General features: G+C 41.6%; 8 protein-coding genes, 3 long non-coding RNA genes, 18 other non-coding genes and 1 pseudogene across 39 annotated transcripts in view; 11 read left to right on the top strand and 19 right to left on the bottom strand.

The window, feature by feature from the left end:
* Positions 1–25,952, top strand: part of LOC117443104 (ras-specific guanine nucleotide-releasing factor 1-like) — a 28,260-nt gene extending 2,308 nt beyond the window's left edge. The window contains exons 2-27 of the mRNA XM_034079050.2: positions 3,236–3,342; positions 5,197–5,344; positions 6,142–6,234; positions 8,411–8,664; positions 8,785–8,864; positions 9,207–9,400; positions 10,229–10,338; positions 10,499–10,617; positions 10,829–10,989; positions 11,144–11,207; positions 12,053–12,195; positions 12,563–12,645; positions 13,988–14,236; positions 16,615–16,988; positions 17,423–17,539; positions 19,425–19,595; positions 20,307–20,413; positions 20,882–20,994; positions 21,175–21,235; positions 21,369–21,475; positions 21,626–21,710; positions 21,814–22,011; positions 22,820–22,899; positions 22,981–23,098; positions 23,187–23,255; positions 23,721–25,952. Coding sequence (XP_033934941.1) covers positions 3,236–3,342; positions 5,197–5,344; positions 6,142–6,234; positions 8,411–8,664; positions 8,785–8,864; positions 9,207–9,400; positions 10,229–10,338; positions 10,499–10,617; positions 10,829–10,989; positions 11,144–11,207; positions 12,053–12,195; positions 12,563–12,645; positions 13,988–14,236; positions 16,615–16,988; positions 17,423–17,539; positions 19,425–19,595; positions 20,307–20,413; positions 20,882–20,994; positions 21,175–21,235; positions 21,369–21,475; positions 21,626–21,710; positions 21,814–22,011; positions 22,820–22,899; positions 22,981–23,098; positions 23,187–23,255; positions 23,721–23,813 — 3,498 coding nt within the window. The 3' untranslated portion in view covers positions 23,814–25,952. The remainder of the gene's footprint in view (positions 1–3,235; positions 3,343–5,196; positions 5,345–6,141; positions 6,235–8,410; positions 8,665–8,784; positions 8,865–9,206; positions 9,401–10,228; positions 10,339–10,498; positions 10,618–10,828; positions 10,990–11,143; positions 11,208–12,052; positions 12,196–12,562; positions 12,646–13,987; positions 14,237–16,614; positions 16,989–17,422; positions 17,540–19,424; positions 19,596–20,306; positions 20,414–20,881; positions 20,995–21,174; positions 21,236–21,368; positions 21,476–21,625; positions 21,711–21,813; positions 22,012–22,819; positions 22,900–22,980; positions 23,099–23,186; positions 23,256–23,720) is intronic.
* A 15,227-nt stretch (positions 25,953–41,179) lies between these two features.
* Positions 41,180–42,060, top strand: LOC139433452 (uncharacterized). The gene is made up of 2 exons (XR_011642913.1): positions 41,180–41,282; positions 41,503–42,060. It is a non-coding gene; the product is annotated as an uncharacterized lncRNA (long non-coding RNA).
* Positions 42,061–45,750: 3,690 nt separating this feature from the next.
* LOC139433449 (uncharacterized) lies at positions 45,751–46,365 on the bottom strand. The gene is made up of 2 exons (XR_011642911.1): positions 45,997–46,365; positions 45,751–45,884 (listed from the first exon to the last, which is right to left on the bottom strand). It is a non-coding gene; the product is annotated as an uncharacterized lncRNA (long non-coding RNA).
* Positions 46,366–60,162: 13,797 nt separating this feature from the next.
* LOC117461038 (pro-cathepsin H-like) lies at positions 60,163–65,653 on the top strand. Of its 3 annotated transcripts, XM_071207161.1 has the most exons (13): positions 60,163–60,302; positions 60,892–60,923; positions 61,046–61,151; positions 61,308–61,378; positions 61,757–61,927; positions 62,072–62,176; positions 63,319–63,405; positions 63,621–63,676; positions 63,785–63,866; positions 63,960–64,028; positions 64,237–64,343; positions 65,188–65,316; positions 65,416–65,653. In XM_071207161.1, the coding sequence occupies exons 1-13, from the start codon at positions 60,227–60,229 to the stop codon at positions 65,492–65,494; spliced, it is 1,170 nt and encodes a 389-aa protein (XP_071063262.1). In that variant the 5' UTR covers positions 60,163–60,226; the 3' UTR covers positions 65,495–65,653. The 3 variants fall into 3 exon arrangements, with proteins under 3 accessions (XP_071063262.1, XP_033958610.1, XP_071063263.1); XM_034102719.2 differs by lacking the exon at positions 61,757–61,927 and having other exon boundaries at positions 60,168–60,302; XM_071207162.1 differs by lacking the exons at positions 60,163–60,302; positions 60,892–60,923 and having other exon boundaries at positions 61,065–61,156.
* A 1,003-nt stretch (positions 65,654–66,656) lies between these two features.
* LOC117465850 (WD repeat-containing protein 76-like) lies at positions 66,657–76,459 on the top strand. 3 transcript variants are annotated; one of them, XM_034108915.1, is made up of 15 exons: positions 66,657–66,833; positions 67,087–67,172; positions 67,257–67,322; positions 67,457–67,549; positions 68,400–68,458; positions 68,839–68,956; positions 69,108–69,209; positions 69,450–69,490; positions 69,632–69,785; positions 74,349–74,507; positions 74,648–74,760; positions 74,840–74,938; positions 75,247–75,399; positions 75,486–75,539; positions 75,631–76,459. In XM_034108915.1, the coding sequence occupies exons 2-15, from the start codon at positions 67,113–67,115 to the stop codon at positions 75,884–75,886; spliced, it is 1,527 nt and encodes a 508-aa protein (XP_033964806.1). In that variant the 5' UTR covers positions 66,657–66,833; positions 67,087–67,112; the 3' UTR covers positions 75,887–76,459. The 3 variants fall into 3 exon arrangements, with proteins under 3 accessions (XP_033964806.1, XP_033964815.1, XP_033964798.1); XM_034108924.1 differs by having other exon boundaries at positions 67,026–67,172; positions 69,123–69,209; XM_034108907.1 differs by having other exon boundaries at positions 67,026–67,172.
* A 10,532-nt stretch (positions 76,460–86,991) lies between these two features.
* LOC117440155 (FERM domain-containing protein 5-like) lies at positions 86,992–163,702 on the bottom strand. 3 transcript variants are annotated; one of them, XM_034076446.2, is made up of 14 exons: positions 163,085–163,702; positions 104,354–104,458; positions 103,228–103,270; positions 102,980–103,058; positions 98,703–98,800; positions 96,451–96,574; positions 93,792–93,879; positions 93,417–93,505; positions 92,629–92,692; positions 91,988–92,079; positions 91,829–91,903; positions 91,625–91,693; positions 91,379–91,485; positions 86,992–89,428 (listed from the first exon to the last, which is right to left on the bottom strand). In XM_034076446.2, exons 1-14 carry the CDS (start codon positions 163,184–163,186, stop codon positions 88,842–88,844), a joined length of 1,722 nt encoding a protein of 573 aa, XP_033932337.1. In that variant the 5' UTR covers positions 163,187–163,702; the 3' UTR covers positions 86,992–88,841. The 3 variants fall into 3 exon arrangements, with proteins under 3 accessions (XP_033932337.1, XP_071063255.1, XP_071063261.1); XM_071207154.1 differs by having other exon boundaries at positions 91,379–91,504; positions 91,626–91,693; XM_071207160.1 differs by lacking the exons at positions 104,354–104,458; positions 163,085–163,702 and adding an exon at positions 103,416–103,489 and having other exon boundaries at positions 91,379–91,504; positions 91,626–91,693.
* A 1,756-nt stretch (positions 163,703–165,458) lies between these two features.
* On the bottom strand, positions 165,459–165,530 carry trnah-gug (transfer RNA histidin (anticodon GUG)). Its single transcript has one exon. It is a non-coding gene; the product is annotated as a tRNA-His (tRNA).
* Positions 165,531–167,951: 2,421 nt separating this feature from the next.
* Positions 167,952–168,023, bottom strand: trnah-gug (transfer RNA histidin (anticodon GUG)). The gene has a single exon. It is a non-coding gene; the product is annotated as a tRNA-His (tRNA).
* A 734-nt stretch (positions 168,024–168,757) lies between these two features.
* Positions 168,758–168,829, bottom strand: trnah-gug (transfer RNA histidin (anticodon GUG)). Its single transcript has one exon. It is a non-coding gene; the product is annotated as a tRNA-His (tRNA).
* Positions 168,830–169,741: 912 nt separating this feature from the next.
* Positions 169,742–169,813, bottom strand: trnah-gug (transfer RNA histidin (anticodon GUG)). Its single transcript has one exon. It is a non-coding gene; the product is annotated as a tRNA-His (tRNA).
* Positions 169,814–170,702: 889 nt separating this feature from the next.
* On the bottom strand, positions 170,703–170,774 carry trnah-gug (transfer RNA histidin (anticodon GUG)). Its single transcript has one exon. It is a non-coding gene; the product is annotated as a tRNA-His (tRNA).
* Positions 170,775–171,664: 890 nt separating this feature from the next.
* On the bottom strand, positions 171,665–171,736 carry trnah-gug (transfer RNA histidin (anticodon GUG)). Its single transcript has one exon. It is a non-coding gene; the product is annotated as a tRNA-His (tRNA).
* Positions 171,737–173,610: 1,874 nt separating this feature from the next.
* Positions 173,611–173,682, bottom strand: trnah-gug (transfer RNA histidin (anticodon GUG)). The gene has a single exon. It is a non-coding gene; the product is annotated as a tRNA-His (tRNA).
* Positions 173,683–176,613: 2,931 nt separating this feature from the next.
* Positions 176,614–176,685, bottom strand: trnah-gug (transfer RNA histidin (anticodon GUG)). The gene has a single exon. It is a non-coding gene; the product is annotated as a tRNA-His (tRNA).
* A 149-nt stretch (positions 176,686–176,834) lies between these two features.
* Positions 176,835–188,984, top strand: LOC139433440 (uncharacterized). Its single transcript, XM_071202462.1, has 8 exons — positions 176,835–177,109; positions 187,659–187,729; positions 187,847–188,020; positions 188,127–188,188; positions 188,271–188,327; positions 188,506–188,577; positions 188,682–188,801; positions 188,949–188,984. Exons 1-8 carry the CDS (start codon positions 176,937–176,939, stop codon positions 188,964–188,966), a joined length of 747 nt encoding a protein of 248 aa, XP_071058563.1. The 5' UTR covers positions 176,835–176,936; the 3' UTR covers positions 188,967–188,984.
* Positions 179,331–179,402, bottom strand: trnah-gug (transfer RNA histidin (anticodon GUG)). The gene has a single exon. It is a non-coding gene; the product is annotated as a tRNA-His (tRNA).
* On the bottom strand, positions 188,960–190,421 carry LOC117467434 (putative nuclease HARBI1). Its single transcript, XM_034111058.2, has 4 exons — positions 189,989–190,421; positions 189,792–189,907; positions 189,477–189,588; positions 188,960–189,392 (listed from the first exon to the last, which is right to left on the bottom strand). The coding sequence occupies exons 1-4, from the start codon at positions 190,419–190,421 to the stop codon at positions 189,019–189,021; spliced, it is 1,035 nt and encodes a 344-aa protein (XP_033966949.1). The 3' UTR covers positions 188,960–189,018.
* Positions 190,422–197,654: 7,233 nt separating this feature from the next.
* On the bottom strand, positions 197,655–197,726 carry trnah-gug (transfer RNA histidin (anticodon GUG)). Its single transcript has one exon. It is a non-coding gene; the product is annotated as a tRNA-His (tRNA).
* Positions 197,727–201,784: 4,058 nt separating this feature from the next.
* Positions 201,785–201,856, bottom strand: trnah-gug (transfer RNA histidin (anticodon GUG)). The gene has a single exon. It is a non-coding gene; the product is annotated as a tRNA-His (tRNA).
* A 4,244-nt stretch (positions 201,857–206,100) lies between these two features.
* On the bottom strand, positions 206,101–206,172 carry trnah-gug (transfer RNA histidin (anticodon GUG)). Its single transcript has one exon. It is a non-coding gene; the product is annotated as a tRNA-His (tRNA).
* Positions 206,173–208,344: 2,172 nt separating this feature from the next.
* Positions 208,345–208,416, bottom strand: trnah-gug (transfer RNA histidin (anticodon GUG)). Its single transcript has one exon. It is a non-coding gene; the product is annotated as a tRNA-His (tRNA).
* Positions 208,417–208,820: 404 nt separating this feature from the next.
* On the top strand, positions 208,821–216,152 carry LOC117440120 (uncharacterized). 5 transcript variants are annotated; one of them, XR_011645230.1, is made up of 10 exons: positions 208,821–209,148; positions 210,049–210,073; positions 210,245–210,278; positions 210,725–210,834; positions 211,081–211,120; positions 211,202–211,620; positions 213,775–213,808; positions 215,340–215,449; positions 215,696–215,735; positions 216,027–216,152. It is a non-coding gene; the product is annotated as an uncharacterized lncRNA (long non-coding RNA). The 5 variants fall into 5 exon arrangements; XR_011645229.1 differs by having other exon boundaries at positions 208,822–209,148; positions 211,081–211,443; positions 211,559–211,620; XR_011645231.1 differs by having other exon boundaries at positions 208,823–209,148; positions 211,081–211,324; positions 211,559–211,620.
* Positions 209,859–209,980, top strand: LOC117444629 (small nucleolar RNA SNORA40). Its single transcript, XR_004551832.1, has one exon. It is a non-coding gene; the product is annotated as a small nucleolar RNA SNORA40 (small nucleolar RNA).
* LOC117444561 (small nucleolar RNA SNORA8) lies at positions 210,426–210,564 on the top strand. Its single transcript, XR_004551809.1, has one exon. It is a non-coding gene; the product is annotated as a small nucleolar RNA SNORA8 (small nucleolar RNA).
* Positions 210,855–210,988, top strand: LOC117444616 (small nucleolar RNA SNORA18). The gene has a single exon (XR_004551829.1). It is a non-coding gene; the product is annotated as a small nucleolar RNA SNORA18 (small nucleolar RNA).
* LOC117444566 (small nucleolar RNA SNORA8) lies at positions 215,041–215,179 on the top strand. The gene has a single exon (XR_004551810.1). It is a non-coding gene; the product is annotated as a small nucleolar RNA SNORA8 (small nucleolar RNA).
* On the top strand, positions 215,470–215,603 carry LOC117444623 (small nucleolar RNA SNORA18). Its single transcript, XR_004551830.1, has one exon. It is a non-coding gene; the product is annotated as a small nucleolar RNA SNORA18 (small nucleolar RNA).
* Positions 216,153–231,329: 15,177 nt separating the features above from the next.
* Positions 231,330–231,924, bottom strand: LOC117440108 (ladderlectin-like). Its single transcript, XM_034076361.2, has one exon. It carries the CDS (start codon positions 231,880–231,882, stop codon positions 231,400–231,402), a length of 483 nt encoding a protein of 160 aa, XP_033932252.1. The 5' UTR covers positions 231,883–231,924; the 3' UTR covers positions 231,330–231,399.
* Positions 231,925–247,255: 15,331 nt separating this feature from the next.
* Positions 247,256–247,850, bottom strand: LOC117440116 (ladderlectin-like). The gene has a single exon (XM_034076372.2). It carries the CDS (start codon positions 247,806–247,808, stop codon positions 247,326–247,328), a length of 483 nt encoding a protein of 160 aa, XP_033932263.1. The 5' UTR covers positions 247,809–247,850; the 3' UTR covers positions 247,256–247,325.
* A 2,844-nt stretch (positions 247,851–250,694) lies between these two features.
* LOC139433630 (piggyBac transposable element-derived protein 4-like) overlaps positions 250,695–255,000 on the bottom strand; it is a 9,473-nt pseudogene continuing 5,167 nt past the window's right edge.

Raw genomic sequence — 255,000 nt, 5'->3', positions numbered from 1 at the left:
AGAGCAAAGTTCATTTGCAGCTTGAAAACGAAGAGCTAAGAATCTGTACTTCAGGGGGACATTTGAATGACCTGAATCTTACAAAACAATCCTTATTTATACCTGGATTCACCCAAAACTCCATTCAAATATATTGCATATATATCTGTCTTATCTTGTATGCAGATTCAATATGCACCATGTGTTGGAAGTTCGTATTTATTATAAATAGCTGAAATATATAGCTATACGAATCAGAGTTAGATGACATTTGCCTTGGATGCTCTCCTGTCCTACTTTACAAATCCTCTGTAAAACCTGTTGAATAATTAAACATTTAATTGAAAATGTATACTCTAGGTTGCCATGTAAGGATTCCAATCTGCAGTTATTGTATTTATATGTTGGTATAAATGACAATTAAAGCATGGAGCATTAGTAATTATAAGTGACTATTGTACGGTGGCTCCTACATGTTCTGTATGCGGCTGCGTCCATCAGCTACCTGACGTCCACGGTGCTAAGCGCTGCTGTCACGTCACGTTCTTCAGACACTTGCCCTCTGCTCTTTGTTGGCAAAGCTGTCAGGATTAGTGTCAGTGTCACCAAGAGGGCGTCAAACAGAGGTGCCAGCAGAATTCAGACAATAAATGCATGTTTATTTGACCCTCGATGATTTATTTTCATGTGACGGTGTCAAATTTAGATTCTTAGGGTGAAAGTCGCCAGAATGTAGATTAAAAAACCACTGGATGTTTGTCATTTTACAAACAAGCAATATTTAAAATCATGTGAACTTAGATTTCCAGTATTTGTTTTCACCAATATATGTTTATACTATAGTTTTCATTTTCTGCCTTATATGCAGACAATAACTATAGCAGATCAGAAAGAGCTCATATCTCACGAATCAGTTGTTCAAGTAGACACTGACTTCTTGACTCTCACAGTCTGAACTAATAAACTTTGTTCACCGTCAAGCTTATTTTTCTTACAGTCCGAACAAGAGCTCTATTCCTAGGACACGGACGGAGTGACATCTATGATGACAGCTGTTCATGCAGGCTGCTCCAGTGAATTTATTTCAACAGTGAATTAAATGAATTTGAAAGCCATGAATTAGCATAACACACTCTTCTGTTCAGCACGTGGCCCTTTACATAATATGTGTCAGGAATAAATTCTCTCAGTTTTGTATTATTTGCGTGGGGGTGTAAATGATTGTGCACGTGTATATAACATTTGGATGCTTATTTGCACAAATACATGCTTTTTGTTAACCCTGCTAGCGTATCTTGTGGGACTATGTGCGTGGCTCGGAGTCTGCGTGCGTCTCACAGTGTCCTCCTGCATACGCCGATGCTGATCTGTAAAAGGTGAAATGAGGACAGTGAGAGTAATCAATGCTCCAGGTGTCTGAGGGCATACAGATTTCCTCTTCACTTTCCCCTCTCTTGAAAAACAAAGAACGACACTTGAGTCGATGAGCAGACTGCAGAGGTCATCCGAGGCAATGCTACTGTACATTCCTGACATTAAAGCCGTTACACGGGCAGATTACAACAGATTTCTTGGGAGCGCGTCAGTGTGTGTGTGAGTGTGTGTGTCAAAGGCTGCAGGAGGAATGGCCAAGCGAGAGCTGGATCGTATCTGTGTGCTGTGTGTGTGTGTGTGTGTGTGTGTGTGTGTGTGTGTGTGTGTGTGTGTGTGTGTGTGTGTGTGTGTGTGTGTGTGTGTGTGTGTGTGTGTGTGTGTGTGTGTGTGTGTGTGTGTGTGTGTGTGTGTGTGTGTGTGTGTGTGTGTGTGTGTGTGTGTGTGTGACAGGGAGAGGGACAATGCAGCGAATAGATGCCAAGCCAACTGCCACCTTGCAGAGCTACGGCGCTTTTTATAGCCCTCACTCCTCAAGAAGGCAAAAGATCTTTCTCTCGCTCGCTCTCCGTCTGTCTCTCTCCGTTCTCATTGTATTCTTTGGAGTGTTCTACTTTTTAAATGTTCTTATTCCCCATTTAGACGGCGAGCTACGTTTAAGCCCACAGTTACTATGGCAACCCCTATTTGCATCTGAAAAAGTGCTTTTGAAGGGGGCCAACGAAATGTCCAACAACATGCCTCGGCATTGTGTCTCACTTAGCAAGTACAGCACATATGGGCATTAGTGGAAATGTGATACAGTGACGGGTAAAGAGGGGGGGCGAAGTGGAAATGCTTGATATGTTTTTGTCCTAGTTTTATTGCTTTCACTTAATTAAACCATTTTTAGCTAAATCAAAAGAAAAAATGGCTCTGATGCAACAGAAATCGACCATTGTGAACATTTAAAAACTGGATCAAAAAGTATTTTAGAGACACAATTGCAAATGTTATTGAAGACAGACATTATCATAAACATTTAGTTAAAACATTTGCTAATTTTGTTTCACTTTCAGATGAAATCCAATACTTTCTGTTCATAGATGTGGCTACGTTATCTCACTTACCAAACAGGTGAAAAAAAGGTTTGACACTCAGAGGAAGCGAGAAACTGGAAGCGCATTCCTGTTGCTCATAAGGAAATATGGAACATTACTCCCCTTCACAAATGATTTGCTCTTGGCATTTGGGAGGGATACAAAAATCCAATATATTGTATTTGTGGGGATCTATTTACAACGCATCAGTGTTACATGACTTGATGCGTTTCTACCACGAATAGTCTGTTTTCAGTATTATTGCAATGACCACCACTTTGTTGATTTGAGGATTTTATCTGATAAGCCTATTAGAAAACATTTGCCATAATTGCCATAGCTGCACTTTGAGGATGTAGGGCCACCGGAGATAATTGGCGAGGGAGTAAATACAGGTGAGAGGTGTTTGTGTCACTAAAACGCAGCTTAATCACTGGCACAAAGCAAAACAAAACGTGGCGTCAGACGAGAGGCTTCCTCCAATTCAGAGGTGAGTTGCCAGGTTACAGGCAGGATGCACAGAGGCTTTATAATGAATCTTTCAAGACTTTTCCCTCAGGATCTCTCTCTCCCACTCATTCACACACATGGGCATGCATGTGTGTAGACATACTACTTTAAATTCAACAACATGTAGATTTAAGAAAAGCCGGTCAGTGACGAATCACGCAAGGTTTTCCCTCAGATGGGTTTCCTGCAGACCAACGTCGTACATGTATCACGGAAACCCTTTGCTGCAATATATTCTGATTGTCTTATTACATGTTGAACACATATTTGACTCTTTCTTTCATTTCCATTTCCAGTACTACTTTACCGTCACGTTCAATCATGACAACCAGAAGTCTTTGGAGCTGCGCTCGGAGGACGTCAAGGACTGTGATGAGTGGGTGGCAGCCATCACACAGGCCAGGTACCTCACACACACATGACCTCTCACCTACATACACACACTCAGCTGTGGATGTTCTGCAAGATAAAGATTTTGGTGGGAATGTTTGTGGTGTGTGTGTGTGTGTGTGTGTGTGTGCGTGTGTGTGTGTGTGTGTGTGTGTGTGTGTGTGTGTGTGTGTGTGTGTGTGTGTGTGTGTGTGTGTGTGTGTGTGTGTGTGTGTGTGTGTGTGTGTGTGTGTGTGTGTGTGTGTGTGTGTGTGTGTGTGTGTGTGTGTGTGCCCTGTGATGTTGAGAATAAAAGGGTTTATGGAGCTTATTAGGTTGAAAATCACTTTTTCCCCTTAGACCCTCACATCGTACAAGGAAAAACTTCCGGAGAAAACCCACAGTTTAAAGGGAAAATGGGAGAAACCTCAGGGAGAGCAACAGAGGAGGGATCCCTCTCCCAGGACGGACAGACGTGCAATAGATGCCGTGTGTAAATTGAAAAGATAATACATTTGCAACATAGGTAGTCCAAATGTTTGGAAATGCATGTGTGTATAATAGGAAGATGAATCCACGAGGATATCCATCCAGGACTTTTGATCCATGTCCACAGCCACGACTCAAGATCTAGGGCTCGCGATGCAGGACACAGGACCGCAGGATCATCCATGACTCCGGATCCCGGCGTATATAGGCACCAAAAAGAAAGACATTTGGGGAAGCTGGGTTAATTGAATTAAAAGATTAACAATACACAATGTCATCATTTACAACTACAGACTACAAAAAAGAGATGACTAAATTAGATTTTTATTAGACTGGAAAATTAGATCAATATTATCAATTGTTATCTTTAAAGAATTGATTGTGTGACTGTAGCTAAATGCTAACACCAGTATGCTAGCACGATGATATTTAGGTGTAATGTTTACCATTATTAATGTTAACACTTGTCCTTTTTGTTTGACTTCTTGTCTCATTACACAACCTTGAAAACATGATAGTCTGTATAATTGCATGTGCAGACCACAAGTTACTGTCACTCGTCTGCTGCTCAGATACTAAATCAACAAAGAAACCAAAAGTACGCTAACATTTACTTAGAGGTAAAAAACTAAAAGTACAGCAATGGTATTTGATCATTTAGTCAGAATTAAGAAAGATAGCAGTGACTCATCAAAGTCAAACGATGCATCCACTTGGACGTGTTTTTTTGTGATTCTTTTCACATATTTGTCAGCGATACACTACATTCACTTTCTTCTACACTGTACAATTTTGAGTGAAATGCCCCTTTAAGATACTGACACAAAAGAGGGCCATGCAAGCCAAGTGAATCACTCTAAATGTCAGCAGTGTGCATTTGTGTGGCGAAAGGTCAATTGATTGGACTTATTGAAGATTACATTGATTAACGTTCAGCCAAGGCAGCAGCACTGACTGTACAGGAGTTCGTTGGCCTGCATGTGCACACAGCAGGGCAATGCAGATCTTGTATATCGTTGTATTGCTTTAATAAAGGTTTTTGATTTCTAGATGCCTTTAGTTAATGTTTTGAATTTATTTCTTAGGCAACCAAGACTTTATTTTAGCACATTTCCGCTTTAACAAGCTGTTTTGTGATCAAATTAAACTAAAACCCTTTGTTGGACTGGTTAATGCTCTGAATTAAAGCTCACGCAGAAGCAGGATTTACACATGGTTTGCTAAGCCTGTAAGTATTTGAAGAAAAGGTTGCATAAGTGCCTGCGCTCGGTGGAGACGTGAGGTCTGTGGTTCAAACATATGCTGATCAGAGGTCTGCTTTTGCTTTGATAAATCTATGGAGAGCCTGCAAACATGCGTTAATGAGGTCCTTACAATGTCTGTGTGCGTGTCTGTATAGTTACAGGAACCTGGCTACAGAGCATGAGACCCTCATGCAGAAGTATCTCCATCTACTCCAAATAGTGGAGACGGAGAAAACGGTTGCCAAGCAACTTCGACAACAGATAGAGGATGGGGAAATCGAGATAGAGCGGCTAAAATCTGAGGTAACTTGCCTTGTAATTTCATGCTAGTAATACATGTGTGTTTTGTGTTACTGTATGGTACACAGGGAAGAAGGAGATATAAAACATGGACGTGAAAGTAGTCAGGAACAGTATAAATACAGAAAGGAGAATGGACAAAGGTCACAACCCAGATTTTAACAATATTGTTGTGTGTTCATGACGAACGCAGCATTTTCCAGCGTCCCCGGGATGTTTTGTTATAGCCTCTGCAATACTGTTGAGTGTTTTGTATCCTAATTATTCAGTCTGAACTAGATCAAATGCATCTCCCTTTAATGTGCTAATGGCTAGCTCCAATTGAATTAAATGTTTTCAATATGCATGAATCAACTTCTATTGTACCTGATATTGCAGCCTCCACTACAACATAATAATCAACCCTCTCACTTTTTATGGCAAAACATGTAGTAATGGATTTAGTTTTTTGTGTTTAATTGTAGTCCTTTATTGAAAGCTGTTTCATCTGGTCTATTCATACTCTCTAATGGGAGTAAATAAAATAGGGATGAATAGAATGTTTTTAAAAAAACATTTTGGTGCAGTTTGTTAGTATTTTAATTCTTTGAAACCAGCTAATGGAAAGCAACAAAGTTTTTCAAAAACATGAAAAATGGACACTGAATAAAAACATAAAGAATCGTAATAATGTCAATAAAACACAGAGTGCATTGAGTGAATATTACATGAGCGAGATCACGAGTAGGATTATAGCTGCAGTGTAAAGTCCTCTCGTCTTTGCAATACCAATGCGATGTTTGATTTGTGTTGGATTTTAGATTGCTGGACTGCTCAAGGATAATGAAAAGATCCAGTCTAATCCAGAGGTACCTCCCAGTGAAGATGACTTGGAGATCAAGAAGATCAAAAAGGTGAGATCTCACTGCTTTGTGCCGTGCCGTTTTCAAGGAGAAGAAAATGAATTAATCTTTTTCAAAGTAATGCCACGAAGAAGGCCAGGTGGAAGGAAGGGAGGGGGATTGTAATCTGTGCGGGGACACTTATGGTTTCTGAACCAGGTTTTTAAACACTACATCATCTCTGGGTACCTGCAGGATTTATTTTTAACCTACATTTATTCAGGGAAGCTCACTCCGCTGGCGTTCACAGCAGGGAGCTCCTCATCCACTACACCACAGCCTTATTCTGTCCTCAGCTCGAGCGAAGCCGCTTCCTGCTCCTTAATAAAGCTGGAGAGTTTGGAAAGGTTTGGAAAGGTTTGGAGAGCCAGGTACTTTAAACCTGCAAAAGCTTAGGTGTTAATAATTACATTAGTTTTCCTCTTCTCTCTATTGCATGTTTTGGTTGTTGCCGGCCAACACATTTTACATGTGTAATGCTTTCAACAACAATTATTGCAGGTAGCTGTATTCAAACTCACAGTTACTAATATACCAAGTAGCTGTTTTAACCTCTGCCAACTAAAGAAAATAATGTTATAAGGAAAATGGGTAGACAGAGCTTAAATAAGAGTGAACTTACATCTCTTAGGTCAGCAGAACTCCATGCTAATGTGTGCAGGATGTAGGCCTATTACAAATGTGTAACATACACGTGTTTGCCCGCATGTTCTCCATAGTCACTGTATAAGGTAATAGGCAACCATGTGTTGTGGTTACAGTTTGTTGAGGTGTAAGTTACCAAAAAAAGTAAACGAATACTGGTTTTAGTTCTAACAACAGGGATTTCTGGCTGCTAAATCTGCATTCACATGATACGCGATGTTCTCAGGTTGCAGGTTGGGCGCAGGGCATTACGGTGAAAACAGCCAGCTGTTATCTGATTGGTTGCACGTCGAAAGCTCAGCGGTAACGAGGTCAAAGTTGAAATCATTTGAACTTTCAGCGCAGAGCTCGGCGATCAATTGGAGCGGTGCCCAACGCATCGCGCGCACCGCTCACTCCATAGAAACACACCGGCAGCGCTTTGCCACTTGTCATGTGAATGCAGCTTTAGATTGACGCGACAAACCACAGTTAGCTTTAAGGCCCTGACACACCAACCCGATTTTGGGAGTCAGAGGCCGTCAGAGGGTGTCGGGCATTCGCGGCGCCGTAGTCAGGTTGGTGTGTCCCGCACCGTCGACCGTGACACGCCTTATTTGGACTGCCAGACCCGATGCATGGCCGATTCAACATGTTGAATCGGCCATGCATCGGGTCTGGCAGTCAGACCAAATAATCACTCTGATTGGCTGTTCAGCTAGCAAATCAGTGCATGAGAAGCGAAGCGGAAGTGAGGGACGTAAACAAACGATTTAAGAAGGCACACACAGACTGCTATTCATTTTCATCTCATCATGGCGATCTGGAATGATGCAAACGAAGACCTGCTCATCACCTAGATCCAGGAGAGGCCAGCTCTGTATGATATTACGGAGAAAAGATACTCTTCTTCTTCTCTGTTTTCCGGTTGTTGCCTCTTTTGAATGACGAATACACACTACCGCCGCCTGCTGGTAAGGAGAGTTATTGCCACTCACGCACTGAAGTCGGTGCGGTGTGTTCCCGTGCGACACATGGCCAAAACGCAGGAGAACATGGCCAGGCAACAGCCGACTTCAGCGTCGGCTAGTTCTCTGGTGACTGCTTGGTGTGTCAGGGCCTTTAGATTTTTAGCTCGTCTTCATCATGATGACAGACCGTGATAGACATCAGCTGCAAAAAAAGGATCTGTGTCAGACTTTATGTGTATTCCTCCTCACCAGATGTGTTCATGTACTCTAGGAATGTTGCCGTGAAGAGGGATAGTGACACAGCTCATTGCTATTCAACAATACTTCAACATGATCATTTTCATAAATAGGCTAGTAAAAATTGAAATACTAAATTAGAGTATGTGATTTGAAATACAGAGCTCATTTTAAATAAAAATAATGTTTTACATTCACATGGTAACATCAGAAGACTATCATGGTGAAAATGATGTATCTTCAAATCTTTCCCAAAGTTACAACTGAGAAAACTCTTCAAAAACCCACTGGATTGTGTCAGTGTATGCACATAATCATACAGTAACTTAACTGTTGCTAACTTGGTTTCATCACAGGTCCAGAGTTTCCTGCGAGGTTGGATTTGCCGCAGGAAGTGGAAAACCATCATCCAGGACTACATCCGTTCGCCTCACGCTGAGAGCATGAGGAAAAGGAACCAGGTGGTGTTTAGCATGCTGGAAGCAGAAGCCGAATACGTCCAGCAACTCCACATCCTGGTCAACAACTTCCTGCGGCCGCTCCGCATGGCCGCCAGCTCCAAGAAGCCGCCCATCACCCACGACGATGTCAGCAGCATCTTCCTTAACAGGTGGCTGGTGGGGGGACTGGTTGAGAATGTGGTGTGATCAGGCGCTGGAGAGCTGCCAACAGTTGTGAAACAAGGGAGAAAAAACAGCCGCTGACGACTGTTTATTATGTGTTTTATTAGTGAGACCATCATGTTCCTCCATCAGATCTTCTACCAGGGTCTGAAGGCACGGATAGCCAGCTGGCCCACTCTGGTGCTGGGTAAGAGACACAGAGACAACCACTTACTGTATAACAGATGCTTTCTCTTTGAGATATTTACCCTTTTCTCATCAATCCAGTATAATGGAGCATGGCTGGTAGCACTTAAAGTATTCACACATTTCTCAAGAGACAATTTCCTCGTTTCTCACAGGATTCACACAACATGAGTCAGAATTGTTTATACCTATGAACAACATGTGTTTCATTGTTCAACATACTATTTAATTATAGCTTAGATTAGTACCTAAACACATGTCAACAATTAGAGCTACTGACTCTTTTCATGGAGAATGATCTGATATGTTATGCATTCAAGAAGTGTTCTGTTTCTCTTTGCAGCTGACCTTTTCGACATCTTGCTGCCCATGCTGAACATCTACCAGGAGTTTGTGAGGAACCACCAGTACAGCCTGCAGATCCTGGCCCACTGCAAACAGAACCGAGATTTTGACAAGCTGCTGAAGCAGTACGAGGCCAAGCCCGACTGTGAGGAGAGGACGCTGGAGACCTTCCTCACTTACCCCATGTTTCAGGTAGGAGTTCAGAGCTACGCTGTGGATATCTGCAGGACTATTCCACACAGTTTCATAAAGTATTCTGTGGCACGTGTTTAGTGCATTACTCCTTACTCCCTTTTGAAAAGAAAGTGCTCGTACAACACTGTGAGTTTACCCAAGTTCCCGTCAAGATTCTTGGTAGTATTGTCGAGTAATCTTATGCTACGACCCACATTTTTCACATTTCTCAATTCCGTTTCTTTTTTGAAAATTGCACAGAAGCTCCATGTTTTGTCAACGTCAGTGTTTTTGGATATATCACTTCGGAGTTAGAGCTTTATAACAGAGCCTCATTTGGCCTAGTTGTTTAATTTTTTTGTATTGTTGTTAAACTTATGCTGCTGCATTTATGCTCTTTAAAATATACGTGCTCGTTGACAGTTTTTATCATTCTGGTGTGGTCTAAAGAACGACGATTTCTGGAAGATTGCATTTAAGGATAACAAGCACAAATACGCAATAATAATAATACAAACACACCTTTCCTGACACACGCCTGACCTCCATGCCCGGTGTCAGCCTCCCAGGCCTCCATTAGGCAATCAGTGTATTATTTGTGTGAGAGTTAATAATTATACCTTTTTACATTTTGACCATTGTGAGATGCCATCATGGAAAATTATCCGTGTTTCTTGATCAGTAATGAGATGACGAGCAAAGTGTTGTAGCACTTTTGCACAACAGGGGCTTCATGGCCAACTAATTACCCGTTGAAACCCTGCTTTTTTTAAAGTTTGAAAAAAATCACTTGACCTTTCAAAGTTTGAACATTTGAAAGATATATTCTCTTTCACTCTTTCTCAGATCCCTCGTTACATCCTGACACTGCACGAGCTACTGGCTCACACCCCCCATGAGCACGTGGAGAGAAACAGTCTGGACTACGCTAAATCTAAACTGGAGGAACTCTCCAGGTAGATCTACTGACCGTCTGATAACCAAGCAACTAAAAAATACATGAGGATTGAATGGATACATCTCATTTGTACAGTGATTTTAGGGAAGGATACTCCATTTTCAATCCCAAACATACAACTTAAAATGTGAAAAACCTGTTTAATTCTGTTCCTTCAGAATCATGCATGACGAGGTGAGCGAGACGGAGAACATCAGGAAGAACCTGGCTATTGAGCGGATGATTGTAGAGGGCTGTGAAGTGCTCCTGGACACCAGTCAGACATTTGTTAGACAAGGTAATTAAGACAACATATGAACAGTGATTTCTTTTTTTACTTTACTGAACTTTATGCCCAGCAAATGCATCAAAGACAAATGATGTACACAAATAGCTGAGGCTGTCTCATAGTATTTCCTTATTAGGTTTTGAAGGTTAGACACTGATAAGAAGATCAATGTTCAAATCAAATTTCACATGTTTTCCTGTGTGATACTGACACTCCACAGGTTCCCTGATCCAGGTGCCGATGAGCGAGAAAGGGAAGATCACGAGAGGCCGCCTGGGCTCTCTGTCTCTGAAGAAAGAAGGAGAGAGACAATGTTTCCTCTTCTCCAAACATCTCATCATCTGTACCCGCGGCTCCGGGGGGAAACTTCACATCACTAAGGTAGCGTCAGATCTAAATCAGCAAGTTCTTACTGATTCTTAAAAACCTTTTCTTAAATGATCCTTTAAAACACATCAAACCTCTTTGAACTTGTACGAGTCTTCTGTCTATCAGCTGGTAACAGACTGCATGTGACCTTTGAACCCTGTCTCAGAATGGAGTTTCCTCTCTCATAGACTGCACACTGATGGAGGAGCCGGAGGGGACGGATGATGAAAGTAAGTTACCATGAAAAGTAAACTTTTGTAGATAAGTTTAAATGTAATGTAGTAGTTGAAGCATCAATATATGCAGTTTTGTCTTGGCGAGCTTTAGAAAATACGGAAAATGTAACTGCACTATGTAGGCAAAGTATTTCCCTAATGTTACCATGACTCAGATAACGTGTTGCAATATCTTTCTGAGTTATTAGTTTCCTTGATCCCCTTGGATTCAAAGACTGACAATCCTGTTAACATGACTCTTCAAAGAGAACTGTAAACTATTTTGGATACAAATATATTGTTCTTTGACTCACAGGCAGCACCATCAAATTGAACCAAACCAATCACAAACTGAATTGGTGACCGGTTGAATCGATGTTAGGTGCATGCGATTTAAGGAAACCTCGATAAATGTTTGGGAATACAAGTGATGTGCTTTCATGCTCCTCTTTCTAAATAAGGGGCTGCAGAAGAAAAACACATTTCTGATGCTGCAAAATCCACATTATTCATGATTCTTACACTTAATTTATGCACTTTTTTAAATTATTGACCATATTACTGATCTGGGAATTGGTAGAAAATGTGTATTTGTTTTTCATTACAAAAATCACTCGCGCAACATTTTCAGTTTTTTTCTTAACTTCCAGGGTCTTTCAGACATTTAATGGTAAAGGACACATACACATATCCTTTACAATTACATTTTTGCCCTTCCTTTACACTTTGCCAAAATATATATTTGTTAACATATTTTGTCATTTCTGTTTTCCCCTCTTTCTTCTTACATGGCATATTTTCACTATGTTTAATTTTACCTGTCAAAGTGAAATAACGTTTTTTTAATGTGTGCCTTGCAGCCAAAGTGGAGCGGAGTGGTATGGACACAGAGAACCTGGACTTCAAAGTGATGGTGGAGCCCAAAGACGTCCAGCCTTACACCGTCATCCTGGTGGCTTCATCCCGACAGGAGAAGTCAGCGTGGACGAGCGACATCTGCCAGGTACTCCTCCTCCTCCTCCTCCTCCTCCTCCTCCTCCTCCTCCTCCTCCTCCTCCTCCTCCTCCTCCTCCTCCTCCTCCTCCTCCTCACCTGTTTGATTTAGGACTGAATATGTTCCAAACAAACACACAGCATAATAGTAAAGTGCTTGTTTGACTGAAGTATCATTAGACAAGGACAACTCTATAAGACTCTCAGCTGCAAACATCTGACACAACCTCTTTATAGAGATTTCAGGACAGAGTGTAATTATAAATAAGATTAGAATAAACAACTTTTGAAAGACTTGGTGGAACCTGTATTGTCCAACGCTTTGTGAACTCACTAACAATGTGTCTTTGTTCTCTGTCTGTCTTGTGGCCTCGCAGTGCATTGACAACATCCGCTGCAACGGTCTGATGATGAACGCCTTCGAGGAAAACAGTAAAGTCACCGTGCCTCAGATGATTAAGTAAGACTCTGACACCTTGCAGAAAGTGCACATACCTTATACATGCACAAACCGAGAGATTGGCAGGACATAAATACATGACAAATTCATGGGAAATGCATGAACATGTGTGCCCAAACTTATGCAAGTTGTACATCTATACGTGAGAACCCTCAGTGACATAACGTATTATACATAAGAGTACAACTATACCCCCATCACCCCAGCCACAAACTGTTCTGCCTGCTGCCGTCTGGCAGGCGGTACCGCAGCATCCGGACTAAAACCACCAGACTCAGGGACAGCTTCATCCCACAGGCAATAAGACTGTTGAACACCTGCACTGTTGAAACATCATCCACAATATTCATCTGGCTGCTACTTAGAAATGATTTATCTATTTACCTAATCCTATTTCAATGACTCGCATATAGACTCTTATTTCACAATTTCACTTTTTTAAACTATTTTTCTTCTTGTATTTACTATTTAATATTTACTTGCACTATATGTTTTCTGTTTATCTGTGTTTTGTGTTGCACTGTTTTTTTTCCCTTTTCATCGACATAACTACACTGTAGCTAGAATATAGAATATAGAAACGGACCACAAGTGCCTACACTGGTACTTATTGTGATGTTGTTTCTCAACATCTAGAAACAAATACAAAATATCTCTTCACTCTATACTCTTGAGTTATGTTTAGTTTTGTATTATCAGCCTTTGGGGCAAATCCTCTTGCTCGTCCGCACATTGTCACAGTTTCAAAATGCACGTAATGTTACATAATGTAATGTAAAGTAACATAATGTAATGTACTTTAAAAATGTTAAGTGTACAACCGAATGTAATGAGGCTAAAGATAAAAGCCTTAGCTCATGGCTGCAAAAAGAACAAGCGGTGTAAATTTTGTGTTTTTAATTTTTTTTTATGTAAACAGGATCATGCAAACAAGTCCTTAAAGGAGGTCAATTTCACAGACATTTAACACACACACACACACACACACACACACACACACACACACACACACACACACACACACACACACACACACACACACACACACACACACACACACACACACACACACAGTGAGTCAGTTTTGAGCCAGATTAGAGTAAACATGCTCAAATAAGTATTTTCTTGTAATAGCATATTTTAAAATAGCCCTCAATTTTGTAAGTAGGCTATGTAAGTGTTATTTTCCAGTGGGGGAATCCAATCCAAAGCAATGTTAATGCTCTCCCCACTGGCCCACATGTGACCAGAAAAGTGTACAAACTGGTGTTGTGCTGCATAAGTACTCGAAGCTAAATCCCCGTGAGTCACATTCCTGACCTCAGTTTAAATCCTAACGCAGGTCGGACACCAGCTTGTACTGCGACGATGTGGACATTCGCTTCAGCAAGATGATGAACTCCTGCAAGGTGCTGCAGATCCGCTATGCCAGCGTGGAGCGATTGTTGGAGAGGCTCACCGACCTGCGCTTCCTCTCCATCGACTTCCTGAACACCTTCCTCCACTCGTACCGCGTCTTCACCAGCGCTGACGTGGTGCTGGAGAAGCTCATCACCATCTACAAGAAGCCCATCAGCGCCATCCCCGCACGGTGAGCGATCCCCCGAGACGGATGACTTCAAGAGGTTTAATTAGGGATTCTATGAACACACTCGTATGAACTAATAGTTAAATAGTAGTTAACAGGAAGTTGTTGACCAGGATGTGGAGTTGCTGGACGTATTCGGCTTCTGCTTCCAGCATGCTAAACACCACCTGGTTCCTTTTCCTCATGCTCTCAGCCTGAGGCGAACGGATGTAGTCCTGGATGGCAAATCCATAGTTAAATTGCAGGCTAACAGCACACGTTTAAGATGGCCCCTATGCAGTTATAGCCAAACATTTTATTGCTTGTTCTGCTTACTGTTGTGTAGTCATTTAAATTGTAGTCATTATTACACTTAGAGGACATGTCTTTAGCTCATCTTAGTATACATGGTTTGAAATGTGTGAATCTTGGGAAAGTCTTTAGCTCGAACTCATCAAAATGCCCTCAACTTTACCTTTGACATGCTACAGGTTATATATCGAATAGCAGCATTCGTCAGATATTAAAAAGTTCTGCAATCCAAACCAAGATGTGTGACTTTTTGAGCCACGCTAGTTGCTTTGTAAGTTGGTCCACCGCCTTGATCCAGAATACAAATATGTTTTTAGGTTTTTGTTAAAAGTCTGACACTGTAGACCTCTCCTCAGACAAAGTTTGGAAAACATGCCCTGTTACCCCTTTTCACGTGGCTGTAACTTGCTTTCTTTGACCTGTAACAGTAAACCAACTAGCTGAGCTGCAGGGTTGAATAAATATAACCGAACCCACATGATTTGATATATAAAAGTTGCAGCAGAAGCTTATTTGTGTAGCAAATTTCAACAACTAGTAATGTGCTGATGTGAAAGATTTGAAATGAAAGACAACTTCAACCAATCAATGTGTCCTTACCAGCAGAAACTAAATACATTTATCTACATGGCCCACCTCGCAAGGTTTGCAACTGTGATTAAGTTACTTTGAGTCTCTGTTCATTACGTTTTTTAAACAGGGGCGCTAAAATAAATTGTTGCATTAAACTCCTCAGAGCAATGCACTGCGTGGCCAATCCATGCAGCTTGTGACAACTGAAAAAAGTTTGAATTGTCCACATCTCTTCCTCCTGAGGATGCAGCAACAGCTCGGTAATGGTGCAGTGAAAAGGTGGGACTCCCCCGGTGTCTGGGTTTGTCTCTGCTCTCACGTGGACTGTCTGTAAGCAGCCCATCATACGCTGTCCAGGTGAGAAGGGACTGGAGGAGAGACAGCGAGAGGTCACACCAGCAGATCCACTCCTCTGTCTTCTGTCCACCATCACAGTTAATTGGGTCCTGTGTCCACCCACCTCTCCCTCACCCTCCTTCCTCTTCTCCCTCCTTCCTCTCTTTTACCCTTTTCCGTTCTCTCACTTTTCTTTTTCTTTCCACGAGTCTGACCATTCTTCTCTCCGCTGCGCTGTCACCATGGCAACCCTTCACTCTGCTGCAGGACCCCACCCTCTCCCTCTCTCCTCGTCTTTCTCCTGCCTCCCTCCCTCTCTCTCTCCCTTTCTCCCATCATCTGCAGCGACTCTACGGTATTAAATATTGATGGTGGTGTTTTGCACCCAGACCCTGCTCTCCTCTCCTCTTCTTCTCCCTTCTTTTTGTGTCTCCCCCTGGTTCCTTTCCTCCTCTGTTTTACTTGTGTCCTCTCTTGACTCTCCACTTTTTGTGCTTTGCCTCTCCTTTCCTCTATCCTCCCAGCCTCTTTCATTCCCATCGTTCCCATTCTCAACTCCCTTCTTAAACTGTTTTGCAAATGTAGGCGAGGAGACACAACATGGCTGCAGCTAACACCACACAGGGCTGGAGGCTTCCCATTCGCCCACTCTCAGCAAGCAGCCTTCGCTCTGGTGGAATCCATATCCACTATGTTGCTCCTCTCTCGCCCCCTCCCTCGCAGTGTATCTGTTTTTCCTCTTTTTTTTTGCAATGCACCTCTCTTTCTTTCTCCCACTTTCACTCTCTCTCTCACCCCTTTTCTCTCTGCCTCTCTCTCCCCATGTCTCTGTGGGCCTCCCCTGGGCTGGTTGCTGTTGGCAGCACCCGTGCCTCCCACACTGTCACTTGACATGCTATTTATAGGCCTTCAGAGGGGGTGGCTCTCAGTGCAAGGAGGATGCTGTCTTAAACAATGTAGCTTAAATAAAAGAGGCAGGAGCTCCCGAAGAGCCCTGTGGTTAATGTGTTGCCTTCTCTGCTCCTGTGTACCGACACCAAATGTACCATGCACCCCCGTTATCAACCTTTATCCCCTGTGCTTTCTCCTATCCAGGTCAATAATAATTACCCATAATCCCAAAAGTGATGTAGTGAAAGATACTCATGCGTCTGTATTTCCCTTCTCTTTCATTCTCTCAGTTCTTTGGAGCTTTTCTTTGCCAGCAGCCAGAGCAACAAACTCCTGTACGGCGAGCCACCCACGTCGCCGCGTGCCAGCCGCAAGTTCTCCTCCCCTCCCCCCCTCGCCATCACCAAGACGTCCTCGCCAAACCGCCGACGCAAGCTTTCGCTCAACATCCCCATCATCACGGGGGGCAAAGCCCTGGACCTGGCTGCTCTCAACTGTTCTCCCAATGGCTATGCAAGCATGCACTCCACCATGTCACCTTTCAGCAAGACCACCCTTGACATCAACAAGCTTTACGTGTCCAGCACCAAGGCAAGCAAAATCCCCGATGAGGGAGAGACCAAAGCTGAAGGCAAGGCTGAGGAGACCGTCCTCAACAAGCAAGGTCCGAATTACAGTCCATGTGTGTATTGTGGTAGCATTTCTACAAACCCATTTTCATGATAATATCTTGTAAGTCTCTTCCAGTCATACAAGAGCAACTTTACCAACTCTCCCTTTAAGGTTAACGTTACTAATATGTATTCCGAATATAAAAGTGGTCTTAAGTGAAAAGTAATTGCCTTTTTTAAGCAGTATCTTTGAGATTGAAAAGGCAAAAGGCAGCAGTACATATAATTGGGCATATATTGAAATGTACTAATGCTATTAAAACTGCCATAGTCATTGACTCTAAAGATATTGAAAATGCGCTCTACTTTCAGACTTCATGAGCCTGGAAGCTTTAATTTCTGTTTAATCTCCCAGAAAGCCCAACTCTTCTTCTTCTTTGCTGCCTTTTTTTCATTCTTGATTATCAAACTCCTTGTTTTTGTGCAGATCTGTCTGAGAGAGAGGAATGTAATGAGGACCCAAGTCAGAGTGAGGAAACAGAGGCGGAGATGTCTCCTCCCAAATCACCATCGACACCCAAGAATGTCAAGTCAAAAAACTCTGGTGCAGTAGGACTTTAATTTCCCACCGTTGTGTTGTGACCGTTGTTTTCTGTTGAGGGAGCTCTAAACCCAAGACCCTTTACGGATGTCTTGTGATACACTTTTGAATCCCAACCCAACAGTTAAAACACAAATGTGTTGGCAAGAATCATAAGTAACTTGGCAAGAATAAAAGAGCTGGCAAACGACAAGCGCTTAGTGCTGTTGACAAAGAGTACTTGCCAGTGGAGTGTCTTGGCGGATGATAATATGACAAAATAAAATGAATAATAATAGAACATGTCAATAACAAGAACCATTAGTAACATGAAGCACATTTAACAGGCAGGCTTTTATTATGTTACATTCTCTACGGGCACTTGAATGAAGAATTTCAACTGCAAGATTACTTGATTTAACCAGATAGGCCTAATGGGCAGCAGTAAAATGAGCAGTTAAACCGAAAATCATTTAATAAAGCGCTATTTGAACTACACCAACAAGACCTGTGGCAGAAGACACACCAATTGGCATTTATTTGCAGGGTTTTTCCTCACTGTTTACAAAATGGCAGTGTCTTTTCCACAACACAATAAAGCAATAGTTTGACTTGTGCCAACTGTTGGTTAGCTTAGCTTAGCATAAAAGCTGGAAAAGGGGTGAAACAGCTTGCATGACACTGTACAAAGTTAATAAAATCCACCTACCGGTATATCTAAAGCTTACAGATCTACTGTTACCAATAAAACCAAAACCTTTAGTTAATAAATGAATACATTTTGCCACAGTTGGACATTGGCAAGCTAGCTGATGTCCCATGTTGCTTGTCTTTGTGCTAAGATAAGCTTACCGGCTCCTGGGGCACTACAACGCAGGGGAAACTGGCAGCTGTCTCAGAATAGTAAATTCTAGGTCCTTATCACGTTTTCAGTCGGTGTCATACAGTAAGGGGATTTCCACCATACATTTTTAGCATCTAGCATTTCAGTGTGTGCATGTGAGAAGTGTAAAGAGCTTGAGATAAGGAGAGTAAATCATAGAGTTAAATAAAGCCTGCTGCAGTTGACTGTATAGCAAACTTTTTTTCCAGAAATGACAAGCGTAACTACAGCCAAATAAGGTCTTCTTGATAAAAACCACCCACAGCTTCGTGGCCCTCCCCGTACCGCACAGAGAGGGAGCATCCACCCCGTAGGTAGTCAGGCACAATTCATCCCCAGTGTGTTCTCTTCCCACGGTTCTGGATACAAGGGAAGCCAGTGCCTTGTGTGAGTAGGTGGAAGGAAACCTTGTACCTTAGCAACGATGTGCATGTTCTTCTATACCGCCCCCGGCTTAACGGAGGAAGGCAGGGGAGAAGGGAGGGAGGGAGGCAGACACGGTGTACAGCATCACTGCCACGAGCTGCAGGACTCTGTCTGTTGTAGCTCTCTGTTGCCCTCCGCTGGAAAACAACTGAGTTTGATTATACACAAATAGTATCCAGTGCAAGGAATTGTACCACCTTTAATCACTTAACCTTTGATCCACCCTTAATTTCCATTTCAGCCTAATCCTGGCTGTCAGAGGCTTAGTAATGTAACTGAAAGGGTTTTAATATTGGTATTTTTGCAGAAAAAATTAAGTATTGTTCCTGCGAGTATCTTTTTTACCTTTTGATGATAACACTCAAGAGTAATAATAATAATAATAATAATAATAATACATGACACTCTAAAAACTAAAAAGACACTTTGACAGAGAATAAAACAAAAAACGAAGAAGAAATACATAAAAAGACAAACAACAACAGAAAAGAGGGGGGCGGGATGGTTAGTGGTTGAATGCAATGTTGAACAGGTGGGTAAGGTCTCTTATTTTATAGTTTTATATTCTAAAGTATCTCTGTTTTGTTTCCCTTTTTGTAGAGTTTTCCCTGTTTTCCTTCAACAATGGCATGGTGGTGTCATCTTGCCGGGAGCTGGACAATAACCGCAGTGCCCTTTCTGCCGCCTCGGCCTTCGCCATCGCCACCGCTGGTGCCAACGAGGGCACGCCAACCAAGGAGAAGTACCGTCGGATGTCGCTCGCCAGCACAGGTCAGTCACATGAGAGGATGCTACTTCTGTAGACCAATAGGGTTGTTGAGGATTAATTTGATACAGAAACAGTCCCTCGAGTCCATTATCCCACCACAAAAAACGACTTGGTTATATAACAGATGAATTTAAAAACAGTTCATTTCTGAGTGGATTATTTAGCCATTACAGAAACAATTTAGCTGTGTTATGAATGATGACCACTATGGGGCGTCCAAACACAAAATCAAAAGTTTCCTGTTCATTTTATGCCACCATTTAAACAGGATATACATTTTCAATTGATCGGTCTTTACATTTGATCTTGTATTAAAAAAAACACGTATATTTTTAAGTCAATGTGTGTCCTCTCTTTCTGTGAATTAGCTGTAGGTGATATCATTAGGAAAACACTGCCAAGTTTAAAAGTCCTGTATGTCAGTTTAATGTCAAGTTTTCATAATGTACCAGTATCACAGTATAGTACTGTAAAGAACCCTGCTTTACATGAATGAAGTCTGGGGGAATGATGACTCTGTCTATTGCATTTATATAGATGCATCCTTTATGTTCGAATAATCTTTGACCAGTTAAAATATTCAAATAAACTGGATTTTCTGTATCTGGAAGAAAAATAACCTTAAAGGCAACATTAATTGGAGTATATCACACAGCTGATTATTCTGTGTAGTGGGAATTTAGTATATGAACAATTTAACTTTCTGCTTCCAGGTTTTCCTACAGACCAGAGGAATGGAGACAAAGAGTTTGTTATCAGGAGAGCGGCCACTAACAGAGTGCTGAACGTTCTGCGTCACTGGGTCTCCAAACACTCGCAGGTGCAGTTTCCATCTTTCATTTGAGGTTTTCATTGTAGCCATCTATAGGACTTTGTAGAAGGAAAAACTACTCTTGAATACTAGTAACACCAAGTACATTATTTTGGGTAACTTTACTTCAATATTTCAATGTAATCCTACTATCTAGTTACTTTGCAGATTCATATTATCAATACAAAATAAGTTATGAAATACTACGACATATTATTGATTATTCTACCCAGCAGTTAATCAAAGGCTAAGTTTAGGCCTACCTTTACCTTCTGCAAATGTAGAAATGCTAACATCATTGCATCACCAGTTAAGTTAAGTATATGTGATGCTAATTCTGTTGTTACATAAGCTCTTCAAAACAGGACTTTTAATTGTAACAACGTATTTATATTGCTATTTTTACTTGAGTTAAAGATATGAGTACTTCTTCCCACACTGTTCTGTAATAATCTTTGCGTCTTTGGTGGTTCTCAGGACTTTGAGCTGAACACAGAGCTGAAGACGCGGGTAATCAGCTTCCTGGAGGAGGTGATTCACGACCCAGAGCTCCTCACACAGGAAAGAAAGGCAGCTGCCAACATCATCAGGTGAGTTTCCTGGTGTTATCTGTGACCGCACATCCAATTATAAATAACACATATGTTTTGGTTTTCTGCATATTTCTGATACCATGAAATGAAGACAGTAGATTATAGGTCAGGCCCTATCTGAGTCCTGATGGGACTATGGCAACTATCAATAATGTCCGTTTCTCTTTTTGTATGTAGGACTCTCACTCAGGAGGATCCAGGAGATAACCAGGTCACACTGGAAGAGATCACACAGATGGTGAGAGAAAAAGAAAAATGTTCTGGTATAAAAACAACTTTCTACTTTTTAAATTACCAGCGTCCTGTAGAGATGCTTTGAGCTTTAGCTGTGACACTTATCTTCCCTTTGTGTGTTTGTGTCTGTGTCTCAGGCACAGGAGGACTGTAAAACTGAGCCTTTTGAGAGCCACTCGGCCCTGGAGATAGCTGAGCAACTCACACTGCTGGACCACCTGGTCTTCAAGGTCATCCCATACGAGTGAGTACACACACGCAAGCATGCAAAGCCATGAACACAAGCACTATACGTTAAAAAGGGAAAAGGCTGATTGGGAGGTGGGAAACACACACAGTGAATGTTGGTATGTTTTTATTTGTTGATTATTTAAAAATATTTGTATTTCTTCAGGGAGTTCTTTGGTCAAGGCTGGATGAAGAACGACAAGAACGAGAGAACTCCCTACATTATGAAAACTACCAAGCATTTCAATGATGTATGTGTTTACCCTGGTATTGTAAACTAAACATTTCTATAATGTGTATTCTAGACAGACAGAGAGACATTTTTATCACCATGTACTTCTCTTATTTTGTCAGATCAGCAACAAGATTGCGACAGAGATCCTGCAGTGGGACGATGTCAACCTGAGAGTGGCGGTGATCGAGAAATGGGTCGCAGTGGCAGACATCTGTCGCTGCCTCCACAACTACAACGCCATGCTGGAGATCACATCCTCCCTGAACCGCAGCTCCGTCTTCCGCCTCAAGAAGACCTGGCTCAAAGTCTCCAAGCAGGTATAAAACATTTCTTAGAATAACTTCCTGTAGTGAGGTAAACTGGGTGAACTATTTTCAGGTTTGCTCGTTTTTTATCATTAAAGTTCAGCTGGGCCTAAAATAATAGTTTGCCAATTCGGGATAAAATTGTTGCCTATTTGCTATTTTGCCTAGTGTTAAATTAAAAGGATCAATACCGCTAAGCTAAGCTAAACTACCCCTGGCTTTGGTTTCCTATTTAGTATGCACACTTACATTTGTATCCATCCAATTATCCAACTCTTGAAAATAATGTGAATGGTGTAATACCATAAATGTTGAACCTGAAAAATGAAACAGAGCATATTGCAGGGGAAACAAAATGAATGGAAGACAACATGCTCATAGAGAGGCAAAAGCATCATTAAAGTTCAGCTGGACCTAAAGAAATAGTTTGCCAATTCGGATATATTTTTGCTTATTTTGCTTAGTGTTTAATTAGAGGATCAATAGGGGGCAGTGAACTTAGCTTAACTGAGCATAGCTGAGCTAAGATAAGCTAAACTACACTAAAATACCACTGCGTTGGTTTCATATTTAGTATGCACACTTTGAATTGTATCCACCGAATTATCCAACTCTTGAAAATAATTTGAATTAGTTTAATTGCAAAAATAAAGCAGGGCATATTGTAGGTGAAACTAAATGAATTGAAGACAACATGCTCATAGAGAGGCACGCTTTTGAATAGCATTGTCCTTAGTTCTTAAAACATGAATACACGTTTAGGAAGATTTCAAATACTTTTTTGATTCCTGGTTAAAAGAGTTTTTCTTTGATTTTCTAGACGAAGACCGTGATCGACAAGTTACAGAAGCTGGTGTCATCAGAGGGACGATTCAAAAACCTGAGAGAAGCTCTGAAGAAGTAAAGCTTTGAATTACTCAGTTGTATTCCTCTTAGCCTTTGTGTACTTTATCGCTTTATCTGCCCTGTCCTTGTCCTCAGCTGCGACCCTCCCTGTGTTCCCTACCTGGGAATGTACCTGACCGACCTGGCCTTTATCGAGGAGGGAACACCCAACTACACCGAGGACAGCCTGGTTAACTTCTCCAAGATGAGAATGGTAAGGAACACCAATGTGCTGAAGTACACACAATAACACACACTTTATATTTTATCTGTCTTATATTGTTTTATTTTATTGTCTCCAGATATCTCACATTATCAGAGAAATACGGCAATTTCAGCAAACGGCTTACAAGATTGATTATCAACCAAAGGTGAGGTTAATTTTGTCTGTATCTTTTCATTGTGTATTTTATTCTTTTTCAGGTTTTGATTGTGTGTTCGGAGACATTATTTGATGTCAATTTCAATATATTTTTATTTGACTAATAGTCTATTTTAGTTAGTACCTTTCAGAACTCCATATTGTGGTCAGCTCGAGTTTAATCAATTTCTAAAATCAGCAAATGTATTAAAACTTTTTCAATGTAATGCTAGCCAAGTGGTTTCAAGTAGAAGGCGCTTGCCACAAAATACAGGGGATAATGTATATCTTTGAATACTAGTGATTGTCTTTGATGAAGAATAATAATGTCTGCTAAGTTATATTGATCACATTTATAATATTTGAGTTAGAATGCATTTTAAGAGTGTTCAGCTTGCATCTCCGTTGATTCCCCGATATGTTTGATATCTTTGGACTCTAATTTAAGTTTTTGCTGTAATTATTATTACTTCAGGTTGCAAAGTACCTGCTGGACAGCAGTACGACACTGGATGAGGAGAGCCTGTATGACGCATCTCTCAGAATCGAGCCCAAAACTTCAGCATGAAGAGGATCGCACACCCCCACCCCTCCTATGGATCACATTTAAGTTATTATGATATGCACAACAATTACAGAGACATTGGCAAAGAACATCATATTAGAACTCTATATTCGCACTGAGAATTTTAGAATAATGGGATTTTAAGATGTATAATAAGTCGCAGAATTTACAATACAACACAATACAACACGTATAAACTAAATAAAAGTATATAAAGGTAAATTGACAGTAGTAATGAGCTCAAGAGTTAAAAAAGGCTGTTGGATGAAACTGATTCTTATCTTCAGGGTGGGGGACTGGATGGGTTGGGGTCTCTGATAATCCTGTTGGCCTTCTTCCTGCACCGCTCGGTGTGGACTTCCTCCATGGGTGGCATCTATATCCTGGTGATGTGCTGAGCAGTTTTCATCACCCTCTCTGATGCTTTACAGATAAAGGCAGTACCAGGCGGTGATGCAGCCAGTGTAGTGAAGTGTACAGGAAAAATATATCATAATGTACATAAACTATTATTTGTATTAGACACAGTAGGCTGTGCCCTTCTAGTATGTGCTCCCCAATGGACTTGTTGTGTATAATCGTTACTAGAGACTGAGTAGAAGCCCAGAGAGGTTTCATTTATAGTTACAGAGTATTTATGTTATTTCTTGTCTTGAAAACCATTTTATGATACATTAATTTTCAACCACAGAATAAACAGATGAGAGTATATACAGAAAATATATTTAGTCATATCCTATTGTCTTGTTTATGAGAGATGATAGTCACATTCGACACATGATGATAAACTCCTACTTTTGCTCAGGTGTCAAAGTCAAAGAGAGAAACATAAGTGCAGTTGTCTTTAAACAAGTCCCCATACAAACATATTGCTTTTCCTCAAGTGCCATTTTAATAATAATACAAATATCTGCCAATCCACTAGCTACATTACAATTACATCAAAGTTGTGTAATCCTTACAATTTCAGTCCTGGGCGATTTGAAACAGATGACTGACTGCGCCACCAAACCTGAAAACTATCTTATTACTGAATGTAAATCCAGTAAGTGCCATGCCAATTTCAGAAAGAATGATAATCATAAATATTATACAAATCTGGATTGATAAAAAAATAAACCTAAGGATTTCAATTTTAAAGACTTGAAATAACAACGCTTTAAGAGCTTTTCCTCTGAGACAAATAAAGGGGGACTGCTGTGGTGGCAGAAGTTGACTCGTGAGATTTGATGTTTTATGTAGCCACAGAAAGATAAAGACAAGAGATTTTTAAGTCAGACTGCGACAAGAATACCTGCTAATTTCTGATTGAGCTGGAACATGTTTTCAGTGTGGAGAGATGGGTTTTTATGCTTTGCTTATTATCACCTTATTCCCCTGGTGGGCAACATGATGTATATACAGCATAAGCACCGGGCAGAGTATGTAGCAGATGTAATATTGAGCCACTTCAGGAAGTTAAATTCCCAGCTTCTACACTCAGACCGTAGTGTTTACAGTTAATCCTCTTTGGCCAGTGCATTATAGTTTTGCCTTAATCATGAAATAGATTATATACACAAAAGTATGTAAACTATTTTGTTCTACGATTTTCCAATGAAGCAGAAATATTTGCTGTGTACAATATTGTGTACAGGCAGTCGGATGCATTTCCTAACGTGCAATGTGTTAAAAAACATATCCCTCGAAATGTGTTATCCTTATGATTGTTCAACTCTGTAATAACTTTCCTGTGTATGATACTTTAAAGCAAATGTTGAAAACAACTTATAAGTGTAACACATTCTGTATCCTGTCTATGTGTTAGCAGGAACTATAGTTATATTGTGCTTATTCTTGGAATATTTATAGGTATTTTTTACAGGCTTTGTATAGAAAAACACCTAAAGCTTAAGTGGCAGGCATGTACCACTTTCACGTGTTCAAATCAAATCTATATCTAGGACAGTTTGTGTACTGTATTGAAACCCCACCCTTGCACATGAATCTTTACCCTCTAACAGGCACATCCAATGTTTGCAGTGAGCAATATCCAGTGGTATGAGAATTATCTTTCAGTCTATTTCAACAGCTTGAGTAGTATTTCCAGTTTTGTATAAAAGTGTATTCTTTCCTGATTACCTCTTGTTAATAAATCTATTCTTTCTCAGGGGGAGAAGTGTCTCAAAGGCTGCCAAGTTTGTTTTACACTGTGAACTGAGCAGTGGTGGAAAGTAACTATGAATTTACTCAAGTACTGTACACATTTGAGGTACTTGTACTTTACTCGGGTATTTTTTATTTAAACTGCTTAATACTTTGGCTCTACTGCATTTTGGAAGCTAATTTTGTAAATTTACAATTATTTCACAGATGTATTTACTAATTACCTTATACATTCAGATTTTGACACACAATACAAAGAACTTGTAAAATATTATTATTTATTATAGATTAAACTATCCAAAATTATATTTCAGCAGCAAAGCACTTTGAGCTTCTTAAATGTCAAGATTTGCTGCTTTTGCTTTAAAATATTTCAATTTCAATCTATTGTTTTTTTTCCTGCAATGAGTACTTTTACTTTTAGTACATTATCCTAATCGTACTTGAATACTTTTACTTAAGTGCCATTCTCGATGAAGTACGATAACTTAAAATTGAGTAGGCCTACAGTGCTTCTCAAAGTGTGGTCCGCGGACCACTGGTGGTCCGTGAGCGCCCCCTAGTGGTCCGTGAGCGCCCCCTAGTGGTCCGTGAGTATATTGGTAACATTTCACATTTGAAATTAATTAATTAATTTGAGCTTTCCGCACTCTCGCGGGAATATCTCCGCAATGGAGCAAGCTTAAGTTTCACTTTCAATTGCATGATATAGTCCCGCGCAACACCTTCATCACACATGTTGCCACTTGTTTGTACCATTTTCAGGCGATTTGTAATCTGTTCCAGAAAAACGATGTGATTTTGGATAATTGTGGAGTTAGGTGGTCCGTGAGTGTTTTTTTATTGGTTAAGTGGTCCTTGGTATGAACAAGTTTGAGAAACACTGCCCGACAGTAATAGTAGTAGTATCTGAATACTTTTTCCAGCACTATTAACGTTGTGTTTGCAGCTTTACAGGGGGGAGTCAAAGGAAGGGGGTGTTACACTGAAATGAAGCTGACTCATGTGACGCTTTCTCCCACAGCTCTTTGGAGTAAACAGGGGGAAGTATGGCGCTCTGTGTTGTTTGGTTTATAACAACCTTTTTAAGTTCTTTTAAATTTAAAAAGTTAACCGCAGCAGTAAGTTAACTGTTATGAAGTGTTACGTGTTTTACTATTCGTGTGTGTTGTTGCAGAACTGTTGGTGGTTTTCGCATACAGTAGCCTATCGTTGAGACTAAAGAGAACTAAACAAGTGTTGAGACCAGTGCCCTGTACTACGAAGCCAGTTTAACAGACCCTTGGATATGTTTGAGTTATCTGGCTTAAATAACCCTAACGCGATCTCGCTAAACGGTCCTACGACGCTGGTTGTGACTGTCACTACCCGATCTGCAGCCCTGCCCTGCCCTAACTGCAGTGCGCATGTGCGAGATGGTCCGCCATATTTGACAACTACATACGGCAACCCAAGAAGGACACTTGACACAGTGGCTTTTGGCAAAGCACAAAAAGAAAACTCGAGAGAGATGAGTTATTGTTATTACAACTCTTTTTATTGGGTTCTTTTATTTGTGGTTAAAGGGGAAAGGAAACACCAATTACAGTTATAATATTCCGGTAGTTTATTCATTTTACAATGGATATTGATCGTAATATTTATTGTATATGATATTACTCGCCAAAAGAAAATTAATTATCCGCTGGCCGGGTGGGGAATTCCGGGACCAGGCCGCCGCCATTAGGGGAGTCCCAAATGGTGACGTCACTGGCTGTGTTTTCGCTCCACCGAAAGTCAACACAACGTAGCAGATATGGCAGCGATGGAGGAATTTTGCAATGAGATCGACGTTTTGAACGATGAATTTGACTATTCGTCGGGAGATGACATTGATGTGGAAGCATCTACAGTTACCAGGCATCCCATGGCCTATGCTTATGAACCGATTCGGTCGAATAGAGTGGCATACGATCCGGAATAAAAATTTTTAAAAAACACAATGCTAACAGTGAGCCTCTGAATTAGCCCCGAGCGAAAATGCTAACCTATTACTGCACCGATAGCTCCCTTATTACTTATCCTAGCCGCACATCCAACACATCGTTTATGATCGCAAGGAGACACAGAATCTAACGGTGCCCACCTCAACACTGGAAGATACAAACTCGCGAGGTTATCCACAAAAACGTACATCAAAACAAGTGGCGCTAGGTACTAACATACGCCAGGCTAACGGCTTACCTTCCTCATTGTCTGGTCTTCAATGGCATTACAACGATAAAAACGATGATGTAGTTAATCCATAGGTTAATATCCAATGGGGCTGTGTCCCCTTTGAAATGTTCTGATAATCTATAAGCAATACAACTGCAATTCCGTTATCTGCTGTCCGCTCTGTGCTCCGTGCGCTCTGGGTCCTGCAATACCATCCATCAATAGCAATACTAGCCTTTTTAGGGCTGTTTTCGACAGATGAGCTTGTGTATGCCAGTTTAATTAGTTGAGCTATAGAACACCCCCAATTCTCTATTGTGCGTCATAATAATAGCTACCATTTAGTTTGGACGCGATTGCGTTAATTAATAAGGTCACACTGTGTCAGTAAATACATGTGTGAGCTAGTAATCTGGTAGTGCTGCAATATTTACCTCTCTCTCGGCAGCTGAAGCAACTCGTTTGGTGGCTCGAACTTCACGTTTGTTGACACTGTCATTGTCTTGCGCGGCCGACGTGCTGGGACGGTCGGTGTTCCCGACTGCATACGTTGAGAAATCGAATATTGTGGGAACAGATCCTGGCTTCAAATCCAATGTTTTGTATTGAACCAGGCATCCAGACTGGACTTTGAGCAGCTTCTCATCCTTTAGTGGCATCCCGGAAATGTACTTCTTCCTTCTTTGTATAAAATCCATTTGTGCAGCCTGGGGCAATACAATAAACTCCTGACGACGACCGTTTTCTTGTAATGTAAACTACTGGTGCATTGCACGCCATGTTGTTTGTTATTGAGCTTTGGCCCAGGAAGCCGTACCCAATCAGTGACGTCACTGGAAAAGTCCCGGAGCAATGGAAGCGCCCATGGTCATTAGGCACGTATTTCAAAAAGTAAATTCGCGTATCTCGATCGTTTACATTGGAAATAGACTAGATAAATACATTTCCTAATGGTAATATTGTCGCATGGAAAGCAGTTTGAAAAGTGTTTCCATTTCCCTTTAAGTACATTGTCAGAATAAGTGAGAACGAATTTAACTTCTGTTAGACAGATCATACTGAATAAATATTTACTGTGAATGTATGCAAAAATGTATGGCATATAGCTGTCTAATAGAAGTTGAATCCATTTCTCACTTATTCTGACAATGTACTTAACCACTTAACCCGAAATAAAAGAATCCAATAAAAAGAGTTGTTAAATAATAGTGCCTGTTCAGTTTCTGTTTGAATGTGAAGGGTTAAATGAAAGAAGCTCCTTTAGCCTTCTCTGCGAGTTATTGTGAAGACAGGAGCTGATTGGTGGTCCTGCTGTAAATTCACGGAGGGCCCGCTACAGTAACTGAATGAGAGAGTAATGTCAAATGACACTACAATTGACCAATCATCTTCCCTCTAAATGGGAGGGTTTTATATTAGAGAGGCGAAGTCCCTCCCTTTCCGGTGGACCTCAATGGGACCTTATTTTGAAAGAATTATGTATTGAAGTAAATGGCGAGCAGGGATGGGTATCCTTTAAAATCTATCGATTCCGATTCCGGTTCTGCTTATCGATTCCGGTTCTTATCGATTCCTCGTTTCGATTCCAAAATTGTAAAAGAAAGAGGTCAAACGTTTAGATAACAAACATATCTTTATTCTTTTAAGCTTTAACTGACATTTTTACAAATAAAAAAATATACATGCAATACAAATGTATCGCACAATAGCTGTGCTTTATTTTAACTGAGCTATGCCTTTGGCAAGCTATTAACAGGCATTACACTGTGCCTTGTCTTTTTCTTTTTTAGTGTAGTGGAGCCTCACTTCAGAGCGTTTTCCGTGACCCATCTTTGGTGTTATGAAGTGACTGAGCTCGTGAGCTGTCTACGGGAGGGCGGGGGAGCCTCGCTGCGGAGCAACTGTAGACCTCTGTCGCCTGTCAGTGCAACTTAAATGATGCCGTTTGAAAAAATTAAGGGCGGTGCCGGCCGTCATCGGCCCGCTGACGACCGGCCGTTCTGTGATTCTCCAGAACACACAGATGGCCAGTCCGCTATGTAGTCCACCGGGTCACAGCAGCGCCACGGCACAGACGGACCCGGTGGAATACAGGGTCTACCGCGTTTAGGAACCGTTAAGCAGAACCAAAATTGTGTATTTTGTATGGGTAGCCGGCATTTTCTTATCGGTTCTCATCTGGAACCGAGTTTCGGTTCCCAACCCCAATGGCGAGAGAAAGATTATCTTTCGATCCCGTTTGAATTGTGCCATGAATTACACATATGATGTTTGTCAATTTAAAAGATAATTTTGCAAGTCATTTTTTTTTAAATGTGTCGTAAAACTGTGAAGTAACACATTTTGTCGTGTGAAACGTTCAATGAACTATATCTCTGGTCTCACACACCAAGATGGCCGTCACATTAGCACATTGTGCACATTATGCCTGCCTACAACATTTCACTTTCTTTCAGAATGAGGCGAAAAGTATTAAAAGAGGTGAAAATCACTACAAGACTGTGGGCATGTTGAGAGCTGTACATACGAAAAAGGTGAGTTAGTCGGTTCCATAAGAGCCAGCATGCGGGACCGGCTTTACAAGGTTTCGGTGAGTAACACGAGTGTAATGTGTAACGTTAATGACATCACTTACGCGACTCTGGGATTTGTAGTCTTTCTAGTTGCGTATTTTTATAGTCTTATATTTCAACAGTTTTACGACAAACTGTGACTTTCTTGACATGGAAATTATTTTTTATATATATGTGTAATTCGTGGCACAATTCAAACGGGATCGAAAGATAATCTTTCCCTCCCCATTGACTTCAATACATAATTGTTCCGAAATAAGGTCCCATGGGGCGGAAGTAGAAGGGCGGGACTTCGCCTCTCTATTATCGCGGACTTTATGACAAGTTCTGCCCGCTGTGACGCTTTTCTTGTTTCCATAGCAACAACAACTTCCTGTCAACAGCGTAAACTCGCCTTCAAAATAAAAGCATGCCAAATTACACTTAAGACATACAACTGCAACGAAAGTAACAAACACAATGCAATATCCTTTTCAATTTCAAAGAACACAAATTAGGTTATTTATAGCTGAGAAGAACTACGATGTGGGAAATAAAGAACTGTTAGCAGTTAAAGCGGCCCTCGAGAAATGGAGACACTGGTTGGAGGGAGCAGAGCAGCCTTTCTTAGTCTGGACAGACCATCAAAATCTGGAGTACATCAGAAAAGCTAAACGCCTTAACTCTCGCCAGGTGGACACTATTTTTCAGTCGGTTCCACTTCACACTCTCTTTTCGTCCCGGATCCCAGAATCAAAAGCCTGATGCATTGTCTCACCTTTACGACCCAGAACCACTTGCCATAGAGCCCAAGACCATTCTTCCACTAAACCGTGTGGTCGGAGCGTTTTCCTGGCAAGTAGAGTCGGACGTAAAACAGGCAAATATTTTGAACCCGGCACCTAGCGAGTGTCCAAACAACCTGTTGTTTGTTCCTGGGTCTCTCCACTCCAAGGTCATCCACTGGGCCCACACGTCTGCGCTCTCGTGCCATCCTGGTGTAAAAGGACCATGTTCAGGATCAAGCAGCGGTTCTGGTGGCCAGCCATGAAGAAGGATGTGGCGGAGTATGTAGTGGCTTACCCTGTGTGTTCTCGGAATAAAACCACGTCCCAGGTCAAGATGGGCTTGCTTCAGCTGTTGCCGGTTCCCCAACGTCCCTGGTCACACATTTCCATGGACTTTGTGACAGGACTTCCCTCATCCAGAGGCAAGACTACGGTCCTAACAGTGGTGGATCGATTCTCAAAGATGGCTCACTTCATTCCATTGACCAAGCTTCCCTCTGCCAAAGTCACCGCAGAGGTCATGATGAATCAGGTATTCAGGATCCATGGATTCCCTGATGACATTGTTTCCGACAGGGGTCCACAATTCATTTCCGTTTTCTGGAAGGAGTTTTGTCGACTCATAGGCGCCACTGTTAGCTTGTCATCAGGTTATCACCCTCAGTCAAATGGACAGTCGGAGCGTCTGAACCAGGAACTGGAGACTACGCTACATTGTCTCGTCTCCCGGAACCAGACCACCTGGAGTGACCACCTCACATGGGTCGAGATTGCCCACAATACTCTTCCTACGGCAGCCACGGGTCTCTCTCCATTCCATTGTGTCAATGGTTTCCAACCTCCGCTTTTCCCAAACAGCGAGAAGGAGGTTACGGTACCATCAGCGCATGCCATGATCAGACGTTGTCGCTGAGTTTGGGCTCGTGCTCGCCAGTCTCTTCTCCGAAGTTCAACTCGGATGGAGGCTGTTGCAGACGTCCATCGCAGGGTCGCTCCCTCCTACAGACCAGGCCAAAAGGTTTGGCTTTCCACTAAGGACTTACCACTCCATGTCGCATCTAAAAAACTGGCTCCGAGATTTGTGGGTCCTTTTCCGGTGTCCAGAGTCATCAACCCGGTGTCTGTACGCTTGCAACTCCCCAGGACCATGAGAGTGCATCCGACGTTTCACGTCAGTAAAATCAAGCCAGTGTGTGAGAGCACACTTGTTCCTGCCTCCAAGCCCCCTCCACCGTCCCAGTTATTTGAAGGGGGTGAGGTTTACAAGGTCTGTAAGCTGCTGGAGGTCTGTAATAGGGGGAGGGGGAAGCAATTCCTGTTAGACTGGAAGGGTTACGGTCCTGAGGCTAGAAGCTGGGTAGCTGCTTCATTTATCGTAGACAAGACTCTTATCCACGATTTCTACGATCAGCCTGGGCCATCAGGAGTCGGCCCTAGAGGGGGGGTACTGTTGTGCACCTACAGAAATGTTAAGAGAGTTTCATTTTCATGCTGTTTTATGTTTGTTTTGTCACTCATCATTTACCTGTCATTCCAGGCTTCCTGATTATCCAACTCTTGTCTGTCTCCCGTGCTCATCAGCACCAGCCCCGCCCCTGATTGTTTCCACCTGTGTCTTGTTGTCTTGTGTTTAAATTCCCCAGTCTCTCAGTGTTCATTGTCAGTTCGTCTTGTCTCTTGCCTAGCTCAGATGACACTTTGGATGCGATCCGAATTATCTAACGCAGCCCCTCGTCCTCCACAATGTTAAGCTGTAGCCACCCATTTAGCTATCGCTGTTGTTGTCCAACAAGCGAGCGGCAGGAGCGGGGCTGTCAGCATCAGCTGTGTGCTTGGCTTGCTGTTTAAAACGCCTTTTTGTATCCATATCTCTTGCTAGAATCTCCCACCATCCAACTAACAACAACAACAACGTCAAGCCTTTGGGCTCTGAAACTACGGGGTGAGCCGAGGACAAATACACATGCGTTAATCGCACGTTAAATTAATTAGTGGCGTTAAAAAAAAATTCGTTAACTTGACAGCCCTAAATAAAATGCATAGGTATGACTAAACACAGGTATGATCCTAAGTTAAAAAAATATGAGGTTATCATGAGGTTGTTAACTTTGCAATTTTGAATGTTTGCATGAACTGTTTGTAAACAGCTTGTTTCCTGACGGACAGACCCAGCGTTGAGTCCGGTCAGGTAGGCCCAATCCCAAACCACGCCCTAGTAGAGTGTGGAGTGGGTTATCAAGCCCTCAAACAGCGAGTCTGCATCGGTGCTGACTTCACCTGCTGCACTACGGCCCAATCCCAAACCACACCCTACCCCTACACACTACCTCTCCGTTTGCGCATTCGTCCGCCACATTAGCCACGTTCACACCAAGTACTTTGCCGTACTTAGTTCCCAGCACTTAGTTCCCAGCACTTAGTTCCCCTATGGAACTAAGAGCCGATCGCATTCACACCGGAATAAGTTCCCTGGAAGATTACGCAAATGAGCCGCTGACGTCACTTCGTCTTCTTCTGCTTTGGGTTTACTGGCAGCCCGCAAACAACTTCACGGTGTATACTGCCACCCGAAGTCTCCGGACGGAAATCTTCCGAGTAAATCGCCAGAGCGTCGACTCCTCCTCATCTCCACCGCTCCCATGTTTTCTTTTGTGTTGCCTTAAGTTAGTCTCTCTGCGTTTGTGCGCTGGGCGAATGCTAATGCTAATAATTCTAATGCGAGGATAATAAAATGGCGGCTCTACAAAACATTTCAGAGTTTTACGGGCCATGGTTTGCAATTCGCCCAGCCAATCAGAACTGGGGCACTTTTTTCCCCCCAGGAGAGTACTACCTCTCAGCAGGCACTAAAAATGGGGGTAAAAGTTCCCGGCACTAAGTACTCTTTTTGGTGTGAACGTGACATAACGGATACTAACGGAACTAAACGAGAAAAGTACGGGGAAAAATACTCCGGTGTGAACGCGCCTATTAAGTGCTGTTCCAAACCAACGAGTGTGGAGCGGTGTGGAGGGGGAGTGGGCTCTCAAGCCCTCAAACAGCGAGTCTGCATCGGTGTCACTACCTGACTGGACTCAACGCTGTGTGTGTCCGTCAGGAAACTAAAGATCTATTATTTGGTTCGCAGCCAGGAGAGAGTTAAAAAGGAGACGAATGGAGTCTCGAAAAATTCAAATGAGTAATTTAATAAAGTATCAGTTGTATTGGATCAAACAGACAAGTCAGCTGTGCACAGGGTGAAAAGAGAGACCGCAGATCTAGGTGCATGCTGTGTATATTGAATTCCTTCCCCCTCTTCTCATTGTCTGTTTCAACGATGGGCGGAACTTCCTCTTGGCTTCGTTCCTCTGTGATTCATATCGTATAAATTAGAGGATTTAGACGTTGTGTGTTTGTTGTATAACTCCACAAGCCTTTTTCTCCTCATATTCTCATTCATGACTTTTTATTTAATACATTTGAACGGCCTAAAACAAAGATAAAGTCAAACCGGACGTGACGTCATGTAAACGACCTGGTTTTCCTTCAAAATAAAGCTTTTCAAAATAAAATGGTGCATTCATTTAATATTCCCGTATCATATTGATTTTAATTTCTTACAAAACACGCTGTTTACAAGTAGTTCCAGCAAACATCCACTGATAAATTGCGATGTTAGGAACCTCATGATAACCTCGTTTTTTTTTTACTTAGGATCGTATAGGCTACCTGTGTTTAGTCTAGAAAAAGGTAAATGTGTGCATTTTATTATAAAGTTGTGTATATTTACAGACTGTTGCAAAAACTAAGAAGCTTATAAAAATCAGGGTTAAAACAAAAAGATGTTTGGAGTTTTATTTGAGTTATTAATTTTAATTTTTTGTCAAAGAGATGCTGATTTGAAACCGTTGTTAAATACAGTTATGGCATTTCCTGTTTCTGCCGGAGAGAGGGGAGTTTGTCCCAAAGCTTGCCGCTGTATTTACTCCCTCCATCTGACAGGAGGGAGCCTCGTTGAGCTTCGACTCGAGTGTCACTCCACGGATTTCACTCCGTTACGGAGGGGTAGAGTGTAGACAGTGTTTCTCAAACTTTTTCATACCAAGGACCACTTAACCAGTAAAAAAACACTCGCGGACAACCTAACTCCACAAATATCCAAAAACACATCGTTTTTCTAGAACAAATTACAAATCACCTGAATGGTACAAACAAGTGGCAACATGTGTGACGAAGGTGTGGCGCTGGGCGTGGGCTATATCCTGCAATCAACAGTGAAACTTAAGCTCGCTCCATTTCGGAGATATATCCGCGAGAGTGCGGAAAACTTAAATTTATTTATTTATTTTAAATGTGAAATGTTACCAATATACTCACGGACCACTATGGGGCGCTCACGAATCACCAGTGGTCCGCGGACCACACTTTGAGAAGCACTGGTGTCGGGGAAGGGATCACCAACCAATTTGTCCAAGGGCCAAAAATATTCCTATGCCCCTTTCACACCAGCGCCTTTTCAGCTCCGGCTCGGAGCTAGAGCCTGAAAAGCGCCGGGTTTTCCAGTTCACACCGCAGCGGCGCCGGCTCTTAGCTCCGGAATCCGCTTCATTTCCAGCTCCAAAAAATTGTCGGTCCAGAGGCAAGAGCTTTGGAGCTAAGAGGTGACGTCGCTTACGTCTCTCTTACGTCGAGGCGTGCAGGAAACTAAACCCACCTCCCATGGGTCGACTGTTATGCCTGCCTACAAGCAGTAGTGCCTATAAACACACTTTATAAAGTCAGGCAACACTAACCAGGCTTCGTGTGATTAGGGCCTGAGCACGTAGTGCAAAGACCTATTGAAATCGTCAGTATTATTATTCTTCTGTTACCGGTTCTGCACTTTCGACCTGTTTTTGAGGGGGTTACGACACTATTCATGTAGCGACATTTGGCAACGCCGCCAGGACCGGTGAAAATGTTAACATTTTGGATTCGATGGGAGAACATTTTTCAACTTGCTCTCTAGCGCCACCTGTGTAAATTCAGTGTTTCGAAAAATGTACAAAGTCGCAGCGTAAGTCTGACGGACCTGACATTTTGCACACTTATCCGGGTGGAGCAGCTCTACATATTATCCTCTCATATCCCGAAGCTCCGCCTACTTTGATTTTTTTTTAATTAGCATAATGTGAAAAACATTGAAATATTAAATTAAAATATTAAATTAAAATATTAAATTAAAATATTAAATTCCAATTTCTTGATTTTCCAAACCAAACTTAGTGCACAGCATCAATGGAGGGGCAGACACATTACCGTACAAAATGAGCACGAGGTGTGGAAAAATGTGGCCGACATCAATCAAAACGTATTAGCAAAAGGGTGTGGCCTACACATAAATGCTCACAATTCATCCAAAATATATCCAAATATCACAGATTTCGGTGGATAGGTTCAGTGTGTCTTGGGGAATAGGCACAACAAACAATGTTCATTTCGAACAATAGGGGGCGCCAAAAACACAACTAATTTATATCTCAAGAACCGATGGACTAAAAAAATATATATTGTCATAGACATACTGGCAGGGTGAGTATAAACTGAGATTTAAAGGGTCGCAACCAATGAAAAATGTGGGCGTGTCCTATTCAGTTTTTTCTCGAAATCGAAGGGTTAAAAAATGTACCGAGCCATAAGTAAGGGAGAAAATGAGTTACGGCCTTTAAATTCGGAACGCATGTCACAGCCCACAACCTTTTCCAGACTGTAGAAAAAAATCGGACGTTTTAGCAAATATGTCTCAGTAGCGCCCCCTATTGTGCGGTAGTCAAATATAGTTTCTTCGAACTACCCGAAACTTGGCACAGAGATTCCTCATGGAAATGCGGACATATTTCAAAATGGCTTCCATTATCTCCGCCCCCCATGAAGTCGGCCATTTTGAAATATGTCCATTTTAAGCGCATTTTCGCATACTTGTCCTAGGAAAATGATCGGAAAAATTTCAAACCAGGACAAGAACAGCCCATATCCAATGTGATGCTAAATTGCGAATGAATAGTTGACTGCTCAAACGGGGAGCTCGTAAGCTAACGGAACATGTACCAATTTTGACGATTTAAATGCCACAAAATCGCTAAAATGACTTTCGGACGCAAAACTTGGAACACACGTCACAACCCACGTCTTTTTCCAGACTGTACAAAAAAAATGTACATTTTTGTACACCAGCTCAGTAGCGCCCCCTATTGTGCGATAGTCACATATAGTTTCTCCAAACTACCCCAATCTTGCCACAGACATTACTGATGGAATTGCGGACATATTTCAAAATAGCTTCCATTAGCCCCGCCCCCCAGCAAGTCGGCCATTTTGAAAAATCTGTGTCATTCATGCATTTTAAGCGCTTTTTCGCAAACACCTCCTCGGGAAAAGATCGGGAAAATTCCAGTCCAGGACAAGTTAAGCCCATATCCAATATCATGTTAAATTGCGAATAAAATAGTTGCTAGCTCAATCGGGGCGAACGTAAGCTAACAGAGAATGTACCATTTTTGACGATTTACATGTCTCAAATGACTCCAAACTACTCACATATAGTTTTCCAGATATTCACGAAACGCTGTATACACATTACTATTATGATGGCACACAAATTTACCAGCAACAGCTCTGCTTATTAATTTCCCACAATAACCATAAACACCCAATACATATAAAACTCCTAAACAATGTATGGTGAAATGTTTTCCATCTTTGTTTTTCTATCTACGACTACAAACAGTATTTCCACTACAAGCACAACAGTAACACATCTTTCTATGCAATACAATAGAACAGTATGTGTTCACAGCCAATCCATGATTTAATGAGTATTTCCTTTGTGCCAAGAGCTGATTTAGTATATTGCATCAACGACCTTTTCAATTAAATTGACAATTCTTTTGTGTAATTAATAATGTGTGAAACCAGGCAGAGTGAGTGACATGGTGTTCATTTCCACTATGCCAAAGCGGTTTACAGTTGCTGACGGTGTAAGGTAATATATATTGTCCTAAGTAATTGTATGGAGCTGTGTTCAAAGGAGTACACGTTACAAGGCCGTGCGGGGGGCGCTGCCAGACCCAGATGTCCTCAAAGTCAGCGAGGTATACAAGGACCTCTCAGCAGACATCTCACCACGAAAAAAAAACGAATGGCTCACTACTCAACTCAATCTTGTGCACAGAGCCTATATAACACATAATTTAAACCAGCAGGATGTAAACAGAGGAGAACAGCCGGTCTGATTTAGTGCCATGTGATTATCCTGTAATGAGTAACATACACAGTGTTGATCGACTATATAAACAGTTCATTTATTGTCTCGATACATGTGTTGTGTAAGACATTTGAATCAATTTGATACGTCAATATTAAATGTACCTTTATTTTGAAAAACTTTATTGTGAATGACAAACCGGATGTCACATTTCCGGTATTTCCGGTTTAGGGAGAGACTTAATTCAGGTAGCTTGCCTTGGCTGTCTGTGTGCGCCGAGGTTTTGTCGTCAACAGACTCATTAAACTACCCACTTCTCGGTACATAGAAACCCTGCTCCACGGTCAAACGTGAGTAATATCGCAATTGGTGTGTTATACTGAAATGTGTTGACCTATACTTTATACTTAAGCAATAGCTCACGACAGGCCGTGGTATATGCTCATTATATCACAGCTAAGGGGCGTGGTTCGGCCCGACGCGAAGCGGAGGGTCGACAACCCCCTTAGCTGTGATATAATGAGCATATATCACGGCCTGAAGTGAGCTATTGCTTTTATAAAACGGTTACCAAGTGTGGCAATATGGGAAACAAATACACACTCTAATTTAAATAGTTTTTATTCGTAAATAATGATGTTCAAAATAAAATAGTCCCTCCGTTGCCTTCTGCGCGAAACATAATGCGACGTGGTTGCTATGCAACAACACTAACAGCTAGCGAACATATAGAGAGGCGAAGTCACGCCCATCTACTTCCGGCCCATGGGACCCCGGAAGCGAAAAATTAACATTGAATTCAATGGAGAGAGAAAACGTATCTTTTGATCCCGTTTGAATTGTGCCACGAACTACACATATGATGTTTGTCAATCTTAAACAATAAGTTCCATGTCAAAAAAGTCACATTTTGTCGTAAAACTGTTGAAATATAAGACTATGAAAAATACGCGACTACAAAGACTACAAATCCCAAATCCCATTCTGGCTCGCGTAAGTGATGTCACAGGCGATAATGCTCCAAGTGGTTGCGACTCGTAATTAAAGCGAAGAAGAAGATCTCATAACTGATTATTCCCTCCAATAAATAAGAGATTGCTAAAAATAAGTTCACTTTTACAAGATGCCTGTGTGCTTTGTACCAGGTTGTAATCACATAAGTGATCATACTTATAGATCATAGCTCGTTCTATCGCTTCCCGTCTGATGAAAGGACCAGGAGTCGCTGGATCAGAGATCTCAGGGTAATACACATGTTGTGCATGGAACACAGTCAAGCTAGCTACATAGCTAGTAGCGAGCACGTTAGTTAGCATCACATTACTTAGCCTTGTCATTTGTATTAGCCTTAACATGAAGTGAACCCAAATGTTAAACAGGTACGCAGCGTCCACACTACAGCTCCAAAAATAGCTTGGAGCTGGGCGTGTCTGGAGCTTGGGGATTTTATTCAAGCAACACGACCAACAACCAATCACATGAATCTCCCGCCCCCGACATACAAAGCAAAAACCCCCGGGGATTTTATGCGAGCAATATATATATAAACTCCCCAAACAGGCGAAACCTACCAGTTCCCCCCACTGCCTCTGCCACCTCCCTCCATGCCTGGTTCCTCGGTTTGTGTCCCGGTAGGTGAAGAGGGTCTGGTCATACAAAACCGGGTGATTGCTACGGATGATAGTTAGTTTCTCCTCCGACTTTTTTTGAAATATAGAAATGAACGGCGGGATATCTCTCCCAGCTTAGACGCGGTTTGATTGCTGGCGCTTCAGCTGTCAGATTTTGGGAAACGGGATTTGATTGGCTGGCGCTGGCTACTCCGGCGTCCAGGCGACCAGAAAGTTGAACAATGTTCAACTTCTGGTCGCCTGGGTCGCCTGAGACGCCTCGCTCTGCTACCCACAATTCAGTTCGGCGAAAAAGCGCGGCTACGTGACGTCACCCCATTGAAAGTGAATGGGCAGCTTGGAGCTGCTTGGAGCTTTCGACGCTGTAGTGTAGACGGGCCGTGAGAGTAGTCATGATGTTAAGTATTTTGTGAAACATTTGAAGAGGAGCCTATCGCCAGGTGCTAAGGGGGCGGGAGGTAGGCTAACGGCAGATTAGCATCTGCGATCTTTTCTACTTAATGCTATCTGCTCAAATGGTTAACATTGAACATTAAAAGATCAGGGCAGTTCAGGGAGAGTCGAAGGAAGGAAGGCAGGCAGGCAGCTTTGCATGACATGTATTTATTTATAGAAGGACCATGCATACAAAAACATTAATCTCAGCAAGAGAAGAGATGCAATATGCCAGATTATAGCTAATAGCTTCATTTCCATCTGTGGTCCATTCTTCTGGACGTGTTTCATTGTGATGATAGTGAGTCAATCTGGTTGTTGGAAAGACAGTAGTTGAGTGATTACTGAGAGAACTTATTAAGAGATAATTATTCAAAGTGTTGTACTTTAAAGTGTTGTTACTGACCTTTTTCTCTTTTATTTCCTTTCCCTCACCTGTAACTGCTGAGACCCTGAGGAACATGCACACTGGACTGACCTGCTCTGGCAACCTGATTTCCACTGTACGTAATAGTATTTGGTTATGGTATATTATTTATATACATCAAAGGCACAATGCACCCCCCAGAGACACACATGTATTGAGTGTGATATTGTGCATAGGTCAAGTGAAATCATCTTTACACACGAGGAAACTGTAGGAGCGGCAACTTGTTTTGAAATTGAATTTTTAATATCCGAAAATGAAGTTGATATGTTTTCTTTATTCTTCTCTCTTCCCAGCTCCATCCATCACCGTGCTCTGTTCCTGAGGGTCCTGCTTGCTAATCAATGCTCATATGTTTTCACACAATTACAAATAAAGTCAATGTATTGTATGACATGAAGTTGTGCTTCATTCGGAGTCAATAATAAATCCATTCTGCCTTCAACTGCACACTGACTGTGGACTGCACCGACATCCATGTAGCTGCCCCCAGTAAGATGAACCAAGCAAAGAGGGTCAACATCATGCCCAAGGACATCCAGCTGGCCCGCTGCATCCGCGAGAGAGGGCTTAGACTGACCTGAGACCAGCACACCCAAACACAACGGCTCTTTTAAGAGCCACCTACAGTTTCAAAGAGTTGCAATCCTACGTTATTATAATGATTAAACCGGTTCATGTATCACTTAGTTTACTGAACCGTGATGAATGAAAGAAATGAGTGAGGTAGTGGTTTAAAGAAGTTACAAAGACATTAATATATGAGTAACAGGTCAGTGTAAACACAAGCTTCTGTCAATTATGGATCACTCAAACTATTTATATAAAAATATGTAATAAAGTTCTAAAACAAGTATTAGGTATATTCCTTGATAGCTTTTGGAGAAGGTTGTTTTTAAGTTTACTAAAATCTATCGTTTCAACTGTTTCACTTTATAAAAAGGAACAGGTGAGTAGAGCATCATTGAGTTTCTTATTCTGTCAGTAAATTATCCAAATGAAATGTTTATCATTATTTTATTCAACCCTAAACAAATTGATTGTACCTTTTTAATAATGACCTTACATGGTCGCCAAAGTTAAATTAACTTCAGAAAATCAAATCTGTTCTGAGAAAAAAACTACTAAATGTTTAAAGATAGCAACTTGCCATCCCACTGAAGAACAGTCCGTAGAGATTTAAAGGCGTTGTAGTTCAGTCCAACGTTTCATTTGGATTCATTTCTCCAACAGTCAACTATTTTCATAAAGAATATATATATTTTTCAAAGTCAACTTTATTGTCAATCTTACTCAGTTTGTGTTTATAGACAGAGATCAAAAATACTTTTAAATCAAATAAAATTATACAATTTACAGATATGTATACAAATATATATATATATATATATCCTATATAATGATGGTGGACACTTCACCTCCAGCAGGGCAGATGGCTGCACAAGTCCATCGGGGGATGCTCCCAAAACACAGACTCACTCACAAAGAGACCAGACTCGAACACTGTCTCCTGAGAGGCCTGCACAAAAGCCTTCGGCCTCGTTTAAAACCCCCCAGTTGACAGCCATGACTCCGTCCAAGTTGTACCCCCCGAGCACCCTCTTCATGAGGGACGTGCATGGAGTGGATGAAAGTCCCGACCGCAGCACAGAACCAAACTTGCTGGCTGTCAACCTGCCCCGCCTGTGTAACTGCCACTTTGTCCGCTGTCCTCCGGTGGCTGTCTGGATGGCAGCTTGCTGGTCTCTGCTCAGTCGCATTGAGGCAAGAATTGCCTCAAGCCCCCGACCCCCTTCACCAGCTCCGGCACGGTGACAATGGCCTGATGTTGAGGCCGCGGCTCTGGCTCAGGTGACAAAAGCCATGCCACGCCACACTGTGCGCCCCTCAGTGCAGACCTGAACCAGTCTACATCCTGAGTGGCGATGTCTCTGGCCAGTGGGTTGTATGTCTCCTCTCACTGTTGGTAGAGTTGAGACACCGGCTGGACTACTTTGGAAGTGCCAGGCTTCCTCCACTGGCACTCAACATCTGTGGAGCTGATCTGCCACATGGCACATATTGCCAATGCTGCAGCGTGGCTGCATTTGTACATCCCCCGTGCACAATCACAGACAGCGCTCTGCATCGCGCCATCGTCTCCCATGCAGATCTGTACAAATAAAGAAAGTACCATGTTTGTTAGCATGCTATAATAGATTGAATGAGCAATAATACAAGGATGGTCCGGATCTGGGGTGGGAGGGGTTATTTTTCCATAGTTTTGTCCTCTTGTCTGATTGTTGTTATTGTTTGTTTTTTCTGTATTTTTTGTAATGTGTGTTGTACTGGTTGTGATTGTACATTGTATTTTTCTAAATGTGTATGAATACATTTTTGAAAAACATTTGATCAACAATAAAAAAGGATTTGGTCAGGATCTAGACTCAGTGTGTAGTTTATTAATTAATCAATGCTCTCTACATTAGGAAAACACATACCAGTGTACCCGAGGGAGTCACGCACAGCTGTGCCTGGATAACCAAACAAATTGACAAGATAACCAAAACCCTTGAATCTACACACAGCAAATACACTCAAATGACACAACGAGATGTAAAAGGAAATCACACATACAGTATAGTCGATATAAAACTGGCCGCTTCAATCTGAAGAGCAACTAAAACAAAACACGGGAGTGTACCTTGTTCTTGTGAACACTAATTATCCACAGCACACACAGACCACGAAGTTCTAAAGGAGAACACTAGTTACTGAAACAAAACACGTTAGTGTACCTTGTTAGCTAATGTTAGCTAGCTGACATTAACGTTACACATTGCACTCATATTACTCACCAACACCTTGTAAAGCCGGTCCCGCTGCTCTTACAGAACCGAATAACTCCCCTTTCGTGTATGTACAGCTCTCAACGTGTCCAGTCTTGTAGTCACCTCGTTTTATACTTTTATTCTCATTCTGAAAGAAACAGGTGACATTTGCTAACGTGACAGCCATCTTTGTGATGGTGACGCGTATTGTGCGAGACCAAGAGACCTGTAGTTCACTCAGCGGTTTCAAAAAAATGTGTAACTTCACAGTTTTACGACACATTTTAATTTTTTTGACTTGCAAAATATTCTTTTAAATTGACAAACATCATATGTGTCATTCGTGGCACAATTCAAACGGGATCAAAAGATAACCTTTCTCTCTCCATTGACTTCAATGTATAATTTTACGCTTCCGGGGTCCCATGGAGCCTCCCGGAAAGGGAGGGACTTCGCCTCTCTATTAGACAGAGAGCGTTGATCCATTATTTGGCTATTTATTTACATTCATTTGTATGTTGCCGTTTATTGTGCAGCCACTGAAAACCTGTCCAGCATCAGGAGCATGGCTTACGTGGTTACTTGTTGAGGTTGTTCTAGGCTGTTGCTTGGCGTGGTGAGAATATTGCTCCACTTTCTCCGGTCCCCGAGATTCGGTTTACAGTAGCTCGAGAGAGAGAGAGCTTTCGCACCTGTGGCCACTAACGGTCATAATTTCTCTGCTTTGTTTCAAGACCAGCATCAGAAAGCTTTTGAATGGTGCTACTTTTTCAGTTGGTCTACCCAGAGCTATTTAATAGAAGAGTTACGACACCGGAAGTCCAAAAACGGTTATCGTCACGTGGTTCATGTAGACGAGGATCGTTCCCCGGAAGTTCATGGCGGGCAATGTGAATGCATTGATAACAGGAGCTAGAACCACGATTTTTGATAATTATTAGTGAATAAAGGTTTTGATTTGCAATATGTATACAACAAATCGATATGTGTATGTATTTACATCAATATGTTTTCAAAAATAAAATCGAATTTGCTAATATTGAGTGATAATATTAGGATTAGTGTGAACAACTAGTTTACATGTTACTAACAGTGCCTTGGTTAAAGAGCCTGTTGCTGTTTATTTATAGCTTTGAATTCTTTCAAACCAATATTATCTTCTTAAACTTGTATGGTAGTCAGGAGGATCACTTTCTAATGTTTTTTGATACATTTAGAGGGAGGGGATCTAAAGTAATGCTTTAAAATTCAGATTGGATTCATTTCTACCATTTTCTTAAATTCATGGTAGTTTCAGTAATCCCCTGGTAATTGAGGACACAAGTTATCTAAATGACTAATGTCGTCTTTATGGCTTTCAGAAAGGACAGGAGACCGACAGGATATGATGATGTTAAATGTGTTGTTTTAGGAACATCCATTGCAAATACATGGAATTCAATAAACATAGAAGAGCATATCATGCAGTTTGTCGGTGCCTTTTCCTCCGTGTTATCCTGGTTTGCTGTGCTGCCTCCTAGTCGCCACCATGGTTTGCTGTGCTGCCTGGGGATGCTCAAATCGCTCAGAGAAAGGAGTACGAATGTACGGCTTCCCCACTGACACAGAGCGGAGGAAAAAATGGCTGGCTCAAGTCAGCAGGAGCAATTTCACGACCAACAGCAACAAAATATGTGATTTATATACAAACACTGCATTTGCACTTTTTCACAAAACGAAAACCACACCATTGGGAAAGCTTAATGTTTTGTTTAATACAAAAAAACAGGGAAAGGCTTGAAAAACATTGAGAGTTGAGACTCAGGGTGCAGGGTGAGGGTCTCAGTGCAGGTATTCAGGCTCCATTGAACCCCCCTCTGGTTCTTGTGCTGAGAGAGGGAGCAACAGACAGGAGAAAGGGTTATACACACCTATATAGCACACCTATTGCCTTGGGGAGATAACGTGTTTACTTATATAAAACAGTAGTATTAAACGTACCTTGTGTTTTCACTCTCACTTAAGTCCCTCTCCCTTTGCCATCAATCCAGAATCAGCTGGGCTGCAACATTATACAGACAGGTAATAATCAACAGAATCACAAGGACACAATATGGCTCTGCTAAAAACACTCACTCTTACACGCACCAAAGTTATATTTAACTCCCTCCACCCCCGCATACAATCCCGTTTAGAAGCCCCTCTTCTCTAATTCAACATGTTGGACGAAATGACAGAGAGAACGGAATTTACAATTAAAAGGCTGTTCAACGTGTGTTGCTAACTTGCTTCGGTATGCTAGCTTAATCTGTTATCTGTAAACGTTCCCTAAATCTACTAATTTAGGGATAATCCACTGACATCCTTTAATACACATGTTCATATGAATCAGATGTACTGATAATATCCGCAATATACATCTTTAAACTTCTTCTTACCTTTAAAAGTCCGTCAGGATTGGTGTATTATGCTGCAACTCCACAGCTCTGCCAGCCTTGGCGCTAACTTCCGGGGAACGATTGAGAGGCTCCACGATCCGCCATTGCTGTAAAAAAGTGGTCCATTGGAGTGAACGGAGATGTCGTAACTCTTCTATTAAATGGCTCTGGGTCTACCTGCTCTTAACGTAGCTCTGCATGTCGTCGTTTAGGTGCTTTTTTTTTCTGGAGATAGGCACTCCTCAATCCACTCTTCCATAGTAAGACCCCCCCGGAGGTCCAAGTTAATCTTAAATGTTTCCATCTTATGCTTTGTAAATTTGTTCCGTAACGGAAGAAATGTAAATATATTTATAAAACTGACAAGTCAAATCAAGCAATCTGATTGGCCGATAGTGTTTTTGCGGACCTCTTTGATTACAGATTTGAAAACATCGTTGCTTGCTTTAAAAGTAGCACAACTCATTATGTCAAACCATGGAAAGTATCTAGATATCCCTGCCCTAATGCCAAAGGAACTGCCCACTGTATGTTTTGCCGTTTGATGTCTATGTCTGGACCGCTGCGTAAAAAGGAGGGTTTCTGCCCCGTTACTTCTCCGCTGCTTTCCAGTATGAAAAGCAAACTGCAGGCAGTTTGCTTTTCAGCCCAACGGTATACTGTTTTCTCAGACGCGGAGGGATACTGACTTGATGTGAAAAGTAACTTACAATTCTACCCGTGGTATACGCTCAGTATATCACGGCTAAGAACCAATCAGATTGCTTGATTTGACTTGTCCGTTTTATAATTTATTTATATATATATATATATATATATATATGCTTTTCATTGGAACACGCGGTGGGTGTGTGCAGTGCTAATGCTAATACCTAGCGCCACTTGTTTTGATGTACGTTTTTGTTGGTAACCTCGCTAGTTTGTATCTTTTAGTGTTGAGATGGGCACCGTTAGATTCTGTGTCTCCTTGCGGTCATAAACAATGTGTTTGATGTGGAGCTAGGATAAGTAATAAGGGAGCTAGGAGTGATTTTCGGTGCAGTAATAGGTTAGCATTTTTCGCTCGGGGCTAATTCAGAGGCTCACTGTTAGCATTGTGTGTTTTTTGTGAAAAAATAAATGAAAAAGATCAGTTAAATTAGTTTTTTTTCCCGTTCTATGGATATAAAATATTCATAGTTTATTAAATATTAAGCTTCCTTAGACGTTGTTTCCTGAAAATGACGCGATTACGGGTCCGTGGGGCCTAAGACGATAACAGTGTATGTTTTATTTTTATTTTATTTATTTTTTCACAACAGTTGTATTTGGATGGAATGAATACCTATAGTGATAATACAAAGTAATAAAATGATTTTTAAAGTGAAAACGTTCAAATGGAACTGATGGTTCCCAAATTACCCAGAGGTGAGGTGGACTTTATTTTTCTAAACCTCTCTTAAAAAGGTCACATTTCACTTGTTTTGCATCAATCTTGATACAGGGTACTTATTATATGTTATAGTTTGGATTCCTAAAGCCTTTAGTCTACTAAACTCATAATTCAAGGGTGGTTTTCACCATAAGTAATGTTTTTTTTTTAGGCGGACATTAGAATTTACATGTTTTTACTATGTTCCATCTGAATTTACTTTAAAATAAAAACATCTCTATGGTACGGTGGCCCTGAAGTGCAAGAAACCACATCATTTCACAAAACACAACAGAATTTCACAAAACACAACAGCATTTCACAAAACACAACAGCATTTCACAAAACGCCACAGCATTTCACAAATCGCCACAGTATTTCAGAAAACACAACAGCATTTCACAAAACACCACAGCATTTCACAAAACGCCACAGCATTTCACAAAACACTGCAGCATTTCACATTGGACGGAAAGGGTATTCCTTAGGGAGAACACTTATTGTTTGTGATATTGTTTGTGGACAGAGCCAGCCAGAGAAGCACTGCTGTGATTGGTTGTTTTTGCTGCCAATCAAGAAATGACTTCGTGATTGGACCAACACATCAGCCGTTAGCTGTTAGCACACACTCAGAGCTCACAGCTCCTCATATCTGTTCAGAAACTGAACAAAAGTTAAAGATATGCAAAACACAGACTGTCTATGTCATGGTGAATACAGTCGCTGCTTTATTTATGTCTGTATGACGTTGTGAGTGTGGACGGAGCAGCTACAGGTTAGTTTAGCCCAGCCCACGTAAACTGTCAACGGGCGGCCCACTTCGGTACCGGCCCAATGGGAATCGTCCCGAACGTCCCGATGGCCAGTCCGCCACTGGCTCTGTGCGTGTGCGTGTGCGTGCGTGTGCGTGTGTGTGACAGCTGCGGGCAGCAGGTACTCTGAGAGTCACGGACATTAATTCATAGATCAAAGCAGACTGGTTTACAGACTCTCCTGTTTTTTGCCAATCCGGTGCTTAAACCAATAGCTCTACACCCCTGGCCGAAATGTCCATAAAATTAAGTCTGACTTCAAAATATATCTCAAATAATGTATGCACTGTCATTTCCCCACGTAAACATAACAGTCTGCAATGACATGGTTGTCTCGTGTTCAACTTCCTCCTTGGTGCATCGGTAACTTTCTCAAAAGAAAATAAAGTCAGGATAACGGATTCGTTTCTCGTGCGCACGAGATACTAACCCGTTATCCTGACTTTTTTTTTTCTCCCTCTGTTTTTGTTTTTTTTCTTTCATGTCCTTTTAGGGTCTCCGTAGCATACAGTATCAGTACTGATTAGTTGTTTGTTATATGATCACTTTAAACAGGCTATTGCAATGCAATATGAGGAAAAACATCACACTTTAGCTAAATGCAAACAACTTATAAGCAAAACACTTCAGAATCAGAAATCAGTATCACACATACTTTATTAATCCCCCGCAGGGAAACTGTTAAAAGTACTTAAAAGCGGGTAATGATTAACGTTACCGACCTTTTTTATGTCATGTCAAGAGTTGGATCTCAACGCCACTCAACTCAAACAAGTGTGACAAGCAATTCACGCATCACTAAGCCACCAGGGTGGGAGGAGGGGGTCAGGAGGACGGGACTGAACTGACCGCCCAGGGGCAAGGCAGAGGACCAGGAAGGGGTCTCGGGCGGACGGCCCGGGGGCAAGGCAGAGGACCAGGACAGGGTCTCGGGCGGACGGCCCGGGGGTAAGGCAGAGTCCAAAAAGGGGGACTCGGGCGGACGGCCCGGGGGCAAGACAGAGTCCAAGGTGGGGACCATGGAGGGGCGAAGGCAGCGGCAGGAAGAGTCAGGGGGCCGGGCCCGAGGGCGAGGCCCGCTGCACTCAGGGGGCCGGGCTCGAAGGCGAAGACCAGACAGCGCCGGAGGCCGGGCATGACCCGGTGTCGGAGCTGGTGGGAAAGGCCTCGGCAGGATCCCCCACGGAAGAGGACCAGGACACGGGATTGGCAGGACCCCCGGCAGGAGAGCAGTCGGCGGGGCCTCCAACAGCACAGGACAAAGGGTTGGCAGGACCCCCGGCAGGAGAGCAGACGGCGGGACCCCCAACGGGAAAGGACAAAGGGCCGGCAGGACCCCCGGCAGGAGAGCAGTCGGCGGGGCCTCCAACGGCACAGGACAAAGGGTTGGCAGGACCCCCGGCAGGAGAGTAGACGGCGGGGCCTCCAACGGGACAGGACACAGGGTTGGCAGGACCCCCGGCAGGAGAGCAGTCGGCGGGACCCCCAACGGGACAGGACATGGAGTTGGCAGGACCCCCGGCAGAAGAGCAGTCTGCGGGACCTCCAACGGCACAGGACATGGGGTTGGCAGGATCCCCGGCAGAAGAGTAGTCTGCGGGACCTCCAACGGCACAGGACATGGGGTTGGCAGGACCCCCGGCAGAAGAGTAGTCTGCGGGACCTCCAACGGCACAGGACAAGGAGGTGGCAGGCCCCCCGGCAGGAGAGTAGGCGGCGGGACCTCCAACGGGACAGGACACAGGGTTGGCAGGACCCCCGGCAGGAGAGCAGTCGGCGGGACCCCCAACGGGACAGGACATGGAGTTGGCAGGACCCCCGGCAGAAGAGCAGTCTGCGGGACCTCCAACGGCACAGGACATGGGGTTGGCAGGACCCCCGGCAGAAGAGTAGTCTGCGGGACCTCCAACGGCACAGGACATGGGGTTGGCAGGACCCCCGGCAGAAGAGTAGTCTGCGGGACCTCCAACAGCACTTCAGTAGGTACTTTAGATGGGACTAGAGAAGGGACTAGGAAAGTGACCTGAGGAGAGACTAGGGAAAGGACTAGAGAAGGGACTACAGAGGGGACTAGAGAAGGGACCAGAGAACGAAACTCGAGAGGAGACTCAAGAGGGGAACTAGAGAGGGGACTTGAGGAGGGACTAAAGGAGGGAACTGGAGAGGGGACTCCAGAGGGGAATAGAGGAGAGACTAGAGGAGGGACTAGAGGAGGGAACTTGAGAGGGGACTCGAGAGGCGAACTAGAGAGGGGACTCGAGGAGGGACTAAAGGAGGGACTAGAGGAGGGACCAGAGGAGGGACTAAAGGAGGGACCTGGAGAGGGGACTCCAGAGGGGACTAGAGGAGGGACTAGAGAAGGGAACTTGAGAGGGGACTCGAGAGGCGAACTAGAGAGGGGACTAAAGGAGGGACCCGAGGAGGGACCAGAGGAGGGACTAAAGGAGGGAACTCGAGAGGGAACTCGAGGGGGAACTGGAGATGGGACTGTGGCAGCTGGGGCCACATCTGGGTCTGGCACCAAGGCTGCTGGGACCGGGACTGGGGCCGGAATTGAAGCCAGAATCCTGGCTGAACGGTCCGGTTCTGGAGCCGGAAACATTGCTGTAAAGTCCGGTTCCGGAGCAGGGACCGTGGCTGCTGGGACCGGCACTGGAGCCGGAACCATGGCTGCTGGGCAGGGAACCGGAACACGGATCCATGGCTGTGTGGGGTGGTACTGGAGCACGGTACCATGACTATGTGGGATGGTACTGGGGCACGGAACCATGGCTGCTGGGGCCAGAACTGGGTCCGTAACCATGGCTGCTGGGGCCAGAACTGGTTCTGGAACCCTGGCTCTTTGGGCTCGTGCTGCCAACCTGGCCTTGCGACCCCTTCCTTTAGGAGCCGTTTGGAGGCTCCGTGGACCTCCAAAGGCCAGGCGAGTACCAGCGAATGGCTCCTGGACAGTAGCAAACACTGGGTGAGAAGCAGGGGCTGACGCCAGACGGACCACACCAATGCGTGTGGTATCAAAACAGGAGTTGGGAGACCTGGGTCTGTCAGGATCGGGAAAACAAATTGTGAGGTAATCCAAAAGCCTGGCAGGTAAGAATTTCACCAAACTTTGATTCCTCAGTGTAAGGTGGACTGCTTCTGCCAGAGCAGCATCTCACTGCTGAACCCTGACCGCTCCTATCCATTGATAAGAGCAGGTAGCCAAAGAAAACGTAAAATCCAATAATTCCTGCTCAAAAGGATCTGCTGGGCCCATATTTAAGGTCGGGTTGTAATGTTACGGTGTGTGAAGCAGGTAGGACCCAAATGCAGATTAACGTACAAATAATTCCTTTATTTCAAGGCTATGCTGACAAATACAGAACAGACCAGTCAACACTCACCGAGGACAAGCCAATACACAAGACAACCCGACAAAGAGAGACAGACAACCCAGAACTTAAATACACCCAGGACTAATCACCTAAACACGAGACAGGTGAGGAGGGAGGAGAAAACACATAGGTACCAGGTGAACACAATTGGGTAATCAGAGAGGGAAACCGACAGAAAGCAACCAGGCAGGAAACGGGGGTGAACACTTTACAAAATAAAATAGGAAACCCAAAGATAGAAAAGGACAAGAAAAATACCAACACAGACAAATCCTAACAAGTACATTGGTAAAATGTTTGTTTTTACATGCCTATAGTGTGTTGGTAAAATGTTTGAAATAAATCTGCCCCAGTTGGAGTCAAATGTCACTTATGTTTCCGTTTTTTTTATTGTGCAAGTACACTTACACACAATGACCTACAGTGTAGTTTATTGTATAGTGCGTTGGTACAGTTACATACACACACATCCACACACAGCTACACACACACCTACACATACCCACACAACTACACCTACACTTACACACCTACACATACACACACATACACTTACACACACCTAGTACAAACACTCACACATACAAAAATATATAAAAAAAAAATATTTAAAAAAAATATATATATTTTGTTGTTGTTGTTGTTGTTTTGGGTGGAATGAATACCTATAGTGATTATTCAATGTAATACAATGATTTTTATAGTCTGGTACCTGAAAAAGGTCAAATGTGCCCAAAGCTTATTCCGCCTGGACTTTCTTTTCATAAACCTCTCTAAAAAGGTCAAATGTCACTTGTTTTGCCTAAATCTTGATACAGGGTACTTATTATGTTATACTTTGGATTCCTAAAGCTTTTAGGCTACTAACCCATCATTCAAGGTTGGTCTTCACTATAATTAATGGGGTTTCTTTAGGGGGAGACAGGAATTTACATTTGTTTTGCTATGTTCCATCTGAATTTACTCACACAGAACAATCTATATTGATTCTGACACTTCTACATCCAACTCACAGATGTAACCTTGCATTGATAAAAACAATTATTCATATAAACCTTTTAGAAGTGAAGTTATGGTCATTTGTTCTGGGAATGTCATTTTCGAGCCTGAAACCTGAAAAACAGGCTCGGGGATTAACAGGTTAAGGCTCCTCCAGACAGCCTCCGCGATAATCGATCATCGACGAGCCTTTACAGAAATGTGTTTACCTTCGAGGCGCCGAGCCCACATACGTTTCCTGGTCGCTGCCGGAAGACCTGGGAGTCCGGGACGCGCACGTTTGAGAAATTACGAACGGCTCATTTCGGAGGACACGCGCGCATCCGCATGACGCCGGGACGACCGGCGACCCTCCCCTACAGGCGCTCGTGTCACAATGCACATGTTAGGTCACGTTTGTAGTTTTGTCTGTGTTGGTGTTTTTCTTGTCTTTGGGTTTTCTGTCTTATTGTGTTAAGTGTTCACCCCCGTTTCCTGCCTGTCTGCTTTCTGTCTGTTTCCCTCCCGGATTACCCGATTGTGTTCACCTGTTGTCCTTGTGTTTCTCCTCCCCTGCCCGGCTGTTTCTCGTTGTCATGATTACCCCTTCTTGTATTTAGTCTTGTCTCTGTCTGTGTTCAGTGTTGGGTCATTGTTTGTTGGTGACGGAGTTCACCGGAGAGTGTTCTGTTCTGTGTTTGTCTGTATCCTTGGAATAAAGGGTTTCTCAAGAGTTATCTGCATTTGGGTCCTGCTTCCTTCACTCATCCGTGACAGCTCGGACGCGAAGGCCCGCCCACAACTGCGTGCACGTCTGTGACCGCAGTTTTAATTCTGTTTATTTGTGCCTTACTTTGACCATCCGTTCACTGTTATCGATCATTGTGGAGAGAGGCAGACGTGTTGTTTTGTATTATTGCAGCTATCGGATGCAAGTAGTCAGTTTAGCTTCGGTTGCTATGCTAACATCACCCGTTTTATACCAGAGAAACTTTCATAACAGCGTTGTGATACCAAACAGTGTCAATTCAGACTGACACACATTCACTTAGGCTAAGGGAACTGGGGATATGCATCAGCTGCTTGTGTGAGTCGGACAGTGAATACTTTAGAGCGGCCGCTGCAGTGTGAGCTAACCGGGAGCTAACGGGAGAATAAACTCCCGTGGAAGAGCAGCCAGCACTGCAGCGGTCGGTAAATGCTGCAGAAACACATTAATAAACAATGAACCACGGCACTCTGGAGAAAAGTATAAGGTTGGAGAAGTCGTTATTCAATTTATTCTGGCTTCGTGTGATTAAAAGCAACACGATCATCGACCCGACGCAGTTGTTGTTGTTGTTGTGAGCTGCCGTAATGGCTGCCGTTGGGGGGCAAATCAGCGATGTAAACGGTGACGTCATGACGCAGCAAGGGCAGCTCTGGGGCGCCAGTGGGCGGTGTGCACAGAGCGGGAGCTGAAAAGGGAAACCGGAGCTGAACCAGAAAAGCTCCCGCTCGGAGCTAGAAACTGAAAAGCGCTGGTGTGAAAGCCGCACTAGAGACACTTTCGGTGGCCAGCGATTTTTATATATAGCCCTGAATGTTGAAGTTGTTGACCGGGGGGGTGTTAGTGGAGCATGTCGCAGGAGCCTCGTAGCGGGGGCTACTGCGGAGCGCATAAAGCAGATTCTTCACGCTAACGAAGGATAACTTCTTTTTCAGGGCAGGGAAGGCTACACAGTACGCAGGCTACTGCCCGCAGTTGCTGCCTCTCTGTTGGACTCCGCTACTGCACATTACTCAAGAGACGTTGTCAAAAATAAAATGAGTGGGGGGCAAACGCACTAACCACTCCGCCAGCGCCACAGCGCGTGCTGGATGAAAATGTCTGGCGTGCCATATTCGGCCCACGGGCCGCCAGTTGATGGTCACTGGTTTACAGCAATGGCGGATCGTGAAGCCTCTCAATAGTTCCCGGAAATTAGTGGCAAAGACTAGCAGCGCAGTAGAGTTGCAGAAGAATAGACCGTTTGTGATGGACTCTGGCTAAAATAAGAAATATATGTATTTCTGTCAAACTGTTCTCAGTTAAACTGCCACACTACAATGCATTAGTAAAATGTAGAGTATCAAAAGTAGTCTAAAATAAATGGAAAAGGTAGCTTCATACACACATTGCACTCATGTTACTCACCAACATCTTGTAAAGCCGGTCCCGCTGCTCTTACAGAACCGACTAACTCCCCTTTCGTGTATGTACAGCTCTCAACGTGTCCAGACTTGTAGTCACCTCGTTTTATACTTTTATTCTCATTCTGAAAGAAACAGGTGAAATTTGCTAACGTGACGGCCATCTTTGTGATGGTGACGCGTATTGTGCGAGACCAAGAGACCTGTAGTTCACTGAGCGGTTTCACACAAAAAAATGTGTAACTTCACAGTTTTACGACACATTTTTATTTTTTTGACTTGCAAAATATTCTTTTAAATTGACAAACATCATATGTGTCATTCGTGGCACAATTCAAACGGGATCAAAAGATAACCTTTCTCTCTCCATTGACTTCAATGTATAATTTTACGCTTCCGGGGTCCCATGGAGGCTCCCGGAAAGGGAGGGACTAGTTATGACTCATGCATTAATGTGTAGCCCGGTTTTTTTTTTTTTAACTATGGTTATTTTATTTTTACTATTTTACTATTTGCTTCCTTGGACTACTTGTGGAGCTAATTTTAACTATTTAATATTTGGTTTGGGTATTTCAATCTAAAGCAATTCATGCTTATCTTATTAAGATTATAATTCTTTAAGTATGTGGCATTACAAAAACTCTCATGTTGAAGCAGTGGAGTAAAATGTGTAACTTCTAATAGGGTAAGTTAAGCACAAGTTTAATTTAAATTTAATTTGAACGTTTGAAATGTTTATTATTAAGCTGCTTTATTATCTTAACTACTGTATTCTGTGTTTTATCAGATGAACATCAATTCAAACGATGGATGTCAAAGGTATGTACATCATTACAGTGTTATTTAAAATATAGACTATACAGTCTCATATAAATTGTTTTATTTGTAATGCTTTGATAAGAAGTTTTTTGAACGGTCTTCCATACATGCTGTCACTTTTTTGTTGATGTGCAGCACAAGAAGGTGTATGCTACTGAGGAGGAGTACTACCACCGGCTCCAGATATTCAATGAGAATAAGAGGGAGATTGAGCATCATAATGCTGGGAATCACTCATTTACAAGTATGGTACAATTCTGCACTAACCCCTGTATTACAATCTGTAATGTATAGATTATTAAAACAGAGTTTACACTGTCAGCTCTCCTTTAAACATGTTATACAATATTTTACAAGGTTATAAAAACCATCAATCTTTTCACAATGTTGTTCATTTTCCAATCTAGTGGGTCTGAATCACTATTCAGACAGACATTTGAGGAATTCAGCAAATCACACCTTTGTGATAATGTATAAATATGTATATACTGTATATATATATATTTTAAAAACACCACGTTGCTTTTTACATGTACTTTTGATAGTTTGGTTTTCGGGCCTGTAGTAGAACTGCTCAACTGGTCTATTTTTGAGAGGTTAATTTTGTCTGTATCTTTTCATTGTGTATTTTATTCTTTTTCAGGTTTTGATTATGTGTTCGGAGACATTATTTGATGTCAATTTCAATATGTTTTTATTTGACTAATAGTCTATTTTAGTTAGTACCTTTCAGAACTCAATATTGTGGCCAGCTCCAGTTTAATCCATTTCTAAAATCCGCAAATGTATTATAAACGTTTTCAATGTAATGTTAGCAAAGTGGTTTCAAGTAGAAGGCGCTTGCCACAAAATACAGGGGATAATGTATATCTTTGAAAACTAGTGATTGTCTTTGAGGAAGAATAATAATGTCTACTAAGTTATATTGATCACATTTATAATATTTGAGTTAGAAAGCATTTTAAGAGTGTTCAGCTTGCACCTCTGTTGATTCCCCGATATGTTTGGCATCTTTGGACTCTAATTTAAGTTTTTGATGTGGTTATTATTACTTTAGTTTGACAGAGGAGAGCCTGTATGACGCATCTCTGAGAATCGAGCCCAAAACTTCAGCATGAAGAGGATCGCACACCCCCACCCCTCCTATGGATCACATTTAAGTTATTATGATATGCACAACAATTACAGAGACATTGGCAAAGAACATCATATTAGAACTCTATATTCGCAATGAGAATGTTAGAATAATGGGATTGTAAGACGTATAATAAGTCGCAGAAGTTACAATACAACACAATACAACACGAATAAACTAAATAAAAGTATATAAAGGTAAATTGACAGTAGTAATGAGCTCAAGAGTTCAAAAAGGCTGTTGGATGAAACTGATTCTTATCTTCAGGGTGGGGGACTGGATGGGTTGGGGTCTCTGATAATCCTGTTGGCCTTCTTCCTGCACTGCTCGGTGTGGACTTCCTTCATGGGTGGCATCTATATCCTGGTGATGTGCTGAGCAGTTTTCATCACCCTCTCTGATGCTTTACAGATAAAGGCAGTACCAGGCGGTGATGCAGTGTAATATAAAAATATCATACTCACTTACTTAATTTAATAATGTCATAGTGTGATTCGAATTTGCTAATGTTTATCTATATTTACTACTTCTCACACTTATTAGCTAAGCTTGGGAAAATGCCTTAATAAGAAGATGTGTTGCAGTGTTGTTAGTTACACTCTAGTGCACCAACAGTATGACCTTTAACTCAGTTTAACTGAGAACTTCCTGACATGGCCTCCCTAACTCCCAGAATGCACCTTTGTTATCACCAAGCTCAACCCCTCCCTTTCTCCTCTCTCTGTGTTTATATATGCAACCCAAACTCTATTCTTCGTCTTTCACTCTGCATTCTGTATGCTCTCTGTATGACTGACTGAACTTTCTTGCAAGTAATAAAATACAGCAAAGACAACTGAATGGTTTGATTCTCTATCCACATTTGATAAATAAATTCCCACCACAAGCAGCGAGTGTGAAGTGTACAGGAACAATTTCATAATGTACATAAACTATTATTTGTATTAGACACAGTAGGCTGTGCCCTTCTAGTATGTGCTCCCCAATGGACTTGTTGTGTATAATCGTTATTAGAGACTGAGTAGAAGCCCAGAGAGGTTTTTATTTATATAGTTACAGAGTATTTATGTTATTTCTTGTCTTGAAAACCATTTTATGATACATGTATTTTCCACCACACTATAAACAGATGAGAGTATATGTGTCCCGCTCTATCGAAATCAGTCGGAAGTCGCAACGGCTCATTTCAGAATAAACGTGGATTTACGTAAAAAACTATTTTTTCAGGGTTCGGGTGTTTTGTGTTTGATTTTAAACAAACCAAGTCTTGGCTTTCAGAATATGAAACTTTTATTTCCAAAATCACACGATAAGTACATTTTTGAAGCTTGTGAAGGGACGAAGACAGGCACCTCTCACTCGCACTCTGCTCTTCCAGCAGCGCCGCCCCCCTCCCTCCGGCTGACATTATGAACGTAAGAGTAAAGTAATCATAGATAACACGGCAGGATCCTTTACAGTTTGTTTTCATCTGATTTAAATTAAACAGAGTCTTGGCTTTCAGAATATTAAACTTGTTTCGGCAAATTCAGATGATAAATATAACTTTGAAGCTTGTAACGGCATAATTACAAGCGGGGAACGGAGTCATTTAACGCCACAGCAGGCACAACAACAGCCGGTGTTTCTTGTGAGGGTTTTCCCCGGGAAACAAACACAATACACACAAACGCAAAAATACACAAACACACACACGCACACACGTATACACACACATTCGCGAGCTTCCCCTCCAAACGAAAATATCTCCCCTCCGTAGTATTTTGATCATTTGCTCCACTAATAATCAATCAGATCGATGGATTCCAGAGAAGAGGAAACTTTAAAGGCCTTTTTCTCAAAATGAGGACTCTGTGACAGTCATTATATAATGTGACATATTTCGCTTAATATTTGGAGTACAAAAACAATCCTGATATCATTAGAAAGCTAGGAATCTCCTCTTTCCAACCGTGTATACAACTCAAAATGTGTCTTCGGGTCAATGCGACTGATTTCGATGGAGCAGGTCACATATACAGAAAATATATTTAGTCATATCCTATTGTCTCGTTTATGAGAGATGATGGTCACATTTGACACATGATGATAAACTCCCACTTTTGCTCAGGTGTCAAAGTCAAAGAGAGAAACATAAGTGCAGTTGTCTTTAAACAAGTCCCCATACAAACATATTGCTTTTCCTCAAGTGCAATTTTAATAATAATACAAATATCTGCCAATCCACTAGCTACATTACAATTACATCAAAGTTGTGTAATCCTTACGATTTCAGTCCTGGGCGATTTGAAACTGAGGTGTACTCATATAGACTATATATATATATATATATATATATATATACACTAAACGTGTACTAAACTAAAAGGTGGTGGGAAGTAAAGTAAATGTACTAAAGTAGCCTACTGTACACATTGAGGCACATTGAGGCACTTGTACTTTAACCGAGTATTTCAAACTTATCTGTGCCCTCCCTCATTGGTCATGTGCGCGTTCGTGTGTGTTGTGTTGGAGGAGGGGCTCTGTAAGGAAGTGGCATATTTTTTCCGGCTGTGTATTTTCAAATTCTAGCGCAGCTGGTTTCTCCAAAATTACCTAACCTACCTTTAACTACAATTTTACAGATGTATTTAATTACCAATACATTATTTTGACACACAACAAGAAGAACTTGTGAAGTCTGATTATTTGTTAAAGATTAAATCATCCAACATTATATTCAAGTAAAGCAGTTTGAGCTTCTTATATGTCAAGATTTGCTGCTTATGCTTTAAAATATTTAAATACATTTTGTTTGGTGTTGTTGCAATTGAGCACTTTTACTTTTAGTGCATTTTCCTAGTCATACTTAAATACTTTTAATTAAGAGCCATTCTCGATGAAGTACGTTTACTTAAAATGTAGTACAGTGTGGTATTAGTATTTTTACTCAAGTAAAGTATCTGAATACCTTTCCAACCCATAACGCTGTGTTTGCAGTTTTACAGGGGGGAGTCAAAGGGGGGACAAAGGAAGGGAGTGTTACACTGAAATGAAGCCGACTCATGTGACGCTTTCTCCCTCACAGCGCTTTGGAGTAAACAGGGGGGAGTATGGCGCTCGGTGTTGTTTGGTTTATAACAACCTTTTTAAGTCTAGTTAATTTAACACCATTAATTTTACCCTCAGGTAAGTTAACTGTTTACTAAGTTTTACGTGTTTTACTATTCGTGTGTGTTGTTGCAGAACTGTTTGTGGTTTTCGCTTACAGTAGCATATCGTTGAGACCTTGAGACTAAGTGTTGTCACCAGGCAGCTTCAACTCAATGTAGCCACAATATTAATGACAACATTATGATGATATACATATGTTTTCGTCATGGTGCAAAATGCTCTCATCTCCTTTACTCAAGTAGTAAAACTGCCACAATACAATCATGCATTAGTAAAATGTACTTAAAGTATCAAAAGTAGGCTAAAATAACTGATAATGGGGATAATGATATTTGCTTCATACTATATGATTATGTGACTACTTGTTGACTTAACTTTAACTCTTTAATGTTTGGTTTGTTATTTAAATCTAGATCAATGCATTATATTTTAATAAGATTATCATACTTTAAGTATGTGGCATTAAAAAAAACGTTTTTTGTGTTTGCACATTTAGGGAACATGAACATGAATGGTTTTAGGCCTGAATTTCATTTGAACATTTGAAATGTTTATTATTAGGCTGATTTATTAACTTTAACAACTGTATTCTGTGTCTTATCAGATGAATATCCATTCAAACTATGGATGTCACAGGTATGTACATTATTACAGTGTTAGTTAAAATATTGACTTTACAGTCAAAACAAATATTTTGAATGCTTTGATAAGAAGTTTTATGAAAGGTCTTCTGTATACTGTTACTGTGTTATGTGCAGCACAACAAGGTGTATGCCACTGAGGAGTACTACCACCGGCTCCAGATATTCACTGAGAATAAGAGGGAGATTGAGCATCATAATGCTGGGAATCACTCATTTACAAGTACGGTACGGTTCTGCACTAACCCCTGTATTACATCTCTAATGTATAGATTATTAACAAAGAGTTTACACTCTTAAACACTTTTAAACATGTCATATTTTCTAAAGTTATAAAAAGCATTAATCTTCTCACAATGTTGTTCATTTTCCAATCTAGTGGGCCTGAATCAGTTCTCAGACATGACATTTGAGGAATTCAGGAAATTGTTCCTTCTAACAGAGCCTCAGGTATGATATATATGATATATATATATATATATATATTTTAAAACAACGCACTTACTTTTTTACATTTACTTTTGATAGTAAATTATTGACCTAGACTCCTAGATATGACGTACAGGAACAACCCTGACGTTTGTTTATCTCCTTTAAGGACACAGGCTGCTTGAGCCATAATGTTATTGTTCCCATTCTGTGACCGATCAACACTAGGTCACAGATGGTCTGTTGTTGTGGGTGCACTGGGACACTTCCTTCTTTGTTGTTTGTGGACTCCAAGGTATGACATCTTCGAGGCCATAAGTGACGGACGCAAGTGACTCAGTGTTCCCAACTGCTTAAACTATCTTATCAAGATATGTTGATTACTCTCTTTGAAACCAGTTAAATGGGCTAACAAGAGAGAGGTTCTCCAGAATTGACGTGGCAATCCACCCGTGCAGTCAGACCGTGACTGCTGTGACTTGTGATGTGAATTCTCCGGCCGTAACTCTAAATAAACCTCCAGTGTTTGACATCGAAGCTCCTGCTCTACCGTGTCTCCTTTCTGAGGCGGTGACTCCCACTGCATTGCTACACAGAAGTTTCCACTACAATATATATATATATATATATAATATAATATATATTTTAAAACAACACACTTACTTTTTTACATTTACTTTTGATAGTAATGTTTGGTTTTCGGGCCTGTTGTAGAACTGCTCAGCGACCACAGGGGGTCATCTCAGCATGGCTGGTCCTTACCCTGAGTTTGTGGACTGGAGGATGAAGGGCAACGTTGTGACTCCTGTGAAGAACCAGGTATACTATAACATGCTTCTGAGCAACTAACACCTAACTAGAGAAAGAATCGGTATAAGAACTTTGTTGAATTTTAGCACTAAGTTACGTGCTCATTTTTAGTGGAAACTTTTACAGCACATCCTCCAAGACTTGTATCTCTTTTCAAGTGATACGATGGGCTCGTAAGAACTCAGATGCTCGATTCTGTTGCTTGGTAATAGTCTTTATTGGACAGAAACCAAAGCTATCAATGACTTCTAGGTTCTACTAGGACTCTCCATGGAATCACTAGGATCTACTAGGTACTGTAATATCGATCTCTGGTAAACAGGCATGGCTCTAACGATAACACAAGACGAACCAACACCAGACAAAGGGAGAGAAGGACTAAATATACATATTAGGTAATGGGGCACAGGTGGACACAATCAGGGGCGGGAACAACAATCAGTCTAGCAGGTGCCACACGGACAGGAAGTGCCGACACCTGGAGAGAGAGAGTATAGTGATTATTATCAACAGACCGATAGACAACACACTAAAACACAACAGCTAACAGCATACTAGCACTAAACCCTGACATCAAGCAACATTTCGTATGTAGAAAATGGTGTCCTGTTTAAAATACTTCGATTAAAATGGGAGAACTGAAAAGTGACTATGTGCTATAGTCAAACAAAGAGTTGCATTTGTTATTCATGTGGCTTGACTTAATGATACAATGAGCATGATGAAATGACAAATACAGCAGGGAGAAAAAGGATTTCTCTCTGACTTTAAAGGGGACCTATCATGCAAAATGCACTTTTTGAAGTCTTTTATACATAAATATGTGTCCCCGGTGTGTCGGGGAACTCGCGCAGCGTCAGAAAATAAAACCCTTTCTCTTTTCCTCCGTACCCACATCTATGAGGGATGTCTAAAATGCATGATCTGTTTGTATTTTGAGCAACACTCATGTTTTTATATATTTTTATCTGAGACCCATAATATATGCCTAAAAATAGCATGATAGGTGCACTTTAACCTCCGCCACGGACACATAATTCAATTTCCTGTATTCACAAGCAATTGACCTTCATTTGTAAAAAAAATAGTGGAGTGCCTCTTGAACATAAGTGAATTACCAGTGGTTAGAGTTAAATTGTCTGTGTCTTCAGGGTCACTGTGGAAGCTGTTGGACCTTCTCTACCACTGGCTGTTTGGAGTCAGTGAACGCTATCGCTACAGGGAAGCTAATCACTCTGGTGAGATCTGCCTGACTATTATTTAGTAATACTCAAGTCAATGATGATTCAAAAGATGTGCTTGCAGAAGTCATCTCTGTTGTAAAGGCCCTCCCACCCCTTTGTATACTTCTGATCTAGGCTTTATGCCAGTCTTTTAATGATCCTACATAGTCCTATAAGTACAGTATAATTGCTTTGCATGAAATGATAATGCAATTTGTTTTATGTTCCAGTCTGAGCAGCAGCTGATAGACTGTGCTCAAGACTTCAACAACCAGGGATGCATGGGGTAAGTTTGACTCTTTAGTTGTTTTGCTGTAATAGCTATATACATATAAAGCATTATAAGTCACACTTAAAATTAATACACTTTTGTATTAAACTCTATTTGTTTCAGTGGCCTCCCCAGCCAGGCATTTGAGTACATCAAATACAACAATGGTCTCATGACAGAGGAGGACTACCCCTACAAAGGCTATGTATGAGTTCTCTGGAGTAATGTCTCATTGTATAAATACTTTCTTTGACAAAAGGAATTCTCAATCCGTACATTTATGTCTTTCCTTTCTTAGGACGACACTTGCCATTTTGAGCCTGCTCTTGCAGCTGCTTTTGTCCTGGATGTAGTCAACATAACAAGTGTGAGTGAACAAGTGTATACTTCTGAATCTATATTATCGGCAGAAATGACTGCTAATTGTATGATAACTGTGTGACATTGTGCCACTGCCTTGAGTACTTACAGTTACAGTTCAATATACTGGACTGCCATCTATTTAATCACAACTCCTCACTGCATTGTGCTTTTCATTTTGGTATTAAACTTGCTTTTGCTTGTCTAATTGACAGTACGATGAAAAGGCCATGGTTGATGCTGTTGCCCGGCTCAACCCTGTGTCCTTCGGCTTTGAAGTCACGGCTGATTTTATGCACTACAAAGAAGGAGTTTACACAAGGTGAGCTAAAGACCATGAAAAGCACATGTATTTATGAATGTGTATTTATTGTCTTTTATACTAACATGTGGTCAAAACTCTCCAGAGGACTGTGGGGCCCTGTTGTTTCGGTCCATTTTGCACTGTGAATATATTTATGAAACAATTTTGTTGGATTTTGTTTAGTAATCCTCCAGCACCAGGTGTCTTTAATCATGAAAGAGGATTATGAAACTAACAGAGCTACCAGTGAAATCTGCAAATCTTACTCATGGTTGTTTGCAGGATGTGACTGAAAAGCTGCTTGCACCTCAAAGCACAACACATATCTTTAGACTTTTGTTTGATTTGGTGCTTTAGATGTCTGGTTTTGTCATTATAAAATCCAGATATAATCAGTTTAATATGATATCAAACATAGAAACCAGCATTCTCTGCATGAAACATTTTCTAAAACTATTCATCATCATCAGAAATCATGGTTTTCTTCCGATCTCCTTGTCGTTTCAACGTCTAAATTGCTGCAGTGCAACCTTCATCTTCAACATGCTAATAAGGAGCTTCTTATCTGTGCCCACTGTGTTGGTCTGATGGTTCATTTGTTATGGTACCTTCAGTTAAGTGTCCTTGTGAATAACTTCATTCAACTTTCTATCCTCTCTATAACTGTGCTGTTTACTCTTTGGCTCTCTTTTTCATGGCTCTGTCACACACAAACAGGCATGAAAATATTTACAGAAACGGCTACAAAACCCAACTTTACATAGGCATGCTATGATATGATATTGATGAGAACAGTAGCCCATTCACCCTACATAAGACATGGACTCTATTCATGTTTAAAGCATCAGCGTTGTCTGTTTAGCACCCAGTGTAAGAGCACCGCAGACATGGTGAATCATGCAGTCCTGGCTGTGGGTTACGGCACTGAAGAGAACAGCACGCCATATTGGATTGTGAAGAACTCTTGGGGTCCAGCCTGGGGAGTGGACGGGTAAATACAGTCTCTGTGTGTGTCTGCTTGTGTTTTGGTCCGACCATTTGTTAGAGGTTCCTGGATCATTGACACCTTTCTTTTTCTTTATTCAATCAGGTACTTTTTGATCGAGCAAGGTAAAAACATGTGCGGACTGGCTGCATGTGCTTCCTACCCTCTCCCTTTAGTAACATGAGGAGGAGCATCACAACAAAGTGGAGGATTGATACATCTCAGGGTGGGATGTGATGCCTGTGCTTTCCTGTTTCCTGTTTGTGTTTTATGGAGAAGTTTGATTTCTCAATGTAAAATGTAATCTTAATATTGTTACAAAAATAAAAAATTGTCATAATGATGCCTGTCTGGTGCTTTCAGTTTTTTCTATTGCGGCAACTATGGGGCGCCTTTTATTCATTATTTGTTTTTTCTACTATTTTATTTGATTATGTCCGGTCTGTGGAGTGCTTTGAGACCGTTAGTTATGTGAGATGCATGGTGTCACGCTAAGTGATGGACATCCCTGTGGATCTCTCAGATAATGTTATGGCCAATCATCCATGTGTTATTTATTTAATGTTTCAGTCAGTGCCTCTTTATGGGTACCTAAAGACAAAATGAGCTGTGTAAAAATCTGAATGTTTTCAAAGACGAGAACAGGCTGCTTCTCCGATCTGCTGCGATGAACAAAGATTAGAGATGGTCACGTACATTAGGGAGTCTGCGCAAAAGACAAGCAACTGTTTGTTACCATTTTTTACACGGTTTATTAATAAACCATTTCCCCCTTGACCTTATGTGTAGTTCATTATATAATTGCCTTATTATGGATTACATTTCTCTGTGTTTGCAGGAATGTTTGCATTGAATATTAAAATTGTGCTCACATTTCTTTTAAATACAAGAATTTTCTCGTTTATTGGCTTTATAAATCTACTTTATATAAGATTGTTATCTCCCTTTAATGAGATCACATTTTATTTGTTTATGTGCCATTTCCTTTATTGACATTTCATCTGCTATTTATATTAATTACACCGAGCCACGTCTTATTTATCATTCACTTCCATCTGTTTATGTATTGGCTCCGTGCTGCCTCATTTATCTGCTTACATTCACTGAAAGCACAAGCATTTTTCACTTAAGTCTGAGAAGTTCAGTATTTTCTTATCATCTTCCTGTCTGCTATTGCCCACATCTGACGAAGGGCGGCGACATCACTTGTTCTGTGGAAGTTAAAGACCGAAGCAAGGGATGAGATGTCAATCAAATTGTAACGCTGCCCATTGACAACATAGACCCGCCCCCTTTTCTGATGACGCGTGAACTCTAGCCAAAGAGCTGCTAGGATTCTTTTTCACAACAGAGAGGCAGAGCAAGTTACAAAACATTTCTAGCATGTGGCGCTAAATGTCCTCTTTAGTTTACACCTGTAGGCTTCTTAGAAATAGCATTTTGGGAGTTTTTCTTCGCATAAAAAGTTCAACTACACTACAATACCAACAAAACGCGTAGGCCTACTTGTTGTGAAATTACAGGTGAGTAGTTGACGTTTTTTATCCGGTTAAATTAACATGAGGTTACTCACCATATTAGCTTTTCTATGTATAAAAGTCAAGGGTTGGTTGTTAAACGTACTTAAAAGAGAGTAGAGCAAGCATGTTGAGGCAAACATTTGAAAGTATTTGAATTTCGCTAAAATGTGTACATTTGTTTTTATTATTTTCCAGTCTATTACATTAATTGTGTACACCTTGTAAAAAATGACCCCTCCGGTTCTCGATTGAGCAGTCCGACGATCTGCACGAAGAAAAGCCATGCCTCCTATACGCTTCAAGGACTCACCGCCATCAGTGAATACACACAGCAAAAAAAGGGTAGGAGACACTTTCTTAATAACATTTAGTATCATTTAGTATGTTTGTTTGGTTTCTGTTAATATGCCCATATTTTGCTTATAGAAAACTCCAGACATCAAAAACAAAAGCCAGAGGAACAGAGAGGACATTAAAGAGGATTGTACATCTGTAAGTATGAACTACCCTGCTCAGTTTATCATGTTCATTGTGCTTTTATTCACTACATGTCTCTACATTCTCAGCTCCTACAGAAACTGAATGTGTTTTGTAAAATGTCAGTGCTGTGTCTTTGTGTAACACAGGATGGAGATGAAGGACTTTCAGCATATGAACTGGAGCGTCTGGAGAACATTAGACAGAACCAAGCCTTTCTGTCTTCCATGAACATACTCCAGGTAAGAAGACTAGTGAAGTCGTCCCAGGGTGCTTTGTATTTTGCTACTCTGTCTCCTTGCTTACATCACTTTCTCATGTGAGAGATATGAGGACGTAGGAGCCAGATGCTGCCAAATAAGACAAGATGAACCTTTATTTATCACTGTGGGGAACTTCAGGATCAAATGAGAAATCCTTGGTTCTATAGCAACAGTTTTAAGTGACATCAGTTACATAGTATGACTTGCTTCAAACCATGTGGAGGTGCTGCACTTATACATCAAGCTACTTACCGACACACAGACTTATAGTCCTTTGTTTTCTTGCACAAAGCTCCATCATCTCCTCGAGGTGCAATTAAACCTCCATGATGGACTCAATTTAGCATATTGAGAAGCACCCTAGCCCCATGGGCTGACATGTCGAAAATATAGTCTGAATCCCATTTCATGAAACTACCAGTGGCAGCTATCAGGGGAATCAACTAAAAGTCAAACAGAAGAATATTAGTTGTACAGTAATGAATAAAAGAGGATATATTATGTACTGATGCATCAAAAAACACTGTGTATAAGATACAAGTGTAATGTATTGTAATGTATAAAGTTACATTAAATAGTAAGATGTTGTCAAAAGTGCAGCTTTTAATTTCTCATACTCATTTCTGTACTACATCACATCCCCTCAACAGTCTAAATTACTTGGATATGTTTGCATTCATACAATAAATAGTAGGGACAGAAGTTAGTTTGTTTTTTGTTTGAATCTGGATAAAGTCATTTCTCAATGGTGTTCCTGTGTTTTATTTCTCTTGTGGTCTCATGCAAAAAGCACAGGTCTAAATTCTATTAATTGTTTCTTTATCAAAAGGCAATGGAGGAGTTGAAACAGTGTACGCGTCCAAAGCCATCGCAGAGAGGTCTGATGAGGTATGATCAGTGATTTCTAAAGAAAATGATTGTGTGGGCATGACTTCAGATGTGTTTATCATGCCTCATGCTGCTGTTTTAATATGTCTGGGAACTTTTGAACTCGGATTTAAACAAGCATACTGTAGGAAAGAGTAGGAAGTGTAAATGATACGTACAACTTGTTCCTTCATTGGTTACAACTTGATAGCTAGTTGTCATTAATTAAAGATATTGTTATATAGCTTTACATATTTTCAAACAACAGCATTTGCTTTCTTTCTTAATTTCATACCACTGATCATTAATTACTTGTTGATTAGAAAATGTGCATTTTGACATCACTGGAGTGCTAAAAAGATGATAGATGTGACTGTAATGCTCCCTCTCTGTGTTGTTAGGTCACATGCTGCTGTAAAGGAAGTCCTGCCAGCTCGGAAATCCCTTCGTCTCCTAAACATTAAGGCAGAGACCCTGACCCTTCCTCCTGAACCCAGTAGGAGGCTGACCTATACACCGGTAGCTACATGTAAACAACGTTATAATGTATCATGCTTCACTTCATGCCACTCTGCTGCTCTGTCTCTCCATGGATTCCTCTTCTTGCTGCTTTTTGTTTTAAATGATTTCTTGCTGTTGTTCACTTGAGTTTTTTTAACTTGCTTTAAAGTATTTGTCGATCAAGCATCCTGCTGGCCCTCTGCCCATGAATCCAGTCAACATGGAGCAGGGAAGCAAGCTGCCATCAAAACTTCTGGAGCTCTGCTCCGAGGTAAGACTCTCCTTTCCTCTCTATTGCGGTGTTTCTATATATTTGTTGGTTCCTTCATTTGATTCTTTCTCACATCCATAAAGAAACACAGTGCTGTTGATGTGTGCCATCAAAAGGCAGAATAGCATTTACACTTTAAAATATTTGGAGATGTCTATTGAGATATGTAGTCTAGAATTTTTGTATTGTGATATTATTATTTTGTGCTTATCCGTCTTTAATGAATGTTTCTTTTTATAGGATTCGACGACAGAAAGAAAGATGGACCTTAAGCTGAAAGAGTAAGATTTAAAATTCTGATCTTTCTGTACCATCCCTTAGTTTATATTAGTTTCCCTTTAGCCATCGTTTTAGAATCAAACATTCATTCATTCAACACAAGGTTCATACAGGCAACAAAAAAAATCTATCTTTTCACGCAGGTATGGCTCTGCCCTTAAGATCATGAGGATAACTGAGGACACCGTGGCCAAAGTGGTGAAGGAGCGCGTCTTCTCTGCAGCCTTCCACCCCTGCACCAGCAGCCTGCTGATGGCCACCGGAGACATGGGGGGACATCTAGGACTCTGGAAGTTGGTGCGCTTTTCCTCTGTTCTCAAATATATTATACATTTGTATGTAATCAATAGAGGGCAGGAGGTCATCCCAAGATCACCTGGGAAGATCTGACTCCTAACTAGGAAGGTCACAATTCCAGAAAACTGGCGGTCAATACCAATATCAGTGAACATACAAAACTACTTTGTAAAACAACTTATAATAACAACAATTCCCACTCTATTTATCAAACCTTATATTTTGTATTGAAACAAGTAGGGCTGCCCTCGACTAAAGATTTTTCTAGTCGACCAATAGTCGTAGATTAAGCGATTAGTCGACTAATCGTTGCATGTTTATGATACATTATGATTATAAATATATATTATTTGTTTCCCCTCCCAAAATGGGTTGAGTTTCAAAGGCTGATAAAGAGCTTTATTATAACAGCATGGTACGTTGTGCTTCACATAAAATATAAAATAAAACTGTAATAATGAACCTTTGAAATATAAATGAAATGTAGAGAGCGCATGAGTCACAGCGCACGGACGCAGCGGTATACACAGCAGAAGCTCCGATAAGGATTCTTATTGTGTGTGTGTGTGAACAAGCAGCGAGGACACACACATGGAACATTTAGTTCTAGTTTCTATTATTCATATCTGAACTAGGGCTGTGCAATTAATCGTAGTTTAATCTTTAAAAAATCTTTTAATGTGTTTTCAGTTGAATTATACTTACAGTTCAGGGTAATCAACTGTTAAAAATATACTGTCCAACATTTTTCAAGAAATGTATGTTTTCAAAGTAAATGGATAATTGTTTTTAATAATCGTGATATCAATTATTGATCAAAATAATCGTGATTATGATTTTTGCCATAATCGAGCAGCCCTAATCTGAATATAACAAACCAATAAATACTACAGAGAAAACGGAAAACACTGAAAATATGAGCGTCGCCAAAAATCCCTAATCATGAAAGGAAAGCTTTATCGTTTTCTGATGTCAGAATGATTATAGGTTATTAGGGCTGTCAAGTTAACGAAAAAAAAAATTAACGCCACTAATTATTTTAACGTGATTAACGCATGTGTATTTTTTTTCCTCGGCCGCCCCGTAGTTTCAGAGCGCATCGAGTTTAAAATACCATCTACAAGCTGATGCTGACAGCCCCGCTCCTGCTGCCCGCTTGCAACAGACCACACTTCCACGCTCACCGGCAGGCACCGACTGGCTATTGGGAGGACCGGGAGGGTGTGTGTATGTGTGGCCCAAGCGAGCGAGAGAGAGACCTTACGTGCAGGCCCGCCTTAACCTGCCATCAGGCCCTGGGGCTGATTTTTTGTTGGTTGGTTTTGTAGGCCCCCTATTTAAACAACAAATCAAAGTCATTTGATTTGCCTCTGCAGTCTCTGTGATCGCACTTCTCCGCTCTGCTCTGCGCCCCTGGTCCTCTCCTCCAGATGAGTGACGTATCGGGCCTCCCTCATGTATTTGTCCGGTTGCAGTTGGCTCCCCTCCACGTAGCAAGTCCTCGTCGTTCTCTCCATCTCCTCCAACATCCCTCCTGTCTGTTTTTCCTCTCCCGCTACTCCATCGCTATCAGAACCAGACGGCCTACTTGGCTCCGAGGCCCCGCGGCCGGCACCGCTACCGCTCGGTACAGAACTCATCTGTCCTTCCTCCTCATCCTGGCCTACAGGTTTAAAATAACCTGTAAGCTTCGGCATTTTTTGTAATAGCTGCTTGTCTCAAAACTCCTTTTCCCTCAACAATTTCCTTTTTCGAGGGCCTCTCTCATACTTTTTCTTCCCAAACTTTTTCTCCTAAACAACCTCCATCAATCACTCGCAATTTGAATAAGTCACATGTGAAACATATTCTCATTCTGATTGGCTGTTAAGTGGTGCCCACTGACTGTTTCGGAGTCATAATTTTTGAGAAAAATCTCTGGAATCCATCGATTTGATTGATTAGCGGAGCAAATGATCAAAATAGTATGGACGGAAGATATTTTCGTTTGGATTACTGGTCTGGGGGAAGTGTGTGTGTGTGTGTGTGTGTGTGTGTATTTTTGCGTTTGTGTGTATTGTGTTTGTTCCCCGGGGAAAACACTCACGAGAAACACCGGCTGTTGTTATGCCTGCTGTGACGTCAAGTTACTCCGTTCTCCGCTTGTAATTATGCCGTTACAAGCTTCAACGTTGTATTTATCATCTGAATTTGCTGAAACAAGTTTAATATTCTGAAAGCCAAGACTTTGTTTATTTGAAACCCCTGCCGTGTTATCTATGATTACTATACGCCTTACATTCATAATTTCAGCGGAGGGAGGGGAACAGCAGAGTGGCGAGGGAGAGCTGTCTTCTTTCCTTTACAAACTTCAAAAATGTATTTATCGTGAGATTTTGGAAATAAAAGTTTCATATTCTGGTCGTGGAACAACAGATCAGCTTTTTACTCTCGCAAGGATCCTGGGGCCTATACTACGAAGCTGGTTCAACCTAACCTGGATATGTTTGAGTTAGCCGGTTGGCCTAATCCAAAACATACGCGCTCTCGCTAAACTGTACTACGACGCTGGTTATCAAGTGGATCGCTCAAGCCAGCCGTGTCCTATCTAGTTAGGTGCGCGTTCACATGAAAGGGGTGGTATCTGGAGCATTCGACCAATCACAAACATGGAGAAGCGCACTGACAGCGCAGCGTCATACTTCCTGAATGAAAAGTGAACTTTAATACTAGTCAAAAATGAAGAAGTTAAACTTTAAACATCCATGACTTAAACACTTTATCCAGGATAAAAGCCACAGAGCTGCACCTGCAAGGTGAATACAGCTGGTAAAAGAAAAAGTGTTTGAATGCGTACATTAATAGGTTTATGATATCACTGCCCGTCTAAAACACGATCTGACTTCAATTACATTTGTCTCGAGTGTTTCGTCAACTTAATGTGTTGCTTAAAATAATACTTCTGCATACAGTATGTGACACAGTGAGTGTTGCACGGCCAGATACGGCTCAGCTGACTCAGATAAGGAGATATATGATACATTATGATGTGATATGCCGCGGACTGTACTTAATGTTACTCTGATCCGGTTACTTATGTTGTGGCCGATATTTAAGTAAGCTTTCTTAACGCTAATGTTATAATAGTCAGATTGCTCTGAAGATGGAGGTGATATTCTATTCATGTTCACGTTCACACAGTCGGTGATTTTTGCCGGCCGTCTTTCCTGCAACGGCAGCTTTTCTGTATTTCCTTTCTCCTGTAATATGACTTGATCGCTTTAAACTCCGCACACTGAGCTCTGATTGGTCAGCAGGCGGTGCTTTCACTGAGTTGAGCTCTTAGCCTGCAACCTAACCTGGTCCGGACCAGGTTAGCCGCTAAGCATAAGTTACCATGGAGATCTAGCCTGCTAAAAAGAGAACCAGCTTCGTAGGACCGGAAAGCCGGAGTTTCCCCTGAATTTAGCCGGCTAAGCGAAAATCCTGCTTCGTCGTATACCCTCCTGGAGGAAGTCTGGGAGTACGCTTATCCGGTCTACATGTGTTTTGTAGATTTGGAGAAGGCTTATGACCGGGTTCCCAGGGAGTTACTGTGGGAGGTGCTGCAGGAGGATGGGGTGAGGGGGTCTCTACTCTCCTCATCTGTTGCTCTCCCTGAGGTTTCTCCCATTTTTCCCTTTAAACTGTGGGTTTTCTCTGGAAGTTTTTCCTTGTACGATGTGAGGGTCTAAGGACAGAGGGTGTCGTATTGTCATACTGATATTCTGTACAAACTGTGAAGTCCACTGAGACAAATGTAACATTTGTGATATTGGGCTATATAAATAAACCTTGATTGAGGGGACCGAGGGGTAGACCTAGGACCAGGTGGAGGGATTGTATCTCTTCGATGGCCTGGGAGTGCCTTGGAATCCCCCAGGATGTGGCCAGGGAAAGGAAAGTTTGGGGCTCTGCTGGAACTGCTACCTCCGCGACCCGACCACGGATGAGCGGGAGAAGATGGATGGATGGATATGTTGATACAAAGCTATGCTACTGCCTGCCTGACTCACTGCTGCTGTGAGCACAGGTTTTCGTCGGGATAATTAAGCTAGGTGTTTGGTTATGAAGCCAGCATTCAGGAAGCTGCGCTCTGATGGTGTGCATGGGGAGACGTTTTGCCGTCGTAGTTTGCTCGTCCTTTACTCGCTCAGAAGGATCCACACTCACATGAAAAATGGGTGGGTTAAAGCAAAAAGTGCTATCTTCTCAGTTGTTTAACAGATCTGGATGTAAATACCTGGAATGAAAAGCTGTCAAACCTAATCGTTTCAGTGTACAGAAAAAAGAAAGCAATCGGCCTCGCTGTTCCAATAGTTCTGGAGGGGACTGTATTTGTTTTATGTCTTATATATTTATGTTGCATTGTTGGAGGAGCCTGGGACTTAAGATGTCCATTGCCATATCTACACTGTAGCTGTGCATAAGACAATAAAGCATTTGAACCTTTGAACTCCACAGGATGTTAGAAGATGGACAAAATGTATAACTCTTTTATATAATATGAAAAACTCCTTTTCCTGCCTGTGTTCGCTCCCTCAGGGGGGGGATTGGGGGGATGATGGTGTGCTACTCTTCAGGCCCCACACTCGTCCTGTGAGCTGCTTGGCGTTTTCCAGAGTTCAGCCCACCCACCTGCTGAGCCTCAGCTACGACGGATCTCTGCGCTGCATGGATGTCGAGAAGGCTGTCTTTGATGAGGTGAGATGATATCTAATTGAAACTCGTATTGTAAAGATTGTGAGGTAAACCTCATACATCCATAGGTCGGAAAGAGCTGCAAATATCAGTACCGCCTCATGACGCTGATGTAAATCTGTTTGCATATTGTTCTACTGTAGGTGTTTATTGAAGATGACCTGAGAACATTTGACTTCCTGTCACATGACTGTTCGACACTATTGGTTGGGAACTGGAATGGAGAAGTCGCCATCGTCGATAGGCGCACCCCAGGGTAAGGGGTACTTGTTGAAATTATGTTTTATGAATGATGTTTCAGAAACTTGTTACACTGCTATTTAAATTCTCTGCAGAAACTCCCACGAGTCCCTCCACTCTTTGGACCCCAAGACTCTGCGTTGTGTTAGCGTACATCCTTTACAGAAGCAGTACTTTGCTGTTGCAGAACACAGGTATAAACATTTTATACCCCATATTAGAATCATTCCATCCACATTTCTCTTTGTTTTATCAGACTCAGAATACCCTGATTCGTCCCACAGAGGGGAAAGTTGCGATTACACTACTCTATTGCTTTCATACTACTTTATTCCTACACTTATTTAAAATACTGGTTATTTGTATGTGTATTTTTGTAATTTATATATTTATATAATATTTTATGCATGGCTCTTCACTTTTGATGGACCAATGTACATTTCCCCTCGTCGGGATGAATGAAGATACTCAACATTGTACTGATTTTATGTTTTGCCTGCAGTGTAGTGAGTATTTACGACAGCAGATGCCTGAAGAAGAATCACAGTCAGGCAGTCTCCACGCTGCAGGGCCACTCTTTAAGCATATCCAGCGCTTATTTCTCCCCTCGAACAGGAAACAGAGTTCTCACAACCTGTCTGGATAACCACATAAGGTGAAGCCGACTCAGTACTTGAAATAATTATGTTAAACTTTGCTTTTCAATCTCAGCTCAATGTCCATCCTGATCTCTTTTGACAGAATATATGACACATCTGCAATGACTGCAGAGTCTCCCTTGCTGACATCCATCGGGTACATCCACTATGACCCACTGCTTTCATTGTTCTGAGATCTGTGTTATGGTGACACACTCACAACCTGTTTTATCAATCTTCATTTTCAGACACAACATGCGCACAGGCCGCTGGCTGAGTAAACTTTCAGCAGTGTGGGACCCCAAACAAGAAGATTGCTTTGTGGTGGGGAGCCTGTCCAATCCTCGGAGGGTGGAGGTTTTCCACGAAAGCGGCAAACCCCTGCACTGCTTCAAAGATGACGAGAACCTGAAGACGGTGCAGTCCGTCACCGCCTTCCACCCCACGAGGAACGCCTTACTGGGGGGCAACAGTTCAGGACGCCTGCACGTATTCACCGACTGAGATGAAAACCAGAATATGCGACCATAAAACCTGTTTGCTTGCAGTTAGGTAGCAAGACCATACGAAATGTTTACGTCCATTTATACTCGTTCAGTATAGAGGGATATCTCAGTGTTTGGAACAAGTTTAATCCCCTCTGTAGATCCATATGTTTGTCCTAGTTCTCACAGTAAATGCAGTTGCAAAACACACCTATAGTCACAGGTTCATGTTATATTATGTTTTAACTTTGCACACAAGTCATCTTAAATCATCTAGTAAGTTTGCGAGACTGTTCAAACTCTGCTGCTGGCAGATTGTGAGTGAGCAGCAGTGTCCTGAAGGCTGGACTGAATTTAGTTTGGATTGCAATTTAATTTAGGAATACCTGTTCACTTTGAGGTTAGTTGTTTTTTTTGTTAATCAATTAGAAAAATCCTACAATCATACATCGCATCATACATTGCACTGTAGGTAGACAATTGCACATTTTGAAATATTTGTATAATGTTCTGTTTGTAAATGTACTTGCTGTAAAATTGATTGTGTCCTTTACATATTTTATTTTCTCTTGTGGCTGCTGTATCAATAAAGATTGAGATTTTCTTTTTTTACCAGACATTTTGAATGAATGCTCCTAATTTCATTAGTGATAGTATCATCGTCACCTTAAGATGGCAGCATTGTGACTAAGAAGTCTTTTGTTTTCACTCATGCACATTGCTTGTGAAGGCACTGATTTTGGAGGTTTGTTTCTGCCGTGAATTTTAGATCAAACTTGAAGCTGCACTAGCTGACAGATTTCAAGAATAGATTACATTTATTCATAAATAAATTACACCAGTCTTATTTCAGTGATTGGAAATGTGCAGCCTTGTTTGGAGGTACATTTCTGTTTATGTATTGGCTCCGTGCTGCCTCATTTATCTGCTTACTTTCACTGAAAGCACTTTTAACTTAGTCTGAGAAGTTCAGTATTTTTTTTTTATCGTCTGCTATTGCCCACATCTGACATCAGTTCTGTGGAAGTTAAAGACCGAGGCAAGGGATTAGATGTCAATCAAATTCTAACGATGGCTAATATTGACAACATAGACCCGCCCCCTTTTTCTGATGACGCGTGAACAATAGCCAAAGAGCTGCTAGGATTCTGTTTCACAACACAGAGACAATAGTATGAAGCTGCAGCGTCGGAGACTGCAGTTTCAGGACCGCACTCCTAGGACCCATAGTTGTTTTTGCAACATCGCTACAGAATTGGATGCCCGCAAAAGTACAACCAGCGGCAGCGAGTATTGAGTCTCATACACATCGAGTCTCTTTAGACATTGTTATGAGAGGCCGTCTAGCTCACAACTCATACTTGGTCTTACAAACAATATCAGAATCTCACATGTACACCACCAGACTCTTCCACACACAGCATCATACCGTCTTTAACGTAGGCTACTGTCATTCCTTCCTTCATTTACTATCATACATGAATAACTATTCTCTCTCACACACAAGAACAAAATCTCTTAAACGCACCATCATACTCTCGTACACACACCACTCTCGTCTTTCACAAACAACTAGAATCTAACAGAACATTATAATAGTGTATGTGAAAGAGGATAGTAGTATGTGTGTAATCGGTAAACAATGTATGTAAAACAGAATAATAACCTTTATAAGAGGGAATAGTATTTCATGTTAATAACAATAGTCATATGTAAAACAGAATAGCAGTGAATGAAAGGCCGAATAATAGCTTATATATAAGACACATGAACTATTATTACCTCTTATATATAAGAGGTAATAATAGTTCATGGTAATGACTATAGGTATGTGTATAAAACAGAATGATAGGGTGTGTGCATAAGAATAGTTATGTGTGTGAGAGTATCATTGAAAAGGAAGTGAGTTTGATTGAAAAGGAAGTTGGTCTAAATGCTCAGTTCCTGATTGGCTCTACGTTTTTTGTTTGACGGACACCGCCCACATCCGTCAAAAAAGGCTTTCAACCATGTCTCCGACGCTGCAGCTTCATGCTACTCCACAGAGAGGCAGAGCACGTTAAAAAACATTTATAGCATGTGGCGCGAAATGTCCTATTTAATCTCTCACATAACAGCTGTAGGCTGCTTAGAAATAGCATTTTGGGAGTTTTTCTTTGCATAAATAGTTCATTCTAATTGCTACAAGTGCACTAAAATGACAACAAAACGCGTACTTGTTTTGAAAATACAGGTGAGTAGTTGACGTTTTTTATCTGGTTTAATTAACATGAGGTTACTCAGCATTGTATCTGTGTTAGCTTTTCTATGCATAGAAGTCAATGGTTGGTGTTACACGTGTTAAGGCAAACATTTGAAAGTATTTGAATTTCGCTAAAATGTGTGCATTTGTTTTATTATTTTCCAGTCTATTACATTAATTGTGTACACCTTGTAGAAAATGACCCCTCCGGTTCTCGATGGAGCAGTCCGACGATCTGCACGAAGAAAAGCCATGCCTCCTATACGCTTCAAGGACTCACCGCCATCAGTGAATACACACAGCAAGAAAAGGGTAGGAGACACTTTCTTAATAACATTTAGTATAATTTAGTATGTTTGTTTGGTTTCTGTTAATATGCCCATATTTTGCTTATAGAAAACAACTCCAGACATCAAAAACAAAAGCCTGAGGAACAGAGAGGACATTAAAGAGGATTGTACATCTGTAAGTATGAACTACCCTGCTCAGTTTATCATGTTAATTGTGCTTTTATTCACTACATGTCTCTACATTCTCAGCTCCTACAAAAACTGAATGTTTTATGTAAAATGTCAGTGCTGTGTCTTTGTGTAACACAGGATGGAGATGAAGGACTTTCAGCATATGAACTGGAGCGTCTGGAGAACATTAGACAGAACCAAGCCTTTCTGTCTTCCATGAACATACTCCAGGTAAGAAGACTAGTGAGGTCGTCCCAGGGCGCTTTGTATTTTGCTACTCTGTCTCCTTGCTTACATCACTTTCTCATGTGAGAGATATATATTGCACTATATTGATCAGAATAAAGGTTCGTTTTTACATTTTTGTATGTTATACATGTACAGATGGAAGCAGTGCTCGTGTCAGTTGTACACAGCCAATCAATAACGTTTGGTGAAATTGTCTTAGCATTCTTCTATCCATACATTTGTGAATCCATCTACGTCAGAACAGTCTAAAAAAACGTGCACACAAATGCAGTGAAGTTCATACAAGACGTCTGTAAATGCCGGTTCAACAGTTTGTTTATAAATGAAACGGCATCTTAATATGTTTTTGATAGATTTAAAATACCTTTAAATAAATGCATTTGTGGATTTCTTCTACATTTATCCAAATAGAGAAATATATTTGTATGGTTACTTATTACATTTATATGAAAAAATATTTGAGTGCATTGAAAAATATTGATTTGCACAGAGTCACTTGTATACACAGTAAATCACGACATTTGTCAATTTTTCATGTGCGTCTCAACAATCATGTTGGTGTCCGATACTGTATCTCTATAATAATAATAGCTTGGATTAATATAGCGCCTTTCATGAGACCCAAGGTCGCTGTATCTCTATATATGTATTACACTGTTGTTGTTAAATAGACCACATTTAAATAATGGAAAACTGCTCTATTGGATAAAATACAGTAATGTATACAGCACTGCAGAAGATTCTTCTGAGCTAGAAGAAGACATACCGTTTACTCCAAAAAAGCCCCTGCCATCTCTGCGACATCCCCCTTTATCTCCAGCCAAACCAAATTGTTCTTCTAAGAAAAATAACTGGGACACACAAAGGAAAAGAAAGATTACATCCCCCAGTCCACTAAAGAAAAACTCAAACAACAAAAAAAGCAGAATCGATGAAGACTCAATCCGAGTTTTGCCCCCATCTAACTCTGAATCTCACCGTGTATATAACAAGAGGAATTACTGTCTCTATTGCTTCCATCCAACAACCAAAATAGCACGACACCTGGAAGCTGTACATGGGAATGTACCAGATGTTGCGATTGCATTCCAACATCCAAAAAATTCAAAAGAAAGACGAAAACAGTTGAGCATAATCAGAAGCCGTGGGAACTTTGCCCATAATGCCAATGTTGTGAGGGAGGGAGCTGGAGAGCTGCAGGCCTGTTACAGACCACGCGAATGTAGACGTGCCATTGACTTTGTGCATTGTTTTCACTGTCAAGGACTATATGCCAAAAAAACATTGTGGACGCATATGAAAATCTGCCCAGCGAAAAAAGAAACTGGTGATGAACCCAGCATTGGGAAAGAGTGGGTTCGATCAAGATGTGCCCTTAAAACTGCAATTGCACGTGAGGTGAGTGATGGCTTGAAGGAGGTAATGTCTTGCATGAACTTTGATGAGGTCACTCAGATCATACAAAACGACAAACTTCTGTTGCAGTTTGGACAGCACCTGTTTGATCTCAATGGTTCAAGAAAGAGCAGACATGATTATATCAGGCAAAGACTTTGCGAACTTGGGCGACTGTTACTTGTGGTATATGGCGTTATTTTTGTGCCTCTATCCTAAACACGCAGTGAAACATTTTGAGCATAGGAAATGTTATTGAGCATGCACTTTAACATTTTTGAGCACAGAAAAATATATTTTGCAAGCACAATTGACTCTAAGCCGTCTCACAAACTCCTGCTCTGTGTGCAAGTAGACCGCTGCACGCGCTCTATCTCCCTCGCTCAACCTCTCCACCCTGTGCGCGCTCAAGTTTGCCTGAGTGCTCACTCAAGTTGGCACAGCGTTACAAATGTGCCACAAAACCAACCAATCGGAGAACTCGAGAAGGTCCATTCTTATTGGCTGGTCGTCTCCAATCATATCTTCTATCTGAGATAGATACATATACATGTACCTAACCAAACTAATATGTACCCCCTTCTTTCCACTTATCCCAAACACAGAACAAATTATCCATACATGCAATAAGATAATAAATAATATTAATTAATTAGGTCAGACCCCAGAAGAACCAGCATTTCAATTATTATAATACTACAAGTGAAAATATGTGTGACGGGGTTCTAATTGTCCATCCGAAAACACTGGCTTAGTCGGTTGGGTAAGCTCCAAAACTTTATTTATATCAGCAAAACATAAAATAACGAACCAGCACAACTTAAACAAAACAAATAAACGTCCAAATCAGACCGTCCATCACTCCCGGAGAGTAAACGTGTTCAGCTGTTGCCTTCTCTGCAATGATCTCTCGAACACGTCCCAGCTGTTGCCTTCTCTGCAACATTCCCCGAGTCCCCCTTCCAGGGCCAACCCCGTCCCTTATTAACCCGTAGCCCCTCCCACCAGGCTTACCGTCAACAGGTGACTGACAACCATTACACTCCAAACCACATTTCAACATAATCCGACCCAAACATAAACAGGTTAACCACCTCTTAATATAATCATTCCCCATAATTAACAAACGTAAATTAAATAATTGCAAGGTTCATAGCAGGAATTTAAAACACGGAAGTGATGCGCCTCCGTCTTTTCCCCGAAATGTTTGATGTGTTGTGTGTGCCGGCTGTCAGTGGCGGAGTCAGTCACTCATGTGATCCGCTCCCTCACAATATGCAAGTATTGATCATTTGTGTTGTTTGTGCTGTACTATACGGTCTGTTTCTTTACATTACATTGCATTTAGCTGACGCTTTTATCCAAAGCGACTTACAATAAGTACATTCGACCAGGAAGACACAACCTTGAAGAAAACAGAATCATATAAGTACATCAGGTTTCATAGAGCTAAGTATTTCAAGTGCTACTCAACTGGCTATAGATAAGCCAGTCCTTTATTAGTATATAAGTGCTTTGTTAGTAATTCTATCGCTCGAAGTGGAGTCGAAAGAGATGAGTTTTCAGTCTGCGCCGGAAGGTGTGTAAGCTTTCTGCCGTCCTGATGTCAATGGGGAGCTCATTCCACCATTTTGGAGCCAGGATAGCAAACCCACGTGTTTTTGCTGATGGGAACTTGGGTCCCCCTCACAGCGAGGGTGCAGCGAGTCGTTTGGCTGATGCAGAGCGTAGAGCACGCGCTGGGGTGTACAGTTTAACCATGTCCTGGATGTAGGAAGGGCCAGATCCATTTGCAGCATGGTACGCAAGTACCAGTGTCTTGAAGTGAATTCTAGCAGTTACCGGAAGCCAGTGAAGGGAGCGGAGGAGCGGCGTGGTGTGGGAACATTTAGGAAGGTTGGAGACCAGACGAGCCGCTGCATTCTGGATGAGCTGCAGAGGTCGGATGGCACATGCAGGTAGACCAGCCAGGAGGGAGTTGCAGTAGTCTAGGCGTGAGGTGATGAAAGCCTGGACCAGAAGCTGCGTCGCTTTCTGGGGACGTATCTTCCTGATGTTGTAAAGCATGTATCTGCAGCAACGGGTAGTGTTGTCACGATACCAACATTTTGGTTTCGATACCGATACCAAGTCAAGAATTGCGATTCCGATTCTTTTTCGATGCTTTTCTTAAAAAAAGGGAAACACGGAATATCGGCTTTAAAATTAGGAATAACAGATGATTTTAGCAGTCAGAACAACTAAAGCAGCAGTGTTACTAAGAACAGAAATGCCAAAGAGTCACATCTAATATAAATATATATAAAAGCATTTATTTTAATTGTGTAGCAGTGAGTTTAACATTTTGGCAGCACTGTTGAGCATTTTGAAAATGTATTTTCATGCCTCTGTGCAAGGCTTAGTCTTTCTATCTTTATAGCCACTGGTGTAAAGTAACTAAGTTCATAAACTCAAGTACTACTTGGGTACAATTTTGAGATACTTGTACTTTATTTAAGTATTTCAATGTTTCTTTTGCTACTTTGTACTTCTAATCCACTACAGTTCAGAAATAATGGTGTACTTCTACTGCACAACAGTTCAGAGGTACATGGTGTACTTTCCTCCACTACATGTATTTAATCCCTTTAGTTACTTCACAGATGAATGATGTGAAATCTAATCAAGTGTTGAATCAGACTTTAGTTCCACCTGGAGTAAATCCACCAGCTACCCTGCAGTCTACAAAGTACTTCAGACTAGCTGCACCTTTACCAGCTTTGAGAACACTTTCATGATCAATCATTATAAAACATATCATATATTATTCTGAAATGGACCAATCTGCACAACGACTACTTTCACTGTCTTTCACTATATTTTGATGAGAATACTTTCCTACTTTCACTTGAGGAACATTTTGAATGCAGTACTTTTACTGTAACAGAGTATTCCTACACTCTGGTGCTTCTAGTACAAGACCTGAGTACTTCTACTTTTACTGTCGCTACTTTAACTATATTTTGATGATAATACTTTTGTACTTTTATTTGAGGAACATTTTGATTGCAGGATTGTTCCTACATTCTGGTACTTCTACTTTAACTCAAGTACAAGACCTGGGTACTTCTACTTTTACTCAAGTACAAGATATATACTTATACCACCTCCGTTTATAGCCTATGAAAAAAACGAATAGAAAACGAAGGCTAAAGCTAACGTTAGCAGATAGTGATGCTAGTTTGCTAGTTATGTTTGCTCAACGATAATATTGCGACAGAAAAACTTTTCAGTGCACATCACGCTCTGCCGCTCCGACAGGGAGCTCTGCTCTGAACACCTGAACGGCCCGTTCACAGACTTCTGGCGTCTTTTTTGTCAACAAGCCGAGGCGCAGCGGCCATGCTTCTTGTTTTCTCACTGGCAGCTAGCGCGTGGCCGCATGCACGAGAGAGAGGGGAGGGACTTAGAACGTGCTTGAGAGGAGCGGGACTGCAGGCACGGCTGCAGTGCAGGGAGTGGAAGCAGAGCGCTGAACACACACGGCTCTTATTAAAACGGCGCTTTTTCACAGGAGTACTTTTCCCCGTCATTCTTAAAGTACCGATACTAATGAAACGGAGGAATCGTACCGTTTTTAACGGCAGGGTATCGCGGTACCTTTCAAGTATCGGTACACCGTGCAACACTAGCAACGGGTTGTAGCAGCGATATTTGCAGTGAAGGACAGGTTGTTATCTAGGATCACACCCAGATTCCTTGCAGTCTGGGTCGGGGAAACAACAGAGGTGCCGATGTTGATTGTTAGGTCAAGAGTGGGACAATCTTTTCCCGGAAGGAAAAGCAGTTCAGTTTTGTCAAGGTTGAGCGGACATCCACTGAGAGATGTCAGCTAAACAAGCAGAGATGCGTGCGACGACCTGGGTCTCTGAGCGGGGAAAGGACAGAATTAATTGGGTGTCGTCAGCGTAGCAGTGGTATGAAAAACCATGCGGGCTAATGACAGATCCGAGCAAGTTTGTGTACAGGGAGAAGAGGAGAGGACCAAGAACAGAGCCCTGAGGGACCCCTGTAGTTAATTGACAAGGGTCGGACTCGGACCCTCTCCAAGTTACCCTGTAGGTACGGTCTTTGAGGTATGAGGTGAGGAGGGAAAGTGCACTTTAGTGTGGTAAGTGAGAAGTAAAGCTGTGCTATGAAAGTTAGCTTTTGCTACCTTTAGATCCATAACAATGCAAGCTAAGTAGCCTAACAGTTAGCTACATAGCTAGCAGTGAGTGAGCGTTCAGACACCGGCGCACACACTCAAACGGACTCGTGTGCCTGACTCTACCAACAGGCTTTCATGATTCTGTTTAGATATGCAAGTATAAGCCATGATAGCTTATTTTATTAACACGCTAATTTGATATGAAAATCAATAGAGGCTGACTTAACTTTGTAGGAAAACCTACCGTCCATGACTGCCCCTGAGCTGTGTTTTATTTGTTAACTTCATATTTTTCATTTCCTAAAACATTTATTTTCCTCTCATATTAACAGTGTGGATCATTGAGACAGCGTGGTGTCCAGAGTCTTATCCCGTTTTCCCACTTCCTCTGAGGGGACAGCATGGAGGGGGGGCATGAAGAAAGACCTGCACCATCTTCATCCACGCTGGGCGTTGTTGTTATCACTAGCTCAGTGTCATTTCATTTGACCAAATATCTTTACATATACATTTAATAGATTTTATTATTATCCACCTTTTTGTTTGTCCTTTTATTTAAAACATTCTTTGAGACTTCATCTTCTGGTTCAAATTTCAATAAATGTAAATTTGTATAATCACTCTTTTGTCTTTATTCTACATGAAAATGTTAGATTCCATTCATATCTTCCTCAGGAATAGTATGTCGAATTTTTAATGCTAAATATATATAATTTTCTCACAGGATATAGAATGAGACAACACTGTTGTTATCCATTGTGTATGAATTCTTCAGACCAACATAGTAAGATGTGAGCATGTTCCTAATTGTGTTGGTATGCAGCCTAGGTCTGGTCTGTTTAATAAAGCAAATCTGCCACTTTTATATTGTACAATTTGTTTTGTTTTTAATTAAAGCAGTCTTTAATTGTTTGTCCTAAACATAGCAATATTTGCTTTTGAAATGTAACATGTCTTTGAAAAATAATAGTATACAGTTTATATTGTGCATCACCTTTAGCTTGAAAATACATAGATGTGTTTTTTTAATCTATAAAATAAACACTTCCAATCAATCCCAAATTGGGAAATGATTTAACCGCAGCAGTGTGTTCAGGTATTAAAATATTTAAAGTTGGAATAAAGTATGAACTACACATCACAAGTATAATGAACAGCAATCCATAAGATAAGTCCGATATGTTCATGAAAACTCCTCAGGAGACACCAACACTAACGTGGCCGAGTAGACTCCGGAGTTTGCTGCATGAGTTGCACTGTATGATCTGTGGTGTAGTGGGCTGTCACTCAAAAGCTGAGTAGCCAATGGGGACACACTCCTAAAAGTCCCGCCCACCTGGGATGTTTGTGTCAAAATCTCAAACAAAAAATGAGGGAGCGCAAAAGAGAAAGCTGCAGCGAGAGCTAAAGTCTGATCATTGAGAAAGAAGAAACAACTGCAAACAAAAACCTATGTTAAAACAAAGAAAAAATACTTATAGTTTACATGATTACACAATGATTTGTTTGCAACTTATAGTTTTATCTTTGAAATTTGGTTGACTTCGGTTTTTTTTCTTTTAAACTCATAGTTTTGCTTTATTCTGAGAAAGTGTTGCTTTATCTTGTTGATACAAATCTAATCCCATACACTAGCTGACAGATTTCAAGAACATATTACATTTATTCAAAAATAAATTACACCAGTCTTATTTCAGTGATTGGAAATGAGCAGCCTTGTTTGGAGGTAATAAATGCAGAACACATGCTTACATAGACATTTCCATGTGCAGGAACACGGTACAGGAAGGAAACTTACAGTTAAACCACATCAGACGCCTTGTTCCTGTTTACATGACTCGGGTAAATAAATACTAGCGTTGCCTGTCAAAGGGCCCCTTTGTTAGTTCAAGTTCTTTTAAACATTTAAGCAAAAACAATAAAAAATCAATGTATTAAACTGCGTTACAATAAAAAAATATTCAGGTAGACTATGCTACTTCTGCTGTTTTTAAATGAGCTAAAAATACAAATCGCTCTACTTCCATTTTGCTAAATCCTTTTCATAGTCAAGAAACAATTAGTTTTTTGTCAGTTCATTTACACATACTTTCACAATCATATTTGCATCTACTCTGTTTCTCTAGAATGAGTCAAGGAAGAGCAGTGATTAGGCAACGATCAGACAGGATTTACATGAATACGTTACCTACGTCTGTGTCATCATGAACAGTGGGCATCATTCCCTCACACATGCATCTACAGGCTGGTCACCTACTGAGGGGATTCAAAACACATTTCCAATAGCAGTATACATTTGCAGTTTCATGGTTGTTGATCATTATATTATCTGTTATATTTATTGCTCAAATTAAGTTTTTCATACACATGAACATAAAATGAGACCTTAAAGTACAAATGATACGCAGTAAAAACACATGTTCTGCCTCGACTTGCCTTTCACCAATCAAACACCAGCGAGCACCTTCTGAGTTAAAGAAAACACATAAATAACTAATAAAGGCTGAACAAAAAACGTGTTCTATTATATATATTAGTCAATATTTCTGTCAAACTCACCCAAAACACATAATTAATACTACTTCCCCAAATTTTCCTTAATTTTAATATGTCATATACTGTACAAAAATAAAATCAACATTTAAAGCCATGTATTTAATACTACAGGGATTCTCAAAGCACAGATTTTGTGTTAACTACCAACCTGTGGATCTTTTTGTGAAATATTTGAATATTAATACTGTACTGCCTGCATATCCTAAACCATTGATCTTGTTGCATAGCTACAACATTATTGTATTAGGGTATAATACACCAGTCTATCATTTACCACTTGTTGAAAGGACCATTAGTTAACTGTAAGGTTTTAAATAAAGCTGTAGATTGCTCTGGGCTGTAAATAAGCAGTTTGTGACATAACACATACGTAATAAGGCTGGAGAAGGAGAGGATATCAGAGTTCCCATCTGTTGGTGCAAACGGACAAATATCAGACAACAGAGGTTTCTTTGGTAGGTGCGATGATGAGGATAGCAGTAGGACGTAAACTTGACTTATCTTAGGCTCTCATGTAAGTGTTGATAACTATACATCCACAGTAAAAAATAATGCTTCAAGTCCATTAAAAGCCACTGTGAGGAAATCTGTGTTAACGAGACATGAGTTTGTACACAAATGGAAACATGACTTAAACATATTCAGCTTTTACAGATAAACGCATACATTTGAACGAAGCAATGGCTAAACAAAGTTAATTGACCCCTCACTCGACATGAACTAAAAATAAGCTCTCTTGACCGTATACTGGGGGGGGAAAGCACTTTTTTTTTACAAAGGTAAAACAAAGTTACCCTAAATGTAAAGACTCTTTATTTATGAATGTGTAAAGTATTGCACATCAAGATAAACTCCTTCTACAGAGTGAGGGAGTCAAAGAACTAACCCAAACATTTCACTATCACTACAGCGCTAGCTCACAACTACTGTAAAGGAACTACAGCAACGTGACGACTGTTTCTTTCACACAGAAGTTGATTGTAGCTATTATTTTTGCTGCTATTTTATAAAATCAGTCAACCTACCACCTCCAATACTTATTTAAATCCTTACAAATTGTCTTTAAATCATAGTCATAGAACGATAATGTTATCGGTGCTCTCGTGGCTGGACAGAAATGGTAACATGAGCACACCGTTATTGGACGTCTGACCACAAACTAGACACATTATTACTTTACATTATCACCAGCACCAACGTCACTCCTGGGTGAAATAGCTACTGCTAGTATTTCATATCATACTCTTTGCAAATATTATTTAACTCAGGATTGATCTACATTCAGTAAGTGCTGCAAGGTTTTCCATTTCACACTTTCTCTAACCCCCAGATACAAGTCAAAACAGAAGGTTAAATGATCAGTGACAATTATAAATTCTAGCTTAATGAAGGTTGGCTTTAAAATATATAAATAAGATGAGCTAGACTGGCTCTAAAAACTTCACTCAAACTCTCAGGTTACCAACACACTCCCAAACACAAAAGGTCAATCTGTCTCACAATAATGTTGCAGGATACAAATGAATAGAAAAATAAAGGCAACTATATCTGTGGTTGAATGAGTGAAGTCTGTCAGACGTTCAGTGTTTTAAATGAAACCCTGTTACTGTGGCTTTGTGTAAAAATAAAATACCTTGAAATGACCTGAATTTCCAAAGTAAAATGTGATTTTCTTTCCTCGCAGTGATGGTCAGATATAATAAACAAGGCTCTTCAGGGGACAGTCCTTGGCTTGTGACAGTAACTCCCTTATAAGAGTAGCTGGGTTGATATTGGGAAAAGGGCTGCTATTCTTTTCCTTTTCCCTCCCCCCCTCTCCTCCCTCTATTAAATGTCCCGCCTCCATCAGTGCAGGCCTGTGTTTTGTCCTTCAGTCTCTGCTTCACTTGCTGATGAGGAAACTTCCCATCCATCGTAGCTTACAGGCGAACCAGCGCCGCAGAGGGCAAAAGTATTCAAAGTGGAACTGCTGGAATTCAGGCGTCTTGCGGATGTCTCTCAGGAAGGCAATGTCCAGGTCTGACTCTGTGAGCATGATGAGCAGCAGCAGCAGGGCGAACAGCAGCCCGATGGTGACCAGGAACAGCCGCAGCACGCTCAGGATGAACTTGTTCAGCTCCTCCGCGTCGCTGGGTGGGGCCGGCCTGCTCTTCACCAAACGCGGCGCTCGCCTGCCGGATGAAAACTCCGCGGTCTGCCCCTCCTTCGACGTTCCGGCCTCTGACTCCTTGTCCTCCACGCTGCGCGGCGCCCCGTTGAGGTGGCGGTTCAGAGGGTTCTCCATCCCGTGTTCGGCCACAGGTGTGGAGAGCATGCTGTCTGAGGGGCTGTACGCCTCGTCGGAGATGACTGCCGACGTGCTCGCCTCGCTGCTGTCCATCATGCTGCCTCGAGAAGACATGAAGGAGTCGCCATGGGAGACGGAGCGCACGGGTGTGGAGTGGGCGCTGTCTCGGAGGGACTCCAGACCTGAACACAAAGGAAGTTAATGAGTCGGACATGTTTAATACCTGGGAGGTATTGTTGCAGAACACATTCAAACACAGATTCTGGCATCAGCCTTTATACGGTTTATGGGAAATGTATAAGTTCTACAAGCCCCTGCAGCAAATGTGTGACTATGTAAAGGAACACCTGTAAAAGAGGAGGTTTAAAATAGCGATTCTGGCGCAAGTGCTAAAGCAGAGATCCATTCAGCCTGGCTTGCTGGGAATATTTCCTACACTGTGCCTTTTATTTTATCATTTGTATTTGTAGAAGTGGACCAATATTAGTTTTTTGCTCCAGTGATGGATGCTATCCTCGTTGTCCTTTTGAAATACTTACAACTTGCTTCCTTAAATCCAGAGCTTAACCCTGAAGTATTTAGTTAACTTCTCTTCAAGGAAGTTCTCCACCTTGAACCCACAAGAAGAACCCCAAAAGGGCAGCACTCAATAATCCTGTAAGACTAAACCATTTCTTCTTGTTACCTGCACCGTTAGCTGGCCTGTGGCAGCCATGGAGTTGTGGAGGGACAGCGAGCCTGGAGGGCGTCCTGGAGCTCTGTCCTGACCCGGGAGCAGAGCCCGAGGAGGAGGAATCCCCCGGGAGGGCAGGGACGAGCGGGAAGACCCCCAGAACTTTACCCAAGAGCCTGGGTCCCAGAGACAGCACGCGCACATTCATATCTCGATAACAGTGGTTGACCATGCGCAGGTGAACGTTCACCTTGGTCTTGATCCGGATCAGACACTTCACCATGGTTCCAGTGGAGCTAACACACAGAGACTAACTTACTGATGTAATTCTATTCTTTATTCTCTCCGCTCTTGAAACAGCCTCCTCTCTCTCTACCTTCCTGCTGTGTGTCTTTGTCATTGACTGCGGCTGACTAGCTAAGATCCCCCCCCCCCCCCCCTCACCACAGAGAGCCCCCACATGCTGGCAGGCATAAAGATAAATGGAAAGACAGAGGGAAAGACAAGGAACAGGAATGTGGCTCACCACGGCCCCTCCCTGCCGTGACACACATGGCGTGGCCCCTGACAGCAGGAGCTATTTTCAGGCTGAGATATTATTACAAGTGGAAATGCCAGCGCAGACAGAGCAACAGGACAAACACAGGGGGTTTGTTTCAGTGTTGCAACAAAGGGGTGCAATATCAGAGCCGACAAGAGAGGGCTAGTTTCACAAAATACCCTTTTTGAGGAAAACAGACTATGCTACAAGTTTATTTAGTTTTAGAAAGGCCTTACAACTGAGAGGAAATAAACTCACAGTGGCAGCTCTGGCTAAAGGTTAATAGCCTGTTGGAGGAAAGATGGGACGTAAGTGCCCTTTATAAACTGGCAGATTGAATTTCCGATGTCAAAATAATGCCCCTGGCTCAAAGATCTTGAGTGTGTGTGTTTCAGAAAGCGAGCATCAAGAGTGCAAGATAAACATCAAAGGGAAGAGAATGACTGACACTCACGAGTGGGGGGTCGCTCACATGGAAAGGCTACTTTTTCTGAACAGGAAATGTGTGTGTGTGTGTGTGTGTGTGTGTGTGTATTACAAAGAGCCTTAGGTGTGTAATCTATAGCTGTCAAGTCACACAAGTGATTTCCAACCAAATTGTACCCCAGAAGTTCACCACATATTGAGATATACTGTAACACATGGACTAGTTAGAAAGTTAGTATAACTATATCAAATAATAATAAAAACGATATGCCAAACACTAGCATAGAATAGTATAAAATCATTTTTGTACAAATTAATATTCAGTCTATATAGTTATTAGTGGTGTAGAAACTTCACTTAAATAATTTAAATTGAACACATTTACAGAATAATGAAGGGTGTCAGATAAAGGCTTACTTAGGTTAATATAAAAAGGCATTTTATGACAGTTCTTGTCTATTCTTTAGAGGTTAGGTTAAGAGTGAGGTTTACCCTCCATGATGGAGATGTGCACAGCTCTCCGGCGGGTCCTGGGCACACTGGTCAGCCGGGGGCCGTGAGTGATGGAGGGGCAGCTCCGACTTGGCACCATGCCGGCCCTGGACAAAAACACACACCCGTATGCACATGTCATACATTCAATTAATATTTTTTTCTTCCACATTTCAGCAAAATTTCAAGCTACACGAAATATTTCCTATATCTATGAAGATAAAGATTTACTATAAGGATTCTGACCTGTGTATCTCGGGAGGGTCTCTCTTAATTTTGGCACTTTGTTCCATCACTTCTTTTGCAACCTTTCCACTGAGAAAACATAGATGTGAATTCATAAACATAAATCAAGCACTGCAACTCAAAGCTGTCCTTGATATATAAATACTTAATAATCATAACCTCTTCATAAAATGTATCAACAATATTTTGGGAGCAATTAAATACCTGTATCTGAAGCGGCTACCCTTGAAGAAGAGATTGCTACTGGACACAGTGCGGACTTGACTTGACTTCTCCAACCTGTAAGGAAAGGGAAAGAGAAAACATCATTTACATAATAATAAACATTGTGTACCGTGTTGTGTCTTATGTGCTGTGACTCACTTGTAAAAGGCCTGATTCTCCACGCCACATTTCCACAGGTGCTTACAGGCCTCAGGTGTGGGTGCAAAGAACGTCAGTATGATCTTCTTATCCTGTAACATGTACAGTACATTAACTCATATATACATATATTACAATATACAATATATTACAATATATTACATTTTACTTCATGATAATGACTGTCATCAAGAGGATGATTCCTGTCTAACTGAGATAATGGACACAGTGCATTATAACTGATCAATCAAAGCTCTCAGACAGTGGCCGTTTCTCAATGTCGAGTACACCTGCTGCAGAGCCACTATTTCAAGTATACTACGTCATCGAGTGGCGCCGAATGCTGGGCATTTAACAGTCCTTTGGCGCCACTCGATGACGTAGTATACTTGAAATAGTGGCTCTGCAGCAGGTATACTTGACATTGAGAAACGGCCAGTGGCTTTACTTTGCATTTTCCTCTGCTCAAACCCAGGGCTAACACTGCTGCCCAATCACTTCCCATTTACTTCACTATTAAGGATAGATTACACTGTCTCCCCACTGGCTGTGTCCCCATGAATAAAACAAGGCCACACTAAATAAACTCCATGAGCTCCACAGGCTAGAAAATGGAAAGTTTTAATAATGCATGCACATACCTCCGTTTGATTTGCATATACATGGAATGTCTTCGCTTCGAACTTGAGTTTGGTCACCTCCTCCCTGAGTTTGAGGTACAGAGACAGACACAACAGAGGATGGACAGACAAGGAGGGAAATTAAAACAAATGGAAACAAAAGAAGACGAAGTGAGAAAGCGAAAACAAGAGGAACAAAAACAGCAATGGAAGCAGAAAGAAGGGAGATGCAGAAATGGATATAAGTGTTAAAATATTAATAAAGGCTAGAGGCGAATTCACAAGGCCAACGGTAATTCATTTCAGTTTTCAACAATATGTTACCAATCACAGAAAATGCCAAGAATAAGCTGATAGATATTAGGAAATATAATAGTTCTACAACAACACCACTCCAAACTACTGGTTGGTTGATTCAGCTGTCACTAATATCCTTTGTACGGATCACTGGTTACTCTTTTGGACTCCTCGTCCAGTGCTTGCACATGAATCATGATATATTGGAGGATACTTTAATACCTAATAGGGAGCGGTGTTTTATTACATTTATTTCCTGGAGGATTGAGACTAAATTTAGAAGATATTAAAACAAATGTTTGGAAGTGTTCTGGCACTACTGAAAAGCTGCAAAGATGTATGTTCTCATTGCCGCTTTATATATTTCCTTATTTCTGCTTTGTACTTAAAATAGTCCATATGGAGATTTGGGAAACTACTTCATCTTTACACAAACAACTACAAAGTCCTCCTCATGAATGTTGGCATGCACATACAGAATGTATCCTTTTGTCCAGTTCATCTGAACTCACCAGTTGAGGAGATGGACCCTCCTGTTTCCTTGCAACACAGTGAATCCAAAAGGAGTAAACGCCAGAAAAGCTGGGTTCCCGGACACATCCTGAAGACACATGAACCAAAGAAAGGTATTATTACTATAGAGAAGCCATTTTAAAATCACAGTGAAATAACTTTCTCTTGTAAATGTCCTAGTTGATAAAGAAAGACACTTGAAGACAGTAAAATAACAAGTATATCAATTCCATGCTCGACTTTGATCTCACATTAACTTAAAAAACGTACAACAACAACAACAACTCATTGCATGAATGTTACATTCAAAACAGACTCATTGAAAGCAGAAGCTCATATTTCCAGAATAGATATATGTTTTTGTAAACAAACACCTTGCATGGATGAGGGTCCACTCCATACGTCTCCAGGTTCTGAGCCTTCTGGAGGAAGTTGAGCTCTGATATTTCAGGGATCTGACCTCTGGAGACAAGAACAATAAGCCGGTTAACTCGCATTCACAACCAACGTCAAACTATTACTGTGTTGTTCTATTTCATCATCATTTGATTTGAACTGCGGACTGGTTTTGATAAATGTGCCGAAGTCTCTTCTCCTTAGCGTATTGACATCTTTTAGATTGTTGATTTTATTGCATTTAAATTGTCTATTGTTTTTTACTTGTTTTATGGTGTGTGCGCTGTACTGTGTGATTCTTTGTATCTTTTGTTTATTTGACTGTACACTTTGGTCTGGAGGTTTTAAAGTGCTTTATAAATAAAGCTGTATTGTAAGTCGAAACATTTACTCTCTGTCAAACAAGCACATGGTTTCCTATTCTACCCTAGTTTATCCTTCTGCCAGCAGTGTGATGAATTTTCCATTTTCAGGTGTAGTTTTTTTACTTCGCTGACAGTAAACTATTGGGAGATGCATATCTGATTGTTCCAGACAACATGGAGGCAATGACCTATAGAGGGCAGTGCAGGACCAGGCGGTGCCTTTGCCCACCTGGGTTTACCCTATCCCATCACCCATGAAGGCATCATCTGGAGGAGTCTGACAGCCTCACTGTGTGTACCTGCTGGGACAGGAGGCTCTGACCTTGGCATGCTCTGTCTGGCTGTCTCCCACTTTAAGGGCAAGGAAGCAAAGCAATGTTAACTCAACCTGACCGCCACTGTACATTCACATCAGTCCCTGAGCATAAAACAAGCACTGCACTAGGAGAGAATGACATAACTACCATGCTGAAAATCCAAAAAGGAAGTCATCCCTTGCTAACCATTTTAAAGATAACGACTGGGGACCACATCCATCACCCTGGTCATCACCTGCTGTATAGGTTTCTTTCAAGATTCAAGGCTTTTATTCTCACGTGTGCATAGCTACAGTGTAGTTATGACAATGAACATCTTAGGCCACAGGCTCCTCCAACTGTGCAACAACAATAAAACAGATAATAGTGCAAGTAAATAAAATAAAAAAGAATATAATAGAAATAGTGCAGAATAGTCTATATACAAGTAATTGGAATATTGATATATATAAGTTGCAAACAGATGGATGTTCTTTCAAAAGTGCAGGTGTTTAACAGTATAGTGAGACCAATCGGAGGCTCCAGCCATTACACCTGACCTTTTACTGTTAAAGGAGGGGACATGGCAGCAGCCTAACATCTACCAAAGTGTTTTAAGAGAGCACACACTCGGGAAAGGAATCAAGAAACTTCTCTGATCAATTCTAAAACCATAGACTTGATAACACTGCCTTTTATTTGCACTACTTCTGACATCCGACCCTTGGAGATTCAACTGTGGCAACATGTTCCTAGACTCTTTGAACTACAGCCACCACCAATAAGGGAACACATCCTTATTCACCCAGCCGGCCAGACGCTGCAGTCTGAAGGATGTTGTTGTCTGCTGCTGTCAATAGCCAGGCATGTGAAGCATCAGGGACTGTACTGAACATTTCAGTGACTTGTTTAGCAGAAGTGGGTAGGCAGGTCTACAGAGAGTGTGAAGGCAATGTCTGCTAAACAACACAGTACCAAAAAGATGCTCAAATGCACAGAATGTAATACTAAATACTACTTAAGTAGAAATGTGTGTGAAATGTGGTATTTTGGTTAGAGGAAATCAAAACACAACATTAAATATCAATAATGTCTACTGTATCTTAAGGCATGGTTATCATGTATACACACATTAGATCAAACAGCATTTTGCAATTGTAACATCACAAACTAAGAAGTTCTGAAGAAAGAAAATATTATAAATCTGGGAACTCTATTGATTGGAAACATTCACGTTTTCAAATATTCAACATGTAGGCAGGGGAAGAACACACATATTTGTTAGATTGCTCCAGGGTCAGGAATTGAATGCTTTGGATCTTCTGTATGAAAGCAAAATGGTGTCAATATTAAGGGAAACGCTACACTCTACACCACTACTGAGAAAAACCCATAACCTTGGGTGATGGTCGTGTGCATTAGACAAAGGCTCAACTCTAGTAGCAAAGTGCAACTGAGACAATGGACATCCTCTGCGTGTCGAATTTAACTGTCATAAGTGTATCCATAACGGCATCTCCGTAAAGCTAAAACAGCAACTGTATTCTGCATGAGAAACCAATGTTGACCTTAAACAAAGCATGATGGTTTACCAGAATAACCTGTGTGAGCAGATTTCAGGCGTTCAAATGTGTGGTTTTTTATTTTGAAGTGAAATGGGCGACAAAGGTCCACAAACCGTGGGTTATTGACCTTTCCTTTAAAGGAGTGAATGTGAATTGATTAAAAACCTTTGACAAAATGTTGGCTAATTTGTAACAACATTTCTGGATTCGAGGCATATTGTCTATCAAGTGTAAATAATGCATTAGCACCGTCTTTGAGGGATTTCTGACCTATGAATTTAAGATGCTCTGTAGGAGTTCAGGCTGCAGCACCAACTGTGAGGTGTGTGTTCAGTGATGCTCTGTACTGTGGCTGCTGTGGAAGTGAAGGACTGCACAGGAAGACAGGGGCATGGACAAGTGTCACCTTACATCAGCTCAGTCTTGTGGATGTCAGCAATCCGCCGCTCCAACTTCTCAGAGTGCTTAGGGAAGAACTGGAACTTGGAGCTGTAGCCCTCTGGGTGTTTGCCGGGGTCGTGGTCGCCAATTTCAGCTGGAGGAAAGTAAAAAAGACACAGAAAAGGAAAAGTTATGATGACTTTTTAATCCACTTATGTCTTTACAAATGTGATTGCCTTCCCAAATCGAATGGCTCTGGTTGCAAGTGTTAGAAGAAGTACAAAATGAAACAATATGTGAACATAGAATATGATCCGAATGTTCAAATATTTTTTGCAATGAGCAAATGATAATGTTGGGCTGATGACTCTTAGATTGACTGTAATCATACATTTCTTTTCAAAGATTCAACCTCATGTCAAACACGTTTTTTTAGCATGAAAAGGCAATCAGAAATGATTATATTGAAATGTATGTCATTTTTTATCTTTGTATTCAATTACTTTATCAAGGAGCATTTTGCCACTTTAGTCTTTGTATGTGTCCGTCCAAACCAAAGCCCACATTACACACATTTGTTCACAAAGAACATTAAGTCAAGGTTTTGAATACACCTGGGCACACATGGGGCACATCAAAAACAAACTAAATGTAACCTTGATTCCATGCAGTACTTATTTGTACTACTATCATAAATACCTGCCAGTTTTATTCTGTGGCCAGCTTCAGCAGCCTAGCCTACAAACCGCTGACATCCGTTCACTGATGGTGGAGGAACAGAGCAGCGGAGGAGTTTGGCTACATGTCTGCTCTCTGGGGAGATCTGTACTGCTCTGGCAGCATTACTGCTGGAAATTGATTTTTGAGAGCCAGAAACATTTCAGTTTATATGTGTAACTGACATTATGGATTCACATTTTCTGACGTGCTGTCGAGAGCCTTTCTGAGCAAGAGACACCTGGTGGGAAAGCTTTACAGAAAGGGAAAACTCAGACTGCCACTTGTTTGTCCAGGCAAAGTGAAAACACTGAGTCACGAGGAGACAAAATGACAAGCAGATTGTCCTTACTGTAAAAACTGACACAAAAAGGCCTTCAGTTTTCACAATATGCTCTTATGGTGTAAATAAAAAGATGAATAAATCGATATAATCTTACATAGATATGTACGGTACAACAAGCAATCACCCAATGTCTTCTAAAAACCGGCTCATTGTATTGTGGTGTTCAAAGAATATTTACACTAAGTAATACTTCTGTCTTAATAGCTTTCTGTGGTGCAAAGAGCTTATTACATTTAAATGTTTTACTTTAAGGTAAAAACAACCAATTCAGATTTAAAAATCTACATCAAACAAACATTATCTTTAACCTCTGAACACGCTCTGCTTGCAAATGTGCTCACACCCACACTGAAAAGTACATTTACTATAGCAGAATGTGAGCATATAAAAAAATAAAACACAGCTGTAATTAACAAGCCAGGCTCATTTGGCAATCAGAACGTCTGCAGTAGATTGTAACAAAATTGAATAATATACATCAAAAGTGGTAAACAAAACCTCTGAAATGTATTTACAGTTTTAGTTTAGCGTGCAATTCCATCTTTGGAAGCAGAGGTTGGTTAACAATAATATGTAATCGCCTTATTTCTGTGTGGGATCTAATGTGTTTTTAGAATATGTCAGAGAGGACACCATGACACTGCGATGTCAGCCTTGTATGAGGACATTTAAAGGTCCCCTATTATACTGTTTTTCATCAATATATTACAGGTCTCAGATATATTCAAAACATGTCTCTGAAGTGTTTGGCTCCAAATACCAAACAGATCCTTGCAGCATTACCCATAATCCCCTCTGTTTCAGCCCTGTTTCAAAAGTGCTGATTCTCTGTCTGTTACTTTAGATGAAAATAAGGAGCCCCTCCCCACGCCCCTCTGAGAGACATTTGGTTACAAAGAACACAAAGGTGCTCTAGCAGGAGATTCAGGTGATAAGGTGGGCGGGGGTTACCTTGGTTGGTGATTGGCTAATGGTTACACAAGCCAAAGAAACGTTATGACATCACAAAGTGCCCAAAATCTGATCAGCTAATTTTCAGACAGGTTTTAACTTTTTATATAAATGGATCAGGACAAAAAGTGAGAGAATCTTTTTTCCTGAAACTTTTAGAATCTCTTTACACAGAGACACATGTTGATGTATGAAAGACATGAACAAGTGGATTTTGTATAATAGGTGACCTTTAAGATGAATACATCTATAATGATTGCCTTGATACCTTGTAATATGTAGGCAGCCAACAGAGCAGCGTCGGATGTCTTGCACAGGAGGCGGCCATGGTAGAGATCCCTCTTAACCTGCAGGAAGACGAGATATCTGTGGAGTGGAACACAGATAAACTGATTTGGGTCATTATTTAGATAATATCAATGTGGACGGAAACGGTGGATATTTCGGTTTAAAGGTAAAGTGTCCCTTGAGGCTGCAGATTTGTCAATGAGATTGTCACCAGAAGAAATCATGAAAATAAAAAAACGATATGATAGATTTTGAAACTGGTGACGTGTGTCTTCCTTAGATTTGATATCTGTGGTTATTACAGATAAGCTAGTAAAATGTAAAATAAATGCAGCTAGCGACAAAACCATTCTGAAAGGTCTCCTATTATAGTATATTTAGGCATATATTATAGGTCTCAGATATATAAAAAACATGTCTATGAAGTGTTTTGCTCAAAATACCAAACAGACCACCCATTTTAGCCCTGCCTCAAATCCCTCTATTTCAGCCCTGTTAGAGAAGTGCTGATTCTGGGTCCGTAGCTTTAAAACAAAACACATCGCGCATTGATAGTTACTTTTCTGATGGGACACATATTTATGTATAAAAGACATAAAAAAGTGCATTTTGCATGATAGGAGACCTTTAATGTTTTTCATTTTTGTAAAGCACTTTGAATTGCCTTGTGTTGAAAGTTGCTATAGATGAGTAATACCTACGTCACTTCCGGGCGAAAATTGCAGTTTTTGCCAATCCGATCCGAAATGTAAGAAAACCATGGATTTTTGGATCTTCGAAGAGCCCGATTACGATGGCCAGTCAGGCAAACCATTACATTCGATCATTGGAAATCGACGATCGGTCTCGATATATGGTTAAATTAAAATCAGTAGACAAGGCCGTCATTTCGCCAGCTGTTTTCGCCTCTGTGGCTTCAGGCTTGATCGCCGTTCAAATGACAGCGTTGATTCCCCCAAAAGTGGGCGGGGCCGTAATTTTCGCCCTAAAGTGACGTAGATGTTACTCTCATCTATGGACATCGATCGCCTACTGCTATATTTAACCATATATCGAGCCCGCTCGTCAATTTCCAATGATTGAATGTAACTGTTTACCTGTCTGGCCGTTGTAATCGGGCTCTTTGAAGATCCAAAAATCCACGGTTTACATTTTTTTTTGATCGGATTGGCAAAAACTTCAGAATTTGAATTGACCACCGATCAAATGACAGCTTTGTTTTCCCCCAAAAGTGGGCGGAGCCGTCATTTTTGCCCGGAAGTGACGCATGCGTTACTCTCATCTATATAAATAAATGTACCTTGCCATTAGTCTAGAGCCCCTCGTCTAACCAACCAACAATGACTCTATAATTACAAAGCATATGATTGGCAATCAAAAGTTTCTTATTGGAGCATTAGACACAGGACATGCAGCCAATCTCGAGGCAGAACTTGGGCTAAAGCATAATCAATGAGAATTGACCGTGATCTAAAATATGATTGCTGGTTTGCACTGAAGTCCACTGGGAGCGACTCACTCACCGCGTCTCAACATCCAGAGATTACTCATATGTCAATTTTACCGCTAAGCAATCATTTCAAACGCTTGAGATTCTGCTTTTCTCCAAGCAGCAAAGCAATAAATAGCAAAGTAGTAAAAAATATTGCTATGGGCAGCATGATTGAACCATTTTACATCCTGCCGCCACCTTGGTGTAAAATGACGATATATTAATAGCTAAAAGCAACATGAAGACCTATACTATATGTTTATGCTTGAATGCCATTTCATGTGAGGGTTTCCACTCAGAACAGATGGAGGAGGATGGAAGGGTCCCTTGCAGGCTCAATCAAAAAGAGCTAGATTGCGAAAGAGAGATTTCACTGCGTATAGCGTGGCAGATGGATGCGATTTACATGGATCCATGCGCTTGGAAGCTCTCAGACTCACTCCTCACTCTCACAGCAGTTTGTTCAGCCGTCAAGGACGCCACACACACTAGAGAAGTAGTGAAGAGCTTCATGACTGCAGCTTACTGTATGAATACGGAAATACTCAAATCCCCCCCCCCGCACTAAGACTCACTGTTGGGATGGATATAGTGTTTTTATTGTGTTCTTGTACCTTCATTATTGCATTGACCCATGATGAAGATTAATTAAAATAAAGGGGTTCTATTACGCTTTTTGGGGTTTCCCCTTTCCTGTAGTGTGTTATATCGTTTTTGTGAATAGTCTGTGAAGGCTTAAATCCCAAAGTTCCCTCCAGAGCACTTTCTCCCGTGCCTGAAACGCCTGCATTGGACTCCTTTGATATATTTTGTGACATAATGACATCACTATGTAACACTTGCTCTTCTATTGGCTAGCGCTCCAACACATTGAACGTGACATCTCTAACAGCCCGTCCACACAGCAGCGTTAAAAAATCTTCCAACGCTTCTGCCCATTCACTTTGAATGGGGGTGACGTCACGTTGCCTCGCTTTTCGCCGAACTGCTGGGAAGCAAAGCGAAGATTTCCAGGATTCAAAAGTTGAGCAATGTTCAACTTTTGAAGCTGAGGTGGAAGCGTCAGCCAATCAAATCCCGTTTATGCAAATCTGAGAGTACAAGCGTGAGCCAATCAAACCGCGTGTAAACTGGGAGAGACTCATATTCCAAACGAGAAATTACGGTAGCAAATCACCCGGTTCTTTACGACCAGTAACTATTAACGGGATACAAACCGGAGGAACCAGGCATGGAGGGAGGTGGCAGAGACAGTGGGTGAAACTGGTAGGTTTTCGCCTGTTTGGGGAGTTTATATATATATATATATTGCTCGCATAAAATCCCCGGGGTTTTTTGCTTTGTATGTCGGGGGCGGGATATTCATGTGATTGGTTGTTGGTCGCGTTGCTCGCAAAAAATCCCCAAGCTTTCAGACCACCTCCAAGATTTTCAAGATTTGTTTAACGCTGCTGTGTGGACGGACCGTAATCTGTTGACCAATCAGAGCCAGCCGGCTAATCAATCAGAGCAGACTGGGCTCTGGTTTCAGACAGAGGGTGAAAAGAGGTACAGTAGCAAATAAATAACTTTTTAACATTAAAATATATGGAAACATGTCACAGTAGAGGCACAAAATACAAATATGAACACTCTTTAAAATAGTGTAGTTCAGATGACCTGGAATAGTAATTTCGCTAGAGAAGACGGCGAACTGAAAAGAGATTTTAATTTCCCTTGAAAATGTATTGTAAAACTATTACATTTAATTGTTTTACTCAATTAAGTTAGGAAGGTTACATAAAGCTGCATTTATTGAAAGGATTATCTGTTCAGACTAAAGCAAATACGATTCATAAAAACCTCTAACAGGCTGTAGTTATATCTTTTTTAATTATCTGAAAGAGTGCTGCAGAGGCATTCAATTATAACCGTTAAGAATAAGAAACCTTTTGATCTGGTTTTATGAAACAAGAAAATGAATAGAAAGGCAGAAGACAGAGACATCCCCTTTGGTTTAATAAAATCTGTCTTGAAGTGCCCCGGAGTTGTTGTTATTATGTCAGCATTTTACATCCTGGTTATAACGGCCAACATGTTTTATTGTATGTATGTAATTGTCCCAGGTTGAGAGTAAAAGGATTAACGGGCCAACTGGGTTGAACTTCTGTTTTAAAATAGACATCTCTTTTTCCACATTACTGTTGATATTACCAGTGAGCGGTCAAACAATGAAAAACGTTATCAGAAGTGTTAAAGGATGTCCTGGTTGCCTGTTGAATGGTTTGCTAATTATTGCTGATGTTATTGGACCTTTTGATTCAGAAAACTGTTTGCTTACTCAACCTCTTAGAAATTAATAGTGGCGAGTGGCTCAAAGCTACATTAGCAGCTAGCATAACACCAGAACAATATTGCTGAGCTGTCTGTGGTTAAATTGCATTGATGGTGATTTAAGTGCAGAGTTTGGCCAGTTAAAATCGATAGAATTAAAAAGACAATTTCTTTAATTCTGCTGCATTTATAAAAATAACACTACTCACCATTGTGAGCCTGATACAATACATGAAACAGCATTGCAATGCTAATTCAGTGGAGCACTCAACAACTGTACTGCCTTTTGTATAATGAGATAGTATTAAATGGTCAGTATAACGCAATTGGGAACAAAAAATACCTTTGCGACTTAATCAGTGAGGGATAACGAAAGTTGAGAGAGGTAAATCAGATATACATTTGACTTAACCCCACCTGCAGCCCATCATCATGCGATCCTGAAATCTTACCTGGTGATTTCCTCTTTCAGGGCAGCGGGGTCAGGTGGGTAAAACTTGACTCGCAAACACATGGTGAACGGAGGCTGGGCTGAGGAAGAAAGACAAACATTTAAAATGAAATGCATTGTTTTTAAATTTGGTTGGTATGGACTGGTGGCCCATTATTTCGGAAATGTTTGCAGAGTATATTAAGCACATTTATTCTTGCATGTTTTTTACTTAACCAACTAATTAGGTATGTCAAATTATATACTTACATTTTATTTGTTTGGCAATTGACTTTGTAAACTCCAACCAATGCTGAAAGAGAGAGAACGAGAGAGAGGTAAAGACCTGGACAAAGACTCTGTGGGTGCTAAACTCTCAACCTGAACTCTGATTGCTCAGCAGCTGAGCATGAGGATGTGTAATCCATAGCGGGAAGGCACAGTGGAAGTACTTTCACCTCCTTGCTTCCTTTTCATTTACACCCCCTTCAACAGCGTCTCCATGCAGGGAGGCGATGAAGGATAATCAGGAGACTGCTGTTCTCCGTCAGAGTGCTAAACATTGAGAGACCAAACTCTAATCAGTGAGATGATGACACGCTGAGAATAATGGTGCATTGCGCTCGCAGTCATTGCAAAACACAACGATGCGGTTTGCTTTTAATTATTAACTTTTAACCTGCTTTCACATTTTCATAACAGGTCTGTCATCCACTCTTCAAACCCCCTTTGCATTTTAGAAAACAACTTCAAGCCTTGAAAGCATTTTTGAATCCCATCCAAAGTCCATATTGCAATAATTGACAAATAATTGGTCAGCAATGCAATTCCACAAAGGACTGTGTTGATTTTTGTGATAGATATTCCTTTTTGATTGAGGAGTATGGCCTTTTGCCAGCTTGCATAATTGACCTGCAGACTAACCTACCTGTCCTGCATATATTAATTTATCTAGAGGAGAAAAAAGACTCACTAGATGAGTAAGACCTGGCATGTATACCTTACACATCCATCGATCATCCTCAAAATGAACTCCAGCCTATTAAACACAACGCTAGATTATCTTTGAACACATTCAAATGTTTTTTACAGACTAAGTGATTTGCTCTGTGAACCTTTGGTGCACATTATGGTTTGCTATAATTCATTCAGGCAAATTATGCAGTTTGGGTGAAGTAGTTTTAATTCAAGGAAACAAATGACAGATATGTTTGAAGAAAGAATGACACTTGAAACCAACTAAAGAAAAGAGAGTAATGGGACCGAAGAAAAGTACCGGAAATGAAAGGAGGAAAGAAAGATGTCAGAGAGAAGCAAACGATGATATGTCACAATGACACGCATTAAAATGAATTGATTCAAACTGAACAAATGAAATAGAAGATAGAATCCTTACCCTCTGCTTGTCTGGATCAACATATCGAATGCCAAAGTAGTCTTTCTCCAGCAGGTTGAGATGGTGGCAGATCACGTCGAACAGGTACTGTCCCTTGGCGTCCCGCTGAAAGAGAAATCATTCATAATGTACTTGTTTGAGGGACAATAAAGAGAGAAGGATAGAAAATAGAAAACCAGCTACTTCCTTTCAGATCTTAACCATCTCGATATTTGCATATTCACAGATTCAATGAATGAACCTCCAGCAGATTATTCACATGTATGTGCACACTCACAAATCGACACTGCCTAAAGCAGGAAGTAACATTGCACATTATACAATGAAAACGTTTTGATAGTGTCGCAATGTGTTTCACTTCCAAACAGGAATTACATTTTTTGGAGCATCCGAGAAGTTAGAACAGCCACCAAAAAGTACTTTAATATTTCACCATCCTCAAGGGGGATATATGGGGACTATTAAATATTCATATCAAGACTGCAGCCACCTGTGAAAGCTTTGAGAGATTTCTGCAGCAGAACAAAGCAAGCAGTGAGACGAGGGGTGAGCAAAGGAAAGGCTAAAGAAGGAAGAAGCCATTGTCATGCAATGCTGTGCAAAAACCTGACCCTTCCTCATATATGAATACCTAGTACTGCTAGTAGGATGGGTTAAAGCAGAGAACACATTTCACTGTGTGTGCTGTGTGCTCTGCATGTGTGACCATTAAAGAGGGCTTCATCCCTCCAATTATATTCTATCTCTACTTTGTACATCTTTTGTACCATTAAGCATACTGTAAATACAATTACATTTGAACTTAAAAAAGAAGCTAAATTAATGTAAAGTACTGTCAGGTGTTACAGTGAGTAGGAGAGGAAACAGGCCTGGCATCCTGGCAGTGTGAGCACGGCTCTTGCATAAAGCTGCGTCTGCCCCAAAAGACTCATTAAAACCATATTTTAATGAAGTCTTTATTTAGATTTAACTGCAACAATAAGGTAGATGCAAACAAGGCTGAGGCTGACGCATAAAACAACATGAGGCCATAACTGGGGCTTTGGTTACAAGAGATAAATTCAGCTCTGAACTATGCGCATGCTGTTCAGCTAAATAAGAGGATAGAAGTGCAACATATTAGAGAATTATGTTGATTAATGATTTCAGCGTGAAAAAAAAAAATCATAATTTCATTGGATGCAAAGGTAAACATGATAAGGTCAGATGACAGGCCAGACAATTCAGTAAGCCAGTTTAGCTGATTGTCATCCTTCTTGAAAACAATAGAAAGGGTTTTAACAGTAGCATTTTGGGAATTACATTTATAAACCTTCTTTCCGAGAGGTTATTAGATGCTCGAAATACCAGGAAGCTTTACTTAGCACCACGTCTGAAAATGTGGGGAAACAGCTAGACTTGCTGGGATGAAAGGTCACTAAATCTGTCTAATCTCTTTTTGCCAATGCGTAAAATGTTGAAATAAAGTGAGGTCACATACAGAGGGTGTGGAGATACTCCAGTAAATACAAGACGGTGGGCAAGCTTTTCAGAGTACAGATTACACACTTTTTGAGATTGAAACAGTTATATTAACATGCAAAGATCTCCTTTTTTCACAAATTACATTGCTAACTATTTTACACACACCTTCAGTTACTGATATAACAATCAGGAGACCTTGGGTTTAATTTAACAGTCTATTTCCATTTACGTATTATGTTCTGTTATGTGTATTATAGGCTACAGTATAGCTTTTCTTCCTTCAGCAGCAATGGACACCATACAATATCCTACTGTGCCCTTTAGAGGAGACAATGCATTCACATGAGTGACACGAAACTGCATAGTCAGAGAAAGTCAGAGGCAGAAATATGAGAACGGAAGAGGAAAAAGAGAAGAGAAACACAAAACCAAATACAGAGAGGGCAAGAACAGAGAGGCCAGATGACACTGATTCATCTTCCTCAAAACACTATTCACAGCAAAGCAATCAAAAAAGAGAATACATGCAGCAAAGGGTCCTTGTTTGAACCCTTTTCAGATACAATCCCTGTTGAGATATACCGTTTAGGACAAGGTGAGAATCTCTATGACGGAGCCTGTTCACACTTCTGTTTCACTCAATATCAGACGAAATGGCAGCACAAACACCTCTCAGGTCGCATGTGGATAAACACTGCCAGGGCATGTCGAGATTAGAGTGGATGCCCCTCTTTAGGTGGGGTTAAACCTGGGCTATAATGTCAAATAGCACTTATTGTAATTGTGGGGGAAACCTCTGAAGCAATTGGAGTCAGGACACGAGGAGAGCTGGAGCTTTGATGGCAAACACTGACGGTTTATTTGGAGCTTCGGCCGGAGAATTCACACGTCATGTTACGGGCCACGAGTTGACCACACAGTTGAGATGCCACAATTCTGAAGAACCCTCCTGTAGCTCGAGGTTTTAACTAGTTCAGAGTGTAATAATCAACATTCTTCAATAGATAGACTAAACAGCTGAGGACACTGAATCACATTTGTTGTCGCTTATGGCTCGAGGTCATCTACACCCCGAGAAGGATGTGTTCCACAACAATAACTATCTCTGACAGAGAGTTGCCCGGTCATAAACTTGCAACATCAACAACATGCTAGGGCAGCCCCTCCTTAAGGTTGGTCAGCTGCGTCAGAGGGCGAAGGAGGACATGCAGGGCAAATTATAACAGTAATGACTATGGAGACTTGTTGTGAAAGATTGCTTATTTCAAAGTTTTCTCATTGAAAGAAAATAGGTTACATTTCCTCAGAAAGTCAGACTGATTGCCTTAAAGGTGAAGGTTAAGATATAATTAAAGGTGGGGTAGGTACGTTTGAGAAACCGGCTCGAGATACACTTTTTGTTATATTCCATGGAATGCTCTTAACATCCCGATAGCAATGAATATCTTAAGTGCTTTGACAAAAAATCCATGAAAAAATGTCATCTGTGGAAGCCGTAGTACTGTAAAAAGCAAGATGGCCTACCTGCCTGTCAGCCTTCCATCTGTGCACAAACTTATCTCGTGCCCTCATTGGTCATGTGCGCGTTCGTGTGTGTTGGAGGAGGGGCTCTGTAAGGAAGTGACAGATTTTTTCCGGTTGTGTATTTTCAAATTCTAGCGCACTCGAGCTGGTTTCTCCAAAATTACCTACCCCACCTTTAATGTGCATGAACAAGTGATAAAGTGGAGCTTCTCAGCATCTGGAAATAGAACAATCTCTCAGTTTCCACTCCTTCTTTCTTTAATCTCTGTACGTTTATAATCAGATTAATAAATTCCCAGGATACGCAACTTTCAACTAGCGTGTACAAGTCTTTAGCTCCATTCACACTGTAACTCTGAAATGATCCAATCATTGCAGGCAGAGCTGTATGTAAGGACACAAATTGTCAGAAAATGTTGGACCGGACATTGAGCAGACTTTACTGTTAATGTCCACTTGAGCTCATCTTTGAATAGAGCCGCTCATTGTTTGCAGAATTTACAATATGCAAGTTACCATGTTGATGACGTTTACATGTTGCAGCACACTCTACCTAGTAACCAAAATCAAAAGGAGTAGAGTGTGACCACAGCATATTACTAGACCGACTGGAAAACTGGGTGGGACTTTCGGAAACAGTTCTAAATTGGTTTGAATCCTACTTAAAGGACAGAAACAACTTTGTTTCTATAGGTAAATACACATCTGAGTTGACAAATATGACATGTGGGGTTCCTCAAGGCTCCATCTTGGGGCCTCTTCTCTTTAACATCTACATGCTACCACTGGCTCATATAATGAAGAACAACAAAATAAGTTACCATAGCTATGCAGATTAGGGTTGCCAGAAACTGACCATGATCAAAATCGATTATTCGGCAGCCCTGGCGAATAATAATCGATTATTCGAGCTGTGATAGACCAACGTCTTTTCGCAGAGCTTGCATTTAACTTCCTTTGGACTTGTAAGTTCGAAGTAGTTCCACGAGGAGGAACTATTTTTACCTGCCGCTTTGTTCATCTTTAGTCGCACGAGAGAGGGAGAGGGGGGGCGGGGGTGGGGTCGGTGTGTAGCTGCTGCAGCAGCAGTCTGCTCTGCGCAGGCTTCCTCCAAGTTTACAGTAAAACAAACTGGTGGTGTGACCAATGGCCATTTACAATTATTAATACTATTACTATTATTAGCATATATATATTTATATATATATTTTGGTTGAAACTAAGCCAGAAAAAAAAAAAAAAAACATAAATAATAATAAAAAAAATTTAAATAATAAAAAAAATATATATAAATAAAATCGATTTTTAAAAATAATATTCGATTATGGAGACTGTAACGAATATTCGAATAATCGCTGGCATCCCTAATGCAGATGACACCCAAATCTATGTAACAATTTCACCAGAAGACTATGCTCCAATTCAAACACTGAGTAAGTGCATTGAACAAATCAATGACTGGATGTGTCAGAACTTTCTCCAATTAAACAAAGATAAAACTGAGGTAATGGTTTTTGGAGCCAAGTCAGAACGTATAAAAGTTAGCGCTGAGCTTCAGTGTGCAATGTTCAAACCAACAGATAAAGCCAGAAATCTAGGTGTAGTCATGGACTCTGACCTGAGTTTCAACAGTCACATTAAAACAGTTACTAAATCAGCCTACTATCACCTAAAGAATATATCTAGGATTAAAAGACTAATGTCACAGCAGGATTTGGAAAAACGTGTCCATGCCTTTATCTTCAGTATACTTGACTACTGCAATGGTGTCTTCACAGGTTTCACTAAAAAATCTATTAGAAAGCTGCAGCTGATTCAGAACGCCGCTGTTCGAGTCCTCACTAACACTAAGAAAGTGGATCACATCACTCCAGTTCTGAAGTCTTTACACTGGCTTCCTGTGTGTCAAAGAATAGATTTCAAAATATTGCTGCTGGTTTATAAAGCACTGAATGGTTTAGGCCCAAAATACATTACTGACCTCCTGCTAAATTATGAACCATCCAGATCTCTCAGGTCTTCAGGGACTGGTCAGCTTTCTGTCCCCAGAGTCAGAACTAAACATGGTAAAGCAGCATTCAGTTATTATGCTCCAAATATCTGGAACAAACTCCCAGAAACCTGCAGGTCCGCTGCAACTCTTACTACTTTTAAATCCAGGCTGAAGACTTTTCTTTTTGTCGCTGCTTTTAATTGAACTATTCATATCTTAAACTGCACTGTAACTTTTATCCGTGTATTTTTTCTTTTAATGTTTATTTTATTAGCTTTTCTTTTATAATGCTTAATGTCTTTCATTTTTTGTAAAGCACTTTGAATTGCCTTGTGTTGAAAAGTGCTATATAAATAAACTTGCCTTGCCTTGTGAGAACGCACCTGACACATACTGTATAATGGCCTTTTTGTGTGCTAGATCTGTGGGAAAGGAAACTCTGGACAATAACTGGACCTGAATCTCCAGAAATAATCAAGAGATCATATGAGAAGACAACACTCTTGTCCACCCTGCCGAATTTGTTATGCATCTTTTTATTGACTTCTTATGCAGCCATCCTGCCTTTAAAATAGATTTTGCATTCAGTCTGACCACAGTCTTGTATCCTTTCTGTTCAGACGTTCTCTATCTGTGAGTGTCAGCACTTTATTGAAGCTACAGTATACAGTATCACACATATTCAATGACATTTAAAAGTCCAAAACGTAATTGAAATTGAACAAATAAAATGCTTGATGATCTGAAGAGTAATCAAAGAGTTAGTATTGCACACCATGGCAGGATTGCAAGGGGGTGCAAATGAAATCAGTGAATGTTTAAACCTAACGCCAAAACAAAATATGATACAGTGGGGCAAAAAAGTATTTAGTCAGCCACCAATTGTGCAAGTTCTCCCACTTAAAAAGATGAGGTCTGTAATTTTCATCATAGGTATACTTCAACTATGAGAGACAAAATGAGAAGAAAAAAAAAATCCAGAAAATCGCATTGTCTGATTTTTAAAGAATTTATTTGCACATTATGGTAGAAAATAAGTATTTGGTCAATAACAAAAGTTCATCTCAATACTTTGTTATATACCCTTTGTTGGCAATGACAGAGGTCAAACGTTTTCTGTAAGTCTTCACAAGGTTTTCACACACTGTTGCTGGTAGTTTGGCCCATTCCTCCATGCAGATCTCCTCTAAGAGCAGTGATGTTTTGGGGCTGTCGCTGGGCAACACAGACTTTCAACTCCCTCCAAAGATTTTCTATGGGGTTGAGATCTGGAGACTGGCTAGGCCACTCCAGGACCTTGAAATACTTCTTACGAAGCCACTCCTTCGTTGCCCGGGCGGTGTGTTTGGGATCATTGTCATGCTGAAAGACCCAGCCAAGTTTCATCTTCAATGCCCTTGCTGATGGAAGTAGATTGTCACTCAAAATCTCATGATACATGGCCCCATTCATCCTTTACACGGATCAGTCGTCCTGGTCCCTTTGCAGAAAAACAGCCCCAAAGCATGATGTTTCCACCCCCATGTTTCACAGTAGGTATGGTGTTCTTTGGATGCAACTCAGCATTCTTTCTCCTCCAAACACGTCTAGTTGAGTTTTTACCAAAAAGTTCTATTTTGGTTTCATCTGACCATATGACATTCTCCCAATCCTCTTCTGGATCATCTTATGCTCTCTAGCAAACTTCAGACAGGCCTGGACATGTACTGGCTTAAGCAGGGGGACACGTCTGGCACTGCAGGATTTGAGTCCCTGGCGGTGTAGTGTGTTACTGATGGTAGCCTTTGTTACTTTGGTCCCAGCTCTCTGCAGGTCATTGACTAGGTCCCCCCGTGTGATTCTGGGATTTTTGCTCACCGTTCTTGTGATCATTTTGACCCCACGGGGTGAGATCCTGCGTGGAGCCCCAGATCGAGGGAGATTATCAGTGGTCTTGTATGTCTTCCCTTTTCTAATAATTGCTCCCACAGTTGATTTCTTCACACCAAGCTGCTTACCTATTGCAGATTCAGTCTTCCCAGCCTGGTGCAGGTCTACAATTTTGTTTCTGGTGTCCTTTGACAGCTCTTTGGTCTTGGCCATAGTGGAGTTTGACTGTTTGAGGTTGTGGACAGGTGTCTTTTATACTGATAACGAGTTGAAACAGGTGCCATTAATACAGTTAACAAGTGGAGGACAGAGGAGGCTCTTAAAGAAGAAGTTACAGGTCTGTGAGAGCCAGAAATCTTGTTTGTTTGTCGGTGACCAAATACTTATTTTACCGAGGAATTTACCAATTAATTCATTAAAAATCCTACAATGTGATTTCCTGGATTCTTTCCCCCCCATTCTGTTTCTCATAGTTGAAGTGTACCTAAGATGAAAATTACAGGCCTCTCTTATCTTTTTAAGTGAGAGAACTTGCACAATTGGTGGCTGACTAAATACTTTTTTGCCCCACTGTATATATATATATATCTATCATGTGCAGTTGTGTCGTGTTATGCACTTGCCAGACCAGGTCCCAGGATGCAGTGGGCAACCCTCCATCTCCTCTATCAGTGTGTCACCATTTACACACTGACGCACCAGGACAGGCCTTCTGACTGTCCCAGCAGCAAAAATAGAAACACACACACATGTACAGACGGAGCCTCAGCCCTCCTTCCTTTATTATAAATGTCGTTGGTGCACCTGTGAAACCTGGAGCTCCCCCACATCTTCAGAGCCTGAACCTCCCAATTCTTCCATCTGCTGTGCGCTGTAGTGTAGTGTAGTGCTACAGCGCTGCCCAAAAAAGACTTCCCAATCAATCATTGAACTGCTTCTTTCTTTCTATATGCAAATCAGTGTGTGTGTGTGTGTGTGTGTGTGTGTGTGTGTGTGTGTGTGTGTGTGTGTGTGTGTGCGTGCGTGTGTGTGTTGTTGATCCACATCCAAGTTATGAAACAATAACAGAGAGACAGTGTGAATCATCTCAGTCCAGCACTTCAGAAAATAAATGAAACAAATTAATGAATTAATAACAATAATTAAAGAGGCCCTATTCTGCTTTTTGGGGGTTCCTTTTCCTGTAGTGTGTAATATAGCTTGTTGTGCTTGTAGATGGTCTGCAAAAGCCAAAAACCCTCCAAAGGGAGTTTCTCTCCCACACACCACCCCCCCCCGCCTGAAACGCCTTGATTGGACTTCCGCAACATAGTGACATCACTGCAGGCTTTTACTGGCTAGCGCTCCAACACATTGCACTGTACACTAAGGTGCGGGACATCTCTAAGCGGTTGACCAATCACAGCAGAGCCGGCCAGCTAACCAATCACAGCAGACTGGGATCTGGTTTCAGACAGAGGTTTGAAAAGAGGTGCAGCAGCACAGGCAGTATGAGAAAAATAAAGACCTTTTTGAACATTAAAGTATGGAAACATGTCACAGTAGAGACACAAAATACAGATATGAACCTGAAAATGAGCTTGATATCTCCTCTTTAAACAGGAAATCTGAAAAAAAAATCCATGCGCACAGAACCAGTGTTAGCACACACACTTTGTACGATGGATTTATGAGCTGTTACAACATACTTTAAATGGTAGGATTTAATAAAGCGCTTGTGATCTGGAGTCTTCTATTGTGCATTACAAGGAGTGCAGGTAATCCCATTGTTCCTGCTAAATTACCTGACTCCGCACTCTGATGCAGTTTGTAACGATGAGATCGAAGCTCACTCTAACTTTGCTCCGTTCTCATCGTCTGGCTCGATCAGACGGTGATAGAATAAAGCAGCAGAGTCTCTCTTGCCTTCAGGCAGCTGACCAAACACTTCTGATGAATATGTGGTGTTGTGTTGCATACTGATGAGAGACTCTGAACTTCAGTGCACCGGCCGCGGCTCCTCTGGGAAACGTAGGCCGGCTCAGAGGCAGAAACATTATTGATCTTAAATTAAGTGTTCTTCAACATCCTTATGAGATTTAAACCCAGAGCGAAACTGCAGCTAACTAGTGGCTGCAGAGAGGCTATACTATATGCTGCCACCTTAAGCTCTGTTTTATTGTTTTCTAATAGATAAACTGCAGATCTTCTTTGTGGTTTGTGGGCATGTGATTTCAATGTGGCAATTGTTTCTCTCACGGTTTTCTCTCTCTTGGTTTGCTATTGCTGTCGGGGAAATAATTAAATCAATGCTATTATTCTATTTCTAGTATTAAAACCCTTTAATGGCCTAAACATCATGGAATTGAGAAATTAAATAACCTGCTATTGAGTTAAATGGCTTTACAGTCACTGAATGTGAATGCATTGTGATTTATTTTTATTTATAAAGTTCCACATTGTGCAAATATGTCAACTTTAGCATCTCATGAATATAAATAGTACAATCTAGCAAACTGAGTACTGTAAATGTCTAGCAATAATTCTAAAATGTCAGGTGAGCATGTGTTAAATGTTTCACCATACATTTTTCGAAAATGCAGTCAAATCTTAGTTTTCATATGAGAGCTGAGTTGACTGTAGTAATTGGGCTTTAAACACTGATTTATTGAGTTGAATTAGTAAATCTACAACACATTTCAGATTCAACAAAGCGTGTTTTCAATATTACCTACTGTCATCACATCACGGTGCAGATAACCGGAACTATTAATGATCTTTATGTCAGCCTGTTTCCTTATGGCTTCATTGGAATTGGAATTAGTCTGCAATAACAGTCGCTGACAGATTCAGATTTATTTTTTTAAGTGTGTGAATAGCTGCAGTTAATCTACCAACAAGAATGTTTTCGAGCTTCTCTACAAGTTATATATCTAGATGTAGATCTCTCTTAATCTGCTGAAGTTACAAGTGGTCACAAGGGGTTTCACTATGTCCTGATTTTAACAACACATCTGAAATTCCATTCAGTGCATTGAGGTTTGTTATTTGATTTCACCATCAGGACAGATGGCTCTCCAGGAGCTCCTGTTTTCCACGCCTTGTGTATGTGTGCTTGCTCATCCAGTCTACACATGCTCTGTGGACTTTTGAAAGGCAGTATCTAATCATCTGTTTTTTATGACAGTATCTCCTGAGGAATAGCTGTGGGAAGATAGGGTGGCGGGGCTCATGCTACGAGCCATCCGGGGCTTGTTACCAGAGGAAATATGTACTCAGAAGATCAGGCAAAGGAATTCTCTACAAGATAGACCTGGGAAATTGAAAAGAGCTGTAAAGCAGCTGAAGTGGTTGTTGTTGTTGTTGCAGTAGTAGACATATTAGTTGTTAGGCTTGTGGTGGTTGTAATAGTCACAGCAGTATCAGTAAACATCTGTGTGCATCTGCATGCGTCCATATTTAGGTATGTTTTTATTTATGAAATATGATATGTTTTGACATGAGTCGTGTAATGGCATGGGGATGTGAGAAGCGGGCAGAAGTGGTATTAGCCACAGTGACTCATGGGTAAATGGGATTATTGCAGTCCTGTCAGAGAGAGGACTGTATTAAACAAGCAGAGGACCTTAAGTGCTTTATGGAAGCACGCGCAGGGTTTCATCGCAGCTATAATAAAAGTGATACATGGAAATTACCCAGACTGGGGCCAAATGATCACTGTGGTCCTTAGTGGAGCGGCAGCACACCTCGCTCAGGCCTGGACAAGCCTTACGTCAGATTAATTATTGAGAGGGGTTCTATATCAGCTTGGGAAACACCACATCAATAAATGATGGTGTCATTTTAAACTACAGTAGAAGATGAAAATTGCAACAACTGAGCGAACGGTCCTAAAAGGTTACCGCTTCTACGCTATAGGTCAGGGGTGGCCAACCAGTCAGAGGTTAAGAGCCAACATTTTTACTATGTTACTGCAAAGAGCCACATCAAACACACAGTCACAGATGCGTGTGCACACCCCCCCCCTCCTTCCCTCTTTTGTTCTCATCCTTTCTCTGTGCTCCTTTGCTGTCTTCCTCCCCTCTCTCTCTCACACAGACAAAATTAAAATCTAAAACTTTACACACACACACACACACACACACACACACACACACACACACACACACACACACACACACACACACACACACACACACACACACACACACACACACACACACACACACACACACACACACACACACACACACACACACACACACACACACACACACACACACACACACACACACACACACACACACACACACACACACACACACACACACACACACACACACACACACACACACACACACACACACACACACACCATAATATTGACAGAAATTGAATTAAAGCTCTCCTACCAGTATTCAGAGGCCAGTTAACATAACAACATAACAATGAACATTGTGTGCAGTCACACACAAACTCTCAGTAAACAAAATTGAAAGGTTTTTTATCTCACTTTAAATTAGTGGGACTTCTGACATTCCTTGCTTTGAACAATCCTCCTCAAATCTGGCTTGTATTCCGTTGTGGCCACTCGAAGCAATTCTCTCACATGTGTGTCAGTCAGAACAGATCGATGCTTAGATTTCACTGTTTCAGGGTAGAAAACAGACTCACAGACGTATGTTGACCCAAACATTGAAAGTTGCTTGAGCGCAGCCCAGGGCCGGACTGGGACAATAAGTCAAAAACAAACATATGGAGATGGGTTACTATTTAAAAAAATGTATCTATTTAGGAACCTATTCATGTGAACATATTTTAAGTGGGGGTGGACCTCAAATCCTATAGGGGGGTCCGGGGGCATTCTCCCCCGGTAAGATTTTTTTTTTTAAATGTTGGACTTAAATGCATCAATCTGGTGCATGTTGAGGGGGAAATAAAGAGAGACTACACCCATATGAAACAGAACTGTATACATTTAAATAATCATAAAATCATAAGTACATGGCCATAACCAATAACATACCATATCCAATATGAAAAAACATTGAAACTGGTTTATTTATTTGTTTTTGGTTCATTTATAGTTGTGAGTGTGTCTGTGCTACTGAATCAGCCTCTCCTGTCTCCCCCCTCTCCCCCCTTTGAGGCAGCAGCAAAGACTAGTTTTAGCTCTCAACAAGTTTTTAAAGTTTATCTTACCTTTTTTCACCTAGTTAATGTTTTTTTATTATTATTCATGCATATTTTACTAATCACTCCCCCTTCAAATGGAAATATGTGTTTACATGAATGGTGACCAAACCGTGAGACCCACTGAGAACTAAGTTAACTATCTAAACACTCAGCAGAGTCCTTTACCTCACCTGAGCTGTAGTTATCAGTCTCTCAGTCTGACAGGAGAGGACTCTCCTCCACCTTGTTGTTGAAACAGCTCCTTATATCCGTTAGCGCAGCTAGCTAGCACCAGATGCTAACAACAACAATAGCCGACACGTAACTGGTGCGCGCGCTTTCTCTCTCTCGCTCGCTCGCGCCACACATACATACACACCCTCCCGAGCTTGAATGACACACAGAGACCAATCGAGGGCATTAGTGTATGGTCTGTATGAAAGTGGCCATGTCGGCAGGCCACATCATGTAGACAGCCAGTCACCCTCTGTGAGGCAGAGTCAGACCCGCATCTGTGCAGCGTTGCGTTCACAATACATACATTAAAAAAAATCCTCAGGCCACTTGGCAGGCCAGGCCATTGGGAAACTTCCCGGTGCTCCCGATGGCCAGTCCGGGCCTGGCGCAGCCTGTTTGACATTGGGGTATTTTGTGATTGGCACCGTTTTCCAGAACTCAAGGGCCCCTTCCCTCAGAACAGGTTTCAGTCGGTCATCCTCTGAAAGTTCGATCATCTCCAACTCGGCCACCGCCTCGTCCTTGACCAGCGGGGCTTTCAAACAGTTTGTCTCAGCATTAAAAGGATCGACGAGGAACGTAATCTGTGGCCTTTTCACATGTAGATCATTGAACCGTGTCGCAAAGTTTTCCTGCAGGGTTTCAACCAATGTTGCATAACGGGCCGTTTGCTTTTTCCGGGTGGCACAGGTGGCTTGTGCGCTTGCTTTTAGCAGAGAGGGTAAATGCGCTAATTCTCCCTTTTTGAAAATGTGTCTTAAACAGTTTTAGTTTGTTAACAAACGCTAATACACTTTGCACTAGGTCAGGCAGCATTTTTAACTTTCTCCCTTTAGTCCCTCTCTCTTATGTTCGTCTTCATATTTTCGCTTAGCTGTGCATTTCTTCCCTGTCATTTTAGGATCAAACTCAGTTCATGATCAGATAGTGTTTAATCAACGATAGGTTTCTCCCCCCCCCTCAAAGGTGATTGGTTCACTGCATCGCAGGTATTATTGTGATTGGCTCTTGGGCCACATCAAAATTAGACACGCTGTCATCCTCTCATACTGACACCTGACACCACACATACACACGTAGGGAGAGCCGGGACGAAAGTAACACGGGACGAAAGTAACACGGGACGAAAGTAACACGGGACGAAAGTAACACGGGACGAAAGTAACGGAGCGATTTTATCCGAGCCCAAACAACTTTGACCGGCCAAATTACGTCAGAATGATCAGCATTCAATACTTAACAGACCTACTAAATATCAGGTTTAACTGCCAGGAGTCCGTGTCTCTCCCCCACACTCACACATATAAAATTCGATATGAACTGAAGAGCCGCATGAAACTGGGCAAAGAGCGGCATGCGGCTCGAGAGCCGCGGGTTGGCCACCCCTGCTATAGGTAGTTCTCTAAGCTCCTGGGTAGCAGGTGACTAAGTGGAGGAAAATTGTTTCCTTGTCCTAAACAACAACAGCTTCTTTGGCGCCTGACTGCATTTTTGATCAATATGTATTTCAGTTCCTCACTGCATGATCTTTTTGCTGATTTTCACCGTTGCAAAAAGTGTTGCCTCCAAGGCTGCATCAGCAAAGCCTGAAAATGGCTTACTGTAATCTCATGATATGGTAATATGTACTTTGCATACTCTGGAGAGAAGGCATAGAAGAGACAGACCATAGTGGATGTGACTGTCAGTGATCAGCTGAATAGTATAAGAAGATTTTCACTCAACAAGCCTTCTCAAACAAACTAATGGGAGCAATATATCAGTTATATTACAATGTCATCTGCAGACAGCTCGAGTATTATTCAGGCCCGTTGCGTAAACATTTTGTCTAATTAATGAACAGATGCTATGCCAACAACATAATGATGAATAGTAGGCCATTTGTAAAAAAAAAATGCACTACAGCCTAACCCCCAGTTTCCACCGGGTCCGTCTGCGCCGCGTTATGCCGCGTTACGGCTGCGCCGCGTTACGGCTGCGCCGCGGCGGTCGTAAAGATCGCGGCCACTCTAGTCAATGGGTGCTATTCCACCACACGCGCCGCGTTACGGCTCAGACGCGTCTCAGAAGCGTCCCAGAAGCGGCTCGGCGCAGCGCTTCTCTAAAATTAGGATGAATTCTATTTTTGCCGCGGCGCAGCCGTAACATAAGGTCGGGCAGGCAGCCCCCCCTCGCAGGAAGTGGAAAGGTGAGCATCCGGGCCAGGCCCGTCCCCCACATATACTAATTTAGCAGACCCCCCTCCTTCATCACAACACCTCCACTACGATACGCACAATGGACGACGAGGTTTTCATCATGGAAGTGGAAAAACACACTATTTTATATGATGTAACCAATGCTTACTACAAGGACAACATCAGAAAGGACAAGGCCTGGTTTTTAGTCGCTGCAGTTTGTGGAGTGGAAGGTAACAACTACATATTCATGTTTTAAAGTTAATTAATACTTGTAGGTACAGTACAGAGCCATTCAATAAACACAATTTTAACAAACACAAAAATAAAACATTTAACTACGTAGCCTACTTACTTTCTTGTAGAAGAACATATGTCCAGGATGCCCGAATCATTAACAAAACTGCGAGCCTGCACGCACGACGCTACGCTTCTGAAACGCTTCTGAAACGCTTCTGAAACGCTTCTGGAACGCTTCTGGAACGCGTCCGGTGGGTTATGGCGCTAGAGGAGGTCGGACCAAAACCGCGGCGCAGCGCGGCGCAGACGGACCCAATGGAAACTGGGGGAAAGGGTCTCATTGGGTCTCTCAGTATAATTAGCTAAACATGCAGGCAAATTCTAGTGTTTTTAAAGACTGGGAATAAACTATTTTCACTGGTAATTCTTTGAGGATGACTCATACTTATAGATTAGACTCACTCCTCTCAATGTAATTCCAGAAAACTGTATATGAGCCGATCTTCATTTGGCGGGCAGAGACATTACTTTAGACTTGGCTGTATATATGGTGGTGATTATTTCTTGCAACTCAGCATGGTGGCACTTATTAAATTGCTCGGGCTATATTACTTGTCCCCGGATGTAACCTCAACATAACTCAAGAAACAACTAATGCTGTGAGAATATCTGTTTTATGTGCCTGGGCTTTTGCACTGTAATCACTTTTATTGTACTTTCAAGTATTTTCAAGTATTTTCACTCTTGAGCAGAACTTCAAAGGAATTAACATTTGGGAAATATGTTTTAATTCACTTTCCTGTTGAGAGTTAGATGGAGCCATGGACCCAGAGGCAGGAAGTGAAGAGCTTATTTGAGCTTAGCATAAAGATTGGAAATGTTTTGCAATCTTATGTTAAGTGTGTTAATCAAGGAGTGTTGGTAGATATCTTTTCTAACTTTGTACTGAGTGACTAGTTTCCTTCTGCTTTATTTCTCATGCTAAGCTAACGTCTGGCTCTAGCTCCATAGCTAGCACAAAGGCACGGGAATGATATGTGTTCTTCATAGTTGTATACAACAAAGGGAATATTTGTTTTTATCCACAGGTTGAACTACTACTTCAAAGATTAAGGACAAGAAAGTAAGGATTACACTTCTTTTCTAATATTACCATAAGATAGTTTCTCTCCCTTAGCAGAATAGCACATTATATAACTTCAAACATCCAAGTAAAGAAAAAATCCCCTATGAGGAAAGTAGCTTCTCAATTTATGATGAAATCCCAACTCACGGGAAAACAACATGCTTTCAGGTATGACATTACTTGACTAAACAGAGAGCCCTATTTATCTTCCCTCGCATGCCTGTAAACACTCCCTTAGGTACAAGACCGAAAGACAGTGATCCTCTTGAAAATATGTTCACTGTCAGCAGGCTGACATCTTACTGCTGTTGCTCTCAGAGATGCTGGTCTGCCTTTACAATCAGCTCAGTTGTGTACATTATTTCCTGTTTAGATAGCAGCTCACAGTCCTTGGAGCTCCATTAAAGATATGCCACAATAGAGAAGTGTCCCTGAGAGAAACCCATAAGAGTTATGGGGGTAACCATACTCCTAACTGCTTTCACGCTATAACTGAAGAGACAGGAGAAAGCAATAAAATGGAAAAAGGAAGAGGAGAAAAATGATAAAGGATAAATTGACAAATGATAAAGTAGAAGAGAAAGCAAGAGTACAAAAAGGAAGGTAGCACAGAGTGTCTTGGTGCTCCAGTTGAGAAGTCTCTCAGGCTTTTCTCCAGGAAAAGGGCAGTGATGTGAACGACATCAAAAGAAGCCAAACCCCTGAGCACCTGTTCTTTATGTCCTTCCTTTAACCCCTGGCTCAAGGGACTGAGAACGCTCTAACAAAGTGTCCTTGAAGAGTCTTAAACTTTATGTAACATTTAGGTATTTTCTCAACATGCTTTGTTTCCTATTACATGTCATTAAGCTTACACTTTTTTCCAAAGCAACTGTAAGTCCAATTAAACATGAAGTTACAAACTCAGAAAAGCAATAACCCTGCATTACATTAGATTACAATAAGCCAAACTATTTTAAGTGATGTTTAAGTGATACGCACAGATATTAGTTTTTTTTTCTTTTTTTCTTATTGGCAGTATAAACAGGCAAGATCTGTGGACTTTCTGTTGTGCTGATATCACATATGTATTGTATCTTTGTATATCTTGCTTGCTTTGGCTGCCTTCTGGTGATTTCCAAACAAAACACGAGTACTTTCATTACGATAAATTGCCAGTCATACCCAAATGGAAAGCTAGGCCATTGCACAGCATGACACATTGTCGAAGTCTAAGTCATGTTTACTCCTGGACTCCCATCAACTATAAGCAAACAGATGTAAACTTGCACTGACATTACTGGTATTGCTCATATTTCTGTTTACTTTACATCCAAAAATTCTGACAACACAGCATTAAAATCCAGGGCTTACTGTCAAGAAATAAAAGCCAAAGTTAATGATGTGTACAAATCTTGAGCAAAAATCAGAAGAGAGCAAGCATCTTTCACTCGTACGTCAATGGTCTGAACAATAAAATAAACTGGAAATCAATTCAAAAACAGAAAAACTATTCAGACCAGGACAATGTTTCAAAGTCAAGTGGGTGTGTATGGGGGTTATTCCCTATCTTTATTCAAGAGCGTGGCATTTAAATTTGAGAGCATACTTTATGTATTTATTTCCCTCAAACCCTGTCCTTGCACTCAAATAGTGCCTGCTTGCACTTAGATTTGCTCTGCTTCAGCTCAAACTGTACGCTTGCACTCAGATATATTGCTGTTTACAGATTTGTTCTGCTCTCAGATTTATTCTGTGCACGCTCGAAACTTTTGTGCAACAATCCTGTCAAAATCCCTCAACCAATAGGAGGCCAGGTGTCCTTGCGGTGCGTTCACTTTACTTATTACAGTGTCCCGTAAGGGCGGTTACTCTTTGGTTTATAAACTCCCGCCCCTCCACGGCTTTATAACATAGCATGTAGGCCTACTGCACTTTATAACTACCTTACGCTACGTTCAGTGGCGGACTGGGACTACAAATCTTTTTTTGGGGGGGGGGGGGGGGGGGGGGGGTTAAGCACAGTTAAAACGGACAAGTCAAATCAAGCAATCTGATGTTTCTTAGCCGTGATATAATGAGCGTATATCCAGGTAATAGTTGTTGTTACTTTTCACAAATCAGTATCCCTCCGCGTCTGAGAACCGTTACAACTGTTACATTACGTCCGTCACGAAACTAACTAACTAACTAACTAACTAACTAACTAACTAACTAACTAACAAAGCTTAAGATGGAAACATGTAAGGTTAACTTCGACCTTCGGCCTTACTATGGGGGAATGGATTGAGAAGTGCCTATCTCCAGAAAAAGCACCTAAACGACAACATTCGCTATCTGTTATTGTTGTTGCATAGCAACCACCTCGCACTATGTTCTGTGCAGAAGGCAACGGAGGGACGATTTTATTTTATTCCCGGGCTGATTTTTAGTCCCAGTCCGCCACTGAACGTAGCTATTAAGTAAGGTAGTTGTAAATCAAACAAGTGCAGTACATGCCATGTTATAAAGCCGTGGAGGGCGGGAGTTTATAAACCAAAGAGTAACCGCCCTTACGGGACACTGTAATAAGTAAAGCGAACGCACCCGCAAGGACACCTGGCCTCCTATTGGTTGAGGGATTTTGACAGGATTGTTGCACAAAAGTTTCGAGCGCACAGAATAAATCTGAGAGCAGAAAAAAACCTGTAAACAGCAATATATCTGAGTGCAAGCGTACAGTTTGAGCAGAAGCAGAGCAAATCTAAGTGCAAGCAGGCACTATTTGAGTACGAGGACAGGGTTTGAGGGAAATAAATCAATAAAGTATGCTCTCAAATTCAAATACCACGCTCTTGAATAAAGATAGGGAATAACCCCCATAGGTGTGCAGCTGAATGTTTGCTCCGCAGAGAAAGGTAAGAGCTGGCACTGAATCTGGCTTTCAAACAAAGACTGCAGCAATGCACATTTTCTCTGCACACTCATATTTAAACCTTTACAAACAATACCTTTTTGAAGGTATGCCAACTAAAACACTGCATTGTTCTACAGCACTTGGTTTTGAGTTAACATCAGATGACTTATAAAAGTGTTCAGTGTTTCTTGCCCCAAGCATAGACACAGATCTTTACCTGTACTGGTTTATGTAACGGATGCGTCAGCGGTATTTGAGAATCCTGTGTTTGCCTAAACTTCTTTCTCTTGTATCAGTACAATATGACTGGTATGGCATGAATAGATACACCAAGGACAGAACATACAGAATTATTAACAAGATAGCTAGCTGTAGAAGCATATATGCATGCATCTCCATGTGCATTGACTCGTATGCCATAGTAGGGAAATTAGAATATCTGCACCTTTTGTTATAGGCCACTCCCCTGTCAAGCACACACACCTAACCCCCCCCATTTCAAATTATATATATTATATATTGCATGTCTCCTGGAAAGTTTCTAGTAACAACAGGGTGCAGCCAATAAGTTACAGTTTCTTATTTTTGTTGAAATTACATTTGTGAAATGTTGTTTGCTGTGCTTAAAGTTCACATTTTTCAACTTTGACCTAGTTTACTGCTGACCTTTCGACACCAATCACATAACAGCTGTATGAAGCAGAGCAAGCTATCAAGTCAGGTACCCATAGAAACACAACTTTATTAGCTTGAATATCTGTTAAAATGCTACAACCTTGCGGTGAATGAAGAGAAAATCGTGTATAATGTGAGCTTATATCATCCAAAGCTTTTAGAAACCATTAAAAAGCAAATGTGAGGTACAAGGACGACTTGTATTGAGTAGTGGAAAGCTAAGAAACTTAAATCAGTCTGTCCTCATCAATAAATACTATTAACGGTCAAATTCTGGGAAATCGTATATAGGCCTACAGTTTAGTTTTATGTATATTACAGATAAGTAATGATGTCATTGTCAGTTTCAAAAAGCAAGTGAGTCGACTCTAGCCTCAAGATGTATGGTAACTGACGCATGATTTTTCAGACATTAAAGTATTACTGTCATTCTTAGCCGAGCCTTTTAAGAAATTAGCGGACATTTTAAATTGGATCCACTAAACTGTGCCAGAAATCTGGAACATTGCTCATGATCACAGGAGACATCCTGCAAATAGAAAAGTAATGTTCTCCATGCTTTCATTTATTAGTCAGAGGTCTTCTGCATGAGACTTTATTCTTAGAGCTTGGTTAGACCTAAAACTTCAATCGCAAACCTTCCTGTTGGCTAGATTAAGGATAAGCATTTACATTTTAGACTGAACCGAATAACAGAATGGTAGGATAAGTATCTTAGCATACTTTTTGTGACATTTGGTTCAAAAATAATTATTCCCTTTATTTTCAATTCAAAAGCAGTATGAATGGAAACAATAGTGGTGATGGTGCTAATGCTAACCCTAAAATACAAAGTGGCAAATAAGTGGTTTAAAAACTGAGGGTTTTCTAATGTAGGTAAATGCCCTCAGGTCACATAACCAACAACTACTCAGCTTCTTAGGCCGGATAATGGCAGTCCATAATACGAGATTAACTGAAAGAGCACTGCTAACATTTAAGTTGTTATTACTTGGCTGAGCAACCAGTTCACACACCATGAAAGGTAAGTGGTCAGATTTACTCTGCAAGATTGTGGATGAATCAGATATTGAACAACCATTCAAGGAAATGCTACAAAAAGCATTGGTGAAAGAGACATTTTACCAAGTGTAGAAATAGAAGTCCTTGCATTCAAGATATTACTTAGTGAAAACACAACATTATTAACATTAGAATATCCCTAAAGTAAAAGCACTTTTTAATGCATATGGGATAATACAGTCACAGTCATGGGCGTAATTTCCACTGGGGACAGGGGGGACATGTCCCCCCCACTTTTCAAAATCCCATTTGTGTCCCCCCCACTTTTTAAAATGTGTTTTTTTTTTTTACTCAAGCGGTCATCGTCACGGAGGAGCGTCTGTGTGTGCATGGCACGAGCGCATCTTGTGAGAGAGATAGAAAGATACAGAGAGAGAGATACATAGAGAGTTACGGGGGTTGTTGTTAGCATTTGGTGCTAGCTCGGAGATAACGGAGATTAGTAGCTGTTTCAACAATAAGGAGAGGGAGAGCTCTTTCCTGTCGGACTTTGAGAGAGAGAGAGAGAGAGAGAGAGAGAGAGAGAGAGAGAGAGAGTTACGGGGTTGTTGTTAGCATCTGGCGCTAGCTCAGAGCTAACAGAGATTAGAAGCTGTTTCAACAATAAGGAGAGGGAGAGTCCTCTCCTGACGGACTGAGAGAGATAACGTCAGCTCAGGGAGGTAAAGGACTCTGAGCGATTAGATTGTAAACTTTAGTCTAAGTTATCTCACTGTGTCTCAAACGGTTTGGTCATCTATGTAAACAAATATTTCCATCTATGTAATATTGGTTGTATATAAAATAAGTTAAGAAATCCTTCCAATGTGTACTATAGGTCAGTAAAGAAAGAATGCAGACTAGGTAAGATAAAGATAGGAGAGAGGAGTTTATCAATGATTTGTTATTGGTTGTGTGAGCATAATGGTTTTTGGAGTATTGAAATATATACAGTTCTGTTTCATATGAGTGTTGAGAACTGTATCCATAAATCTCTTAATGTTGCCTTCAAAGTGCACCAGATTGATTGATCAATTTAAAGAAAAAAATCTTCCAGGGGTGCATGCCCCCGGACCCCCTAGCCTAGAGGATGTGAGGTCATCACAAATAAAACAGGTTCATGGATAGGATACTAGATAAGTGTGCACACTCATTATATACACTACACATTTTTCTTGGATTTGTTAACACTATAGTCCCTAATATATTTGTAGAAAGGCAGGAAATGGAATTAAATTGAGAAAATGTTTTATTGCGGAGGACCCCCTGTTTTGTGTCCCCCCCACTTCTCAAACCAAAGTTACACCCTTGGTCACAGTGATGATGATCATAATGATATATATTATAGGATTATAATCATTGATGCATTCATGTGAAAACCAGTGTAATGTCCCAGATGGTAAAAGCAGATGATATTTTAATTACTTTAAAGTGATTTACTTTATAGCATTTTTCTAGAAAAGAAAGGATGGAAATAATTCCCCTCAGGGGCGTACCTTGCGAACAGGCAAGGCAGGCAACTGCTCGGGGCCGTGGACCAGAAGGGGGGCCCCAAAGAAGGTAGACCAATACCTCATTCACACCAACGGTGTTTCAGGGCCGGTTCGGAGCTGGAGCTTGAAAAGCACCGGGTTTTCCTGTTCACACCGCAGCGGAGCAGCCTCTTAGCTCCGGAATCCGGTTAGTTTCAAGCACCAAAAAATTGTCCGGCTGGAGAAAAAGTACCGCATACGTCACGCTTACGTCGAGGCGGGGGCAGGGGCGGGATCAACTCCTGAACAACAACAAAAAGCCGGCGCTTTATCCAGTTTGTACACAACGATGGAGAAACTTAACAAGCAACAGTGGTCCACTGAAGAGACCAGCTACCTACTGGGAATCTGGTCTTCTGAAGAGGTACAGAGGAAGCTGGAGCACAATCGGCCATTGTTGTTGTTGTCGGTGTCAGCTGTGAGGGGTTTCCGCGCGGTTTGGCTTTATGAAGCAGGCACGCAAACGGTTACGTCATGACGCAAACGATGACGCAGCACCAGTCGGACTCTGGGCGGTGTGAAAAGAGCCGGAGCTAAACCGAAGAACCGGTTCTGAACCTGAAAAGCTCTAGCACCCGGGGGGGGGGGGGGGGGTGCTGTCATACCTGTGCGTGGTGATGAAGAGCAGGATCGAGGGGCCCCCAGTGAATGTTTGCCTAGGGCCCCCCAACAACTCTTGGATCGCCACTGATTCTCCTCAATCATCAAGTATGACCTACCTTCTGGAATAATATACAGAAGGAGCTGAAACTGTCAGATTTGATCACTATGGGGGAATTCAAGTCCATCTTAAAGGACCGAGAACAATAATTCATTAGTCGATGTGATTGCTATATCCCCTAATTGAAGTCGTTTTAAATTGTGCCAGTTTTTAATGATTTATAATAGTTTCTTTCATTTGCATATTGACTGGTTAATGTGCCATTTAATTTGTGTTTTACGACCGCTGTCTGCTTTTATTGTCTGTGTTTTATCTGTTGTAACTTTGTTCATGCTGCCCTTCTTGGCCAGGTCGCTCTTGAAAAAGAGATTTTAATCTCAATGAGACTTTGTACCATGTTAAATAAAGGATATATATATACTAGAAGAGTGTAGCATTGTCTGTAACTGCTCTAAAACATTGCCTTGTACCTAAAAACACAGATTTATCTTAGAAAAAATATTGGCAGCATGCAGTAAGCAGAGCATTAGGGCAAAGCTTAGCGCTCTGCGGACAGAGGTTCCTTCTGTAAAACGTGCAACTGCCGTGCCAATACGGTCGTGCCGACAGAGCAGACAGCAGGTCAAACGTGTTACTGATCACGATGGGAGGAGGTGCCCTGCTTCTGCTGTGCTTGCACCCAGACAAGGATTCGGAAGGACGTTGTTGTGTTTCAGAGCACGCACGCGCGCGCGAGCTCTACGTGCAGGCACATGCACAAGGTGTATCTTATTTCACCGGAGTACCACATGATCTCAGACAATGTATTGGCAATGTCCTCCACACAAAGGTTTTTCATTATCTCTCCTCGTACTCCCCAGAATGCACCATGAGCACACTTGCATTGGGTAAATTGGTTTATTTCCTCCGGGGACCGTCACTGTGCTGTCACACCGTCCGGATGCTGCCAGAAGGGTTTTCTGAATAGAAAACTGAGCCACAGCAGCTTTAAAACACCATTCCTCTCATAGCTCCTTTTATTACTATACATATATTTTTATTTCTGTTGTACCTATATGTTCACTTTGTTTTATGGGGCTTTATATTGTTGCATCGATTCAGTTGCCTTGTGTCTTATCTGTAGGAGAGAAACCATTATTTGTTTTATTTGTATTATCTTACCTTTTAACTCCTTGTGTATATTAACCTCTTAAAATGTTATATTTTGCTGAATGTAGGCCTACCTGTAAAGTTCTTAACAAATAATTTGAGCAGTGTGTGTGGACCTCTTTCACCTGTCAGCGCAACTTACATGATGCGGTTTAAACAAATTTAAATAATTGGTTTGAACGGAATAATAATGACGACCGTCCGTTCTATGATTCTCCAGAACACACCGATGGCCAGTCCACCCCTGTGTAGCATATTAGTTTCGATGAGAGATGAGCAGATCGCCATTGGGCTTTCAACTATAGACACAGCCACGCAAAAACTGCAGCATTTGTACAGCTCCTTATGGGTAGCCTACCGCAATTTGTGCCGGCGCGCTCCGGCAGCACTACACCCCTGATCGTTTCACCACGGAGGAAAGCAGCAGCAAGTCGACTTGAGTTAAAGAGAGTGGGGGCCTAGAAGTTATCCTTCTGCGCTGCGTTGCGTGCATGGCGTGCATGGCTTCCTTCTGCAGGTAACGGGGAGACGCGCTCTGGCGGCGGTCTCGTTCAGGATCCGAAAATACAATTTAAATATTTTGCACACTTATTCCTATAGTGTGCCACTGGTTACGGTGCCTAGGGTCGCCGACCCCTGATCTAGACATACCACTGAGGCAAAAGGGGAACCCTGAAACCTGTACGATTTTACAATAAGAGGGGATAGAAACTCGGTAAACCACTGACCCTATCCAGAATCCTATGCCTACAATAGAGCATCATAAGATAACACAACACGAGGATACCATTCTTCAAGCCTTTTCTCACTGAAGCAACTTCACACCAGCTGTTTTACACTCAGCCAACTCCCTTACAGTTGGGGGCATTGTTGTGGGTGGATGAGATGATAGAAAAGGCCAAGCACGATGCACTTAGTCCATTCTTCTTACTATAAAAATAAAAAAAACTGTGAATCACACTGCTAAGATGAAAAGGTTTTGTATGTGTGTGTGTAAGTGTGTGTGCGCCTCTATGTATGCATTCATCTCAAAGAGCCTCTGACCTCTGCATACACTTACTTGGGGGACCATGAGATTCTAAGAAATGCAGCTAAATAAAAGAATAACGAACAAGCATCATCTGCGGTATTTGCTTTGTATAAATTGATTTAGTTTTTTATACTCCTAAATACTCCAATGCCAGACAGTTAACTTATTTGTCACACTGGCCACTGTCTTGATCGTCTAATCATTAAGAAATTCTTTATTATTTAAGCTAATTTCAATTATGAATTCAACAATAATACTTAAAGGGCACCTATCATGCTATTTTTAGGCAATAGCATAGGTCTCAGATATATAAAAAAAAAAATGTAAAAAACATGTTTATGAAGTGTTTTGCTCAAAATACCAAACAGATCACCCATTCTAGCCATGCCTCATATCCCTCTATTTAACTTCATGTTTCAAAAGTGCTGATTTTGGGTATAAAGCTTTAAAAAAAAAAAAAGATAAAAAATAGGGGTGGAGCTCATGCGGGAGATGCTACCGGCAGATTCTGCGGTGATGAAACGCCATATCATGGATTATCAAGGATTATTTCTGAAACTGTATGGAGCTCAAAGGCTTTCTCTCTTGCCGGTTATACCACAAGGTGAGTTCCTTTACTTCCTGCTTCATGCTCTCCAGTACAGGTTAGCTCTGAGTTTTAGCGATGCTAATGCAAACATGCACCGACCATATTACGTCCAAAACAGTCGGGCATTGTTTCTGATAGCAACGTTTCTGATAGTGCTGTGGGTCCGCCGCCGATATGACGTCATATCGGCCGCAAATCTGGATCAGCTCCATTGTACCCCCGTTTTTAGAGATTTTGGTACGGAGGAAAAGAGAGAGGGTTTTATTTTCTGACGCTGCGTGAGTTCCCTGACACACCGGGGACACATCTTTATGTATAAAAGACATTAAAAACTGTATTTTGCATGATAGGTCCCCTTTAATATAAAAAATGATTGATCCTTCCTGAAAGTAGATATTAACACAATAACTATTCCATATGTGCAAAACTGTCCATTGTGGAGCAAAATGACTAAATATTTACCATAATCTCAACCTCGCCTACTCAATTCCACATCTCCTTTGTTTATAAGATCATTTCAAAAAACGCCTGCCGAGTCATTTAGTTAGGTGCCTAATTACCCCGTCACTTGTTATAATCTCAGCATCTACCCACAGAGAAAAAAGCCTCAGGCAAACCATCTCCATTTAAACGCCTTTATTTACAAACAAAATGCCAGAAATAACTATATGCTTATCAAGGAAGAAATTATCTTAATACAGAGAACACATATTTTTTTGTCGAGACCTTAAGGTTTTACATTAGGTCATTAATGTCCATTTTATATAAAGCAACATTCATACTCTTTTTTATACTTAATTTTAACTATTTATTTTTGAAAATCTAATGTTTTCTTTAGAAACTGTGCCTTTCTTTACTGTATTTCCAGTGTTTTGTCTTGCAGGCATGTACAGCCCTCTGCTGTATTCATCTCCGCCACATAACCTCGGCACATGAGCCATGATCAGCCGCCCACACGGACCTGTAACACTGAATACACACAGATGCAAAAACACAGCTCAGAAGTCTGTCGTTCAGTATGAAACTCTGAACCTTGTGGAGGAGTAGAGAGATAGGAAAGCCAGTGATGCACACAGTGGAGAAAAAATTAAATCATCTGAGAAACTTCTGCTTCTACAGCCTAAAGCATAAACCATCATGTCATGGTTAAAACATCATGTCTGTTTTATATTATAAATTGGAAAAAATTGTGCAAGAATTATGTACACAGTGAACATGGGGGTGTATCGGAGCACACCATTAATATTATCACACCATTAGAGAAGAGTTTAAGGGGAAATGTAAGTTAAGGAATGTGACAATGAATACTCCAATCCAGTTTAAGTGGCTCATGAGATAAATGACTCCCACATTTGATCAAGTGTTGACTGTAAGAAAAGAAAATGTGAAAACACCAACATAAAGAATCCATTTGGAAGTTAATTTTATCTTTTTAAAAGTCTTGTTATCATTTTTGTAAGATGCATAATTCTACATTAAATTGGATTTTGTATATCAATGATCTACACCAGCGGTTCCCAACCTGTGGGCCGCGAAGGCATTGCAAGTGGGTCGCCAAATTATTATTTATTTGTTTGTACAGGCTAAAGACACAAACATGGACATAACAATAACATATAGAAGATGACATTCCCATCTCAGACAAAAACAAAACAAAAACAGAAGAAATAAAGATACAGTCAGTTGGATCACTTCAACATTTCACAAACAAAAATAGTTTGACAAACAAAAACCACCAAAAACACAACATGGCAAGCATATTTATTGTTCCTTTAATCCTACTCTTTGTTAGAGCTCATTATTTCCCATGTCATGGTGTGTTGAGCCTTTGATGTTTTTGTGCCAATAATTTCTTCCAAAAGAAATTCTATTTTTAATCTACTCTTCAAACACCTTAAATTAAGATTACTCCTTGATTGACTTTTAAAAATATGTATTTTATCCAGAAGAATAGTTGTATTTATTAACTGTTTTGGCCAAACTTGACCCACTCTACCATGCTGCACTGCGTTATATATCAAATGCACCCTATAGGACTCATCATTGCAAACTGTATAGCCTAACTGGATGGTCCTCACTTAGTATGCGTAGGATGCAGCTTTGGTTTTTATTAATGTATAAAGCCATTTTAGGTAAGCTTCCACTGTACTATGTGCCAGATTTGCTCCAGTTTGTGACTCTTACAACCTCAGATCCAGTGCCTGGATACAGTTTCAGGTTCCTGCCGTGTGGACTGAGGCTGGGAAAAGGAGTCTTTTTTATTATGGTCCTTGGTCTTGGAATGCCCTTCAATCACGCCTCAAACTGACGGCACTTGTCTCAATAGCATGTTTTAAATTGAAGTTGTCTGAAGTCCTTACCACCAGCTGCTCTTGCAGTAATAAGTAGTGCACCTTTCTTACTGTCCTAATGTGCACAATGTAGTGACTGCTTTTTTGTCTTTTGTTTTCTTAGTTATGTTCTCTGTATTTTATATGTTTGTGTTATGTGTAACGTTCCTGCCTTCTTGGCCAGGTCAGCATTGCAAATGAGATTCTATCTCAATGCTTCTATCTGGTTAAATAAAGGTTAAATAAAAAATAAAACTGTGTGTGCGGTCCTCATCTAAAAGCCCAAATGAAATATTAAAGGGTGTAAATGTAAATTCAATATTTGCCGCCAAATAATGAGCAAAACATTATGATTTGTGTGGAAACATTTTCATTATTAAGATTTTTTTTATTTTAACCTCTTCTCCTTTCTCTTTCTTGATCCTCCTTAGCAACGGTCATTACAGTGCTTGACAACGGTCTGTTCTACTGGATTTACAACGTGTCACATGTTCTGAATCGACCAATCAGAACTTTATTTAGCCTCCGTATTGTTTATGGTTGAATGTGGGCCGCGAAAACATTTTTGATTCTTACAGTAAGTGGGCCCCGAGTTGAAAAAGGTTGGGAACCGCTGATCTCCACAGTTAGCTATCCATTATGGGATATTAGGCTTTAGTGACACTTGTAATTTAGTAACATTAACAGGAATCATTTGACCTGCCCCTATCCATCATAACTAAATGGCCTGTACTGTATGTTGCTAGGGGAAATTATTAACTAATTTACACTGTGCAAAAAGCAGGCTTGACCTGTTGTTTTCCAACAGGATGTCAAACACCCAATTCTCACACCAACATCTCACCTTATTCACTTCCTTTTACTTTCCCTTACACTTCCCCATCAGGCTCACCTCTCATGGAAGAACTACTTCAAGTGCATTTCATGGTCGTGATAAGTGTTGTACTGATGCCTGCGACATGAACATTCAAAGTGAAAAGGGAATTTTAAAGGCATTTTAACGGCATGACCAACTAAAATGAAAGTGGGCTGTGACATTAGTCCCTAAAGAAATTGTCTTTATGAGGTGCACGGACAGCAGCCAAAGGTATAATGACCAAAGAAAGGAATTCAAACTCTAAAAACAGCTTGATTACAGACTTTCATCTCGCTGCTACAATGTAAACGGAAGAAATTATAAAATTAGGTGAGGAACTTGCAGCGCTGGGATATACAATGTGTATAAAAATGACTCTTCCTGATTAAAACTGGGATGTAATAGCCCTTAATTTGTATAACTTCTGAGCTGGAAAGCAGAATAGATTTTGGAAACTTTGTTTTAAAGTTGAATCCTGGTCTTAAACAAAAAGCTCCTGTGTCAATGTGAGTGCCTGCAGGATAAAGCAGAACCATCAAAGGCTCTCCCCCCCACTGGGATGTTATCCACATCTCTAACCTCTAGTCCCTAAAGGCCCTGACACACCAAGCAGTCACCAGAGGACTAGCCAACGCTGAAGTCGGCTGTTGCCTGGCCGTGTTCTCCTGCGTTTTGGCCATGTGTCGCACGGGAACACACCGCACCGACTTCAGTGCGTGAGTGGCAATAACTCTCCTTACCAGCAGGCGGCGGTAGTGTGTATTCGTCATTCAAAAGAGGCAACAACCGGAAGACAGAGAAGAAGAAGAGTATCTTTTCTCCGTAATATCATACAGAGCTGGCCTCTCCTGGATCAAGGTGATGAGCAGGTCTTCGTTTGCATCATTCCAGATCGCCATGATGAGATGAAAATGAATAGCAGTCTGTGTGTGCCTTCTTAAATCGTTTGTTTACGTCCCTCACTTCCGCTTCGCTTCTCATGCACTGATTTGCTAGCTGAACAGCCAATCAGAGTGATTATTTGATCCGACTGCCAGACCCGATGCATGGCCGATTCAACATGTTGAATCGGCCATGCATCGGGTCTGGCAGTCCAAATAAGGCGTGTCACGGTCGACGGTGCGGGACACACCAACCTGACTACGGCGCCGCGAATGCCCGACAGCCTCTGACTCCCAAAATCGGGTTGGTGTGTCAGGGCCTTTAAGTCTGCTCCTTCTGCTGAAGGCCTGATTCTCAAATAAAACCTCTTCAAAAAGGCTATTTGAGTTTGTCAACATTTATTTTGAGATGAAACGAGTTCCTTCTTCTGTTATAGTACCAGATATAATTCCATGGTCGTCCATTTGAAACACACACACACATACATACACACACACACACACACACACACGCACATACAGGTGTTCCCTCTGCAGAGTATATGCAGGAATCCTGAAGTCAAATGTAAAACCTTTTAAGACCTTTTTTAAGACCCTTTCCGTACATTTTAAGACTTCATCGCCACTTCCAATTTTAACCGGTTACATTGGCGACACACTTTACCTCACATTTACTATATACAGTATCGATTGTCCTTCCTCTTTATCTTCCAACCATTTGGACGCAAACTTGCATTTTCCCATAACGATGTTGTTTAACAACCGGCGTAAACGGACCTTTGCACGCTATCAAGCAGTGAGCGTGCGACGTCCTGTTCAGATGACGTCAAAGCCAACGGGATGCCATAAACAAACTACACAGAACCACACTACACACCTACGCCATGATTACATTCAGTCAGACTGTAGAATACAACCTCTTTGGACAATTCATATACTTATTGATACAAGTTACAAAATGTAATACCTTGGAAAATGCCGTTTGTAATAGCCTTAATTTTCGCTAAATTGATGTATCAACTTTTAATATGTTTTAAGACCCCGCGGACACCCTGCTCTGGATTCTGCAGAGCACACAATGGTCAGTACATAAAAAGCATTGGAGAATAAATGTAGGTATATTGCTTTAGTCTAACATGCTTCAATTGAAGAAAAAAGGAATCTTATTTACATCAAATACTTACACACTTCACTCAATCATAGCAGCAACACATCGCTGGAGGCCACAAATGGACAACCTCAAAGATAGTGTTTGCTTCCAGAGTACACAATCACAGTCGCTCCCAAATACCAGGAGGGATGAGAAGGGAGCGAGTAACTGGCTTTTGCTGAGTCACTAAAATGCAATGCAGATGCAGCACAGCACGTGAGCCAAAAATAAACACAGATTTATTCTGTAGTATTCAGCAGTCACCGCTATACACTGACAAATTAAGAAAAGCCAGCATATGACACTTTTGAGTGACTGCATTTCATTTGACACTCAATGACTGAAAACATTGCTTGCTAATAGATTGTGTTAAAAGAGATGAAATGAAATGTCATGATTCTGCTATTACAGCATACGTATCTGTAAAAGGTCCCTTAGACAAGGTTTAGTGACTCATATGGAGACCTTTATGGCTTGGACGGTAACTGTCCAAGTTATATTTATAGTATTATATTACAAAATTGATGAGTACATAACAATTTCAAGGTAGATGTTAACTACAACTACTGAGGTGCATTTCTGCAAGAAACATCCAATCACTGAGCTTAATATATTCTGTTTTGTTTGCAAATGATGTTGTTAAAAAACAGTTGTGTAGTCAACTAGAGCAACTGCAAGTTTGCACCAATAACAAACATTAACTTTCCTGACCCTTCTTTTCTAACCTACAACGGATCCAGTTTGCAATAATAACAATAATTGTGAAATATTACTGAACCTACTGGGATTTTCAGACATACTGTAATAACTCAAGGTAAAACGTTACCACTTTGGGCAAAACAGAACCAAATTAGACTGGCAATAGATCTCACATCTACTTTTATTTCACCATCATGCTACTCTCCTGGGAGAGAAGAGAGAAAGAAAGAGAGAGACTAAAAGACATGGATATGCAAATGAGCACACATAATGTTCTCTGACTTCTGTGAAAAAGCCCTTGGAATAAAGGAAGATAATAAGTAGGCTACGCCCTCTGAAGCCTCACAGTTTCTGGAAGTTATTGAGACATAGGGTTGGGAACCGAAACTCTGTTCCAGATGAGAACCGATAAGAAAATGCCGGGTACCCATACACAATACACAATTTTGGTTCTGCTTGACGGTTCCTAAACGCGGTAGACCCTGAATTCCACCAGGCCGCGGCGCCGCAGTGACCCGGTGGAATACAGGGGGTGTTTCTCAATCTCGAGTAAAGCTGCTGCAGAGCCACTATTTCAAGCATACTACGTCATCGAGTGCCGCCGAAGTACTGTTCCAATCATAGATATATATAAACACTAGATGACTCACCCGCGCTGCTGGCCAATGGAGACCGACGTTGCCACATGGCAGCCATCTTGCCACAGGCAGCTCGCTCATTCATAACATTATGTCTATGGTGCACTATTGAAATAACCGTAGATTGCTCAATTTTCAAACGGTTTGGTTTGTTATAAACATCAAAGATGTAGTTATGATACTGCATACTTATTATAATCATGAACTTTTTTTTTTTCAACATGTCTTGTTGTCTCCTGTATCATAGCCATGCTAATAACGTTTCTAATAAACCAAACCGTTTGTAAATCAGTCAAGATTTCAGCGAGTTAAGAGTATTTATGTGCAGATCACTCACCTTACAACAGCTGTAGCAGTAGTTGTTGACTGATGGCCACCGGTGAGCTACGCTGGCGACTCCCCCTTGAGCCATCTAGTATATATATATATATATATATATATATATATATATATATATATATATATATATATATATATATCTATGGTTCCAATGCCCAGCATACTTGGAATTCTACCGAGCCCGGTGTACTTTGTTTGGAGAAATTTAGAGGCTGCACATGTGTGGACTCCGCGGTCTTAAAATCCCCACAATGCTTTGCGCACGGACCAATTTCCCCAAATCTGTGGCGGAAAATATAAGGCGGGGCCTCTCATATGAAGCACACCTGCACACTTGCTAGCCAGTTCCACTCTTTGTTTTCCGAATGCCAGGAAGTATTCTTGCCTTGCTTCTGAAGCAAGACGCTCGGAAGTCATGTGCTACCAAGCAAGCGTACGTGTATTGAGAAACACCCAGGGTAACCCCTCGATTCCACCGGGTCCGTCTGCGTCGCGTGGAATCACAGAACGGCCGGTCGTCAGCGGGCCGGTTGTCAGCGCTCCCCCCGCCCTCCCGTAGACAGTTCACGAGCTCAGTCACTTCATAACACCAAAGATGAAACGCTCTGAAGTGAGGCTCCACTACACTAAAAAAGAAAAAGACAAGGCACAGTGTAATGCCTGTTAATAGCTTGCCAAAGGCATAGCTCAGTTAAAATAAAACACAGCTATTGTGCAATACATTTGTATTGCATGTATATTTTCTATTTGCAAAAATGTCAGTTAAAGTTTAAAAGAATAAAGATATTTTTGTTATCTAAACGTTTGACCTCTTTCTTTTACAATGTTGGAATCTAAATGGGGAATCGATAAGAACCGGAATCGGAATCGATACATTTCCAACGATACCCATCCCTATTGAGACATCACAGAAAATAAAGGGAAAAGCTTGCAGGAGTCTCAATTCTTAAAATGTATATTCTTTATTATAGTTACCACTTTTAAAACAGGTAGTAGGCTACATTCTCCATTATTTCCAGGAGCAAACAGCAGCTTGTGACAGGACAAACGTTGCTGCAGCATCAAAATGCCGACACACAGCGTCGGCGACATTAGCTGCAGAGCTGCAGAGATTCACTGAACCCCTGAGAGGACAACCAGGAGTCGTTCTTATTCCTGTCACACAGCCTGCAGCTCAACAAAACACTCCTCAGACAAAAGAACACACCGGCTGAAAAGGAGCTTCGGCCGTGATTGTTTTACATTCGGGCTGACATGATGTCTAACATAGAAAGGTCATGCATTCACCACACAGCAGCAGCATAGTGGTTTTCTGTCTGTTTGACGAGTTATGTTGTTGTTGTTTTCTACCGCTGTTGTAGCTTAGCCTCCTAACCTTGTAAAGTCTTTATTTTTCATTTAACAAAAATTGACTGACTGACAATTTACGAGACTGGAGCTGGAGGTCAGTCTGAGGAGAACTGCAGGTAAGACAGAGACAGAGATAGATATTTTATCCAGGGCCAAGCTGGCTCAATTCACAGGGCGCTGCCCGCTGCCCCTGTGTGGGTTAAGCCTCCTCTGAGGGGCCATGTCCGGATAGACCAAGCAGCTTTGCCAGCTCCCTCCTGTAAGGCATTGTAAGCAGCGTTCAAATGGGCAGAGAGCAAAGCACAGGCAAGAGTGAACTGAGGAGTGAATGCTCTCCCCCCTGAGTAATTGTCTTAACTGAGGCAGGAGGATAAATGAGAAAGATAAAAACAGAGGAAACATGGTTTAAAGGAGATTTAAGAAATAGAGATGGTTCGATATGATTTTCATCTGTTATACAAAAGGACTGTGGTTTAGGAGGCAGGGCTTTGGCCATTACAAAACACTATGTTCTTTATACAATGGCTCCCAATGTGTGTGTCCTGTGCACCCTTAAAATTAGGGGAAAGAATATGTCTTTTCTTGTTATTTTAAGTATGCATTTCAGTCGAGTTGATACCGATGTATAAAATGGTGCTCATTGGAAATTAAAAACCTTATAATAAACTCACCATTTCTATTTCCATCTTGTTTGAAAATGCACATCTAACTATCCTAATTGACTAAATTAACCTACTAGATGGTTTGTTGCACAGATCTATGAACAGTGTTGTGTGATCCCATGTAATCATGAGATTGCATGGATCCAGCTGCTCTGCTGTCCTGGTGGCATCTCTGTGGTATTTATTTAAAGCTCCTTAAAAATTTTTTTCTTATGAACAGATGATACAATTTCGTTAAGTATATGAAGGGGTCAATTCTAGTGAGTAACCATCAGACAATTATCATTATATATATATATATATATATATAAATACACTATACAGTTTCCCTGACATTGCATTGGTTTTTCAGCCTAAACCTCTACTATTTTGGTTCGCTCTTGCCGTTATCTTAAGGGTGGTTTTCCACTCTAAAATCACATTGTTCACAACCTGCCCAACACCAAATGGCAGAAGAATGACAAAGTTAGCAATTAGCTTGTGAAAACAGTGGAGTAGCTTTCCCTCATGATCTGTCAGAGGCCAAGAAGAGTTGTACAAAAAAGAGTGTAAATGTTTGACTTGTATTTGCCGGGGGAGGACACACAATCCTTAGTATTTGCTGGAAAAGTACATTTGCAACTGTTTGCTAAGAAGTGTGTTCAGCATAGGATTATGTTAGCCTGCTAATTACCTCTTGTGGTGTCTCAGCAGAAGGTGCACAAAGGCATCACTGAGCAAATGTCAACGGTGTGTAACATTTGCACACAAATAACAATCTATACTTTTCATGGCTGTCTTCCATCTCTTATGGCAATGTGTAAAGTGAACATCTACAGCACTATCCTTTTAATCCTGTTGTGTGTTCAATAAAAACACTTGACGTCTTAACTGATTCCCAGAGTCTGCTGTACTCTGAGAAAGGGTGGAGGTTATCTGACTATCTGTTTTATTGTGTTGCGCTGTTGGAGGAGCCTGTGACCTAAGATGTGTCATTGTCATAACTACACTGTAGCTTTGCACACATGAGAATAAAAGCCTTGAAACTTGAGGTTGCTGCTGAACTCATCTACCAGGCTAAGGAGGAAGATTGGAAATCCCATCGAGACAGCACTTTACTTGGGACAGAGATACTTCCAGTAAAAGTCTTTCAATTATAAGTACCTCCGATACTTGCATCACTTTCACTGTGCACTAAAGAAGAGAGGAAGGGAACCTTAAATGGCATCTGACTGGGGCGGTCTACAATCACGTGTTGCTAAGCCTCTCACACAGCAAGCCTCATTAATGTTTCCACATGCCGCATCAGGGAGAATGAGCGACACATAAAGAAGCCACATTTCCATAGCATCCATCCCTGCATCAGCATTAATGTTTCATGTGAAGGAGAGCAGTTAATGTACGCAGGAAGGAGCTGTCCAGTGCATGCATCCTGTAAACTGAGAGCACCCACATATCCTGAGATCTTTCATTCAGAGCTGAAGTGCTTTATAGTCAGGCTTGCTAAACAGTCATCATTGCTCCACTGCTGCAGTATTGAACAAATGTCAAATGAACAAATGACGTTTGGAATAAAATAACCCACCAGACTGGGAACAAGCTGTTAAAGAAAAAAAGGGCTTAATTGAAAGAGAACCAGGTGGTCCTGTTGTTAATAATATGCGCTGTTTTCCGTAAAGAACAGACACATTTTTGATCCTTTGAGTTTGTTATTGACTTCTAGATCAAAATGGCTTTAGACTGGTTAGCCAAGAGGGCGGAGGTAGCATCACTTATCTACAGATTGTCCAAATACAAAGGAAACATATAAACAAGCTTCTTTTTAATGGATAAAGCCATTTAAGAAACATTGCTGCTTGGTGAGAAAGTGGATTAATGCTACTCTCACAGTGAAAGAATGTAACCAACCTATCCTCCTTTGTAAGAAAGAAAAAGGTGTTGTTTTTGGCTCATTAAATAAGTCTGTCAGTCAGTCCAACATTTTGGTCCTGACTAAAATATCTTCTACATTTGTATCTGACGTCACCAGTAAGTGGTTAGGTTTTCTTATCAATTGATACTCTCAATATCTTAGAGTGATTGGCACAATAATGCCAGCAAGCATCATCTAGATCAGGGGTCGGCAACAGGCGGACCGCGGTCCGGATCCGGACGCCGACCTATACGGACCCGGACCTATAATCAATACATTAATAGGGGATTTCAATTTTGACGGGGCGATTCGATTTTAACCGCTGCCGACAGGAAGAGACGAGTGAGCGATACAGGGAGAGAAACCCAGAAGACGAGATGAGAGCGCAGCAGAGAGAAGCGGAGAGGAGAGTGAACAGGCGTGTTAGCGGCAGACAGGGAGAGACACATAATTACACATGGCGCTCTCCAAGAAGAGGAAAGTGGACAGTGAGAACAGAGCTTTTAACCCCGAGTGGACTCGTTCATGTTCATCCTGCCCACTGGGAGCACAGAGCCAGTGTGTCTCATTTGTTCAGAGTCCGTGGCGCTCATTAAAAGTGCCAATACGCCACTATGAGACAAAACACAAAGTGTTTGACCAAACATTCCCTCTCAAGTCAGGACTGAGGTCACAACAAATAAATGTCGTTCCAGCGCAGGCTAACCAATGAGCACCTGCATGTGTATGAGAATGGCCCTGACACCATTTCAGCCCAGATTTTAAACTGGCAGGACAAGCTCAAGCTCAATTCTCGCACTGAATTAAAAAAAGTGAGTGAGGGACTGCAATCTAAAGGCCCTGACACACCAAGCAGTCACCAGAGGACTAGCCGACGCTGAAGTCGGCTGTTGCCTGGCCGTGTTCTCCTGCGTTTTGGCCATGTGTCGCACGGGGACACACCGCACCGACTTCAGTGCGTGAGTGGCAATAACTCTCCTTACCAGCAGGCGGCGGTAGTGTGTATTCGTCATTCAAAAGAGGCAACAACCGGAAGACAGAGAAGAAGAAGAGTATCTTTTCTCCGTAATATCATACAGAGCTGGCCTCTCCTGGATCAAGGTGATGAGCAGGTCTTCGTTTGCATCATTCCAGATCGCCATGATGAGATGAAAATGAATAGCAGTCTGTGTGTGCCTTCTTAAATCGTTTGTTTACGTCCCTCACTTCCGCTTCGCTTCTCATGCACTGATTTGCTAGCTGAACAGCCAATCAGAGTGATTATTTGGTCCGACTGCCAGACCCGATGCATGGCCGATTCAACATGTTGAATCGGCCATGCATCGGGTCTGGCAGTCCAAATAAGGCGTGTCACGGTCGACGGTGCGGGACACACCAACCTGACTACGCCGCCGCGAATGCCCGACAGCCTCTGACGGCCTCTGACTCCCAAAATCGGGTTGGTGTGTCAGGGCCTTAAGAGGGACAGAAAGAGAAACTTTAAAACTGTTCAATTGTTATGATGTGTAAAGACTGATATTGTTCTATAATCAGCTGAAACTGTTAGGTCATGATTTGAAACGGTTAACAAAGAAAAAGGGAAACTCAAGCTGCTGCTACACTTTATTTTATTTATCTAAAATTAAGCACTTTTAAGATGCACATATTTTCAAAAGCTATTTTATTTATTTTCTCTATTTTATTTTTAAATGCAGCCCGAGAGGAACATTACACATATCCACAGTATTTTACTGTATAGTTCAATGTTCATTTACAATAAATATTGTTGCTTATGAATTGTACTTTCTTTATTTGATTGGCAGTCAGTTGTTGATTACATGCAGACGTTGATACAGCTGCAGGCTACTTCAATATATATCACACTAATTCATAAAGCAACTTAGACATTTTGATGTTCCGGACCTTTGCATGGGGACATTTTCTCTGACTGGACCTCGTTGAATTTTAGTTGAAGACCCCTGATCTAGATAGACAGTAAGAAATCACTGAGATATCTAAAAGTGTAAATCAAAGTGAAACTGTATTTGAAGGAACTTTACGCCACCATGATGAAAATATTTGTGCTGATTAATCAGAACAAATAGTCTTCGTCCACATGATCCAGAATTCATGATAAGCACTTTCAAGGTGGTTCATCCCCACAAGAGCATATTAACGGACCATCCAAGTACCCACGAATACTGCAGGAACCTGGGGTCAAACATTTCTGCAAAGTCAGAACTCACTGACAAATTAATGAGAAACAACAGCTGAGTCATACCTAAAGTAAGAAGGAGATTCAGGGAAAATGTAAATTATGTGCAAGTGAGGGGCTTTAATACAATGCATTTTCAGACAACACACACCATTTGCCACATCACCTGCAGATATGGGATTGTGTTTCCGCAGGGAGCCTGATTGGTAATGCTAATTAGATTAAAATTGTACAAAGTCTGGATAATTTATTGCGACTTGAACTGCCTTTTATCCACGCAATGTCACACCAGTCTGTTGATTTGAGTGAAAAGGAAATATTCTTTACAGTGGTTATCTGATTTTTCCACTCATGCCCAAAAATAGGCGCTCACAAATATTAATCAATAGAGAAAATTAACTTTGGTGATGAGGTCAAGTAATTCTGGATTCTGTCATTTACCCGTCTAACGATGAATGTCTTTTAATTAATGTCAAAGGTGCGACATCTCATTAATTGAATAGTAGCCAATTTATTCCATGTTAAACCCCCTTTTATGTCCCCTCAAGCTATCATTTCTTAAAGTGACATAAGGGAAATCATGTTAAAACTGGCTTGGATGGAAGTTAGTCAAACACCAATCTTTTACAATCCTGATATTGCCGATAGTATCCTTAAGGACATACAGTAGTGCATTTTATAACAGTGAATTTGATCAACAGTTAACTTCCTTCCAGTCTTAATGTTTTGGGATAGTATAAATAGTTTTTGTTATTATGTTTCTGTTGTACAGTGGTTGATTCGTATTCCAGCGGTGGTTACTTGAATTTAGTGTGACTCCACCATGGCACTCGTGGTATAAATGAGCTGCTAGAGTGCTTTTGACTTACTTAGAGCTACAGCAGACGAGCAGAGCTACTCCAGATTACCAAATTAGGATTATCATTCATTATCCCGAGCACTTGGATGGTGGAACCTTAGGGAAAAGAAACAAACGTGCAAAATGCACTCTAAATAAAGAAATCATAACAAAACAAAATTATAAAAATGTGCACCAAAAGATTTCTGGACATATTTGAATGCATGTATTTGAATTGTTCAAACTAGTCTGAATGGTTTAGTCCGATCCTCCCCTCACCTCTCATTCTGCTGCATTATCCTCCACCTTCTGACAATTTATGAATTTTTAATCCTCACCACCCATGACGGTTCTGCAGAGATATGTGCCGACATCATAAGTCGTATTTTTAGATCTGCTCTAAAATGTACCTGAATAACCTGAGATGGGCTAGGGCAAGAGGATAATGTGCAACACCCTGGAAGGAAATAAAAGGATAAGAATATATAGGACTATTTTAACGTCCTGTAGATACGATTCTGCTTCTTTATATCCCGTACAATTACAGCCATGTCAGGTAGACTTCACCACGAGCACAGCCGGCCAGGTGAGTCTTACCTGGAGCTTTCTAACACCCCTCATTTCACATCTATCCTCAACTCTCTTCTCTCAGTAAAACCCCAGGGCCGTCAGTACGCTATGTGCACACGTAAATGTTCAGTGGCTGAGGGACTACAACCCGAGCAGAGAGACTTCAGCCGGGCGGCAAGGTCACTCTGACCCCTGTCCAAGCAGGAAGTTCAAAGCCTTCTGGGATGCCCTATCCTGTCTGCGTTAGTAATGGCACCTTGATGAATGAGGGACACGGTGGACCTTCTTGAAACAACCTCAGAGGTTAAGAAAAGGGATGTGTTGAAGCTAAGGACACGACAGCCCTGATGCCGTTGGCCCCTTTTTATACCGACCACAACCCCATCCTTTGCATGTGCACATCACAGTCGGCTGTAGATAAGTTGCTTTCATGTGGCCATCCATCACAGGCCCCCACAGGGACCCAGTCCGCTGAAAATTGGGCTATCAGAGTCTGTTAACCCCATTTAAACGGTGCCAAGCGTTTTAAGAACTAACCTTCCCTGAGGCAAAACCCAAAGTGGGTTAAAGGAGCCTACAAGTAGAGAAGACAGCTCCAGTCATACAGTCATCTCGTATCTTTTGTATCACCTATAGATCGTTTAAAATGGTAGGTTTTGTTTTTTACAATTATTGCTATCATCCCGTTCTTGATTTCCCCCCCCCTCCCGCTCTTTCCATGTACTAATTTTCCTCGACATCCATATTACATAACCCTACAAGTACAGTTACAATATATGTTTAATGTGTCTTCATTACATCAATGAAATGTATTTCCTGAACAATATAAACGTTAGAAAACACTGCAGAGTGGAATATCTTGTAGCTCTAGGAGACTTTTCAAAACATCATTTTTGTCAGACCTAAAGACAGAAATCAAGATATGTTGAAATGACTTTAAATTACTGTAAGAATAAAAAAACAGAAAATTCAAATTTCTAAAGGAGGAACCATCCAATGTTTTTGCATTTAAACTGATTAACACTGTTAAATTGCATAATCTCGTATAATCTTACTCCGGTGTAATGTATCAAACACACAGATACAGGACCCTTGAGTGAGGTGGCATCTTTCCTTTGAACACACAATGTCTTAACGTTTACTTAACATCAAATGAAAAATGTTTAACTATGATTCTACAGAAGAAATAATTTAAATCTTCAAATATATGGTAGACATGTTCATCCTCTTCCAGCTCATCACACACACACACCACGTAGCGAGGGCTGTGTGACGACAGTGTGTGTGGAGTCACTGTTGGGCTGCCGCAGAGCTTGGCCAAACACCAGCCTGACGACAGCAGCTGGAGAGCAGTGATGTAATAATCTTGTTGCCATGGAGACCTGTGGTTCCCCAGCATCTCCCAAAATTCCAAGGGCGGTGGAAAGTCATCCGGCTGACGGGACGTAGTACTACAGCCGAGACGAGACGACACAGACACTGGTGCAGGGACATCTGACTGCAACCACTTCTCATCTATATAAATAAACATTGATTGATCTTCTATTGTGTGCAGTATTAAATAAATGGTAGTTTGTCATGTTGCTGATTTAATAATATAAATATAATAGAATACACGATGTATTGCTGCACACTCACACTACATCTCTCCTCTGGTCCCTTTACTGGCTACCACCGGCTGATCAAATCTGCTGCAGGACACTGTTAATGGTCGACTGTGCTGTGAATGGATCAGGCCCTTCCTACCTCCAGGACATGGTCCAACAATACACTCCAGCATGTTCAATTTGCTCTGCATCAGCCAATCAGCTTGCCATTCCTTCACTACACATACGACCCAGGTACCACTCAACAAAAACACGCATGATTGCTATTCTGGCTCAAAAATGTTGGAACGAGCTTCCTATTGTTTTAGGACTGCTGAAAGTCGAAACATCTTGAGGACTAAAAACAATCACCTGATCCGACTGCATCCTGGCCATTAAACACAAAAATGTTGCAGTACTTCAAATGGTTTGGTTTATTTAAAAGGGATAGCACTTATTGTAAGTCGATTTGCATAAAAGCTAAATGAAATATAATGAATTGTAATTGTATTAATGTATTTTATTAGAACTATTCTTAAATATTGGGAGGACTAAGGCCTTTTGCCTCATTAGAAAGGAACAAGAAGAATGGCTTTCATGTAAGTGTTAGCCCTTCAAGCTGAATCACCGAGACCTTATCAGTTTTTGCAATGTTGTCAAAACATCCGCGTTGGGATGGCCCAAATCTTCAGCCACAGAATTCCACCAATCAAACAGGTCCTCTGAATTTGGATAGTGGGGAAACCGGTTGGGTAAAATTGAAATATTACATTACATTACATTACATGTTAGACGCTTTTATCCAAAGCGACTTACATACTCAATACTGTGGGCAATCCCCACAGGAGCAATTTGGGGTGAAGTGTCTCGCCCAGGGACACAACGACATGCTGACTGCAGTGGGGTTTGAACCTGTGCTCCCCTGATGCGAACACCAACGCACTAATCCACTGCGCCACAGCCTCCCAAATATACACACATTAACCATGTAGAGCAAATGTAAATGTAGGCAAGTTTCCACAGTGAACTCACAACATCATCAGTATCACTCCTAATGGAAGTCGAGAACCTCTTTATTCTTTTGACATAGATGATTTGAGATCCAGAAGAGGCTGTGGTGATAGACGAAGAAAAAAATGACTGATAATTGGCTGAGACATCGGGAAACAAAGGAAAGATGAGTAGCCTGCATCTCATCATCAGTTAACGCCTAGGAATTGTTAAAAAACATGAATGGTGCCGTTGCCTTCATGTCTGAGGTCAAGAAACCCAGCTCAGGAATCTAATTAGATGTTTGTTTATATTAGAATAACAGAAACCCTTTCAGATGACAACGACCATGCTTTGATGCGTACACTTACACATATACTATACAGACTATAAATAAGGCTGAACGTGTTACAGTTATGCCTTCACATAGTTTTCACACATCCTGGAAACCCATCCGTGTCCCGGCAAAATAATAGTTATCGCACTACGTCAGCAAAGCATACCAAGTACGTTTAAAACCTCCATAAGGCTGCAAGACGAACCAAGGAAATATATTTGAATCTCGAACCTTAGGTACGCTATATGGTTCTGTCCTTTCTTGTCAAGCATCTTACAAGTCACTTTTGAACAAAAAGGCACAGCGATTTAATCAGTGAGCAATTTGATTTTCGGGCTGCTCTACCCAACCTTTTCTTGGACCAGGGACATCTTAGTACTCAACCAAAATGTTGAACTCGACTACACAACTCTCAAGTTTAGTGTCTCAATCTGGCACTGACAACCAACTCTGTGGTAGTTCCAGCTAACAGGACCACTTAGACTTGTGATAACACTGAACCAATTGGTTAGTTATCAATGCTTTGTAAAAACATGTCTTGCGTAGCATCAATCGATATGCCAGCCTTAAGAGGGTTATCAGTAATTGTTCAGATAAAGATGCTTACACCGTTTTATTTAACACAAAATTCTTGAAATAAATGGAAAACAATACTTGCGCTAAATGAATACAAACTATTGCATTTAGAAAGAAGCAATTGGTCCATAAAAATCCAATATAGCCATTTAATGTTCAACATATGCCACATAGATATGTAGCAAACGCTGAAATGTAATAGTACATCACGCCCTGGGAAATCAATCACTCAGTGAGTCATTATCATGCCGTCCACCTCCCGAGAGCCATGAAGAAGGGCGGGGAGAAGGGCAAAGCTCCCACTGGGCTGCCTCTTCCTTCTTCTAGTGCTAAAATACCCACACACACAGACACACACACTCACACACACTCATCGCAAGTCAGTGCTAATCAGAACAGCAGCTCTCTCTGAGACGACATGAGATTACTAAGTAGTCCAGTCCGCTCACTCTTCACGATGCGTACCATGCTCGAAAAGGTTGGAGAAACTAAGCTCAGCAATATAACAAAGGGAATAATATAAAGTTGATGAAGAGGCAGTTGAGAGAAAAAGGGAGATCTAGGGGGAAATGACAGAGAAATGATTGTGTGCTTGTGTCTGCAGGAAAGTGGGAACGCAAGAGAGCCAGGAAGAAAAAAGCGAGGGCTCTTTGGCTGGCACTTGACTGAAGTGTGTGACTGTTCTGCGTATGGAAGTGAGCCAATGATGACTACAGTCACCCACAGTTAGAGAGGGGGTGAGCGAGAGCCAGTTAGAGGGGGAGTGCTTAATATTCCACGCACATACAGTTGCTCCGCTATAGCAAGAGTTTAAAAATAGACGGCAGCAGATTTGTGGACTGAGGAGCTGAGCTAAACAGAGTGCAGTCGCGTACAAAGAGGGGGTCCAGAGTGATGTGAAAGGGAGGGAGACGGATGGCTCTACCCTTGGATTATTACTGACTGTACTATCCCTCCAGTTTAACATAATGCTTCAGAGAAATATATGGTAGAATCTGCTCTAATTCACCATGAGTTGCTACTATGCATTCTTTGTGTTGGTTGTAATAAATCCCCATACAGTGCATACTACTAAGGAAAATAAGTGCATGATAAAATATGAGTAATCGTGTTGGAAATGTCTTTGTCTCTCTTCAATGATTTATATACTAATTTATTATAACAACAGTCAATCTAGCGATTTAAAATATTGAAATATGAATCCACCCCTAGCTGGTTAGCTTTAGCTTAGACTGGAAACCGAGAGAAAACACTAGCCTGGTTCTGTTCAAATGTACCAAGATCTTTAACATAACGGGGAACTAATAATAACTGATGTTAACTTGTTAGATAGTCTTGGACATCATGTTAACGCACATTTATATTTTAATTGGCCTCTCTGCATAGAAAAACTGGGGCTTTAATGCTCACACTGTATGGATCAATTGGCCAAATCATGGGTTCTCGTAATGAAGTGGCGCACAGGACCCCCAGTGCGTATTGTCCGCTGAAAATTCCAATTAAGTTTGAATGAATAAAGTGTATTCACACGAGATGACTACATCCTCAACACTGACAAGAGAAATCCTATTATGAATAGAAAGTACAGGGAAGACAAGATTTTGCAGAGCCATGAAAGCAGATGCAGACAATATAGTCTGTCTGTTCTGCAGGGAGGTTCAGCTCAAAGCAATATCAAGACTTTAGTATATGTAAAATACTCCAATTATATTGCACTTAAGAGAGGCTCGCTACATTTTATAACTGATCTTTTCACAGCATGACGTGTGGCTAAACGGACCATGCAGGGGCTCAAACGGCAAGACAGCTGAACAAAATGTCTGACCTGCCAGAAACCCATTCAATTGTAACAGAGCCAAATCATTAACAGGGATGTATCATGCATTGTGAAGGCCCCTCCAAGTGATTGACAGCTGGCATTTCAGAAATTGGTCAATTAAAAAAAGATATCCTGGGGTTTAATCAGGCTTTACCTGGAGAGTTTCCGCCGGCTTTACACAAAACACACATTTTATTTGTATTTAATGTGCTGTAAGGTGGATTGTTTACCTTTGGATAAAGCCAGGCTAGCCGATTCGAGTCATATCCTGGTAATATGGTTATATGTTAACTTGCAAATTGGTCATATTCTTCTACTCAAATCTCCACGAGTGTATTTCCAAAACTGTCAAAGGGTTACATATGCTCGTATGTCAGAAGTTTAATTACTATCCTAAAGTTCCTAGAGACATTTACAGAGATATGGAAAAAAAGTTAAATATCTTAAGCACCGAAATAGAACGGAGTATCACAAAGAAGGTGAGACTAAGCCTATCAAAACCTTTCTTATAAGATCAACCCTATAAGTCTACAGTTAAACAAGAATACAATAATATTAGGAAGAGTTTTATAATGCAGAAATATCTAGTGCACTCCTTTAGTAGACAAATGGGACCAACCAATTAAAAAGAAAAGCTTTATATTAACAGCAGCTTCCTCCTGAAGCCCTATGAAAGATTAATAAGCCTAGATTCAATCTTTTTATCAATGCAAACTGCAGTTTTGCTCTTTTCCCAGTTAAACTCTTAAATAAAAAATGATCCTAGGCATCTGAAGGACTGGAGACGTTTGTTTTAAATCAGTTATATCAATATTTTCACAGGAAAAACATTCTTTACCACTGACATTCACGCTCAACTTATCTCTTTACAGATGAGGTAGCATTCGGAGCTACAGGAAACCCGGGTCCGTTTAACATCATTTCATATTTCGAAATACAGAAAGGCATGATGGGTTTTCATTTTGTGGCAATGACAACTAAATAAGGGGATGTTTTTCTCCACCAGTCAAAGGCTGTACAAAGCCTAATGAATCCATCCATCTATTAAACCCCTTAGTACTGAGCAAAATAGGGCTTTCACCCTTTGACCGTCTAAAAAATGTTTATGACGTTTTAACCAAATAATGGTTTATGTAGCATTTGTGACTAAATCTGCACTTGCCGTTTTTACAATAAAAGCTTTTCAGTGTTAAGTGCAAATGAAATGCTTTTATATTAATGTGCAGGGATGGTGGGAAGGGAGTGTAGCCTCTAACTTGTACACAAAAGTAAAAGCAGGAGTATGGGCAGCGTTGACTTATTATTGATGGAGACTAGTGAGCAGTCCAGATGTGTGTTTCCAAGTGAAACACTGCACCAAATACAGACTTCAGTTCATACATCCAAATATCCCTTTTTTATATTAAACGGATAACAGAAAAACTGCTGATTATGAGTTCTAGAAACATGGAAACAGTGTGTGTAAGTGTGTGTGTTTGTGATCTCTGGACTTTCTGATTACTATCCACTGCAGTGATTTATGTGTTAGGGGCAGGGGGGTTTATCACCAACTCTCTCTCTCTTTTTCTTACTGTAGATGTTGTGATCTCAAACAAAACATTTTGCAGTAAATACCTGAAACAGTAACCCATTGCGCAAATGAAAAACAATGTATTTTAGAATGATCTAGAACATTATCGAAAATTATTTAAATGTATCTCAGAGCAACAGAGCCACAACTGAGAATATACAACTGCAGTTAATGTGATGGTTTACTAATCCTCTGATCAGGCACTGCCAAAGGAACTCAGGGTCAGAGTGTTTGACAATAAACACAAGTTGCTGACCTGCTGAACCTGCTGAGCTGAATTGAACCATGACCTTGGTTCTGTGAATGCAGCAGGAAGAGCTACATCCCACATTACAGAGGAGAGCGGCACACTCCCAAGAGACGACAAACAAGACGACTACAAAATAAACACACACACACACCACAGACCGCAACACATGGCCTACTGACCACACACAGAGGCACTGTGTACATTAGTATATGGTGAGTCTACGGTGTGAATGAACAGTGTGTGTACATGGAAATACACCGTCTTCAAGAATACATGAAAGCGACAAGACAACTGCATTACATAATTGGTGTTTCAGTCAACAAGTACACGTGTTTATGGGCTCACATCACAAAAACATTATAGAATCATAACCTTTATTTTCTCTTTGCAGTAGCTACAATATTTTAGTGTGGATAAATGTCTGTATGTAATTCTGGCCTGAAGTAGGTAACATAATGAGGCCATGGCCCACTGATACAAGTATTGCAATGTTTATATGCAATGGGGAGGCGTGTGGCGCAGTGGATAGATCCTTGGTGTTGGGTTCAGGGGGTCACAGGTTTGAACCCCACTGCAGTCAGCATGTCGTTGTGTCCCTGGGCGAGACACTTCACCCCAAATTGCTCCTGTGGGGATTGCCCACAGTATTAAGAATGGAAGTCGCTTTGGATAAAAGCGTCTACCAAGTGACATGTCATGTCATGTTATATACTTGCCCCATTACAGTTTTTTGCCACTACACACAACAAAAATGGTAGTCTTAAAATCATGTATAAACAACAAGACTCCAGACTGCTAAAGTCTAAGCTCAATTCAGTTTTCAATCAATCAGGACTGAAGTCTTTAGGTGTCCCACTTTAAACTCTATTTCAAACTGCATGATCTCATCTTTGCTTCAGATCATTTGCATTTTTACTCTCTGCTGCAGAGCAATTAGCAGACAGTGTGTTACCCCTTCTGAAAGTCCCAGAGTCATTACAGTCTACTTTATGGGGAAATATCTCCATTTCCAACAATGAAAAACATCCTTCCTAGAGCACCTGCAGGCACCAGGCACCACGCACCACGCACCAGGCACCAGGCACACAGCACACACACACACACACACACACACACACACACACACACACAATGTGCCGATCCATCAGGCAGTCCTACAGGACGTCAGCATCCATGTGTAATTAAAGCTTTCTGCCTTTTCTTGACAAGGCACCCAACAAAAGGCAGTTAGTGTACCCATGACACCAGCAATATTATTTTTGCTGCCATCGTTCATTTATGCATGAATTCACACAAAGCAGATATGCTGGCGAGCTTTTTTTAAATACTGATGCTTCACACAGATGCCAGCAAACCCACAAGAGAAGAAATACTGTACACACTACTAATAATTACGAGCACCTTGCTGAAAGCATTGTTAATATGGTGATTAAATATCAACCGGTGGATCCAGAGGAACATGAATAACGCATCGCATGAGGCCTATGTCTGAGTGGAAAATCACAGCAGCATGATTTCCAAGTTCAGTGCAGCAGACATCAGGCTGCACTGAATCACCGCTGTGAACTCTTCCTCTCTGGCTACGTCCTCAAGTACAAAGCAAGCTTCCTGCCTTCCCCAAATAAGCCTCGTCTCCCTTTCAAGTTTGACATAAAAGAAAAGAGAAGAGGATGAGGAGCAGACTCCAGTGAGAACAGGAAACCATTTTCTTATCTCTGCTAGAAACCCAGTGCTGGGGTGAGAAGGCTTTCTCTGCCAGTCTGATATAAACCAGTGTCTTAAAAAGCCTCACTGCAGCGCTCTGGAGACATGGTGTACCCTTACACCGTACTGCAGCCGTGCCAAATGCTGTGGATGGAGTAGTGACAGAATTAAACAATTAAGAAATTACAAAAGCCAGACAGAATTACAAAACTCAGGAACATCCATTATCAAACCATTTTCAGTTTGAGCTCCCCCACCCCCATGGTAGCTGAATCACATGATCCAGATATCCAACTGCTCCCCTACATGCAGATTCAGATTTAGTTTGTCTGGTAACAGTCTGGCTGAGGCTCAGCTCCCCACATAATACCACACTCTCCTTGATGTCTCCCAAATATGACAGGAAAATTACTTAATTATGCTTCAGCTACAAATTAAAACCAACCATACAGGGGATTTATATTCACACTACGCAGTGCAGAAAATCTGCAGCACTGATTGTTACAATTTTAATTAAACTGATGAAGCTCAGCTTGACTTGATGTGCTCTTGGCCAACTCCTCTGCAATCACTTTCTTCCTTTCCTTATGAGTTAGTTTGAACTTTAGCACCCTGGTGTGTCAGCCTGCTGCAGACAGACTCGTCTTCTGTGACTGCCAACACTAAATAGATTTCTATGCTCTGATTTAGGGCTGCTCGATTAATCGTATTTTAATCGCAATTACGATTATGGCTTGCAACGATTACGAAAACAACGTAATCTAAATAAAACGAATATTTTTTTATTTATTTTTTTTATTGGTTTTTCAGTTGAATTGAAATGCAGGGTAATCAACTGTTAAAAAAGAAATTCTGTTCACATTTTTTTCTCCAATAAATTGATGTTTTCAAAGTAAATGGATAATCGTTTTTAATAATCGTGATATCAATTATTGACCAAAATAATCGAGATTATGATTTTTGCCATAATCGAGCAGCCCTAGTAACAGTACTTCAAAAGTTACTAAGAAATGGTGGGATAAAGCAGGATTATGCGGTTCGACTAATAGTTGCTCAATTTCAATACCATAAGTCAGAACAAGGTCGAGAGTGTGATTATAGCAGTGGGTTGGTTTATTTACACTCTGACAGAAACCAACAGAATCTAATATAGAGTTAAATGCAACAGTAAGGCTATTTTTATCATCGTCAACATGAATATTAAAGTCAGCTACGATAATTACTTTGTCTGTTTTAAGAACCAAAGTTGATAAAAACTCAGAGAATTCAGATAAGAATTCTGAATAAGGACCTGGTGCACGATACACTGTAACAAATAAGATTGGCTGCAAAGTTTTCCAGGTCGGATGCGTAAGACTAAAAACTAGGCTTTCAAACGAAGTATAATTTAATTTTGGTTTAGTATTGATAAGTACATTTGAGTCAAAGATTGCTGCAACTCCACCTCCTCGGCCCGTGCCTCGAGGAATATGAGTATTGATATGGCTGGGTGGAGTGGCCTCATTTATGCTGACATATTCTTCATGTCTCAACCAAGTTTTAGTGAGACAGCATCAATATTATAATCTGATATTAATTGGGTGAAATTTCCCAAGCAAGCCCATCGCTGTGTGGCCTAGAGTATAGCATGTCTTTGCTGTGTTGTGTACCGGTGTCAGGTTCAGTCAGGGTAAGCTCATTAATCTGTTCAGCTGCAGTGCTACTGAGAGAGAGGGACGAGTCAAAGAGATAGAAGGAGGGGAGAAATTAAAGTGAAAAGCAAAGGGGGGAATTTTGTGGAATTGAAGGGCCAGACAGGAGAAAAAGCACTGTGACGCAGGTAGCTTTGTCACTGTGGACTGACGGCTTCGGGCCTCGTAACTCAGCACTTTAGTGAACAGTTTTGCACTTTATTAGCGTGATTGCACAGTACCGTTTGGCATGGCATATTTGCACATTTTATATAATTTATACTAATTATTGAGATAGTATTTATTAAAGGATTAAACCGTATTAATTGGGATGTCGTCTGGCAGACGCTGGTCGGGCTCTCGGCTCCACCTGGAAAGAAAGGGGAGTGATAGCGAGAGCGGCGAAAGTGTTGGTTTGTGTAGATTGACAGCGGTTAAGAATAATCCGGGTGCAAATAATATGTGGGGGTGTAGACATCATAGCGTTAAGTGGCATTAATTGTTCAAGTGCTGACTGCGTTTAGTTGGGTTTGTATGTGTGTACTTCTGTTCAGTTATATGTTTGTGTTTGAAAAGTATTCCCCCTCCTGTTATGTCTGTTGCTGGATTGTGTGCGCCTGGTGCCCTGTGTTGTCTCCTCCCCCCTCGCCTGTGTCTAATTGCTGATTAGTGAGTGTGGGTATTTAGGCTCTGTTTCCCTGTCTGTTAGGGGAAAGGGAGTGTGTGTGTGTGTGTGTGTGTGAGATCCTGGTGGCTGCAGGCTGTGCTCACGTGAACAGCAGCAGCAGGATTGAGGCTGTGTGTAATGTGTTCAGGTTTTAATAAATGCCCACACCGGGTTATATTTTTGGACGTTCTGCCTCTGCCTCCTTGCTTGGTCGGGCTGCTCAATAGTCAGCTTCACAAGCACAAGGAGAGCTAGCATTAAAGACATGGAACATGGGAGAAAGACGGAGACAGAGGGTATGGATGAGCGTTGACTAAACATTGTAGATCTTTCAGTGGTGATAGACAGCAAATGCAGTGACGCAAGTATGGAGCAATGAAATGTTCCAAGTGTACTGGCTGGTTCTCTTCTCACTGCTACATCTCACGGGCTGACCTCATCCAACACCTCCAGAAACATGTGCATCCGAGACAACCAACATTAAATATTCACTCTCGTCAGACAGACATTTAGAGAGCCAACGACCAAGGAACCTCACCCTCGTTTCACCTTACAATCAGTCGTCCTTGCTGGCTGGCATGGTTCCTGAATTAAAGCCTTTGACAGAACATGAAGACATGTCCTCAGTGTCTCCGAGGCTAAATAACCCCCATTGTCACCTGACTGTCAATCCCAATGCAGATAAACATGTATAAATATAGTAGGGCTGCTCGATTATGGCAAAAATCATAATCACGATTCTTTTTGGTCAATAATTGATATCACGATTATTAAAAACGATTATCCATTTACTTTTAAAAATATGTAAAAATAATAATCGTTTTATTTAGATTACGTTGTTTTCGTAATCGTTGCAAGCCAAAATCGTAATCGAGATTAAAATACGATTAATTGCACAGCCCTATAATATAGTTAAGCCAACATAGCAATTTATTCACCAATAGATAGTCATTGTTATAGCAAACTCATACACATTTTAGATATGCTTCTAACCACTTTAAGGGCAAGCCCCATCAATGCTTCCTGCTAACACCAGTGTAGTAGATTTAAATGCCAAGACAGACAATTAATAAGGTATTAAAGATACAATAAACTACCGGGTCTAGGTGTATCAACTCAAAACTTAAATTGAACGCTTTTGCAAAGAAAATGAATATCCTTATGGGTCATGCCCTTAAATGAAAACGTCAGGGTGCAAAGTTATTATTAAAATAAGAAAATCCGTTTTTATTAGCTGTGAAATAGTCATTTAAAACTGATAAAAGGATAAAGCTGCACTCATTTAATGGAATTGGAATTGAAAGAGACTACAATTAATCCTCACTGATTGCTCATGACTGTGTTTCTTATGAACCTTTCACATGAGAGAAAAGTCTTTAGGTTTGAATGTTATGTTATCAGCATGTGCTGACTAAATCAATCAATTCTGAGTTGAGGCGCTGACGTCACTGGAGAGGTAGATATTACTGTCATGGCTAATGCTCTAATCTGAGAGCGTGCTTAAATCTTGAGGGTTGATCTCACCATTTCTCCACGTTATGGATTAACATCATTTAGCCGGACGCCTTCACATCAGGAAGACATGCCTCTCATAGTTTGTTGGCACGTAGTTGGTAGCGTGGTTGATAAGCAGGACCTCTGTCTTAAGCACATCCTACTTTTATTCTACATTAAGCCATAGGTTTAAAAATAAATCCCAGCCTGTGGATTATTATGGGCGGAAAGCTGTGACAGTCCCATGCTTGTGAGCCACAGACTGAACGTTTGGATGTCATGTGAAATGTGGATTTGTCCATTGAATAACTTTCTGCTGGATACTGAATGATAAACCTTTATTATGGAAAGGCTGACTGAGCATGCATAGTCAGTTTTAGCACTTCAGTTCAAGGTGCTACGTGAGGCATTTCCTAGCTGTGGTGTGAGGGAGGCTGCCAGGGAACAATGAAGTTACTATCAACATGTCTAACAATACCGACCGAAAACCTTAGAATATTTCACATTAAGCTCCTTTAGCCTTTAGGAGGTTCCCAACTCAAGCGGTTTCCGTTAGCAGCTTCTGAGCAGAGCCACAGGAGCTGAGGCTGAGAAGGCATCAAAGGCAATTTGACAGCAGTTTCTAAGTGAAGTGAGATTATTCGTGCATGCAACAGCGTATCCGAAAGTCTAATTTGTTCCAATCTGAAAACTTTGAGTGTCAGTAAGTTTCCTTAAGGTGTCATAATGAGTGAGCTTTTGATTATCTATTCATGTGACGTTCACTGTTAGAATATAATGTAATACATGCCATAAAGAAGCCCGTAAGAAGAGCCTGAATGTTTTACTTTTCCCAGAAAATGCAAAACAGCAATAGTCAAGACTGTGGTCTAAACTTAAATACATCAGCAACATTTGGATGGATTGCCGTGACATTGTACAGACATTCATGGTTCTTCTATAAAAAGCCTTTGCGTGTTGTTATTTGGCCGAGGTCTAGTTTGGAAACCTATGTCTAATGTAGTGGTACGGTGCCCAGTATCATTATTTTAGTTAGGAAGCGAAAGGCAACAGTTGAGCAGACTCAAACATGTATCAACACACAATGAGGTACATCCTCTATTCCAATTTGAGCAGTGCAGACAGAGAAGAAAACAATTTGAGTGCAGAGACCACTTAGGAGACAAGAGCAATATATTTCAATAATGCAATCACAACACTAAACCAGACGAGCTCCAACCAAGTCGTGCATTTGGCTTCAAAAGACTGGCCTTAATTTCATTAGTGGACTCTGCAGGATCTGAGTTGGTGCCAGGTGACTGAACCACTCCGTGATGAGCTATGTCTCTCTGGATCAATGATTTCCCATCATTCATCTTACTTTCTATCTCTGACACAATGGTTCATGGGAGGAATATTAATTTAGAGCAAATGCCCCGCTGTGTCTGCCTCAGATGTTTACCCTGATGGTAAACAGTGTTCCACATTATGTTTACTCAATAAAAAAAGGCATCGAGTGTATGATTGTGAAGTTCATGCTATGGATGTTGATTCTGAATGTCATAGCTTGCATTTCGCTATAATAAACTCATTAAAACTAACTATCTGGGACCTTGGAATGTTTATTCTGCTCTTCTGTGTTGTCTCAAGCGATGCTGCTGATTAACAATGGCAGATCGTTGCTGTTTAATCACACTATGATCATTCAAAGCCGTCCAGGGTATAACAAACCAAACAAAAGATCAATCTAAATAATCCCTGTATTTCATTACAGTGCTCTACGGGGATTGGACTATGGCTAAACCTACACTGTAAAAAGGTGTCCAGAACAAAAGATAGCAAGATGGTGATTAATGTAAAGAGTTGAGGGGCATACATGCAGTAAACCCCACAGAACTATACGATAATCACAATTCTGTAAAACTCATTATCGCTATAGCCTGATCTCCTCCAACTAATCCCTCCTGGAGATACACCAGCACTCTCTTCCGGTTTTTAGACCATAACGGCGTTCTATGCACACAGATATAATATATCAGGCTTTGCCAACACAGACTATAGCTGTTTGTAGGCTCAATTAAATGCTGGTTTTGTCTTTTAATGGGATTTGATGTCAAAACATTTCATCACCTTTATGAAAGCTTCATCCTTTCCACCGTGCTGGCCAAAAACGAGATATAGGAGTTGGCAACATGGATGATTATGATAATATAGCAGCCCATATTTAGTCTGATTTTAATCAAGGATGGCTTTTCCATATCACAACTGATTGTTGCCACGCCTAGCATCCCCATCCATTGTATCTTTAAAATCCTGGTTTAAATAATTGTATTAATCCTTATTATTCATGGCCCTTGTGCTGCCGCTAACACCACGTGGCTAAACACAGTAACGCTTCTGATCCCGTCTCTCCTGGGGGGTATACTACGAAGCAGGATTTTCGCTTAGCCGGCTAAATTCAGGGGAAACTCCGGCTTTCCGGTCCTACGAAGCTGGTTCTCTTTTTAGCAGGCTAGATCTCCATGGTAACTTATGCTTAGCGGCTAACCTGGTCGGGACCAGGTTAGGTTGCAGGCTAAGAGCTCAACTCAGTGAAAGCACCGCCTGCTGACCAATCAGAGCTCAGTGTGCGGAGTTTAAAGCGATCAAGTCATATTACAGGAGAAAGGAAATACAGAAAAACTGCCGTCGCAGGAAAGACGGCCGGCAAAAATCACCGACTGTGTGAACGTGAACATGAATAGAATATCACCTCCATCTTCAGAGCAATCTGACTATTATAACATTAGGGTTAAGAAAGCTTACTTAAATATCGGCCACAACATAAGTAACTGGATCAGAGTACATTAAGTACAGTCCGCGGCATATCACTTCATAATGTATCATATCTCTCCTTATCTGAGTCAGCTGAGCCGTATCTGGCCGTGCAACACTCACAGCGTCACATACTGTATGCAGAAGTATTATTTTAAGCAACACATTAAGTTGACGAAACACTCGAGACAAATGTAATTGAAGTCAGATCGTGTTTTAGACGGGCAGTGATATCATAAACCTGTTAATGTACGCATTCAAACACTTTTTCTTTTGCCAGCTGTATTCACCTTGCAGGTGCAGCTATGTGGCTTTGATCCTGATCAAGTGTTTAAGTCATGGATGTTTAAAGTTTAACTTCTTCATTTTTGACTAGTATTAAAGTTCACTTTTCATTCAGGAAGTATGACGCTGCGCTGTCAGTGCGCTTCTCCATGTTTGTGATTGGTCGAATGCTCCAAATACCACCCCTTTCATGTGAACGCGCACCTAACTAGATAGGACACGGCTGGCTTGAGCGATCCACTTGATAACCAGCGTCGTAGTACAGTTTAGCGAGAGCGCGTATGTTTTGGATTAGGCCAACCGGCTAACTCAAACATATCCAGGTTAGGTTGAACCAGCTTCGTAGTATAGGCCCCTGAGCTTATATTTCTTTGCTGGTGACTTCTCTAAAGCTTCTATAGGTATACTTGAGCGCTATAATTGCAGCCCCTTCCAACATTTCCCCCACCGATCCAAGTATTGCGACTGTGAGACGCCTGGTGAATATCCTGAAGGAATGAATGGTGGTGAAAGGACAAGAGAAATCAATAAACATGAGTCTATCCTATGCTTCCAGGGTCATGATGTTATCAGTAACAATGTCATCAGGAGGAGTGGAGGACCGGCACACAGAATGGGTGCGATACATAAGTGGTGTTGGAATTTGAGGAGGGTGGCAGAGAAGCCTGACAGTCTAATGGTCTGAGGCCCTTTTGTACATGTTAAAACATCCAGTGTAGTCTTCACATTTTTTATTTTCTGCCACTCCACGCTGCCTTCACAGCTTTTCCCATTATGAAGGTCATATCAACCACTATTCCACTATGATAGGACTTTAGATTAACAATAGCAGTGCAACTTGTAGGCTAATTGAGCTAAATGGAGAGTGTCGCTGTTGTTTCCCCACAAGGGGCCTCCATTCTAGGCCATATCTCCAAGGTGTGCAGGGAAGGACAGCAGACATCCGCTCCCATTTGTCGGCGAACCAACACTGTGGTCATGCTCCGGTAAGGTCACTGTGATGTCCTTTATCATGCAAATGAAGAATTACTGTTCAACAGAGCTTATTTAGCCTGGCAGACGATTTGTGTAAAACATAATTAATACTACTCCCTAAATGTTTGCTCTCACATCATAATGACAGAAATAAATGGTGACGACGTTGTTGTTAACAATACACAATTGATTAAGCCCATGATCCTATTTATGTTTTCATTTAGACCAGTTGTGCATAATCAAGACCCCCATGGTGTGAACTAATGGCATATATCCATCATGGGAAATAATGAAATACAGCACGCCAATAGAGGGCTTATCCATCTCAAAAGAAGCTGAACTAGAAACTAAGCATTCAGTCCCTGCTGTGTGCTTTTAGTTGCTAAAAGGGTGGGATCAGCAGACAGTCAAAACACTTTGAATAACGACTGGGTGAAAGAGCTTCTAAAAGTCAATGAGGAACCAGTGCGGGCTTTACTTTGGTAAACACCACTCATCAAAAAAAAAACATGTCTCGCCCTGCCATCAGAAGAATACACGAGTAATTATTTCGTATAATATTAACATTAAAACCGAAAGATTTCGATTTTTCTCTCAAAAATGTATTGATACAAAGTGTACCCAAAGCGGTGCAGGTCACTACCAGTCGCTAGCACAACAGGTATTATTTAGTAACAGATGAGGACAAGCAGGGACCAGAGACCAACATAAAATCACCATGTTGTACGTGTCCCTCGAGCACTGCCACTGTCGGCTGTTAGGAGTTGAAACGGCTTGCTTTGCCTTTGCTGTCAGATCTTAGAAAGGAACAGGTGGTGCTGGTCTTTGTGTGTTGTCATCTCTAATTCAGCAGTAATGGAATCCCTTGGAGTAAAAAGCTTCAAACGCAGCTCCAGCAACTCAAAGGACCAGCTAAGGTGATGCACACAGACTCCTCAATGATGCAGCTGCGCAAAAGACATCGAAAGACGCACACACACAAGATTTACAAAGGAAGTCACGGACGTTAATCACTTGCTCCTACTCCTCTGCTCTCGCTTATAAACTGTTTACTGACTCCAGTCATGCCTCACCTTCATTTGTGTCAATACATTGATTTTTAAGACTCAAGAAGCACAAGAAATAAAGAGAAATGATTCAAACAAGTCTGCAAGGGACACATTTGGTAAGAGAGTGATTGACTGACTGCCTAATCCAATGTGCAGATTCAAGCGTTACTACCAAAGTACATGAAAGACAAAATAAATAATCTACGCCAAGTAAACAGAAATTCCCCTTTAGTTCCTCCTTAGTACAGCACTACAAACTACAGTCTCAGAAGTCACTGCAAAGTAGAATCAATGCCTCGCTGCGTCTGTATCAACAATAAATAAAAACTATTGATAGACTGCTGTTACGGCTCGTACAAATAACCACAAAGTGAAAACAAGGAATCCTAAGAAATGAGGAGCCCGCAGCATTGGCCTTTGCAACTGGCTCACATCTTCATGAAAAGAAGCTTTCCATGCATTTACTTGATCACTATGTAACAGAGGTTTTCAGATCATTATTCCCATTGGCTTCGGCCTGGGGTCCAAACAGCATAGCAATCGAATTCTCCATGGTCAAACACAGGGTCAGCCTGAAGGGCAAATGAACATCAAGGGAAATAATATCTGCTTTGTTAAAACAAATTAAGATTGTGTCCATTGCCCAGCCTCTGTTAGACCAATTAGAATCTAAACAACATTAAACCTCTAGACTAGAGGTTAGAACAAAAACCTCTCATCCTCCTCCTGTCTCATGCAGCCATAAATCCTCTCTGATCCATCCACTGAAATCGTTCCTGATCAGATTATACAGATTTGTTTCATAATGCATTCAAATCAATGTATGCAAGTAGCTGCTGATGACAAAAGCTTAAAGAGAGATTGTGTTTTTTGTGTGTCTGTTGGATTTCAAAATAGTGCAAATTGAACCTCCTTGATTTTGCTACGCAATGAACATCATGCTGTCCACACAGGTATGGGCTGTGACGGGCTGTGACGAAAGCAACGCCTGCAGCCCATTGATGACACATACCACACGTCTGGCCATACACACAATATCATCAATCAAATACATGTTCTGTGACTGTGAATGGAGTTCAGGTATGATGACACATCCTTTGCAGCAGACTAAGAAATGGGAAAGATGAGTTTGGAGGGGAATCATGTTCACCTGATCGCCGCCCAGTTTACGTGTCAATAGCACGTCCTCCACAAGGTGATTTGAAAAAGAGCAAATGTTGGCCCCCACTGACCTGGATCGTGCAGGTGTACTCCGAGTCGTCCAGCAGCCTCACAGTGCAGTTGCATTCCCGGTCCAGACTCCTGATGCTGCTGCTCATTAGTCGGCTCAGCATCTTCTCGATCGTCTGTGTACGGGACCAGGGAGACACAGCACATGCATACAAGATCTGCTGCTGTTAACGACGTCCTTGTTTAGTCCAACACCTGGTGAGCGAGGGAGCGGAGCGGCGGTGGCGGTGGAGCATCCTCTTATCAGCGCTGTTCTCCAGTCAGTGAGGCGGGAAATAGTGCAGCTACTACGGCTGCTGCTGCTGCTGCACTCTCTGTGGTCCGGTTAGACTGGAGCCCCTAACCGTAGGTACCTGCTCCCCCCTCGCCGTTGCCATGCCGCGCTAATGCTGAGGGGCGGGACAAGTGATGAGTGGCAGGTCCGTCCGCCAATCATAGCAATGGCTGAGAGGCTGCCTTCAGAGGTAACGAGTGGAGCCGAAATTCCGATAGGCTACAGCTCGTCGTGACTGCAGACCATACTGCAGACACATGGTGCGAATAATAACACAGCAAGAGGCTTCAGTTTCACAAGTTAAACATTGGTCAGTCGCAGTGGTGTGCACTGTGCAGTAACTAAGTAGATTTACTCAAATACGATATTGAAATACAATTTTGAGAGACTTGTTCTTTACTTAAGTAGGATAGTAGGCCTATGGTTTATTTAACAGTGAACAGACACATTATTGAGTCCCAGTGTCCTTCCACTGACTCAAGTTGAAGAGAAATTAACCAAACAAACAATTTGAAGCTCTGAAAATACAAAATGAAACAGTAAATGTTCATCTGACCCGGTAGTGTGGTTTTGTTTAGATAGTGTGTGGTTTTGATCAGCCTTTCTGTAGATGGGAGGGATGAAATAGTCCTCCTGTTGAAGTGGATCTCCAAACAAGCAGTCTCTTTTTTTAACACACAAAAATGTAAATGAGAAAGGAAAACAATACTCAAATCTTCTCCACCCTTGTTGGACGTTTGTTGTCAGGAAATATCAGCCATACAGTAACAAGCACAAACTCTGCTGAAACTTTCTCTGTCCACCAGCTGACATTACCCACCTGCTTTGCTTTCTCTCTAAACTCTTTTTCTACTAAAGAAATGCAGACTCTGTTTCCCCTCTGCACCGCCACCACTGCCCTCTGCTGGAGTTGGCTGGCTATTGCAGGGTTAAAAGAGATGGACATTAAACTCACTCTAGTGTGTTTATTTGAGTTGGTTGCACTGTCAAAAACGTAGACTTTGGGAACAAAAATAGGCCAGTAAACCGTGTTAAGGTTACTTTTCTAGTAGGCTACTTGTTGCTGTCAAAGTCCTTAATATAAACATTTGGAACACTACCGTTGATCCTATCATGCAGGTAAATGTAATCTAGGCATACAATTGTTGGCTTAGTTGACCGGAATTACATTAAGTTGCTAACTGATATTACATTGGTGGTTGATGAGTTATAAGTCAATATATATATATATATATATATGTTTATTGATTAAGGACTATTTGAGTGGCACCATGGGAAAATGTGGACCTGTCTAATGCAATGTAGATACAATCCTTCCAAAGATGTGATTCGACCTCTTGGTGATAGTGAGATTTTCAGGGTCAGCCTTACCCATCTTTATTTAGATTCTGATTTACACTTATGTATCACCTTATTCCTCCATGGTGTTATTTATATTCCATGTGCCCCAAACCAGTTTTTAATCTCTTTCTCTCTTTCTTTCTCAAAAGTGCTGGACCCTTCACATTTTACCTCCATATTAGCAGGGTAATGAACTTTCAGCCTGCCTTACCTTTCTTGCCTTTGTATCCAATTATGTGGGCTGTAGTGAAACCAAAGCATATTTTCTCCACAAAATGTAAAATACATTAATTGTCTCTTCACCTGCAGGTATGTCACCACCACTCAGTCCAGTCGCTGATTTTCTTGCGCCCCTTAACATACTAATCTATAGATTTCTTTAAATGTTTTGGGTCCATCCCTGAGCCTGTATTGAACACATTAAAGTCATTATATTAAAAGCTTTGCCAAAGGGGAATTAACAATATTGAGAACTGTCATGGAAAGATAAAAACTGAAAATGTGTCATAATACAATCGCTTATAGACATTGCTTTATTACATTCACATTGTTTTTAATGTGTTGGGCCGTTGTAATCCGTTTGCACCTGCCGGCCACCATACCTATCTGCTTAAAGTCCACCAATCAGACCACCATACATTTTTTTGAAATGCTAAACATTTTCATTGCATTAAATATACGATACCGATTTAATCCACTATACATCATTCATTTGATATCTTTTAAAAGACAACCCATCTGCCGTGACATTGTTACCGCAATGCCGTGACCCGGATTCGAACCGGGGTTGCTGCGGCCACAACGCAGAGTACTAACCACTATACGATCACGGCGAGCTACGATGGGCTGAGTGCAGTGAGCCGGCGAAAACGCGATCAATATCGTGGTGTGTGCAGAAGGCTCCATGAGTAGGCCTCATGTCAACAGAGTAAGATTCACATAGAAGTCCATTTTAAATCGAAATATTCCTTTTGTGGTAATGAGAAAAAACTGAAATTAAGCCTCATTATTTTTCTAACTTTACCTAACTTCAGTTTTCATTTTTTATTTCTTTCACTTCAATTACCACAGCCTCTTTATTTCCATAAAATATGAAATGGAGTTTGCCATTTTGCCTCTCACATGTTAGGGATCTGAACCACATCCATTTACTCCTTGTGCCAAATACACCCACATGTATTTCATCAACATTTTACTGGCTCGGCTCGTTCGTATATTAGGATTAGAATGGAACTTGCTTACCTGAATATGTCCTTTAGAAAAAACTGGAATTAAGCCTAAATATCTTTCTACCTTTTCTGTTTTGTACACCACAATTACAAACGTTTTTACGAGAGTTTGTAAGAGCTATTATTTTTGAGAGCTTGCATGAGTTCTTCCCCGGCAGCACAGTGAGGTAAAATAGCAAAACAATAGAGCATGCTGGGAGTTGAACCACTGACCCTCAGGTTGGAAGATATCCATTTACACCCTTAAATCACACACACATATTGCATTAATCTCTTACTATTACCTTACATTATAACGTTATCTTACATTAAAAGCTTCTGCCTTCGAGCTTTATAATCTGTTCAATGGTATTTTACCTTGTACATGTCTGTTGACATTATAACTATATTGTACATTTTCACATGAGGAGGAGAGGAATTGTCAGAGGAGATATTGTAAACATTTGTTGAAACTCATCACAGGAAGTGACAGTCCAATTTTTTACATATGTTCATAAAACACAAGCCTACCAGGGCAGTAAGGTTTCTTTAATATGTCCTTTAGAAACAATGGAATTAAGCCTCGGTATCCAATTTTACCAAACTTCAGGTTTTATTTCCCATAAAAAGAACCTCCATTCAAACAACAAAACGGTTATCTCGATTGGGACACTCCGGCTATGATTTGATTATTTCTGAACATCCCATCATTTGGCTGTGGCTGTAAGGAAGAGCTGTTGTCGAGTCAGAAGGTGGGGGTTCAATCCCAGCCATGCAGTTTTCATGTTGATTTATCCTGTGTATTGTGCTGCTTGTTACATTTGTGCGTGATGTCACTGCTATAGTGGAGAAGAGCTTCAAAATCAAAAATCTCAAACCTGTTAGAAATCCCATCCTTTACACTCATGCTACTGAGTTTTAGGTAGTAGCAAAACCTTTAATAGCAAGACCATTTTTTACACCAATAAACATTTATATCTGGCTCTTGAGGGCTCTGGAGTGAAGTGTACTTATTGCGCCAAATACAACAATACAATTAAATCAAAGTGTATTTAATTAGCCCAATATCACAAATTGTACTTTTGTCTCAGGGGGCTTTAAGGTTTATACAGAACATGAATACGCCGGACATTCCCGGTGCTGTAAGCTTTTTAAATATGTATTGAAGAGAGAAGACGAGTCACTGTGTTTCTCCTTGCACTGTGTAACACTTGGCACAAAGCTTCCAAATAAAAGTGGGACTTGTCAGAGGAAGTGAAATAAAATATTATAGCAACTCAAAGATATTGTTAAAGACACGTGCAGTTGTTGAAACTTTCAAAACAATTGAAAGTACATTTGTTATAAATGTTGTTGTATCCACAACCAAGCAAAACAACATTGTGTGAAACACATACAGAAATGTATAAATATATTTTTGTTAGTGAAAATAAATGTAGAAATACATTAAAGATGTATAATTATAATAATGTATTATTTATACATTTATTTATTTAAAATGTACTTCTGTTTATTTATTCCTATATTTATTTCCACATTTATTTCAGTTTTTTTGCACATTTATTTATTCTTGTATTTGTGTATCCCTGTATTTATTCTCTATTTATTTATTTGTTACTTATGTCCTATCCTCCATGCCGTCCTCCATAAGGCTACTCTATATGCTTAAAAACACAAATGTGCCAAAACACGTGCAAATAGTCAACAGGCACTCCGATCCCAGCTGTGTGGATCACACTTTTTTTGTGTGTGTTTAGTGTGTCCCTGTTTACGTTGTGAGTTTCTTGCAGCATTTTTTTTATTTGAAGCGTTTTGGATTTGCAGCTTTTTGTTTATGCAACACTTTTTGTAAACGCTATGCGTGTTTCTTCAAGTTGGTGAATGTTTTCTAAATGTTGTGCACGTGTTGTGAAGTGGATGAAAAATGTTTATTCATTTGCATGTGTTTTGGCACATTTGTGTTTTATATTAAATGTAGTTTAATACATTTGTATCTTTGTAATCTTTTTAAAAGACAACCCATCTGCCGTGACATTGTTACCGCAATGCCGTGACCCGGATTCGAACCGGGGTTGCTGCGGCCACAACGCAGAGTACTAACCACTATACGATCACGGCGAGCTACGATGGGCTGATGGCAGAGAGCCGGCAAAAACGACACCAGGGTGGTGGTGTAGGAAGTATGCTCCATGTGTATGCCTCATGTACACAGAGTACTATCCACATAAAAGTCAATATGAAATCGAAATATATTTTATAAAAGTAATGACAATCAAAACATTTACAGATCTACAACTCGGGAGCATCGATTAATTTATAATGGGGATTTAATGCTTTGTTCAAAGGTTACAGTTAGCCTACATGCAAAACAAAACATCACAACAGTTATTGGGTAATTTCGTGCTTTTATGAGTATCTTCGATTACTTATTTGATTACTGCAAATACAAGATTTGTTGTAAGAGTAACTTTGCAAAACGGATCTTCCAGTTCCCCTGACTGTGTCTCCCTCTAGAGGGGCTTTACGGTAAGTACAAGGAAGTGGGAGAAAGCTTAACAAGCCGAAAATGTGCCGGAAAACATGCAAATCGTCAACAAGCACTCTGATCCCAGCTGTGTGGATCACTTCAGTGTCCCAGTTTACGTTGTGTTTTGAGTTTTTTGCAGCATTTTTTTATTTGGTTAATGTTTTCTAAATGCTGGCACGTGGGTGCATTTTTATTTCATTTGCATGTGTTGTTTTGGCACATTTGTGTTTCATATTTGCATTGTTTTTGATCTGAAGTGAGTTTCTCCTAATGTATTTGAATCTGTTTAAAAGACAACCCATCTGCCGTGACATTGTTACCGCAATGCCGTGACCCGGATTCGAACCGGGGTTGCTGCGGCCACAACGCAGAGTACTAACCACTATACGATCACGGCGAGCTACGATGGGCTGATGGGAATGAGGGGGCGAAAACGCGACCATTATCGCTACGCAAGCAGTATGTTCCATGAGTAGGCCTCATGTAAACAGAGTACGATTCACATACAAGTCCATTTGAAATCGAAATATATTTCTTTTATAAAAGCAATGACTATGCAAACATTCACAGATCTACCAAGTAGAAAGCATTGATAGATTTATAATGGGGATTTAATGCTTTGCTCAAAGTTAAAGTTACATGCAAAAAAAAACCCATCACAACAGTTCTTGGGTAATTTCATACAAGTGCTTTTATGAGTATCTTTGATTACTTATTTGATTACTGCAAGATTTGTTGTAAGAGTAACTTTTTAAAACGGTGGTCTTCCAGTTACCCTAACTGTGTCACCCTCTGGGGGGGCTTTACGGTAAGTACAAGGACATGCTTTGATTATATGATTATATGAATATCATGTTTTGATTTCCAGTAAAGTCTGATTCTGTACAAGAAACATAGTGATGTCTTACTGATGGAATGTTTGATCTCCGGCTTTTTGGTAATCGTGTAGCAGGATCTATGCTTAACATAAAAACAAAAATGTGCCGAAACACTGTGTGGATCACTTTTTAGTGTTTCTGTTTGTGTTGTGTTTTGAGTTTCTTGCAGCATATATTTCTTCGAAGCATTTTTGTATTTGCAAGCGTTTTGTATTTGCAGCGTTTTGTATTTGCAGCGTTTTGTCTAAGCAACGCTTTTAGTAAACGCTGCATCTTTCTTCAAGTGGGTGACATATTTTTTCATTTGCATGTGTTGTTTTTGGCACATTTGTGTTTCATATTTGCATTGTTTTTGATCTGAAGTGAGTTTCTCCTAATGTATTTGAATCTGTTTAAAAGACAACCCATCTGCCGTGACATTGTTACCGCAATGCCGTGACCCGGATTCGAACCGGGGTTGCTGCGGCCACAACGCAGAGTACTAACCACTATACGATCACGGCGAGCTACGATGGGCTGATGGGAAGGAGGCGGCTAAAACGCGACCATTGTCGCTACGCAAGCAGTATGCTCCATGAGTAGGCCTCATGTAAACAGAGTACGATTGACATACAAGTCCATTTGAAATCGAAATATATTTCTTTTATAAAAGCAATGACTATGCAAACATTCACAGATCTACCAAATAGAAAGCATTGATAGATTTATAATGGGGATTTAATGCTTTGCTCAAAGTTAAATGCAAAAAAAACCCCATCACAACAGTTCTTGGGTAATTTCATACAAGTGCTTTTATGAGTATCTTTGATTACTTATTTGATTACTGCAAGATTTGTTGTAAGAGTAACTTTTTAAAACGGTGGTCTTCCAGTTACCCTAACTGTGTCACCCTCTGGGGGGCTTTACGGTAAGTACAAGGACATGCTTTGATTATATGATTATATGAATATCATGTTTTGATTTCCAGTAAAGCCTGATTCTGTACAAGAAACATAGTGATGTCTTACTGATGGAATGTTTGATCTCCGGCTTTTTGGTAATCGTGTAGCAGGATCTATGCTTAACATAAAAACAAAAATGTGCCGAAACACTGTGTGGATCACTTTTTAGTGTTTCTGTTTGTGTTGTGTTTTGAGTTTCTTGCAGCATTTATTTCTTCGAAGCATTTTTGTATTTGCAAGCGTTTTGTATTTGCAGCGTTTTGTCTAAGCAACGCTTTTAGTAAACGCTGCATCTTTCTTCAAGTGGGTGACATATTTTTTCATTTGCATGTGTTGTTTTTGGCACATTTGTGTTTTATATTTGCATTGTTTTTGATCTGAAGTGAGTTTCTCCTAATGTATTTGAATCTGTTTAAAAGACAACCCATCTGCCGTGACATTGTTACCGCAATGCCGTGACCCGGATTCGAACCGGGGTTGCTGCGGCCACAACGCAGAGTACTAACCACTATACGATCACGGCGAGCTACGATGGGCTGATGGGAATGAGGGGGCGAAAACGCGACCATTGTCGCGGCGCAAGCAGTATGCTCCATGAGTAGGCCTCATGTAAACAGAGTACGATTGACATACAAGTCCATTTGAAATCGAAATATATTTCTTTTATAAAAGCAATGACTATGCAAACATTCACAGATCTACCAAATAGAAAGCATTGATAGATTTATAATGGGGATTTAATGCTTTGCTCAAAGTTAAATGCAAAAAAAACCCCATCACAACAGTTCTTGGGTAATTTCATACAAGTGCTTTTATGAGTATCTTTGATTACTTATTTGATTACTGCAAGATTTGTTGTAAGAGTAACTTTTTAAAACGGTGGTCTTCCAGTTACCCTAACTGTGTCACCCTCTGGGGGGGCTTTACGGTAAGTACAAGGACATGCTTTGATTATATGATTATATGAATATCATGTTTTGATTTCCAGTAAAGCCTGATTCTGTACAAGAAACATAGTGATGTCTTACTGATGGAATGTTTGATCTCCGGCTTTTTGGTAATCGTGTAGCAGGATCTATGCTTAACATAAAAACAAAAATGTGCCGAAACACTGTGTGGATCACTTTTTAGTGTTTCTGTTTGTGTTGTGTTTTGAGTTTCTTGCAGCATTTATTTCTTCGAAGCATTTTTGTATTTGCAAGCGTTTTGTATTTGCAGCGTTTTGTCTAAGCAACGCTTTTAGTAAACGCTGCATCTTTCTTCAAGTGGGTGACATATTTTTTCATTTGCATGTGTTGTTTTTGGCACATTTGTGTTTTATATTTGCATTGTTTTTGATCTGAAGTGAGTTTCTCCTAATGTATTTGAATCTGTTTAAAAGACAACCCATCTGCCGTGACATTGTTACCGCAATGCCGTGACCCGGATTCGAACCGGGGTTGCTGCGGCCACAACGCAGAGTACTAACCACTATACGATCACGGCGAGCTACGATGGGCTGATGGGAATGAGGGGGCGAAAACGCGACCATTGTCGCGGCGCAAGCAGTATGCTCCATGAGTAGGCCTCATGTAAACAGAGTACGATTGACATACAAGTCCATTTGAAATCGAAATATATTTCTTTTATAAAAGCAATGACTATGCAAACATTCACAGATCTACCAAATAGAAAGCATTGATAGATTTATAATGGGGATTTAATGCTTTGCTCAAAGTTAAATGCAAAAAAAACCCCATCACAACAGTTCTTGGGTAATTTCATACAAGTGCTTTTATGAGTATCTTTGATTACTTATTTGATTACTGCAAGATTTGTTGTAAGAGTAACTTTTTAAAACGGTGGTCTTCCAGTTACCCTAACTGTGTCACCCTCTGGGGGGGCTTTACGGTAAGTACAAGGACATGCTTTGATTATATGATTATATGAATATCATGTTTTGATTTCCAGTAAAGCCTGATTCTGTACAAGAAACATAGTGATGTCTTACTGATGGAATGTTTGATCTCCGGCTTTTTGGTAATCGTGTAGCAGGATCTATGCTTAACATAAAAACAAAAATGTGCCGAAACACTGTGTGGATCACTTTTTAGTGTTTCTGTTTGTGTTGTGTTTTGAGTTTCTTGCAGCATTTATTTCTTCGAAGCATTTTTGTATTTGCAAGCGTTTTGTATTTGCAGCGTTATGTCTAAGCAACGCTTTTAGTAAACGCTGCATCTTTCTTCAAGTGGGTGACATATTTTTTCATTTGCATGTGTTGTTTTTGGCACATTTGTGTTTTATATTTGCATTGTTTTTGATCTGAAGTGAGTTTCTCCTAATGTATTTGAATCTGTTTAAAAGACAACCCATCTGCCGTGACATTGTTACCGCAATGCCGTGACCCGGATTCGAACCGGGGTTGCTGCGGCCACAACGCGGAGTACTAACCACTATACGATCACGGCGAACTACGATGGGCTGATGGGAATGAGGGGGCGAAAACGCGACCATTGTCGCGGCGCAAGCAGTATGCTCCATGAGTAGGCCTCATGTAAACAGAGTACGATTGACATACAAGTCCATTTGAAATCGAAATATATTTCTTTTATAAAAGCAATGACTATGCAAACATTCACAGATCTACCAAGTAGAAAGCATTGATAGATTTATAATGGGGATTTAATGCTTTGCTCAAAGTTAAAGTTACATGCAAAAAAAACCCCATCACAACAGTTCTTGGGTAATTTCATACAAGTGCTTTTATGAGTATCTTTGATTACTTATTTGATTACTGCAAGATTTGTTGTAAGAGTAACTTTTTAAAACGGTGGTCTTCCAGTTACCCTAACTGTGTCACCCTCTGGGGGGGCTTTACGGTAAGTACAAGGACATGCTTTGATTATATGATTATATGAATATCATGTTTTGATTTCCAGTAAAGTCTGATTCTGTACAAGAAACATAGTGATGTCTTACTGATGGAATGTTTGATCTCCGGCTTTTTGGTAATCGTGTAGCAGGATCTATGCTTAACATAAAAACAAAAATGTGCCGAAACACTGTGTGGATCACTTTTTAGTGTTTCTGTTTGTGTTGTGTTTTGAGTTTCTTGCAGCATATATTTCTTCGAAGCATTTTTGTATTTGCAAGCGTTTTGTATTTGCAGCGTTTTGTATTTGCAGCGTTTTGTCTAAGCAACGCTTTTAGTAAACGCTGCATCTTTCTTCAAGTGGGTGACATATTTTTTCATTTGCATGTGTTGTTTTTGGCACATTTGTGTTTTATATTTGCATTGTTTTTGATCTGAAGTGAGTTTCTCCTAATGTATTTGAATCTGTTTAAAAGACAACCCATCTGCCGTGACATTGTTACCGCAATGCCGTGACCCGGATTCGAACCGGGGTTGCTGCGGCCACAACGCAGAGTACTAACCACTATACGATCACGGCAAGCTACGATGGGCTGATGGGAATGAGGGGGCGAAAACGCGACCATTGTCGCGGCGCAAGCAGTATGCTCCATGAGTAGGCCTCATGTAAACAGAGTACGATTCACATACAAGTCCATTTGAAATCGAATGATATTTCTTTTATAAAAGTAATGACTATGAAAACCTTCACAGATCTACCAGGTAGAAAGCATCGAATCATTTACAATGGGGATTTAATACTTTGCAGACTATGCAATAGCATGTTTTGATTTCCAGTGAAGTCTGATTGTCTTCAAGAAACATAAATAGTGATGTCTTACTGATGGAATGTTTGCTTCCATATTCCGCGGCTTTTTGGTAATCGTGTAGCAGTTTGGGGGACATCACTTGTGCTGCTATGGTGTCTTGGTAAATGTCTTCAGGTCTAAATCTCCACATGTCTGAGAGTTAGAAGTTCTCCAGTGTACTTCTTGTGCTCCGGTTCTATGCTCCAGGAATTTCAACACACTACTAAACAGTATTGATGTTAAAAAAACAACAAAATGTAAGTCATACTTATCAAGTATTGGGAATTTTGGTTGTAAGTAATCCACCACATGTATCATTTAGTTATGTCTTCAAAATGATGACTAAGCAGTTACATCCTTTGTATCTTAAATGTTTAGAGTTGTTGCCTTACAGTTGGAAAACATGTCCTGGCTAGCAGGGATGAAAGGTGGATACTGACTGGAAGAACACCCTGGGTCTACCAAGGAGAAAGACTCTGAATGAGGACTACTGCCGGTCATGGAGGTTGAACATGGGAGGTTTTAAAGGAATGGTATGCTCATGACACTGATTTTTAAATAATTATCATCCGATAAAACAGACCAGTCTCTGCCAGTCTCTCTTTTTCTTTTTTTAATCCGATGACATTATTAGTGATTTTAAACTGATTATATACCGAAATAACATCAACACTGTGGGCGCCGCCATCTTCCGGACGTGACGTAAACCATGCGTTTGGTTTTCGAAGACACGTTGATCTCCATGTTATTTACTGTAGTTTCTCTCTTCAAATATGCCTCACTGTATCGCGAAATATTGCCACAATTCTGATAGGAACAATCCACGGAATGCTCGGTTCCATCTGTTGCCAAAAGGTAAGCGTAAGAAGTACATTCGGAGGCAGTGGCTAGCGAAATGTGGCCGGCCCAAACCGAAAGATTCACAGGCTCATGTGTGCAGCGAACATTTCAAATTTCCGGACGACTACTCTGAGAGTATGATCAAACATAACATGGGATTTAAAGAACAACCATTACTCAATTGAGATGCAGTACCATCGGTCTTTCTGGTGTCATCACCGACCAGGACACCAGTTCGGCCAGTTGAGAAATCGCCCTCTGCAAGTGTGAAGCGACGGAGGAGCAGAAGTAGTGCTCGGAGTAAGAATAAGGTATGTTATAGCGCATTTCCATTGCAGCGGCTAGCCCCGTTTTAACGTCCTTTAGCGTCCAGGCCAGGACAGTTTTTGGTGGCCTTTCCATATAGCGTAGTACCGGCTAGTGTGTATTTTACCCCAGTTTTTTCCGGCCCCATAAAATCGTGATTCTATACCCAGGGACAACGAAGCTGAGTATGCTAAACTAGAGAGGGAATCGCTAGCAAGGGTGGTACTACATGCATAAATATAGTATCTTATATCATCTTCCCATTATACACACATGCATTTCCAAACATTTGGACTACCTATGTTGCAAATGTATTATCTTTTCAATTTACACACGGCATCTATTGCACGTCTGTCCGTCCTGGGAGAGGGATCCCTCCTCTGTTGCTCTCCCTGAGGTTTCTCCCATGTTCCCTTTAAACTGTGGGTTTTCTTCGGAAGTTTTTCCTTGTACGATGTGAGGGTCTTAGGACAGAGGGTGTCGTATTGTCATACTGATATGTATGGCTGAATTCCCCCATCCAATCTCTTCACATTTGTCAAAACTTGTTCCTCTGCTGACGAGTCCGAACTGAAATACTCCACCATGTTTCCGTGTGTTGACAAAGTGAACGCATGGATGACGTCACGACCATCACGTGACTACTGAAAATGGCAAACATGGCGGCGGCCAGACGGAATATACAGGTCTTGATAAAAAAGAGCTATAAAATCATTATTTACCGGGGAATATCGCTGATTTCTTCAGGGTATGGTTTAAACATAACGTTTCACTAAATACTGAAGTTTTGATTAATTATCTAATGAGTGGACCATTCCTTTAAGCAGTGAGGTCAGCAGGTGTCCAGGAAAAGCTGAGTTTATCAGGGCTGATGAACATAAATGGAGTCAGCCTAATGTTTGTTCAAATGATAATTAGACCAGTATATGACCTCTACTCTGACTCACATTTGCTCAAGTTCATTCCAGTAACACAAGTTACTTTGTTATTATTAAATTATATATTGGTATTGTAAGAATGATCACATATCAATCTAAATCTCAATGTATTCATCTAGTCAACAATACAAGGCTTTTTCAGTGATAATCCTCCTTTAATTGCATTTAAGACTTTTATTCTGTTATACAACAAGATAAAGATAAGGTGGTAGACGTGGAATAATATCTATAGGTACAGCAGGATCTGCTTAACATAAAAACAAAAATGTGCCGAAACACTGTGTGGATCACTTTTTAGTGTTTCTGATTGTGTTGTGTTTTGAGTTTCTTTCAGCATTTACTTCTTCGAAGCATTTTCTTCTTTGCAAGCGTTTTGTATTTGCAGCGTTTTGTCTAAGCAACGCTTTTAGTAAACGCTGCATCTTTCTTCAAGTGGGTGACATATTTTTTCATTTGCATGTGTTGTTTTGGCACATTTGTGTTTCATATTTTCATTGTTTTTTATCTGAAGTGAGTTTCTCCTAATGTATTTGAATCTGTTTAAAAGACAACCCATCTGCCGTGACATTGTTACCGCAATGCCGTGACCCGGATTCGAACCGGGGTTGCTGCGGCCACAACGCAGAGTACTAACCACTATACGATCACGGCGAGCTACGATGGGCTGATGGGAATGAGGGGGCGAAAACGCGACCATTGTCGCGGCGCAAGCAGTATGCTCCATGGCCCTTTCTCATTTCATCAAATCCCCCTCCGCGACCCCTCTGTCCTCTGGTAGTGACCCGGAAATGAATTTCAGCGCGCCATGTTGAAGGACATCTCATTTCTCTAAATGCACTTCGAGGACCGAGGATCGAGCGTCGAGGAGGCTCTCTGGAGGAGCTATAACCGAGGATACACTGATGGGTCCTCCACGGTCCTCCACGGCTCCTTCGTGGATGCATTTCCGGGAACAGAGATGTGACGCACGGCCGGACTTATCTCAGCCAATGACAGCTCTGCATGCATCCCTTGGATATTATTTTATTAACTGCTTTCATCGCGACGCGATGTTTACAGTGAGAACAGCTGTGAGGTACGTGCAGAAAGCAGAGCAGTGTGTATAATATATATCACTCAGTATAACAGGCCTACTCTTTTTATTTGCTTTAGTTTAGTAGATAGGCCTATCTACAAAGAGTCGATATTTAAAGAAATTCTAAAACCATTTAGTGCTTCACATAATTAAATACACAACGGCTGTAGCCTGTTTTAGGAACTGTATGTGCATGTGTGTGGTGTGTGCGTGGTACAGTGTGTAGGTGTGTGTGGTACAGTGTGTAGGTGTGTGTGTTGTACAGTGCGTGGATGCAGTGGACAGACAGGTCTCAGTTGGTTTGGTGTCCTCTGCTTACTTTTAATACTTGTAAATAAAACTTTTGGCCCGTAATTTATTTTCCTCATTGTAGCGACCAGAGAGAGGGGGGGGGGGGTATATCCAGTCTCCGATAGTGTTACGTTATTATGAGAGTGCTCTGTTTGATTCTGAAATTGTATATATTTATATAAATATATATGTGTGTGTGTGTCCGCATCTGTAGCCTGTTATTGTCTCATTATACCGCACTGTGAATGAATCAAAGTAAATATAGAAGTGGTCATGAACACATCTGTCCATCAGACAGAGGGCTGCTGTGCCTCTTGTCATCATTAATGGACGTCTCTTTAAAATGACCGCTCAGAGGAGAGGAGTTCTCATTTCTCTAACCGCCTGCTGCTTCCCCTCCTCTCTCCTCGGTTCCCCTCCTCGGCTCCTCCGCTCACATCTCCTGTGGGCGGGACTAAGTATCGAGGATAGGAGTCGAGGAGGGGAGTTAGAGAAATGAGAAAGGGCCCATGAGTAGGCCTCATGTAAACAGAGTACGATTCACATACAAGTCCATTTGAAATCGAATGATATTTCTTTTATAAAAGTAATGACTATGAAAACCTTCACAGATCTACCAGGTAGAAAGCATCGATTCATTTACAATGGGGATTTAATACTTCGCAGAGCATGCAATAGCATGTTTTGATTTCCAGTGAAGTCTGATTGTCTACAAGAAACATAACTAGTGATGTCTTACTGATGGAATGTTTGCTTCCATATTCCGCGGCTTTTTGGTAATCGTGTAGCAGTTTGGGGGACATCACTTGTGCTGCTATGGTGTCTTGGTAAATGTCTTCAGGTCTAAATCTCCACATGTCTGAGAGTTAGAAGTTCTCCAGTGTACTTCTTGTGCTCCGGTTCTTTGCTCCAAGAATTTCATCACACTACTAAACAGTATTGATGTTAAAAAAACAACAAAATGTAAGTCATACTTATCAAGTATTGGGAATTTTGGTTGTAAGTAATCCACCACGTGTATCATTTAGTTATGTCTTCAAAATGATGATTAAGCCCAGTTACATCCTTTGTATCTTAAATGTTTAGAATTGTTGCCTTACGGTTGGAAAACATGTCCTTTCTAGCTGGGATGAAAGGTGGATACTGACTGGAAGAACACCCTGGGTCTACCAAGGAGAAAGACTCTGAATGAGGACTACTGCCGGTCATGGAGGTTGAACATGGGAGGTTTTAAGTAGTGAGGTCAGCAGGTGGCCAGGAAAAGCTGAGTTTAGCAGGGCTGATGGACATAAATGGAGTCAGCCTAATGTTTGTTCAAATGATAATTAGACCAGTATATGACCTCTACTCTGACTCACATTTGCTCAAGTTCATTCCAGTAACACAAGTTACTTTGTTATTATTAAATTATATATTGGTATTGTAAGAATGATCACATATCAATCTAAATCTCAATGTATTCATCTAGTCAACAATACAAGGCTTGTTCAGTGATAATCACCCTTTAATTGCATTTAAGACTTTTATTCTGTTATACAACAAGATAAAGATAAGGTGGTAGACGTGGAATAATAGCTATAGGTACAGCAGGATCTATGCTTAACATAAAAACAAAAATGTCCCGAAACACTGTGTGGATCACTTTTTAGTGTTTCTGATTGTGTTGTTTTTTGAGTTTCTTGCAGCATTTATTTCTTCGAAGCATTTTTTTCTTTGCAAGCGTTTTGTATTTGCAGCGTTTTGTCTAAGCAACGCCTTTAGTAAACGCTGCATCTTTCTTCAAGTGGGTGACATATTTTTTCATTTGCATGTGTTGTTTTGGCACATTTGTGTTTTATATTTTCATTGTTTTTTATCTGTAGTGAGTTTCTCCTAATGCATTTGAATCTCTTTAAAAGACAACCCATCTGCCGTGACATTGTTACCGCAATGCCGTGACCCGGATTCGAACCGGGGTTGCTGCGGCCACAACGCAGAGTACTAACCACTATACGATCACGGCGAGCTACGATGGGCTGATGGGAATGAGGGGGCGAAAACGCGACCATTGTCGCGGCACAAGCAGTATGCTCCATGAGTAGGCCTCATGTAAACAGAGTACGATTCACATACAAGTCCATTTGAAATCGAATGATATTTCTTTTATAAAAGTAATGACTGAAAACCTTCACAGATCTACCAGGTAGAAAGCATCGATTCATTTACAATGGGGATTTAATACTTCGCAGAGCATGCAATAGCATGTTTTGATTTCCAGTGAAGTCTGATTGTCTTCAAGAAACATAACTAGTGATGTCTTACTGATGGAATGTTTGCTTCCATATTCCGCGGCTTTTTGGTAATCGTGTAGCAGTTTGGGGGACATCACTTGTGCTGCTATGGTGTCTTGGTAAATGTCTCCAGGTCTAAATCTCCACATGTCTGAGAGTTAGAAGTTCTCCAGTGTACTTCTTGTGCTCCGGTTCTTTGCTCCAAGAATATCATCACACTACTAAACAGTATTGATGTTAAAAAAACAACAAAATGTAAGTCATACTTATCAAGTATTGGGAATTTTGGTTGTAAGTAATCCACCACGTGTATCATTTAGTTACGTCTTCAAAATGATGATTAGGCCCAGTTACATCTTTTGTATCTTAAATGTTTAGAGTTGTTGCCTTACAGTTGGAAAACATGTCCTGGCAAGCAGGGATGAAAGGTGGATACTGACTGGAAGAACACCCTGGGTCTACCAAGGAGAAAGACTCTGAATGAGGACTACTGCCGGTCATGGAGGTTGAACATGGGAGGTTTTAAGCAGTGAGGTCAGCAGGTGGCCAGGAAAAGCTGAGTTTAGCAGGGCTGATGAACATAAATGGAGTCAGCCTAATGTTTATTCAAATGATAATTAGACCAGAATATGACCTCTACTCTGACTCACATTTGCTCAAGTTCATTCCAGTAACACAAGTTACTTTGTTATTATTAAATGATATATTAGTATTGTAAGAATGATCACATATCAATCTAAATCTCAATTTAAGACTTTTATTCTGTTATACAACAAGATAAAGATAAGGTGGTAGACGTGGAATAATAGCTATAGGTACAGCAGGATCTATGCTTAACATAAAAACAAAAATGTGCCGAAACACTGTGTGGATCACTTTTTAGTGTTTCTGTTTGTGTTGTGTTTTGAGTTTCTTCTAGCATTTTTTTCTTCGAAGCATTTTTTTCTTTGCAGGCGTTTTGTATTTGCAGCGTTTTGTCTAAGCAACGCTTTTAGTAAACGCTGCATCTTTCTTCAAGTGGGTGACATATTTTTTCATTTGCATGTGTTGTTTTGGCACATTTGTGTTTCATATTTGCATTGTTTTTTATCTGAAGTGAGTTTCTCCTAATGTATTTGAATCTGTTTAAAAGACAACCCATCTGCCGTGACATTGTTACCGCAATGCCGTGACCCAGATTCGAACCGGGGTTGCTGCGGCCACAACGCAGAGTACTAACCACTATACTGCAAATAGTCTGCTAAAAGCTATCATAACTGTCTGGATCTATCGACTGTGTACCTATTACACTTACACATTCTCCAACGATCAGCTGTCACTGCTAGCTGACGATCGGCTGTCACTGCTAGCCGCCGTTCAGCCGCTAGCTACTGCGTAGCTAGCTACCAGCCATCCTCTTCAACCTGGGATCTCAGGAGCTTCATTTCCCTCTCCACATCCCCAGTCTGTCCCCTCAACTCAGCTGCTACCCAGTTTCTTGTTAGCATTTCATTGCTAGCCACTGCCGGCTTCTCAATATAGCTGCCGCCTAGCCCCTGCTTAGCAGCTCGTAGCTAGCCGCTGCTCCTCTGTGCCGCTGTGCCTGCTGACATGGCTCTCTGGAAATATTCCGCTCTGCAAATGTGGAATCTTGTCTGCCACAACACTCCTAACTGCCTCACCACAATTCGATCATTTGGACTCCTTCGCCGTCCCCGCTATGTGCATAGGGCTGCACGTCGCAAGTTTGTCAACTCTGACCATGACATCCCCACCACACAGACAGACAGGCGGTCCGTCGCACTTCGCCGACGTCATCAGAGCACACCCTACGTGCATAGCTGTAATCTGAGACCTCTCAGCTGTATCGACGTCATCAGCCCATTCATCCCCTGTGCCTCAACAACTACAAACAACAATGCAACATTCATGCTGCAGAATGTTCGATCACTGAACAAAAAAGCACCTCTGATCAATGACATTATAACTGATCATAAACTTCATTTCCTCTGCTTAACCGAAACATGGCAAACTGGACAGGACTTCCTATTACTCAACCAAGCCACACCTTCTGGCTATGTCTACCTTCAAAAGCCCCGCTCCACTGGTCGGGGCAGTGGGCTGGCTGTAATATACAGGGCAGACATCTCGATCAAAGAGCTTCCTGTACCCAACACCACCTCACTTGAATGTCTTGCCTTCACTCTATCTGGATCTGCACAGCTCCAGGCTGTTCTTATATATCGCCCCCCCAAAGCCTCAGCCTCTGCCATCTTCCTGTCTGAACTATCTGAGCTACTCACCTCAATCTGCTCCATGTCCCAATCTACGCTCCTTCTTGGAGACTTTAACATTCATGTGGACTCACCCAGTTGCACATTTGCCTCTGACTTCCTGGCACTTCTGGACTGCTTCAATTTTGAACAGCATGTCCATGATCCCACCCATGCCAAAGGCCACACCCTGGATTTGGTATGTACCTCTGGCACAACTGCATCCCACCTGCAGTGCCTCAACCTGGCTGTCTCCGACCATCATGCCATCCTGTTCACTGTGCCTATCGCCCTCCCCAGACAGCTTGTACTGCGGACAATCACCTACAGGAGCCTAAAATCAGTGAGCGCACCAGCCATAACCAGCCTCATAGCTAGCCACCTGGCCTCCGATCCCCCTGACACCTCGGTTGACGGACTGGTAGCCCAGTACAACACTGCTCTTTCCCTGAGTCTCGACTCACTTGCCCCCCTCATTACTCGCACTGTCTCCTTCACCCACTCAGCCCCCTGGTTCACCACCAGTCTCCGTGCCATGAAAGCCTCTGGCCGCCAACTGGAGCGGCTCCACAAAAAATCTGGCCTCACCGTCCATCTGGAGGCGTATAGAGAACATGTAAAATCCTACAAGGACGCCCTCTCAAAAGCTAAGGCACAATACTACTCCTCACTCATCGGTGACCAGCAACACCACCCCCGTATGCTCTTCTCCACCATAAACCGCCTACTCCGCCCAATTGACCCTCCCAACCCAGCAGACGCCCCCGAGCTTTGCACCAGGTTCCTTGACTTCTTTGAGGACAAAGTCAACTCCATCCACCAGGAACTCCAGGCCTCTGCCCCATCCCATCCACATGCCACACCACCTCCAGTCACTGTTCGTTCAACTCAACACCTGCCTCAATGTTGTCTCTCCTCCTTTGCACCAGTGGATGCCACACAGGTTACCAAACTTGTCTCAAAAGCTAAGGCTACAACCTGCTCCCTCGACCCCATGCCCTCTGCTCTGATCAAAACTTGCCTACCCATTCTCTGCCCCACCATTGTTAAAATCATCAACTCCTCCCTGGAATCAGGCAAGGTTCCTGCCGTCCTCAAGATAGCAGCTGTCACCCCCATCATCAAAAAACCTGGTCTGGACCCCGAGGACCCCAGCAACTTCCGGCCGATCTCCAACCTTCCTTTTCTTAGCAAGATCATGGAAAGAACAGTTGCTGCCCAGCTCCACCATCATATGTCCGACCATGAGCTCGATGAACCCTTCCAATCAGGCTTCAGATCCAACCACAGCACAGAGACGGCCCTTATTAAAATAACCAATGACCTCCTCATAGCCGCCGATTCAGGCCTCGTCAGCATCCTCATCCTCCTGGACATCTCCGCCGCATTCGACACAGTCTCCCACACTATCCTACTCAACCACCTATCCGTCTACCTTGGCCTCTCTGGTACAGCCCTCTCCTGGTTCCATTCCTACCTCTCCAACAGGCAACAGTTTGTGACCATCGGAAAATCCAGCTCTCCCCCAGCCCCTGTGAACCAGGGTGTGCCGCAAGGTTCAGTGCTCGGCCCCCTTCTATTCAACATCTACATGCTCCCCCTCGGTGAAATCATCCGCCGACATGGTCTCAACTTTCACTCCTACGCCGACGACACCCAACTCTACATCAGTACCAATCCATCATCCCAGCTACCCCACTGTCACTTGTCAACTGCCTCAGCGACATCCAAGCCTGGATGTCAAAAAATCTACTTAAACTTAACAATAACAAAACAGAGCTCATGGTCGTGGCCCCAAAAACACTACTCCAGAAGGTTGGAGATCTGCTCCTCACCATCGATGGCGGCTCCATCCACCCTTCCCCTGAGGTTCGCAGCCTGGGCGTCACTCTGGACTCTAGCCTCACCTTCAACTCCCACATCAGGTCTACCGTCAAAACTGCTTTCTTCCACCTACGAAACATCTCCAGACTCCGGCCCTCTCTCCCCGACCCCGTTGCAGAAACATTAATTCATACCTTCATCTCCTCTCGTCTGGACTACTGCAATGGAGTTCTGTTCGGGGTCACCAGCAAAGCCCTGGACAGGCTCCAGTACGTCCAGAACTCTGCAGCCAGGCTCCTCACCCACACTAAACCCTGGCAACACATCACCCCCACCCTCATCCACCTTCACTGGCTCCCGGTCAAGTCACGCATCCAGTACAAACTCCTCCTGCTAACCTACAAATCTCTCCACTCCCTAGCCCCTCCATACATCTCTGACCTCCTTCAGCCCTACACCCCCTCTCGTCACCTGCGGTCCTCTGACAAAGGGCTGCTCTCCATCCAGCGCTCCAAGCTAAAAACATTTGGCAACAGAGCCTTCAGTGTCGCAGCCCCCACCCTCTGGAATTCTCTGCCCTCTGCAATCAGGAATGCAGACACTCTGGACACCTTTAAAAAACACCTCAAACACCATCTGTTCACTCAGGCCTTCGGCCTCAACTAAATTATAGTCACTTATTTCCTGCTATTGCTCTGTATGTCTATTATTACCTTTTGTTTTGTTACTTCTCACTGTAAAGCGTCCTTGGGTTTCGTGAAAGGCGCTATATAAATTTAAATTATTATTATTATTATTATTATACGATCACGGCGAGCTACGATCGGCTGATGGGAACGAGGCGGCGAAAACGCGACCATTGTCGCGGCGCAAGCAGTATGCTCCATGAGTAGGCTTCATGTAAACAGAGTACGATTCACATACAAGTCCATTTGAAATTGAATGATATTTCTTTTATAAAAGTAATCACTATGAAAACCTTCACAGATCTACCAGGTAGAAAGCATCGATTCATTTACAATGGGGATTTAATACTTCGCAGAGCATGCAATAGCATGTTTTGATTTCCAGTGAAGTCTGATTGTCTACAAGAAACATAACTAGTGATGTCTTACTGATGGAATGTTTGCTTCCATATTCCGCGGCTTTTTGGTAATCGTGTAGCAGTTTGGGGGACATCACTTGTGCTGCTATGGTGTCTTGGTAAATGTCTTCAGGTCTAAATCTCCACATGTCTGAGAGTTAGAAGTTCTCCAGTGTACTTCTTGTGCTCCGGTTCTATGCTCCAGGAATTTCATCACAAAACAGTATTGATGTTAAAAAAACAACAAAATGTAAGTCATACTTATCAAGTATTGGGAATTTTGGTTGTAAGTAATCCACCACGTGTATCATTTAGTTATGTCTTCAAAATGATGACTAAGCAGTTACATCCTTTGTATCTTAAATGTTTAGAGTTGTTGCCTTACAGTTGGAAAACATGTCCTGGCTAGCAGGGATGAAAGGTGGATACTGACTGGAAGAACACCCTGGGTCTACCAAGGAGAAAGACTCTGAATGAGGACTACTGCCGGTCATGGAGGTTGAACATGGGAGGTTTTAAGCAGTGAGGTCAGCAGGTGGCCAGGAAAAGCTGAGTTTAGCAGGGCTGATGAACATAAATGGAGTCATCCTAATGTTTGTTCAAATGATAATTAGACCAGTATATGACCTCTACTCTGACTCACATTTGCTCAAGTTCATTCCAGTAACACAAGTTACTTTGTTATTATTAAATTATATATTGTTATTGTAAGAATGATCACATATCAATCTAAATCTCAATGTATTCATCTAGTCAACAATACAAGGCTTTTTCAGTGATAATCGCCCTTTAATTGCATTTAAGACTTTTATTCTGTTATACAACAAGATAAAGATAAGGTGGTAGACGTGGAATAATCGCTATAGGTACAGCAGGATCTATGCTTAACATAAAAACAAAAATGTGCCGAAACACTGTGTGGATCACTTTTTAGTGTTTCTGATTGTGTTGTGTTTTGAGTTTCTTGCAGCATTTTTTTCTTCGAAGCATTTTTTTCTTTGCAAGCGTTTTTTATTTGCAGCGTTTTGTCTAAGTAACGCTTTTAGTAAACGCTGCATCTTTCTTCAAGAGGGTGACATATTTTTTCATTTGCATGTGTTGTTTTGGCACATTTGTGTTTCATATTTGCATTGTTTTTGATCTGAAGTGAGTTTCTCCTAATGTATTTGAATCTGTTTAAAAGACAACCCATCTGCCGTGACATTGTTACCGCAATGCCGTGACCAGGATTCGAACCGGGGTTGCTGCGGCCACAACGCAGAGTACTAACCACTATACGATCACGGCGAGCTACGATGGGCTGATGGGAATGAGTCAGCGAAAACGCGACCATTGTCGCGGCGCAAGCAGTATGCTCCATGAGTAGGCCTCATGTAAACAGAGTACGATTCACATACAAGTCCATTTGAAATCGAATGATATTTCTTTTATAAAAGTAATGACTGAAAACCTTCACAGATCTAACAGGTAAGCATCGATTCATTTACAATGGGGATTTAATACTTCGCAGAGCATGCAATAGCATGTTTTGATTTCCAGTGAAGTCTGATTGTCTACAAGAAACATAACTAGTGATGTCTTACTGATGGAATGTTTGCTTCCATATTCCGCGGCTTTTTGGTAATCGTGTAGCAGTTTGGGGGACATCACTTGTGCTGCTATGGTGTCTTGGTAAATGTCTTCAGGTCTAAATCTCCACATGTCTGAGAGTTAGAAGTTCTCCAGTGTACTTCTTGTGCTCCGGTTCTTTGCTCCAAGAATTTCATCACACTACTAAACAGTATTGATGTTAAAAAAACAACAAAATGTAAGTCATACTTATCAAGTATTGGGAATTTTGGTTGTAAGTAATCCACCACGTGTATCATTTAGTTATGTCTTCAAAATGATGACTAAGCAGTTACATCCTTTGTATCTTAAATGTTTAGAGTTGTTGCCTTACAGTTGGAAAACATGTCCTGGCAAGCAGGGATGAAAGGTGCATACTGACTGGAAGAACACCCTGGGTCTACCAAGGAGAAAGACTCTGAATGAGGACTACTGCCGGTCATGGAGGTTGAACATGGGAGGTTTTAAGCAGTGAGGTCAGCAGGTGGCCAGGAAAAGCTGAGTTTAGCAGAGCTGGGGCCTATGCTGCGAAGCTGGTTCAACCTAACCTGGATATGTTGGAGTTAGCCGGTTGGACTAATCCAAAACATACGCGCTCTCGCTAAACGGTCCTACGACGCTGGTTATCAAGTGGATCGCTCAAGCCAGCCGTGTCCTATCTAGTTAGGTGCGCGTTCACATAAAAGGGGTGGTATCTGGAGCATTCGACCAATCACAAACATGGAGAAAGCTCGAGCTATGTACTTCACTGCGGAGGAACAGACCATCATTATGAGCCGCTACCAGGATTTAAAACCTATAATTCAGGCTAAAAGTAGCACACTTGTGGCTGCCAAACGGCGTAAACAAAGTTGGCAGGATATTGCAGACTCCGTGAATGCGTAAGTAAAATACGTAGGCGCATATATATCTATATAGGCCTATATATATATATGCAACAGCGTGCAGAGCTGCACAGCTTTAAAAAGTGTAATGGATGCACAATCATGTACAAAAATAAATCCGGCCCTTCCACATTAATTAATTAATCTAGTTTCTTGGATACATAGTCATTAAAATACCAAATTGATCATTGAGTGGCAGCCTTTTTTTCATTATAATATCATCGACCGAGGGTCACAAGTGGACTTTAAGACTAATATTGTTGTCATCCTTTTAATTTCTAGAACTTTTTTAAATTCAAGCTGTAGGCTACATGACATTTTGTTTTCGTTTTTCAGATGTAACCCCGGCGGGTCGAAAAGAACATGGGAACAGGTCAAAGTCAAATATAAGAACATCATTCAATCTGGTAAGTTTCCCTCTTTTGAGATATTAAAAATAGAACTACACGTTTTGTATTGCTTCAATTAGTGTGTGTTTCATAACTGTAAAGGAAAGCGGTCACATTTTTTCACACTTCTTGCAGCCAACAAGAAAAAAACAGAGCAGAGGAAGACAGGAGGGGGCCCTCCTCCAAATGAGTTCACCCCTGCCGAGGAGCTGGCCCTCAGCAGCAATGTGGGTCGGCCCTTGATGGTAGGAGTGGAAGGGGGGGTCTGTACAGACCCTGGTGCCAGCAGCTCCCACCACCGTTTTATGGGTAAGAGTCAGGGATCTATAAATAGCTGGGATGCTATAAAACACAATGTTATATATCTATTTTTGTGGGAGTAAGTAACATGTTGGCCTATTTTATTGTTCTGCAGATGATGGGGAGAACGTGGTGTTGCTGCCCCACCCCCAAAATGAGCAACTACCTCATACAGAGGTAACGTAACCTTTGGTATGTCGCCCTATATGGTCACTGAATATGGCTAACATCGACCATTTACATGTCTTATTTTTTTCAGGAGGGCCTGAATGATGACGATGAGACGGTGTCTGTTTACTCGGAGAGCGCTCTGCCGGTACACTTTAGTATTTTATTACCAATGATATGAAGTTTTCAATTTGCCCTAACACAGATAGAGAGGGGGTGGACACGTTGCTTTCATTGATTCTTTCTGATTACTTGCACATGGTGGTGGGACATGGGACAAATAACTACTCTCTATTGAAAATATATTTGCTTTGCTCAATTTGTAGGAAGAAGGAACTCTTCCTCCCCCGCAGCCTGGGACCTCCAGAGCCTCCACATCTAGGGCCTCCACACGACAGGTAATTAATTAAACTAAATGTAAAAGTATAGGCACGTTATAAAATGGTCAGCTTTCTTGCTGTGAGCCATGCTTGAATGTTAAAGCAACATATATGTGTTTCAGGCTGAAGTAGACTCTGTGAGGGCGCTTTATAAAAGGACTCTTGTGCAAACTATCGAACTGAATGCCCTGCTAATTAAAAAAACGAAGTTGGAGGTGCAGAAATTGGACCGAGAAAGACAGGTAATTGTGTAACATTCGATCATTTATTTTCAAGTCAAATGAAAGGTGCATAAGGTGACCTTTATGTGTTAGGATACCTAAAACAGAAATTCCTTTTTTACAGAAAAAGTTAACCAGAAAATACGTTTTTTTCTCTTTTTCCTTCAGGAATGGATGAGAAAATAAAAACTCTAACATAAATCACCCAAGGCCTCTCTCTCTGTGTGTTATATTTTTTTTATTGTGCAAATGTCAATGCGATGGCATCTCTGACAGCCCTGCCAGTAGGGTAGTCCAGGGTGATGGGGTCTACCACATCAGGAGGTTGGGGGTCTGCAGGAGGGGCCCTCTCCTTCCTCATTGTGGCAATGTTGTGCAGCACAACACAGGCCGTAATGATGCGGCATGCTCTTTCAGGGGCCACTCTGAGCCCCCGCAGGCAGGTGAATCTGGCCTTCAGTATGCCAAATGTCATTTCGATCTGGACCCTGGTTTTGGCATGGGCCACATTGAAACTGGTTTGTGGCCCTTCACCAGGGTCAGGATACGGGGTCATAAGGAATGGCTGGCAGGCATAACCCCTGTCCCCGAGCAGCACTCCACTGAAGAGCCCTGAAGATAAAGGAACATTTCCATAAGTATACACAAAAGGCAGTCTAAGAAGCACAAAACAATAAGAATGTACAGTTGCCATACCCTGCTCGAGTTTGTGACACAGTGAAGACTCTGCGAAGATCCTCGAGTCATGAACTGACCCAGGCCACTTTGCCACAAGGCTGGTGATTATACCCCTGTGGTCACATGTGGCCTGCAAAAGCATTTGGGGTTAAAAAGCCTACTTCCACAAAAAGAGCATCATAGTCAGTGTAGCATCAGTGTTCATTTGCAATGAGCCCATGTTGTAGATAAAGATAGTCCAAGTGTGAAACATGTACTGTGTGAATATTTAAATGTGAGTTCCTTTAATCACCCAGACTTCAATGTGTGGTCTAGTGAATGTGCAAGATGTACCTGAATGTTGAGGCTGTGGATGGATTTGCGATTGACATAGTCGCCTTCATTTTCTCCCAGGGACGCAGAGATCGGTACGTGTGTGCAGTCGATACAGCCAAGCACCCTGGGAAACCCTATGAAATAGTAGGCTGCATTTATTATACAACGGTGTACGTCATAGGAACAACATTCACTGTAAAGATATAATCATATACCTGCCATGCTGTAAAATCTCTCTTTGATCGTCTGCGTGGGACATATGCCAGGAAACACAACAAAGGACTCTACGAGCCCTGTCAGAGCATGTGCGACCTTATGTATAGCACGGCAGACTGCATTTTTGCTGAGATTCTCTGCATCCCCCACGGCATACAAAAAACTGCCGGTTGCAAAGTAGCGCAACGCGATACATAAAGTCGGCGGTACTGTAAGAGCACAACTCCGATGTGTGGCATTAGCAATATATGGCTCGAGGAGCTGACACAGATAAGTCAGCCCTTCTGATGAGAACCTGTATCTTTCATACAAATACTCTTCAGGGAAAGCCAAAGGGTTTAGTCTTTCCCTAAAAATCCTCTCCCGTCTGAGAGCGCCTCTCACAATCCGAGCTCCAAGCTCCACGGTGTCATCTACAAATGGTGACGCCATTTTACAGAGATTTCATTGGTCGATAGGCGGAGCTTTCATAGGCTTATCTCTTAGCCTGCAACCTAACCTGGTCCCGACCAGGTTAGCTGCTTAGCATATATTACCATGGAGATCTAGCCTGCTAAAAAGAGAACGATAGTTACGGCTGTAACTACGGTTCTATGAGTCCCGGATGACCGCCAGAGGCGGTGCTTTAGCACTGGATATGTCCATCGCGCGCATGCGCAGCTCGAGTACCAATAACAACAAAGTCACCTGTGACCCACGTGACACCGGCTATATCAGCCGGTATTGTCAGAGGATCTGTTCCCCGAATCTTCTCGCGAGCACACAAGAATTCTGAGTGACAGGGAACTCTGGCGGTCATCCGGGACTCATAGAACCGTAGTTACAGCCGTAACTATCGTTCTATTTCGTCCCTACTGACCGCCAGAGGCGGTGCTTTAGCACTGGATGACCTATACCAACAATGTCATGAAGAATCCAAGCCCTTGCTCACAAGCTCGGCAAAAGGACCACGCCCAAAGAATGGGGAGTGGCGACATTGACCTGATGACAACTGGAGAATGTGCCAGAAGACGCCCACGACGCCGCGGCGCAGATGGTCTCCAGGGGCACCCCTCTCAGGGCAGCCCAATATGTTGAGATGCTCCTTGTAGAGTGGCATCTCAGCCTGGTGGCAGGGGGCGGCCACTGGCCCCGTAAGCCTGTGAGATGGTATCGACAACCCAGTGGGGAAGCCACTGGTTAGAGGGCCTAACCTCCTTTAGTGCCGCCAGGGCAAACTCAAGAGTTGCTCCTCCTGCCGTATACAGGCAGTAGCCTTGATATACGCCCTTTGGGCACCCCCCGGGCACAGCAACTTCGATGTGCCGTACTCCTGAATGTCAAAGCGTGCCAGCTGGGCAGGCTGATTGAAGTGAGTTTGTGGAAGGACCCCGGGCGGGAATGCCACATTTGCCCAAAGGGCAACGCATGAGAGTCCCACCTCGGGCATGTATTGTTTATGGAGAGGACATGCAACTCCCCGACTCACTTCCCTGAGGCTATGGCAAGCAGAAATGCTGCCTTTGTGGGCAGCCACCTAAGCCCCACCTGGGCCAGGGGCTCGAAGGGAGGAGGTGATAGGGCATCCGGCAGCAAGGGCAGGTCCCAAGCCGGAGCCCTCGGGGTGCAAGGGGGACGCTGCCGTAAAGCCCCTCTCATAAAGAGGGACACCGACCTGTGGCACCCCGCCGTGGCGCCGTCGACCCGAACATGTCGGGCAGAATCGCAGCCACATAAATTCAGAGTGGAGTGAGAACGTCCACTATCTAGAAGGGACTGTTGTCTAAGCAACAATGTACATGCTGTCCCCAAGGAACACGCACATTCTTGCCCCCCAGTTGGGGTAGAAAGTGCGTGAGTGCAAGCTGCACGGCCCGAAGCTCTAGCACGTTGACCCGGCGCGCACTCTGCTGGGCAGACCACTGACCCTGAACAGTCCTGCCCTGCCGCACTGCACCCCACCCTGAGAGACATGCACCTATGGTGATGGTCTCCTGGCGGGATGGGATGGCGCCCATGGGCACGCCTACCAGAGATAGGCCCTGCCCCTCCAGCGTGACGGAGAGTGGAGCAATGCTGCGACACCCTGACTTCACTGTGCCTGTGCCACTTGGCGTCCAAGTGAAGGCTGTTCAGCCACATCTGCATGGGGCACAACGACAGCGGGCCTAAGGGCCCAGCGGCCGAGGCAGCTGCCAGTCTGCCCAAGAGCCGGAGGAACTGAATATAAGGCACCCTCTTGCCCGGCCCACGTGGAAGTAGGCATCCCTCGGTTGGGAACCACTCCACCTGTGCGTATGCAGTAGTCAGCATATAGAATGGCAGCACCTTCAGGAATCTGTTGATTCCTCTGAGGTCCAAGATCGGGCGAAATCCGCCGACTTTCTTGCTCACGAGAAAGTATGCTGAGTAGAACCCCCTGGCTAAGCAGAGGGTCTTACTGGGTTGATTGCGTCCTTGGACAAAAGGACGGACAACTCTTGGCCCAGAGGTAGGGCCCCTGCCGGATCGCTGACGACTGTCAATTAGACCCAGCCGAAGGCTAGGGGCCGGAGCTGCGGTCCGTACCCCTGGGTTAAGGTGAAAACCACCCAAGGGACGGAAGTACAGACTGCCCAGAAACTGAGCTGCTGCTGGGAAAGCAGCCGCCGACCACCCCCGGGATTTCAGAGCCCAGCCCCCCGGACCCTGGAGCCTCTTGGGGGGGTTCCGGTCAGGCTCTGGGGCACGAGGCCGCCTGGAAGGCGGGCGACATGGGGCACGAAAGTCATTGGGAGGCAGTTGAGTGGGCCGCTAAGACCTCTGCAGACCACCCCTGTAATCCAGCGGCTGAGTGCGGCTGCTAGAGCGGCCCCTGGGCCTGCTGGGAGTGGGCACAGGTCTGCGAGGACCCGAGTGCTGCTGCCTGGTCTGACTAGCTTGGGCGGCACACTCCAGTGCCTCCGAGGGCAGCTGATCTAAACAGCTCCCCTGGCTCGACTGGTACACGACGGAGGACTCTCCGTCAACCGGAGGAGGTGCGTCAGCCGAAGGAGGGGCGCCAACCGAAGGAGGGGCGCCCACCGAAGGAGGGGGGGGGGGTTAGCAGCCCCTACACCGGGCCCAGGCTGAAGGGCCAAGAGGCGACTTCATCATGCGCCTATCGGCAGCTAGCCGATCCACTTTAGAGGACAGCCTATTTCTAGTCCTTCTATTGGGGGGAGCACACAAAGCCATCGCTCCCTCAAGTCGCCGGGAACGGCCGAATTGATCTGGAGGAGTACGTGACAAGGAGAGGTGTCTGTTGGCTGCTGCCAGACATTCCACCTCAGTGATTCGAGCCACTCTGAGCACCCGAGGCAGGCAGCTACAGCTCATGCAGGCGTTTACCGTGAGAACCTCCCTCAGATGCTCGAATTTCGTCCCCACTGACCGCCAGAAGGCAGGAGGGGCAGCGGTCGTGGCCGTCCTCGGGCTCAAGAGAAACCCTACAGGCGCTACATGAATGAACCATTCTGTAGGTAGCCAGATGCAGCGTAGCCGGGAGCGGGTGCGGGAACACGCCTTCACCAGCTACCTGCTTAATGGAAAGAGTAGAGCGTTGCTGCTACTCGCCGAACAGAAAGAGGGATGTAATTACACCCACGTTACGGCAGAGGGAGCGGGAGCGGGATCACTGCCTTCACCTAGCTGGATTCGTAAATAAGGCAGTTTACCAAGAGCGGGGGCGAAAACACTGCCTTCACTGGCTGAGCTAGAGGCGAGTGCCAGATGCAGCGTAACCGGGAGCGGGTGCGGGAACACAGCCTTCACCAGCTACCTGCTTAACGGAACCAGGCAGTTTAGCGTCTACCAGGAGCGGGGGCGAGAACACTGCCTTCACTGGTTAAATTAAGACGAATGCCAGATGCAGCGTAACCGGGAGCGGGTGCGGGAACGCAGCCTTCACCAGCTACCTGCTTAACAGAATAAACAAGGCAGTTTAGCGTCTACCAGGAGCGGGGGCGAGAACACTGCCTTCACTGGTTGAGTTAGAGACGAATGCCAGATGCAGCGTAACCGGGAGCGGGTGCGGGAACACAGCCTTCACCAGCTACCTGCTTAACAGAAAAACAAGGCAATTTGGCGTCTACCAGGAGCGGGGGCGAGAACACTGCCTTCACTGGTTGAGTTAGAGACGAATGCCAGATGCAGTGTAACCGGGAGCGGGTGCGGGAACACAGCCTTCACCAGCTACCTGCTTAACAGAAAAACAAGGCAGTTTGGCGTCTACCAGGAGCGGGGGCGAGAACTGCCTTCACTGGTTGAGTTAGAGACGAATGCCAGATGCAGTGTAACCGGGAGAGGGTGCGGGAACACAGCCTTCACCGGCTACCTGCTTAACGGAGAAACAAGGCAGTTCCGCGTCTACCAGGAGCGGGGGCGAGAACACTGCCTTCACTGGTCGAGATAGAGACGAATGCCAGATGCAGCGTAACCGGGAGCGGGTGCAGGAACACAGCCTTCACCAGCTACCTGCTTAACAGAAAAAACAAGGCGGTTTGGCGTCTACCAGGAGCGGGGGCGAGAACTGCCTTCACTGGTTGAGTTAGAGACGAATGCCAGATGCAGTGTAACCGGGAGCGGGTGCGGGAACACAGCCTTCACCGGCTACCTGCTTAACGGAAAAACGAGGCCGTTTGGCGTCTACCAGGAGTGGGGGCGAGAACTGCCTTCACTGGTTAAGTTAGAGTCGAACGCCAGATGCAGTGTAACCGGGAGCGGGTGCGGGAACACAGCCTTCACCGGCTACCTGCTTAACGGAAAAACGAGGCCGTTTGGCGTCTACCAGGAGTGGGGGCGAGAACTGCCTTCACTGGTTAAGTTAGAGTCGAACGCCAGATGCAGTGTAACCGGGAGCGGGAACACAGCCTTCACCGGCTACCTGCTGAACGGGAAGAGTAGAGCGGTGCTACTACTCGCCGAACAGAAAAAGGGATGTAGCTACATCCGCATTACCGGTAGAGGGAGCACTGCCTTCACCTAGCTGGGTAAAATAAAGAAGCTAACAGTATACGCAAGACGTTAGCCGAGCGGCTGCTGCTAACGATCAAGCGAGATCAAGTCAAATAACACACATGTTTAAGACCAGATAACTAGCTTCTAAAGAATAGAATAGCACAGAGCCGTAGTTACAGCAGTAACCATGGCCAGGGCTCACACGGCATCTAACCGTAGTTACAGTAGTAACTATGGCCAGTACTTACACGGCTTAGCACCGTCGTTACAGTCGTAACTCTGGCCAGTACTTGCACGGCTTGGATACTTACACAGCATAGAGCCGTAGTTACAGCAGTAACTCTGGCCAGTACTTGCACGGCTTGGAACCGTAGTTACAGTAGTAACTATGGCCAGTACTTACATGGTTTAGAACCGTAGTTACAGTAGTAACTATGGCCATTACACGGCATAGAGCCGTAGTTACGGTATTGCCTATGGCCAGTACGTGCACGGCTTGGAACCGTAGTTACAGTAGTAACTATGGCCAGTACTTACGGCTTAACCCCGTAGTTACAGTATTAACTATGGCCAGTACTTACACAGCTTGGTACCGTAGTTACAGTAGTAATTATGGCCAGTACTTACGGCTTAGTACCTTAGTTACAATAGTAACTGTGGCCGGTGCCTAAAAGTGTCAGCCAACGGCTGCCCACTAGACAATATAATATTGGGAGGATGAAATCCTCCTTAATGGCCATACATGCAGAGCACACGGCACACACAGTGAAGATTGTTCTCTGCATATCGTCCTAGTGCTAGGAGTCTAGTACTAGGAGCAGTAAATACCACGATATAGCGCTACTGCAACCATACCATGCGTTTACCGGGAGCAGCAGCGAGAGCACTGCCCTCACCGGCTGAGTTAAATAATGAAGCTTAACCGTACATGCAAGGTGTTAGCCAAGCGGCTGCTGCTAACAATCAAGCAACCAAGTCAGAACACAATGTTAAGACCAGATAATTAGCTTCTAAGAAAGAGAACAGCCCGCATAGAACCGTGTCTGGTTACAGTAGTAACCGCACATGCCGAGCACACAGCACCCGCCGTGAAGATGTTCTCTGCATATCATCCTAGTGCTAGGAGTCTAGTACTAGGAGCAGTAATACAACGAACTAGCGCTACTGCAATCAAACCCTATGCTACAGGGAGCGGGAGCACTGCCCTGAGTTAATAGTTAAGCTCAACAGCAAGGTGTTAGCCAAGCGGCTGCTGCTAACAATCAAGCGACCAAGTCAGAACACAAATGTTAAGACCAGATAATAGCTTCTAGAAAATAGAAAGTACTTACCTTACTTTCTGCATCTAAACGAAAAAACGGGTTTAAAGTATGACACTCTTGGCTTTCCATACTAAATCGAATGAGGGACGCAGCCAAAGCTGGGACTCAAATGCTAATGATAGCTCGGGCACAACGCCACAAGCAGAACTTTCAAAAGAGCATAAGGGCAACTTTATGGGATAGGAAGCGGGAACACTGTCGTCACCAGAAAGTCTAAGCCACAAACAATAAGACGGTAATCAGGACAACTTGGCTGGGAGCGGGTGTGGAAACACAGCCATCACTAGCAACAAGCTGACACAAACCTGTCTGTCGAGGCTCTGCACAGCCGGCGCAGCTCCTGGAGGATGCGTCTAACGACCCGTAGCTCCGACTGTCAGTCGCGAAGCTTCACGCGGCCAGCTGTTTGCAGAGAAATCCCTCCGATCAAACGTTCAAGCCTGAACGCTGTAGGCTACGCAAACGTAGCCACGGTACCCTCGCGCAGCAAGAAGATGAAAAGGAACAGATCCTCTGACAATACCGGCTGATATAGCCGGTGTCACGTGGGTCACAGGTGACTTTGTTGTTATTGGTACTCGAGCTGCGCATGCGCACGATGGACATATCCAGTGCTAAAGCACCGCCTCTGGCGGTCAGTAGGGACGAAATAGAACCAGCTTCGTAGGACCGGAAAGCCGGAGTTTCCCCTGAATTTAGTCGGCTAAGCGAAAATCTTGCTTCGCAGTATACCCCACTGATGAACATAAATGGAATCAGCCTAATGTTTGTTCAAATGATAATTAGACCAGTATATGACCTCTACTCTGACTCACATTTGCTCAAGTTCATTCCAGTAACACAAGTTACTTTGTTATTATGAAATGATATATTGGTATTGTAAGAATGATCACATATCAATCTAAATCTCAATGTATTCATCTAGTCAACAATACAAGGCTTTTTCAGTTATACTCCTCCTTTAATTGCATTTAAGACTTTTATTCTGTTATACAACAAGTTAAAGATAAGGTGGTAGACGTGGAATGATAGCTATAGGTATAGCAGGATCTATGCTTAACATAAAAACAAAAATGTGCCGAAACACTGTGTGGATCACTTTTTAGTGTTTCTGTTTGTGTTGTGTTTTGAGTTTCTTCCAGCATTTTTTTCTTCGAAGCATTTTTTTCTTTGCAGGCGTTTTGTATTTGCAGCGTTTTGTCTCTGCAACGCTTTTAGTAAATGCTGCATCTTTCTTCAAGTGGGTGACATATCTTTTCATTTGCATGTGTTGTTTTGGCACATTTGTGTTTTATATTTTCATTGTTTTTTATCTGAAGTGAGTTTCTCCTAATGTATTTGAATCTGTTTAAAAGACAACCCATCTGCCGTGACATTGTTACCGCAATGCCGTGACCCGGATTCGAACCGGGGTTGCTGCGGCCACAACGCAGAGTACTAACCACTATACGATCACGGCGAGCTACGATGGGCTGATGGGAATGAGGGGGCGAAAACGCGACCATTGTCGCGGCACAAGCAGTATGCTCCATGAGTAGGCCTCATGTAAACAGAGTACGATTCACATACAAGTCCATTTGAAATCGAATGATATTTCTTTTATAAAAGTAATGACTATGAAAACCTTCACAGATCTACCAGGTAGAAAGCATCGAATCATTTACAATGGGGATTTAATACTTCGCAGAGCATGCAATAGCATGTTTTGATTTCCAGTGAAGTCTGATTGTCTTCAAGAAACATAACTAGTGATGTCTTACTGATGGAATGTTTGCTTCCATATTCCGCGGCTTTTTGGTAATCGTGTAGCAGTTTGGGGGACATCACTTGTGCTGCTGTGGTGTCTTGGTAAATGTCTTCAGGTCTAAATCTCCACATGTCTGAGAGTTAGAAGTTCTCCAGTGTACTTCTTGTGCTCTGGATCTTTGCTCCAAGAATATCATCACACTACTAAACAGTATTGATGTTAAAAAAACAACAAAATGTAAGTCATCAAGTATTGGGAATTTTGGTTGTAAGTAATCCACCACGTGTATCATTTAGTTATGTCTTCAAAATGATGATTAAGCCCAGTTACATCCTTTGTATCTTAAATGTTTAGAGTTGTTGCCTTACAGTTGGAAAATATGTCCTGGCAAGCAGGGATGAAAGGTGGATACTCAATCAATCAATCAATGTTTATTTATATAGCCCAATATCACAAATGTTACATTTGTCTCAGTGGTCTTCACAGTGTGTACAGAATATCAGTATGACAATACGACACCCTCTGTCCTTAGACCCTCACATCGTACAAGGAAAAACTTCCAAAGAAAACCCAGTTTAAAGGGAAAAATGGGAGAAACCTCAGGGAGAGCAACAGAGGAGGGATCCCTCTCCCAGGACGGACAGACGTGCAATAGATGCCGTGTGTAAATTGAAAAGATAATACATTTGCAACATAGGTAGTCCAAATGTTTGGAAATGCATGTGTGTATAATAGGAAGATGAATCCACGAGGATATCCATCCAGGACCTATGATCCAGGACCACAGCCACGACTCAAGATCCAGCGCTCGCGATCCAGGACACAGGACCGCAGGATCATCCATGACTCCGGATCCCAGCGTATATAGACACCAAAAAGAAAGACATTTGGGGAAGCTGGGTTAATCGGAACATGAGTGTACACGGGTATAGACAGAGAGAAGGAAGAAGTAAGATGTCCCCCGACAAACTAAGCCTATATCAGCAAAACTAGGGGCTGAATCTAATCAGCCCTAACTATAAGCTTTATCAAAAAGGAAGGTCTTAAGCGCACTCTTAAAAACGGATAGGGTGTCTGCCGCCCGAACACAAACTGGAAGCTGATTCCACAAATGTGGAGCTTGATAAGAAAAGGCTCTGGCTCCCATTGTACTTTTAAAGATTCTAGGAACAACCAACAACCCTGCATTCTTGGAACGCAATGCCCTAGTAGGACAGTAGGGTATAATGAGTTCTTTAAGGTAAGATGGCGCCTGCCCATTAAGGGCTTTGTAGGCGAGAAGAAGAATTTTAAATTCTATCCTGTGTTCTATAGGGAGCCAGTGTAAGGCAGCCAGAACAGGAGTAATGTGGTCCCTTTTCCTAACTCTGGTTAGTACACGAGCCGCAGCATTTTGAATCAGCTGAAGCGACTTGATTGACTTCTTGGTACTCCCTGATAATAAAGAGTTACAATAATCCAGCCTAGAAGTAACAAATGCATGGACTAGTTTCTCTGCATCGTTTTGAGGCAAGATATGCCTGATTTTTGCAATGTTACGTAGATGGAAGTAGGCGGTCCTTGAAATTGATTTTATGTGGGCGTTAAAGGATAAATCCTGATCAAATATAACACCAAGATTCCTTACAGTCTCACTGGAGGCCAAATTAATGCCATCCATAGTTAGTATGTCTTTAGATAATTTGTTTCGTAGATTCTTCGGGCCAAGTACAATAACTTCAGTTTTGGTCGTGTTTAACATCAAAAAGTTTAAGGTCATCCACGTTTTTAAGTCCTTAAGGCAGTCTTGAATTTTATTTAGATGATTAATTTCATCAGGCTTGATTGATAAATATAGTTGAGTATCATCCGCATAACAATGAAAGTTTACAGAATGATTCCTTATAATATTGCCTAACGGAAGCATATATAATGTGAACAAAATAGGTCCGAGCACTGAGCCCTGTGGCACTCCATGGCTAACTTTGGTTTGCGTGGAAGATTCATCGTTAACACGTACAAACTGAGAGCGTTCAGATAGATACGACCTAAACCAGCCTAAAGCAGTTCCCTGTATGCCAACTAAGTGCTCTAGTCTTTGCAATAGGATATCATGGTCGATAGTATCAAATGCAGCACTAAGATCGAGCAAAACAAGAATAGAGACAAGTCCCTTGTCTGAGGCTATTAGAATATCATTTGTGACTTTAACCAGAGCTGTCTCTGTGCTATGATGTGTTCTAAAGCCAGACTGAAAATCTTCAAATAAATCATTGTTTTTTAAGTAATCACACAACTGTTTTGCGACCGCTTTCTCAAGAATTTTTGAGAGGAACGGAAGATTAGAAATAGGTCTATAGTTGGCTAAAACCTCTGGATCGAGGTTGTGCTTTTTAAGAAGCGGTTTTATCACTGCTACTTTGAATGATTGTGGAACATAGCCTGATAATAAAGACATATTCATAATATTTAATAAAGAAGTGCTAATTAATGGAAAAACTTCCTTCAACAGCTTAGTTGGAATTGGGTCTAACATACACGTTGATGGTTTAGAAGAGAGAATCATTGAATGTAATTGTTCAAGGTTAATGGCTGAAAAGCATTCTAGTTTACTATCTAGTGTAATATTAGAACTTACGATTCCGGGAGCTGTTGATAACACTATACTGGTCGAAGGCAAGAGGTCATTAATTTTGTTTCTAAGAGTAACAATTTTATCGTTAAAAAAGCACATAAAATCATTACTACTGAGTGCTAAGGGAATAGAAGGCTCAATCGAGCTGTGGCTCTCTGTCAGCCTGGCTACAGTGCTGAAAAGAAATCTTGCATTATTCTTATTCTCATCTATTAATGAAGAGTAGTAGGCTGCTCTCGCTTTACGCAGTGCTTTCTTATATTCATTGAGAGTAATATGCCAAATTAAACGAGATTCTTCAAGTTTAGTGGAACGCCATATCCTTTCAAGTTGTCTCGACTTTTGCTTTATTTTGCGGGTTTCGGCATTATGACTGGAAGAACACCCTGGGTCTACCAAGGAGAAAGACTCTGAATGAGGACTACTGCCGGTCATGGAGGTTGAACATGGGAGGTTTTAAGCAGTGAGGTCAGCAGGTGGCCAGGAAAAGCTGAGTTTAGCAGGGCTGATGAACATAAATGGAGTCAGACTAATGTTTGTTCAAATGATAATTAGACCAGTATATGACCTCTACTCTGACTCACATTTGCTCAAGTTCATTCCAGTAACACAAGTTACTTTGTTATTATTAAATTATATATTGGTATTGTAAGAATGATCACATATCAATCTAAATCTCAATGTATTCATCTAGTCAACAATACAAGGCTTTTTCAGTGATAATCGCCCTTTAATTGCATTTAAGACTTTTATTCTGTTATACAACAAGATAAAGATAAGGTGGTAGACGTGGAATAATCGCTATAGGTACAGCAGGATCTATGCTTAACATAAAAACAAAAATGTGCCGAAACACTGTGTGGATCACTTTTTAGTGTTTCTGATTGTGTTGTGTTTTGAGTTTCTTGCAGCATTTATTTATTCGAAGCACTTTTTTCTTTGCAAGCGTTTTGTATTTGCAGCGTTTTGTCTAAGCAACGCTTTTAGTAAACGCTGCATCTTTCTTCAAGTGGGTGACATATTTTTTCATTTGCATGTGTTGTTTTGGCACATTTGTGTTTCATATTTGCATTTTTTTTTATCTGAAGTGAGTTTCTCCTAATGTATTTGAATCTGTTTAAAAGACAACCCATCTGCCGTGACATTGTTACCGCAATGCCGTGACCCGGATTCGAACCGGGGTTGCTGCGGCCACAACGCAGAGTACTAACCACTATACGATCACGGCGAGCTACGATGGGCTGATAGGAACGAGGCGGCGAAAACGCAACCATTGTCGCGGCGCAAGCAGTATGCTCCATGAGTAGGCCTCATGTAAACAGAGTAAGATTCACATACAAGTCCATTTGAAATCGAATGATATTTCTTTTATAAAAGTAATGACTGAAAACCTTCACAGATCTACCAGGTAGAAAGCATCGATTCATTTACAATGGGGATTTAATACTTTGCAGACTATGCAATACCATGTTTTGATTTCCAGTGAAGTCTGATTGTCTTCAAGAAACATAAATAGTGATGTCTTACTGATGGAATGTTTGCTTCCATATTCCGCAGCTTTTTGGTAATCGTGTAGCAGTTTGGGGGACATCACTTGTACTGCTATGGTGTCTTGGTAAATGTCTTCAGGTCTAAATCTCCACATGTCTGAGAGTTAGAAGTTCTCCAGTGTACTTCTTGTGCTCCGGTTCTTTGCTCCAAGAATATCATCACACTACTAAACAGTATTGATGTTAAAAAAAAAAAAAAATGTAAGTCATACTTATCAAGTATTGGGAATTTTGGTTGTAAGTAATCCACCGCGTGTATCATTTAGTTATGTCTTCAAAATGATGATTAGGCCCAGTTACATCCTTTGTATCTTAAATGTTTAGAGTTGTTGCCTTACAGTTGGAAAACATGTCCTGGCAAGCAGGGATGAAAGGTGGATACTGACTGGAAGAACACCCTGGGTCTACCAAGGAGAAAGACTCTGAATGAGGACTACTGCCGGTCATGGAGGTTGAACATGGGAGGTTTTAAGCAGTGAGGTCAGCAGGTGGCCAGGAAAAGCTGAGTTTAGCAGGGCTGATGGACATAAATGGAGTCAGCCTAATGTTTATTCAAATGATAATTAGACCAGTATATGACCTCTACTCTGACTCACATTTGCTCAAGTTCATTCCAGTAACACAAGTTACTTTGTTATTATTAAATTATATATTGGTATTGTAAGAATGATCACATATCAATCTAAATCTCAATGTATTCATCTAGTCAACAATACAAGGCTATTTCAGTGATAATCGCCCTTTAATTGCATTTAAGACTTTTATTCTGTTATACAACAAGATAAAGATAAGGTGGTAGACGTGGAATAATAGCTATAGGTACAGCAGGATCTATGCTTAACATAAAAACAAAAATGTGCCGAAACACTGTGTGGATCACTTTTCAGTGTTTCTGATTGTGTTGTGTTTTGAGTTTCTTGCAGCATTTTTTTCTTCGAAGCATTTTTTTCTTTGCAGGCGTTTTGTATTTGCAGCGTTTTGTGTAAGCAACGCTTTTAGTAAACGCTGCATCTTTCTTCAAGTGGGTGACATATCTTTTCATTTGCATGTGTTGTTTTGGCACATTTGTGTTTCATATTTTCATTGTTTTTTATCTGAAGTGAGTTTCTCCTAATGTATTTGAATCTGTTTAAAAGACAACCCATCTGCCGTGACATTGTTACCGCAATGCCGTGACCCGGATTCGAACCGGGGTTGCTGCGGCCACAACGCAGAGTACTAACCACTATAGGATCACGGAGAGCTACGATGGGCTGATGGGAATGAGGGGGCGAAAACGCGACCATTGTCGCGGCGCAAGCAGTATGCTCCATGGCCCTTTCTCATTTCATCAAATCCCTTCTGCGACTCCTCGACCCCTCTGTCCTCTGGTAGTGACCCGGAAATTAATTTCAGCGCGCCATGTTGAAGGACATCTCATTTCTCTAAATGCACTTCGAGGACCGAGGATCGAGCGTCGAGGAGGCTCTCTGGAGGAGCTATAACCGAGGATACACTGATAGGTCCTCCACGGTCCTCCACGGCTCCTTCGTGGATGCATTTCCGGGAACAGAGATGTGACGCACGGCCGGACTTATCTCAGCCAATGACAGCTCTGCATGCATCCCTTGGATATTATTTTATTAACTGCTTTCATCGCGACGCGATGTTTACAGTGAGAACAGCTGTGAGGTCCGTGCAGAAAGCAGAGCAGTGTGTATAATATATATCACTCAGTATAACAGGCCTACTCTTTTTATTTGCTTTAGTTTAGTAGATAGGCCTATCTACAAAGAGTCGATATTTAAAAAAATTCTAAAACCATTTAGTGCTTCACATAATTAAATACACAACGGCTGTAGCCTGTTTTAGGAACTGTATGTGCGTGTGTGTGGTGTGTGCGTGGTACAGTGTGTAGGTGTGTGTGGTACAGTCAGTGTGTAGGTGTGTGTGGTACAGTGTGTAGGTGTGTGTGTGGTACAGTGCGTGGATGCAGCGGACAGACAGGTCTCAGTTGGTTTGGTGTCCTCTGCTTACTTTTAATACTTGTAAATAAAACTTTTGGCCCGTAATTTATTTTCCTCATTGTAGTGACCAGAGAGAGGGGGGGGGGGGGTATATCCAGTCTCCGATAGTGTTACGTTATTATGAGAGTGCTCTGTTTGATTCTGAAATTGTATATATTTATATAAATATATATGTGTGTGTGTGTCCGCATCTGTAGCCTGTTATTGTCTCATTATACCGCACTGTGAATGAATCAAAGTAAATATAGAAGTGGTCATGAACACATCTGTCCATCAGACAGAGGGCTGCTGTGCCTCTTGTCATCATTAATGGACGTCTCTTTAAAATGACCGCTCAGAGGAGAGGAGTTCTCATTTCTCTAACCGCCTGCTGCTTCCCCTCCTCTCTCCTCGGTTCCCCTCCTCGGCTCCTCCGCTCACATCTCCTGTGGGCGGGACTAAGTATCGAGGATAGGAGTCGAGGAGGGGAGTCGAGGAGGGGAGTTAGACAAATGAGAAAGGGCCCATGAGTAGGCCTCATGTAAACAGAGTACGATTCACATACAAGTCCATTTGAAATCGAATGATATTTCTTTTATAAAAGTAATGACTATGAAAACCTTCACAGATCTACCAGGTAGAAAGCATCGATTCATTTACAATGGGGATTTAATACTTTGCAGACTATGCAATAGCATGTTTTGATTTCCAGTGAAGTCTGATTGTCTTCAAGAAACATAACTAGTGATGTCTTACTGATGGAATGTTTGCTTCCATATTCCGCGGCTTTTTGGTAATCGTGTAGCAGTTTGGGGGACATCACTTGTGCTGCTATGGTGTCTTGGTAAATGTCTTCAGGTCTAAATCTCCACATGTCTGAGAGTTAGAAGTTCTCCAGTGTACTTCTTGTGCTCCGGTTCTTTGCTCCAAGAATTTCATCACACTACTAAACAGTATTGATGTTAAAAAAACAACAAAATGTAAGTTATACTTATCAAGTATTGGGAATTTTGGTTGTAAGTAATCCACCACGTGTATCATTTAGTTATGTCTTCAAAATGATGACTAAGCCCAGTTACATCCTGTGTATCTTACATGTTTAGGGTTGTTGCCTTACAGTTGGAAAACATGTCCTGGCAAGCAGGGATGAAAGGTGGATACTGACTGGAAGAACACCCTGGGTCTACCAAGGAGACAGACTCTGAATGAGGACTACTGCCGGTCATGGAGGTTGAACATGGGAGGTTTTAAGCAGTGAGGTCAGCAGGTGGCCAGGAAAAGCTGAGTTTAGCAGAGCTGATGAACATAAATGGAGTCAGCCTAATGTTTATTCAAATGATAATTAGACCAGTATATGACCTCTAATCTGACTCACATTTGCTCAAGTTCATTCCAGTAACACAAGTTACTTTGTTATTATTAAATTATATATTGGTATTGTAAGAATTATCACATATCAATCTAAATCTCAATGTATTCATCTAGTCAACAATACAATGCTTTTTCAGTGATAATCGCCCTTTAATTGCATTTAAGACTTTTATTCTGTTATACAACAAGATAAAGATACGTGGAATAATCGCTATAGGTACAGCAGGATCTATGCTTAACATAAAAACAAAAATGTGCCGAAACACTGTGTGGATCACTTTTTAGTGTTTCTGTTTGTGTTGTGTTTTGAGTTTCTTCCAGCATTTTTTTCTTCGAAGCATTTTTTTCTTTGCAAGCGTTTTGTATTTGCAGCGTTTTGTCTAAGCAACGCTTTTAGTAAATGCTGCATCTTTCTTCAAGTGGGTGACATATTTTTTCATTTGCATGTGTTGTTTTGGCACATTTGTGTTTCATATTTGCATTGTTTTTTATCTGAAGTGAGTTTCTCCTAATGTATTTGAATCTGTTTAAAAGACAACCCATCTGCCGTGACATTGTTACCGCAATGCCGTGACCCGGATTCGAACCGGGGTTGCTGCGGCCACAACGCAGAGTACTAACCACTATACGATCACGGCGAGCTACGATGGGCTGATGGGAATGAGGGGGCGAAAACGCGACCATTGTCGCGGCGCAAGCAGTATGCTCCATGAGTAGGCCTCATGTAAACAGAGTACGATTCACATACAAGTCCATTTGAAATCGAATGTTATTTCTTTTATAAAAGTAATGACTATGAAAACCTTCACAGATCTACCAGTTAGAAAGCATCGATTCATTTACAATGGGGATTTAATACTTCGCAGAGCATGTCATAGCATGTTTTGATTTCCAGTGAAGTCTGATTGTCTACAAGAAACATAACTAGTGATGTCTTACTGATGGAATGTTTGCTTCCATATTCCGCGGCTTTTTGGTAATCGTGTAGCAGTTTGGGGGACATCACTTGTGCTGCTATGGTGTCTTGGTAAATGTCTTCAGGTCTAAATCTCCACATGTCTGAGAGTTAGAAGTTCTCCAGTGTACTTCTTGTGCTCTGGTTCTTTGCTCCAAGAATTTCATCGCACTACTAAACAGTATTGATGTTAAAAAAACAACAACATGTAAGTCATACTTATCAAGTATTGGGAATTGTGGTTGTAAGTAATCCACCACGTGTATCATTTAGTTATGTCTTCAAAATGATGATTAAGCCCAGTTACATCCTTTGTATCTTAAATGTTTAGAGTTGTTGCCTTACAGTTGGAAAACATGTCCTGGCAAGCAGGGATGAAAGGTGGATACTGACTGGAAGAACACCCTGGGTCTACCAAGGAGAAAGACTCTGAATGAGGACTACTGCCGGTCATGGAGGTTGAACATGGGAGGTTTTAAGCAGTGAGGTCAGCAGGTGGCCAGGAAAAGCTGAGTTTAGCAGGGCTGATGGACATAAATGGAGTCAGCCTAATGTTTGTTCAAATGATAATTAGACCAGTATATGACCTCTACTCTGACTCACATTTGCTCAAGTTCATTCCAGTAACACAAGTTACTTTGTTATTATTAAATTATATATTGGTATTGTAAGAATGATCACATATCAATCTAAATCTCAATGTATTCATCTCGTCAACAATACAAGGCTTTTTCAGTGATAATCGCCCTTTAATTGCATTTAAGACTTTTATTCTGTTATACAACAAGATAAAGATAAGGTGGTAGACGTGGAATAATCGCTATAGGTACAGCAGGATCTATGCTTAACATAAAAACAAAAATGTGCCGAAACACTGTGTGGATCACTTTTTAGTGTTTCTGATTGTGTTGTGTTTTGAGTTTCTTGCATTTTTTTCTTTGCAAGCGTTTTTTATTTGCAGCGTTTTGTCTAAGCAACGCTTTTAGTAAACGCTGCATCTTTCTTCAAGTGGGTGACATATTTTCCCATTTGCATGTGTTTTGGCACATTTGTGTTTTATATTTGCATTGTTTTTTATCTGAAGTGAGTTTCTCCTAATGCATTTGAATCTGTTTAAAAGACAACCCATCTGCCGTGACATTGTTACCGCAATGCCGTGACCCGGATTCGAACCGGGCCGGATCGAATACGATCACGGCGAGCTACGATGGGCTGATAGAAAAATGGCGAAAACGCCAGTATTGTCGCGGCGCAGGCAGAAGGCTCCATGTAAACAGAGTACGATTCGCATAAAAGTCCATTTTAAATCTTCATAGATCTACCAAGTAGAAAGCATCGATTAATTAATAATGGGGATGTAATGCTTTGTTCAAAGGTTACAGTTACATGCAAAACAAAACATCACAGTTATTGGGTCATTTCATACAAGTGCTTTCATGAGTATCTTCAATTACTTATTGGATTACTGCAAATACAAGATTTGTTGTAAGAGTAACTTTTTAAAACGGTGGTCTTCCAGTTCCCCTGTCTCCCTCTGGAGGGGCTTTACGGTAAGTACACGGACGTGGGAGAAAGCATAACAAGCCGAAAATGTGCCGAAACACATGCAAATCGTCAACAAGCACTCCGATCTCTGCGTGGATAACTTTTTAGTGTCCCAGTTTTACATTGGTTTTGAGCTTCTTGCAGCATTTATTTATTTGTTTTCAAAATGCTGGCACTTAGTGGGTGACATTTTATCTTCGTTTGCATGTGTTTTAGAACATTTGTGTTTTTTAAAACTGCAGTGAGTTTCCCTTAATGTTTTGTATTCTTTTCAAAAGACAACCCATCTGCCGTGACATTGTTACCGCAATGCCGTGACCCGGATTCGAACCGGGGTTGCTGCGGCCACAACGCAGAGTACTAACCACTATACGATCACGGCGAGCTACGATGGGCTGATGGGATCAAGCCGGTGAAAATACGACCACTCTCGTGGTGCAGGCAACAGGCTCCATGAGTAGGCCTCATGTAAACAGAGTACTATTCCCATAAAAGTCTATTTGAAATCGAAATTTATTATTTTTATAAAAGCATGACTATGAAAACCTTCACAGATCTACCAGGTAGAAAGCATCGATTGATTTATAATGGGGATTTAATTATTTGCTCAAAAGTTACAAGTTGCATGCACGACCAACAACCAATCACATGAATCTCCCGCCCCGGACACACAAGCACGCGGTTTGATTGGCTAGAGCTTGTACTGGCATATGATTCGATTGGCTGACGCTTCCGTCGAAGCTTCACAAGGCCCCTACACCTGCCCTCCACACGGCGGTGTGCGTTGAAGGTTCACTTTTTGAATGGGGTGATGTCACGCTTTGCCGAACTGCATTGTTGGAGCTTCACTTTGCTCGCTTCAAAAGTAGAGCAATATTCTACTTTTAAAGCTATTTTCATTTGTCTCCACGTTCCCAAAAGAACCAACATCTGACACGGTGTGAGCATGGTTGTGTGAGATGTCTTTTTTTAGCTGTTCTGTCGTCATTTCCTGCAGCCCGCAAAAGCTGCGCCGCATTACGAGTTGATTGTGATTAATAAAGGAAAACCGGAGTAGGACGTGCGTGTAAGCAAAAACACTGAGGCCCCTGGTCGTCCAGAAAACACACAGAAGGTAAATATTCGCTGAAAAATACCTGGCACAGCACAAATGTCCTCATTTGTAAGTAAAGTTACTTTAGTGGGATTTTAATAAGACTTGTGAAACACGACGTGCTCACGTTGTCCTGGTTGGGCACAGTAGCTGCTAGTTAGCTTAATGCTAGAAAGGCTGTTAGCCTTTCCTCCTCGTGTAGTTGATGCACCGGCAGCTTAAGTGCATTGCATATTGTCTCGTGCGGGGCTTCTAGCTGAGTGAGGATAGTATGTTGAGTTAAATGAATGAGAAGACTGCATTCATACAGATTTGCAAAAGTTTCAGTTCTGATCAACGTAGCATGCAAACTGCTTTACTGGCGGCATGGCTTTAGAATATGTATTTAAGGACCTGAGAACGTTTTCCCTTTTTTTAAAAGTCGATAACATTTATTTAAATTATTATTATTCAGAAGTCGTTAATGGAATCTTAAGTATGGCAACTTTATTTTATAAAGTTATGCTGACTCACGCGACGTCACCAAAGGCCACCTAAAACGACTTCATGCATTGTAGCATTTCGTAATGCCCTAATATTCAACAACTTGAGACGCACTGTGACAAATAATCTTTATTAATGGCACATGATCAAAGCGGTCTAAACTTATTTAATTTGAGATTTTTGGCACAAAGTTCATAAACGACTAGTTTGCATTTAATGTTATCTGGACCTGATACTCTTGTCTGCTTGGCACAGTATGAGCTCTGGTCCTGTTAGGTGGGCCGTAGCGCTCATACAGTGCATAGAGCAAATATTCTCTTGCAACCCACTGCTGCTGGTTGTAGCAGTGTTACTTATGAGAAAATACATCCGTTACATTTATAAATATACATATTTCTGTTTATGGCAGTCCTTTAAACATTCTTTGTTCTTTGGCAGGTGATGAAACCTTAAGCACAGTTTGGTAAGTTGCTTTTCAGAATTCAGTTACTGTTCAAGTGTCATGATGATTGGCTTAATGTTCAACTGCTCTGAAGTGTGATTGAGAGATGCCCAACTGAACAAAATACAGCAGTCTCTCTGCTGCTGCCACTGCTTATGGAAACCCATAGTAACTTCAGTTCTGCCTCAACAGGTGTCCTCTCTGGCCTTCAACACTGCAGCATGATGTAAGTACTCTGGCGTCCCTTAACAAGAGGGTTTAAACCAACAGGTGGCTGCTGTAAATGCACAAGATTCCAGGAGGAAAACAAACCATGTTTTCAAAGTAACTGTCGAGAGTGATATGGAGAGTGTGAAACATGTTGTATAATGACAGCACTGTATGGTATCTGCAGCCAGCTGCTTTCTCAGCTGGTTAGTTCATAAGTCAGTGCGAGACAAAACTCACAAACTGGCATCGTTGGTCTCCATGCTGCCTGTGTGTGGAGTCCTGGTATGTTTGCTGAAACATTATTCATTAGAAAGCCATGTCTTTACCCTGTGTCTGTACATAGTACATGCAAACCACTGCAGATGTAACTCATTTCATCAAAAGGGAGAAATGCATGTCAAGTAATGATAAAACATGAATGCTGCAAACATGTTCTCACTCTCTCCTGCCTGCCTTCTTCAGGTGTGCTGCAGCAGAGGCTGTCGTCCCAGGATGCAGCAGCAGAGGCTGTCCTCCCAGGATGCAGCAGCAGAGGCTGTCGTCCCAGGATGCAGCAGGGCGTCACAGCAGAGGTGAGTGTACGACTCACAGAACTGAGGTCTATCCCGACTGACCTTTACCTATAGGGCCGTGTCGTTGGAAATACCTCACAGAATAAATCTGTGGTTACGCTTTACCCACATGTCCACTCCCATGAGCATTGTGGGATATTACTGCAGGACACATGCTTATTTTGAAAGATAAAAGGAGAAATAAATAATCTGCATCTTTAGAACTGTTAAATAATGAATTGGTAATTGAATAATCTTGACTTTCAGAATCCTGAGATGTGAAGAGGAGTGACTCCATCTTTTTCCTGTGAGTAAACTGAAGTCCCCCTCTGGTATTAAAGCATTATCGAATGAGTGATGCTGCTCTCTGTGTTGGTCATATACCAAGGCTTTCAGGACTGGGCTTGGATCAGGACCAGATCGCTGAGCTGGTCCGAGCAGAGCCACTTGTCAGGAGGACGGCCCTGTGCAGTGGGCTGATCTCAGGACAACAGTCGCTATAGAACATCAGGTTTTGCTTTCACCTCTGCACTGCTGGTTGCAGAATGGTGTCAATGAGGCCTGGCACATTCACCATGTCTATTGGTTTAGAGATGCATCACTGTTTCTTTAACCATCCCCCACCATCAGGTTTCCCCGTTTCCTTTTATACAATCTAGTTGCTTTTGCTTACAATATTGGCTCAGTTTAATTGTTGGCTGAGATGAGATGTTCAAACCTCTTATTATTTTCCCTTTTATTGCAGGATATGATCTTACTGCTCGCCTCGATGGGGGAAGATGTTGTGCTGCCCCTCTTGGATATGAGGTTAGTATTTGTGTTCATGGATTCAGTCTAATGGTATAAATGAGTATATCTGTCTGTGTAGGCCTGTCACGATAATTAATTTTGTTGGACGATAAATTTTCCTGGAAATTATTGCGATAAACGATAATATTGTTGGCACCGTTGTAAGACTGTTTTTTTACTGCAGGAGCCTGACAACCTAAACCTTCAGGCTTCCATGGACATTTGACTTGTCATAGGTTTTTGGCACAAAGTTCATAAACGACTAGTTTGCATTACATTTGATCTGGACCTGATACTCTTGTCTGCTTGGCACAGTATGAGCTCTGGTCCTGTTAGGTGGGCCGTAGCGCTCATACAGTGCATAGAGCAAATATTCTCTTGCAACCCACTGCTGCTGGTTGTAGCAGTGTTACTTATGAGAAAAGACATCTGTTACATTTATAAATATACATATTTTTGTTTATGGCATTCTTTGTTCTTTGGCAGGTGATGAAACCTTAAAGTGGACCTATCATGCTACATTTGAATAATATAGTGTAGGACCATACCTATTAGGGGTGTAACGGTATACGTACCTAAATTATTCGGTATGGGCCCTTCGGACCAATATAACGTTAAACGTAAAAAATCGAGAATGTGAACAACTTCTTGGAAGTAATCTCAGGTGCTGCGTCGCAGTGTTCAGAGTAATTTGCTCACATTGGGTTCAACGCGTCATAGAGCAAGTCATTTCATTGGACGAGAGGCATACTATGAGAGCTGGTCACAGGGATGCGTTCAAATTTAGTCAGTAATTTGAGGAAATGGCTAACGCAGATAAATTTGAGCTCGAAAATCCTCCAGCATCATTGAAGTCTCCGGTTTGGGAACATTTTGGTTTCGCAGTTACGTACAAGGATGACTGACAAAGACAGGTGGACCGAACCAAAGCTGTTTGTCGGTACTACAATTGGTTACGCGGCTGGCAATACATCAAGCTTGCACACTCATTTGAAAAGGCATCACCCGAATGTGAATATCACCGGTACCAAAAGATTGAAGTGCAAACCCAACTCCCACTAGCATTTAAGCCTCCACCACTCGCAGAAAGATCAGACCGAGCCAAAGCTATTACAAAATATCCTTATGTTGCCATGTTAGCAAAGCGCTACCTGGCTGTATCTGCTACCTCTGTCCCTAGCGAGAGGGTGTGTTCTCCACAGCAGGAGACATTGTTAGTGCCAGCAGATCTGCCCTTTCGGCAAGCAATGTGGACAAGTTCATCTTTCTTAAAAAAAACATGAAAATACAATGAGAAGCTAGTCCTAATGTGAAACTGGCTGCTTAGGTACTAGTACAGTACAGTTCAAATACAGACTATGTCAGTTAATCGAAATGCTGCACCTTAATGTTTATTTGACTATATTTTGTATTTATTTGGGTGTATACATTATTCACAGTTTAATAATAATTAAAAAAAAAAAGTTATGTTTTGTGATAATAAAAAATGCTGAACCGTGACCTAAAAACCGAGGTACGTACCGAAATGTTTGTGAACCGTTACACTCCTAATACCTATATAAGGCATATTTATACATTTTATTTTTCAAAATACCAAACAAGATCATGCATTTTAGCCATTCCTCATTTCGCTCAATTTAACACCGTCTTTGCATGGGCTGATTCTGTGAGAACAGCACCATCTACAGGCCTGGCATATGTACTAAATCCTCTCCAGCGCTTTCGAACGGCAATGTCCGTGGCTGTCTCCTCCTGATTGGTGGAGTTGGCCCAATAGCCGTAGCGCCACTTCTATGACGTCACAGAAGTGTTCAAATCTGGATCAGTCTGTATCAGATCCGTTGCAGCCCCTTTTTAAGAGATTTGGGTATGGAGGAAAAGAGAGAGGGTTGTGTTTTCTGACACTTGGTGAGTTCCCTGGAACACCGGGGACACATGTTCATGTATAAAAGACGTACAAAAGTGCATTTTGCATGATAGGTCACATTTAAGGACAGCTTGATAAGTTGCATTTCAGCATTCAGTCACTGTTCAAGTGTCATGTTGATTGGCTTAATGTTCAACTGCTCTGAAGTGTGATTGAGAGATGCCCAACTGAACAAAATACAGCAGTCTCTCTGCTGCTGCCACTGCTTATGGAAACCCATAGTAACTTTAGTTCTGCCTCAACAGGTGTCCTCTCTGGCCTTCAACACTGCAGCATGATGTAAGTACTCTGACGTCCCTTAACAAGAGGGTTTAAACCAGGGGTGGGGAACCTCCGGCCCCTGGGCCGTATACGGCCCACGAGACCATTTGGTTTAGCCCTCGAGGTAATTTATAAACACACGCAAAAAAGAAAAAAATTAAAGAAATCTAGACCGCAAAATAATTAAACAAGCGAGTGCCTGTTTTTCCTGGCAACGGTCATGGTCCTTGAACATAACACGAGCCAAGCCTAACGTGTCATCACGTGGTATATGTCTCGTCTGACAGGGGTGCAGTGCTGACGGAGAGCACCAGAACGCCAATCCGGGACTTCAAAAAAATTGCAGTACCCATTAATCCGTAGGCTACACATGCCGCAGTTTCTGCGTGTCTGTGTCTTTAGTTGAAAGCCCGGTCGCGATCTGTTCATCTGACATACTGATCAGACAGTCAATAACTGTGTTGTTATTAGCATCTGGTTAGCTAGCTATGCTAACGAATATAAGAAACTTTTTCTCTAACCAGTGAGGTAAAGGCACATCTTTATATGATCATTATAGTTATAAAAAAACAAGAGAATAAAGTAAACGGGTATAAAATACTAAATGACAGTAAAAAAAAGTTGTTATTAATAAACAAGAATACAGTTTGAAAGGAGAGTGATTTGTAAAATATCCATAAAGAAAAAGTAAATCTGCTTACAGTTCTGTTTCCTATGGGTGTTGAGAGATGTTTCCATAGATCTCTTAATTTTGCTCTCAAAGTGCACCAGATTGATGCTTTCAACTTCAATATTTTAAAAAAATGCCCCCCCCGGACCCCCCTAGAGGAGGTTAGGCCCCCCCCCCACTTAAATCATGTTCACATGGATAGGAAACTAAATACATGTGCACACATCTTGTGTCCATATCTTTCTGCTTTGGTGATCATGCCACAACCCATGCACGTGAATGCGTGCGTGAGTCGTGGCAAGATATCTGGGTTAAGAGGTTGCTTTTTTCTTTGCACAGCATGAAAGAAAGGCCAAATGAATGTGCTGTGATTTTTAAGCAGAGGTCAATAATTTGTACGGCCCTCGGAGGATGTTGAAAAAATTGAAATGGCCCTTGAGAGGAAAAAGGTTCCCCACCCCTGGTTTAAACCAACAGGTGGCTGCTGTAAATGCACAAGATTCCAGGAGGAAAACAAACCATGTTTTCAAAGTAACTGTCGAGAGTGATATGGAGAGTGTGAAACATGTTGTATAATGACAGCACTGTACGGTATCTGCAGCCAGCTGCTTTCTCAGCTGGTTAGTTCATAAGTCAGTGCGAGACAAAACTCACAAACTGGCATCGTTGGTCTCCATGCTGCCTGTGTGTGGAGTCCTGGTATGTTTGCTGAAACATTATTCATTAGAAAGCCATGTCTTTACCCTGTGTCTGTACATAGTACATGCAAACCACTGCAGATGTAACTCATTTCATCAAAAGGGAGAAATGCATGTCAAGTAATGATAAAACATGAATGCTGCAAACATGTTCTCACTCTCTCCTGCCTGCCTTCTTCAGGTGTGCTGCAGCAGAGGCTGTCCTCCCAGGATGCAGCAGCAGAGGCTGTCCTCCCAGGATGCAGCAGCAGAGGCTGTCGTCCCAGGATGCAGCAGGGCGTCACAGCAGAGGTGAGTGTACGACTCACAGAACTGAGGTCTATCCCGACTGACCTTTACCTATAGGGCCGTGTCGTTGGAAATACCTCACAGAATAAATCTGTGGTTACGCTTTACCCACATGTCCACTCCCATGAGCATTGTGGGATATTACTGCAGGACACGTGCTTATTTTGAAAGATTAAAGGAGAAATAAATAATCTGCATCTTTAGAACTGTTAAATAATGAATTGGTAATTGAATAATCTTGACTTTCAGAATCCTGAGATGTGAAGAGGAGTGACTCCATCTTTTTCCTGTGAGTAAACTGAAGTCCCCCTCTGGTATTAAAGCATTATCTAATGAGTGATGCTGCTCTCTGTGTTGGTCATATACCAAGGCTTTCAGGACTCTCCATTCTTGTTTTGCTGTGGAATTGACCAGAAAATAAAAAGCATCCCAGAGGTCTCCTTCAGCAGCCTGCTGAGGAGGCCTGTGGGAACATGATCTTCCTAACTGTACACATGCTGCTCTCATCAGTCACATGAAGGTGAAGTGACCTAACTACTGTACATTGTACCTGCTGAACCTTTGCTTCCTGTATTTTCAGATTGCTGCTCAACAACTGATCTGGTGACATCATTGCACATTGTGGCAAATACCTTTGTTCAGCTGTTGTGGTTGTGTACACTGCAACAGAATGTCTACTTACTGAAATAAACAACCATTACTCTCACTTGTCTGTCGGTGTTCTCGTATCCATGAACTATAATCAAGAATTTAAAAGTGATCACTTTATTAATGTAATGTTTCGTTACTTAGCTAATGCATTTATCCAAAGCATACTACCTGAAATGATTAGTGCTCAACTTGAATACTCTATTCTGATTGGACATATTTTCTTCTTTTCTGAACAATGTGACCGTGGCAGGCTTTATAGAAAGTAATGGGATAATGAAAAAACTATCTGGTGCTGTTTAGCATTTATTTAAGTTGCAATTCAGCATCTGATTAGAACGGTTATTTCTTCTTTTCAAAGCTCCATAGTCTCATTTTTGTTCAGCAAAGTCAGTGGTTGTTGGAACACTAGATCTAATAAATCAGAGCTGTGGTCCGCTCATAGAAAGCCCTTCTGTTAGAAATGTTTACTTTAACACTTTACATCATGCACACATGCTCCACTGGTGATTGTTTGATCAAATTACTATTCAGTTTAATTTTGTTTTTGTATTCTTGAGATGATTAAAGCTCAGGTGCCAAAGTTCTATATGTTTAGTTTTCACTTGAGAGCAGTAGAGGAGCAGGTCAGTGTCTCTGTCCTCTGGTGTTAAATGCTGTAATGAGCAGGGAATCAAGAAGGGTCTGACTGTTAAAGTTAGGTTTTTACTTGTTCTGTATAAATACATTAGAGCTCTGAAATAAAGTTAGAAATGTTCAAAGGTAATTTCATCAACATTCATTTAGCCTAAGTTGGGAAGTCACTCTGGTATTGTTGTGGCTCAAACAAACAACATTCATTTAATATTCATCATGCAAGTACAGATGTAATATTCAAAGACTTAGCTTAAAAGTAAACAGTAAAAACAGGGACATTTTTCGTTCCACAGATGCTGTATTTCACTTGTATTACATGTCTCCATGTATTTTCAGTCTCTGTGTATCAGATAAATGTGGGAACAGCACAGGTGTAACAACAGTTCCAGACAACCGTACACTACACATCTAACATGTGAGTCGTGATGAATGCTAACGTCAACTTTTATCAAATAACTCACTATTAAAAATTAAATCTGTTAACAGATAACAAAAAAACTTGAAATACCGTCTCACTGAGCTCTGGGGAAGATATAGGACAATAAAGCAGAAATGGTTTGAAATGAAAAGTATATATCTTCTTTTTAACTTTAAGTTCACATGAACAGGGACGAAACTCCTTTTCTGAGCAAATGTAATTTATTAAATGAGGAAAGTCGACGGGATGTGCGAAGGTCATTTTATCAACTTTCATTTAGCCTAGTTGAGAAGTCACTCTAGTAATGTGGTGTCCGAAATAAAATGTTTTAAAATTATATTATCAATTAATTATTCCTTTTCATGTTCATTGTGCAAGAACAAAGGTAATATTCAAATGATTAGCGATACAGTGAACAGTAACAACATGGATACTTTTTATTATACACAATTATCACCTGCTTGTTCCTGTTGATATTTTAAAGTGTTTGTTGCCATGTCTTTTGTTCACGTCAGTCTAAGTGTATTAGATAAGTATGGGAACAGCACAGGTGTAACAGCTGTTGAAGTGCCAGCAGTACCTACTGTATCTAGCATTTAGAATATTTGTAATGAACACACAAATCAAGATTTATGACACACTCACTAATGAAAATGAAATAACACTGTTGTGATTGAGAGACAGACATATCAACACACTTTAAATATTGTCTCACTGAGGCCCTGTGGAGAGTAAAGTACAATGCATGATCAATTATTTTAAAAAGAAGTTCTTCATTTTTATAATTTTCTCACATGAAATGTACTTTTAGAGAAATCTCTAACAGAACATTCAGAAAGGAGGATTTTGAAGTGCGGACCCACTTTGAACATTTCTTTAGTGTAATGTGCTGGTTAGTCTTTTCCTTTGCATGAAAAAGCTTATTTCAACACACTTCGACAGACTGTGATCACTTAGCATCAACATTTTCCTGCAGAAAAGCATGTTTTTCTGGGACTCTTTGACAGGCCAACAGTTTTATTTAACACCTTCATTTGGTTTGGTTGAAAATAATGATGGATTTCGTGTGACATCGCCAGATGAGCCGTTCATTTAGCTGATGTCCAGATACTGTGTGGTTGTGTAAAACAGACAGAGTATGTCAAGTTCAGTTGACCAATAATATTATGCCAACAGTGAAAACACCCTCTCCGATGCATATAAAAAAGCAGCCTGTCATCTGTCTCCTTCAGAGTCTCTCTCCCATCGAACTCTTCAAATAAACTCAACCGACAACCAACCCTTCATCCTGCTCCTGTGACGGAGAGACATCATCATGCTGTTGTTCCTCTTCCTGTTGGGTCTGTCTTGCTCTGGGTGCCAAACATATTAATTAACACACTCTATTTTGGCCTAGTAGAACAATAAGCAGCAGACTTTTACTTTTTTATCATTTCTACTGGATCTTAGATCTGCGCTTGCGCAATACGGGTCGGCAGTTGCCAAAGAGTATTTTTGTTGGGTAATCTATGGTAGGGCTAACCCATACAGTGGTGGGGTGAAGTCAGTATTTGCATTGTAATTACATACACGCTCCCCTTGACAGTGAAACGCCACGCGTGAGGTTTAGAGTATTTCCCTGTCTCAATCCAAGTTGAACTGTATGAAATAAAAAGGCACATTTGTCTTGTAGTAAATAAAAAGGGCGACCTGGAGCCAATCCTGCAATTTCCCCACAGGTGAAAGAGTTGACATGCTGAAAACCCAAACCCTGTAGGGGGGTCTGGGGGGATTCTCCCGAGGAGATTTTTTGAAATACTAACATAAAATACACATTCTGGTACTCTCTTGAGAAGAAAAATAAATACATCTATTACTACACGACATATTTACACAAATGAATGCCATTTTAGTTTTGCTGCAGTGCACGTCTCCATTGAAACCATGATTGAAACCAATGGAAATGGGCTCGCAACGCTGATGTGTATGGCTCCGTACAAAGTTGTACTCATTGCATTAGTATAGGCTACTGTAGCGTTTTACACTGGAGGCGCCCATCTCGGCCGAAGTCGGTTCATATTAACCTAAAGGTACATAATTAAATGGTAAATGTCGCCTTTAAGGAGCAGAACATTTTTGTATTTGTCTGTGAATAATGAAATAATTTCAAATATGTTTTTCTGTAATAGGTAATTGGTGTGGAGAAGATTTACCTCAGCCTTCCTTTGAACATTGTTCCAAAGGCTCTGTAGTAAATGGTGAATATTCAAATGTTTTGTGTGATTTACTTGACTAACTTAAACTTCATCTTTAACTAATTGAAAACTGGTATTAGTCTGACAATTTCTGAATATTTATTCATAACATTTACATACTGCAAACATTGCAGGGATATACACATTTTCTGATTTATTAGGCAAAAGTTATTCAGAAAGTGAGAGGCAAAAGCCAAACATTCTGTGATAAAGCCTCCTTCACAAAAGTGATAATGTTTTGTTTGTTGAAATGGCTATAAGGGTGTTTCTTATATGTAGTCTTATATTACAGTAATACTTATTTTAAGTCGCTTTGGAAAAAAACGTAAACTAAATGAAATGTAATGTAGTCTAACCTGGTTGTTCGTACTTGATATAAAAAGTTATTCTCACTATAAAACCAAAACAGGAGTAATGTGGTCCCTTGTCTGTGCTCTGGTCAATACATTTTGAATCAGCTGAAGCAACTTAACTGAGTTTTTGGTACACCCTGATAATAAAGAGTCACAATAAGCTAGCCTTGAAGTAACAAATGCATGGACTAGTTTCTCTGCATCGTTTTGAGGCAAGCACACAACTACAATCATAACATCATTAGGAAATGATTTCATGATTTTTATGACTGTGATATTTTGTTTTCTTTGATAAATGCGGAGTTTAAGCGCATAACAACCCTGCCCCTCCAATCAAGAGTTCTCTCTCAGCTGGATGTGCTATCTGACAAACTTCTGAAGGTTTTTGAGTAGAGAGGAGGACAGATAGGCCAGCGTCTGAACTGTATTATGTCAAACATGACTCAAGTAAGAATTCATTTTAAAGAAATTATACATCGAGTCAATAGTGTACACATTTCATTGAGCAAAACAGATTCTTTCTTTTCTTATTCTCCTTCACTTAGGTTGATCATGTCGATTTAGGCCGGGATTGTCTTCTCAAGGGGCTGTGTGTGTACCTCAATGAGAGAGTTTGTGGTCAGTAGAAGTAATATTTGACCTTTTGATTTTTTTGTTGGGCGTTAAAATATGTATTTATTGAAACATCACATAGTATATAGCCAAAAGTATGTGAACATGACTGTTTTTTGTTGAATAGCCAGACTACCCTGAAAAGCTAGAGGGCTTTTAATTTAAAACGGATACAGGAAATGAAACATTTTTTATCAGGTCAGACAGGAGTATATCAGATAACAAGGAGGCTTAAAAGTACTGAAATCTGACCAAATGTACTTGTTAAACACAGGGACTTAGTAATGGGTATATATATGTATTGATTTGTTAGATCTCACTCTGTTCCTTTTGTGACTGTGCGCTCTGCAGGCAGAAGATGAAGACGTCATTCTGCGGTCCATTCAGGGGATTACAGTGGGACTTTATGTCGTCAAACACAATTCCACCTTGAGACCAGAGGACAGATGAGACCAGAGGACAGATTGTCCTGGAAGGCCAACAGGTACTAACTGATGTGGACAACATTGCATTAGCTGCTACCATGTTATTTGTACTAATGTATGCAATGAACCTGAACGACCCCCCTAAACTGAAGTGCACGTTCGAAGTGCTCCAGCAAATGTTAATGGAGCTAGACGGCAACATGCTCTCCAAGAAAGCCCAAGCGTTTAAAAACAAACTGTTTGAGTGAGCTGTTGCCATGGACCATTGTGCACTTTTTCAGCATTCATACTGGACTTTCATCGATACAACTGTCTTGCACTTCCTTTGCTCATGCTTTTTGCTTGATTTGCATGTTTCAGAAATGTGTGTTTTTCCTGGGGTCATGTGTTTTCAGAATGTACTAATTGCACTAATTGTACTAATGTACTAACTTCAAAATGTCAGTTCTTGTTTTTATTTGTAATACTTTCTTTTGTGCATATGTGGTGAGAAACCAGGCCATTATTATACTTCCATGTATTTTTCCAAAGCAATGCCATTGCTTTTTTGTATTAAAGTGCCTTTTCATATTAGCAGGTTACTATTTAAATAATGGATTTGCAAGAACATTTCCTTTTTTCGGCTAGGCGTTGACATTTTCTGTTAATTGTTTACTATGAATGAGATACAAAAATAAGCCTTTCTTTGCCATTTGGCCCAATAAACCTTTATTTTGGTCTGGAGAATAGTTTCCTTTAAGCGTCCTTGCTGTGTTCTAACACAATAATGTATATGTACATGCATCACAAACATTTTCTATTTCTTTATTTTCAATGTATTTTTTAATTCTCCTGGGGCTGCATGATGGAAAAACCAAAAGCTCATCTGGATGTGTGGTGGTTGTTAATATTGTTTTATTTTTTGAGAAACATACATGAATGTTGTTCAAAGAAATGTGTTTGTCTTTATTGACTATTTGTTTTAAAATGTTATGATAAATGCTGTAGATAAGAGATTAGGATGGATCCTGTAGAAGAATGTACGAAATGCCTCTATTCACATGAAATAAATAATCTTATGGACCCCTTGAGCAGGCTAGGTAGATTAAACAGAAAACTATAGCATGTAGTTTCAACAAAACATTAATGTGGCTTTAACAGGTACACATGAAATATCCTGAGTATATTAAAATGAACATAAAAACGTCATGTTGGTTAAACATAGGGTAAATGAATATACCTAATATTAAAGGAACTATTCAAATGAACATAACAATTTCATGTTTCTTTGACATAAAATAGTTGTGTGTCTTTAATGAATGAATGAATGAAAACTTTATTACAGACTCAGGGTCCAGATAAAAGACAAGACATTACATAGATAAAAGACAAGACATTACATATAATAAATTACATACATAGCATAAAAAGAATTCATAGTTTAAGAATAATTTAAATCAGTGTCCTACAAAGAGACAACTATACCAATGTCTCCACAGCTGCGATTGGTAGCGTGTAGTACTAAACCTTATGTTCGATAAGGCCAAGAGGATTTCATTATCAGAGTCATTAAGCCGGCAAATACATTTATACATAAGATTTCTTAACACAGCTTGTAGAGTATTGACTCCTGCAGCCACAAACATTTCACTTGCACTAGACCATCGAGGTCTCTTCAGCAATATTCTCATGGCATCATTATAAGCTACTTGAAGTTTCCGTAAACTTGCTTTTCTGTAGTTTGACCACACATGTGCCGTATAGAGCGGTGTGCAATATGCTCTTGTGACAAAGGTAACTTTGTCACTGTGGACTAACGGCTTCGGGCCTTGTATATTGCACATGTCTTTTATTTTGAAAAGTGTTCCCCCTCCCGTTCTTTCTGTTACTCCTGATTATGTTCACCTGGTGCCCTGTGTTGTCCCCCCCCCCCACCTGTGTCTAATTGCTGATTAGTGGGTGTGTATTTAGGCTCTGTGTTTCCTGTTTGGTGAAGGCTGGTAGTGTGGGTGAGATCCTTGTGGCTGGTGACTGTGTTCACCTGGGCAGCAATATTGAGGCTGTGTATCCTGTACCACAGCGATGAATAAATGCCCACACCGGGTTATATTTGAATTCTCTGCCTCTGCCTCCTTGCTTGGTCGGGCCGCTCAACGGTCAGCTTCACAGTTCTGAACAGAGACATCTTCACTCCATCTGTACATGCACCAAACTTACGTAGGAGAATGTTTACTTGTGCATACATCATGCGGCATTGCCTATAAATATCTTCATCATCTGTCATTTGTTCTGTAATAAAGTGTCCAAGATATTTTAACTTATTACAGACACTAAGATTAATATCAGACAATTTAAAATCAGGAAATTTAAGACATTTATCTTCTTTGGTTCTAAAGATCATGACAGCACTCTTACTGGCGTTGTATTTGATGTCATGTTCCACACCATACACAGAACAAACAGCAAGAAGCTGCTGAAGACCAGCGCTAGATGGACTCAGCACAACAAGATCATCTGCATACATAATATGGTTCACTAGAGTATTACCAATCATGCATCCAGTATTACAGGCTCTCAGTCGCTTGGACAGATCATCAATATAAAGGTTAAAAAGAACTGGGGACATAATTCCACCTTGTCTGACACCATTGCTAACCCCAAATGGGGCTGAGACCCTATTGCCCCATTTGACTTGCATAGTCTGGTGGCCATCCCAGTAGACCAGAATTCTCAGAATGTATTTGGGCACCCCTCTTTGACTCAGTTTAACAAATAACTTCCTATGATTAACACGATCAAAGGCTTTAGAAGCATCAATGAAACACATAAGAACTGAGGAGTTATTACCTCTATATTTGTTGACAATTTCCTTTAAGGCGTATATACACAAGTCAGTGCCATGTTTAGCCTTAAAGCCAAACTGGTTATCTGTTGAGTTAATAAAGTCATCTAATCTGTCCAGCAGAATTCTTTCTAGGACTTTTGACAATATGCTGGCTAATGCTATGGGCCTATAGTTATCTAGGCTTCCCACTTTACCGGCTTTGTCCTTAATAACTGGCACCAACAGAACAGACAACATTGAGTCTGGTAACAAGCCATGACTCATAAAGGCAGTAAAACAAATAGAAAGAAGAGGAGCTATCTTTACACTGGCATATTTAAGATGTTCAGCAGAAATATGATCTACACCACTGGCTTTGTTGTCTGACAGCTTGTTTATAGCTTGGCACACCTCATGTGGCATTATCACCATTGACTCATTGTTATCAATATCATCTACCCTATACAGTTCACTTTGGACACAGTTGAATAAGGTACTATAATGCTGTCGCCATAACTCCACAATGTTGTCTGTTCCGGATGTTCCGTCAACAGTGCATGGTAGAGATATTTTGCATTTATTAATAGCCCTCACTTCTTTCCAAAAATCCATAACATTGTTACTTAGCAGCTTCTTAGCCATGGAATCGGCCCTCATGGCTTGCTCATTTTTACAGATGAAGCGGATAGCATACTTGTATCTTGCATTAGTAAGCTTCTTCTACTCAAATACAGACCCTTGCCTGGGTCTGCCTGCCATAGCCCATGATTTGGTGGCTTCACAGGCTTCAGCATGATACTCAGCTACATACCTATTCCAGCCAGGCCTGATGTTAGGAGGAGTCTTATTGTTACTTTTGTAGTAAGGCTTACTGCCTTCATACAGAGCACTTACTATATCACTGTACATGGAGCAGATATCACTCCTATGCTTTGCATCCTTACAGTTAACATCACTACACATAATTGCATCTCTAGGTAGATGAATATTAGTTAAGGTTGTATCCGTCTGAGCATAATAGGATGTAATGTCTTCCTTTGTAAGGGTTGACCAGTCTAGTTTTTCTGTTTGAGCACTATTTACATTTCTGGTTAGCCCAGGTAGATGTTCGACATTTATTGACATAGCAACAGGTATATGATCAGTCGTTGCTGTCCCATACAGAATGCTCATACACGCAAGTGAAGCATGAGCATCAGCTGTACTAATACAATGATCAAGCCATGACGTAGTATGCCAGGCCTCGCTAATGTAGGTATAACTATCTGCAGGCAAAAGCACCTTGCTTGATAATATAAAATTGTTATCGTGACAGAACTGAGCCTTATGCTTGGCAAATAATGAGTTCCTGTCTGAGATATCTGCATTCATATCCCCAATGACATACACACAAGAAGAAGTATTGCTTTGAATAAAGGAATTAATGAAAGCAAGCCTATTTAGATATTCATCCTCATTCTGATGACATTCATAGGGTGTATACACATTTAGAATAATAAATTCCTTGTCATTGTGAGTAAACTGTATAGCAATGCACCAGTCGGCACAAAGCCTAACCACATTTATTGATGAATCAAGGTTCTTATTCCACAGGATAGCCACACCCCCTGATATCCTTCCTCTGACTATTCCCATGCCAGTAGTAGACTCCCCAGCCCCATGGAAATTATCATTGAAAGAGTTCAGTTTTTCCAAGTCTTGCTTCGCTAAAAATGTCTCTTGCATACATAGTATGTCACAGTTCTCCAGAAGGTGGTCAACTACAATGCGGCGAGCTTTATCCCCTGTGCTCTGGCCCATAGGAAGGCCACGACAGTTGTACGACAAGACCCGAATAGTCATTTAGCGAGACAAGTGAGTGCCCATTGCACCAGCAGGCACACTCATTCCCCCCGCAGTAGGTGCAGTGTTTGAGCCGATAACTCCCGCTCTGCGCGGCTCATAATATCGCCGGACAAATGCCCCTTCTGGCCAGATCTCCGGATTGTACATTTCGCTGACCTCATTGCATTCAGCAGATATTTTAAATCAGGGGTGTCAAACTCAATTTCATCGCGGGCCACATTAGCATTATGGTTGCACTCAAAGGGCCGGTTGTAAGTATATAAATATACATATATAAATATATAATATATATAAAATAATGTATTATATTTAGGGCCGGGACTCGATTAAAAAAATTAATCTAATTAATTAGAGGCTTTGTAATTAATTAATCGAAATTAATCGCATTTTTAATCGAATATACATATTTGACCTGAGAACAGTGAGAAGCAATTTTCACATGGATTTTAGTATACCATTGAATAATGACTGAATTCATAAGCTTAAGCAACAACACATTGTTTATTTTTTTTCAAGGTGGTACTTTTTTAAGTAAAACACAATACTTTCTAGTACATTTAGAACATTGGAAACCCTGACTATTCGAAAACATCTCTCTTGCTTCTTCAGAGGCCATAACAGACTTTGTTGATTTAAAAAATCTAATCAATTTCAGTCCAACTCTCTCAATAACCTTGGCCAAAACAATAAACAGTTCAACATAAAGTGCCAGTTGCACCAACAACATAATAAATAGTTCAACATAAAGTGTACCATTTAAAATAAAAAAAGTGCCAGTGATTGACCTCAATCCCTCCTATTCTTCCAATATCCTGATGAAAAATAAAATCTCTGTTGCATAGGCCACTGTTTGATCAACATTTCAGTAACAAGCCCATTGGCCTCAGGATACCTCTAAGACTACTTATTCTGCTTCTTCTCTTTCAGCCAGTTGCTGAGACAAACTAGCCTGTTCACATTTTCAGAGCTCAAGGCTGCCCTCTTCTTTTGAACTATGTTACCTGCCAGTGAGAAAAGTCTCTCGCAAGGGACAGAAGTGGCAGGGCTGCCCAGATACTTGCGGGCCAGGGCAGAAAGCTGTGGATGGGCCCCCTCATGAGTGGACCACCACTGCAGTGGGCAGTCTGTCTCACTGATGGTGGGCTCTGCCCTGTAGCGGCCCAGAGCCCCGTTGGGCCCCTCTTCATTCTCTGATTCAGAGTCTGAATTACACAGCAGGAAGCTCCTCTTCCTTGCTGGCTCCTCTGTGGGTTCTGGAGTGGCTCTGTCTGGTTCTTTTTGCAGCAGTGCCTCAACGCTGGTCCACACCCCTCCTCGCTCTCCTCTTGGTAGACACTTTAGGTCCTTAGAATCAGAATCAGAATGAGAATCAGGTTTATTGTCACATCACAGATTTACAGAGTAAAAAGGTGGGTGAAATTCATTTTCGTACATGGTTCCCATCATATTGTTATTCCATAGAAAGAAAGAGGGGGGAGAGAAGAAGAGGGGGGGCAGGGGAAAGGAGGTCAAAAAGCAAGAAAAGAGAAAAACAAAGAAGACGTTTTTCAAGGGACAGCAATGATTAATTAATCCCATTAATAAAACAGTTGGTGGGTGTTTACCTGCATGGTTTAAGGAGGGTCTCGAGCCTCTGCAGTCTGTCCCACTCTGCTGTAGTCAACATGGTGAGCTTGTGCTTCTGTTTGGCTAGAGTAGCCTTCACAGCCTCTTGGTTCTTCAGCAGACGAGATATCATAAACAGTGTTGAATTCCACCTTGTGGAAACATCCTGTATCAGTGGCTCTTTGTCTTGCTCTAGTTCTGTTTGCTCCTTGTGCAGTTCCTCTGTGTTTGAGGGGCTGTGTTTAAAATGCCCCACTATCTTACGACATCTTGCCAATGTGCCTGTGAACCCGCTGTCAGCAAGGCAAACTGTGATGTTCCTTTGCAACACGTGAGCAACACACGGCATGTGCTGGAATGTGAGCAGTCTCATTGCAGCGATCATGGTTCGGGCACTGTCTGTTCCGATTGTGGTGACTTTTTGTGTGACTTCCTAGGCCTCTGCCACAGACTCAAAATCTTCTGCCACGTTTTCAGCAAAGTGCCTAGTGGTGGTCTTCTGGATGGTCAAGGCAAATGAGTGAAGACGCCACTTGATGTCAATAAAGTGTGCCGTCACACCGAGGTAATTTGAATTACTTACCGAGGTCCAATGATCCCCAGTCAGGGCAACACATTCGGCTTTCTCCAATAAATTCTCTTTATCTTCCTTTTCATTGTCATAAAGCTGCTGGATTCTTTTTGTCACTGTCTTTCTGCATGGCAGCTCATATGTTGCGTCAGACGATGCAATCTGGAGTACCTTTTGCAGCCCCTTATCTTCAACCACTCCAAGTGGTCTACAGTCGAGTGCAATCCAGTGAGCCAGGGAGTTGGTTATTTTCTCCGACGTGGACTTACTTATCCTGGCCCTGAAACCAGTCATCTGGTTGAGTGTGGGTTGGGTCAGGGTGTGGTTCCTCGCACTCGTGGTCGGACTAACGTCCACGCTAGCTGCTACATGTTTAGCATTTAAGTGATATTTTAAGCTTGATGTGCTGCGGTGATATGCAAATTCCTTTTTGCATAATTTGCACACAACCGTTCTCTTGTCGACGCTTCCATCCGTCCGTTTTTTAAAACTAAATTTCCCATCCACGGGGCCGACCAAAGCGGTCTCATCAGCTTGTTCGTTCATGTTTGACCGTAGTTTGTTGTTGTTTGAAGTCCCATGCTGAAGTCATGAACGTTAGTTGGTGCTCCAGTATAATCGGTACGCCTGAAACTCATCCAGTGAGAAACGTTCCGCTGTGCAAAAATAAGTGCGATTAAAGTGCGATTAAAATGCGTTAATTTTTTTAACGCGTTAATTTTTTTAACGCGTTAATTTTTTTAACGCGTTAATTTTTGTGTAATTAATTAATCTTAATTAACGCGTTAAAGTCCCGGCCCTAATTATATTACATTATTGCCTCTGAATTGGATTATTATTGGATAACTTCATAATTAACTACGTCTGAAAGCAGAAGTCCAGGGCAAATAATTGCAAGTCTCTTCAGTGAGAATGTCACAAAATGATTTGAAAAAAGATCTGTAAAAAATTTGAAAATGTGGAAGAAAAAAGTCAAATTCTGAACAAAATTCATATTTGAGATGCATTGTGGGACATGTAGTGTATGGGCAACGCGCTTCTGCATGTTCGGCATTATAATCTTAGCAAGCTCTTGCAGGCCACATAAAATGAAGTTGCGGGCCGGTTTTGGCCCCCGGGCCTTGAGTTTGACACCTCTGCTTTAAATGAACCGTATCTACCGTGTATAGTGCCAATATTTTGGCAACAGGCAACCTCACGGCCAAGTTTTTCTTTAAGATACACAGACAAAGTTTCAGCATCTAGGTCTGGTGAGAACTTGGAAGCAAAAACACTCACCAGCTTAGTCTTGATCACTTTGATGTTGCCCGCAGCTCCGGTGCCAACAATAGGCACGTTACCAGATTTATTTTTCCGCTCGGGAGCAACAGTGCGCAATCTTGGTTTATCAGCAGCCTTCTCTGAGGCATGACGTCGGCCTTTTTTCACAACATGACTCCACTTTGGAGAGCCTGGCAAAAACGTTGATCCACTGGGACTATCCATTGTTGTAGCCCTCTCCACGTTCAGAGCAGAGGCCCCCGCCGCAGCCCTCACTCCGAAGCCCAAGTTTGAGGCTCCTGCCTGTGCTGCCCCCAGTGCTGTGCCGTCCAGGCGGGCCCCGTCCACCGCCGCCGCATCTGAGCCATCAAGGCCCCGTGTCAGGTCAGTGGAGCGCTCTTGTGCACACACGCGGCGATCGATCTCCAATGTGATAGCACGAAGATCTTCGCTTACATCAGCCTGTAGCTGCATTGCGTGCTTCATAGAGCAGACCTCAGAGCACAGCTGCTCCATTCTCCCAAGTAGGCTTGAGACATCCATGTTAGTAAATGTCACCGGCGGCAGTTCATCCAAGTAATAAGAAACAAATCTGGGAGTGTTTTCTCCACACTCGTTCATTACTTTAAGGCAACTTTTTATATTGTTGATGTCTTTCTTTTCCCCTTATGGGAAACATTCCGCTGTGTAGTTGGGCAAAGATCAAACAATACTTTCTTAGAGGATTCTATCCACTCAGAATCAAACGTGTTTGCAGCCAACAGGACGATCTCATCCTGGCTTAATGTCTTAATTTTTACAGCAAGGAAGTTAAGAAGCTCATCCTCCACAATAACTTTACCGTCATATAATATAATGGAATAGTTGTAAGTACACATATTTGAATATGTGCAACCGATGTCCATATTAAAATCATGTGAATCCAACAGCCTTTTTTTTTCAGTGCATGTTAACAGAGTAACAGGTGAACAGTGACCTGGTTCAATAAGATGTATGTAATATTTCAGTTGCTAAACACAAGTTTTGCCAGATGCACAAACTGAGGGATAAGAATAATAATGGAAATCATCCCATGTGTGATCAAAACCGTAGTTGGTGTGGACAGTCTTCATTTCCATCATTGTTGGGCTCTCCTGAACTCTAAGAGACAAAGATAATGAACCCTAAATTGCTCCTGATTGCATGGCGATCAGTGTGAGTGTGAATCTTGTTCTCCCTTAGCAGGTGCATGCACTATATGAATGTGTGTATCCTGCTGTTCAGCTTGACTTATGTCAAAGACATTTGAGGGGTCACGAGAGTGGAAATGTGCTATATAAATGCTGCCAATTTACCATATACACTATTTCTATCTCCTTCCCTCCTTCCTTTCCATGACCTTTGAACTGAAGCTGTTACTCTAGTTTTGGGTTATTTCGGGAGTTTAAACTTGTAATACTGTTGTCCAGGGTGTGGTCCGTTTGCATTAGTCAACAATGCACAGAAGGATTGTGGGCACTTTTGTTTCACTCGGTTATTTTCCAGTACCTATTCAATCAAATAACACACAAAGGAAAAACCCAAGAAGTTTGACTTTTTTTTGAAAATGATGATCAATTTGAATACTTTAGATTGTTTTTGCTTCCCAACAAAAACCAATAATCATTCATTTTATATGAATTGCATTGAAATCTGAGACGCAGGTGATGATACACATGTCTGTTACCATGCTGCCAATTTTTGAGTTTCACGCCATGCCTGCCTGAATATACTCTATGCAAGCACTTCGGTATTGAATAGTGCTATATATATATTATACTCTGTAATCTTAACTATATCTGATAACTCAAGCCATCCTTTTGTTAGTCTTCCTTTAAAACAACAGAGAGAATGAATGTCTTGTTTATCAGAAAATAGTACTGTTGAGTACATTTTAGGTTTGTACGTTTACATCCATGTGAAAGATAAACATGATAAGTAGAGTCCCTGTCCATTAAACACCTGTTATTCCCAAAACCAGAAAACGAGTGATGGTACTTTTCCCAATAATTCATGTCGCTAAGACTAGGCTCATCACTTTGAAGCATTCCTAAATCAAATCTGTGCAAAAGTTAATGTTTATTGAACAACATAACACAAACAATAACCAAAGCAGGACTATACGGTCAACAGAAAAGAGCAAGTTCAGCCCGTTGGTCATCCATACACCAGGTGCCGTAAATACCTGACCACATCCATGTGATCATTGAATGATATACAACTGTGTGTGGTTAAAACAAATAAGTATAATACCAGGAATAATGAGCAACGGCTCAAATCTGTGGATCAAAATGTTATAATAATGCATCATCAATATTATTTACTAAATGTATTTATGATATTTAAAAAAAGGTGTAGAAATAATTCCTTTGATTAACCCCTGGAGCGACCAGTGTGAATATGGAACATTCATGAAAATAAAGGTTAGACAAAATGACTTCTGTTCACACACATATACAAGTTTACATCTGTGTCTTTATTGTTATCATGTTAACAAAACAGGTGATCACGTAACATCTCAGCTGCTAAGGACAAGTTGTGCGAGATGCACAAACTGAGGGAAGAGTTTTTGAACAACGCACATCATTCCACTTCTCTCGAGAGTTGTTGACTACACAGTCTTCAGCTCGTCTGTAGTTGTTTGGTTGTCCTCTAGACCAAAAGGAATACGTGGCTACAGACCCATCAGACCACATCCATCTTCCTTCTTTGGCGATGTCATGGAGTCCGATCCATGTTTCTCCCTCAGTAGAGTCAGCGCTTAGGACCAGGAATTTGACAAAATTCTCTTCCTCTGTATTGTGGATAGACACCAGGTTGCCTCCCTGGGACACACAGTAGAGCTCTGCATCAGCCCAGGTCCTCTCTGTGTTGAAGTACTTGTAGCAGCGGCCGTTGAAGGAGAACCAGTAGGAGGGACAGGTGTCTTGCTGTTGGTCCATTTGAGGGTCATCTGAAGAAGACACAGCACCCAGAGCCAGGCCCAACAGGAAGAGGAAAACCAGCATGATGATGATGTCACCGTCTCTGTCTGTTAAAGTTGCACTGAACCGTTGGAGAAGATGGAGATTGTGAAGCTTCAAGTGACAGGCTGCTTCTTATATATGTGTGGGAATGTGATGTCATTGTCACGTGACGTGATCACATGACCGGTGACCGGTAAAATGTAAGTTATAAAAGTTTTTCCGGCAGTTTCAGAAAACCTTTCTCTTGGCTGCACGCTCACCATTATCTCCCTCAAGGTAGGACTCGTGGGTTTAAGGTGGCTTTATGGTCTTTTCAATGAACCTATGGAAGGGTCTCAGGTCAGTTTGGATTTCATTAGGGCGAGGGCAAGATACGCTTAGACCAACTAAGCTGGTCAACCAGCCTGACCAGCTAAGTTGACCAGCTTGGCTGGTTTAGAGGGGTTTTGGACACTTTAGCTAGCCAGGATGGCTGGTTTAGCTGGTGGGTGGTTTGGCTGGTTTAGCTGGTGCACCAGCTAAACCAGCCAAACCACCCACCAGCTAAACCAGCCATCCTGGCTAGCTAAGAAAAACAGCATAGACCAGCATAGTATGCTGGGCTGGTCACCAGCATCCATCTATCACCAGTTTATGTTTAATAATAGTATTAAATATACCATGCTGGAAGCTTACCAGGATTCCAGGTGACCAGCATACATTGTTTAAATACTGGTGTGATTATTTAAACTAGAGAACATAAATATATTACAAAGAGTCATTGTGTCATGTATTCTGGTATCTACCAAAATAAAGACATTGTATAGTGTTCATAACAGTATTTGAATGTAATACATAGCAATAAATAGCTAGTTCATATAATAAAATACACAGTAACAATACAAATAACAACCAACCTGCAAATCAACCTACACATCAAAATACATATATTACCTAAAACGGGTGCATTTGATTTAGAATAAAAGCAATACATAGAATTCAATATTTAAATGGTAACAAAAACAGTAACACTATGCATGATAAGAAAAAGGCAACAAAGAAAGTGTTTTTTGTTTTTCCTTGTTCATGTCCATAATGTTTCCCGTTGTGTAGCGTCCAGCCTTTCCCAATCTGGCCTGCACTTCTGTCTGTTGAAGCCACTTCTTGAAGCCAACTGAAAAGAAATGTACAGATATAAGTACACTGTAAAAAGAAAACTTGACATTTACGTTAACATTTGGGCTGCTGTGGTTGCCAGAACCGTTAAAGTATGGTAAAATACTTTACAAATTACAGTTGGTTGGCATAGACGTTACAGTCAACAATTGCTTACGGTGAATTACAATGGCAAAACAAAATAGAGCTAGTGTACACGGTGCAGCTATATTATCTGGGAAATAGAAGAATCGGATCAGGGTTTGGTATTGGCAGACAATCAATATCAAATGAATCGGATCCTTATTAGTATCAGCACTTGATCACCGTTGTTGACTTGCAGCCTAAATACAAAGATAACTCCACTCCTCTCCTACCACTCTTACCTCTAATGAGCCTTGGTAGAACTAGTGTCCGAGTCATAGGGTCCAGAACTGACTGAAGACATGTGGAACAGAGTCATAGGGTCCAGCACTGACTGAAGACATATGGAACAGAGTCATAGGGTCCATAATTGACTGAATACATGTGGAACAGAGTCATAGGGTCCAGGACTGACTGAAGACATGAGGAACAGAGTCATGGGATCCAGCACTGACTGAAGACATGTGGAACAGACTCAAATCAATCAATCAATCAATCAATCAATCAATCAATCAATCAATCAATCAATCAATCAATCAATCAATCAATCAATCAATCAATCAATGTGTATTTATATAGCCCAATATCACAAATGTTACATTTGTCTCAGTGGTCTTCACAGTGTGTACAGAATATCAGTATGACAATACGACACCCTCTGTCCTTAGACCCTCACATCGTACAAGGAAAAACTTCCGAAGAAAACCCACAGTTTAAAGGGAAAAATGGGAGAAACCTCGGGGAGAGCAACAGAGGAGGGATCCCTCTCCCAGGACGGACAGACATGCAATAGATGCCGTGTGTAAATTGAAAAGATAATACATTTGCAACATAGGTAGTCCAAATGTTTGGAAATGCATGTGTGTATAATAGGAAGATGAATCCACGAGGATATCCATCCAGGACCGATGATCCAGGACCACAGCCACGACTCACGATCCAGGGCTCGCGATCCAGGACACAGGACCGCAGGATCATCCATGACTCCGGATCCCGGCGTATATAGAAACCAAAAAGAAAGACATTTGGGGAAGCTGGGTTAATCGGAACATGAGAGTACACAGGTATAGACAGAGAGAAGGAAGAAGTAAGATGTCCCCCCGACAAACTAAGCCTATATCAGCAAAACTAGGGGCTGAATCTAATCAGCCCTAACTATAGGCTTTATAAAAAAGGAAGGTCTTAAGCGCACTCTTAAAAACGGATAGGGTGTCTGCCACCCGAACACAAACTGGAAGCTGATTCCACAAATGTGGAGCTTGATAAGAAAAGGCTCTGGCTCCCATTGTAATTTTAGAGACTCTAGGAACAACCAACAACCCTGCATTCTTGGAACGCAATGCCCTAGTAGGACAGTAGTGTATAATGAGTTCTTTAAGGTAAGATGGCACCTGCCCATTAAGGGCTTTGTAGGTGAGAAGAAGAATTTTAAATTCTATCCTGTGTTCTATAGGGAGCCAGTGTAAGGCAGCCAGAACAGGAGTAATGTGGTCCCTTTTCCTAACTCTGGTTAGTACACGGGCTGCAGCATTTTGAATCAGCTGAAGCGACTTGACTGACTTCTTGGTACTCCCTGATAATAAAGAGTTACAATAATCCAGCCTAGAAGTAACACATGCATGGAGTAGTTTCTCTGCATCGTTTTGAGGCAAGATATGCCTGATTTTTGCAATGTTACATAGATGGAAGTAGGCGCCGGGGTCTTTGAAATTGATTTTATGTGGGCATTAAAGGATAAATCCTGATCAAATATAACACCAAGATTCCTTACAGTCTCACTGGAGGCCAAATTAATGCCATCCATAGTTAGTATATCTTTAGATAATTTGTTTCGTAGATTCTTCAGGCCAAGTACAATAACTTCAGTTTTGGTCGTGTTTAACATCAAAACGTTTAAGGTCATCCACGTTTTTAAGTCCTTAAGGCAGTCTTGAATTTTATTTAGATGATTCATTTCATCAGGCTTGATTGATAAATATAGTTGAGTATCATCCGCATAACAATGAAAGTTTACAGAATGATTCCTTATAATATTGCCTAACGGAAGCATATATAATGTGAACAAAATAGGTCCGAGCACTGAGCCCTGTGGCACTCCATGGCTAACTTTGGTTTGCGTGGAAGATTCATCGTTAACACGTACAAACTGAGAGCGTTCAGATAGATAGGACCTAAACCAGCCTAAATCAGTTCCCTGTATGCCAACTAAGTGCTCTAGTCTTTGCAATAGGATATCATGGTCGATAGTATCAAATGCAGCACTGAGATCGAGCAAAACAAGAATAGAGACAAGTCCCTTGTCTGAGGCTATTAGAATGCCATTTGTGACTTTAACCAGAGCTGTCTCTGTGCTATGATGTGTTCTAAAGCCAGACTGAAAATCTTCAAATAAATCATTGTTTTTTTAAGTAATCACACAGCTGTTTTGCGACCGCTTTCTCAAGAATTTTTGAGAGGAACAGAAGATTAGAAATAGGTCTATAGTTGGCTAAAACCTCTGGATCGAGGTTGTGCTTTTTAAGAAGCGGTTTTATCACTGCTACTTTGAATGATTGTGGAACATAGCCTGATAATAAAGACATATTCATAATATTTAATAAAAAAGTGCTAATTAATGGAAAAACTTCCTTCAACAGCTTAGTTGGAATTGGGTCTAACATGCACGTTGATGGTTTAGAAGAGAGAATCATTGAATGTAATTGTTCAGGGTTAATGGCTGAAAAGCATTCTAGTTTACTATCTAGTGTAATATTAGAACTTACGTTTCCGGGAGCTGTTGATAACACTATACTAGTCAAAGGCAAGAGGTCATTAATTTTGTTTCTAAGAGTAACAATTTTATCGTTAAAAAAGCACATAAAAATCATTACTACTGAGTGCTATGGGAATAGAAGGCTCAATCGAGCTGTGGCTCTCTGTCAGCCTGGCTACAGTGCTGAAAAGAAATCTTGCATTATTCTTATTCTCATCTATTAATGAAGAGTAGTAGGCTGCTCTCGCTTTACGCAGTGCTTTCTTATATTCATTGAGAGTAATATGCCAAATTAAAGGAGATTCTTCAAGTTTAGTGGAACGCCATATCCTTTCAAGTTGTCTAGACTTTTGTTTTATTTTGCGGGTTTCGGCATTATGCCATGGAGCTAATCTATGTTGTTTTATTTTCTTCTTTTTCAAAGGAGCAACAGAGTCTAATTGTATTCGCAGCGCATCTGTAGCACTATCAACAACATGATCAATTTGGGGTGGTGTACATTTTGTATAAGTTTCCTCCCCTACATGCAGACATGCTATCGAGTTAAGTATTGGTGGAATCTCTTCCTTAAATGTGGCTATAGCACTAACAGATAGGTTTCTGCTGCAAGAGCTTTTGACTAATGCTTTGTAGTCTAGTAACAGTACTTCAAAAGTTACTAAGAAATGGTCGGATAAAGCAGGATTTTGCGGTTCGACTAATAGTTGCTCAATTTCAATACCATAAGTCAGAACAAGGTCGAGAGTGTGATTATAGCAGTGGGTTGGTTTATTTACACTCTGACATAAACCAACAGAATCTAATATAGAGTTAAATGCAACAGTAAGGCTATTTTTATCATCGTCAACATGAATATTAAAGTCACTTACGATAATTACTTTATCTGTTTTAAGAACCAAAGTTGATAAAAACTCAGAGAATTCTGATAAGAATTCTGAATAAGGACCTGGTGCACGATACACTGTAACAAATAAGATTGGCTGCAAAGTTTTCCAGGTCGGATGCGTAAGACTAAAAATGAGGATTTCAAAGGAGGTATAATTTAATTTTGGTTTAGTATTGATAAGTAAACTTGAGTCAAAGATTGCTGCAACTCCACCTCCTCGGCCCGTGCCTCGAGCAATATGAGTGTTGATATGGCTGGGTGGAGTGGCCTCATTTATGCTGACATATTCTTCATGTCTCAACCAAGTTTCAGTGAGACAGCATATATCAATATTATAATCTGATATTAAATCATTTACCAATAATACTTTAGATGCTAGAGATCTTATGTTTAAGAGACCACATTTAATCTTCCTGTTTTGTTGCACTGTAGTAGTTGTTACATTTACTTTTATTAGGTTATTATGTATGACACCTGTATTAGGTTTTACCTTAAATTGTCCTTGGGCAGACACACACACCGCTAATATTGGGTATTTTATTGGGTTCGGGATTCCTATGGATGACTGCCTAGGAGAGAGTGCAGAGAAGCGTGTAAGACTGTGACTCCGCCTCCTGGTCTCAACTCCAGTTTGTCATGGATTAAGTCCACAAAGCCCTGAAATGTTTGCCGAAATGAGATCTGCACCTTCCAAAGTAGGATGAATGCCATCTCTCTTAATCAGACCAGGTTTTCCCCAGAAGGCTGTCCAATTATTTACGAAGCCCACATTGTTTGCTGGTCACCACCAAGACAACCAGCGCTGAAATGATGACATGCGGCTATACATGTCATCATTGATCAGATTGGGGAGGGGACCAGAGAAGATTACGGTGTCCGACATTGTTTTAGCATAACTACACACCGACTCCACATTAAGTTTGGTGCATTCTGATTGGCGTAAACGAACATCATTACCACCGACGTGAATAACAATCCTACTGTATTTACGTTTATTTTTAGCCAGCAGTTTAAGATGCGCCTCAACGTCGCCCGCTCTGGCCCCCGGAATGCATGTGACTGTGGAGGCTTCGGTCTCTAAATTCACGTGTCTCATAATAGAGCTACCAATAACCAGAGTTGGCTTCTCAGCGGGTGTCTCGCTGAGTGGGGAATATCTGTTAGATACGTGAACGGGTTGGTGGGGACCTGTGGGTTTCGCGTTATGCTTCTTCTGAACAGTCACCCTGTCTCCCTGCTGCTCGGGAGTTGCCGGGGGACGGCTAAGAGGAGCTACCTTTGGCCGGTCCGCACTGGCTAACATGGGCTTTACTGTAGCTGAGTTACTTTCTAAGATGCCGAGCTGGGCTTCTATGGCTATGATTCCCGCCTCCAACCTAACAACTATACTACATTTAACACATGTATCCTTACCAGTAAAGGAGGCCGGGAAATAACCAAACATGAGACAGGAAGAGCAGGAAATAACACCTGAGGGTGGAGAAAGAGCCATGGCTAGCTATCAAGCTAAAGTAGCTACCGTTAGCAAACCCGAAAAGAGTGTAGGCAACTGTGGAGTTACAGTCGCTAAGAGAAGGAGAGTTGTGAGTGCTTAAGCTGTAGTAACGTGTGATTACAACGTCAGGCAGTTGCCGTGATCAAGAGTTTTAAAACGATCGATTAAGGTAAGTTAATAAGCTATCAGCAACAGAACAGGCACACAGGATACCCGGAGATGACAACAACAACAACAACAACAACAACAACAACAACAACAACAACCGGAAGTTACAACATGCTTACCGCAATAGTGGAGTAGAGTAATTCTTCTGAAGAGGTTCTGCCCCTCCCACTCATAGGGTCCAGAATTGACTGAAGACATGTGGAACAGAGTCATGGGGTCCAGCACTGACTGAAGACATGTGGAATAGAGTCATAGGGTCCAGAACTGACTGAAGACATGTGGAACAGAGTCATAGGGTCCAGAACTGACTGAAGACATGTGGAACAGACTCATAGGGTCCAGGACTGACTGAAGAAATGTGGAACAGACTCATAGGGTCCAGGACTGACTAAAGACATGTGGAACAGAGTCATAGGGTCCAGAACTGACTGAAGACACGTGGAACAGACTCATAGGGTCCAGAACTGACTGAAGACATGTGGAACAGAGTCATTGGGTCCAGAACTGACTGAAGACATGTGGGACAGAGGACAGTCATGGTTCCATGTACGGGGAACTGGAACTTCAAACAGGTGTTTTCAACTTTTCTGCCTGAAGATTCACAAGTTCTTGATCAGGTGTTTGATGTGGGCTGGCATGATCCTTTCTGCAGTGATAAATAAAGAAAACATTGTTAATAATAGTAATGATGGTAACAACAATAATATTAGTATAACTATTTATATAGCACTTAAACAATTGCAAAGTGATTCTCACAACAAAAATAAAGAACAAAACAATACCAACAATAAAAAACAATTGATTATAGGAATGTTAAGAGACAAAGAAATGATGAACATTCTGAGAGGCCGATTACAAAAGGTAGACTCAATGGCTCTTGACGACATCAATGACCAGTCCCAATAGATGCTGTTGTATAAAAAGAAATAGAATAGGTCCAGATTTCTTCTATTTTGTGTTGGATGATTTGCTGATGGATGTTAAGATGTGTTTTACAATTATAACACAAATATTATTGTAATTGGAATCAAAAAGATTGCAAATCATAGTTTTAATAAAATCACTAGCAATATAGGATTTATTCAACAGCAGTAAAGCATTAAGTTGCTAAATTAACGGACACTGAACTGTAAAAATTACCACTATTTAGGAAAGGATCAGAACGATTGACTAGTAGGACAGCGAAGAGGTGGAGAAGGTCTCTGTCATGTACAACCATTGGTAGATGTTACACCTGAAAGAAAGATAAGGAAATAAGACAACACAGGAGGACAAACGTTTTCTTAAGTAAAAGACCAAATCATGTCAAGCTTTAACCTGAGCCTGTTTTTTCAGTCTTTACAATGCACTGTTGGAAATTACATTCCAAAGGCTAAATTCAAACTCAATACCATACATAACTGGGTACCAAAGTGCTTTACCTGATAGAACACATTCCACACCATCCGGCTGGGCCTTTTGCTGCATATCATCTCCTCCCTCTCTCTCTCTGGTGTTAGGTTCCAGTAGATCTCTATTATCCAATACAACTGAAATTCCCCAAAAAATCATATTAAAAAAAGTTTAAAACAATAACTTGCTTTTGGCATTGAAATGGATTAGAATCTCACCTTTTTACCTGGATGTCAGGAAGGCCAGGAAGTCGTTCCCTTCAAGTCCACAACCAGTCATAGGAGTTCAAATGCAAAGCCTGACTGATGACAAGAGCGGGAGACTTACATTTTACAATTATATTTTAAATTAATACCAGAGCAGTGTGGACATAGGCCCTGCACGACATGCAAATAACAGATCAAATCCCAGATGGACTCACACACTTTGGTGATGTCCTCATCTGATAATGTTTCATTTTTTAGCAGCAAAGTAACATTACTCAAAGTATATGTCGGACCCAAATCATTTACAGTATGTTTTGCATCTCCTCAACAATGGTCTGTATATTTGAGTAGAAAAAAAATTGTCCCTACAATTTCAGGTAGATTAGCACACATTTGTAAGAAAAGTTTACAATGAAGCATTCTCTTTGTATTAAGCTAGCTGCCACATAAAGTACAGCTTAACATGCTAACCTTTGATGAGCTACAGTTAGCTAACTTCATGTTCAACACAAAACCTCTAATGGCATTACATTGACAATTTTAAACAAAACTTAAGTCTCTCAACTTGTAAGATAACGTTAAGTTAATGGTGGGGTAGGTAAGTTTGAGAAACTGGCTCGAGATACACTTTTTGTTATATTCCATGGAATGCTCTAAACATCCCGATAGCAATAAATATCTTAAGTGCTTTGACAAAAAATCCATTAAAAAATGTCATCTGTGGAAGCCGTAGTACCAATCACTTTAGCCGGCCCGGCTAAAATAACTTGATGGCCTACTTGCCTGTCAGCCTTCCATCTGTTCACAAACTTTCAAATTCCAGCGCACTCGAGCTGGTTTCTCCAAAATTACCTACCCCACCTTTAACTTACCCTTAAATAACTACATCACGTTTCACCATGTTAAGGGAAGTAACATTAGCCTACTAGCAAACTTAAGGTTAAAGGGGACCTATCATGCAAAATTCACTTGTGTACGTCTTTTATACATGAGAATGTGTCCCCGGTGTGTCAGGGAACTCACCAAGTGTCGGAAAACACAACCCTCTCTCTTTTCCTCCACACCTACATCTCTAAAAACAGGGCTGCAACGGATCTGATACAGACTGATACAGATTTGAAATATCTCTGATGTCAGAAACAAGGAGCTCCGCCTATATGGGCAACTTTCCACCTATCAGGGGAATGGGGTGTTGCCGTGGCATGGTAACAGCATGGTAACAGCATGGTAACATGACGCTAGTGCCTCACCCCCCTCATTTTCAGGGGGGCGTGGTCAGCTTGCAGCTCATTTGCCACAGAATCAGCCCTTGCAAAAAGGGCTGGAATACAGCAAATAGAGCGAAATGAGGCATGGCTAAAATGCATGATCTGTTTGGTATTTTGAAAAAAAAACTTCACAGACATGTTTTATATAGGTATGGCCCATCCATCCATCCATCTTCTCCCGCTTATCCGTGATCGCGTCGCGGGGGTAGCAGTTCCAGCAGAGAGCCCCAAACTTCCTTTTCCCTGGCGACATCAACCAGCTCTGACTGGGGGATCCCAAGGCGCTCCCAGGCCAGCGAAGAGATATCATCCCTCCACCTGGCCCTCGGTCTACCCCTTGGTCTCTTCCCAGCTGGACGTGCCTGGAACACCTTCCTAGGGAGGCGCCCAGGTGGCATCCTAACTATGTGCCCGAACCACCTCAACTGGCTCCTTTCGACGCGAAGGAGGAGCGGCTCAACTCCGAGTCCCTCCCGGATGACCGAACTTCTCACCTTATCCCTAAGGGAGACACCAGCCACCATGCGGAGAAAACCCATCTTGGCCGCTTTTATCCTGTATAGGTATGGCCCTACAATATATTATTCAAATATAGCATGATAGGTCCACTTTAACGTAACTTTGTAAGAAAGCAAAACGAACCTTCGAGAAAGCTTTTATTCTCAGACTTGGTGAAATTGTGTAATGTTGCTTACCTCCAGAATGACTTTTACTGTGTTTCCCAATAGACAGAGCTGTCCGAGTGGTTCCTCTCAGAAGAGCAGCCGCTGGGCGGAGTCACAGAAACGCTCAACTGATCTTCACTCCCCGACCGTTAGTGCCAGTCAAAACCATGTGTTATACCGTTTGGACTGTCTGTCTCTTGTCGCTTAGACGCTTAGTTCTCTCAGAGCCGTGGCTCAATGACTGTACTCGTGCTCTCAGGCGCACCTGCAGGCGTGCAGAGAGAAAATGGAAAAAGGATAAACTCCATGTCTCCCTAGAAATCCTTCGTGCTTGCCTTTCCGACTACCAGACGGCAGTCAAAGCAGCCAAAACAGAGCACATTTCTCTGTTAATCTCCAAAAACAGCCATAAACCTCAGGTTCCTTTTAATGTCCTCAACTCTATTATTAATCCCTTTGATGTTTCTGCAATTGTGCCATTGACTACTCTCTGTGATAAGTTTCTTACATTTTTTATTGAAAACGTATCTGCTCTTAGGCTAGCCCACACTTGTGCTACCCCAGATCCTGCTCCTTTTCTGTGCCCTGCTGTCCTCGACCACTTTGAGCCTGTATCCCTCTCTTCTCTCTCGGATGTAGTCAAGCACCTGCGGCCGACAAACTGCACCTCAGACAGTATTCCCTCTCGCCTTCTCAAAGATGTTTTCGAATCAGTTGGAGCAAGTATTTTATTACTAATAAACAACTATCTTGGCTCAGGATGTGTCCCAGCTACCTTCAAACATGCCGTGGTCAAGCCACTACTTAAAAAGAAAAATCTCGACCCCTCCATTCTCGCAAATTTTAGGCCCATCTCCCAGCTACCTTTTTTATCTAAAGCCCTGGAGCGAGTAGTCTATGTCCAGCTGCAGTCGTTCTTAACCACGCATGGCATCCATGAAAAGTTTCAGTCTTGCTTCAAACCTATGTACAGTACTGAAACAGTCCTTTTAAGAGTTTTTAATGATCTGCTCCTAGCCGCCGACTCAGGTAGCACAGCTGTCCTGGTGCTGTTAGACCTGACAGCTGCCTTTGACACTGTGGACCATAGCATCCTGTTGTCACGGCTTGAACAGTCCGCAGGCAGCACAGGCTCTGCCCTTGCATGGTTCAGGTCCTACCTGACAGACCGTAGCTTCTCAGTGCAGCTAGGTGCCTTCTCCTCTGCTAAAGCCCCTCTTACCTGTGGGGTTCCCCAAGGCTCTATTATGGGCCCATCCTCTTTTTACTGTACATACTGTCCCTAGGTTCAATTCTCACTAAACACAATATTCCCTTCCACTGCTACGCCGACGATGTACAGATCTATCTGCCTCTCAAAGCAAATGTCAAACACTCAGAAATAAGCGCCATGGGACGCTACTCAAGATGGCGCAGACAAATCAACTTCCGGTGATACAGAGGACCGAGGAGCGAGGGAAATGAAAATAACCGACCTGAGACGCAGCCCGGGCCTCAATTAAACGCCTGCAGCTAGTCCAAAACGCAGCTGCAGCTGCACGTCTTCTGACTGGCCACAAAAAGCGTGACCACATCACCCCAATTCTGGCATTGCCCCCCCTAGTGGCTGAAATATGTTACAGCATTACTACGTCTAAAACTGTTCCAATACAAATATTTCGTATATCAATATTGTAATAGATATAATAAAATAATTGTTACAATACAAATCTGAATAATATCATGTTTTGTTTGAAATCATTTCATTTTTGAGCAGTCGCATGTTGTGACGTGTGTGTGTGTGACGTGTGAGGTTAAGGACACATTTCCCTCGCTTTTTTTTGCATACAAGTGATTCAGCTATTACAAGAATTAGCAGTAATGGCTATTCGGCGATTACCTAACCCGAAAGACTGTTAAAAAGGACAGCTATCCAAATCTATACAAGATGCTCGTTGGCACTGACTCTACCACCTCTGCCACCTCTGAGAGAAGTTTTTCTGCAATGAGGAGAATTCGGAACTGGCTGCGGTCAACGGTGGGAGGAACAAGATTTTCCTCACTTGCGGTTCTTCACATTGAGGACGACATAACCACACAGCTGTCACCTGAGGGGATAGTGGAGTCGACATATATGCGGAATGTAAAAAAAGGCGTCTACTTCTGCACTAAGGTAGGACACTGGTTAATAATATTGTAGCGTGTTCAATTAACCAAGGGATATAGTATCAAATAAGTATGTGCACAGTTATGATAAGTTTTACAGTTATGTAATGCACTATTGTTGGGGGGAGAGACCGCCCCTTCCATATGAGCATGAGGCATGCATGACGGGACGAGTTATGTTCGTATGTGGAAAAGTCATACAGTGCGGTGAATGCTGGCTTTATTGCTACTGTATCCGTAGCACCCCACGCAATAGTTGGGACTGTGTACTGAAGTCAGTAAAAAAGGTTTGCCCCCCCAAGCGCAAATGTCAAATTCCGCCTATGAGCTGCACGTCTTCTGACTGGCCACAAAAAGCGTGACCACATCACCCCAATTCTGGCCTCACTACACTGGCTTCCAATTCAGTTCCGAATTGATTTTAAAATCCTTTTATTTGTTTTCAAAGCCCTAAATGGGCTGGCTCCTGCCTATATAGCCAAACTCCTCCATCGCTACACCCCAGACAGAGCTTTAAGGTCTGCTGACCAGCTGTTGCTGATAGTGCCCAAGACCAGGCTCCAAACCTGAGGTCACCGAGCCTTCGCAGCAGCTGGCCTCAGGCTCTGGAATAGTCTACCCCTCCATGTGAGGTCGGCCCAGACACTAGGGTTTTTTAAATCCTCACTAAAGACTCACTTCTTCTCCCTGGCCTTCTAGTCAGAGCGGAGCATGACACCTGACTATTCCCTGTGTTTTTGTTTTTTATATTTCTGTTGTAAATTATTGTCTTTTATTGAGATAGTAATGTGTTTTTATTACATGTACAGCACTTTGGCTCGACCAAAGTCTTGAACCAGCAAGACCAGCCTGGCCAGCTTGTCCAGCCTGGTAAACCAACTAAACCAGCCTAACACCAGCTAAAACCAGCCAAGCAACCCGGGAAACTGGCTATGGACGTTTGTTCACTTTCTTCTAGCTCTTATTATTATTTATAACATCTGTTTTTGTGTTTAATCCATAGAGCTGAATATGAGCGTTTCCCCTCCTGGATTGAGCCAGGAGGATCTATTACTCTGTCAAAGTAAGCCTGGTTTTTAACCTTCTTTAATGTTATATTGAACTGGTGTTTGAGCTGGCAACTATTTTGTTGCGTTTGTTTTTTTAAAAGAATACTGTCCTCTAGTGCTTTTTTAGTTTTATTTTCTGTCAATAGTTTTCTTGTGTGCAGATTGTGGGCAATATAATTGACTAAGTGTTTGTGTTACAGGCTCCTCTCCCTCTGGGGGAACCTTAGAGGCTTCTCAATACTCAAATTTCCCCTCCTCGACTCCTCGACTCCTCGGTCCTCCGGTAGTGACCCGGAAATGAATTTCAGCGCGCCATTTTGAAGGACGTCTCATTTCTCTAAATGCACACCGAGGACCGAGGATCGAGCGTCGAGGAGGCTCTCTGGAGGAGCTATAACCGAGGATACACTGATGGTTCCTCCACGGCTCCTCGGCGGATGCATTTCCGGGAACGGTGGAGGCGTGACACACGGCCGGACTTATCTCAGCCAATGACAGCTCTGCATGCATCCCCTGGATATTATTTTAGAAACTGCTCTCATCGCAACGCGATGTTTACAGTGAGAACAGCTGTGAGGTCCTGCAGAAAGCAGAGCAGTGTGTAAAATAAATATCACTCAGTATAACAGACCTACTCTCTTTATTTGCTTTAGTTTAGTAGATATATACAAACAAAGAGTCGATATTTTTCTAAGAACATTTAGTGCTTCACATACTAAAATACACAACGGCTGTAGCCTGATTATGCTTTAGGAGCTTAGGTGTGTATGGTACAGTGTGTAGGTGTGTGTGTGTGTGTGTGTGTGTGTGTGTGTGTGTGTGTGTGTGTGTGTGTGTGTGTGTGTGTGTGTGTGGTACAGTGTGTAGGTATGTCCTGTACAGTGTGTAGGTGTGTGTGTGGTACAGTGTGTGCGCAGATGCGGCGGACAGACAGGTCTCAGTTGGTTTGGTGTCCTCTGCTTACTTTTAATACTTGCAAATACAACTTTTGGCCCGTAATTTCAATTCCCCATTTCAGCGACCAGAGAGAGAGGGGGGGGGGGGGATATATCCAGTCTCTGATTGTGTTACGTTATTATGAGAGTGCTCTCATACTTTAAATTGCATATATTTATATAAATATATTTGTGTGTGTGTGTCCGCATCTGTAGCCTGTTATTGTCTCATTATACCGCACTCTCAATGAATTCAAGGTAAATATGTGGGGGAACAATGTTCAGCTGATCTAACAGAGATTATAAAATATGACAAAACACTCGACAGCTGATGCAGCTGTTGCCACGTAATAATGAACGGACGTCGCTTTAATATGACCGCTCAGAGGAGAGGAGTTCTCATTTATTTAAACGTCTGCTGCTTCCCCTCCTCTTTCCCCGGTTCCCCTCCTCGGTCCTCCGCTCGCATCTCCTGTGGGCGGGACTAAGTCTCGAGGAGGGGAGTCGAGGAGGGGAGTCGAGGAGGGGAAATTTGAGTATTGAGAAGCCTCTATGGTCTGCTTTCAGTGTAGGGACTGCACCGTGTCACACTTTAAAAGGGTGAGTAAATGAACTCACTGTAATAATTTTGTAGAAGTTGTGCTTTGAGTAGTGCGTGCTTTTGTTCTCTTTTTGTCCCTCACAGTTAGCAGGCATTGTGACCTAGTGGCCCAGACCTGCCCATATGAGGAGGGGAAACCCACCATGTAATAGTGTAAACTTTAAAGTATGTTTACCCGTTGACTGCTGCTGAACATTGACATTTTAACATGTATATTTGTGAAATAAAGCTGCATTCTATTTGGTAATTCATGCCTCTGTTATTGTCCTTGTGAAGGGAAGCCCCACAATCTGCAAAACAACTTTAGATTTGGATTGAGGGTCCACAGGTTCCTCCATCCCCTCAGCAGGAGTTGGTGTTGTCAGCTATTTAAAGGGGACCCCAGCCACAGTACCACATATGCATCAGAGAGGGTGTTTTCACTGTTGGCCTAATATTATTTACTAAATGTATTTATGATATTTAAAAAAAGGTGTAGAAATAATTCCTTTGATTAACCCCTGGAGCGACCAGTGTGAATATGGAACATTCATGAAAATAAAGGTTAGACAAAAGGACTTCTGTTCACACACATATACAAGTTTACATCTGTGTCTTTATTGTTATCATGTTAACAAAACAGGTGATCACGTAACATCTCAGCTGCTAAGGACAAGTTGTGCGAGATGCACAAACTGAGGGAAGAGTTTTTGAACAACGCACATCATTCCACTTCTCTCGAGAGTTGTTGACTACACAGTCTTCATTTCGTCCGCTGTTGCTTGGTTGTCCTCTAGACCAAAAGGAATACGTGGCTACAGACCCATCAGACCACATCCATCTTCCTTCTTTGGCGATGTCATGGAGTCCGATCCATGTTTCTCCCTCAGCAGAGTCAACGCTTAGGACCAGGAATTTGACAAAATTCTCTTCCTCTGTACTGTGGATAGACACCAGGTTGCCTCCCTGGGACACACAGTAGAGCTCTGCATCAGCCCAGGTCCTCTCTGTGTTGAAGTACTTGTAGCAGCGGCCGTTGAAGGAGAACCAGTAGGAGGGACAGGTGTCTTGCTGTTGGTCCATTTGAGGGTCATCTGAAGAAGACACAGCACCCAGAGCCAGGCCCAACAGGAAGAGGAAAACCAGCATGATGATGATGTCACCGTCTCTGTCTGTTAAAGTTGCACTGAACCGTTGGAGAGGATGGAGATTGTGAAGCTTCAAGTGACAGGCTGCTTCTTATATATGTGTGGGAATGTGATGTCATTGTCACGTGACGTGATCACATGACCGGTGACCGGTAAAATGTAAGTTATAAAAGTTTTTCCGGCAGTTTCAGAAAACCTTTCTCTTGGCTGCACGCTCACCATTATCTCCCTCAAGGTAGGACTCGTGGGTTTAAGGTGGCTTTATGGTCTTTTCAATGAACCTATGGAAGGGTCTCAGGTCAGTTTGGATTTCATTAGGGCGAGGGCAAGATACGCTTAGACCAACTTAGCTGGTCAACCAGCCTGACCAGCTAAGTTGACCAGCTTGGCTGGTTTAGAGGGGTTTTGGACACTTTAGCTAGCCAGGATGGCTGGTTTAGCTGGTTTAGCTGGTTTAGCTGGTTTAGCTGGTTTAGCTGGTGCACCAGCTAAACCAGCCAAACCACCCACCAGCTAAACCAACCATCCTGGCTAGCTAAGAAAAACAGCATAGACCAGCATAGTATGCTGGGCAGGTCACCAGCATCCATCTATCACCAGTTTATGTTTAATAATAGTATTAAATATACCCTGCTGGAAGCTTACCAGGATTCCAGGTGACCAGCATACATTGTTTAAATACTGGTGTGATTATTTAAACTAGAGAGCATAAATATATTACAAAGATTCATTGTGTCATGTATTCTGGTATCTACCTAAATAAAGACATTGTATAGTGTTCATAACAGTATTTTAATTTAATACATAGCAATAAATAGCTAGTTAATATAATAAAATACACAGTAACAATACAAATAACAACCAACCTGCAAATCAACCTACACATCAAAATAAATATATTATCTAAAACGGGTGCATTTGATTTAAAATAAAAGCAATAAATAGAATTCAATATTTAAATGGTAACAAAAACAGTAACACTATGCATGATAATAAAAAGGCAACAAAGAAAGTGTTTTTTGTTTTTCCTTGTTCATGTCCATAATGTTTCCCGTTGTGTAGCGTCCAGCCTTTCCCAATCTGGCCTGCACTTCTGTCTGTTGAAGCCACTTCTTGAAGCCAACTGAAAAGAAATGTACAGATATAAGTACACTGTAAAAAGAAAACTTGACATTTACGTTAACATTTGGGCTGCTGTGGTTGCCAGAACCGTTAAAGTATGGTAAAATACTTTACAAATTACAGTTGGTTGGCATAGACGTTACAGTCAACAATTGCTTACGGTGAATTACAATGGCAAAACAAAATAGAGCTAGTGTACACGGTGCAGCTATATTATCTGGGAAATAGAAGAATCGGATCAGGGTTTGGTATTGGCAGACAATCAATATCAAATTAATCGGATCATTATTAGTATCAGCACTTGATCACCGTTGTTGACTTGCAGCCTAAATACAAAGTTAACTCCACTCCTCTCCTACCACTCTTACCTCTAATGAGCCTTGGTAGAACTAGTGTCCGAGTCATAGGGTCCAGAACTGACTGAAGACATGTGGAACAGAGTCATAGGGTCCAGCACTGACTGAAGACATGTGGAACAGAGTCATAGGGTCCATAATTGACTGAATACATGTGGAACAGAGTCATAGGGTCCAGGACTGACTGAAGACATGTGGAACAGAGTCATGGGGTCCAGCACTGACTGAAGACATGAGGAACAGAGTCATGGGATCCAGCACTGACTGAAGACATGTGGAACAGACTCATAGGGTCCAGAATTGACTGAAGACATGTGGAACAGAGTCATGGGGTCCAGCACTGACTGAAGACATGTGGAATAGAGTCATAGGGTCCAGAACTGACTGAAGACATGTGGAACAGAGTCATAGGGTCCAGAACTGACTGAAGACATGTGCAACAGACTCATAGGGTCCAGGACTGACTGAAAAAATGTGGAACAGACTCATAGGGTCCAGGACTGACTGAAGACATGTGCAACAGACTCATAGGGTCCAGGACTGACTGAAGACATGTGGAACAGAGTCATAGGGTCCAGAACTGACTGAAGACATGTGCAACAGACTCATAGGGTCCAGGACTGACTGAAGAAATGTGGAACAGACTCATAGGGTCCAGGACTGACTGAAGACATGTGCAACAGACTCATAGGGTCCAGAACTGACTGAAGACATGTGGAACAGAGTCATTGGGTCCAGAACTGACTGAAGACATGTGGGACAGAGGACAGTCATGGTTCCATGTACGGGGAACTGGAACTTCGAACAGGTGTTTTCAACTTTTCTGCCTGAAGATTCACAAGTTCTTGATCAGGTGTTTGATGTGGGCTGGCATGATCCTTTCTGCAGTGATAAATAAAGAAAACATTGTTAATAATAGTAATGATGGTAACAACAATAATATTAGTATAACTATTTATATAGCACTTCAACAATTGCAAAGTGATTCTCACAACAAAAATAAAGAACAAAACAATACCAACAATAAAAAACAATTGATTATAGGAATGTTAAGAGACAAAGAAATGATGAACATTCTGAGAGGCCGACTACAAAAGGTAGACTCAACTCTTGATGACATCAATGAGCAGTCCCAATAGATGCTGTTGTATAAAAAGAAATAGAATAGGTCCAGATTTCTTCTATTTTGTATTGGATGATTTGCTGATGGATGTTAAGATGTGTTTTACAATTATAACACAAATATTATTGTAATTGGAATCAAAAAGATTGCAAATCATAGTTTTAATAAAATCACTAGCAATATAGGATTTATTCAACAGCAGTAAAGCATTACGTTGCTAAATTAACGTACACTGAACTGTAAAACTTACCACTATTTAGGAAAGGATCAGAATCAGAAGGATTGACTAGTAGGCCAGCGAAGAGGTGGAGAAGGTCTCTGTCATGTACAACCATTGGTAGATGTTACACCTGAAAGAAAGATAAGGAAATAAGACAACACAGGAGGACAAACATTGTATTAAGTAAAAGACAAAATCATGTCAAGCTTTAACCTGAGCCTGTTTTTTCAGTCTTTACAATGCACTGTTGGAAATTACATTCCAAAGGCTAAATTCAAACTCAATACCATACATAACTGGGTACCAAAGTGCTTTACCTGATAGAACACGTTCCACACCATCCGGCTGGGCCTTTTGCTGCATATCATCTCCTCCCTCTCTCTCTCTGGTGTTAGGTTCCAGTATATCTCTATTATCCAATACAACTGAAATTCCCCAAAAAATCATATTAAAAAAAGTTTAAAACAATAACTTGCTTTTGGCATTGAAATGGATTAGAATCTCACCTTTTTACCTGGATGTCAGGAAGCCCAGGAAGTCGTTCCCTTCAAGTCCACAACCAGTCATAGGAGTTCAAATGCAAAGCCTGACTGATGACAAGAGCGGGAGACTTACATTTTACAATTATATTTTAAATTAATACCAGAGCAGTGTGTACATAGGCCCTGCACGACATGCAAATAACAGATCAAATCCCAGATGGACTCACACACTTTGGTGATGTCCTCATCTGATAATGTTTCATTTTTTAGCAGCAAAGTAACATTACTCAAAGTATATGTCGGACCCAACTCATTTACAGTATGTTTTGCATCTCCTCAACAATGGTCTGTATCATTGAGTAGAACAAAATTGTCCCTACAATTTCAGGTAGATTAGCACACATTTGTAAGAAAAGTTTACAATAAAGCATTCTCTTTGTATTAAGCTAGCTGCCACATAAAGTACAGCTTAACATGCTAACCTTTCGTGAGCTACAGTTAGCTAACTTCATGTTCAACACAAAACCTCTAATGGCATCACATTGACAATTTTAAACAAAACTTAAGTCTCTCAACTTGTAAGATAACGTTAAGTTAAAGGTGGGGTAGGTAAGTTTGAGAAACTGGCTCGAGATACACTTTTTGTTATATTCCATGGAATGCTCTTAACATCCCGATAGCAATAAATATCTTAAGTGCTTTGACAAAAAATCCATTAAAAAATGTCATCTGTGGAAGCCGTAGTACCAATCACTTTAGCCGGCCCGGCTAAAATAACTTGATGGCCTACTTGCCTGTCAGCCTTCCATCTGTGCACAAACTTTCAAATTCCAGCGCACTCGAGCTAGTTTCTCCAAAATTACCTACCCCACCTTTAACTTACCCTTAAATAACTACATCACGTTTTTCAGGGGAAAAACAAACTGCAGAAAACGTTAGCTAGCTCTTGTTAAGGGAAGTAACATACGTAAGGTTAAAGGGGACCTATCATGCAAAATTCGCTTTTGTACGTCTTTTATACATGAGAATGTGTCCCCGGTGTGTCAGGGAACTCACCAAGTGTCGGAAAACACAACCCTCTCTCTTTTACTCCATACTTACATCTCTAAAAACAGGGCTGCAACGGATCTGATACAGACTGATACAGATTTGAAATATCTCTGATGTCAGAAACAAGGAGCTCCGCCTATACGGGCAACTCTCCACCTATCAGGGGAATGGGGGGTTGCCGTGGCATGGTAACAGCATGGTAACAGCATGGTAACAGCATGGTAACATGACGCTAGTGCCTCACCCCCCTCATTTGCAGGGGGGCGTGGTCAGCTGCAGCTCATTTGCCACAGAATCAGGCTGGAATACAGCAAATAGAGCGAAATTAGGCATGGCTAAAATGCATGTTTGGTATGTTGAAAAAAAAACTTCACAGACATGTTTTATATAGGTATGGCCCATCCATCCATCCATCCATCCATCTTCTCCCGCTTATCCGTGGTCGGGTCGTGGGGGTAGCAGTTCCAGCAGAGAGCCCCAAACTTCCTTTTCCCTGGCGACATCAACCAGCTCTGACTGGGGGATCCCAAGGCGCTCCCAGGCCAGCGAAGAGATATAATCCCTCCACCTGGTCCTAGGTCTACCCCTTGGTCTCTTCCCAGCTGGACGTGCCTGGAACACCTCCCTAGGGAGGCGCCCAGGTGGCATCCTAACTAGGTTCCCGAACCACCTCAACTGGCTCCTTTCGACACGAAGGAGGAGCGGCTCAACTCCGAGTCCCTCCCGGATGACCGAACTTCTCACCTTATCCCTAAGGCCACCCTGCGGAGAAAACCCATCTCGGCCGCTTGTATGCTGTATAGGTATGGCCCTACAATATATTATTCAAATATAGCATGATAGGTCCACTTTAATGTAACTTTGTAAGAAAGCAAAACGAACCTTCGAGAAAGCTTTTATTCTCAGACTTGGTGAAATTGTGTAATGTTGCTTACCTCCAGAATGACTTTTACTGTGTTTCCCAATAGACAGAGCTGTCCGAGTGGTTCCTCTCAGAAGAGCAGCCGCTGGGCGGAGTCACAGAAACGCTCAACTGATCTTCACTCCCCGACCGTTAGTGCCAGTCAAAACCATGTGTTATACCGTTTGGACTGTCTGTCTCTTGTCGCTTAGACGCTTAGTTCTCTCAGAGCCGTGGCTCAATGACTGTACTCGTGCTCTCAGGCGCACCTGCAGGCGTGCAGAGAGAAAATGGAAAAAGGATAAACTCCATGTCTCCCTAGAAATCCTTCGTGCTTGCCTTTCCGACTACCAGACGGCAGTCAAAGCAGCCAAAACAGAGCACATTTCTCTGTTAATCTCCAAAAACAGCCATAAACCTCAGGTTCCTTTTAATGTCCTCAACTCTATTATTAATCCCTGTGATGTTTCTTCAATTGTGCCATTGACTACTCTCTGTGATAAGTTTCTTACATTTTTTATTGAAAACGTATCTGCTCTTAGGCTAGCCCACACTTGTGCTACCCCAGATCCTGCTCCTTTTCTGTGCCCTGCTGTCCTCGACCACTTTGAGCCTGTATCCCTCTCTTCTCTCTCGGATGTAGTCAAGCACCTGCGGCCGACAAACTGCACCTCAGACAGTATTCCCTCTCGCCTTCTCAAAGATGTTTTCGAATCAGTTGGAGCAAGTATTTTATTACTAATAAACAACTATCTTGGCTCAGGATGTGTCCCAGCTACCTTCAAACATGCCGTGGTCAAGCCACTACTTAAAAAGAAAATCTCGACCCCTCCATTCTCGCAAATTTTAGGCCCATCTCCCAGCTACCTTTTTTATCTAAAGCCCTGGAGCGAGTAGTCTATGTCCAGCTGCAGTCGTTCTTAACCACGCATGGCATCCATGGAAAGTTTCAGTCTTGCTTCAAACCTATGTACAGTACTGAAACAGCCCTTTTAAGAGTTTTTAATGATCTGCTCCTAGCCGCCGACTCAGGTAGCACAGCTGTCCTGGTGCTGTTAGACCTGACAGCTGCCTTTGACACTGTGGACCATAGCATCCTGTTGTCACGGCTTGAACAGTCCGCAGGCAGCACAGGCTCTGCCCTTGCATGGTTCAGGTCCTACCTGACAGACCGTAGCTTCTCAGTGCAGCTAGGTGCCTTCTCCTCTGCTAAAGCCCCTCTTACCTGTGGGGTTCCCCAAGGCTCTATTATGGGCCCCATCCTCTTTTTACTGTACATACTGTCCCTAGGTTCAATTCTCACTAAACACAATATTCCCTTCCACTGCTACGCCGACGATGTACAGATCTATCTGCCTCTCAAAGCAAATGTCAAACACTCAGAAATAAGCGCCATGGGACGCTACTCAAGATGGCGCAGACAAATCAACTTCCGGTGATACAGAGGACCGAGGAGCGAGGGAAATGAAAATAACCGACCTGAGACGCAGCCCGGGCCTCAATTAAACGCCTGCAGCTAGTCCAAACGCAGCTGCAGCTGCACGTCTTCTGACTGGCCACAAAAAGCGTGACCACATCACCCCAATTCTGGCATTGCCCCCCCTAGTGGCTGAAATATGTTACAGCATTACTACGTCTAAAACTGTTCCAATACAAATATTTCGTATATCAATATTGTAATAGATATAATAAAATAATTGTTACAATACAAATCTGAATAATATCATGTTTTGTTTGAAATCATTTCATTTTTGAGCAGTCGCATGTTGTGACGTGTGTGTGTGTGACGTGTGAGGTTAAGGACACATTTCCCTCGCTTTTTTTTGCATACAAGTGATTCAGCTATTACAAGAATTAGCAGTAATGGCTATTCGGCGATTACCTAACCCGAAAGACTGTTAAAAAGGACAGCTATCCAAATCTATACAAGATGCTCGTT

The sequence above is a fragment of the Pseudochaenichthys georgianus genome, chromosome 3 (genome assembly GCF_902827115.2).
Source record: "Pseudochaenichthys georgianus chromosome 3, fPseGeo1.2, whole genome shotgun sequence".
Lineage (NCBI taxonomy): Eukaryota > Metazoa > Chordata > Actinopteri > Perciformes > Channichthyidae > Pseudochaenichthys > Pseudochaenichthys georgianus.
Note: the sequence above shows the minus strand (reverse complement) of the source record. Positions and strands in the feature narration are given on the sequence as shown.

What these genes read in the sequence shown, in the direction of transcription:
- LOC117461038 (XM_071207161.1), top strand. Translation starts at nt 60,227, where the DNA reads ATGGCGCTCGGTGTTGTTTGGTTTATAACAACCTTTTTAAGTCTAGTT. An exon ending in TGGGAATCACTCATTTACAA is followed by an intron (nt 61,152 to 61,307) that starts GTACGGTACGGT and finishes TTTCCAATCTAG; the next exon opens with TGGGCCTGAATCAGTTCTCA. An exon ending in ATGTAGTCAACATAACAAGT is followed by an intron (nt 64,029 to 64,236) that starts GTGAGTGAACAA and finishes TCTAATTGACAG; the next exon opens with TACGATGAAAAGGCCATGGT.
- LOC117465850 (XM_034108915.1), top strand. Translation starts at nt 67,113, where the DNA reads ATGCCTCCTATACGCTTCAAGGACTCACCGCCATCAGTGAATACACAC. An exon ending in ATCTAGGACTCTGGAAGTTG is followed by an intron (nt 69,786 to 74,348) that starts GTGCGCTTTTCC and finishes TCGCTCCCTCAG; the next exon opens with GGGGGGGATTGGGGGGATGA. An exon ending in TGTCTGGATAACCACATAAG is followed by an intron (nt 75,400 to 75,485) that starts GTGAAGCCGACT and finishes CTCTTTTGACAG; the next exon opens with AATATATGACACATCTGCAA.
- LOC117440155 (XM_071207154.1), bottom strand. Translation starts at nt 163,186, where the DNA reads ATGCTGAGCCGACTAATGAGCAGCAGCATCAGGAGTCTGGACCGGGAA. An exon ending in GGCTGCCTACATATTACAAG is followed by an intron (nt 96,575 to 98,702) that starts GTATCAAGGCAA and finishes ACTTTCCTCCAG; the next exon opens with CTGAAATTGGCGACCACGAC. An exon ending in AGACCCTCCCGAGATACACA is followed by an intron (nt 91,505 to 91,625) that starts GGTCAGAATCCT and finishes CATGTGCATACG; the next exon opens with GGTGTGTGTTTTTGTCCAGG.
- LOC139433440 (XM_071202462.1), top strand. Translation starts at nt 176,937, where the DNA reads ATGGGTCCTCCACGGTCCTCCACGGCTCCTTCGTGGATGCATTTCCGG. An exon ending in CTCCCACCACCGTTTTATGG is followed by an intron (nt 188,021 to 188,126) that starts GTAAGAGTCAGG and finishes ATTGTTCTGCAG; the next exon opens with ATGATGGGGAGAACGTGGTG. An exon ending in ACTCGGAGAGCGCTCTGCCG is followed by an intron (nt 188,328 to 188,505) that starts GTACACTTTAGT and finishes CTCAATTTGTAG; the next exon opens with GAAGAAGGAACTCTTCCTCC.
- LOC117467434 (XM_034111058.2), bottom strand. Translation starts at nt 190,421, where the DNA reads ATGGCGTCACCATTTGTAGATGACACCGTGGAGCTTGGAGCTCGGATT. An exon ending in GAGATTTTACAGCATGGCAG is followed by an intron (nt 189,908 to 189,988) that starts GTATATGATTAT and finishes ACTATTTCATAG; the next exon opens with GGTTTCCCAGGGTGCTTGGC. An exon ending in TCCACAGCCTCAACATTCAG is followed by an intron (nt 189,589 to 189,791) that starts GTACATCTTGCA and finishes ATGCTTTTGCAG; the next exon opens with GCCACATGTGACCACAGGGG.
- LOC117440108 (XM_034076361.2), bottom strand. Translation starts at nt 231,882, where the DNA reads ATGCTGGTTTTCCTCTTCCTGTTGGGCCTGGCTCTGGGTGCTGTGTCT.
- LOC117440116 (XM_034076372.2), bottom strand. Translation starts at nt 247,808, where the DNA reads ATGCTGGTTTTCCTCTTCCTGTTGGGCCTGGCTCTGGGTGCTGTGTCT.